The 258,774-nt window shown below is 59.9% G+C and overlaps 40 protein-coding genes and 4 long non-coding RNA genes across 55 annotated transcripts in view; 20 read left to right on the top strand and 24 right to left on the bottom strand.

Moving 5' to 3' along the window:
* Nucleotides 1–1,022: 1,022 nt before the first annotated feature.
* Nucleotides 1,023–7,652, bottom strand: LOC135192627 (keratin-associated protein 5-5-like). Its single transcript, XM_064175897.1, has 2 exons — nt 7,535–7,652; nt 1,023–2,143 (listed from the first exon to the last, which is right to left on the bottom strand). The coding sequence occupies exon 2, from the start codon at nt 2,103–2,105 to the stop codon at nt 1,023–1,025; it is 1,083 nt and encodes a 360-aa protein (XP_064031967.1). The 5' UTR covers nt 2,106–2,143; nt 7,535–7,652.
* Nucleotides 7,653–13,256: 5,604 nt separating this feature from the next.
* LOC135192571 (uncharacterized) lies at nt 13,257–14,568 on the bottom strand. Its single transcript, XR_010309011.1, has 2 exons — nt 14,516–14,568; nt 13,257–13,845 (listed from the first exon to the last, which is right to left on the bottom strand). It is a non-coding gene; the product is annotated as an uncharacterized LOC135192571 (long non-coding RNA).
* Nucleotides 14,569–38,156: 23,588 nt separating this feature from the next.
* Nucleotides 38,157–39,167, bottom strand: LOC135192581 (loricrin-like). The gene has a single exon (XM_064175827.1). The coding sequence runs from the start codon at nt 39,165–39,167 to the stop codon at nt 38,157–38,159; it is 1,011 nt and encodes a 336-aa protein (XP_064031897.1).
* Nucleotides 39,168–44,406: 5,239 nt separating this feature from the next.
* LOC135192650 (loricrin-like) lies at nt 44,407–45,864 on the bottom strand. The gene is made up of 2 exons (XM_064175922.1): nt 45,732–45,864; nt 44,407–45,665 (listed from the first exon to the last, which is right to left on the bottom strand). The coding sequence occupies exons 1-2, from the start codon at nt 45,862–45,864 to the stop codon at nt 44,407–44,409; spliced, it is 1,392 nt and encodes a 463-aa protein (XP_064031992.1).
* A 15,926-nt stretch (nt 45,865–61,790) lies between these two features.
* LOC135192649 (claw keratin-like) lies at nt 61,791–74,056 on the top strand. Its single transcript, XM_064175920.1, has 3 exons — nt 61,791–61,843; nt 64,519–64,753; nt 73,800–74,056. Exons 1-3 carry the CDS (start codon nt 61,814–61,816, stop codon nt 74,054–74,056), a joined length of 522 nt encoding a protein of 173 aa, XP_064031990.1. The 5' UTR covers nt 61,791–61,813.
* On the bottom strand, nt 69,481–69,774 carry LOC135192630 (keratin-associated protein 19-2-like). Its single transcript, XM_064175900.1, has one exon. It carries the CDS (start codon nt 69,772–69,774, stop codon nt 69,481–69,483), a length of 294 nt encoding a protein of 97 aa, XP_064031970.1.
* An 8,445-nt stretch (nt 74,057–82,501) lies between the features above and the next one.
* Nucleotides 82,502–83,198, bottom strand: LOC135192615 (scale keratin-like). The gene has a single exon (XM_064175874.1). The coding sequence runs from the start codon at nt 82,815–82,817 to the stop codon at nt 82,581–82,583; it is 237 nt and encodes a 78-aa protein (XP_064031944.1). The 5' UTR covers nt 82,818–83,198; the 3' UTR covers nt 82,502–82,580.
* Nucleotides 83,199–86,535: 3,337 nt separating this feature from the next.
* Nucleotides 86,536–88,227, top strand: LOC135192614 (scale keratin-like). 3 transcript variants are annotated; one of them, XM_064175872.1, is made up of 2 exons: nt 86,536–86,627; nt 87,346–88,227. In XM_064175872.1, the coding sequence occupies exon 2, from the start codon at nt 87,371–87,373 to the stop codon at nt 87,605–87,607; it is 237 nt and encodes a 78-aa protein (XP_064031942.1). In that variant the 5' UTR covers nt 86,536–86,627; nt 87,346–87,370; the 3' UTR covers nt 87,608–88,227. The 3 variants fall into 3 exon arrangements, with proteins under 3 accessions (XP_064031942.1, XP_064031943.1, XP_064031941.1); XM_064175873.1 differs by having other exon boundaries at nt 86,536–86,952; XM_064175871.1 differs by having other exon boundaries at nt 86,536–86,952; nt 86,999–88,227.
* A 1,201-nt stretch (nt 88,228–89,428) lies between these two features.
* LOC135192648 (claw keratin-like) lies at nt 89,429–89,993 on the bottom strand. The gene is made up of 2 exons (XM_064175919.1): nt 89,922–89,993; nt 89,429–89,839 (listed from the first exon to the last, which is right to left on the bottom strand). Exon 2 carries the CDS (start codon nt 89,816–89,818, stop codon nt 89,429–89,431), a length of 390 nt encoding a protein of 129 aa, XP_064031989.1. The 5' UTR covers nt 89,819–89,839; nt 89,922–89,993.
* Nucleotides 89,994–91,211: 1,218 nt separating this feature from the next.
* On the top strand, nt 91,212–91,800 carry LOC135192598 (claw keratin-like). Its single transcript, XM_064175852.1, has 2 exons — nt 91,212–91,289; nt 91,372–91,800. Exon 2 carries the CDS (start codon nt 91,393–91,395, stop codon nt 91,798–91,800), a length of 408 nt encoding a protein of 135 aa, XP_064031922.1. The 5' UTR covers nt 91,212–91,289; nt 91,372–91,392.
* A 4,953-nt stretch (nt 91,801–96,753) lies between these two features.
* Nucleotides 96,754–97,318, bottom strand: LOC135192647 (claw keratin-like). Its single transcript, XM_064175918.1, has 2 exons — nt 97,247–97,318; nt 96,754–97,164 (listed from the first exon to the last, which is right to left on the bottom strand). The coding sequence occupies exon 2, from the start codon at nt 97,141–97,143 to the stop codon at nt 96,754–96,756; it is 390 nt and encodes a 129-aa protein (XP_064031988.1). The 5' UTR covers nt 97,144–97,164; nt 97,247–97,318.
* Nucleotides 97,319–98,536: 1,218 nt separating this feature from the next.
* Nucleotides 98,537–99,125, top strand: LOC135192596 (claw keratin-like). The gene is made up of 2 exons (XM_064175851.1): nt 98,537–98,614; nt 98,697–99,125. Exon 2 carries the CDS (start codon nt 98,718–98,720, stop codon nt 99,123–99,125), a length of 408 nt encoding a protein of 135 aa, XP_064031921.1. The 5' UTR covers nt 98,537–98,614; nt 98,697–98,717.
* A 2,312-nt stretch (nt 99,126–101,437) lies between these two features.
* Nucleotides 101,438–102,233, bottom strand: LOC135192591 (claw keratin-like). Its single transcript, XM_064175845.1, has 2 exons — nt 102,197–102,233; nt 101,438–102,114 (listed from the first exon to the last, which is right to left on the bottom strand). The coding sequence occupies exon 2, from the start codon at nt 102,081–102,083 to the stop codon at nt 101,598–101,600; it is 486 nt and encodes a 161-aa protein (XP_064031915.1). The 5' UTR covers nt 102,084–102,114; nt 102,197–102,233; the 3' UTR covers nt 101,438–101,597.
* A 1,399-nt stretch (nt 102,234–103,632) lies between these two features.
* On the top strand, nt 103,633–104,477 carry LOC135192590 (claw keratin-like). Of its 3 annotated transcripts, none has more exons than XM_064175844.1 (2): nt 103,633–103,918; nt 103,991–104,477. In XM_064175844.1, the coding sequence occupies exons 1-2, from the start codon at nt 103,651–103,653 to the stop codon at nt 104,134–104,136; spliced, it is 414 nt and encodes a 137-aa protein (XP_064031914.1). In that variant the 5' UTR covers nt 103,633–103,650; the 3' UTR covers nt 104,137–104,477. The 3 variants fall into 3 exon arrangements, with proteins under 3 accessions (XP_064031914.1, XP_064031912.1, XP_064031911.1); XM_064175842.1 differs by having other exon boundaries at nt 103,955–104,477; XM_064175841.1 differs by having other exon boundaries at nt 103,633–104,477.
* A 382-nt stretch (nt 104,478–104,859) lies between these two features.
* On the top strand, nt 104,860–115,146 carry LOC135192586 (claw keratin-like). 2 transcript variants are annotated; one of them, XM_064175832.1, is made up of 4 exons: nt 104,860–105,171; nt 106,757–106,907; nt 107,043–107,306; nt 114,243–115,146. In XM_064175832.1, exons 3-4 carry the CDS (start codon nt 107,242–107,244, stop codon nt 114,802–114,804), a joined length of 627 nt encoding a protein of 208 aa, XP_064031902.1. In that variant the 5' UTR covers nt 104,860–105,171; nt 106,757–106,907; nt 107,043–107,241; the 3' UTR covers nt 114,805–115,146. The 2 variants fall into 2 exon arrangements, with proteins under 2 accessions (XP_064031902.1, XP_064031903.1); XM_064175833.1 differs by lacking the exons at nt 104,860–105,171; nt 106,757–106,907; nt 107,043–107,306 and adding an exon at nt 108,451–108,520.
* On the top strand, nt 108,530–111,546 carry EFCAB12 (EF-hand calcium binding domain 12). Its single transcript, XM_064175840.1, has 3 exons — nt 108,530–110,051; nt 110,222–110,384; nt 110,735–111,546. The coding sequence occupies exons 1-3, from the start codon at nt 109,877–109,879 to the stop codon at nt 110,889–110,891; spliced, it is 495 nt and encodes a 164-aa protein (XP_064031910.1). The 5' UTR covers nt 108,530–109,876; the 3' UTR covers nt 110,892–111,546.
* Nucleotides 111,922–113,972, bottom strand: LOC135192585 (claw keratin-like). Its single transcript, XM_064175831.1, has 2 exons — nt 112,824–113,972; nt 111,922–112,741 (listed from the first exon to the last, which is right to left on the bottom strand). Exon 2 carries the CDS (start codon nt 112,708–112,710, stop codon nt 112,252–112,254), a length of 459 nt encoding a protein of 152 aa, XP_064031901.1. The 5' UTR covers nt 112,711–112,741; nt 112,824–113,972; the 3' UTR covers nt 111,922–112,251.
* Nucleotides 115,147–117,225: 2,079 nt separating the features above from the next.
* Nucleotides 117,226–117,826, bottom strand: LOC135192600 (claw keratin-like). The gene is made up of 2 exons (XM_064175854.1): nt 117,779–117,826; nt 117,226–117,696 (listed from the first exon to the last, which is right to left on the bottom strand). Exon 2 carries the CDS (start codon nt 117,673–117,675, stop codon nt 117,277–117,279), a length of 399 nt encoding a protein of 132 aa, XP_064031924.1. The 5' UTR covers nt 117,676–117,696; nt 117,779–117,826; the 3' UTR covers nt 117,226–117,276.
* A 2,428-nt stretch (nt 117,827–120,254) lies between these two features.
* LOC135192646 (claw keratin-like) lies at nt 120,255–120,653 on the top strand. The gene has a single exon (XM_064175917.1). It carries the CDS (start codon nt 120,255–120,257, stop codon nt 120,651–120,653), a length of 399 nt encoding a protein of 132 aa, XP_064031987.1.
* Nucleotides 120,654–121,660: 1,007 nt separating this feature from the next.
* On the bottom strand, nt 121,661–124,865 carry LOC135192601 (feather keratin B-4-like). 2 transcript variants are annotated; one of them, XM_064175855.1, is made up of 2 exons: nt 124,794–124,865; nt 121,661–122,513 (listed from the first exon to the last, which is right to left on the bottom strand). In XM_064175855.1, the coding sequence occupies exon 2, from the start codon at nt 122,496–122,498 to the stop codon at nt 122,106–122,108; it is 393 nt and encodes a 130-aa protein (XP_064031925.1). In that variant the 5' UTR covers nt 122,499–122,513; nt 124,794–124,865; the 3' UTR covers nt 121,661–122,105. The 2 variants fall into 2 exon arrangements, with proteins under 2 accessions (XP_064031925.1, XP_064031926.1); XM_064175856.1 differs by lacking the exon at nt 124,794–124,865 and adding an exon at nt 122,723–123,043.
* A 6,980-nt stretch (nt 124,866–131,845) lies between these two features.
* LOC135192618 (uncharacterized) lies at nt 131,846–135,163 on the bottom strand. Its single transcript, XR_010309016.1, has 2 exons — nt 135,087–135,163; nt 131,846–133,208 (listed from the first exon to the last, which is right to left on the bottom strand). It is a non-coding gene; the product is annotated as an uncharacterized LOC135192618 (long non-coding RNA).
* An 8,226-nt stretch (nt 135,164–143,389) lies between these two features.
* On the bottom strand, nt 143,390–144,600 carry LOC135192611 (feather beta keratin-like). Its single transcript, XM_064175867.1, has 2 exons — nt 144,443–144,600; nt 143,390–144,148 (listed from the first exon to the last, which is right to left on the bottom strand). The coding sequence occupies exon 2, from the start codon at nt 144,125–144,127 to the stop codon at nt 143,831–143,833; it is 297 nt and encodes a 98-aa protein (XP_064031937.1). The 5' UTR covers nt 144,128–144,148; nt 144,443–144,600; the 3' UTR covers nt 143,390–143,830.
* Nucleotides 144,601–145,324: 724 nt separating this feature from the next.
* LOC135192609 (feather beta keratin) lies at nt 145,325–146,555 on the top strand. The gene is made up of 2 exons (XM_064175865.1): nt 145,325–145,480; nt 145,797–146,555. Exon 2 carries the CDS (start codon nt 145,818–145,820, stop codon nt 146,112–146,114), a length of 297 nt encoding a protein of 98 aa, XP_064031935.1. The 5' UTR covers nt 145,325–145,480; nt 145,797–145,817; the 3' UTR covers nt 146,115–146,555.
* Nucleotides 146,556–148,779: 2,224 nt separating this feature from the next.
* Nucleotides 148,780–150,003, top strand: LOC135192610 (feather beta keratin-like). Its single transcript, XM_064175866.1, has 2 exons — nt 148,780–148,937; nt 149,262–150,003. The coding sequence occupies exon 2, from the start codon at nt 149,283–149,285 to the stop codon at nt 149,577–149,579; it is 297 nt and encodes a 98-aa protein (XP_064031936.1). The 5' UTR covers nt 148,780–148,937; nt 149,262–149,282; the 3' UTR covers nt 149,580–150,003.
* Nucleotides 150,004–152,823: 2,820 nt separating this feature from the next.
* Nucleotides 152,824–154,031, top strand: LOC135192608 (feather beta keratin). Its single transcript, XM_064175864.1, has 2 exons — nt 152,824–152,978; nt 153,273–154,031. The coding sequence occupies exon 2, from the start codon at nt 153,294–153,296 to the stop codon at nt 153,588–153,590; it is 297 nt and encodes a 98-aa protein (XP_064031934.1). The 5' UTR covers nt 152,824–152,978; nt 153,273–153,293; the 3' UTR covers nt 153,591–154,031.
* Nucleotides 154,032–156,527: 2,496 nt separating this feature from the next.
* LOC135192607 (feather keratin 1) lies at nt 156,528–157,709 on the top strand. Its single transcript, XM_064175863.1, has 2 exons — nt 156,528–156,680; nt 156,975–157,709. Exon 2 carries the CDS (start codon nt 156,996–156,998, stop codon nt 157,290–157,292), a length of 297 nt encoding a protein of 98 aa, XP_064031933.1. The 5' UTR covers nt 156,528–156,680; nt 156,975–156,995; the 3' UTR covers nt 157,293–157,709.
* Nucleotides 157,710–161,406: 3,697 nt separating this feature from the next.
* On the top strand, nt 161,407–163,869 carry LOC135192606 (feather keratin 4-like). Of its 2 annotated transcripts, none has more exons than XM_064175861.1 (2): nt 161,407–161,457; nt 163,114–163,869. In XM_064175861.1, the coding sequence occupies exon 2, from the start codon at nt 163,128–163,130 to the stop codon at nt 163,476–163,478; it is 351 nt and encodes a 116-aa protein (XP_064031931.1). In that variant the 5' UTR covers nt 161,407–161,457; nt 163,114–163,127; the 3' UTR covers nt 163,479–163,869. The 2 variants fall into 2 exon arrangements, with proteins under 2 accessions (XP_064031931.1, XP_064031930.1); XM_064175860.1 differs by lacking the exon at nt 161,407–161,457 and adding an exon at nt 162,882–162,953.
* Nucleotides 163,870–168,032: 4,163 nt separating this feature from the next.
* Nucleotides 168,033–170,191, top strand: LOC135192592 (feather keratin B-4-like). 2 transcript variants are annotated; one of them, XM_064175847.1, is made up of 2 exons: nt 168,033–168,117; nt 169,492–170,191. In XM_064175847.1, exons 1-2 carry the CDS (start codon nt 168,048–168,050, stop codon nt 169,842–169,844), a joined length of 423 nt encoding a protein of 140 aa, XP_064031917.1. In that variant the 5' UTR covers nt 168,033–168,047; the 3' UTR covers nt 169,845–170,191. The 2 variants fall into 2 exon arrangements, with proteins under 2 accessions (XP_064031917.1, XP_064031916.1); XM_064175846.1 differs by lacking the exon at nt 168,033–168,117 and adding an exon at nt 168,210–168,345.
* Nucleotides 170,192–171,641: 1,450 nt separating this feature from the next.
* Nucleotides 171,642–172,295, bottom strand: LOC135192616 (scale keratin-like). The gene has a single exon (XM_064175875.1). It carries the CDS (start codon nt 172,150–172,152, stop codon nt 171,772–171,774), a length of 381 nt encoding a protein of 126 aa, XP_064031945.1. The 5' UTR covers nt 172,153–172,295; the 3' UTR covers nt 171,642–171,771.
* Nucleotides 172,296–175,442: 3,147 nt separating this feature from the next.
* LOC135192605 (scale keratin-like) lies at nt 175,443–175,823 on the bottom strand. Its single transcript, XM_064175859.1, has one exon. It carries the CDS (start codon nt 175,821–175,823, stop codon nt 175,443–175,445), a length of 381 nt encoding a protein of 126 aa, XP_064031929.1.
* Nucleotides 175,824–177,311: 1,488 nt separating this feature from the next.
* LOC135192603 (scale keratin-like) lies at nt 177,312–177,854 on the top strand. The gene has a single exon (XM_064175858.1). It carries the CDS (start codon nt 177,330–177,332, stop codon nt 177,708–177,710), a length of 381 nt encoding a protein of 126 aa, XP_064031928.1. The 5' UTR covers nt 177,312–177,329; the 3' UTR covers nt 177,711–177,854.
* A 3,081-nt stretch (nt 177,855–180,935) lies between these two features.
* LOC135192645 (claw keratin-like) lies at nt 180,936–183,196 on the bottom strand. The gene is made up of 2 exons (XM_064175916.1): nt 183,161–183,196; nt 180,936–181,658 (listed from the first exon to the last, which is right to left on the bottom strand). Exons 1-2 carry the CDS (start codon nt 183,194–183,196, stop codon nt 181,278–181,280), a joined length of 417 nt encoding a protein of 138 aa, XP_064031986.1. The 3' UTR covers nt 180,936–181,277.
* A 1,635-nt stretch (nt 183,197–184,831) lies between these two features.
* On the top strand, nt 184,832–185,482 carry LOC135192587 (scale keratin-like). 4 transcript variants are annotated; one of them, XM_064175838.1, is made up of 2 exons: nt 184,832–185,063; nt 185,337–185,482. In XM_064175838.1, exons 1-2 carry the CDS (start codon nt 184,832–184,834, stop codon nt 185,480–185,482), a joined length of 378 nt encoding a protein of 125 aa, XP_064031908.1. The 4 variants fall into 4 exon arrangements, with proteins under 4 accessions (XP_064031908.1, XP_064031907.1, XP_064031906.1 ...); XM_064175837.1 differs by having other exon boundaries at nt 185,238–185,482; XM_064175836.1 differs by having other exon boundaries at nt 184,832–185,228.
* A 2,492-nt stretch (nt 185,483–187,974) lies between these two features.
* Nucleotides 187,975–189,940, bottom strand: LOC135192595 (scale keratin-like). Its single transcript, XM_064175850.1, has 2 exons — nt 189,891–189,940; nt 187,975–188,806 (listed from the first exon to the last, which is right to left on the bottom strand). Exon 2 carries the CDS (start codon nt 188,776–188,778, stop codon nt 188,359–188,361), a length of 420 nt encoding a protein of 139 aa, XP_064031920.1. The 5' UTR covers nt 188,779–188,806; nt 189,891–189,940; the 3' UTR covers nt 187,975–188,358.
* A 3,783-nt stretch (nt 189,941–193,723) lies between these two features.
* On the top strand, nt 193,724–194,152 carry LOC135192594 (scale keratin-like). The gene has a single exon (XM_064175849.1). The coding sequence runs from the start codon at nt 193,724–193,726 to the stop codon at nt 194,150–194,152; it is 429 nt and encodes a 142-aa protein (XP_064031919.1).
* A 4,319-nt stretch (nt 194,153–198,471) lies between these two features.
* LOC135192602 (scale keratin-like) lies at nt 198,472–200,893 on the top strand. The gene is made up of 2 exons (XM_064175857.1): nt 198,472–198,730; nt 199,981–200,893. The coding sequence occupies exon 2, from the start codon at nt 200,005–200,007 to the stop codon at nt 200,392–200,394; it is 390 nt and encodes a 129-aa protein (XP_064031927.1). The 5' UTR covers nt 198,472–198,730; nt 199,981–200,004; the 3' UTR covers nt 200,395–200,893.
* A 5,640-nt stretch (nt 200,894–206,533) lies between these two features.
* Nucleotides 206,534–208,087, top strand: LOC135192617 (uncharacterized). Its single transcript, XR_010309015.1, has 2 exons — nt 206,534–206,881; nt 207,299–208,087. It is a non-coding gene; the product is annotated as an uncharacterized LOC135192617 (long non-coding RNA).
* A 7,682-nt stretch (nt 208,088–215,769) lies between these two features.
* On the top strand, nt 215,770–216,126 carry LOC135192644 (feather keratin 4-like). Its single transcript, XM_064175915.1, has one exon. The coding sequence runs from the start codon at nt 215,770–215,772 to the stop codon at nt 216,124–216,126; it is 357 nt and encodes a 118-aa protein (XP_064031985.1).
* Nucleotides 216,127–218,314: 2,188 nt separating this feature from the next.
* LOC135192643 (feather keratin B-4-like) lies at nt 218,315–218,749 on the bottom strand. Its single transcript, XM_064175914.1, has one exon. The coding sequence runs from the start codon at nt 218,747–218,749 to the stop codon at nt 218,315–218,317; it is 435 nt and encodes a 144-aa protein (XP_064031984.1).
* Nucleotides 218,750–224,435: 5,686 nt separating this feature from the next.
* On the bottom strand, nt 224,436–232,559 carry LOC135192791 (scale keratin-like). Its single transcript, XM_064176176.1, has 4 exons — nt 232,406–232,559; nt 231,392–231,635; nt 231,051–231,337; nt 224,436–224,587 (listed from the first exon to the last, which is right to left on the bottom strand). The coding sequence occupies exons 2-4, from the start codon at nt 231,613–231,615 to the stop codon at nt 224,436–224,438; spliced, it is 663 nt and encodes a 220-aa protein (XP_064032246.1). The 5' UTR covers nt 231,616–231,635; nt 232,406–232,559.
* Nucleotides 232,560–238,746: 6,187 nt separating this feature from the next.
* LOC135192642 (claw keratin-like) lies at nt 238,747–239,217 on the bottom strand. Its single transcript, XM_064175912.1, has one exon. The coding sequence runs from the start codon at nt 239,215–239,217 to the stop codon at nt 238,747–238,749; it is 471 nt and encodes a 156-aa protein (XP_064031982.1).
* A 4,381-nt stretch (nt 239,218–243,598) lies between these two features.
* Nucleotides 243,599–245,627, bottom strand: LOC135192593 (feather keratin B-4-like). The gene is made up of 3 exons (XM_064175848.1): nt 245,576–245,627; nt 243,925–244,285; nt 243,599–243,741 (listed from the first exon to the last, which is right to left on the bottom strand). Exons 2-3 carry the CDS (start codon nt 244,262–244,264, stop codon nt 243,602–243,604), a joined length of 480 nt encoding a protein of 159 aa, XP_064031918.1. The 5' UTR covers nt 244,265–244,285; nt 245,576–245,627; the 3' UTR covers nt 243,599–243,601.
* A 6,459-nt stretch (nt 245,628–252,086) lies between these two features.
* On the bottom strand, nt 252,087–253,799 carry LOC135192619 (uncharacterized). The gene is made up of 2 exons (XR_010309017.1): nt 253,691–253,799; nt 252,087–253,363 (listed from the first exon to the last, which is right to left on the bottom strand). It is a non-coding gene; the product is annotated as an uncharacterized LOC135192619 (long non-coding RNA).
* Nucleotides 253,800–257,768: 3,969 nt separating this feature from the next.
* The window catches only part of LOC135192582 (uncharacterized), a 1,399-nt gene continuing 393 nt past the window's right edge, over nt 257,769–258,774 (bottom strand). Inside the window, exon 2 of the mRNA XM_064175828.1 lies at nt 257,769–258,734. Within this exon, the coding sequence (XP_064031898.1) occupies nt 257,769–258,713 (945 nt within the window). The 5' untranslated portion in view covers nt 258,714–258,734. The remainder of the gene's footprint in view (nt 258,735–258,774) is intronic.

The following is a 258,774-nucleotide window of genomic DNA, read 5'->3' as shown; positions in this document are numbered from 1 at the left end:
TGGGATGGAAGAAGGATCTGCCTGCTGGCTGAGTGAGTAGAGCATCCCCCTGGTACCTCCTGCATCACACAGCCCAGTGTCAGGGAAGAGTCCCTGTGAGTCTCCTGCAGTGCTGTGGTGGCTGAGGGTGGAATTCTGCTTCCTTCTCTCACACTCTGTCCTTTGGGTCTTATTTACCTAAAGCACCAAGTTTTGCAGCAAGCCCTGAGCTGAGGCAGCTGATCCCCAGGGGCAGGGAGGGACCTCTGTGCTCTGCTCACTGCCTCTATGCCCATGGGAAGTGTGGGCAGATCTTTGCTTCTGCACAGTGAGGGAGGGGAGCAATGGAACAGATCACCCAGAGAAGCTGCCTCATCCCTGGAAGTGTTCAAGGCCAGGCTGGAAGAGGCTTTCAGAGACCTGAGCTAGTGGGAGGTGTCTCTGCCCACGACAGGGGGTTGGAACTGGATGGGCTTGAAGGTTCCCCTCCAACCCAACCCATTCCATGAATCTATGAGGCTGTGGAGTCTACTCTGGTGTCACCCCAAACCCACCTGGGTGTGTTCCTGAGTGACCTGCCCTAGGTGGTCCTGGTCTGGCAGAGGCTTGGATGATCTTTGGAGGTCCCTTCCAAGCCCTGACGTCCTGTGATTCTGCTGTGCCATAGGAACGTGGCCACAGCCAGCAGGACCCTGGACACGTCCTGGGCACAGAGGTGCAAGAACAGCCAACAAAGATCTGCGTTTTGCCGGATGCTGCTTTATTGTCTACAAGGCAAGAGAGGAAAGGCAGAAAGGTGGCACTAAAAGCAAAGTCCCACACACCAAGAGGAGGAGTAAGAGCCCCACTAACATCTAAGAGGTAGTGCTACAGATGTCCCACAGCTGAAGGCCAGAAAGAAGAGAGCAGCTGAGTTGGAAAGCTGGAAGAAGATGCTGAGGAGTTCACTCCACATCAGCCGCGGCAGAGGCGATCGAGCAGGTTCTCGGCTCTGCTGCTTCTCCCTGCCGAGCCGCGGAGGTGGAGGAGCAGTCCCGGGCGGCTCAGCAGCTCTTCTTGATGCAGCACTTCTGGATGGGGATGCAGCACTGCTGGATGGGGATGCAGCACTTCCTGGCGGGAGCGCAGCAGGGTGCGGGGCTGCAGCACAGCACCAGAGGCTTCTTCTTCACCACGCAGGAGCAGCAGGAGAGGCAGCCGCAGCAGCAGGGCTGGCAGCAAACGGACTTCTGGCACACCTTGGTGCAGCAGACGGGCGGTGGGCACGGGACGCAGCACTGCTGGCACGGGTCACAGCAGGGCTTCTGGCACGGGTCACAGCACTGCTGGCATGGGTCACAGCAGACAGTTTGGCATGGGTCACAGCAGGGCTTCTGGCACGGGTCACAGCACTGCTGGCATGGGTCACAGCAGACAGTTTGGCATGGGTCACAGCAGGGCTTCTGGCAGGGGTCACAGCAGACAGTCTGGCATGGGTCACAGCAGGGCTTCTGGCATGGGTCACAGCAGACAGACTGGCATGGGTCACAGCAGGGCTTCTGGCAGGGGTCACAGCAGACAGTCTGGCATGGGTCACAGCAGGGCTTCTGGCAGGGGTCACAGCAGACAGTCTGGCATGGGTCACAGCAGGGCTTCTGGCATGGGTCACAGCAGACAGACTGGCATGGGTCACAGCAGGGCTTCTGGCATGGGTCACAGCAGGGCTTCTGGCAGGGGTCACAGCACACAGTCTGGCACGGGTCACAGCAGGGCTTCTGGCATGGGTCACAGCAGACAGACTGGCATGGATCACAGCAGGGCTTCTGGCATGGATCACAGCAGGGCTTCTGGCATGGGTCACAGCAGACGGTCTGGCATGGGTCACAGCAAGGCTTCTGGCATGGGTCACAGCACACAGTCTGGCATGGGTCACAGCAAGGCTTCTGGCATGGGTCACAGCAGACAGTCTGGCATGGGTCACAGCAAGGCTTCTGGCAGGGGTCACAGCAGACCTTCTGGCACGGGTCGCAGCAGCAGGACTGCTGGCAGGGGCTGCAGCAGACACTCTTCTGGCAGGGGCTGCAGCAGACGGTTTTGGTCTTCACGACGGAGCAGCATCCTGTGGAGCAGCAGGCAGCAGAGCACATGGTGGTGAGGGGAGCTGGAGGTGGGATAGAGACAGGACCTGGAACAGAAGGCAGCTCAGACACAAATCACAGAATCATAGGAACAGGTTGCTCAAGGCCTCATCCTACCACAGGCTTGGGCAATCTCTTGCTCTGAGCACCCAGGGTGGGTTTGGCTTGGCACACAAATCATGGAACTGTTCTGGTTGGAGAAGACCTCTGAGAGCACCAAGTCCAACCAGTATCTCACTCTGGTTCAGGCTAAACCATAGCTCTCAGCACCACTTCTCAGCCACCTCCTGGGGAGCCTGGACCAGTGGTTGCTGAGAACCCTTTTACAACAAGTGTTGGATCAACAGGCCAGGAAAAATTTGATTTCAGAGCTGTAGATGATGGAATCATGGAACCAGAGCCAGAGAGTCATGGAACCAGAGAGCTGTAGAACCGTGGAATCAGAGAACTGTGGAGTCACAGAACCATAAATGAGAGAATCAGAGCCATGAAAGCACAGAGCCATGGACCCATGGAGTCAGAGAGCCATGGAAGAGAAAATCAGAGCCATGGAAGCACAGAGCCATGGACCCATGGAGTCAGAGAGCCATGGGAAGAGAGAATCAGAGCCATGGAAGCACAGAAGCAGAAAGCTGCAGCAGCCTAGAACCAAAGAATCACGAAATCAGGGAACTCTCTGGGCTGGAGGAAACCAAACACCATTGAGTCCAACCCCTGCAAAGGTCAGAGCCAAAGGCAGGTCTCTGCTCTTCGCTTGGCCAGGCCCCAGGAGAAGCCTTGACCCAGCTGCCACTCACCTTGCTGGTGGAGCAGAGAAGCTGAGTGAGGAGCAGAGGGCCAGGGACAGCTTTTATGTCCCTCGGAGCTGCGCTGCCGGATGTGAGTCCCCCAGAGCCGTTCCTGCCCCACGCACTAAGCCTATACTTATCTGCTGAATCTGCCTGGCCTCTGTCACTGCTGCTGACCAAGCCTCAATTTTGTGGCTTTCATCAATTTGTTTGGCAGATTTTTGACAATTTTTTAATGTCAACTTAATTGTACTGCTGCCTCTCGGGCACCTCTCTGCCTCTTGGCCTCAGGCAGGCTGTCAGCAGGAGATGTGGGGTGGCTGGTCCAGGGTGCTTCATCAGTGAGGCCATCCTGATCAGGAGTGGGCAGCAGTGGATTCCAGACCTCAGCTGCTCCTCAGTGGGATGTTTCTAATGGAATTCCAGGAAGGGCAATTCATGGAATCACAGAATGGCAGGGGCTGGGGGGGCCTCCAGAGTTCCATCTCATCCAGCTCCCCTGCCTGGAGCAGATTCACCTGGAGCAGGTGGCAAAAGGTTGTCCAGGTAGGCTGTGAAAGTCTTTGGAGGTGGAGACTCCAGCACTGCTCTGGGCACCTGTGGTGCTAGGCTTGATGGGGCAAACAGGGCTTGTCCATGCTGGCTTGCCCAGACATGTTCCCCTCTTCTCCTGCTCCTCTTGTGCTGGGGGAGGCAGCCATTGAGGGGGGGGGGGGGGTGTGTGAAAGCCCTGGCAAAGTGCCATTCCCATTGGCTAATCTATGTCCAGGGCCCCACTAGTCATGGGCTGGATATTGATAAAAGGGATAAGCAGGTAGCACAGGGCTGCTGTCTCATTTTGCATCCTGATTTGCCTGGAGAGCTTACCAGGAGCAGGCTCCAAAGGCCTTGCAGAGCCTCAGCATGGCATGGTGCTGAGACTGCACATCCAAGGCCTCCTGCCTGCACCTGAGAGCCTCCTGCCAGGAGGAGAAGTCCTGGCGGTGCACAGATCGTCCAGAGCAGCAGGAGGCAAGGCCAGAGGTTGTCTGCCTCTGTTCCCCAGCAGCCTGGGGAGGATCAAGATAACTCTGTGAGCAAACACTTAGAGCCTCTCCCAGCACAATATTTGTGTTTGCCACTCTATGAAATAAGTGATTTAGCTGTGCCTGTGCCCTGCCTGTGTCAGTTTCCAACCTGGGCGGTTCTGAGCCCCTGGGTAAGTTTCTGGTGAGCTGTAAAGCTAAGGAACAGCCTCACAGCTCTTAGCAATCACCTCCTGGCCAGCAACCTAAACACAGATTGCCAATTGTGCATCATCCCTCACAGCCCCTTCTCAGGGCTCTGTTCCAGAGCTGTGCAGAAATGGGGGAGCCTGAGGTCTTTCTTTAGGGGTCTCTGCCCACCAGGTGGGCAAATGCATCACAGAAAATTCCTGAGACCCCATCCCTGCTGCCTCATCACATCCCCTAAGGAATGCTGGGATTTAAGGAGTCACTCCTGTACTCAGTTCCCTGTGGAAGTGTTTACCTCCAGCTCTGGAGATGCTGAGGGGCCTGGGGCAGGTCTGTGAGGAGCAAAGGCTGAGGGCCTTGGGGCTGAGAGCCTGGAAAAGAGCAGCCCCAGAGGGGATCTGCTCAGTGCTAAGCAAGGAATTTTAGGCACCAAGGACTTGTGCAGACGCATGGTGGGAATCTGGGGCAGACTTTGGGGTCGGACCTGGGTCCAAGTATTTCTTTCTTTCTTTCTTTCTTTCTTTCTTTCTTTCTTTCTTTCTTTCTTTCTTTCTTTCTTTCTTTCTTTCTTTCTTTCTTTCTTTCTTTCTTTCTTTCTTTCTTTCTTTCTTTCTTTCTTTCTTTCTTTCTTTCTTTCTTTCTTTCTTTCTTTCTTTCTTTCCTTCCTTCCTTCCTTCCTTCCTTCCTTCCTTCCTTCCTTCCTTCCTTCCTTCCTTCCTTCCTTCCTTCCTTCCTTCCTTCCTTCCTTCCTTCCTTCCTTCCTTCCTTCCTTCCTTCCTTCCTTCCTTCCTTCCTTCCTTCCTTCCTTCCTTCCTTCCTTCCTTCCTTCCTTCCTTCCTTCCTTCCTTCCTTCCTTCCTTCCTTCCTTCCTTCCTTCCTTCCTTCCTTCCTTCCTTCCTTCCTTCCTTCCTTCCTTCCTTCCTTCCTTCCTTCCTTCCTTCCTTCCTTCCTTCCTTCCTTCCTTCCTTCCTTCCTTCCTTCCTTCCTTCCTTCCTTCCTTCCTTCCTTCCTTCCTTCCTTCCTTCCTTCCTTCCTTCCTTCCTTCCTTCCTTCCTTCCTTCCTTCTTTCTTTCTTTCTTTCTTTCTTTCTTTCTTTCTTTCTTTCTTTCTTTCTTTCTTTCCTCTCCACTTCCTTTTGGACATTTTGAAATTAAATCAAAGCACAAAACTTTCTGGAATTCTGCCCCATCCTGCCTCTGCTTGGTGCAACTTGATCTGCAAAATTCCTGCTCCATGCTTCCCAGAGGTGCCCTCGAGGAACGGCAAAGCCTCCTACGGATGTTGTTCCTGGAGCTGCTCCATGCTCAGGCCTCCGTCACCCCTTGGCAGTCATTAGCTGCTGTCAATGATTGTGTTGTAATTATTCACTAATGATGCTGATACTCATTTGATGGGAGGCCTGGAGGCCTCCCGTGGTGCCATCAGCATCTTTGGGATTTCAGACTAGAGGAACATCCTTGGAAAAATGAACGCTTCAGGCAGGGGAACCCACGGGACCCAGCGCCGGGGCTGACCTGGTCCAATGCCTCAGCCCTGAGGTCACCCCAGGCTGCTGCTTCTGCTGCAGGGCTGGGCAGCTGGGGGAACAGAGCACTGCAGACCCCTGCCCACCCTCCAGCTGCCCTGGAGGTGCCCTGGTTGTGTGGAGCTGGGGGAGGGAAGGTTCAGGCTGTTCGTGCCAGTCCAAGGCTCTCAGCCCCAGGGCTGTCAGCCTTTGCTGAGCTGCTCCAAGCCCCTCAGCACCTTCCCAGCCTCCCCTGGACTCCCTCCAGCAGCTCCCAGTCCCATTTGAGTTTTCTTCTCTCTCTCCATTCTGTTTTTGTCAGGTAGTTGCTGGCTTTATCGGGCTGACCCCAGCCCAGTCCCACCCCGAGCAGTCCCAGGACCATGAGGTCAGCACTTCTCCAGCTGAGCTCTTGCCAAGGTCAATCCCTGCCCACTAGCACCTGGGCAGCCCTGCCTGCTGAGTTTGGCTTCTGGGACCAGGTCACTAATTAGGATCTAATGAGTTGATTAGTGATAGATATTTGCTGAGGAGAAGGCTCCCAGGTGACCTCATTGTGACCTTTCAGTATCTGAAGGGGGCTACAAAAAAGCTGGGGAGGGACTTTTTAGGCTGTCAGGCAGTGATAGAACTGGGGAGGATGGAACCAAGCTGGAAATGAGGAGCGCCAGACTGGAGGTGAAGAAGTTCTTCAGCAGGAGGGTGGTGAGAGCCTGGCAGGGGCTGCCCAGGGGGGTGGTGGAAGCCTCATCCCTGCGTTCCACGACAGGTGTTTCAGGCCAGGCTGGATGAGGCTGTGGGCAGCCTGATCTGGTGTGAGGTGCCCCTGCCATGGCAGGGGGATTGGAACTGGGTGGTCCTTGTGGTCCGTTCCAACCCTGACTGATTCTGTGACAATAAAAGAGGCTCAGGGCTGCCTGGGAGATGGCCAGGAGGGGAATTCTGAGCCTGCAGAGAAACTACAGGGGACTGGGAACAGGAGAGTCCTGGAGGGCATCCTGGGCAGTGAGTTAAGGCAAAGAAGGGGTCAGAATGGGGCAGGTTTCTGTGTGGCTTGTCCAGGTTTGGTGCATTGCTGTCTGGGGAGCTCGTGGAGTCTCCTTCTCTGGTGGCTTTCAAAGCCCACCTGGATGTGTTCCTGTGCAACCTGATCTAACAGAGAGCTTGGACCTTGATGATCCCCAGAGGTCTCTTCCAGCCCCTGTCACCTGTGATTGCTTCTCTTCTGTCCCCCTGAGTCCAAACCCACTGCTGTTGCTGGAGCTGGGTGTGAGCATCAGGGATGTCTAAAGCCACTTAAGTCTTCCCAGGGAGGGTGGTGAGACCCTGGAAGAGGTTGCCTTGGCAGGTGGTGGGTGGTGCCCCCAACCCAATCTATGAATGGAACTGAGGGAATGGAGAGGAATTGGATAAAATTGATGGAATAGGATGGAAAGGGAAAGCTTTGTTCCTGTTCCCCAGCTCACGACCAGTTCAGAGCCTTTGTGCCTTTTGTGGGGATGGGAGAAAGGAGAGGGAAGAAACTTTGTGGTTAGTCACAGAGGGCTGGAGGCCTGGGCAGCAAGGGAAAGGGAGCTCGAAGGCAAACCCTCTCCTGCCAGAAAACCTGAGTGACTCAGTGCCCAGCGGCAGCAGGTGAAGAGTCGAGGAGGGAAAGGGTTGGTGGTGGCTGCCAAGGGTCTGCTAGGGGTGAGCCAGCTCCCAGCGCTGGCAGAGAGCTGGGCATGGCTGAGGGATTCATTAGCAGCTCTCTGCAGCCTGCCTGCAGCTTTCCCTTGCAGCAAGTTCCTGCAGGGTGACACTTTCCCTGTGACCCACAGCTCACTAATTCCAGAGCCCTCTGCCCAGCTGATCATGCCCCGGGCACCCGCAGTGCCCAGCTCATCCAGCCCATTTCCCACCCATTTCCCAGCCCTGGCAGGGCTGAATCACCTGGGGAAGGCTTCTCTGCTTCCACACTGTTGGCAGGGATTTCCCTGGGGCAGCCCCGGGCAGGCTCCAGGACTGACTTTGTTTTGTGACCCAGGGGAGGATCACAGCTGCAGCAAAAATGTGAGCACAGAGGTCAGGCCTCCGGGGTGGGGTGGGGAACGAACCTCTTCTGCACCTGCTGAGCTCACTGCAGTGTTCAGTGGCTCCAGGAAGCCACCCAAAGTGTTCCTCCTGCCCTCTGCCTGCACTGCAGAGTGCCTGGCATCACTGCTGAGTGCTGTGGGCATCTCCCTTGGCTTACACCTTGCTGTACCTCCTACTTCGGCGAGGCTTTAAACCCTGAGAGCCAACAGATGCCACCTGGCAAAGAGCTGTGCTGGTGACCAAAAACCGTCTGGAGATGCCAGGCAGTTGAAGGAGAAGTTTTATTGTCTTGCTGGAGAATGAAGGAGCAAAGCAAGCAAGAAAACTGTCTCCAGCAGGCAGCAAGCTTTGTGTTGGCAGGGAGAAGACAACCAGCTCAGAGCTGGTTGAACCCAGGCTTCACCCTCACACCGCGAGGGGAAGTGGAGCTTGGCAGAGAAGTGGTACAGCTGGCAAGGAGCAGAGCGCAGGGCTCTGGGGGAGGAGTGGGGTGGTGGGTCCAGGCCTGGGGCTGGATCCTGCTCCTAGTACTTGGGGCAGGTTGGTGGCAGCTTGCAGATGTTCTTGGTGTACTGGGGGCAGTAGGGCTGCACGGGGGGGCAGTAGGGCTGCACGGGGGGGCAGTAGCGCTGCACCGGAGGGCAGTAGGGCTGCACCGGAGGGCAGCACGGTGTCACATAGCTGAACTTCTGCACAGGCTGCCTCTGGATGCTGTAGTGGCAGGAGGGCCCCGAGCTGTGGCAGGAGGAGTAGGATCCGTGGCAGGAGGAGCGGGATCTGTGGCAGGAGGAGTCGTAGTCATGGCAGGACCCCCGGGAGCACATCTTGCTGGAGTGGTGACAAAGCTGCCAGGGGCAAGAGATCCACCCGGTGAGAGCAGCCCCAGATGCACTTCCCAGATCCCCTCCTCTTCTGCCACCAACATTTCCCTGGGGATCCCCAGCCTGCTGCTGCCCAACCCAGCCCAAGCTCAGCCCTGAACCTGCCTCGTCTGCAGGGTTTGCTCTGCCAGCTGTGCTGTGGAGCTGCAAGGTGGCACCAGGAGCCCCATGAGTCACTCCCAAGCCTATCCTCCTTGGGAAGCAACATGGAGCTGGTGCCACCTGAGAACCCCTTTGTATGCCTTTGCTGCACCTTCTCCCGTGGTCCCCACCCCTTCACCCACCAGACCTGGGTGCTCAGGGCCTCGTCCAGCCTGGCCTTGAGCACCCCCAGGCAGGAGCCAGCCACAGCCTCCCTGGGCAGCCTGTGCCAGGCTCTTCCCACCCTGGCACTGAAGAACTTCTTCCTCAGCTTCAGTCTAACCCTGCTCTGCCTCAGCTCCAAACCATTCCCCCATGGCCTGGCTCAGACCCCCTCTTGCAAAGTCTCTCTGCAGCCTTCCCACAGGATTCCTTCAGGCTCTGGCAGCAGCTCTGAGGTCCCCCTGGAGCCTTCTCCTCTCCAGGCTGCACACCCCCACCTCCCTCAGCCTGTGCTCAGAGCAGAGCTGCTCCAGCCCTTGGCTCATCTTCGTGGCCTCCTCTGGCCTCGCTCCAGCAGCTCTGTGCCCTCCTCCTGCTGGGGACAGCAGAGCTGGAGGCAGTGCTGCAGGTGGGGTCTGAGCAGAGCAGAGCCCTGGGTCTGCCTCCCAGCAGGTCCATCCCAACCCCTCACGGAGCTTCCCTCCCGGCACCACCAGCAGTGTGCTGTTGCCTTACCCTCTTCAGCGGCAGGCAGAAGGTCTGGAGGCGAAGGAGAGCGACTGAGGAGCTCAGGGCTGAGTGATCTCTTATATGGCTGCGGGAGGCTGTGGGCTGTGAGGCACCTCCCTGACGTCTCATTATGCCCCTGTCAGTCCTGCTGCTGGCTTCCTCTCTGCCACGCCGTGTTCCATCCCATCTAATTCCCGGGGTTTTGGGGGCGTTTCTTGCCTGTTTCCTGCCCCTGACACTAATCTGCTCTTAATTAGCTGCCAATGGGCACCTGGGTTGCATCAGTGGCAGCAGGGCCCTGGCGGCTCAGAAGTGCTGACTGCTGGGGCAGACCTTGCACCCCGTGCGGGTGACAGCTCAGGGCTCTAATGAGTGTCAAGAGGAAGTGGAATCCTCTGCTGCGACTCCTGGGCTTGGCTCAATGCCTGCTGTGCTCTTTGGTCCCCTGACAGGGCGCAAAATGAGACGGGATGAGGGGCAATGAGCTTGAGCTGGGAGAGGGGAGATTTGAGACTGCAGCAACCTGTTCTAGTGGGAGGTGTCCCTGCCTGCAGTGGGGGCTGGGACTGGCAGATCTTTGAGGTCCCTTCCAACCTAAACCATTCTATGGTTCTGTGGAGATGAGGAAGAAATTCTTGAGTGAGGATGTGAGAGCCTGGAAGAGGCTGCTGAGGGAGACTGTGGAGGCTGCCTCCTTGGAGGTGTTCCAGGTGTGCCCATGGCACCTGGGGAGCTGGTTTAGCAGCCATGGTGGTCGTGGGCTGATGGTTGGCCTGGATGCTCCTGGCGAGCTTTTCCAGCTCAAAGGGTTTTGTGATTCTCTTACAGCTCATCCAGTGCCCAAGAGCAGAGCAAACCTCCTGGTGCTGAGCTCCGGCAGGTGGCTGCGGCCAAGGGCAGGACACGAGGATGAGGCAGGGAAGTTTTGCTGTTCCTTCATTTCCCAACCTGCTTTCTAAGGGCATTTTGCAGGCAATCAGTCACAGGCGAAAAACGAACCTAACCCTGGCATTAGGAAGTGATGTCTTGTTGGGCAACCTGTGTTGCATCAAGGTGCAGCCTGAGCTGACTCCCCAGGAGCTCCTGCCCCTCGCATGGCAGCCCCACGCTTGCCCCGGGGTGGTTCGGCTCCTCCTGAGCCCCCAAGGCTGTAATTAGCTGCCAGCACCCATAGGAACTCCACGCAGGGGAAGTCTCCCTGACTGGCACCCAGCACCTTGGCAGTGGAGATGACACCCAAGGGGTGCCTCAGTCCCAGCTGGTTCCCACCCTTATGTCACAAACTGAGCCTGTTTGTGTCCCTCCCGGAAGCAGGGGATTTGGGATCCTGAGCAGGCAGCAGCTGTGCTGCGAAGGTCTCCCCTTTGGCATCCTGTTTGCCTCTCTCCACTTGCTTTGGCCTCCTCTCTGCCATTTTTGCTCCCTAAGGCCACCCAGCCCCCCCAGCAGCCCAGCACCACCATGGCCAGCAGCCCTGCCCCCAGCTGCCACAGCCAAGCACTCTCTTGGAACACCTCCAGGGATGGGCACTCCATCACCCCCCTCTTCGGGCTCAGGTTTGGGTCTCTCACTCCCAGAAGGACATTACAGAGCTGGAGCAGGGCCAGAGAAGGGCAACAAAGTTGATGAAGGCTCTGGAGAGCAGGGTTGGGGAAGAGCAGATGAGGGAGCTGGGAGTGTTCAGCCCGGAGAAGAAGAGGCTGAGGGGAGACCTCGTGGGTCTCTGCAACTCCCTGAGAGGAGGATGGAGCCAGGTCAGACTTGGGCTCTGCTGCCAAGGACTGAGGGACAGGACAAGAGGAAATGGCCTCAAGTTGTGCCTGGGGGGGTCAGGTTGGACATGAGGAACAATTTTTTTCACTGCAAGAGTGGTCAGGCACTGGAACAGGCTATCTGGGGGAGTCCCCACCCGGGGAGGTGTTCAAAGAACCTGCAGAGGTAGCAGCCTGGGCCATGGTTTGGTGGTGCTGGGATGCTGGTTGGACTGGATGAGCTCAGAGAGCTTCTCCAGTGTCAGTGATTCTGCTTCTCAGCCCTGTGCAAGTGGTCCAGCCAGGCTGACAAAGCTGGGAGAGGCTCTTGTGTCAGTGCTGTGTCGTGCAGGGTGTGCTCCTCTCTTCCCTTTCCAGATCCTCCAAGATAAGAGCAGGAGGCAGCTGAGGAGCTCTGCCTGCAGCCGACACAACAAAGCTGCTGCTGGCAGAGGGCTCTGAGCAGTCCTGTCCTGGGCTGGAGCCTAGGCCAGGTGAGTGCTGGCTGGGGAGAGAGTGAGACCTGGGCTGTGGGAGGCAGAGAGAGATCCAGAGTCTGCTTCTAGCCTGCAGCTGCCTTGCAAACAGCAACTGCTGGGCTTGGGCAGCCTGGAGAGGAGAAGGCTCCAGGGGGACCTCAGAGCTGCTGCCAATGCCTGAAGGGATCCTGCAGGAGGGCTGCAGAGAGACTTTGCATGAGGGGGTCTGAGCCAGGCCAGGCCATGGTTTGGAGCTGAGGCAGAGCAGGGTTAGACTGAAGCTGAGGAAGAAGTTCTTCAGTGCCAGGGTGGGAAGAGCCTGGCACAGGCTGCCCAGGGAGGCTGTGGCTGGCTCCTGCCTGGGGGTGCTCAAGGCCAGGCTGGATGAGGTTGGAGGAGATGAGCTCTGAGATCTCTTCCAACCTGAGCTGTCCTAGGAGTTGAAGCTCAGTGAAAGGGGCTCAGAGGAGACCTTTCAGGCACCAATTTGCATTTATGAGACACCTCAAAATGTTTGGAATTCTGAGCCTGAGTGAGGAGTGAAGAATGAGCTGCTGCTGGGGTGGGAACTGAGGAGGAGTCCCCCAGGCTAAGGAGAGGGTAGGTTTGCTCCCTGTGTTTTGTCCCTAAACTCATTTATCTGCCACAGAAATGCATCTAGAATGCCTGGATTGGGTTGATCTGGCGTTGGAAGTTGAGGATGTGGGCACCTGGTGGTGTCTGGGAAGAAGAGCAGAAGTGGTGCCTTGGACATGAGGAAGAAGCTCTTGACCCTGTGGTGCTGGAGCACTGCAAGAGGCTGCCCAGGGAGGCAGTGGAGGCTCCATCCCTGCAGACATTCCAGGCCAGGCTGCTGTGGCTCTGAGCAGCCTGCTCCAGCTGGAGAGGTCACAGAATGAACCAGGTTGGAAAAGACCTCTGGGAACATCGAGTCCAAGCTGTCCCCTAACCCTGGCACCAAGAGCCCAACCCCAGCTGGCTACAACCTCCCTGCAGGGAGCTGCAGGCAGCAATGAGCCCTGCCCTGAGTCTCCTCTGTGCCAGGCTGCACCTCCCCAGCTCCCTCAGCCTCTCCTCACAGGGCTGTGCCCCCTCCCCAGCCTTGCTGCCCTGCTCTGGGCACCTTCCAGCACCTCAACATCTCTCTTGACTGGAGGAGCCCTGAACTGGGCACAGCACTCCAGGGGTGGCCTGAGCAGTGCTGAGCACAGGGGCAGAAGAACTGCCCTGGTCCTGCTGCCCACACTGCTTCTGGCAAAGACCAGGATGCCATTGTCCTTCTTGGCCACCTGGGCACACTGCTGGCTCCTGTTCAGCTGCCACCCAGCACCCCCAGGGCCCTCTCTGCCTGCCTGCTCTCAGCCACTCTGTTCCCAGCCTGTGGCACTGCTTGGGGTTGTTGTGCCCAAAGTGCAGGACCTGGCACTTGGCCTTGCTCAAACTCCTGGCCCTGCACTGTGCCCATCTGTGCAGCCTGCCCAGGCCCCTCTGAAGTGCCCTCCTGCCCTCTAACAGCTCCACACGTGGGCTGCAGGGGATGGGAGTGGGTTGAGAGTAGGTTGCAGTCCCCTTCCAGCCCTGGGCAGTTCAGGGCTCTGTGAGGTCCCAGGTAGAGCCCTCCCAGGCAAAGAGGCCACAGAATAAAGAGCATCAATTCTCATCTGGGGACTGAAAGTTTATTGTCTCTACATAGTCAGGGGGGGCGACACAGCACGGGGGAGCCACCACCAGCAGGAGCCATCCCCAGCCCTTTGGGGGAGAGCAGGGTGGGTGTTTGCAGGGAGATTCTCCCCTCGGGTGAGGCACTGCAAGGGTGCAGCAGAGCCAACTCGGGCCAGGAGAGCAGAGCTTCAAGCTTCAGGCAGCGAGAGCAGCCTGGGAGGGAGGAGCTGCCGGGACCGGGGCTGGGGTCGAGTCCTGCTCCTAGTACTTGGGGCAGGAGGGTGGCAGCTTGCAGACCTTGGGGGCATACTGGGGGCAGTAGCGCTGCAGGGGGGGGCAGCAGGGCTGCACGGGGGGACAGTAGCGCTGCACGGGGGGGCAGCAGGGCTGCACGGGGGGACAGTAGTGCTGCACGGGGGGGCAGCAGGGCTGCACGGGGGGGCAGCAGGGTGTCACATAGCTGAACTTCTGCACAGGCTGCCTCTGGACGCGGTAGTGGCAGGAGGGCGCCGAGTCGTGGCAGGAGGTCTCGCGGCTGTGGCAGGACCCTCGGGAGCACATCTCGTGGGGTGGTGGCAAAGCTGCAGGGGAGAGAGATACTCTCAGGCTGCTGCCTGAGGAGCGCTGCGCTGGGAGCTGCTCTGGAATTCCCTCTCCTCTTCCTCATTCCCAGTTCTTCAGGGGTAAGAAAGTGCCTTTGGTGATGGTTAGGTGCCAGGATCCTCTGGTTTTATATCCCCCCTCCTCTGGGCTTTTCTGGGCACAGTTTGCTCTTCAGAGCAGAATTGCCTCAGCCCCTCCAGCTGACCCCCTGCAGATCCAGACCCTCCTGTGCACGTTGGAGTCTCTTCTCCATGGAGCCATCTGGCAATCCACATCTTCCAGACTCTGTTTCACCTCTGCCTGAGCCTCTGCCAAGCTGCTGTGCCAGCTGCCACTTCATGAGGCAGCTGCTGAGGGCAGCAAGAACTTGATCTCTGTCATGGCCAAAGCCTGGAGCTGAGCACAGCATCCTCCCAGCCTACCCAGCTTGTCTGAAGGCAGAGCTGGGTTCATGGGGAGACCCTGGCACAGGTTGCTCAGGGAGGCTGTGGCTGTCCCCTTCCTGAAGATGCTCAAGGCCAGGCTGGATGAGGTCCTGAGCAACCATGGCATGGGGCTGGCACTGGATGATCTTGAAGGTCTCTTCCAACCCAACCCATTCCAGGACTCTGTGAAGAAAGTCAAGAGAAACAGAGGAATTTGCCTTACCCTGGAGCAGCAGGCACAGGAGCAGAGCAGCAGAGGAGCAGTGGAAGAAGCTGGGCTGGGAGAGCTTTTTTATACCCTTGCAGAGGCTGACCTGGGCCAAGAAGCATCTCCTGGCAGCTGTAACCCAATTACAGCTCCCAGCCCACTGCTGGCCGCTTTGTTCCGCTTCCGACCTCCTCCCTTTGATGCCTCTCAGCACTCTAATTGTCCAGCAGTTATTAATAGCACTGCTAATGCTCCCCCTCCCTCTGAGGGGGGGCTGGAGCTGTTTCACACAGAGCGACACCCAAGGAGCTCCTGGATCTGGGCACGGGCAGGAGGAAGAGGTTTGTCATGCAGGAGCCGCGCGGGGCTGCCACGTGGGGCAGGAGCCAGGGGTGACCACAGCTCCATGTGGGATCAAGGCTGGCTGCTGGGATGTCACCTCCTGGGATTATGGGCAGGAATATTCCAGCTGGGTGGCCCAATGGGGCCGGATACTGTAATGAGGGATTTGGCATTCCCCAGGGATGTCTCTCATCCGAAATTCCAACCTCTTTGTCCTATCAAGGATTGCTTCTGTTCCCCTGTGCTGGACTGGCCTTGAGGGCTGTGTGCTCAGTGAAGCTGCTCTGAGCCAGTCCCCAGCTGGCCTGGGGAGGGAAAATGCAACCAAGGCTCACGAGGGGAGATAAGGGCAAGCTGAGGTTCACAGAATCATGGAATGGGTTGGGCTGGGAGGAACCTTAAAGCTCATCCAGTGCCAACCCCCTGCCATGGGCAGGGACACCTCCCTCCAGCCCAGGTTGCTCAAGGCCTCCTCCAGCCTGGCCTTGAACACCTCCAGGGAGGGGACATGGACTCAAGGACCTTCAGAGGTCCCTTCCAGCCCCCCAGCATTCTGTGACTGACTCTGTGATGCAAAGAGGCAGCATCCAGAGCTTGGAGATGCTTGCAGGAGAAGGGGAAATGGCCTCCAGGTGCACCAGGGGAGGTCTAAGTTGGATATCAAGAGGATTTGTTCTGCTGGTTGTGAGCAGGAGGGTCCTGGACCTGCCTCCAGAGTGAGGTTTAAGATCCTGAATTCCACCATGATGCTGAGGATGGGTTTGGACTCTGAGCCGGGGCCCAGCAGCAGCACTGAGATCCTGTGTCAGCCCCCAGCAGCAGCTCCCCTGCGAGCACAGCCTGGCCGCGGCTGCAGCTCGGGAGGAGGACGAAGCCAGCAGCGTCCTGTGGCAGGGGCTGCTGCTGCCCAGCCTGGATCTTCCCGAGTCGTGGATGCACTTCCATGTGCTCCTCCCGCCCAGCAATTACAGCTTCTCGTCCTGGAGAAGACAGGGATGTGTCACTGCCTGCCTGGCATCGTGGGACTGGGCACAAGGCTTCGGGGGTGGTGCTCTGCTGACTCACCGAGGGCGCTCGGGCAGCTCCCTGTGCCTCTGCAGCACCGGAGAGAAAAGCTCACTGAGAGTAAACGGGGGCAGAAAGCCTCAGCTGCCAGGTTTGATTCAGGCTGCAGCTAAGCAGAGCCTCTGGAGAGCTTCGCTGGCACCTGAGAGGGTCTCTGCTGCCCCAGGGCCCAGCGAGGGTGGCAGAAATAACCCCCAGGTGTGTCAGGTGCTGAGTGTGGGGAAGCAGAAGCAGGAACCACAGCCAGGTGTGGTCAGGGGACAGCAAAGCCCCCACCCATCCCCCGGGAAGCCTCCGCCCCTATAAAATTGCCTCTTTTCAGGCCATTGCCCTCAGTTTGAGTCTCCCTTGGCTGAGGTAGGTGGCTTGGATGTGATCTGCAGTTGCAGGCTGCAGCTCTGTGTTGAGGTTCTCCTGCCCCCTGCTCTGCCATGGAGAGGCCTCAGCTGGAGTCCTGGAGCCGTCTCTGGGCTCCCCACTTCAAGGAGATGAGGACCTGCTTGAGAGCAGAGGGCACTGCAGGTGGTGAGGGGGCTGGGACAGCTCTCTTGCATGAGGGGCTTGGGGGTTGCTAGCCTGGAGAAGAGAAGACCAAGGAGAGACCTCCTCAGTGCTAATTCACTGCTTCAGGGGTGGGGGTCGGGAGGATGGGGCCAGGGAGAGGTATTGGGCACAGGCTGGAACACGAGGAGGAGCTTCTTTGCTTTGAGACTGGTGGAGCCCTGGAGCAGGCTGCCCAGAGAGGTGGTGGAAGTCTCCATGTCTGGAGGCATTCAGAGCCCTCCTGGACCTGCTCCTGCTGCCTTTGTGCAATCTGCTCCCCTGCTGCACATCCCAGCTGGGTGCTGAGGCAACACAACCCCAGCCCAGGGGACTTCTGCTGCCTCTGCTCCTCAGGCTCTTCCCAAGCCTCTCCTCACAGCAGTGGCACAACCTGCAGTGCTCCAGCTCAGCTGAGGGCGTGGGTGAGAGCCTGCCCTGCTTAGAAAGAGTTGAGATAGGAGATTTTATCTCCTCCTCCCCCAAATGCTTCCAGACAGACTCAAACCCAGCCTGGAGCCTCCAACCTGGCTTGGTTTCAGCCTCCTGCTTGGCAGAGGATGGGGTTGGCACTGGCAGAGGAGGGTCCTGGGGTGTTCGATGGGACAGAGATCTTCTCTGGCTCCACAGCAGCTCCATGCAGGCTCAGAGCTGCACTTTTCTGACCTGGCTGCTCATTCCTGGCACCTGCAGTCATGGAGCTTGCACATGGGATTGATGCTCCTCTGTGTTTTAATTAACTCTAATAATGACACAAGTGCTAACAATCATCTTCTTGTCCCTGACAAAGACCCAGAGCAAAGCTTCCCTAATTAAATATCTGCCTCATTACACAGGGCCTTGCTCTGCTCCCATGGAGCCCTGCCAGGATCTGCTGGTGGGCACTGAGACAGGGCCCCAGGGTGGTGGGACACAGCTGCTGGGCTTTGTGCCACCTGAGGCCCCCTGTCTGCCCTGCAGCTGCAAGGGGAGCCCAGGACCTTCCATGGCTCCTACTGAGAGGAGTCCCCTGCAGCCTTGGTGGGAGCACTGCACCACCACACCCTGGAGCACCACACCAGGCTGCAGGAGGATGGAGCAGGCTGTAGCCCCCTTCTGCCTGTGCCCTCTCACCCATTCCAACCAGATGGGCTCAGCTCTTGCCCTGCTGCAAAGCCAAAGCTTCTCTTGTAGCTCCTCCAAGATGTGGGGGGCTGAGGGGGTCAGGGCCAGGTGTCACAGAGCCAAAGCTATTGGCCACAGGGTGGTTTGGGTTGGAAGGGACCTTCAAAGCTCATCTACTCCACCTGTCCTGCACTGAGAAGGGACATCCCCGACTAGATCAGGGCGCTCAGAGCCCATCAAGCCTCTCCTTCAGTATCTCCAGGGATGGAGCTTCCACCATGTGCCTGGGCAACCTGTTCCAGAGCTCCACCTCCCTCATGGTGCAGACCTTGCTCCTCTGACCTGCATGAGGGGTGGGAGGTGGAGAGCTGAGCTGGGAGCCACTGCTGCCCCTGGAGCACAGTGGGGAGTTGGGGAGGCTGTGAACAGCTTGGCAAAGGTGGCTTGGGAATGGTGCTGAAGGTAGAGGGGAGGAGGATGGTGGAAAAACCAGAGGAGACCAGAGGTTGTGTGAGCTTCAGGCTTTAATGTCACAGCTTTGCTGTGCAGACAGCAGCAGGGGATGGCCCTCACACATCAGGGCAAATCAGGGCTCTGCCATGCCAGGGTGCAGGGTCAGGATGGGCAGAGATGCCAGGGGCTGGAGGGGTGGGGCAGGAGCTGCCCCAAGCTGGGGGCTACATCTTGCAAGGGGGAGGCAGCAGGCACCATCAGTGTGTCCTGGCCCCCTCACTTCTGCTGCTGCTGTGGGGGCCACTGCGCAGGCTGCTTGATCTGCTGCTGCTGCTGGCACGGGGCGGGGGGCATCGGCGCCTGCCCGCTGACCACGGGGCCCTGGGGCTGGAGGACGACCACGGGGGTCACGTCCTGCACTGCGCTGACTTCGTGGCAGACGATGCCCTCGGAGCCGTGGCAGGACCTGTCGCTGTCGTGGCAGGAGGAGCTGCTGTGGCAGGAGGAGCTCTCGGAGCTGTGGCAGCCTCGGTCCCCACGGGAGCACATTCTGAGGTCGGTGTTGCCTGCGGAGCAGAGACCTTGGCAGCTGGGCAGGAGGGCAGCCTGCACCCCCCTGCTTAGGCTCCAGCGTGCCCCGCGGCGCTTAGAGCCACAGCTCAGCCCTGTCGGGGGGCTCATTCCCACTGGGCTGGACCAGCCCACAGCACCCAGACCCCCTCCCGAGACCCCCAGCAGCCCTCAGCGCCGTTTCTGCTGCTCTCCAGGAGCTTTCCCTTTACTTTGCTGCAGCTCTCAGCCCTTGTGGCTGCCCTGGGGTTACCTCGGGGCTGTGCAGTGGAGGAGCAGAGCAGCTGTGGGCTGCTCCTGCTGGAACGAGAAGATGCCTCCTGCCAAGGCTGGGGAAGGCTCAGAGCCTGGAGGGCTCTGCCACATCCTCGGAGGTGAAGTGCAGGGCTGGTGGCATTGGAACCTCAGCAGAAGGCACTTGCCAAGCCAGGTGCTCAAAATGAAGGGTCCTGAGCCTTCCTCCCTCCTTGTGCCCTCTGCTCTCCTGTTGCCCTGCAGACACTGCTCAGTGCTCAGCTTCCTGAAGGAAATCCTCTCTGCCCTCCCAAATCCCCTTCTGAGGAGAGATGAGGTCTGGGGGAGGCAGAGGACATCTGGGATGTGGCAGCTGAAGGCTTCTTCATTCTGCTCCTCCCTCTTGCAGCTGAAATTTGCCTTCCCAGCTCTCTCCTAAATTTCTTCAAGGGCAGCTTGACCCTCGCAGCTGCTGAGGACTGCATCCTCCAGAGGAGCTTGGCCAAGGACCCAGAAGCTCAATCACAGTTCCCGAGGCAGAATTCATCCTGCTGCCTCCCATTCACCCCTGAATCCCACTCTGCCATTTCCAAGCTGGGACTCCTGAGCACTGAAGTGACCCAAACGTCTCTACAGAGGTGACCACAACCAATGGGCAGCCTGGGGACCAATTCTGGTCACCCCAAACTGCCGCAGCCACTGCTGTGGTTGGCCTGGATGACCTCAGAGGTCTTTTACAGCCCTAATGGCTCTCTGCTTCCGTGAGAAGAGGCTCCCAGGGAGCCCAGCAGTTGTGGGCAGCCCCAGCTGGGCAAGGCTCAGCCCCAGCCCGTGGAGCTGGGAGCTCTGGGGTGAGAAGTCAGCCAAGAGGAGCGTCTTACCTTGGCTGTGGAGGCTCTGCAGCAGGAGTGGAGCTGGCTGGATGAGATCCTCTCCCACCTGGGTGCCTTTATAGGGCTCCTCTCTCTTCCTGAAAGTGCAATAAGGCCCTGGGGGCGATGACCGAGACTTGCCCAACAGCCACACCCCTCATTACCCATCACCTTCAAAGGCTCCCCGAGCCCTGCTGCTGCGATTGAGTTGTCATCCCCTGCCTGGCTTCCTCCTTACATAGCTTTAATTGAGCCCTGCCCCGCGCAGCGCCCCGGCGGTGCCCGTGGGCGGCTGCCCTGTCTCACCAGCACGCCAGGCTGAGTGCCCTCTTGCAAAACGAGGGGCAAAGGTGCTGCCTCTTGGGGTTTCTGTCCTGAAACCTCTCACCCAGAGTCTGGTAGGCAGGGCAGAGGTCGTGGTGCCCATTCACCTCAGGCTGCCCTTGTCAGGTTGGAGCCCTGTGTGGCTTAAAAGGGACAGGAACTGCTGGAGAGAGCCCAAGGGAGGGCTGTGAGCATGATGAGGGGACTGGAACTGCCTGGTGAGGAAAGGCTGAGGGATCTGGGGCTGAGAGTCTGGAGAGAAGACTGACAGGGGATTGAATCAATGTTTATAACTATCTGGGGTGGGGGTCGGGAGGAGGGGACAGGCTCTGCTCACTGCTCCCTGGGGTAGGACAAGGAGCAGTGGATGGAAGCTGCAGCTCAGGAGGTTGCAGCTCCACACCAGGGGAAACTTCTTTGCTGGAAGGTCCCAAGCCCTGGCACAGGCTGCCCAGAGGGGTTGTGGAGTCTCCTTCTCTGGAGCCATTCCAGGCCTGTCTGGATGTGTTCCTGTGTGCCCTGAGCTGGGTTGGATGGTCCTGAAGGGGGCTGGACTGGATGATCTCTTTGGGTCCCTTCCAAGCCCTGACATCTGTGATCTGTGATCCTGTGTGGGAATGTTGATTAATTTAGTTTATTAATGTTGGCGTTAACATCCAGGCAAAAATCAATAAACCAGGAACAAATATTTATTAACACTAAAAGCTCTCAAGAAAAGTTCTCTGTGAGGTTCTGGGGCAGCTCTGTGGATGTTTGCAGACAGGCAGCAGCACTGCAAAGCAGTGAAGCAGAACTCGCTCTATGCAAGCATCAATTAGAGCTGTGGGACGGATGCTGGCAGCCAATGTGCTGCCTGCCCTCTAGGGGAACTCCGGAGGCTGCTCTCTGCTGAGGCAGGAGGCACAACCAGCTACAGAACCAGACCAGGTCCTGAACGATGAAGAGGCTTTTGGTGGTGTCCACTCCCAGAACAGACTCTCTGGGTGCTACTTTAAAAGGTGTTATTTTATTACACATTTTGTACATATTAGAAAAAAAAATATTTAAAACAATTTAATATGTTCACATTCTAATGCAATTTAGAGAGGCTCAAATACATTCTTATTCTGATTTTTTATGATGCATGCTTCTAAAAGTCATTTTTTATGATCTATTTTTGCCCAGGGAGGTGGTGGAAGCCTCATATCTGGAGGTGTTTCAGGCCAGGCTGGATGAGGCTCTGGACAGCCATGGCAGGGTCTAGCAATGGATGGCCCTTGTGGTTCCTTCCCACCCTGTCTGATTCTATGGTTCTATGACTCCCAGGGCTGCATTATAGTCCCAGACAGTCCCCAGAGCACTTGCAGGGGGTGCTGGTGGTGGTTTGGTAGCTGTTGGAGGCTTTTGGAGCTCCCCCCCAGGCTCTGGCAGGGTGCTGGGGGTTAGACAGTCTCTGACCTGGTCTCGGTTCCTTCCAGGGCTCTGTGCTTGGCACAGAAATTTGCAAGTGTGCAGGCAGATGATGTCTTGCTGGTGGCTAAGCAGCTCTCCAGCTAGCAGCAGCTTTTGGCTTTCAGTTCATGTCAGGCTGGCTGTGGGTTTCAGGCAGCTTTTGGCAACGATTGTTGCCTGCTGCCCCTGGTAAACTGAGGCACAGCAAAGTTTCCAGATGGGAAAGCTTGTGGCATCAAAGCCTGCTCCAGACCAAAGCTGGTCTGGAGCATGACAAGGCAGGGCAGAGCACAATGGCAGACAGAGCACAATAGCAGAGCAGGGCAGAGCAGGGCAGTGCAGAGAAGTGCAGAGCAATGTAGAGCAGAGGAGTGCAGTGCAGGGCAGTGCAGAGTAGTGAAGGACAGTACAGGGTGGCATGGTGCAGAGTGGTGCAGTGCAGGGCAGTGCAGGGCAGAGCAATGTACTTCACGGCAGTGAAGGACAGTACAGGGCAGCACAGTGCAGGGTAGGGCAATACAGAGCAGGCCACGGCAGTGCAGTGCAGGGCAGAGCAGTTAAGGGCAGGGCAGTGCAGAGCAGTGCAGTGGCCTTCTCGGCCACCTGGGCACACTGCAGGTGCCCTGCAGCTGCTGTCCACTAGCAGCCCAGGTCCTTCTCCAGCAGGCTGCTTCCAGCCTCTGCCCCAAGCCTGCAGAGCTGCTCAGGGCCCCACCGAGCCTGACCCTGGACAGCTCCAGTCCTTCCTCACCCTCACTGCAAAGAGATCCTCCTGATGTCCATATATATATTCATATCAACCAGGTTGGAAGAGACCTCCAAGATCATCCAGTCCAACCTAGCACCCAGCCCTAACCAATCAATCAGACCATGGCACTAAGTGCCTCATCCAGGCTTTTCTTGAAGACCCCCAGGGACGGTGCCTCCACCACCTCCCTGGGCAGCCCATTCCAATGGGAAATCACTCTCTCTGTGAAGAACTTCTTCCTAATATCCAGCCTATACCTACCCTGGACAAGACTGTGTCCCCTTGTTCTATTGCTGGTTGCCTGGGAGAAGAGGCCACCCCCCACCTGGCTACAATGCCCCTTCAGGTAGTTGTAGACAGTAATAAGATCACCCCTGAGCCTCCTCTTCTCCAGGCTAACCAGGCCCAGCTCCCTCAACCTCTCCTCATAGGATTTGTGCTCCAGGCCCCTCACCAGCTTTGTTGCCCTTCTCTGGATATGTTCCAGCACCTCAACATCTTTCTTGAATTGAGGGGCCCAGAACTGGACACAGCACTCAAGGTGTGGCCTGACCAGTGCTGAGTGCAGGGGCAGAATAACCTCCCTTGTCCTACTGGCCACACTGCTCCTGATGCAGGCCAGGATGCCATTGGCTCTCTTGGCCACCTGGGCACACTGCTGGCTCATCTTCAGCTTACTATCTATCAGTACCCCCAGGTCCCTTTCCTCCTGGCTGCTCTCCAGCCACTCAGTCCCCATCCTATAGCGCTGCTTGGGGTTGTTGTGGCCAAAGTGCAGAACCCTGCACTTGGCCTTGTTAAATCTCATCCCATTGGCCTCTGCCCACCCATCCAGCCTGGCCAGGTCCCTCTGCAGGGCTCTCCTACCTTCCAACAGATCCACAGCTGCTTCTAGCTTGGTGTCATCTGCAAACTTACTGATGCTGGACTCAATGTCCTCATCCAGGTCATCAATAAAGATATTGAACCCAGACCCAGAGCCTGCTGCCAGTGCTGGTAAGGAAGGGCAGCACCACCTGCACCTGTGCCCAGCTCAAAGCCTAAAGGCTTTCTGCCATTGCTGCTTCCCTCCACCTGGGAGCCTGTAGAGCTGCTTGGGGTTGTTGTGACCAAAGTGCAGGCCTGGCTTAAACCCTGGTGGAGGACACTGAGAACTCTTCCTTCAGCCCTTGGTCTTCCAGTCCTGTATGGTCTTTACCAGACTGGAGCCCACAGGAGGCTCTGCTGCAGTGCAAAGCCTGACCCCAAGCCAAGGCAACCTGCAGCAGAGCTCCACCACCCTCTTGGTGCAGACCTTGCACCTCTGATCTCAGAGAGCTTCACTGAGCCAGCACTTGGGGGGGTCTGATGGATGAATGAGGGGTGGGGGCTGGAGAGCTGAGCTGGGAGCCACTGCCGCCCCTGAAGCACAGTGGGGAGGGCTGTGAACAGCTTGGCAATGGTGGCTTGGGAGTGGTGCTGAGGGTAGAGGGGAAGATGATGATAAACAAAGAGGGGAGCAGAGGTTGCTGTGCAAGCTTTAGGTTTTATTGTCACAGCTTTGCTGTGCAGGCAGGAGCAGGCAAAGATTGGATTTGGCTTCTTGCATGCCAGGGCAAATCAGGGCTCTGCCATGCCAGGTTCAGTGGGTCAGGATGGGCAGAAGTGCCAGGGGCTGATGGGGCAGGAGCTGCCCAAGCTGAGGGCTGCATGTTGCAGAGAGGGGAGCAGCAGGCAGCATCGGCGCGTCCCGGTCCCCGCGCTGCTGCCGCTGCCTGCACTCCTAGTGGCTGTTCCGGTTAATTATTCTTGTTGCCTCCGATGCCGCCTCCGATGTTGCCACCGACGTTGCCTCCGACGTTGCCTCCGACGTTCCCTCCGACGTTGCCTCCGATGTGGCCTCCGATATTCCCCGTGATTATAGCGCCTTGGCTGTTAGTCACTGTACTTGAATTCGCCTCAGGCTTCTGGGGGTTTGCAGAGCTCCCCGAGATGCAATATGAGCTTCCAGAGGACATGTTGAGCTTGGTGCAGCCTGCGGAGCAGAGACTTGGGCAGTGCGGGGCGGGGAGGGCATCCTGCTCCCCTCGCCCTGCTGCCCTCCCCCAGTCTCGAGTTCTGAGCTCTCTGCGGTGGTGAGCTCAGGGCCAGGGAGTCGCCGAGGCTGCAAGAGCCCTCTAAGGCCAAGTCGTCTCATCAGCCCAGCCCCACCACAGCTTCTGAACCCCGTGCCCAGGTGCCATGTCTGCTCCTTTCTTGAACACCTCCAGGGGTGGGCACTCCACCCCCACCCCAGGCAGCCTGCTCCAGTGCCTGAGCACTCTGGCAGGACAGAAATTGTTCCTGATGCCCAACCCGAACCTCCCCTGGCACAACTTGAAGCCATTTCCTTTTATGATCCAGGTGAGACTCAGCAGGATTTGCTTCACGCCCAACCTCTTTCCCCTGCTGGGGGCTCGTTCCCACTGGGCTGGACGAGCCCCCAGCACCCAGACCCCCTCCCCAGCCCCCAGCAGCTCCCAGCGCGGTTTCTGCTGCTCTCCAGGAGCTTTCCCTTCCTCTGCTTTGCTGCAGCTCTCAGCCCTCGTGGCTGCCCTGGGGTTACCTCGGGGCTGTGCAGTGGAGGAGCAGAGCAGCTGTAGACTGCCAGCTCCTGCAGGAACAAGAAGATGCCTCCTGCCAAGGGTGGGAAGAGCTCAGAGCCTGCCACAGCCTCGGCGTTGACGTCCAGGGCTGGTGGCATTGGAACCTCAGCAGGAGGCACTTGCCAAGCCAGGTGCTGAACACGAGGCCTCCTTCCTTGTGCTCTCTGCTCTCCTGTTGCCTTGCAGACCCTTGGCTAGCGCAAAACTGCCTCAGCCACTGCTGTGCTTGGTCTTGATGACCTCAGAGGTCCTTTGCAGCCTCAATGGCTCTTCTCTTTCCCTGAGACCCTGGCTCTGAGCGACCCCAGCACCTGCAGGCAGCCCCATCTGTGCTCAGCCTCAGCCTGCTGAGATGTGAGCTCTGGGGGTGGGTAGGGAACGGTGCAGGAGGCTCTTACCTTGGCGGTGCAAGTCGTGCAGGAGCAGAGCTGAGTGCTGGAGCTGCTGTCCCACCTGGCAGCTTTTATAGGGCTCTTGATAGCTTTCCTGAGAATTCAAAAGTTCTGCAGCAAAGGAGCTGAGCTCCCAAGCCAACAGCCACACCTCATCATCCACAATTGATCTTATCACCCCCCTGCACTGACCAAACATACATGTGCTGGACTTTCCCCACCAGGAAATAACCACCCCTTGGGCAGGTTCTATCCTCACCCAAAGGCAGCAAACATCCATGCAATTCTCCAACAAATCCTTTTCACAAGCAAAGGGACTCCATTTCCATCTGCACTGTGCTCAGCAGCACTCAACATCAAGCAGTGGAGAGTCCCAGTCCATTCTCACTCAACTCTCTGCAGTCTGTGCAGCCAAGCAATGCCCACTGCCGAGTCTCAATCACTCATTGCAGATCCTCTAAGAGTCCCCCTTGGCACAATCTGGCTCAGGCCACAACCATCTCCAATGGCATCTCCACCCCTGGGGCAGTAAGTGGGGCAGCTAAGTCCAGTTCACTTCCATTCTTCAAGCTGCTGCTCCGGTTTGCTTCTCACTTGTGCAGGAGTGAAGATCCCTTTGTCACAGCTGAATTCCATCTCTCTGTCTCAGATGAGTTCCAGTAGCTACAAGGGTCCCATGCTGCCACGTGTCTCTTGTACCAGGCCATCCGCCACCCCTGAGGGTTCGTCCTCCAGGTCTCCACTCTAGAGCAAACCTGGCCTGGAGCATGACATGGCACAGCAGAGCACCATGGCAGTGCAGGGCAGTGCAGAGCAGTGCATGGCAGTGCAGGGCAGTGTAGGGCAGTGCAGGGCAGTGTAGGGCAGTGCAGGGCAGGGCAGGGCAGTGTAGGGCAGTGCAGAGCAGTGCACGGCAGTGCAGGGCAGTGTAGGGCAGTGCAGGGCAGTGTAGGGCAGTGCAGGGCAGTGCAGGGCAGTGCTGGGCAGTGAAGGGCAGTGCAGGGCAATGTAGTGCACGGCAGTGAAGGACAGTGCAGGGCGGCACAGTGCAGGGCAGGGCAGGGTAGTGCAGTGCAGAGCAGTGCAGTGCAGAGCAGTGCAGGACAATGCAGAGCAGAGCAGTGCAGGGCAGTGCAGCTGTATCCCAACGTTGGTCATATTTTGTCACTTGCCTGAGCCTGGCAGCTCCATCTGGCCACAGCGCTCAGCCAGCCACAATGGCTCTCTGCCCACATCCTCACACCAGGGGACACCAGGTGTCACCAGGGGCTTGCTTCAGCCTTCTCTGGGCAAGCCCAGGCCCAGGGTCTGTCCCTGGCTTAGCAGAGGAGCAAACCAAGCCTGGGCAAGTCCTTGACCCTCAGCCTGGTTGTCTCCAAGCCTTTGTCTTTCCTGCGCTTCCCTTCAGCAGAGGGAAAGGGGAGCAGGGGACCAGGTCTGGACATGGCTTAGGCCTGCATTTGCCTTCTGCAACACCCTGCACCGAGGGCAGAGGGCACTGAGTTCAGGTCCCTGCCATGAAGGAATCGCAAGGTCCCAGACCTCCAGGAGCAGAATCACAGAGTCAGAGAATGAGAGAGTCACACACCTGGCTGGGAGACAGCCCAGGGATCATCCAGCCCAGCCCTGGACCCAGCTCTGAAGGGCCAACACCAAACACGTCCCCGAGCAGCAGCTCCACAGCAGCTTGAGCCCCTCCCGGGGGTGCCCCCAGCACTGCCATGGAGCCTGTTGCAGTGTTTGAGAACCCTTCCAGTGGAGAAACATTTCCTGGCATCCTGCCTGCACCTCCCCTGGCCCAGTTTGTGACTCCTCATCACATCCCCTCCCAAAGCATCTCTGGAGTGGTCCCCAGCCTCTGGGACACCTGTGGGTGGCAGATGAGGGTCCCCTCTCAGCTCCTCTCTCCCTCTCACTTCCCAAAGTCACAAAGCAGGACACTGAGGCTGTGGCCTCTGGCAGGCTCCCAGAGCTGCAGCTGGAGAGTGACCTGCCACAGCTCAGGACTCCTGTAGCTTCTGCAGGGCAAAGTTATAGAACCGTTAAGGCTGGAAGAGACCTTCAAGATCACCCAGGCCGAGCAGAACCCAAAGACCATGGCCTGGAGCACCAAACTATAGCTCCTTGCACACCTCCTGGGATGGGCACCTGGGCACCTCCCTGGGCAGCCTTTGCCAGTCCCTGACTGCTCTTGCAGGACAGAAACTGTTCCTCATGGCCAACCTGGACCTCCGCTGGCATAGCTTAAGCCTGTCACTGTCACTGGTGACCTGGGAGAAGAGACCAACAGCAGCCCCACTGCAGCCTCCTCTCAGGCAGAGAGCAGTGAGGTCTCCTCTCAGCCTCCTCTTCTCCAGACTAAACGCCCCCAGCCCCCTCAGCCCCTCCTCATATGATGCCCTCCAAACCTCTCTCAGCAGCCCCACTGCTCCTCTCTGCACACCCACCAGACCCTCAGTGTCTTTCCTGAGGTGCCCAGAACTGAACCCAGCACTCAGCTGTGGCCACACCAGGGCTAAGCAGAGTGGCACCATCACTGCCCTGCTCCTGCCTGGCTCTGCTTTCCATCCAGGCCAGGCTGCTGCTGGCCTTCTCGGCCACCTGGGCACACTGCAGGTGCCCTGCAGCTGCTGTCCACTAGCAGCCCAGGTCCTTCTCCAGCAGGCTGCTTCCAGCCTCTGCCCCAAGCCTGCAGAGCTGCTCAGGGCCCCACCGAGCCTGACCCTGGACAGCTCCAGTCCTTCCTCACCCTCGCTGCAAAGAGATCCTCCTGATGTCCAGACCCAGAGTCTGCTGCCAGTGCTGGTAAGGAAGGGCAGCACCACCCGCACCTGTGCCCAGCACCACCCACACCTGTGCCCAGCACCGCCCGCACCTGTGCCCAGCACCGCCCGCACCTGTGCCCAGCACCACCCACACCTGTGCCCAGCACCATCCACACCTGTGCCCAGCTCAAAGCCTAAAGGCTTTCTGCCATTGCTGCTTCCCTCCACCTGGGAGCCTGTAGAGCTGCTTGGGGTTGTGTGACCAAAGTGCAGGCCTGGCTTAACCCTGGTGGGGGACACTGAGAACTCGTCCTTCAGCCCTTGGTCTTCCAGTCCTGTATGGTCTTTACCAGACTGGAGCCCACAGGAGGCTCTGCTGCAGTGCAAAGCCTGACCCCAAGCCAAGGCAACCTGCAGCAGAGCTCCACCACCCTCTTGGTGCAGACCTTGCACCTCTGATCTCAGAGAGCTTCACTGAGCCAGCACTTGGGGGGGTCTGATGGATGCATGAGGGGTGGGGGCTGGAGAGCTGAGCTGGGAGCCACTGCCACCCCTGAAGCACAGTGGGGAAGGCTGTGAACAGCTTGGCAATGGTGGCTTGGGAGTGGTGCTGAGGGTAGAGGGGAAGATGATGATAAACAAAGAGGGGAGCAGAGGTTGCTGTGCAAGCTTTAGGTTTTATTGTCACAGCTTTGCTGTGCAGGCAGGAGCAGGCAAAGATTGGATTTGGCTTCTTGCATGCCAGGGCAAATCAGGGCTCTGCCATGCCAGGTTCAGTGGGTCAGGATGGGCAGAAGTGCCAGGGGCTGATGGGGCAGGAGCTGCCCAAGCTGAGGGCTGCATGTTGCAGAGAGGGGAGCAGCAGGCAGCATCGGCGCGTCCCGGTCCCCGCGCTGCTGCCGCTGCCTGCACTCCTAGTGGCTGTTCCGGTTAATTATTCTTGTTGCCTCCGATGCCGCCTCCGATGTTGCCACCGACGTTGCCTCCGACGTTGCCTCCGACGTTCCCTCCGACGTTGCCTCCGATGTGGCCTCCGATATTCCCCGTGATAATAACGCCTTGGCTGTTAGTCACTGTACTTGAATTCGCCTCAGGCTTCTGGGGGTTTGCAGAGCTCCCCGAGATGCAATATGAGCTTCCAGAGGACATGTTGAGCTTGGTGCAGCCTGCGGAGCAGAGACTTGGGCAGTGCGGGGCGGGGAGGGCATCCTGCTCCCCTCGCCCTGCTGCCCTCCCCCAGTCTCGAGTTCTGAGCTCCCTGCGGTGGTGAGCTCAGGGCCAGGGAGTCGCCGAGGCTGCAAGAGCCCTCTAAGGCCAAGTCGTCTCATCAGCCCAGCCCCACCACAGCTTCTGAACCCCGTGCCCAGGTGCCATGTCTGCTCCTTTCTTGAACACCTCCAGGGGTGGGCACTCCACCCCCACCCCAGGCAGCCTGCTCCAGTGCCTGAGCACTCTGGCAGGACAGAAATTGTTCCTGATGCCCAACCCGAACCTCCCCTGGCACAACTTGAAGCCATTTCCTTTTATGATCCAGGTGAGACTCAGCAGGATTTGCTTCACGCCCAACCTCTTTCCCCTGCTGGGGGCTCGTTCCCACTGGGCTGGACGAGCCCCCAGCACCCAGACCCCCTCCCCAGCCCCCAGCAGCTCCCAGCGCGGTTTCTGCTGCTCTCCAGGAGCTTTCCCTTCCTCTGCTTTGCTGCAGCTCTCAGCCCTCGTGGCTGCCCTGGGGTTACCTCGGGGCTGTGCAGTGGAGGAGCAGAGCAGCTGTAGACTGCCAGCTCCTGCAGGAACAAGAAGATGCCTCCTGCCAAGGGTGGGAAGAGCTCAGAGCCTGCCACAGCCTCGGCGTTGACGTCCAGGGCTGGTGGCATTGGAACTTCAGCAGGAGGCACTTGCCAAGCCAGGTGCTGAACACGAGGCCTCCTTCCTTGTGCTCTCTGCTCTCCTGTTGCCTTGCAGACCCTTGGCTAGCGCAAAACTGCCTCAGCCACTGCTGTGCTTGGTCTTGATGACCTCAGAGGTCCTTTGCAGCCTCAATGGCTCTTCTCTTTCCCTGAGACCCTGGCTCTGAGCGACCCCAGCACCTGCAGGCAGCCCCATCTGTGCTCAGCCTCAGCCTGCTGAGATGTGAGCTCTGGGGGTGGGTAGGGAACGGTGCAGGAGGCTCTTACCTTGGCGGTGCAGGTCGTGCAGGAGCAGAGCTGAGTGCTGGAGCTGCTGTCCCACCTGGCAGCTTTTATAGGGCTCTTGATAGCTTTCCTGAGAATTCAAAAGTTCTGCAGCAAAGGAGCTGAGCTCCCAAGCCAACAGCCACACCTCATTATCCACAATTGATCTTATCACCCCCCTGCACTGACCCAACATACATGTGCTGGACTTTCCCCACCAGGAAATAACCACCCCTTGGGCAGGTTCTATCCTCACCCAAAGGCAGCAAACATCCATGCAATTCTCCAACAAATCCTTTTCACAAGCAAAGGGACTCCATTTCCATCTGCACTGTGCTCAGCAGCACTCAACATCAAGCAGTGGAGAGTCCCAGTCCATTCTCACTCAACTCTCTGCAGTCTGTGCAGCCAAGCAATGCCCACTGCAGAGTCATTGCCGATCTTCTCAGAGTCCCCCTTGGCACAATCTGCTCAGGCCACAGCCGTCTCCAATGGCCATCTCCACCCCTGGGGCAGTAAGTGGGGCAGCTAAGTCCAGTTCACTTCCATTCTTCAAGCTGCTGCTCCGGTTTGCTTCTCACTTGTGCAGGAGTGAAGATCCCTTTGTCACAGCTGAATTCCATCTCTCTGTCTCAGATGAGTTCCAGTAGCTACAAGGGTCCCATGCTGCCACGTGTCTCTTGTACCAGGCCATCCACCACCCCTGAGGGTTCGTCCTCCAGGTCTCCACTCTCGCTGCACACTCAGCAGTGAACCCCCACACCATCGGTCCCTGCCCTTATCTTCCTTCCCCAGTCTGAGCAAAATTGTTTCAAATTTATTTAACCTTTCCCGGCACCTCTCCCTCCACCTTCTCAACAGACAGCTGAGAAGGAGGAGGTTCTGGTGGCGGACGAAGAGCAGGTGGCAGAATTGGGAAGAAGACCTCTACGGGACCAGTGTCATTCAGTGCAACCCCTGCCTGACCAGGAGCGTCCATCCTCACCGCTGCCTCGCCGGACCGAGGAGCCGCTACCGTCAGGGTACCCTTGCGGCTCGCTCTGCCGCTTGAGCTCGTCACCAGAGCTGCCGCTGCCGCTAGTCCTGGCTGGCCACCCTGTGCAGAACCAGGCAGTGTGCTCGGGAAGGGGGGCGAAGCCCCTGCCCCTCCCGTGCTCGGTGCCGCCAGTTCGGCCACAGTGAAGTTCAGGCTGACTCTCAGCGGGGAAGGGGATCCCCCTCGCCGCTCTCCGCATCCTCCCCAGCAGGACCCGCTCCCAATGCAGGCTCTCCGTCTGCAGCCGCAGCCTGCCCGCACTCGCTGCCTGTACTGGGACACCCAAGCACGGCCGTTCCTTCCGCAGCCACCAGCTCATCCCCCGGATAGGGAGCGGCTGCGCTCAGCCAGAGGGTGGCCACCACGGCCATCAGCCCGGCACGGGGGGCAGCGCTGCCTCCGCCTGGCGCCACCTTCGACAACGCTGCCTGGGGCCACGGGTGCAGGGGAGGCCACCGGCACGGCCGGAGCCGCCTGCGTTCCCACTGCCCGCATTGCCACCGCCCGCGGATCCCGATCCGGAGGGGCAAACGCGCGGGTTTGCCTGCTCCGCTCCACCCCACGCCTCCAGCTCGCCCCGGGCAGGGCCACTCGGCACCGAGCTGTGGGTCAGCAGGAGCCGTGGCCGCTTCAGGGGCGGGGGGGTCCCATAGCATCTTCAGCCACCTCAGACCTTTCAGCTCGCTTCTTGCCGCTTCCTTCTCCCCCCTCCGCCACCCAGGAGGGGAGCAGCTCACTTCTCCAGCCCTTCCAGCTCTTCATGCCAGCTTCACTAAGAGGCAGCATTTCCCTTTCTGTGTTTTTCTCCAGGTCAGCCCATGCCAACCCAAACATCTCGTCTCCCGTGGGGGCCACCAATAATTCTGTCGTGGGCTTTTAACAAGAGCCGACAGAGATTAAACTCTCCAATCAAATTGGAGAGAAGATACAGAGTTGTATTTAGAGAGAGAGCACAGAAATAGACATCACAGAGCAGTTACCATGGCAAACCCCCTTGGAGTTTTCCCCAAAAAACTACATCTACATTCCCCAATGCCCCAGTCTCCCCCCCCCAATGCCTCTGCCATCCAAGAGGCCTCCTGCTGACATGTGCCTGATAAATTGGCTCCTGCCATGCACTCAGGGCAGGAGGAGGAAAGGAGAAGGAACTGACCTTGTTGTGAGCCGATAAGCAGATAGCAGAATTATGGCATTGAGTAACAATCTTCTAGTCCCCAGAAAATGTTTTTAACCCTATAGCCTCAGCCTGGGACAAGTGGGGAGCCTAGGGCTGGACACAATACCCCAGAGGTGGTGTCCCCAGGGCAGAGCAGAGTGGGAAAGAACCCTCCAGAAACAGGGGAAAGAAGATTTGTGTTGGGCAGACTCTGACCAGAGGTCTGGAGTAGAGGGAGGCTCCCAGCTGCTCTCTCTAACCCAGTGTTCCTGTGCCCATCCAGAGGCAGCAGTTGGTGCCTGTCACTGGCAGCCAGATGCTGTTTACAGCAGCTCCCTGGTTGCAGCCAGCCTGGGTGGAGGGCAGAGGCCTGGCAAGCAGCAGCAGCTGCTGGACCCCAGCAGCTCCCCTCAGGTGAAGTAGAAGTTCAATTAGCTTGAGGCTAATTGGAATAATCTAATGAGGGAGCTGAGATCATTTGGTTTGGAAGAATAACAGTGACTGAGCCTGCATCGTTCAGGGCCTGATCCTGCCCAGAAATGTCATCAGGCAGTCCCAGAGGAGGAGCCAGGGAGATGCTGCGAGTTGCCTCATGCTCTGGGCACAGGCTCAGGGTTTGGCTTGCCCCAGCTTACCACATGCCCTGCAGGGTCCTGGGGCAGGAGCCTGCTCTCCTTGTTGGCACTGCACTGCCCCCAGGCTGGCAGGGCCAGGCTAGAACTCTCCTGGGAATGTTGTGCTTCCCTGAGCCTGTCCCGTGGAGCTTGGGGGCCTTTGGCAGGGCTTGGCAGTGCCCTTTGGTGGGCACAGCATGGGGGAAGGTCTGGCTGCCTGGGAGCAGGCTGAAAGACTCCCCTAGCTGGAATGTTGTGTTTTGGCTCTGTGGCGTGGGCAGGGCTGCAGAATGGGTGTGGAGAAAGTGGGAGGATGAACCTCGTGAGCTGGAATCCCAGGATCCCAGACTGGATGAGGTTGGGAAGGACCTTCAGAGCTCATCTAATGCAACCCTTGCAGCCAGCAGGGACAGCCCCAGCCAGAGCAGGCTGCTCACAGCCCCTAACAACCTGGCCCGGGCTGGTGATAGCCAGGGGGCACCTCCCACCTCTCTGGGCAGCCTGGGCCAGGCTCTGCCTACCCTCAGCACCACCAATTTCTCCTTCTCTCCACTCCCAACCTCCCTCTGGCACTTCCAAACCATCCCCCATGGTCCTGCCACCAAACTCTGTCCCCAGATCTCTGCTCAGCACTGGAAGCTCTCCTGAGGCCTTCTCTCCAGGCTGTACCCTTCCAACCCTCCCAGTCTGGCATCCCAGCAGAGCCCTTCCAGCCCTGTTGTGGCCTCCTCTGGCCCTGCCCCAGCAGCTCCATGTCCTTGTTCTGAGGGATCCAGGGCTGGACACAGCGCTCCAGGAGAGGTCTCACCGGAGCAGAGCAGAGCAGAGCAGAAGTGAACTCCCTGGGTCTGAGCTCAGGAGGCAGAAATGAACTCATCCCAATCCTGGAGTTCCCCACAGCCTGGGAGGTTTATTTTCCAGCCTCTGAGCAGGAGGCCATGGGGGACCTCTTCCCACCACCAACCGCAGGTCCCTTCCCCGGCAGCCCAGCAGCAGGGATGTGAAGCTCCCTGCCCCTGGTGGCAAGGCTGGGGCCATGCCCCACCATGGCCCGCGCAGAGCACTCCTGCTGGCACAGGGCCAGCTGGGGCAGTCACTTCTTCTGGCTGGGTGGCCACTGGCTGCTCTGCTTGGTCTGCTGGGACTTGGTGCTGGGAGCCACCACAGGGCACTTCTGCTGCATGGCCTGGGAGGGTGCAGCTCCTGCAGAGCTCAGCTCTGCGCCTGAGCACGCCCCAAGGCCGTGCCCTGGTCCTGCACTGTAGTAGCCTGGGACACCACTGCCACCTCTTGCCGGGACCCTTTCCCACGGTGACTCCTCGCACCCGTACCCGTACCCGTACCCGTGCCCGTGCCCTCCTCCCGCGGCAGTGCTCCCTCCGTAGCAGCTGGAGCCTGCACCAGCCCCTGAGCTGCCAACGCTGTCTGTGCCCAGGCCCTCGCTGCCATACCCGGAGCCATAGGCTGGGACTGTCCCCACTGTGATGTCCCAGCCAGACGCGCCCTCGGTGTCCCCACTGGCGATGACCACGGAGCCGTCGCCGCTGCAAGGGTAGGGCCGCGGCGTGGCGCCGTAGCAGGCAGGTCTGCGGCTGTAGCTGATGGAGCTGTCCCCGTCACAGAAGAGGGAGCCTTGCCCCCGGCGGCCTGAGAAGGTGCCGCTGCCACCGAAGAAGCCTCGGTGGCGCACGGAGATCTCGTTGGTGTAGCCACTGCCCCTCTGGGCGCATCTCCCTCGGAGCCAGCGATAGACCTGCAAGAGCAGAAACCGAGCCCCAACCACAGGCAGGCTGAGCAGCTGCCGGGCAGCTTCTGAGCAGCCTCCTCCCAGCCACACGGCCAGGGAGGCTGAGAGGACCTCCAGGACCATCCTGCCCCATCAGCAACCCAGCACCACCACTGCCACCACACCATGCCCCAGGTGCATGACCGTATAGTTTTGGGTACATCTTCCTCTCTTCATTTGAAGCCTTCATCCCCTGTCCTGCCACAGCAGGGCCCTCCTCAGCTCCACCACCACCCCTGGTGACCTGACTTCACCTCGTGTCCTGCTGATCTGCTCCTCAGCACAGCAAGAAGCTGTGGAGACCTGGCAAAGGTGCCCGTGGGTGCTCGGGCAGGGTGGGCAGAGCTCAGCTGAAGGTGACACCCACCGAGATGGAAGGATCGAGCCTCAGGAAGGAGCCAACTCACCTTCTTCATCCATTGGAAGCACATTTAGGAGAGGAGAGGCAGGGAGTGAGGAGCTGGGGAGGCCAGGGACAGCTTTATATGGCGCTGGGCATGGCTGGGCAGTGAGACACAGGAAGGGCAGGCAGGGATTTGCCTGCACAGCTCCAATTCCAGGCTCTGAGTCACGGCACCGATCGATATCTGTCCCCAGGGAGCACAGGGCACTAATTGCACCTTTGCTAATGAGCCCATTCCTGTGTCCTGCCGCCAGCTGTGGAGGTGGTGGCAGTGATGGGGGCGGCAGGGGGAGGTGGGGTCCGTGTAGGGAATGGTGAGGAGGAGAGAGGGAGCTGGGAGTGTGCAGCCTGGAGAAGAGGAGGCTGAGGGGAGACCTCCCTGTTCCCTGCAGCTCCCAGGATAGGCTGCGGTGAGGTGGGCTTGGGCTCAGTCCTCCATCAGTAAGCTTGCAGATGACACCAAGCTGGCAGCAAGTGTGGAGCTGTTAGAGGGCAGAAGGGCACTGCAGAGGGCCTGGGCAGGCTGCACAGGAGTGCAGGGCCAGGAGTTTGAGCAAGGCCAAGTGCCAGGTCCTGCACTTTGGGCACAACAACCCCAAGCAGTGCCACAGGCTGGGAACAGAGTGGCTGAGAGCAGGCAGGCAGAGAGGGCCCTGGGGGTGCTGGGTGGCAGCTGAACAGGAGCCAGCAGTGTGCCCAGGTGGCCAAGAAGGACAATGGCATCCTGGTCTTTGCCAGAAGCAGTGTGGGCAGCAGGACCAGGGCAGTTCTTCTGCCCCTGTGCTCAGCACTGCTCAGGCCACCCCTGGAGTGCTGTGCCCAGTTCAGGGCTCCTCCAGTCAAGAGAGATGTTGAGGTGCTGGAAGGTGCCCAGAGCAGGGCAGCAAGGCTGGGGAGGGGGCACAGCCCTGTGAGGAGAGGCTGAGGGAGCTGGGGAGGTGCAGCCTGGCACAGAGGAGGCTCAGGGCAGGGCTCATTGCTGTCTGCAGCTCCCTGCAGGGAGGTTGTGCCCAGCTCGGGGTGGGCTCTGCTGCCAGGCCCCCAAGGCCAGAAGAAGGGGACAGAGCCTCAAACTGTGCCAGGGCAGGGCCAGGCTGGATGTGAGGAGGAAGCTGTGCCCAGAGAGAGTGATTGGCACTGGAATGGGCTGCCCAGGGAGGTGGTGGAGTCCCCAGTCCTGGAGGTGTTCCAGAAACCTGTGACCATGGCACTTGGGGCCAGGCTTTGGTGGCCATGGTGGGTTTGGGTTGATGTTGGCCTGGATGACCCCAGAGAGCTTCTCCAATCCAACCCATTCTGAGATCCTGGGGCCCTGAGCCTGTGGCAGAGGGAGGGTGGTGCTGCCCTGGCCCTGCCCAGGGAAGGGGCAGGGAGGCTGTGGCAGCTGTGGCAGTGCTGGAGGTCTGTGTGTGAGCAGCAGGGAGCCAACAGAGATGAGGGCAAATGCTGAGAGCCTCTGGTGGGCACGCAGGGAGCTGAGCCCTCCAGCACTCCCCTGGCAGCTCTGGTGGGAGGTGTCTGGGGCAGGTTGGCATCCAAAGCAGAAAGCAGTGCAGAGTGAAGCTGCTGGCCTGGATGTTCTGCCAGGATGCTGGAGATGCTCTGAGGAAGCTCAGGGACCCTGAGGAGAGCTGTGGGTCTGAAGCTCATTGTGCCTGGGCTCTCCTCTAAGCAGGGCTTGTGCCTCCAGAGCCCTTCCTCCTGCATTTCACACCTGGTGCTCTTCCCTCGGCCTGCAAAGGGCAGCAAAGGTTGATCCGGAGTTGTGGAATCATTAAGGATGTAAAAGCCTTCCAAGACCATGGAGCCCAACACCACCATGGCCACCAAACCGTGCCCTGAAGCAGCACAGCTACAGCTCCTCCAGCACCTCCCCGGGTGGGCACTCCACTGCCCCCAGGGCAGCCTGTGCCAGTCCCTCGCGGGGCACAAACTGCTCCTGATGGCCAACCTGAACCTCCCCTGGGGCCCCCTGAGGTCAGAAAATGAAGCAGGGAGCTGCCTGTGCTAGTTTGAAGCTAGCTGGAGTGTTTTGGGGAGGAGCATCAGGTGACAGGCTGCGAAGGGAAGCAGAGGTGATGCCTGCTGCCCTCGGGGGCTTGCTGAGGTGGATAAGAACAGGAATACAAACACAGACCAGGGAGCCTCTGTCTTTGGCGCTGAACTTCTCTCCCTAACCTGCCGCCTGTGTGACTAAGCCTTCTGCTTTCTACCCCCCTGGCCGACCCTCCAGACTCACCTTGGGTGTAAGGCAAAGTCTGGGGTAAGGCAGAGGGCCGGCAGGGGAAGTTGGGAGCTGCTGCTGCTGCTCTGGTTTCTGGGGGGGGAGCTGTGTTGCTGCATCCCCTTTGCCTGCTCCTGTGTCTGTTGTGACTCTCTGCTGTGTCTTGCGCTGAGCTGTAAAGAAAAACCTTCCCTCAATTTCCAGAGCCACTGAGCCTGGTCGGGGGTGGGGGTGGGCAGCACCACACTGCCCCTGAGTCCTGGGGATCGCAGAAGGTGGCCATCAGGTGCTGAGGACCTCCAGCCATGAGCTGGGAGGGCTGCACCAGGCACAGGAGCCAGAGGGGTTCGGGTGCTGTGGGTGTGTGGTGCTTTAGGCTCTGCTGCTGCTGCTGTGTCACAAAGGGAGGTGCAAACTCTCTGGGGTTAGAAACTGGGAGGCTTTGGAGCTGCACCTCCAGCAGGGCCCCACTGAGCCCTCATCTGCAGAGGCAGTGAAATGTCTCACCAGGGAGACTCTTGGAAGGACCACAGGATGCTGGGGGAGAACACAAGAGAAGAGCAACTCTGCAAAGGCAGCTTGGATGAATTGGTTCTTTATTAGGCAAGAAGGGCAGCAGAAGCTGCCCAGAGAGTTCCACCACAGGGGTGCTAACCCTGGAGCCTGTAGCACAGGCATGCAGCAGCAAGGGAGGAGATGAGGACATACTGGGAAGAAACAGGCAGAGGCAGGTCTGGAGGGGAGAAGGTAGCATGGGCAAGGCAAGGCTGGTCCTGCTGAGGGCTGCAGCTGCCCCTGGCAGTTACTTCTGCTGGCTGGAGGGCCAGTGGCAGGGCTGCTTGCTCTGGTGGGACCCAATGCTGGGCACCACAACAGGACACTTCTGCTGCATGGAGCCTCCACTGCCCCCTCCAGAGCCGATGATGATTGCATGGCCTGAGGAGCCACCGCTGGAGCCTCCACTGCAGCAGCCAGAGGAGCCTCCACCACCACCTCCACCTCCAATGATGATCTTGCCTCCTGAGGAGCCTCCACTGCAGCCTCCTCCCATGCTATAGCCTGAGGAACCTCCACTGCAGCAGCCAGAGGAGCCTCCACTGCTTCCACCCACAATTATGCTCTTTGATCCCGAAGAACCACCACTGGATCCACCTCCTGTGCCACAGCTGGATCCTCCTCCCATGCCACAGCTGGATCCACTTCCCATTCCATAGCTGGACCCTCCACTGCAGCAGCCTGAGGAGCCTCCACTACCTCCACCCCCAATGATGATCTTGGTTCCTGAGGGTCCCCCACCAGAGCCTCCTCCCATGCCGTAGCCTGAGTATCCTCCTCCACAGCATCCAGAGGAGCCTCCACCTCCTCCACCTCCGATGATGATCTTCCCTCCTGAAGATCCCCCACTGGATCCCCCACTGCAGCAGCCTGAGGAGCCTCCACCTCCTCCACCTCTGATGATGATCTTCCCTCCTGAAGATCCCCCACTGGATCCCCCACTGCAGCAGCCTGAGGAGCCTCCTCCTCCTCCCCCAGAGCTAATGATGATCTTCTGGCCTGATCCTCCACTGCTGGAGCCTCCTCCTATGCCGTGGCCAGAGGAGCTTCCTCCACAGCAGGAGCCTCCTCCTCCTCCTCCCCCACCAGAGCTGATGATGATCCTGCCCGAGCTGGAGCCCCCAGAGCCCCCACAGCAGGAGGAGCCCTGGGACTGGTAGCTGGAGGAGCTGCCCTCGTGGCAGCAGCAGCTGCTGCTGCTGTGGCATCCGCTGGAGGAGCTCCCATGGCAGCCCCCGGAGCTCTGTCTGGAGCACATCTCTGAGCAGTGGCCCTGCAAGAAACAGCTCTGTCAGGAGGAGCTCTTCAGAGCTGCTGCCGAACCTGCACAGCAGCGCAGAGCTGCAGCAGCACCCAGCAAGTGCCATGGCCCAGACTCTGCTGTCCTGTGAGAATGGCAGCTGCAGGCTCCGCTGGACCTACAAGTGGGGAGGAGGTTGCAGGAGCTGAACTCTATGCTGGCTTCTAAGGTCCCTTCCAACCTAAGCCACTCTGGGTTTCCATGATCCCAGTACACAATTCAGCCACCTTCAGGTGCCCTTAGACCAGCAGCTCCAGCTCCTGCTGCAGTTCCAGCAGTCCTGGTGCTCACCACCTTGGGTTTTGATGAACCTCATCTGATGCTGAGCTGCTGTGGTGCCCTCCTTTGAAGCATGCTCAAGGTCCAGGTGATGGAAGGAGGTCTCCACACAACCACAGCATGGCAGGGGTTGGAAGGGACCTCTGGAGATCCAAAGCTGGATCCCCCAGGACAAGCCACACGAGGCTTGGCAGGCTTGGAAGGTGTCTAGAGAAGAGAACTCCCCCACCCATGTGGGCTCCCAGCAGTGTGCTGCCCATGGGCTTACCTTCGGCGATGGGGAGCGCTGGCAAGGCTGCGGCGGTGAGTGAGGAGCCCTGAGGAGCAAAAGGCTTTATAGCGCTCCCGAGGGAAGTGAGACACCCTGAGGAATGCTGACAGAGGGATTTAGGAGCTGCCTCCTTCCTTGACTCACTTGCACCCCATGGGTGATCGGAAGGAGCTGGATCCATCACCTTCTGCACCTGCCTCCTGCTCTGCTAATGAGCTGCTTCCGGCAGCCTGGCACAGGCACGGCTGCAGATGGCATCCGGGGGTCTACCTGGAAGGTTCCCAATGGGCATCTGCCAGGCCAAAGCTTCTCCAGTGCCCAGGGAGTGGAAACGGAGCAGGTGTTGAGGGATGGAGGATGGAGAGGGTTAGGGAGGGATGAGGGTGAAGGATGTGCTGGAGAGGAGCCCCTGGGATTTGGAGTCACAGAACGCATTGGACTGGGAGGGACCTTTCAAGGTCATCTGCTCCAGCAGCCCTGCAGTCAGCAGGGACACCTCCAGCGCTTGCCCTGGATCCCACCATGGAGATACAGGTCCCAGAGCAGCGTCCTGGAACCAGTGGAGCAGTCGCAAAGTGCTCTGCAGCCAGCAGGGCCGTTGGGTGTAGATGGCCCCACAGGCCACATCCTCACCATCCTGAGCAGCTCTGGCCAAAGGGACTCCCCTGGAGGGCTGCTGAGAGGAGCTGGGTGGGGAGCAGGACTGTGCCAGGCCACTGGGAAGGGCAACCATGAGCTCAAGGGGCTGGAGGCAGCCCCTCTGCTGGGGCAGTGCCCTGCTTAGGAGCCCTCAGCCCAGCCCCATGTGGATGGCCCCACAGGGCTGGCAGAGGTGTGGGGGTCACTCCTCCCACTCCTGCAGCAGCCCAGAGTGGACACTGCTGTGGGATTGAGCAGGGAGGGCTGTGCTCGGCTCCCCCAAGTCCTCATCATCAGGTGGAGAGGGGAAAGCTCTGAAGTCTTTCCGTGTGAGAGCTGCAGCTGAAGGCCACTGAGACCCTGCCCTTGGCCTGCAGGTCAGGCATTGCCTCTGCCTCAGCAGCAGCCTTCTGCCAAGGGCTCTCCTTCCCTGGCCCACACCCGAGCCTGAGGAGGCATCTGAGCAGGTTCCCTGCTGCAGTGACGCTTTGTCAGCTGCTGCAGCCTGGCTGCTGTTTTGCAGCAGCTGCATCCTGTCCCCGCCTCACGCGTGCCTGACAGCAGCACCCACCCTGTGGAGGCTGAGCAGAGGACAGGATAATTGGGATGCAGCAGGGCTGAGCCGCCCAGCCCTGACCTGCTGAGCATCCCGCGGGGGTGCAGGCAGCGCTGCGGTGCTGGGACGGGACCAGCCGCAGCAGCAACGTGGGCAGGATCCTCTCCGGGCTTGTTCTGCTCTCCCTCTGCTGTCCCTGCGGTGTGGGTGCTGAGCACGGCGACACTTAACCCCCTCCTGCACCTCACCCGCAGGGACTGAGCCTACAGCACACAGACCTGTGGAGAAGAGGGGGCTGAGGGAGACCTCAGTGCTCTCTACCACTCCCTGGGAGGGAGCTGGAGCCTGGTGGGGGTTGGGCTCTTCTCCGCAGTATCAGGGCAAGAGGAAATGGCCTGAAATTGTGAAATGGTCTGGAACTCAGGTGGGCCATGAGGAACAGTTTCTGTCCTGCAAGAGTGGTCAGGGACTGGCCCAAGCTGCCCAGGGAGGTGGTGAATTCCCCAGCCCTGGAGGTGCCCAAGAAGCCTGTGGCCATGGCATGTGGCCATGGTTTGGAGGCCATGGTGGCTTGAGTGGCTGGGCTGATGCCTGGCCTGGATGACCTCAGAGGGCTCTTCCCCTTAAAACAACTCCATGCCTCCAGCAGGGGCATTTGCCTCACATGGAAGATGATGATGCCTGGAGCCAGGCTGGAGGAGGCACTGCCACCACCTCCTCCAGGTTAAGGATCAGCTCCCGTTCCTCTGCTGGGTTAGGGCAAAGGTGGATGCAAAAGGCTTATGGTGGAGGCTGCCCCAGACCTGGGCCACGCTGCCTGCTTCCTGCTGCTCTGCATGGGCAGCTCCTGGCAGTTCTCCACTGCAGACCCCTCAGTGGATGAGGCCTTGGACAGCTACGAAGTGGAGAAAGATCCTGGCCAGGTCCTCATCAGCTTCCTTTGTGCCCAGCAGTGCTGCTGTGGGTGTAGGAGGTGCTGCAGATGCAGCTGCTGCTGCCAGAGGAACCTCAGGCACAGCTCCTGCTGGATGTGTCCCTGTGACAACCCAGGGGAATGGAGACCATGAAGACAGAGATGCACTGCCAGGAGGAATCTCCCCCTCTACCTCCTGCTCCTGCAGTGAGGATCCTGCCTTCTGAAGGCCACCACTGCATCTCCCCCTCATTGCTGCTGTGGGGCACTCCAAATCCCTTCTTTCTCCCTCCTCCACCTCCAGAGGTTCTGTGCCCTGAGCTAGATTGGATTGTCCTGCTCTGGACTTGGTGATCTCATTGGGTTCCCCCTAACATCTGTGAGCTGTGATCCTATGAACGGGAGAAGAGAGGGTGAAATTCCCCCCCCCTCCCCCCGCCCCTGGTGGGCTTGAAGGGGGAACAGCCAAAGGCTCTTTTACTCTTCTGTGACCTGAGGAAAGGTTAACCCTTTCCCTTCCCACACAGTGCTGGAATTGGCTGGAGATTATCTTCCTGCCCACTTTGTGTGTGGCAACAGACAATTGCCTAGGGGAGACCACGAAGAGACTGAGACAAGAAGTGAGGTTCCACTTCTGCACTGCTCCTGCTTCTGCCTGGGCTGCCACTGGCTTTTGTGTAAGAGTGCAGCAGCCTGAGATGGTCACAGGGGCTGGAAGGGACATCCAGAGCTCATGCAGCACAAGCCCTCTGCCAGAGCAGGGCCATCCAGACTGGCTCAGGGCACACAGGAACACATCCAGACAGGCCTGGAATGGCTCCAGAGAAGGAGACTCCACGACTCCTCTGGGCAGCCTGTGCCAGGTTCTGGGACCCTTACAGGAAAGAAGTTCCCCCTGGTGTGGAGCTGCAACCTCCGGAGCTGCAGCTTCCATCCATTGCTTCTTGTCCTGTCCCAGAGAGCAATGAGCAGAGCCTGTCCCCCCCTCCTGGCCCCCAGAGCCTCTCCCCCCTTCTGGCCCCCAGAGCCTGCCCCCCCTCCTGGCCCCCAGAGCCTGTCCCTCCTCCTGGCCCCCAGAGCCTGTCCCCCCTCTCCTGACCCCCCAGAGCCTGTCCCCCCTCCTGGCCCCCAGAGCCTGTCCTCCCCCTCCTGGCCCCCAGCCCTTGGATAGTTAGAAAAATAAAAATAATTCTGTGTTCCTCATTCCTGTCTCAGGCAATGAATCTCCAACCAGATCAGTGGATCCAGTGCATCTCCAGCCAGATCAGTGGATCCAATGAAGGAGGCACTGGGTGAGTGCTGAGACCTCATCTTGAATCCTGTGCTCAGTTCTGGGCTCCCCAGTTGCAGAGGGACAGGGATCTGCTGGAGAGGGTCCAGCGGAGGGCTGCAAGGGTGCTGAGGGCACTGCAGGGCAGGGCTGGTGAGAGGAGGCTGAGGGCCCTGGGGCTGCTTAGTCTGGAAAGGAGAAGACTGAGGGGATTTGAGCAATGTTTATAGGTATCTGAGGGCTGCCAGGAGTGGGGGGACAGGCTCTGCTCACTGCTCCCTGGGGTAGGACAAAGGAGTAATGGGTGCAAGTTGCAGCACAGGAGGTTCTGCCTCAACACAAGAGGGAACTCCTTTCCTGTAAGGGTTCCAGAGCCTGGCACAGGCTGCCCAGGGAGGTCGTGGGGTCTCCTCCTCTGGAGCCTTTCCAGGCCTGTCTGGATGTGTTCCTCTGTGATCTGTGTTAGATTGGATTGTCCTGCTCCAGCAGGGGGTTGGACTCGATGACCTCCTTGGGTCCCTTCCAGCCCCTAACATCCTGTGAGCTGTGGCGCTGTGGTCTGGAGAGCAAACAGGGCTTGGGTTTGGGCTCCTCACTCCCAGAATGACATCGAGGAACTGGAGCAGAGCTAGAGAAGGGCAACCAATATGGGGAAGGGTCTAGGGAACAAGGGTGGGGAGGAACAGCTGAGGGAGCTGGGGGTGGTGAGGATAGAGCAGAGGAGGCTGAGGGAAGACCTACAGCTCCCTGAGAGGAGGATGGAGCCAGGTGGGAGTTGGATTCTGCTGCAAAGGAACAAGAGACAGGACAAGAGGAGATGGCCTCAGGATGGCCCAGGGGAGGTTTGGTTTGGGAATCAGAAAATTTTTTCACTGGAAGGGTTCTCAGACACTGGCTCAGGCTGCCCAGGTTGGTGCTGAATGCCCATCCCTGGAGGGGCTTCAGAGCTGCAAAGCAGTGGAGCTGGGGCCATGGCTGAGCCCCAGCCTTGGTGGAGTTAGGGAATGGTTGGGCTGGAGGATCTCAAAGGGCTTCTCCAGCCCAGAGCAGCCACCCTGGGGTCCCACAGGAGCAGAGTCTCAGCCTCACTCTTTCTGCACACACGAATCTTTATTTCCACCCAGGGGACAGGAACCCCCTGGGGGTGCTCAGCACAGGGAGGCAGCAGCGAGGGACGAGCAGGACAGATACCAGGCTGGGGTGAAGCAGGCAGGCTTGGGAGACCAGGGCAGGGCTGGTCCTGCTGAGGGCTGCAGCTGCCCCTGGCAGTTACTTCTGCTGGCTGGAGGGCCAGTGGCAGGGCTGCTTGCTCTGGTGGGACCCAATGCTGGGCACCACAACAGGACACTTCTGCTGCATGGAGCCTCCACTGCCCCCTCCAGAGCCGATGATGATTGCATGGCCTGAGGAGCCACCGCTGGAGCCTCCACTGCAGCAGCCAGAGGAGCCTCCACCACCACCTCCACCTCCAATGATGATCTTGCCTCCTGAGGAGCCTCCACTGCAGCAGCCAGAGGAGCCTCCACCACCACCTCCACCTCCAATGATGATCTTGCCTCCTGAGGAGCCTCCACTGCAGCAGCCAGAGGAGCCTCCACCACCACCTCCACCTCCAATGATGATCTTGCCTCCTGAGGAGCCTCCACTGCAGCAGCCAGAGGAGCCTCCACCACCACCTCCACCTCCAATGATGATCTTGCCTCCTGAGGAGCCTCCACTGCAGCAGCCAGAGGAGCCTCCACCACCACCTCCACCTCCCATGATGCTCTTTGAAGACCCTCCACTGGATCCTCCTCCCATGCAGCAGCCTGAGGATCCACCACCACCACCTCCACCTCCAATGATGATCTTGGTTCCTGAAGAACCACCACTGGATCCTCCTCCCATGCAGCACCCAGAAGAGCCTCCACCTCCTCCACCTCCCATTATGATCTTGGTTCCTGAAGATCCACCACCAGATCCTCCTCCCATGCAGCAGCCTGAGGAACCTCCACCTCCTCCTCCTCCTCCTCCTCCTCCTCCACCTCCCATGATGCTCTTTGAAGACCCTCCACTGGATCCTCCTCCCATGCAGCAGCCTGAGGAACCTCCACCTCCTCCTCCTCCACCTCCCATGATGCTTTTTGAAGATCCACCACTGGATCCTCCTCCCATGCAGCACCCAGAAGAGCCTCCACCTCCACCACCACCTCCACCTCCAATGATGATCTTGGTTCCTGAAGATCCACCACCAGATCCTCCTCCCATGCAGCAGCCTGAGGAACCTCCACCTCCACCTCCTCCACCTCCTCCTCCACCTCCCATGATGCTCTTTGAAGACCCTCCACTGGATCCTCCTCCCATGCAGCAGCCTGAGGAACCTCCACCTCCTCCACCTCCGATGATGATCTTCCCTCCTGAAGATCCCCCACTGGATCCTCCACTGCAGCAGCCTGAGGAGCCTCCTCCTCCCCCGGAGCTAATGATGATCTTCTGGCCTGATCCTCCACTGCTGGAGCCTCCTCCCATGCCATGGCCGGAGGAGCTCCCTCCGCAGCAGGAGCCTCCTCCTCCTCCCCCACCAGAGCTGATGATGATCCTGCCCGAGCTGGAGCCCCCGGAGCCCCCACAGCAGGAGGAGCTCTGGGACTGGTAGCTGGAGGAGCTGCCCCCGTGGCAGCAGCAGCAGCTGTGGCATCCACTGGAGGAGCTCCCATGGCAGCCCCCGGAGCTCTGTCTGGAGCACATCTCTGAGCAGTGACCCTGCAGGAGATGTTTGGTGGTTACTGAGGAGCTGCCACTGTCGGCACCAGGATGTGCCCAAGGACTTGGCCACCAGCTCCTAACTAACTTCTCCTAAGCCCTTTGTGCTCCTCGGATCCCAGCCACACTTGGAGCTCTGTGCTAGCAGAAGGTCCCAGGCTGAAGGTGATCAGCTCAGGTCCTCTCCCCCACAGCTCTTCCATCTCCACCTCTATGCCTATGCAGCTCAGCACCCCAGCAGCATGGATGATCTCCTGGGGAGAGGTCAGTCCATTGGAGCAGCCTCCCTGCCCTGCAAGCCACACCCCAGCAGATGTCCCTCACCCGAGGCAGCAGAAGGGCTCCCACCTGGCAGGAGAGGACAGGACTCACCCTTACTGGCTCTGAGAACCTGGTCCACAGAAGCAGTGAATGAAGCTCTGGGAGCCCGAGTGACTTTTATAGGCTGCCCAGCTTGGCCCACCGGGAAGTGAGGCAGCCAGAGGAATGGTGATGGCTTATTTACCTCGGCAGGTGTCCTCCCCCAGCTCTTGACTCACCCTAGCAGATCAATGCCTCCCCAGTGCCTCACTTCCCAGCTGGCTGCAGCCATCTCATGTGAGCTCAGCTCCCACGTTGGCTGCCAGGACAGGGCTGTGGGACTGCAGCTTGGACCTCCTGCTGGAGCTGGCAGGGGCTGCTGGGGGTTGACTGGCAGCAGAAGGTGCTGTGGAGAGCCTTCGTGTGTCTGGCCATGGGGATGCCTGCACCAAGCCTGGATGCTGCTGTTGGAGCAGCAAAGGGACCCCTGTGCCTGAGGGGCCTCTCTGATGGACTTTGCACCACAGCAGTCAGCTCTTGGCCGTGGCTGGTTTGAGTGCACCACAGCCAGGGGGGCTTGGTCTCTTCTCCCAAGGAATGAGGGACAGGACAAGAGGCAATGGCCTCAATTTACCCCAGAGGATGTTTAGGTTGTCCATGAGGAACAATTTCTGCCCTGCAAGCATGGTCAGACACTGGCCCAGGCTGCCCAAGGAGGTGGTGGAGTCCCCATCCCTGCTCTAGAAACCTGTGGCCATGGCAGCTGGGGCATGGTTTGGTGCCATGGTGGTTGGGCTGCTGGTTGGCCTGGATGATCACAGAATCAGCCAGGGCTGGAAGGGACAACAAGGACCATCCAGTTCCAGCCCCCTGCCATGGGCAGGGACACCTCACACCAGATCAGGCTGTCCAGAGCCTCATCCAGCCTGGCCTGAAACACCTTCAGGGATGAGGCCTCCACCACCTCCCTGGCAACCTGTTCCAGGGTGAAAGACCTCAGAGAGCTTTCCCAACCTTAATGACTCTGTGTTGGAAAGGAAAGAGAGCCTCTGATCCTTGGCCCCTCAGTCCCGGGCAGTGTCTGGGGATGTTCAGCAGCTACATTCCCACCCCTGGCAGCAGGACCCCAAGGCTCCCCCTCTACTCTGCCCTGGTGAGGCCCCATCTGGAGCACTGCCCAGTTGAAGAGGGACAGGAACTGTTGGAGAGAGTCCAAGGGAGGGTTGTGAGGATGATGAGTGGACTGGAACTGCCTGGTGAAGAGAGGCTGAGGGGACTGGGGCTGAGAGTCTGGAGAGAAGACTGAGAGGGGATTGAATCAATGTCTATAACTGTCTGATGGCTGGGGGCCAGAAGGGGGGGAGAGGCTCTGGGGGTCAGGAGGGAGGGGACAGGCTCTGCTCACTGCTCCCTGGGACAGGACAAGGAGCAGTGGATGGAAGCTGCAGCTCAGGAGGTTGCAGCTCAACACCAGGGGGAACTTCTTTCCTGTAAGGGTCCCAGAGCCTGGCACAGGCTGCCCAGAGGGGCTGTGGAGCCTCCTTCTCTGGAGCCTTCCCAGGCCTGTCTGGATGTGTTCCTGTGTGCCCTGAGCCAGCCTGTGTGGTCCTGCTCTGTCAGGGGAGTTGGACTGGATGATTCCTTTGAGTCTCTTCCAACCCCTGACGTCTGTGATCTGTGATCTGTGATCCTGTGATCTGTGATCCTGTCATCCTTCAGCACTGCCCAGGCAGTGGCAATGCTCCTGCAGTTCCCACCCAGCGGAACTTTGTCACCCTGTGAGTGTGCACAGCAGAGTCTCAGCAGCTCAGACGTCCTGGGGACAACCCAGGCTGGAGGAGCTTGTCCAGACCTGCTTTGAGAGTGCTTCAATCCTGAGGTCTCCAAGAGGGGAGCACTGGAGGGCAGAGCTCTTCAGCTGCTGACACTCTGGGCCACTGTTGTCCCTGCTGGGAAGCTGCCAGACAGCTGTCACCTGCCTGGGGCAGGACAGGCCAGGCAGAGAGGTTTCATTTCCCTTTCCCTGCTAATTGCAGAAGCTGCCACATCAAAGAGCCTTTCACAGACTGCCCCTGGAGACTCAGTCCTGCAGCTCTGTTCTGTGCCTGCGGCAGGGAGAAGCTTCCTGGTCCCTCCAGGCTGAACATCTCAGCCTTGGGAAGAGGATTTCTGGAGCCCTGGCCCTGCTGCTGGCTCCAGTGGGGGCTCAGGGCTGGAGGAGGCCTGGGGAGACCTCCCTCATGCCATGGAATCATTAAGTGCTGTGGGTTGGAAGGAGCTTCTGATGCTCTTCTCCTCCAACCTCCCCAAGCCGGTAGAGCCATCTGCAACCAGAGCAGGCTGCTCAGGGACTCCTCAGGGGCTCCTGAACACAGGGCAGGGCCTCAGCTGCGCGGCATAGGAGCCCCTTGCCAACCTTTGTCCCAGCTCTGGCAGCTCTTCTCCCTCCCTGGGCACTGCACAAAGAGAGGCTGCCCTGTTCCCTTGGTGGCATTCTGGCTGATGGGCAGCAGTCAGGATCATAGAACCAGGGAACTGCTTAGGTTGGAACAGACCTTTAAGATCATTGAGCCCAACCTTCAACCTCAGACCACCATGGCCACCAAACCATGCCCCCATGTGCCCTGTCCACACGCTTCGGCAGAGCACCAACAGACCCTCAGGGATGCCCAGGGAGGGTCTGTGCATGCAGCATCCCCTCTGTGGGCTCCCACTGCTCCTGGGCTCTGGAGCTCGCCCACAGCAGCCCCACCTCAGAGGAAGACCATGGAAAGGGAGCAATGCTCCTGGGTTCTGGAGCTTGCCCACAGCAGCCCCAGCTCAGAGGAAGACCATGGTAAGGCAGCAGTGCCAGGGCCAAGCACACGGACACGAGGGCTCTCCAGAACTGCAACTTTTATTGGCTGGTGCCAGAGAACAGAGGCAGGGCAGAGCCAGAGGGGACAGCCCTGGCTGGAGCTCCTTGGTGTGGCACCACCAGAGGCTCTGCTCTGCTGGGCAGCTGCACAGAGAGATGCCAAAGGAGAGGAGAAAGGAGAGAGGTTCTTCGGTACAACAGAGAGGGAAGTGTGAGCTGAGTCCAGGTCTTGGGCTCGCTGCTGCAGGCACTACTTGTGCCCAGCCTGTGGTGGCCAAGTGATGGGCTGGGTCTGCTGCTGCATGGACTGGCCCCCGGAGCCGCCTGAGCCGGAGCCGCCGCCCCCAATGATGCAGATGGACCCTTGGCCCTGGTGGCCTGAGCCACCTCCACCACCTCCACCACCTCCTCCACCAATGCAGATGGGACCTTGGCCCTGGTGGCCTGAACCACCTCCACCACCTCCTCCACTGATGCAGATGGGACCTTGGCCTTGATGACCTGAACCACCTCCACCACCACCTCCACCACCACCACCACCACCAATGCAAATAGGACCTTGGCTCTGGTGGCTGGAACCACCTCCTCCTCCTCCTCCCATGCTACCACCTCCAATGCAGATGGGACCCTGTCCTTGGTGGCCAGAACCACCTCCCCCTCCTCCCATGCCACCTCCTCCTCCCATACCACCACCTCCAATGCAGATGGGACCTTGGCCTTGGTGGCCAGAACCACCTCCACCTCCTCCCATGCCACCTCCCCCTCCCATGCCACCACCTCCAATGCAGATGGGACCTTGGCCTTGGTGGCCAGAACCACCTCCACCTCCTCCCATGCCACCTCCCCCTCCCATGCCACCACCTCCAATGCAGATGGGTCCTTGGCCTTGGTGGCCAGAACCACCTCCACCTCCTCCTCCCATGCCACCACCCCCAATGCAGATGGGGCCTTGACTCTGTTGGCCTGAGCCACCTCCACCTCCTCCTTTGCCACCACCTCCTCCTCCTCCCATACCACCTCCACCTCCTCCCATGCCACCACCCCCAATGCAGATGGGGCCTTGACTCTGTTGGCCTGAGCCACCTCCACCTCCTCCTTTGCCACCACCTCCACCTCCTCCCATACCACCTCCACCTCCTCCCATGCCACCACCCCCAATGCAGATGGGGCCTTGACTCTGTTGGCCTGAGCCACCTCCACCTCCTCCTTTGCCACCACCTCCACCTCCTCCCATACCACCTCCACCTCCTCCCATGCCACCACCCCCAATGCAGATGGGGCCTTGACTCTGTTGGCCTGAGCCACCTCCACCTCCTCCTCCTTTGCCACCACCTCCTCCTCCTCCCATACCACCTCCACCTCCTCCCATGCCACCACCCCCAATGCAGATGGGGCCTTGACTCTGTTGGCCTGAGCCACCACTGCCTCCACCACCTCCTTCTCCTCCAATAATGCAGATGTGTCCTTGGTGGCCTGACCCACCACCACCACCACCACCTCCTCCTCCACCACCAATGCAGATGGGACCTTGGCTTTGTTGCCCTGAACCACCTCCCATGCCACCACCCCCAATGCAGATGGGGCCTTGACTTTCTTGGCCTGAGCCACTGCTGCCTCCGCCACCTCCTCCTCCTCCTCCAATAATGCAGATGTGTCCTTGGTGGCCTGACCCACCTCCTCCTCCTCCTCCTCCTCCTCCTCCTCCTCCTCCTCCTCCTCCTCCTCCTCCTCCTCCTCCTCCACAGGATGATGATGAAATGTGGGTCTGGTAAATAGCAGCGCCGCCGCCGTGGCAGGACGATCCCTGGGACTGGCATCCTCCTCCACCGCCCCCATGGCATGAGCCTCCTCCTCCTCCTCCACCACCGCCATGGCATCCACCAGACTGCTCAGACATCCCTTGGCCATCTCCCTTCTGCTGGTGGGAACCCATGGTCCCAGGTAGGTCCTGCAAGGGAGAGAAGAACCAGGCCTTAGCCACGGGAGGGAAGGTTGTGCTCCTCTGCCTCCCCAGCCCCTTCCGAAGCAGAGTGAGGCATGGAGAGATCTCCTGCTCCCTGCTTGTCCTCCCTCCGCCCTTGGCAGCTACTGCAAGAGGACACTGTCAGCCTCAGGAGCTACCAAGAAGGATCTGAGAACTTTTCAGCTCATTCCATATCCCTCAGGAAGGTTCTTCTGCAGGTCCTCCACTATCCTTGGGTAACCAAGAGAGGTTCAACCATAAGCATTGCTTAATGAGGCTTAATTAGTCCTTCTGGCAGCAAGCTGTAGGAGCAGGAAGGCAAAATGGACAGGTCAACGCTCCAGGGCACGCAGGTCATCGTTTGGGTCTCCAGCACCATTGGCAACTCTTCCACCTGTCTCAACTCCAGTTTCTTCTTCACGACGAGGAGGAGGAGCAGGCAGTGGAAGCATCAGCATGACAACTCCACCTGCCTGAAACAGCTGCACAGAGCCTCAGCCCCAGGCTGCCCCATGCAAGCTCTCCGTGGGGAGCTGCCTGTCAGCAGGGAGGAGGTTCTGGGCTCTGAGACACAGAAGCCAGAGCTGCGCCCCCCAGGCCCACCCGAGCCCCCAGCTGCCCCTAGGCGCAGGACCTTACCTTGCCCCGCGGCTCGGAGCGCAGCAGAGCAGGGCAGTGCGGAGCGCTGGGGCGGGAGCGCTCTTATAGCCCGGCCGGGGCCGCTCCTGGAGAGGCTCCGAGCGAGCTGCTGGCAGCCCAGCCCAGCGCCGCTGCCCACCTGCCTGGCGCAGCGCCAGCCTGCCCGCGCTGATGCTTATCTGCCGCTGCCGTCGCCTCCCTGCCGCCGCCGCCTCCGTTCGCAGCTCCGCTGCGGGTCCTGCCTGGCTCCGCCTGACCGCCCCTGGGGAGCCGAAGCGGAGCTGCTCCGCAGCCGCCGGGCGGGACGGGGAGCGGCTCCCGCAGCCCACCCTGCAGAGGGGTCCCGGGGGGGCTCCTGAGGAGCTTCTGCTCTTGGCAGACACAGGTCACTTGTTTCTGGCTGGAGAAAGCGCTTCTGAGCAGCGGGACGTGGCCCTGGCCTGTCATTATGGGATGTTGTAACCCGGTAGGAGTGTTTGATATGCTTCTAATGGCCACCCACGAGGCTGCCAGGAGCTGTGGGGACACACATTGGACACTGCCCCCATGAGTTGAAGCTCCCTAAAGGACAACAGCTGCCTACAGAGGCAGAGGATGGAGGTGATGCAAATCTGGGAGGCTCCAGGGGATTTACAGCCTTGCAGGGCTTGACCTACAGAGGAAGGAAGGACCAAACCCCAGAGAGCTCCTGACCTGCACCTGCAGTGCTGGGTGTGGGACTCGGAGGTCTCCAGAGGTCCCTTCCATCCCCTAACAACATCCTGTGAAATGGCCTCAAGCTACTCCAGGTCAGGTTCAGGTTGGCCATGAGGAACAATTTCTGCCCCTTGAGGGTTGCTCAGCCCTGGCCCAGGCTGCCCAGGGGCAGTGGTGGAGTCCCCATCCCTGGAGGGGTTTGCAAGCCTTGGAGCTGCGGTGATGAGGGCCTTGGGTTCGATGGTGCAGTGTTTCCTGCTCCACTGACAGCCTGGACCCCCCAGATGAGAGCATGGAACTCCTTCTGGGATGGAGGCACCACCAAAGGCCCTCCTGGCCAGAGGGAAGCAGGGCAGGGCAGCAGGGGTCAGGGATTCCAAGGGTGCAGAGCAGAGGAAGGGCTGTGGCTGTGGCAGGTGCTCAGCACACCCAAAGCAGCTTGTTTGTGTCTGCTCTGCAGATCCAGGGCAGCCAGGATGCAGTGGGAAGAGGCTCAGCACGTCCTGGCATGCAGAGGATGTCCTGGGACTTTAGGTAGGAGTGGGACATGAAGCAACGAAGCTGGGGAAGGGTCTGGAGAACAGAGCTGGGGAGGAGCAGCTGAGGGAGCTGGGGGGGTTCAGCCTGGAGAAGAGGAGGCTAAGGGCAGACCTGGATCTCTACAGCTCCCTGAGAGGAGGCTGGAGGCAGGAGGGTCACAGAGTCATTAAGGCTGGAGAAGCCCTCTCAGACCATCCGTCAACCACCAACCCAACCCTACCTTGGCACCAAACCATGCCCCAAGTGCCATGGCCACAGGTTTCTTGAGCACCTCCAGGGCTGGGGACTCCACCAGCTCCCTGGGCAGCCTATGCCAGTCCCTGACCACCCTTGCAGGGCAGAAGTTGCTCCTCCTGGCCAGGCTGAACCTCCCCTGGTGCAACAGAAGGCCTTAGGAGGAGGAAAAGCCATGACAGAGCTCTCTCAGCCAGTTCCTGCTGGTGCCTCCCCCGGGCCCTCTGCTCCCAGTGTTCTGTCCTGCCTTGGCAGCTCTCAGGGTGGATCAGCAGGGTGGGGCAGGGAGGTTGCACAGAGCCCTGCAGCCTGCTCCATGCCTCCTGATGACATCCCCTGCGTGGGCACTGAGGGCTGAGCCTCACATCCGTCCTGGCTGTGGGTGAGGGCCATGCCTCTGCTGGGTGACCTGGCCTGGGCACTGCCATGGCCAAGGAATGCTCTGCCAAGGAGCTCTGCCCAGCCCCTGCACCCTCAGACCATTTTCTGCTTCTGGCTCTCTTCCAGTTGTGCTTTTTGCACACTGAAGGCTGGTGGCTGAGGATGGGGAGGCAAAGGAGATGTGGCAGGAGGGATGGAGCAGCACAGAACCATCAGAGCTGGCTAAAGCCCTCTGGGATCATCCAGTCCAGCACCAACTCAGCACCACCCTGGCACCAAACCATGCCACAAGTGCCATGGCCACAGATTTCCTGAATACCTCCAGGGCTGGGGACTCCACCACCTCCCTGAGCAGCCTGTGCCAGTCTCTGACCACTCTTGCAGGGCAGAAATTGCTCCTCATGGCCGGCTTGAGCCTCCCCTGGTGCAGCTGGAGTCCAAACGATTGCAGATGTGGCACCTGGGGACAGGGTTGAGTGGCCCTGGAGGTGCTGTGCTGCTGCTTGGCCTGGAGGATCTGAGGCTTTTCCAGCCATGGTGGTTCCCTGACCTGTGCCTCTCTGCCAGACATGGACACAGTGTGGCTGAGGTTTGAGTGCCCCAACCAAAACAACTTTCCCCTGTGGCTGTCAGCAGCCAGGTGCCCAGCGCTGCCCTCCTGTCCCGGTTTCACTTTTATCTGCTCTCTGCACTTGGCCACAGACATCCCAGCCACGGCCACACCCTGCTCCCTGCTTCCTTCTTGCCCCATCCCTAGTTCCTCATTCTTGGGAAATGGCTGGGGCAGCCCTGGGAGCTGGGGGGGACAGAGGATGGCCTGGGATTGTCCTGGCAGCAGCAGCAAACAGAGATGGTCGCTTTTAGCCCAGGGAGGTGTCTAACGCCCACATCTTGGGGGGAAAAAAACCTCCTGCATGAGTCTTTTGTGGCAGAGCTCATCCTGGAGTCTGACCCAGTGAGATGGGCACAGGCAGAGCCAGCAGAGAGCAGGAGGAGGCAAGGTTGAGCAAGATGCCTGCTGCAGCAGAGCTGCAGATCTCTTATCACACCCACGGGCTCTGTGCCGAGAGGTTTGGTAACCACAGCAAAGGTTGGAGCACGGAGGGGAAGGTGCTGAGAGCACCACGGAGCTGCTGGCACCCTGCCCTCTGCCACCACGGCTGCCCTGCCCCTCCTCCCTCTGCTGCTGGGAGCCATGGGGTGAGACAGAGCCAGGAACAAGCTTCTGGCTGAAGGGAACCTGCAGGAAGGCTGCAGAAGACCTTCTTGAGAGGGTGTCTGAGAGAGGCCAAGGGGAATGGTTTGGAGCTGAGGCAAAGCAGGGTTAGAGTGGAGCTGAGGAAGGAGTTCTGCAGTAACAGGGTGGGGGAACACCAGAACAGGTTGTCTAGGGAGGTGGAGGAAGCCTGCAGACATTCCAGGTCAGGCTGTTTGGGGCTCTGAGGAGCCTGCTCTAGTTGGAGATGTCCCTGCTGGCCGCAGTGGGGTGGGACAGGATGACCTTGAGAGGTCCCTTCCCACTCAGTGCATCCTGTGGTTCCAGCAGGTGAGGGCCACTCCCCAGCACCTTTTGCTCCAGCAGAGCATCCTCAGCAGTTCCTCCTCTTGCCCTCTCCAGGAGGGAGCAGGAGCATTGCTGAGATGCCAGGAGAGCTTGCTTGGAGAACATCTCCTCTGTCACCTGGGCAGCAGCAGCACTTGGCATGTGTCACAGCCAAGCTCACCGAGTGCCCTGCGTGGGTCCCTGGTGACAGAGGCTGGGCAGAGCACAGCTACAGGGCAGCCTCTGCTGCTCATCCCTTGGCCAGTTCCACTGCATAGCTCCCTGTTTGTGGGACCCACCCAGTGGGTCACTGCCCAGCTTTTACCTCTGACATGGAGGCAGCTTCCTCCCCCTGTCATCCTGCTGCCCTGCACCAGCCCAGTAATTACAGTCATCAAGTGGAAAGTCTTAATTGCCCCATTCATTATCTCCAGTGCTCATATCCCACTCTTAATTTGTTTGCCTGGGAACTGCCCACAGGCTTCAGGAGAGACTTTGAGGGTGTCTGAGAAGGGCTGAAGCTGAGGCAGAGCAGGGTTAGGCTGGAGCTGGGGAAGAAGTTCTGCAGTGCCAGGGTGGGGAGACTCTGGCACAGACTGCCCAGGGAGGCTGTGGATGCCTCTTCCCTGAGGTGTTCAAGGCCAGGCTGGATGAGGCCCTGAGCAGCTGGGTCCAGCTGGGAGGTGTCCCTGCCGTGGCAGGGGACTGGAGCAGATGAGCTTGCCCGAAAGTGAGGAGCAGTGGAGCAGGACATGCCACCAGCACTGGGGACCTCTTTCCACTGACCCAGCTCATGGCATCACTTGGAGTCAGTGACCTTCAGAGGTCCTTTCCAGCCCCTTCCACACTCTGCTTTGCTGCCCACGCTGCTATGCTGAGCCAGGACACAAAGTCCACAGAACCAACACAGAGACCTCCAAGCTCATCCAGCCCAACCTATCACCCAGCCCTGTCCAGTCAACCAGACCACGGCACTAAGTGCCTCATCCAGGCTTCTTGAACACTCCACCACCTCCCTGGGCAGCCCATTCCAATGCCAATCACTCCCTCTGCACAGAACTTCCTCCTAACATCCAGCCCAGACCTCCCCTGGCACAGCTTGAGGCTGTGTCCCCTTGTTCTGTCCCTGGGTGCCTGGCAGCAGAGCCCAACCCCCAGTGACTTTGTGAGTGGACACCACCAAAAGCCTCTTCATCGTTCAGGACCTGGTCTGGTTCTGTAGCTGGTTGTGCCTCCTGCCTCAGCAGAGAGCAGCCTCCGGAGTTCCCCTAGAGGGCAGGCAGCACATTGGCTGCCAGCATCCGTCCCACAGCTCTAATTGATGCTTGCATAGAGCGAGTTCTGCTTCACTGCTTTGCAGTGCTGCTCCCTGTCTGCAAACATCCACAGAGCTGCCCCAGAACCTCACAGAGAACTTTTCTTGAGAGCTTTTAGTGTTAATAAATATTTGTTCCTGGTTTATTGATTTTTGCCTGGATGTTAATGTCAACATTAATAACCACAATCAATCAACATTACCACAGTAGGTTGTGAGCAGGGCACTGATAAGGCAGGGACAGCACAACCCAAGGGTGTTGTGGGGTCACAGCACTCCTAGTTGGAGAAGCTCCTGAAGCTCCTTCAGTTCAACCATTCTCCAGCTCCACCAAGGCTGGGGCTCAGCCATGGGCTCAGCACCACAGCTCTGCAACCCCTCCAGAGATGGGCATTCAGCCACCCACCTGGGCAGCCTGGGCCAGGTTGGAGAACCCTTCCAGCGAAGCAGGTCCTTCTGATCTCCAACTTGAACCTGCCCTGGCCCTGAACCTGCACTTGGCCTCGCTGAGCTTCATGAGGTTGGCACATCCCTGGCACCGCTCAGCTGCCCCTCACATCCCCACGGCTCTGGGCTTGCAGCCCTTCACAGCAGAGTTTGCCACCAGCAGGCTGCAGCCCCCCAGCAGGACACCTTCCTGCCCTGGCTGCTCTGCCTCCCACTCCCACGTTTGGTCTTGGGCTGCCAACATCTCCCCGTGCGGGACTCCAGCCGCTGCCCTCGACGCCAGGAAGCGAAGCTGCAGGCTCAGAGCTGCCTCTTGCGCCGCCGCAAGCCAAGGGGTGAGCCCCGCGGAGGTCCCTGGCGGGCACAGAGCTCCCGCGAGTGCTGTGCGGTTGCTCACTCCCAGTCTCGCCCCTGGCTGGCGCATCCCGAGCGGCGTTCGGCTGAGCTTTGGTGGTGGCAGCAGCTAATGACGGCTGCTAATTACACCGAGCAGCCGCAGCGGGAGTGAGGGAGCGGTGTCCGGGTTCCTGCAGCTCATCCCGCGCTCCGCCGCCGGAGGGCGCTCTGCGACCGGCAACGCTTGGCTTGCCAGACGCCCTGGCACCATCTGTCAGGGCACGGCAGGGCAGGGCAGGTTTAAGGTCCCTAACCCTGCCAGAGCCGTTGGGAATTGAAGAGACCTCCCCCAAAAGCTGCCCTCAGCCACTTGGTGCCACTGCTGCCAGACCAACGCATGGGGGCTGGCCCGGAGGGTCTCCAGGGGTCCCCTCCATGCCCTGCCGCTCTGTGATGGCTCTCAAGGGGCAGAGCTCTGCTCAAAACCTTCTACTTATTCCCCACATTTTTTACATCATAGCAGGGAAGAACCTTTGTGAGCTTGGACGATGCTGAGGAGGCTCTGAGGTGCTGGAAGCTCAGAGCAGGAGCGGGTGCAGGGCTGGGTTTAGGTCTACAAAGTGCTCCTGCAGAGCTGGAGCTGCTGATCAGGAGACAAAGCAGCAGCAGAACTCCCTCCAAGCTCACCAGAGCCTTGACAGGGCCTCGATGCTCTCCAAGGTGCTCAACGAGCAGCAGCCAGACCATGACCCTCACTCCAACAACCAGGGAGAACCACAGGCCTGGAGAAGAGTCTGAACCCCACCTGGCTCCAACCTCCTCTCAGGGAGCTACAGAGAGCCAGAAGGTCCTCCCCTTCCTCCCTTTCTCCAGGCTGAGCACACTCAGGTCCCTCAGCTGCTCCTCACCAGAAGATGTATCTTGGCTGCTGCTTCCATCACTGCTGTGGAACCCAGGGGCTGTGGAAGCTGGAGGTGCCCAGGGCAGGGCACAGAGGAGGGCACAGCCCAGCTGCCTTAGGCAGGCTGAGACTGCAGGGCTGGGACACAGCACACACAGCCCCAAGCAGGTCTCTCCTGCAGTGCTTGTGGGCAAGGGGTGCAGAGGGCATGAGGCAGTGAGGCAAGGAGCTGCCGGAGCAGCTCCCCAAGGGAACACTCAGGGGTGAGAGCTTTGCCAGCCAGGACCTCTTACAGCCTGGGTGAATGCCCCAGGGAGAGGGGCAGAAAGGCTCCTTGGCTCCTGTTGTTGCTAAGCATCATCCTGCTGAGGTGCTGAGGGCACAGACTGCAGGGTGGCAGCCAGGAGGGGGAGTGGGAGAGCCCTTGCTGGGCACCACCACAGAGCTTCACCCTCCCTTCGATGCCACCACAGTAGAGGTTTGCCCCTTGGCTGGCAGGAGGGAAGCACAACTCCACCACTGCTCTCCCAGCAGGCAGAGCTGGAGCAGCCTCTGCTGGCTCCAGGGAGGTTCTGCCACGTCAGAGCTGGTGCTTCTGATTTTCACCTGGGCCTTGGCACCAAGGCTGTCTGCTGCCTTTGGCTGGGTACCAAACCTCTGGGCCTTTCACCAGGCACAAACCAACCTGCTGCACAAATCAAAGTGAGTTTGGAGTCTTGCAGCCTGCCCAATCTCCTCAAGTGATGTGACCTCACTGCAAGAAGAACATTGAGGGGCTGGGGTGGGTCCAGAGAAAGGCAGGAAAGCTGGGGAAGGGTCTGGAGAACAGGGCTGAGGGACTTGGGGGTGTCCAGCCTGGAGAAAAGGAGGCTGAGGAGAGACCTCCTGGCTCTCTGCAGCTCAGCAGCAGGGTCCGGGGGTGAAGGCACTGCCCAGACAACTCCAGTGCCTGCTGGCAGCTGATTGATTCGTGGCCTTGGCCACCCTGAAGCTGTCTTAGCTCTCCTGTGAGCTGCCTTGAGATCCACTGTGGGGATCTGAGCTTGTGTCACCTTCTTCCCATGGTGGCTCTGCAGCTGTGGATGCTCAGCTCTGATCAGATGTGACATGGGAGGGAGGAGAAAAACCAAACCCAAATGGAAGTGGTTGGTTGGAGGCAGGAGAGGCTTTATTAGGGGAGGTGTTGATTACACAGCAGAGAGCCAAGGCAGGCTGCAGCAAGGTCCTGCAACTGCTGCATCAGAGCTGGGTGCAGCAGGGGTGAAGGGCACCCAGAGTCAGCTGCTCCCCACAGCAGAGCCCCTGGCTTCAGAGCCAGGTCCTGCTCGGCACCACTTGGGCTTTGCTTGCCCCATGCCTGTTGGCTATGCAGAGAGCAGAGCAAGGAAGTCAATTTCTGTGCCACATCTCCCCTGGAGCCAAGCTGGGGGCAGCAGCAGAACCTTCTGGGCAGTGCCAGCCTGGCAGGACTGGGGTTTGCTGGGGCTGGGCTGGGCGAGGGCACTGAGGCAGTGCCCTTGGTGAGGGCCCATGGCCATGGCAGAGCTCAGAGATAGGCTGGGGCCAGGTTTGGGTCCCCCCCGTCAGAAGGACACTGAGGGGCTGGGGCAGGGCCAGAGAAAGGCAACAAAGCTGGGGAAGGGTCTGGAGAAGAGGCTGGGGAGGAGCAGAGGAGGGAGCTGGGGGTGGTGAGGCTGGAACAGGGGAGGCTGAGGGGAGACCTCCCTGAGCAGAGGCTGGAGCCAGGAGCCAGGTGAGGATTGGGGTCTTCTGCCAAGGAAAGGGACAAGAGGAAGCTGCAGCAGGGGGGACTGGGTTGGATGTCAGAGAAAATGCCTCCACTGCAGCAGTGGTCAGGGGCTGGAACAGGCTGCCCAGGGAGAGGGAGTCCTGCAGACCTGGAACTGCAAGATGTGCTCTGGTGGCTGTGGTGGGGCTGGGTTGGCCTGGGTGGTCTCAGAGGGCTTCTCCAACCTCCACGATTCTCTGGTTCTGTTCACTGGCAGCCATGGGAAGAGGTCTTCGTGCAGCTGAGGTCTGAGCCCTGGAGACTGTAGATGTGAAGCTCTGAGGCCTTGAAGCCTCACACAGAGGCTGAGATGGAGAGGACTGAAGAAGGGCAGGTGTCCCTGGAGGTGTCTGTCCAGCAGCAGCTGAGAGCTCAGCCCTGGGTGTGCCTCCTGCTCTCCATCACCTGGTCCCTCTGTGGGCACCTCCAGGGAGCTTAGGGCTGCCCACACTTGTAGTGGTAGCAGTTGGACCACTGGTAGGAGCTGTGCTGGCACACAGGAGTTGGAGCACAGGGCTGGGGGCATCTCACAAGGCTTTGCTGCCCACAGTGTGGCACACAGAGATGGTCTCTGCCCAGAGAGCAAGGGTGAAGGGATGTGGGGCTGCAGGGGGAACAGGACCCTTCCACAATCTCAACACAGCCTGAGGAGCAGGGTGAGGAGCAGGGGGGGCTGCTCCGCAGGGTCTTCCTCACGGTGTAGAGCTTGGCACCTTTGGCAGCACAGGGGGCACAGGACCCACACTGCCCAGCACAGGGGTGGTGGCATTGGGTGAAGGCTGGCGTGGCAAACTTCACCCCACAGGGCACGACACACTTCTGCTTGTACTGGTAGCTGTAGTGAGACATGGTCCTGGCCTGGAGGGGAACCTGGGAACCAAGGCAAGGAGGGAAAGTGAAGGAGTCCTCTGCAGAACTGCTCTGGAAGCTGCCTTGCTGCTGGTGCAGCTTCCTGCTCTGAGCCTCTACCCTCATCCCCTTCAGCCTGTGCCAGCAGGGAGCAATTCCAACTCCATCTGGAGTGTGCAGAGAGCAAACGATGCCAGCTGCTGCCAGGGAGGGATGGGAACCCAGCACTGGCCCCACTCACCACTGCCCCACTGACTGCAGCAGTTGATAGCTCCAGAGTCTCCCCACCCTGTGCTGCAGAACTCCTTCCCTGGCTCCACTCTCAGCCTGCTCTGCCTCAGCTCCAAACCATTCCCCTGGGCCTGGCTCAGACCTCCTCATGCAGAGTCTCTCTGCAGCCTTCCTGCAGGATCCCTTCAGGCTCTGGCAGCAGCTCTGAGGTCCCCCTGGAGCCTTCTCCTTTCCAGGCTGCCCAAGCCCAGCTCCCTCAGCCTGTGCTCAGAGCAGAGCTGCTCCAGCCCTTGGCTCATCTTCTGGAGGCAGGGCTGGAGGTGAGGTCTCACAGACAGAAGTCAGCATCTGATATAACTGCAGCCACCTACCTTGGTCTGTCCTGGGGGTCAGGGTCAGCTGCTAGCAGAGGCAGTGCTTGAGCCACTGAAGTGAGAGAAGAAATAAAGGAGTTCAGAGCCTGTCAAAGCTGAAGTTGGTGGTCCCCAGATTGCTGGGTCAGAGGGGAAAGATCAGACCAGGCTGGAAGCAGCTCTGCAGACCTCAGGCTCAAGCTAGAAAAACCTGACCTGGCTGTGGATGGTAGAGGAAAGAGGGGCAGAGGTGGCCCAGGGAGAGGAGAGGAGAGGAGAGGAGAGGAGAGGAGAGGAGAGGAGAGGAGAGGAGAGGAGAGGAGAGGAGAGGAGAGGAGAGGAGAGGAGAGGAGAGGAGAGGAGAGGAGAGGAGAGGAGAGGAGAGGAGAGGGGCAGAGCTGGCCCAAGAAAGAGCCTTCAGGAGCAGCATCTCCCTCTTGATCCGCAGTGCCAGAGCATCTCTGCAGGACCCACGTCCAAGCTCCCAGTGCCACCAAAGGACACTTTTGGCAGCTGGGAACAGAAAGAAGTCAGCAACTCACCAAGCTCCTGGTGGGGGGATGAGACCTGGGCTGGAAGCCTGGAGCCAGGTGGGTTTTATATGGCCCTTTGGGACTGCCTGGAAAAGCTGAGCCAGTGTGGGTCAAACCCTAATTGGCACAGGGGGAGATTTGCTCCTGCCCTGCTTCTCCCCTGGCTGTAATTGCTTTACTCACCTGTGAGCATCACAGGGTTGTTATCCCCAGAGGAGCTGAGGTGCTCCTCACACCCTGTGCCTCCTTTCCAGGCCAAACCTTTATGGGAGAGGCAGAAGCCAATTTTTGTTCCTTTGACCTCATTAGTGGTGCCCAGGATATCTCTGACCTCTTCCCTGGCAGCATCTTTCAGCAGACTGGGGAGCAGGCAGCAGTGGGGGGAGTGGGTCAGTGGTCCTCTTCATTACTCCACTTTCCCTCTTCCTCATAGAATCCCTGAGTGGTGGGAAGGGAGCTCTGGAGATCACCTCCTGCACCCCTCCTTCTCCAGCAGGGTACTCACAGCAGCTTGCCCAGGGTGGGGGTTGGAAGCTCTCCAGAAAAGGACACTCCACAGCCTCTCTGAGCAGCCTGCTCCAGGTCTCCTGCACCCTCACCCCAAACAGCTTTCTCCTCCTGCTCAGCTGCAACCTCCTGAGCTCCACTTTGTGCCCCTTGGCTCTTGGCCTGGTCCTGGGCACCACCGAGCAGAGCCCAGCCCCAGGCTCCAGGTTGTTGGGGTTGATCTCTTCTCCCTAGGTGATAGAATGAGAGGAAATGGCCTCAAGTTGCACCAGAGGAGGCTCAGGTTGGCCATGAGGAACAATTTCTGCCCTGCAAGAGTGGTCAGGGCCTGGCCCAGGCTGCCCAGGGAGCTGGTGGAGTGCCCATCCAGGGAGGTGTGCAAGAAACCCGTGCCCATGGCGCTGGGGGGGAAGCATAGCTTGGTGCCATGGTGGGGCTGGGTTGATGTTTGGCTCAATGATTCCAACCTTAGTGACTCTGAGGGCTCAGGATGGGGAAGCTGCTGCCCCTCTGCCTGCTGGCTCAAGGCGTTGCCATCCCTGGCATCTTGCTGACTGCTGAGCCTCAGCTTCCTGCCCAGGCTGCTGTTTATCACAGTGATAACCTCACCCTGGCAGCTGCCACTCAGCCCCGACTGGGCTGCCAGAGGCATCTTCCACCTGTTGCTCCCTCTTGCATCAGGGCTTCAGGAGGCCTTTTATTGGCCAAGCCACTCGCTGGAAAAAATGCCTGAGAAGGTCCTGCCTGGACCACACCTTAATTATGGTCCTTTTCTGTCCAATTCACTAATCAGGTCAGGATTTACAGCTCCCCAGGATGGGCTGCTTCATGGCATCAGCACTTGGCCTTGCCCTGCTCTCCTGGGCTTCATTGCTGAATGCTGATGAATGCCTGCACCCAGCAGGGCTGCAGGAGCTGCTCTGGGGATGCAGAGAGCTCAGTTTGTGCTGTGTGGAGAGCTCTGAGCAGGGGTCAGCCTCAGCAGCACAGAGCCAGGGACCTGCCTGCTCCTCAGCCAACACCACCATGAAGCTGCCCACACCATGCCCAGATGTTAGAGCAGGTCCAGAGGAGGCCACCAAGACAATCAGGGGCTGGAGCACCTCAGGCTGGGCGAGCTGGAGTTGCTCAGCCTGGGCAAGAGAGGGCTCTAGGGATACCTTAGAGCAGCCTGCCAGGGCTCCAGGAGAGCTGGGGAGGGAATTGTGCAAAGGCCTGGAGTGGCAGGATGAGAGGTGATGGCTTCAGACTGGAAGTCAGACTGCCAGGCTGGACTGAGATGGGACCTGAGGAGGAAATTCTTCCCAGGGAGGTGCTGGGGCACTGAAACAGGTTGCCCAGAGGACCTGCAGGGGCTCCAAGCCTGGCAGTGTTCAAAGCCAGGTTGGATGGGACCTCGACCAGCCTGGGCACGGCAGGGGATTGGCACTGGAAGATCTTTCAGGTCCCTTCCAGCCTAACCCAGCCTGTGACTCTCTCAGACATTTCCCCCTGGCTTCTGCAGCCCTTCCTGGGCTGACTCAAGGACATTTTCTCCCAAGCAAATTGTTGGTTACCACCTGCCAGGAACAAGCCCATCCGTGGAGGACATCAGCAGGATCCAGATCAGCCTCCTGTCACTTTCCAGCTGGCAGAGTCAGCAGAGAGCCTCTCTGACAGGGCAGGGAAGCAGAGGGTGGGGATGGGGGGTGGAGGTCAAGCTGCTAATTGCAAAGAGCAGCTCCTGTAAAACTGCTGCCATTGATTAGCAGAGGTAAGAGCAAAAAACGTGTTTGGGAGCTGCTGAGGAGGTTTCTGTGTGGCTGAGTCATGCCCTGGGCACTCCAGGGGCAATATAAAAGTGCTCCTCAGCAGCTCCTGGGCATCAGTTCCCTTTGCTCTCTCTTGTGCACCAGGTAAGTCTGAGCTGAACTCCACCAGCCCTCTGCTTGTGGTCCTAAGTCAAGCTGCAGCCTGTGCTCTGTCACCAGCCTGAGGTTCTCTTGCTGCAAGTGAAGTGTTGACTTTCCAGCTGCTGCCTTTGGTGGATGCAGAAGTGGCTGATGAGCTCCACATCTTTCCCAAGGAAACTCCTTTCCAGCTGTGCTGGTGGCCAAAGGGTCTGCAGGGCTCTTCTGGGAGCTGAGCTCTGCCACTTCTGCCTTTGCTGCTCAGCTGTTCCTCGGACGCTTGCCCGCCAAGCCTGAGGGACTTTGCCTTTCTAACGCTCTTCCCTCCCCCCGCAGGCTGCGCAGCCCCGCGGAATGCTGTCCCCGAGCTCCTGCAGTGCGCCCCGGTGCGGGGTGGCTGTGCCGCAGCCCATTGCCGACAGCTGCAACGAGCCCTGCGTGCGGCAGTGCCCGGACTCCACCGTGGTCATCTACCCCCCTCCGGTGGTGGTCACCTTCCCGGGGCCCATCCTCAGCACCTTCCCGCAGCAGAGCGTGGTGGGCTCGGAGGGAGCCCCCGACGTGGGGAGCGGCACTGCTGCTGCCCGGGTCCCGGGGGGCTCTCGCGTCTATGGCGGCGCCAGCTGGGGGCGAGGGTACCCTGTCGGAAGCTGCAACCCTTGCTAGACCCAGTGGGAGCTGCTGCTGACGCAAGAGCCATGCCCAGGAGATGCCAAGCAGGATGGGGCTGAGCCCCAGGGCACAGCACTGAAGAAGGGTTGGGGCTTTGGGGCTGCCATTAAACGCATCTGGAGGTGCTCAGAGCTCCTGGAACGTTCCTTTGTGTCCTTCTCTGTCATGGGATCACGGAATGCCTTAGGCTGGAAGGGACCTCAAAGCTCAGCCAGTTCCAATCCCCCTCCAGGCAGGGACACCTCCCACTAGAACAGGTCGCTCAAGGCCTCATTCAACTTAGTTCTCCCGAGTCTGCCTTTGCTGCTGCCTGCCACGGTGGGCTGGGGCTGGATGATCTCCGAGGTCCCTCCCAACCCGAGCCCTCCTGCCAGTCTGAGTGCTCTGTGCTGCTAACTCCTTCCCTGTGGCACGGAGGTGTCACTGTGGGATGAAGGAATCTGGGATCTGGGATCTGCTGTCAAAGCCTGCCCAGGTCTCTGCAGGCTCCGGCTGCGGCTGCTGCTGCCTTGACAAAAGGGCTGGAGTCAGCCAGGCTCTGCTCTTTGTTCTCCTCCCGCCGGGATCAGGGCTGGGGATCGCCGCAGAGCTTGCCCAGGGAAGCAGCAGCAGCCGTGGTGAGTCAGGGAGCAGCCAAGCACAGCTCGTGGGCAATGCTCTGTGCTCTGTCATCCTGCTGCCTCCTCATTAAACACCTCCTTGCGACACCTCTGTGCCTGCCTCTGCTTCCCCTCTGCTGCTCCTGGAGGCTCAGCTGCTCTGCCCTGCTGTGCCAGCCTGGTCCTGCTGGGCTGCTTCAACGACATCCTCCAGGGGCTCGGCAGGGGGGGTCTGAGCGTCCCCTTCCCACGGCAGCCTCCGGGCTGTGGCTGTCACCTCACGAAGCTGCTGCCCACAGCTTTGCTTTCGGTGTTCCTGCTCACGCTGGGCTCTGTGGAGACCTTTCCTTGGCCTGGGTCTTGCTGCTGCTCTCACCTGGTGTCACCTACAGCGAGCAGAGCTGCTTGGAGCAGCAGCTACGAGCCAAGGCTGGGCAGCTTTGTGTGTGAAAAGAGCATTTCTGGCTTGGTCTCCTGGGTTAGTGCAGCCCAGGCCATGCCACTGCTGCTCTGCTCCACCTTCTACAGCAGCCTGACTTGGGGCTGGTGGTGCCCACCCATGGAATCTGGAACCTCCTCAGGACCACGCTGACAATAAAGCTTTGTGCTCTGCCCGTTTGAGCTGTGCTGTTTCACACTTTTTGTCCAGGGAAAAGCAGAATTCAGAATTAAAACAGGGGTGGAAATGTTGAGTTGTCTCCTGGCAGTCTCTCCCTGGCTGACTTTTGTCCTGCTCTGTGAGGGAAATGAGGCTGGGCAGCAGCTGGGACAGTAACTGGCTGCTGAGGAGCCTCAGCAGTGATTAGAGCTGATGCTCTCCAACCACAGGAATCCTGCCCTGCCGAAGAGACACCCCCAAAACCTCAAAAGCCAGGTTGGAGGAGTCCTCATTGTGCTGCTAATGGCTCATTGGAAGTGAACTGCAGCTTCGTAGTGGCTGTGGTGGTGGTGGTTGGGCTGGATCACCTCAGAGGTCTTCTTCACCCCTCATGATCCCGTGCTTGCTACTGAGGTCTCCCAGCGGGAATGGCTTGGGTTGGAAGGGGCCTTCAGGATCATCTCTGCACTTCAAATCTCCCTCTGGCAGCTCCAAACCATCCCCACCAGGCCCTGCCACCACAGGTCCTGCTCCAAACTCTGTCCCCAGCATTCTGCTCAGCTCTCATCATCTGGAAGTTCTCCAGAAGGTCTCCATGGAGGCTTCTCCTCTCCAGGCTCTACTCCCTCAACCCTTCCAGCTTGGCCTCCCAGCAGAGCCCTTCCAACACTTCTGTGGCCTCCTGGAGCTGTTCCACTCCCAGACTGCTCTGCAGTCAGAGGGGGTTTGGGATAAATTCCCTCTTCCAGGAGGTTCTCAGGCCAGCAGTGGAGCTGAGTGCTGGAGGCAGGTCCTGTGGCCGGGCTCATCCCCTGGGTTGCTCACTGGGTCCATCTAAATGTCTAATGGGATAACGACAGCCTGCTCCCAGGAGCTCCTGCGCTCGGGAATTGGAGTGGAATGAGAGGAGCTGAGTTTCTGTTAGCTAAATGAGCTGCCCTGCCGGCTAGGACAGTGCCTGAGGGCAGGCAAGGAGCTGCTCTCAGCAGCTTCCCCCCAGCCCTGGGGCAGAAAGCCCCAGAAAGGGGAGAGTGCTGCTCACACAGCACCAGCCGTGGCGACCCTGCTGCAGCAGGGCTTGGCCTGGCAGCTCTCCAGGGTCCTTCCAAGGGAACAAGCATCAGGAATGCTGCTCTGCTGGCAAACTGGACCTGCTGCTGTGGGGGCCAAAGGATCCTGAACAGGTTGAGAATTTGGTGTGGTTGTTTTTGCTTCCTCTCTCCCTCTGCTTCCCTGTGGAGCCTCCTGCACCGTTCCTGCAGGAGGGACGAGCCTGGAGTGCTGCAGGAGCGGAGCTGACTTTATGGTGCTGGGAGACTCCAACATTCCTCCACCTTTCCCAGGGGCACCCTGCCCTGTTTGCTGCTGACAGCAGCGAGCAGCAGGATTACTGCAGCTGTCTCAACAGCTCTGCCAGCTTAGAAGGGCTGAGCTGATGCCCTGCCAAGGTGCCCTCCTAGGAGGCTTGGGTGGAGGTTGCTGCCCTGAGCTCTTCCTGGAGCATCCTGATCCAGTTCCATCTTGCTCAAAGGAGGGCACAGAGCTGAGTTCTGAGCAGTGAGGCAGCAGGACCAAACCCTTCCCTTGGCCATGGCTGCTCCTTCCTGCAGCCTGATGTAACTGGAAGTGTCCCTGCTGAGTGCAGGGGCTAGGACAAGACACCCTTGGAGGGCCCCTCCTGAGCACTCTGTGGCTCTGAGCCTCAGGGGCTCTGCTGCTGCTGTTACCCAGCTCAAGGTCAGATGGCTGCAGGAAAGCAACGGCCTGGATGTGGAGAGATGGACTTGGGGCTGCAGCAAGAGCTTCTGTGGCTGGGGACTGCTCTCCTGCCACTGCTTTTCTGCCCATGAAAGTGCTTCTCCAAGCTGCTCCACCCTTGACCCTTTCCTCTCCTTTGCCCCCTCAGCTGAGGAGTGCAGAGCTGCTTGAGTGCCACCAGAAGAGGGGGAGAAGCCATCTGAAAACCAGCCCCAAGTTGCCCCTCACAGTCACTGCTGCCAAGGCTTTGACTCCCAGTGATGCCTTTGATGATGAGATCCCTCTCTGGCCTGTGCTTGCTGAACCACCTTGTTCCAAGCTGCATCACCACCTCTCATGTTAGGAATCTGAACCCAGGCTCCTTGATCTCCTGAGGTGACCTGGCAGAGGCTGGCAGCAGCTCCCTGCAGAACCTGGCTGCTCAGTTTGCAAAGATCTCCTGTGGCTTTGTTGCCTTTGCTCTCTCCTCTCAGGTGTCTTTAACCTTGGCTGTCTTTGCTGCCCTTGGCAGCTCAGGAGACTTCTACCTATTCCCTAGCTTTGGAAAGTTGTTTTCTAAGGACAAAGCCCAGCTTGCTCCACTGACCCAGCACCACCATGGCCACTAAACCATGGCCCTAAGTGCCACATCTGCATGTTTTTTGAGCACCTCCCTCGGCAGCCTGTTCCAGTCCCTGACCACTCTTGCAGGACAGAAATTGTTCCTCGGGTCCAATCTGAACCTCCCCCAGTGCAAGTGGAGGCCATTTCCTCTCTTTCTGTCACCTGATACTGCAGAGAAGAAACCAACCCCACCTCACTCCAACCTCCTTTCAGGGAGGAGCTGTAGACAGCAATGAAGTCTCCCCTCAAACTTCTTCCTAGATTGGGAAACAAGTCGGGATTGGAGCATTCCAGGTGGGGATGTGCTGATGCTCAGTGTGGTGATGCTCAAGCATCTCCCTCTTCTTTGGCTGCTCAGAGCAGCAGCTCTGCTGGTCCCTCTGCAGTGGTGTATGAGTGCAGACCAAAGAAGTCTGAACCCCTTGGCATCAAGCAAAGAGATTTTAATGAAGATGAGGAGTGAGAGAGAGAGAACAGGTTTACAGTTTTACAGAAGGGCCTTCAGCAAGCAGAGCTGGATGGATGGTGGCTGGATGGATGGTGGCTGGATGGATGGTGGCTGGATGGATGGTGGCTGACTGCTGGCTGGCTGCTGGCTGCTGCCAGTGGTGGAGTTGGACAGTCCAGATTCGGTTCTTGCTCACAGAGCTGCCCATAAGCCAAGCTCACTGCAGATGAGGCTCAGCACAGCTGCACACCAGGAGCTTCTCTGCCAGATGTCATCTGTGGTGAAGCTCAGAGCCAAGCACAGGAGACTTGCTCATGGTGTCTGCAGTCTCCTTTGCTCTGGCTGTGAATTAACTCAGGAGACAATTGGCCCACACCTGAGAGTCTCCCTTTGCTCCAGCAGTGATGCTTCAGTGCTTGTGCTCTGAAGCTGCCTCAGTGCTTGCTGGGACTCAGGTTGCCCTTCTTAGAGGAACAGCTGTAGAAAGAGGAGATACCAAAGAGGGGCACAGGGCAGCCTGGCACCGCCTGGCCTCAGGCAGAGCAGGGTGCTTGGCATCTCTCGGTAGCGCAATCTTAGCCAGGAGCCTGGGTCCTGCATTCCACTGCTGGGCTGCTCTGTCAGTAGAAGGCTCCACTTCCAAAACCAGAGAAGGGGTAGCCAAACCCAAACCCATACAGGTCCCCATACCGGTCCCCATACCCATAGAAACCTCCAAACCCAGACAAGCCTCTGCTCCCACCCAGGGACCCAAAGCTCCTGTAGCCATAAGGGCTGCTGTATTGGCACTGCTCACGGTAGTAACCATAGGGGCTCCCGAATCTGTAGCCATTCAGGCCCCCAAAACCATAGAGGTCTTCACAGGCAAGCAGGGAGCAGCAGGCATTGTTGTAGGAGTCCCTGTAGAAGGTCATGGTTGGCAGATGCAGGCAAACCTGAAATGCACACCCAGGAGCAAGTGAGTCCACAGGCTGCTGGCAGCAGGGGAAAAGGCTCAGAGCTGGCAGAGAGCTGAGGAAGTGAAGCCTGCTGCCTCCATCCTCCCAAACCCAGCCCATTGCTGGTTGTAACCTTCTGAATCCCAAACAACTTCTTTGTTCTTCTCCCCCTCAGCTTTTCAGAATGGCTACAAAGATCAGAGGGTATTAGGCACTGGAAGGGACCTCTGGAGAGCTTGGGGTCCTACCTCAAGAGGAGCTTTTGCCTACTGAGAACTGAACTTCCCCAGCCCAGGAGCTAACGAAATTCAAAGAGATTGCCAAGTGTCTGCTGGGAGCAGTCCATGGAGTGTCACCCATGGGGCTGAGCTCCCTGCACGTCAGCCCTGCAGCTCCCAACACTTCGGCATTGGAACTGTGAGGTTATGGTTGGCCTCAATGAGCTGAAGGTCTTCTCCAACCAGGCAAATCTGTGAATTCCCAAAACTTCATGCTCTGAGCTCCCAACACTTCATGCTCTGAATTCCCTACACTTCATGCTCTGAGCTCCCAACACTCAATGACAACACAGATCCCTCACAGCTGACCCGGTGGTAGCAAACTTCCACCTTTTAGGGCCTCTCTAAGCTCCATCTCTCTGCCCCACACAAACGCTCCCACAGCCAAGCAGCCACACACCCAGGCAGAGGGATCTCAGGCGAGGGCAGAGTGGGCACCGACTCACCTGGTTCACCAAGGGCAGCGAGGTGAGAGCAGTGGCTGCAGCCCTGGTGGTGTGGGTCCCTATATATAGGGGTGCTGGTGTCCAGCCAACGTCTCTGGCTGCTGTGGCCGCAGGGGTGATTGCTGTGACGCAGCAGATGACACCTCCAGACCTTTCATCTCCAAGGCAGCAGAAGGGGCCCAGCACATTGCTGGGCCTCAGCACACTGCTGCTAAAATTGCTGTGGATTCTTTGTAGCTGCCTGGGAATCATTTTGGGGACATTTAGATCATTACTGCTTGCGCAACCTGCTCGGGGGACTGCCAGGGGCTTGGAGGAGCTTTGGCTTGGCTGTGCCAAAAGGCAGCAGAGCATCTGCTCAGCACCACAGCACCACAGAGCTGCCTGGGCTGGAAGAGAGCTCTAAGATCATAGAGTCCAACCTCCAACCTAAGGCCACGAAACCACATCCCCAAGTGGTTCTTGATCACCATGGCCTGGGAGTTGACCACTGACATTGGTGGAGGTCTCCTGCCACCACCTTTGTGTGCCTCTGGCTCCCCAGCAGCAATTCTGAGGAGGGTTTCCAGCTGCCTCATGACTGCAATTCCTCCTCCCCATTTTAAACAAATCTTTTTCTAGCTTTTACTTTTTTGGCATCAAATTATGAGGGCTTGGGAAGAGGAGGCCTTGATGAGCTTGGCCAGGGCCCAGGTTATTAAATCTGGGGGTGTCCCTCGGTGACAAAGTATTAATATTGAAATAGTGCAACCCTCTGCAAACTGAGAACATTAATGAGTGCTGATGAAGTGCTTTGGTATTCAAAATTCTGAGGAAGCCTCAGCATCCTGCTTGCTCATTACTGCCCTTGTTTTGCAGTCAAATTAATGCCAGGAATTAGGTGAAGGTCACCCAAGGAGCTTTGCAGCCAGCTCCAGCCTCCCTCACCGTTCTCCTGCAGGTGATGCAAGGAGGCTGAGCAGCTGAGAAGCAGAACCTAAGCACAACTCCTCGGTAAAACAGCATCCAGGGCATTTCAGGGTCCTCATGGCTCATTCTTGTCACAGCATCACAGCAACATCCAGCTTGGCAAAGCCCCTCAGGATCACCAAGTCCAACCTAGCACCCTGCTAGATTCACCTTAAACCATACTCCTGAGCACCACATCCCAACGACCCTGACACACATCCAGCCCAAGTTCCAGCCTGCATCCTTCACTGCGTCCTGTGGCACTCAGGGGCAAGCCCCTGCATGAGCTCAAGTACCACCAAGGCTGCAGCTTTGCCCTGGGGCTCCTTGGCCCTGCTCAGGACATCCTTTCTGCTCATGCATCAGCTTGATTCTTCACAGGGGAAGAATGCAGCTAAAGGCTCATTTGTGCTGCTCCTGTTTCTTGGAATGATGCAGTTTAACACCAAAAGCCTAAATTCCCTGGAGGTGTTCTGGACCTGTGCGCATGGCACCTGGGGTCGTGGTTTAGTGGCCTTGGTGGTCTTGGGCTGGTGGCTGGGCTTGACCTGAGAGGACTTTTCCAACCCCAAACGAGTCTATAATGAAATAAAACTGTGCCCCAGTGCCTCACTTTGAGATTTTCAAACACCTGGGCAGATTCTGTTCCATTTTCACTCAACATTTCTCTCTCCCCAGTGTTTTTGGTGCTTTTTTTGGGGGGGAGGAGGGAAGCTTGAAAGACTTTTGTGGGAAAACAACCTTTAGTTTTGACAGCAAAGACAATAAAATGGTATCAGGAATGTGGTTGGCCCAGAACACCTTAAGATGAAAGAAGCCTGTAATATGTGTGCAGGGAGGCTGGAACAGAGTAATGACCCCAAACAAAGAGAACATTACACTAATTGAAGATATGACGCGGACAGGCAAATTTGCTTTCCAACCAATAAGGCTCCAAAGCTTTGGGCTCCACAGGGCAGCTTAGATAAGCCAAGAAGAGTATAAAAAGAGCTCAGGACTGAGGCTCCTCATCAGCTCTTCTCCAGCCTTCCTTCTCCCAGCCAGCTCGGTAAGGCTCTGCTCCTATCAATCTCTTCCTCAGGGTTAGGAATCTGGGGGTCGTCTGTGCCAGGGCTGAGGCTTCTCTGCTGTCTGAGGTTAAAGCCTTGTGGCTGTGCTCACTGCATGCAAGAGTTGGGGGGCTCAAGATTCAAAGGTGGGGGATGAAGCACTCCTGGTTCTGTTGGCACAGGTTGAGGGCATCTTGGTTACCCAGGAGAGGCTGTTGGTGATGAGGTCTGCAGAGCTGCCTCCAGCAGTGTCAGAGAAGAGTTTCCTCTCCCCTTGGTGCTGCCATAACTCTTCTGGGTTACCTCTAGGGAGGCCTTCAGCTCTGCTGGCAGAGCAGCTCCAGAGCCTCTGACATCTGCTGCCAGCACTGCCAGACACAAAATTGGTGCAAACCACTGAAATGGGAGTGGGAGAAATGGTCCTGAAGGCTGGAGGGTGTCAGCATGGCAGAGGTCAAACACCTGCATCCTTCTTGGGGGTGAGGGTTTGGGAATGCAGAGCTGATATCAGACAAGAACCTTAGCACTGTTCACTCCTAACAGTGCTCTCCAGGAGCAGTCCTGGGACAGCCACAAGGAGGCTTTGGTCCAGGCAGGCAGATTCCAGAGCCTGCCCTTTCACCAGCAGGAGAATAATTGCTTGGACCCAGGGGGTGAAGGAGAGCAGGGCAGGAACAGGAGGGAACAAGATGCTGAGGAATTTGTCATCATGTTCATGGAATGGTTTGAGTTGGAGAGGATCTTCAAGATCATTCAATTCCAACCTTCCTGCCATGGGCAGGGACACTTCCTGCTGGAGCAGCTTGCTCCAGGCTACATCCAACCTGGATTTGGATACTGCCAAGCTTGGAGCCCCCACAGCTTCTCTGGGCAACCTGTTCCAGTGCCTCAGCACCCTCATGGGGAAGGATCTCTCATCTCAATCTGGCTTCTTGCAGTCTGAAGCCATCACCTCTCGTCCTGTCATGGCATTCCCTGATGGAGTTCCTCCCATGTTCCTCACTGAATGTCTGGAGGGACACTTCCATGCATTTCCTGCTCCTGCCCTCGTCCAGATGGGGGCAGGGAGCAGCTCTGAGCCCTCAGCCTGCTCCTGCCGCTGCAGGGATTTATTTGCTCCTTCTCCTTTCCTCCCTGGTGCTGGCTGCAGGTTCAGCTCCGTGGCAGCAGGATGACTTTCCTCCAAGGCCAGTGCGAGGATGACTGCTACTCGCCCTGCGGCTACGGCACCACCTACACCTACCGCAGCTACGACTGCGGCAGCCCCTGCGGCTTCCGCAGCTACGGAGGCCTCTACGGCTCCCGCGGCCTCTATGGCTTCGGGGACCGCTACAGCTGCGGCAGCCTCTACGGCTCCCGGGGCCTCTTCGGCTCTGGGGACTGCTATGGCTATGGGGGGCTGTATGGTGGCTACCGGGGCTGGTATGGCTCTGGGGACTGCTATGGCTACCCAGGGCTTTACTCTGGCCGCTACAGCTACCCCTTCAGCTCGCGCTATGGCTCAAGGTTTGGCTATGGGGGCTGCTACTCCTTGTAGAGCCAGCAGGGAAGGCTCTCGGGGTGAAGATCAGTCCAGGCCTGCTGAGCACAGGTTGCTGGTGACCCTTGGCAGCAGCAGCCCCTGACCTGCAGAGCCCTGCTGCCAGCAGCCAGTGTTCCGCAGCGCTGTGCCAGTGCTCCTGATCATCCTCAGCTCCTGCACTGGGGCTGCTTGCTCTCAGGCCACCCAAACTCTCTACTCTGCATCAAAAGTTGCTGCTACTCCTTGGGTTCTTTGTAAATGGCTTTCGTGTTTCTGGCAACGATGGACAAAAACATCAGCTGTGGATGAATGGTGGAGGGAGGGGGTGAAGAGGCTCTGGGGTGTGGGGTTTCAGGTCTGTGCCTTCCGAGGTGTCTGTCTCATAATAAACCTCTGCTGCATCACTTCTGCGTTTCTGGGCTTATTTCTCAGTTGTGCTCCCTGGAGAAGAGAAGGTTTCCAGGAGACCTTGGAGTGGCCTTCCAGTGTCTGAAGGGGGCCTACAGGAGAGCTATGGAGGGACCATTTGCAAGGGCTTGTGATGTCAGGAGGAGGAGGAATGGGTTTGAACTGGCAGAGGGGAGATTGAAAATGGATGTTAGGAAGAAGTTGTTTACAGTGAGGGTGGTGAGGCCCTAGCACAGGCTGCCCAGGGAGGTTGTGGAGCATAGAACCACAGAATGTGATGTTCAGTCCCACTCTGATTCTGTGCTCCACAACCTCCCTGGAGGTGTTCAGGACCAGGTTGGATGAGGCCTTGAGTGACCTGTTCTAGTGGCAGGGGGATTGGAACTGGAGGTCCTTCTGGGTCCCCAGCTGGGGGCTGGAGCTTTGAGGTCCCTTCCAACCTAACCCATTCTATGATTCTATGATTTTTAAATCTCTGGAAACCTCTCCAGCACCACGCAGGCTGTGTGGCAAAGCTGTTCCCCTGCTGTGCTCAGGGATCTGCAAGCTGCAGGAGAGCTGCAGAGGAATCTGGGACAAGGGGCTGGAGTGACAAGCCAAGGGGTGATGGCCTCAGACTGGAAGAAGCTGGATTGAGATGAGATGTGAGGAGGAAATTCTTCCCCAGGAGGATGCTGAGGCACTGGGACAGGATGCTCAGAAAGGTTACGTGGGCTGCAGGCCTGGCAGTGTTCAGGGCCAGGCTGGATGAGGCCTTGAGCAACTTGGGCTGGTGGGAGATGTCCCTGCCCATGTCAGGGGCTTGGCACTGGCTGAGCTTCCAGGACCTTTCCAACCCAGCCACGCTGTGATTTCAAGCATGATGAAGGCTGCTGCAGCTCAGTCGTGCTGCAAAGTGTCCGCCAGAAGCTGGGCACAGCTTGGGGAGGTAAAGGCAAAACTCGTGGAGGAATATTTGTGCCCAACAACTGCATTCACTGGGACCAGCTGCTCTGAGGGCAGAGGGATAGGAACTGCTTTGCCATCACTGGGGCCAAAAAGTGCCTTCAGGATGCCACCACTTTGCATTCCTGTAGGCTGGGGCCAGGGAAGAACAGAACTGGGACTCTGCCCTGGTTCAGTTTTTTCATGCAGGAAAGGTTTTAATGCAGTAAGAAAAGAAGGTGACACAGATCTGGGGAGATGACAGCTTTGGGGTGCTGGGAAGAGCTGCAGGAGGTGAGTCACTGCAGGGTGCAATAAAGAAGATTCCTCTTTGCTGGAGCTGTTGTTCAGCCTTCAGGCCCTTGTAAATCCAGATCAAAGTGGAGCCAGCTGCAATCCCTCTCCATTACGCAGCACTGCAGCAGCTCACTGCAAGCAACTCTGGAAAGTGCAGCTGACACCAAAGCCATTTCTGCAGAAGTCCTTCAGCTCTCCTGCAGTGCCTGGGAGAAGCTCCAAGCGAACTGCAGGACGCTGCGGGAGGCACAGGAAGGGGTTTCAAAGGCAAGAGGGTGTGAGGAGAGAGCTCCCATCTGAGAAAGGCAGGAGGGAGCAGGCAGAAGAAGCAGCAGAAGTGCCAAGAGAGTTCAGTGAGCAGCGAAGCTCCCCTTGGCCAGGAGCCTCAGCTGCTGCCCCGGGGGTTCAGCACTGCCCTGAGCATTGCCCCTGGGGGAGCCTTGGTCTGCACTCGCCGGGCCGGGTCGATGCCAGTCCTGGGGACACTGTCTCGGGCTCAGCAGCAGGGGTAGCAGCAGCCGTAGCTGTAGCTGCAGCAGGTCGGGTAGCAGTACCGAGTGCTGCAGGAGCTGCCGTAGCTGCAGCGGCTCCTGTAGCTGCAGAGGGTGCTGTAGGCACAGGGGTTGCAGCGGTAGGTGCGGGTGCGGCGCACGGTGCGGTAGCAGGGGGAGCAGCAGAGGCTGTAGCAGGGCGAGCAGCAGAGGCTGTAGCAGGGTGAGCAGCAGAGGCTGTAGCACGGGGAGCAGCAGGAGGACATCTTGGGGTGGAGGGAGGGAGGCAGCAAAACCTGGAAGAAAGCAGCAGGTTAGGGGTAGGCTTCAGGCTGCAGGGAGCAGAGGCTTGGTGGGAAGTCTTGAGGGTGCCCTCAGGCTCTCCTTTTGGCCTCCCTGTTACCCAGCCCCTTCCTCTGCTCCCTCTTCAGCAGACTCAACCACCAGACCCAGTTTCCATCCTTTATCTCCTCTGTTCCTGCAGACCAGAGCTGCTCCACCAACCGCAGAGAGCCTGAAGCAGCTCCTGTGACTTGCACACTCGTGGGTGCAGTGGTGCAGAAGGTTCTGCCAATCTCCAACCTAACCCTGCCCTGGCACAGTTCCAGGCCATTTCTTCTTCTCTCAGCTGAGACTCGGGAGCAGAGCCCAACCCCCCCGGGCCCCAGCCTCCTCTCAGAGAGCTGCAGACAGCAGTGAGGCCTCCCTCAGCCTTCTCTTCTCCAGGCTGAAAACTCTCAGCTCCCTCAGCTGCTCCTGAGCCTTCTTCTCCAGGCCTTCACCCATCTGAAGGCTCCACATCTCACCACCGGTACTGAGCCTCCATCCCTCCACATTCCCAACTCTTTTACTCTCCAGATTGAACTCCCACAGGAGAAAAAGCTTCTCCCAGAGGATGTTAGCAGAGAGCTCACTCCCAAGAAAAAGGAAGCTCCAGGAAGCAAGATCTGAACTTACCAAGTTCACGGAGGGAGCCAAGCAAGAGGCAGTGTGAGGAGTGTGGGGTTCAGGGCCCTTTTATACTGCTTCCCAGAGCTGGGAATTCCATGCAGCTCCCTGAGCACTTCCACCCTGTTAGTCACAGACCCATTTGGGAAGCAGCTCAGCAGCCCAATTGCTGTAATTATTCCCCCCCCACATTTAGGACAATTTTCAGATTCCTCTGGTACCAGGTTGTGATTAAATCTGGAGGAGATTCTTTCATCTTCCAACTTTCCAGGACAAATGAGTTTCGTGGAATCCACCAGGGGACAGCTGGGAGTGAGCCTGGAGGCTACGAGAACGGCTGCAGAGGCTGTTAGCTGGCAGCTGCCTGGGTCCTGCAGGGAATGGCCCTCGCAGTGCAGGAGCACTCTGCAGGTTATGGGGTCAGGCAAACTGCCCAGGGAGGGAAGAGGCCTGGCAGGAGCTGCTCAGGGCCCTCTGCAGCCGTTTTGATTCATTTCCGTCGCAATTAACGAGAGGATTCCATCGATTCCTGCAGCTCCTGCTCCTGCCTCTAATTTGCTGCCTCCACTGCGAGGAGCTCAGGCCGAGGCAGGGATCAATTAACCAAGAGCTGAGCAATGAGGCTCAGGCTTAGGGGCTGCAGTTTGCATTTTTTTCCTCTCTTCTCTGGATGAAATCATTAGAAAATGATGCTGGAATCATTGTCTTGTGACACCTTCTGCTCTGTCCTGCCCTGGGGAGGACACCTCTGGAGTGCTGGGGCCAGTGCTGGGCTCCCCAGTTCCAGGCTGACTGGGAGCTACTGGAGAGCAGCCAGGGGAGGCTGGGAAGGTGCTGAGGGGCCTGGAGCAGCTCTGGGAGAAGCAAAGGCTGAGAGCCCTGGGGCTGAGAGCCTGCAGGAGAGCAGCCCCGGAGGGCATCTGAGCAGTGCTCAGAAAGAGCTAAAGGGGTCTGAGGGGTGAAAGGCTGGAGCCAGACTCTGCTCAGTGCTGCCCAGGGACAGGGCAAGGGGCAAGGGGCACAAAGTGGACCCCAGGAGGCTCCATCTGCTGATTGCCCAAGCAGCAGCTCAACAATGTGAGGACTTCATGCACTGCAGTCAGTGCCTGCTGAGTGCATTCCAGCCTCAGCTGTGCTGCATTCGAGCCTCCAGAGTGCACTGAGACACAGAATCTGAACCTCCCTCCGGTGCCTGCAGGCCTGACACAGACCATGGCAGGAGAGCAGGCAGCAGCTCAGGCTCCCTCTGCCCAGCACCTGCCAAGGTTTCCCTGCTGCCGTTTCTCCAGGTCCTGTGTGTGAGCTGCCAGCTGGGACCTTCCCATCCCTGCCCTGGCTGGGCACACAGAAGGGATTTTTCTAAGCAGGGAAAGGAGAAATCACTTCTTGGGGGGTTTGGTGGTGAGGTGGAGCTGGATCCCTCCCTGTCTGCACTGGGATGGTGCCTGCAATCTCTCAGTTTCCCTAAGGACAAGCCCTGCCTAGCCTGGGGCTTCCCTTCCCGGGTCTGTTTGTTGCACAGCATCCAGCACAGGGCATTAATGCTGCAGTGACACAAACAAAGCCAAGTAAAGTCTTTAATGACTGTTTTGGGATTGATACCAGAAATTCTAATGAGGTTCAGCACTTTCAACCTGCCTGTTATTAAGCTCATTTAATATGCAAATGAGGCATGGCTCATTGCAGTGAAGGTCACCCAAGGAGGTATCTTTTTTTTTGAGGGGGGGGGGGGAAGCCCAAAGAAGGCTTTGGGGTTTGGTTGTCTTCTTCTGTGGGATGAAGCTGAGAGCCAACCAGGGGCATCCCTCAGCTCCCTGTGCCAGGCTCTCCCCACCTTCAGCATTTCTCCTTCTCGCCACTCCCAGCCTCCCTCTGGCACTTCCAAACCATCCCTCCTTGTCCTGCCACCAAATTCTGTCCCCAGATCTCTGCTCAGCACTGGAAGCTCTCCAGAAGCTCTTCCTGAGGCCTTGTCTCCAGGCTGTACCCTCCCAACCCTCCCAGCCTGGCATCCCAGCTGAGCCTTTCCAGCCTTGCTGTGGCCTCCCCTGGCCCTGCTCCAGCAGGTCTCTGCCTGTGCCGAGGGCTCCAGGGCTGCCCCATCCCTGCAGGGAGGGCTCTGGAGCTTCACAAACGTCCTTCTTGGAGCTGGGTGTTCTGCTCAGTCTGTCAGGTGCAGTGCACAGGAGTTGTGCTCTCCTGCAGGGAGCTGGGATCTAATTCAGGTCTCTGCAGGTTTGATGGGTTAGAAATATCCCAAACCTGTGACTCCTGATCCTTGATCACCTCTTGCCAAAGCCTGCAGCATTCCCCTGTCCTGGGATCTTGATATGCTAATGAAAGCAAAGGCTGAGCCCCAAGACCCCCAAGCCCATAGTCTGTGGGTGAAAGCAGGTCCCGTGCCTGGTGCTGCTGCGTGGGCTGGGGCAGCCTCATGGCTCTGGTGAGGAGGAAACCAATTTACACTAATTGGAGCTGTGATGTGGGCAGGAGAGTTTGGGTTTGCTGCTGCTTGTGCAGGTTGGAAGATGCTAATTTTGGGGTGCCCAAACAGCCCCACTGGGGCTGAGGCCATGTGGCTGTGTGTGTCCCCCCAAAAAACAAATAGCTGAGCACTGAAATGGCCTCCAGAAGGTCCCTTCCAGCCCAGCCAGGGTAGGATCCCACAGGAAATCCACAGGATCCTGCATCAGCTGACAGCTGCTTTGACCCTTACAAAGCAGAGCAGTGCCCAGAGCAGAGCTCCCTGCCAGGAGGCACCTCCAAACCCGAGCTCAGCTTCCGTGACCAGGTGAGGGAACATTGGTTTGTGTTTTCCAGCTGTGAGGGCAGCTGAACATCTGCAGCACAAGGCACTGGGCAGCACAGCCCAGCAGGGTGGACTCAAACAGCCTCTGTCAGTTGGTGATTAGTCTAAAAGAACTTTCCAGAAGCACCCCCAGGGTCCTTCTGCAGGCCCAGGAGGGTGAACCTCCAAAGCAGGGCTTGAAGGATGTCCTTGTGCTGAGGGCCCCAGGGCTGGGCACGGCACTGCAGGGGAGGTCTCTGCAGAGCAGAGCAGAGCAGAGCAGAGCAGAGCAGAGCAGAGCAGAGGGCAGGATCCCTCTATCCATCTCTGGCCATGCTGCTTTGGAAGCAGCCCAGGCTGCCACTGGCCTTCTGGGCTGCCAGTGCCCATTCCTGGCTCCTGCCCAGCTTCTCAGTCACCAGCACTCCCAAGGCCTTCTCTGTGGGGCTGCTTTCTGTCTCCTCACCCCCCAGCCTGAACTGGTAATGAGGTGAACCCTGGAGCAATCCTGTCCCTGGTGTTGGTGCCAAAGTCCCTGCACACAGCTCAGTGCCTGCTGGAGCTCCTTCAGGCTGGAAAACGTTTCCTGTTGGAAATCCCTTCCAAACCTCAGTCCTCTGGTGGCCTGAGATGACTCCAGACTGGAAACTGTCCCAGTAGGCTCATCCCAGCATCGTGGAGCTGACAGCCACTTTTGCTTCTCCCAGTCACAGTGCCCTGGAGCTAATTGCGGGCAAGAAGAAACTTCCCTTTGAAGCCTTATCTGGGATCTGGATCCTCTTCTCTCCCTTTGTGGGACACTTTCTGCTGATGGTGAAGGTTGTCAGATGCTCGCAGGATGCAGGCTGTGTGCCCAGCCAGGACAGGGATGGGAAGGTCCCAGCTGGCAGCTCACACACAGGACCAGGAGTGTCGGGGTACGGAGGCTGGCGAGAGGCGAGATCGGGGTACTGACGACTCGAGACAGCAGCCTCTAGGCATCTGTGCATCAGTACAACTTTATTAGGGTAGTGCAATAGCTTTTATAGGCCCCAGAGGGGGCGTCCACAACCAGCCTGGGGCTGGCAGAAGTAGACAGTACAGATTGGCTCCAAGTTATGTGTAAGGCAGAGATAGGTTACCTGTGGTAAACAACCTGTGAGTACCACCCAGGGGGGCTGGCCAGGGTCAGTCCCCCTTGGGGCTGTGTCCGCCCCGGGGGCCGGCAGATTCCACCCCCTGACAGCTGTGCGAGGGTTGCTCATGGGTCTGTTAGCTTAGGCCCCTGGGAATCAGTAAGACTCCAAGGACACTTCCCATCACAGGGCCTGATGTTTACATTCCATACCTCGCTGCAGGAGAAAGCTTCCCACACAGGAGAAACGGCAGCAGGGAAACCTTGGCAGGTGCTGGGCAGAGGGAGCCTGAGCTGCTGCCTGCTCTCCTGCCATGGTCTGTGTCAGGCCTGCAGGCACCGGGGGGAGGTTCAGATTCTGTGTCTCAGTGCACTCTGGAGGCTCGAATGCAGCACAGCTGAGGCTGGAATGCACTCAGCAGGCACTGACCGCAGTGCATGAAGTCCTCACATTGTTGAGCTGCTGCTTGGGCAATCAGCAGATGGAGCCTCCTGGGGTCCACTTTGTGCCCCTTGCCCCTTGCCCTGTCCCTGGGCAGCACTGAGCAGAGTCTGGCTCCAGCCTTTCACCCCTCAGACCCCTTTAGCTCTTTCTGAGCACTGCTCAGATGCCCTCCGGGGCTGCTCTCCTGCAGGCTCTCAGCCCCAGGGCTCTCAGCCTTTGCTCCTCCCAGAGCTGCTCCAGGCCCCTCAGCACCTTCCCAGCCTCCCCTGGCTGCTCTCCAGTAGCTCCCAGTCAGCCTGGAACTGGGGAGCCCAGCACTGGCCCCAGCACTCCAGAGGTGTCCTCTCCAGGGCAGGACAGAGCAGAGGGGCAGGAGAGGCTCTCTGGATGTGCTAGTCACACTCAGTCACCTCTGACAGGCCAGAGACTGCTCTCTGTGTGCCATGTGCCAGGCAAATGCTCACCAAAGTCAAACATAGAAGAGAAAATCCAAACTCTGAACCCCATCAGGGAGCAGAACTTAGATGCTTGATCTTTTAATGGGAGTAAGAAGCACTGCATGCAGCAGTTACACCTTGTAGGAGCACAGAGTAGGAGTACCCAGGGGTTCATACACTACACAGAGGGTTACTACAGGTCACAGCAGATGCTCTGGAGACCGTGGAACTGTTGGGTGAGGAGCAGGTTCCTCAGCACAGCCAAACAAAGGCTCTGCTCAGGTTTTCATCTGCTGTCACCAACTGCACAGCCAAGCGCAGCACCTCCACCACCCGAGGCTACAAGGGAAGAATTCACCCTAAAAGCAGCTTACTCAGAGGAGCTGCGGACACTGAGGAGAGGTGCTGAGCCCTCAGCACCGTTGCTGATTAGAGCTCAGGACCGCTGCTGGCCGCAGCCGCTGGCCGCGGGGGCCGACAGGAGTTCATCCAGAGGCCACCAGCCGCAGGGCAGCTGCGATCCGCTCCCGGGGGCAGGGCGCGGGGAGCTCAGCGGGGGCTCGGCAGGGGCTCGGCAGGGGCTCAGGGCAGCAGCGGGGGCTCAGCGGGGGCTCAGCGGGGGCTCAGCGGGGGCTCGGCAGGGGCTCGGCAGGGGCTCAGCGGGGGCGACAGCGGCTCGGCAGGGGCTCAGCAGCGGTAGCAGGGGTAGCAGCTGCCGTAGCCGTAGCGGCCGCTGGAGCAGGAGGACGGCAGGCAGTAGCGGGAGCTGTAGGACGGGCACCAGTCGCGGTAGCCGCACACGGAGCCGTAGCCGCGGAAGCCGCAGGGGCTGCCGCAGTCGTAGCTCCGGTAGCTGTAGACGGTGCCGTAGCCGCAGGGAGCGTAGCAGGGCTCCTGGCACTGGGTCTGGTAGCAGAAGGTCATCTTGGTGCGGCGGAGGGAGGCAAGCCTGCAAGAGAGCAGGGAAGAAGCAGCCTGTAAGGCGCTGGTGCCGCTGAGTGAACCCCACGGGAAGGCTGTGACCGGGAGGGAGCGGAGAGGCAGCGCATCCAGGCAGGCTGCCAGGCACGCTCTGTGCTCAGCTCTTCTTCTGCCCTGCGTTTTCTCCCGAATCCTCCATCCTCAGCAGCCTTTCCTCCGCTTCCCTGCTCAGCCCCACTGGCTGCAGTCGTGGATCATGGCAGGGGAAGGGGCTGTGAGCTGCGGTGCCCCTGTCCAAAGGGAGCTGGCAGGAAACGAGACGGAAAAGCTCCTTCCTAGCCAAGCCGAGCTAAAACCTTGAAGGGGAAAGAAGGAGACCTGCAGGACTGGCACACCACCTCTCGGTGATGTCCAGGGGCAGGACAATCACCAAAGGGCACCCAGGAGGTTCCACCTGAGCACAAGGAGAAAATTCTGCATTTCAAAGATGCTGGAGCCGTGGAGCAGGCTGCTCAGAGAGGTTATGGAGTCTCCTTGCCTGAACAGCTTGCAGCCCACTCTGGCCATTGTGGTCCTGGGCAAGCTGCTGTAGGTGCCTTGCTGGAGCAGGGCAGGTGCAGGAGATGATCTCCACCCCCTTACATGCTGGGATTTGGGGAAGGTTTGGCCCAGAGATAAGCAGCAGCCTCCTGCTCCTAGCAAACACCCTAGGAGCATGGGAAAGGAGAGGAGGGAAGGGTGGGCACGAAAGCCAACCAAACAGCTCCACCTAAGGCTCTGGCTTGACTCCCTCTTGCCCACCTCTCTCCTTCCTGGCTTCCCCTCTCTTCTGAGGGAGGAAGATGGGAGATTGAGACCAGAGATGAGGAAGAAATTCTTGAGAGTGAGGGTGGGGAGAGCCTGGCACAGGATGCCCAGGGAGGCTGTGGCTGCCCCCTCCCTGGAGGTGTTCAAGGGCAGGCTGGATGAGGCCTGGAGCAGCCTGGGCTGGTGGAAGGTGCCCATGGCAGGGCTGTGGAACTGGAGATCTTGAAGGTCCCTTCCAACCCGACCCATGCCATGAACCTCTGCCAGAGCCGCAGCAGGGCAGGTGCAGCTGGCAGTCACTTACCGAGCTGAGGGAGGCAGCAGGTCTGGAGGTGCAGGTGCAGAGCCTGAGGTGTTGCTGCCTTTTATACATTGATCTGCCCCAGCCCAGGCTGCTTTCGGCTCCAATTCATCACAGCTCCACATTTCCTGGTGCCTGTCATCCCTTCCACTTGCTGCAATTGTTTGTCTTGGTTTGTGATCATTACTCAGCTCTTGGCCTCCAAAACCATGACCTTGCACTGCAGCTTCCTTTCATCTTCAGGCTTCCTGGGTCAGTTTCATTTGCAGAATTAGTGTGGTGAAACCTGAGTTAGGACAGGACAGGGAAGGGAGGACCTTGGGAGCAGGATGGGTTGATGCCCACAGTGCTGGCTCTGGAAGAGTGGGCCCACTGCTGTACACGGAGCCTGCACTGCTCTGGGGTGGGTTGGGGTAGGAAGATTTTGCAGAAATAATAATCCAAAAAAAGTTCTCCTGCCTTGTTTTTCTGCTGAGGCTCCTGCAGGGCTGGGGCAGCTCTGGAGCCCTCAGCACAGGACAGACAGGGACCTGCTGGAGCAGAGCCAGAGGAGGCCACAGCAGGCCTGGCAGGGCTCTGCTGGGATGCCAGGCTGAGAGGGTGGTGGTGGGGTACAGCCTGGAGAGGAGAAGGCTCCAGGGAGAGCTTCTGGAGAGCTTCCCGTGCTGAGCAGAGGGCTGGGGACAGAGTTTGGAGCAGGGCCTGTGGTGGCAGGACCAGGGGGCATGGTTTGGTAGTGCCAGAGGGAGGTTGGGAGTGGAGAAAAGAAGAAATTGGTGGTGCTGAGAGTGGGCAGAATCTGGCCCAGGCTGCCCAGAGAGTCCCCTGGCTGGCACCAGCCTAGGGCAGGTTGTTCGGGGTTGTTCGGAGCCTGCTCTGGTTGGGGCTGTCCCTGTTGGCTGCAGGAGTCTGGGCTGGATGGGTTTTGAGGGTCCCTTGCCACCTGAAGTGTTCAATCAGCCTGTAGCAGGTGGAAATCAATAACCCATCTGAAGGCTTTCAAGTAGAATTCATCTCTCTGGAATCTGCAGGCTTGGCACCATGCCTGGAGCCAGCCCAAGCCAGGCAAAGATCCCTGGATCCACAAATCCTGCTTGGTGCTTGTACAAAGATCTGTCTTGGTCCTTGGTGAGGAGGACCAAGAGAACAGAGGGAGGAAGGCAGCTGTGTGCTAACTGCTGCCTGCGTGAGGAGTGCCCCAGTGCTAAGCATGGCTCAGTGTGGCAGCCTCTGGGTGCTGCTGAGGTGTTCCACTAAATGCTGTTAATGGCAGTGAATAGTGCTGAGCCCTGTGGATGTCATCTGCTGAGCAGCAGCACCCAGGCCTTCCCTTGGTGACCTTCAGCTCCAGCCACTGCTGTTTACTGGCAGCCAGACAAGGGATAATGACAGAGGTGCCAACTGTCCTGGGCCTTTCTCTGCATGTGGAATATCCAAGCCTTCATTAATACTTATTAAAGATTTACACATCCAGAGAGATCTAAAGATGAATTTTAGGTGAGGGGAAGCCACTCTGCTGCTCTGTCATGTGCTGTTCAGAGCCATTGATCAGGATCCTGCTCCTGTGCCTCATTAAAGCTGTAATTTATAGCTGCAGAAATGGGGCTCAAAGTTCTTAGGTTTTTGCCTCCCTCAAATATGTCATCCATAGACCTGTGTGGTGCTTGCAGGGTGGTTTTGGAGCTGAGTCGATTTGTGCTGCAGGGACAGGTTGAGGGAGTTGGGGTTATTCAGCCTGGAAAAGAGAAGGATCCAGAGAGGCCTTAGAGCAGTCCTCCAGGACCAGAAAGGGACTGCAGTAGAGCTGGTGTGGGAATTTGGACAAGGGCTGGGAGGGACAGGATGAGAGACAATGGCTTTGAGCTGGGAGAGGGGAGACTGAGAGTGGAGATGAGGAAGGAATTCTTTAGAGGGTGGGGAGAGCCTGGCACAGATTGCCCAGGGAGGTCATGGATGCCCCCTCCCTGGATGTGTTCCAGGCCAGGTTGGATGAGGCTTTGAGCCCTCTGGGCTGGTGCAGGTGTCCATGGCAGGGGGTTGGAACTGGATGCTCTCGAGGGTCCCCTCCAAGCCAGCCCAACACAATCCATCCCATGAACCTGTGATGGCATCGAACCAAGGCACTGGTTGGGCTCCATGATCTGGAAGGCCTTTTCCAGCCCAAACACATCCACGACTCCAGCAGTGGTCTGTTCCCTCTGGCTAGGCACAGGACGTGTTGGGAGGGTTTGGCAAGAGGCTGCTGGGTCATCTGTCATTAAGGTGACGAAAGAGGTGAGAAAGGGAGGTTACCCCTGCCACAAATATCCCAGAACTAAATTAAGGTGCCACGGAGTAGAGCAGAGTGGGGAGGCTGCTCCTGCAGCCATGCCCTGTTGGGTAACTCCTGCACATTTCTGCACGGTGCTGAAGCTGTGAGTTCAGCAGGATGATACCAGGAGTTAATTGTGCTGGGGAGTCCCGAGATGAAAGAGCCCTGCAGGGTGTAGCCTGCACGTCACAGCTGCGCAGTCATCAGAGACCCTGCGGAGCAGCAGTACCTCCGCGGGGGGGGAGTCATGCGGACAGCAAAAGGCAAGTGGGAAGCGGGGGCTGGCCCAGGCTGCAGACGTCCACGGACGGGGCGGGACTGGGAGCTCCATAAAAACCCTGGATACTGAGGGGAAGGCATCCACTGCTCCTGCCTCATCCTCCTGCAGAGCTGGGTGAGTCGGGGGAGACTTAGAAAAGACAGAGAATGAGGATGGAGTTGGGACTGACTCTGCAGTGCTGGGCTGAAGGCTGGACGAGAGGATCTTGAAGTTCTCTTCTAACCAAACACCTCCTGTGGTTATTTCCCTCTCTTTCTCTCCCTGTTTTCCTCCTTCCCACTAATCTACAGGTCGAGGCTGTGATGGGCTGAGTGCCACTGAAGGATAAGTGTCGCTGATGGATGTTACTGATGGAAGAATGTTGCTGATGGGGAGCATTTTCTTTCCTCCCTGGATTTTCACTAGTATTGGAGTGTTTGAGACTGTGTCAGTCCTGCAGGTCTCCTTCTATCCCCTTCAACTCTGACTCTGTGTCAGTCCTGCAGGTCTGCTTCTTTCCCCTTCAAGGTTTTAGCTCGGCTTGGCTAGGAAGGAGCTTTTCCATCTCGTTTCCTGCCAGCTCCCTTTGGACAGGGGCACCGCAGCTCACAGCCCCTTCCCCTGCCATGATCCACGACTGCAGCCAGTGGGGCTGAGCAGGGAAGCGGAGGAAAGGCTGCTGAAGATGGAGGATTCGGGAGAAAACGCAGGGCAGAAGAGCTGAGCACAGAGCGTGCCTGGCAGCCTGCCTGGATGCGCTGCCTCTCCGCTCCCTCCCAGTCACAGCCTTCCCGTGGGGTTCACTCAGCGGCACCAGCGCCTTACAGGCTGCTTCTTCCCTGCTCTCTTGCAGGCTTGCCTCCCTCCGCCGCACCAAGATGACCTTCTGCTACCAGACCCAGTGCCAGGAGCCCTGCTACGCTCCCTGCGGCTACGGCACCGTCTACAGCTATCGGAGCTACGACTGCGGCAGCCCCTGCGGCTTCCGCGGCTACGGCTCCGTGTGCGGCTACCGCGACTGGTGCCCGTCCTACAGCTCCCGCTACTGCCTGCCGTCCTCCTGCTCCAGCGGCCGCTACGGCTACGGCAGCTGCTACCCCTGCTACCGCTGCTGAGCCCCTGCCGAGCCGCTGTCGCCCCCGCTGAGCCCCCGCTGCTGCCCTGAGCCCCTGCCGAGCCCCCGAGCTCACCGGCAAGGAGCTCCGGGAGCGGATCGCAGCTGCGCTCGGGAGGAAGCTCTACAGGAGCGCTGAGCGCAGGACCGCGGCGGGAGGCTGTGGGGGTTTGGAAGCTGAGGGGTTTGGCAGTCTTCAGTCTTCTACCCAAATGATTTCTTCTTTTTCTCCTTACTGACTTCTTAACCCTGCACGGATTTGGGGCTGTGAAGGACTTTGGGCTTCGCAGGATAAAGCTTCACTCACCTGCAGCTCTGTCCCAGCCAACTCAGTGACATCGAGAGGGGACGTGTCTCAGCCTTCCCATGGATGCATTTCTGCTGCCGAAGCTTTGCCGGAGGAACAGGAAACCACCAGAGCTGATTGGGCTAAAAGCGAGCAGGAAAGATCGATTAAGGCAGTGGAAGGCAAATACTGCAGCAGCCAAACTGGTGCCAGGGAACCAGGAGGGTTCCTGCAGCTGTGAAGGAATCCTGCACCCAGCCCTTCTGCTCCTGCATCCTGTGATAGTTCAGACTCTGTTTCTCAGCTTTATCCCTATTAAATCCCTCAGAGCACCACCACAGCTTCCTTGTCTGCATTGCTCTGGCTCAGATCTGCACAGATATCTGTCCCCTGGGCTTCATCGATTGTCCAGAGCCATGCTGCAGCCTGCAGCTTCAGGTGCCATGGGGCTGAAGCTCAGCACAGCCTCTGCAAACTGCCAGCCCCAACCACTGCCTGACCCTGCCAGAGCTGCTGCTCCCCCAAGGCCCTCAGCAGCTCAGCTCTGCAGCTCTGAAACACCTGCAGGGGTGGGGGCTCGACCAACCCAGCTTTGTCTGTAAGGCAGATGGGATGTAAATGCCCTCTGCACGGGGGGCTGAGGGGATTGGGGCTGCCAAGGAAGAAGGGAGAGAGCGAAAGGAAATGGCCTCAGGCTGCAGCAGGGGAGGTTTAGGGTGGACACTGGAAGCAGCTTCTGCCCTGAGAGAGTTCTCAAACGCTGGAACAGGTTGCCCCGAGAGGTGGTTGACTCCCTGCCCATGGAGGTGTGCCCAAGCCCTGTGGCTGTGCTGCTGAGGGCCAGGGTTTAGCACCAGGCTTGGCAGAGTCCCAGAATGGTTGCTCTGGAGGAGCTGAAAGCTTCTTTCCAACCAACCCAGTCCTCTGGTTGTACCCAGCACAAGCTGCTGAGACCCTCCCAAGGCCTGGTCACTAAGCCCTGTGCCCCCAACCCTGCGGCTTGAGCTTCACTGCCAGCTTCTGGCTGGGCAGTGTGGAGACCTGGCAGAGCAAACTGACACAGAGCAGTCGGGAGGCAAAGTGTTGATGCAAGGCAGATTCTTTAATGCAGCAGGGAAATGCAGCAGGCACTCAGGCAAGCCCCCACAGAAACCAGGGCCTGCAAACACAACAGGCAGGAGGCTGCAGCAGGGCACAGGCCTGGGCTCAGCCCAAGGATTCTGCCCTCCTGCGGCAGGTTGGCAGTCCCAGAGCCGGGCAGAGCAGAGGGCACTCAGCCCATGCCCAGCGCCGCTGCGCTGAGGGCAGGCAGGGAGCAGCTCCTGCAGGCAGAGCTGGGAAGCCTGAAGGCAGCAGCTGGGGCTCTGCAAGGTTGCTGTGTGCAGAGAAGCAGGAGCAGGAAGGTCAAGCAGCAGCTTGGCAGCAGCCCAGAGAGGGGCTGAGAGCTTTGCTCTGCACCTGCTGCCAGAAAGCAAAGGCAGCTGCTAGTGGAGGCCCAGGGCAGATGCAGCAGGGAGCTCTGAGGACATCAGGGGCTTAGCAGATCCCACAGCTGCCTCGGCCCCAGCCACCATAGCCAGAGCCCCCATAGCTGCCATAGCAGCCATAGGCTCCAGAGCCTCCATAGCCCCCACAGCCTCCGTAGCCTCCGTAGCCTCCCCAGCCCCCATGGCCCCCATAGCCCCCACGGCCCCCATAGCCCCCACGGCCTCCAAAGCCACCCGTAACAGGGGCTCCTGCCGAGCCCACGGCGCTGTACTGGGGGAAGTTGCTCATGATGGGCCCGGGGAAGGTGACCACCGTGGCCGGGGGCTGGATCAGCACCGTGGAGTCAGGGCACTGCCGCACGCAGGGCTCGTTGCAGGTGTCGGCCAGCGGGGCCGGGGCGGCCACCCCGCAGGGAGCACACAGGCTGGAGCAGGACATCTTTGGCTGCAGCAGGGAGAGCTGCAAGACAAGGCAGAGCTGTGCACACTGCAGGGCCTCGCAGGAGAGAGGCAGGGAGAGGGCCCCAAGGGGCTGCACTCACCTGAGGGATGAGCAGAGCCGAGTGCAGGAAGGTGGATGGAGGCTGTGGAGCCCTCAGCTCTTTATACCCAGCCCAGAGTGCCGGGGGCCAAGGGGTGCTTGTAAAAATGCAGCTGATGGTGCAGCCAAGCAGGGAAGCTTCATGACACTGGGGTGAGACATTGCTGTGCCTTTGTCCCGGCAACTCTGCTCTGGAAGCTGCACTGGAGAGGAATGTGCAGGGAGGGGCAGAGGTGACACAGCAGCATGGCAGCAAGGGGCTTCTGTGGCTGCCCTGGCGGCACCGATCAGCCCCGGGCTGCCCTCATCCCCCCTCTGCCCATGGGGACTGGGCCTGGGCCTCCTGCAGAAGCTCCCTGGGCCCAGGCAGGTCACCTCAGCAGCCTCCCAGCTGCAGGCCATGGGGCAGCAGTGCCCAGCGTGGCCACTGCCGCCTGGCTCCTTGTGGGTGCTCATCCAGCACCTCCTGGCACAGTGCTCAAAGTGCACCCGAGAGGGCTCAGGGAGGACCCTGCCCACAGACATGGGGCTGGGTGAGCTGGCACTGACCTGCTCCCTTTGCTGCCCTTCTGCTCTGCCCTGCACATCCCCTCCTGTGGAGCTCTCCCATGCTCCATCCCATGCCCATGCCCAGTCCTGTGTCCGCCTCCAGTCCCGTGTCCATCCCAACCCCACGTCCATGCCCATTCCCATATCCATGCCCAGTGTGCCTGTGCCAGACCCCTGTGTGTTGCAGTCCCACAGGACCTGACTCATTGTGTGGCCCTCGAGTGAGACTGGCCCCTGGCAGTGCCCCTGCCCAGCAGAGCCACAGCAGCAGGCAGCTGGTGGAGATGCCTGTGGAGCCCATGGCCATGAGCTGTGCAGCTGCTGCTGCCACTCAGGCATCGGTGGCATTTGGCAGCCACTCTGAGTGTGTGCAATGGCTTCTGACTCGGCCCAGCCTCCCGGTGCCTCAGTTTAGCAGCTTGTAAAAGGGAGACAATGAGAGGTGTGCTGGGCAGGGGCTTGCCAGGGCCTCTGCAGGCCACCCAGGACTCTCTGCATCGGCAGAATGGGGGATTAGCGCCAGGCTGGGGTTTGCTGCAGCTCTGAGGTCAGCCCCATGCCGCTCGTGCCAGGATGTGTCATGGTCACCCCTGCAGTCCCCACGGAGCATCACGGTGCCAGTGTGCTGGGGAGGGAGCTGATTGGCTTGCACCACACACAGTCAGTGCCATGATGCTCGTTTGCTTGCTGGGGTAATTAGCTGGGGCTGGAGCCACAACCCCTTGGCCAATGCCCCCCGGCGCTCTGGGCTGGGTATAAAGAGCTGAGGGCTCCACAGCCTCCATCCACCTTCCTGCACTCGGCTCTGCTCATCCCTCAGGTGAGTGCAGCCCCTTGGGGCCCTCTCCCTGCCTCTCTCCTGCGAGGCCCTGCAGTGAGCACAGCTCTGCCTTGTCTTGCAGCTCTCCCTGCTGCAGCCAAAGATGTCCTGCTCCAGCCTGTGTGCTCCCTGCGGGGTGGCCGCCCCGGCCCCGCTGGCCGACACCTGCAACGAGCCCTGCGTGCGGCAGTGCCCTGACTCCACGGTGCTGATCCAGCCCCCGGCCACGGTGGTCACCTTCCCCGGGCCCATCATGAGCAACTTCCCCCAGTACAGCGCCGTGGGCTCGGCAGGAGCCCCTGTTACGGGTGGCTTTGGAGGCCGTGGGGGCTATGGGGGCCGTGGGGGCTATGGGGGCCGTGGGGGCTATGGGGGCCATGGGGGCTGGGGAGGCTACGGAGGCTACGGAGGCTGTGGGGGCTATGGAGGCTCTGGAGCCTATGGCTGCTATGGCAGCTATGGGGGCTCTGGCTATGGTGGCTGGGGCCGAGGCAGCTGTGGGATCTGCTAAGCCCCTGATGTCCTCAGAGCTCCCTGCTGCATCTGCCCTGGGCCTCCACTAGCAGCTGCCTTTGCTTTCTGGCAGCAGGTGCAGAGCAAAGCTCTCAGCCCCTCTCTGGGCTGCTGCCAAGCTGCTGCTTGACCTTCCTGCTCCTGCTTCTCTGCACACAGCAACCTTGCAGAGCCCCAGCTGCTGCCTTCAGGCTTCCCAGCTCTGCCTGCAGGAGCTGCTCCCTGCCTGCCCTCAGCGCAGCGGCGCTGGGCATGGGCTGAGTGCCCTCTGCTCTGCCCGGCTCTGGGACTGCCAACCTGCCGCAGGAGGGCAGAATCCTTGGGCTGAGCCCAGGCCTGTGCCCTGCTGCAGCCTCCTGCCTGTTGTGTTTGCAGGCCCTGGTTTCTGTGGGGGCTTGCCTGAGTGCCTGCTGCATTTCCCTGCTGCATTAAAGAATCTGCCTTGCATCAACACTTTGCCTCCCGACTGCTCTGTGTCAGTTTGCTCTGCCAGGTCTCCACACTGCCCAGCCAGAAGCTGGCAGTGAAGCTCAAGCCGCAGGGTTGGGGGCACAGGGCTTAGTGACCAGGCCTTGGGAGGGTCTCAGCAGCTTGTGCTGGGTACAACCAGAGGACTGGGTTGGTTGGAAAGAAGCTTTCAGCTCCTCCAGAGCAACCATTCTGGGACTCTGCCAAGCCTGGTGCTAAACCCTGGCCCTCAGCAGCACAGCCACAGGGCTTGGGCACACCTCCACGGGCAGGGAGTCAACCACCTCTCGGGGCAACCTGTTCCAGCATTTGAGAACTCTCTCAGGGCAGAAGCTGCTTCCAGTGTCCACCCTAAACCTCCCCTGCTGCAGCCTGAGGCCATTTCCTTTCGCTCTCTCCCATGTGCTGTGAGGTCTTCATATGTACAGTGAAGTCTTCGCATGCAGGGTGAGGCCTTCACAGGTGCTCTTTGGGGGCCACACTTACCAGAGGAGAACTCCACACGGCCTGCACATCTTGTGAGCTCTGTCTCTTGCACTGCTTTGGGGCACGCCCTGGATTCCATCACCTGTCAGGCGTTTTTCACATTATCCAAGGGGTATGGTGAGGACATTGACAGAGATTACCAGAGAAAACCACACAGCTTTCCTAAGGAGCTCTGCATCAGAGAGGAGGAGCTCTGCCCAGATCTGCATTGTGCTAAGCAGCAAAGTAGCAATGAATATCACACAGTGGACATCACAGATCAGTTCCTGCCCCTCTCACTCAAAGGCGAGACTTTAGTGTGCATAAAACTGGCCAGAACAGCCACGGAGCTGGGAACACTGAGCAGGATTCTGTGTGTGTGAAAGTCACACTGGAACTGGCCAGAACAGCCACAGAGCTGGGAATAGTGAGCAGGGATCTGTGCACAAATTGCACTTGTGGCAGATCAGCCAAAGGAGCAAAACTGCCGAGAGAGACTCTGGGAGCGGCGCGGCAAAGCACGCGATGTGCCGGTGGGACTGTGCCGGGCAGCTGCAGCAGAGGTGCAGCATCACCAGCATGCTGCATCACAGCTGCAGCAGAGGTGCAGCATCACCAGCGTGCAGCATCACAGCTGCAGCAGAGGTGCAGCATCACCAGCGTGCAGCATCACAGCTGCAGCAGAGGTGCAGCATCACCAGCGTGGGTGTCTGCGTGCCTCGAGAGGAGGAATCTCTCTTATGCTGTGAGTGAAGATGTTAGAGCACAGAGCTGTGAAATGCAGAAAACAGACTCTTAGGACTGTGTGAATTTGGTGCAAGTGTAAGGGTCTTGGGGTGGATGCAGGCCCTGCCTTTGAGACCTCGGAGAGAAGTGGGAAGTGCTCCCACGGGAGGTGTCTCAGTAGCCATCTCGCCCCGACTCCTGGGAGGCTAAGTGTCAGACGCTTAACACAGTCAAAGGGCAACGGGACTACAGAAGCAGCCGCGGATGAAGTGCTGCTGGCTTTTACACAAGTCCTAAGCAGTCGATTCCCATGCGCGGCGCTGTCTGCAGCTGGACCTCACTCTCACCTGCCCAGTGACATTGCTGTGCTTGCAACGGGGCTGGAGGATTTGGGCCGATGGAAGGAGCAGATCTGCCAGGGCAGATCACAGAAGCGAGCCCCGGGCCGAGCCGAAGAAGCCAATTTGCAGCGAGCGCAGCTCCGCACCAGCAGCAAGAGCAACCTCTGCGGCGGCCCCGCCCGCAGCCCTGCCCCGCCTCAGATGGCAGCAGGGAATTCCCTCCCAAGGACTCAAACCTCCTGGAAAATTGCGTGGCTGTAGCCACGAGTGGAGCCCACCCCCTGCTCAGTCTCTAACAGATTGGTTTCTGGTTTAGTTTCTCTGGAGGCTCTTCTCCTTCTTTCTCTGCCGAGTACTTCCAGCTGCCCCCTGCCCTGCTGCTGTTCTCCCTGGCACAGCCTGGCACAGTTTGGCTTCCCCCCTTCCCCTTCCTTTTCCTGCAGTTTTACTTTCTCCACAGGCTGCCTTTGCTTTTAAAGTGGCAATGTCGAGTTTGTGTTCTAGGAGCGTTTTGCAGGTGCAAATCCTGGTGTAAGGAAAGTCTCCAGAGTCAGGCTTCGGTCGCAGCAGCCCCCGGAGTCTGCGAGCTAAGGGGTGAGTCTGTTTGGATACAGATGGGGTTCACGAGGAGGACAAGGGGGAGTACATAACACCTGTAGTACCAGTGGTGATAGGTGACACTAATGGGGGGTACAGGAACAGTAGCAATGACAAACAAGGGGTAATTGTAATAAGTAATCAGAATAAAGTATGTTAAGTAGTTGATAATTGTAGTAGAATGTGGTCAGTGGTTAATAACTGCAATGGAATACTACACTGGGAGTAAGTCTGGAGCAGTTTTAATGGGGTGAGATGTTGGCAAGCTGATAGGTTTGCAATTCTCTTTTAGGGAGACTGAACCAAAGGGGTTTCTTGTTTCCTGTGTGCCAGCACTTCAGAGGAGCTCTGTGCAGTGTACCACAGGGGGCCTGGGGGGTTGGTTGTTTGCAGAAATCAGTTCAGTGGTTTAACACAGTTCTTTAGTTTATAGATTCCTGGCATCAGCCTAGCTAAGGTCAAGAATCCACACTAGGGTTATTATAGGATGGTTTTTGGGTTTTCTTTATATCAGTGGTGGTACTTTAGGGTAGGGATCATGGTAAAAGAATGCACAGTTGTTACTGCAGTGCACTGGCAAGCTTAAAATGGCAAAGATTACCAGATCAGTGTCCACACACACACTGGGATGTAATTCACAGCAGGCTAGGTTAGGCACCAGCTTGCTATGGCAGATCTGTGAAGAGTTGGCATGCCTAAAGGAGGGCCAGCTGCAGGCCACTGCAGCTACTGAAGGATGCCACCACACCTATGCCACTGTATGCTGAGTTAGTCTGCAGGCATGAAAGTGCAGGAGGAAACTGGACCAGATGGCAGCCCTGCCTGCACAGCATGGCACAGAGGGACACTGGCAAGAGAAGCACTCCCAGTGACACTGCAGCATAGGAGACACTTGCACCTGCCTGTGCTAACTGGACAGCCTGGACTGCTACAGTAAAAGAGGGAGAATTCTCCAGATACATCAGGAGAGAGATTCAGCCTAGAAAGGGCAAAGAGATCTGCGAGTGCAGGGCAGGAATGTGTTTGCTAGTGCTGCCTGCAGGTCTGTGACAGAGGGCAGCTGGCTCTGTCCAGCCTGCGTTTGGCAGCAGGCAGAGTTCTCGCTCAGATGGCCTGCAGACAACGTGGCAAGGAACTGGAATGTATGCTGGGTATGGCTGTTGCCAACCTTACTGCCATCAAACATGTCTATGTGTGACACACAAGTGCAAACGAACAGGGAGAGTGAGCATGCACACTGCAGCCTGCAGCTTCAGGTGCCATGGGGCTGAAGCTCAGCACAGCCTCTGCAAACTGCCAGCCCCAACCACTGCCTGACCCTGCCAGAGCTGCTGCTCCCCCAAGGCCCTCAGCAGCTCAGCTCTGCAGCTCTGAAACACCTGCAGGGGTGGGGGCTCGACCAACCCAGCTTTGTCTGTAAGGCAGATGGGATGTAAATGCCCTCTGCACGGGGGGCTGAGGGGATTGGGGCTGCCAAGGAAGAAGGGAGAGAGCGAAAGGAAATGGCCTCAGGCTGCAGCAGGGGAGGTTTAGGGTGGACACTGGAAGCAGCTTCTGCCCTGAGAGAGTTCTCAAACGCTGGAACAGGTTGCCCCGAGAGGTGGTTGACTCCCTGCCCGTGGAGGTGTGCCCAAGCCCTGTGGCTGTGCTGCTGAGGGCCAGGGTTTAGCACCAGGCTTGGCAGAGTCCCAGAATGGTTGCTCTGGAGGAGCTGAAAGCTTCTTTCCAACCAACCCAGTCCTCTGGTTGTACCCAGCACAAGCTGCTGAGACCCTCCCAAGGCCTGGTCACTAAGCCCTGTGCCCCCAACCCTGCGGCTTGAGCTTCACTGCCAGCTTCTGGCTGGGCAGTGTGGAGACCTGGCAGAGCAAACTGACACAGAGCAGTCGGGAGGCAAAGTGTTGATGCAAGGCAGATTCTTTAATGCAGCAGGGAAATGCAGCAGGCACTCAGGCAAGCCCCCACAGAAACCAGGGCCTGCAAACACAACAGGCAGGAGGCTGCAGCAGGGCACAGGCCTGGGCTCAGCCCAAGGATTCTGCCCTCCTGCGGCAGGTTGGCAGTCCCAGAGCCGGGCAGAGCAGAGGGCACTCAGCCCATGCCCAGCGCCGCTGCGCTGAGGGCAGGCAGGGAGCAGCTCCTGCAGGCAGAGCTGGGAAGCCTGAAGGCAGCAGCTGGGGCTCTGCAAGGTTGCTGTGTGCAGAGAAGCAGGAGCAGGAAGGTCAAGCAGCAGCTTGGCAGCAGCCCAGAGAGGGGCTGAGAGCTTTGCTCTGCACCTGCTGCCAGAAAGCAAAGGCAGCTGCTAGTGGAGGCCCAGGGCAGATGCAGCAGGGAGCTCTGAGGACATCAGGGGCTTAGCAGATCCCACAGCTGCCTCGGCCCCAGCCACCATAGCCAGAGCCCCCATAGCTGCCATAGCAGCCATAGGCTCCAGAGCCTCCATAGCCCCCACAGCCTCCGTAGCCTCCGTAGCCTCCCCAGCCCCCATGGCCCCCATAGCCCCCACGGCCCCCATAGCCCCCACGGCCTCCAAAGCCACCCGTAACAGGGGCTCCTGCCGAGCCCACGGCGCTGTACTGGGGGAAGTTGCTCATGATGGGCCCGGGGAAGGTGACCACCGTGGCCGGGGGCTGGATCAGCACCGTGGAGTCAGGGCACTGCCGCACGCAGGGCTCGTTGCAGGTGTCGGCCAGCGGGGCCGGGGCGGCCACCCCGCAGGGAGCACACAGGCTGGAGCAGGACATCTTTGGCTGCAGCAGGGAGAGCTGCAAGACAAGGCAGAGCTGTGCACACTGCAGGGCCTCGCAGGAGAGAGGCAGGGAGAGGGCCCCAAGGGGCTGCACTCACCTGAGGGATGAGCAGAGCCGAGTGCAGGAAGGTGGATGGAGGCTGTGGAGCCCTCAGCTCTTTATACCCAGCCCAGAGTGCCGGGGGCCAAGGGGTGCTTGTAAAAATGCAGCTGATGGTGCAGCCAAGCAGGGAAGCTTCATGACACTGGGGTGAGACATTGCTGTGCCTTTGTCCCGGCAACTCTGCTCTGGAAGCTGCACTGGAGAGGAATGTGCAGGGAGGGGCAGAGGTGACACAGCAGCATGGCAGCAAGGGGCTTCTGTGGCTGCCCTGGCGGCACCGATCAGCCCCGGGCTGCCCTCATCCCCCCTCTGCCCATGGGGACTGGGCCTGGGACTCCTGCAGAAGCTCCCTGGGCCCAGGCAGGTCACCTCAGCAGCCTCCCAGCTGCAGGCCATGGGGCAGCAGTGCCCAGCGTGGCCACTGCCGCCTGGCTCCTTGTGGGTGCTCATCCAGCACCTCCTGGCACAGTGCTCAAAGTGCACCCGAGAGGGCTCAGGGAGGACCCTGCCCACAGACATGGGGCTGGGTGAGCTGGCACTGACCTGCTCCCTTTGCTGCCCTTCTGCTCTGCCCTGCACATCCCCTCCTGTGGAGCTCTCCCATGCTCCATCCCATGCCCATGCCCAGTCCTGTGTCCGCCTCCAGTCCCGTGTCCATCCCAACCCCACGTCCATGCCCATTCCCATATCCATGCCCAGTGTGCCTGTGCCAGACCCCTGTGTGTTGCAGTCCCACAGGACCTGACTCATTGTGTGGCCCTCGAGTGAGACTGGCCCCTGGCAGTGCCCCTGCCCAGCAGAGCCACAGCAGCAGGCAGCTGGTGGAGATGCCTGTGGAGCCCATGGCCATGAGCTGTGCAGCTGCTGCTGCCACTCAGGCATCGGTGGCATTTGGCAGCCACTCTGAGTGTGTGCAATGGCTTCTGACTCGGCCCAGCCTCCCGGTGCCTCAGTTTAGCAGCTTGTAAAAGGGAGACAATGAGAGGTGTGCTGGGCAGGGGCTTGCCAGGGCCTCTGCAGGCCACCCAGGACTCTCTGCATCGGCAGAATGGGGGATTAGCGCCAGGCTGGGGTTTGCTGCAGCTCTGAGGTCAGCCCCATGCCGCTCGTGCCAGGATGTGTCATGGTCACCCCTGCAGTCCCCACGGAGCATCACGGTGCCAGTGTGCTGGGGAGGGAGCTGATTGGCTTGCACCACACACAGTCAGTGCCATGATGCTCGTTTGCTTGCTGGGGTAATTAGCTGGGGCTGGAGCCACAACCCCTTGGCCAATGCCCCCCGGCGCTCTGGGCTGGGTATAAAGAGCTGAGGGCTCCACAGCCTCCATCCACCTTCCTGCACTCGGCTCTGCTCATCCCTCAGGTGAGTGCAGCCCCTTGGGGCCCTCTCCCTGCCTCTCTCCTGCGAGGCCCTGCAGTGAGCACAGCTCTGCCTTGTCTTGCAGCTCTCCCTGCTGCAGCCAAAGATGTCCTGCTCCAGCCTGTGTGCTCCCTGCGGGGTGGCCGCCCCGGCCCCGCTGGCCGACACCTGCAACGAGCCCTGCGTGCGGCAGTGCCCTGACTCCACGGTGCTGATCCAGCCCCCGGCCACGGTGGTCACCTTCCCCGGGCCCATCATGAGCAACTTCCCCCAGTACAGCGCCGTGGGCTCGGCAGGAGCCCCTGTTACGGGTGGCTTTGGAGGCCGTGGGGGCTATGGGGGCCGTGGGGGCTATGGGGGCCGTGGGGGCTATGGGGGCCATGGGGGCTGGGGAGGCTACGGAGGCTACGGAGGCTGTGGGGGCTATGGAGGCTCTGGAGCCTATGGCTGCTATGGCAGCTATGGGGGCTCTGGCTATGGTGGCTGGGGCCGAGGCAGCTGTGGGATCTGCTAAGCCCCACGCTGGATCCAGTCACAGCTGAAGGAGAGCTCCAGAATCCTCCTGGCAGTTCCTGGCTCCTCAGGAATCCCTTTGGCACTGCTGAGCTCTGCACCTTCTGCACCTTCTGCACCCAGTGCCTCCCTGGGGCCCAGCTCTGCCTCATGCTGCTCCTCCGCACCCACTCAGGACTCCCTTCCCTTGGCCACGCAGCCCCACGCTGGCTGCCTGCTGCTGTGGCTCGGCTGATGCCCACCCTCACTCTGCCCCATGCCAGGTGTGGGCTGCCCTAGCTTAGGGCACTGCTCCTGCCTCTGCACCCTCCTGCCCTGCACCTCCAATAAAAGCTTTTTGCATTGCAGCATTGATCTTGGGTCTGCTTCCATCCTTCACCCACAGCCAACATCCCAAGGACCAGGATGGATCCCCACCAGTGTCCCAGGCAGCTCCCACCCAGCACCTTGCCAGGGCAGCCTGCAGGAGCTGCCTCCCTGCCTCCTCCTGCCTACCCTCAGGGTTCACAGCCTCTGCAGGAGTTACCCATGGTGGGCACTGTCTCCATGCCCACTGGCAACAGCTGCTCCTTCCTTGCCCTCCCTGTCCCCACCCAACTTTGGCCTCCTGCACTCAGATCCTCAAGAAGAGCTGCTGGAGCCCACCATGACCTTGCTGCCATCCTTGGCCACCCCCTAGCAGCTGCCTGCAGCCCCAGCACGGTGGGCATGGGGACACCAACGAAGCCACTGCCCTGGAGGCAGGGAAATAATGTGGCAGAGTCAGGAATTACAAACATGGAATTAGAGTCCTGGAATCAGAGAATGCTTCAGGTTGGAAGGGACCTCAAAGCTCATCCAAAGCCATGGGCAGGGACACCTCCAACTAGAACAGGTTGCTCCAGGCCTCATCCACCTGGCCCTGAACACCTCCGGGGAGGGAGCAGCCACAACTTCCCTGGGCAACCTGTGCCAGGGTCTCACCTCCCTCATGCAAAGAACTTCTTCCTAACAGCCAGCTTTGATCTCCCCTCTGCCACACCAAACCCATTCCTCCTCCTCCTCCTCACATCACCAGACCTTGGCAGTAGTCCCTCCCCAGCCCTCCTGGAGCCCCCTTCAGACACTGCAAGGCCACTTCAAGGTTTCCTTTAACCCCTCACTGCCACAGCTGCCTACACTGCCACTACAGATGCCCTCACCGTCTCAGTTCTCCACACTGCCACAGCTGCCCACACTGCCACCACAGATGCCCTCATTGTCACAGCTGCCCACACAGCCACAGTTGTCCACACAGTCACAGTTGCCCACACAGTTGCCCACAGCTGCCCACGCAGCCACAGTTGCCCACACTGCCACAGCAGCCAGGATGAGGTCACCAGAACTCACTTCCACCATGGTGCCACAGCAGACGCACAGGGGACTCCAGGGGAGCCTGGACCTGGTGCATGACCTGGAGTCAGCAGAGGGCATCCTGGCTACATATGGAGGTGGATGAGAGCTGCTCTGAGCTCCCCAGCAGTGCCCAGGCAGCTGCCACACCGAGGGGCAGAAGTGGCTCTGTCCAAGACCACCTGACACTGCTGGGATAAACTGTTCAGGAGACACCTGGGAAAGGAAGAGACCTCAGGAGGGTACAGTCCAAGATCCTGCTCAAACAGCTTCGTGCTTCAGCTGCTGGATCCCTGTGGGCTCTGCATGGCTCTGAGAAGGAGCTTTGGGAAGATTGGCTGTGCCTGTCTCAGCCTTTCCCAGGGGTGCCCACACTGACCTTGGCACAGAGGTTTGTGCACAGCCCTGCCCATGCAGAGGTCACCTCTGCATGTCCCAGGAGCTCCAGGTTTGAGCAGAGCCAAGCCCAGCCCAGCACGTGATGCCAGCAAGCTGCTGGCACAGAAGCTCTGCTAGAGCAGGCCACTCATAGCTCTGCCACCCACCCAGAGTGCTGGAGGGAAGGAAGGCAGAGGAGACTCAGAGGGATGTGTCCACGGGACCCAGTGGGGACTGGCACCAGCAGCTGACACACTTTGAGCTAAGAGCACAACTGCCCCCTGAGGCCAGCCCAGGAGGCTGAAGCTATGAAGATCAACAGACTCTGAGGTCTGGGAGAAGGGCGAGGGGAGAAGGACCAGGCAAAACCAGAGGTCAACACTAAGATGCAAGAGAGATTTTATTGCAGCTCCAGGGGAGCAGGGGGCAGGAGAAGAGCAGGGCTGTGACCAAGGGCAAGTCACAAGTCCTGGCAGCAGGCAGAGGGACAGCAAGCAGGAGCTGTGCCAAGGCAGCAGGCACCAGGACAGGCCTCCAGCATCGGGAGGCAAAGTCTTGCAGGGAAGCTGAGATGCAGATGGGAAAGGCAGAGCTGGGCCCAAGGCGAGCAGCAGACCCCTGGAGCAGGGCAGTGCTGCAGGGGATCCTTCCTTGGGGGGTCGAGCTGGGACGTGCCAGGGGCATCTCTGGAGGTCTTCATCCATGGCTGGCAGCAGCGTGGGGCTCAACAGGGCCCACAGTTGCCATTCAGGTAGCGGTGGCCTCGGCGCCAGCCCCCGTAGCCGTAGCCCCCGAAGCCTCCGTAGCCTCCATAGCCCCCACAGCCACCAAAGCCTCCATAGCCTCCATAGCCACCAAGGCCTCCATAGCCCCAGTAGCCACCAAGGCCTCCATAACCTCCATAGCCACCAAGGCCTCCGTAGCCCCAGGAGCCACCATAGCCTCCATAGCCACCAAGGCCTCCGTAGCCTCCGTAGCCCCCAAAAGTGCCACCGTAGCCTCCCCCAACCCCAGGGGCTCCTGCCGAGCCCACGGCGCTGTACTGGGGGAAGTTGCTCATGATGGGCCCAGGGAAGGTGACCACCGTGGCTGGGGGCTGGATCAGCACCGTGGAGTCAGGGCACTGCCGCACGCAGGGCTCGTTGCAGGTGTCGGCCAGCGGGGCCGGGGCGGCCACCCCGCAGGGAGCACACAGGCTGGAGCAGGACATCTTGCAGGCAGGCAGGCAGGCAGGCAGGGACCTGGAAGAGGCAGCAGGGCTCAGGGCAGCCTGGGCAGGACGGCGGCAGAGGGGCCCAGGAGGCTCCCAGGAGCTGCACTTACCAGGAGCTGAGGAGAGTGGAGCGGAGGAAGCTGATGGAGGCCGAGGAGCTCTGGGCTCCTTTATACCGGCAGAGAGCGCCCGGGGCAGCGGCCAAGGGGTGGTGGCACCAGCCCCAGCCCCAGCTAATCGCCCAAGCACGCCAGGCCCAGCCCTCTGCTCTGGGGGCACTGCCACGGCCGTGGTCCCGCAGCAGGACGCGGTGGCGGCAGGGACGCGTCGTGACACACCGAGGCATGGCAGGCACGAGGCTGCGGCAGCTGATCTGGCGTCACTGCCGCAGCCTTGCTCTGGCCCTAATCCCCCCACTCTGTTGATGCTGCACAGCCCCGAGCGCCGGGCACGGGGCTCTGCCCACCCTGCCCAGCACCCCTGTCATTAGCTCTCTTTACGAGCTGACAACAGAGGCACCACAGCTGGCCCAGGGCCAGCAGCAGTTCCGCCTGCTCCGCTCCCTCCCAAAGGCCACCGTGTCCCAACCGCCCTGAGGCATGGATGGGGCCCTGCTGGGCACACCTCAGCACCATCCCTCAGCACTGGCCACCTCCGTGCCCCCGCCTGGCATGGCGTCGCTGGGGCTCCCCGACCCAGTGCCCTGCGAGGAGCAGGGCAGGCTCTGCTGTGGCGGGCACAGGGCAGGTGGTGCTGGGGCTCGGCGCAGCCCTGGGCCGGCAGTGCTGAGCTGGGCACCAGGGTCCTGTGTGACAGGTGGAGGTGCAGAGAGCAGATGCAGGGTAGGAAGGGCGCCAGGACGCCCCCAGGTGCCTGGGCACAGGGCCTGAGCTAGGTCCCTCCTGGGCTCTCTCGGGCACTCCCAGCACTGTGCCAGGAGATGCCAGCTGAGCGCCCACGGGCAGCCAGCCTGCACGTGGCCACACTGCCCACTGGCACGCTGCACACTGCTGCTTCGGGGCCTGAAGCTGGGATGCTGCTGAGGTGACCTGCTTGGGCCCAGAGAGCTTCTGCAAGAGGCCTGGGATTGCTGTGTGTAAGCAGAGTGAGGGATTAGGGCAGAGCAGCCTGGCTTGGTGCCGCCAGTTCAGCCCCAGCTGCACCTTGTCTGCCTTGTAAAGATCTGGCAGCTGCTGTCCCTCCCATCACACCTTTCCTCTCCAGGGCACCTCTGCTCCCCAGCTGCCCAGGGAGAAGGCATCCATTAGTCTTGCATCACACACAATCAGGGCCATGATGCTCGTTTGCTTGTTTGGGCGATTAGCTGGGGCTGGGGCTGGTGCCACCACCCCTTGGCCGCTGCCCCGGGCGCTCTCTGCCGGTATAAAGGAGCCCAGAGCTCCTCGGCCTCCATCAGCTTCCTCCGCTCCACTCTCCTCAGCTCCTGGTAAGTGCAGCTCCTGGGAGCCTCCTGGGCCCCTCTGCCGCCGTCCTGCCCAGGCTGCCCTGAGCCCTGCTGCCTCTTCCAGGTCCCTGCCTGCCTGCCTGCCTGCCTGCCTGCAAGATGTCCTGCTCCAGCCTGTGTGCTCCCTGCGGGGTGGCCGCCCCGGCCCCGCTGGCCGACACCTGCAACGAGCCCTGCGTGCGGCAGTGCCCTGACTCCACGGTGCTGATCCAGCCCCCGGCCACGGTGGTCACCTTCCCCGGGCCCATCATGAGCAACTTCCCCCAGTACAGCGCCGTGGGCTCGGCAGGAGCCCCTGGGGTTGGGGGAGGCTACGGTGGCACTTTTGGGGGCTATGGAGGCTATGGTGGCTATGGAGGCTATGGTGGCTCCTGGGGCTACGGAGGCCTTGGTGGCTATAGAGGTTATGGAGGCCTTGGTGGCTACTGGGGCTATGGAGGCCTTGGGGGCTATGGAGGCCTTGGGGGCTATGGAGGCTACGGAGGCTTTGGTGGCTGTGGAGGCTACGGAGGCTTCGGGGGCTACGGCTACGGGGGCTGGCGCCGAGGCTCTCGGTACCTGAGTGGCAGCTGTGGGCCCTGCTGAGCCCCAGCCTGCACCCGGCGCAGATGAGGACAGCTCCGGAGATGTCCCCGGCAAGTCCCAGCTGCAGCCCTGGCCGCTGCCACGGCTGTGTCCGGAGCCTGCCTGCCTCCTGCCTGCTTCCAGCTCTGCTCTGCCTTCCCCATGCTCTGTCCGAGCATCCCGCAGGAGCTCACCCATGGCGAGGATCCCTCCTGGTGCCCGCCCTTGGTGCCCATGCTTGGTGTCTGACCGCTGCCCGCAGCCGTGAGCCGCCCTCGGCCGTGGCTCTGCTCTACTCTGCTCTTGTTCGCCTGGGACCGCAATAAAATCTCTGCTGCATCACAGCCTTGACCCATGTGTTTGTTCATCCTGACTGTCTGTCCAAGCTCCCCACAGCTCCGGGCAGACAGCGAGTCCCTGGTGCGGCCCGGGGAAGGGCAAGGGAGCTGGGGAGGGGTCTGGGGGCAGCAGCGGAGGGAGCTGAGGGTCTGCAGCCTGGCGGAAGCTGGGGGAGAGCTCCTGGCGCTCTGCAGCTCCCTGCGAGCAGGCTGCAGGCAGATGCCCTCCGGTCCCTTGTCCCGGGCAGCGGCTCCCCGCGGGCGGGCACGGAGCCGGCCGCTCGCTAAGGGCCCCGCAGGGCTCCGCTGCGCTCCGGGCCGGGGGGAGGCCGCTCCGGGAGCTGCTCCGCGGACCCGCAGGGGCGGCGCCGGCCGGAAGTGACGTAGGGGGCCGGGGCCGGGAGGGGTCCGAGCGGCGGCGGCGGAGCCTGTGCGGGGCCGGCGCGGGGAGGCCCTCCCGAGCCGCCTCCCGGCCCCGCTCAGAGCCAAAGGCACCGAGCGCCTGCCCGGGCGTGCCCCGGCCTCTGCCATGTGCGCGCTGTGCCTGGCACCGGGCGGCACCTCCCGAGCTCGGCGGCAGGGCTCAGGCACGGCCTCGGGTTCGGCCTCGGTAGGGGCCAGGGCGGAGGGGCCCGCAGGAACCGCGGCGAGGAGTGCAGAGAGCAAAGCAACCGCTCGGGGACCTGCATCGATGGGCACCGCGGGCTGAAGGAGAAGGGTTGGTCTGAGGGGGAAGGGTTGGGCTTGGGTGAGCTCAGAGGTCCTTTCCCCCCGAAGCCACTCTGTGCTGCCGTGGTTGTGGTTTAAAGCAGGTCAGTGACCCTCTGCAGCGCCTGGCACAGCGCCTGGGCCACAACTGCCCCTGCCCGCTGCCCAGCCTGGCCCGGTCAGCAGGCAGAGGGCTGACGTGTGGGTGCCCACCTGTGACAGCAGCACAGGGGTGCTGCGTGGGTGTCCTCTGTGACATCAGCTATGTCACAGCCTCTCCCTGTTCCAACCCCACGCCCCAGACCCTCCACTTGGCTGCGAGGCCTCGGCGAGCTCTGGGCTGCAGCAGCCCTGGAAAGTGGCTGCGGAGGGGCAGGCGCTGGGCACCAGAGCTCAGTGCTGCTGGGGCAGGTGAGCAGAGGAGGGAGGAGCTCTGCCTGGGCTCAGCACGGAGAGAAGCTCCCTTAGAGGCCAGAAGTGCTTTGGAGGACAGGACAAGAAACTCAGATGCACTCAGGCAGCTCTTGTCTCACTTGGGTGTGGACAATCGAGTGGACACTTCTCAGGAGGAGAGAAATACCAGACCCAGTGCCAGGTCCTGCACTTTGGCCATAAGAGCCCCAAGCAGTGTCACAGAGTGGCTGAGAGCAGGCAGAAAGGGACCTGGGGGTGCTGGGTGGCAGCTGCAGAGGAGGCAGCTGTGTGCCCAGGTGGCCAAGAAGGCCAGTGACATCCTGGGCTGGCTCAGGAGCAGTGTGGGCAGCAGGACCAGGGCAGTCCTGCCTCTGTGCTGGCACTGCTCAGGCCACACCTTGAGTGCTGTGCCCAGTTCTGGGCTCCTCCAGTCAAGAGAGATGTTGAGGTGCTGGAAAGTGCCCAGAGAAGGGCAGCAAGGCTGAAGAGGGGCCTGGAGCACAGCCCTGTGAGGAGAGGCTGAGGAGGGAGCTGGGGGGGTGCAGCCTGGCACAGAGCAGGCCCAGGGCAGAGCTCATTGGTGTCTGCAGCTCCCTGCAGGGAGGGTGTGCCCAGCTGGGGTTGGGCTCTGCTGCCAGGCAGCTAGGGCCAGAAGAAGGGGACCCAGGCTGAAGCTGTGTCAGGGCAGGGTCAGGCTGGATGTGAGGAGGAAGTTGTGCCCAGAGAGAATGATTGGCACTGGAATGGGCTGCCCAGGGGGGTGATGGAGTGCCCATCCCTGGGGGTGTTTCAGAGGAGGCTGCATGGAGCACTTGGGGCCAGGGTTGGTCCATTAGGAGGGGTTAGGGTATGGGTTGGACTCAGTGTTCCCAGAGGTCTGTTCCAGCCTGCTCAGTTCTGTGGCTGTGTGGCAGTGCAGAGGCTGTGGTGCCAGGAAGTCTCTCCCCTGGGCTCAGTCTCTCCTTACTCCTCCTCTGTTCTGGGCATCTTGGAAAAAGTTCTGTAGCCCTTTGCTAAAAGAAGCTTTTTGGTGCCTTAGTTGATTTGCCACAGCAGAAGGCTGCCTGGGTGCATCTCAGGGACCTTCCTGCTGATAGAAAGGGGAGCAGAGGGAGCATGAGAGAGAAGAGCACAAAGAGAGCTGAGCCTGCCTGCTCCTCTTGCCTCCTGGGCTCCGCTAGGACAGGCTCTGGGACGCGCAGCGGGCGAAGGCTGGAGGCGTCCATGGCCAGGAGGGAAGAAGAGGAGAGCAGAGAAGCAAGAAGGGTCTTCTTGCCAAAACTACCTCAAGAACAAGGTGGGAGGCAGAGCAGCAGGCTGCAATGTGCCCAGGTATGGCAGTGCCCACAGAGCCTTCACTGGCTGAGCTGCCCCGGCCCTGCCCTGGCAGAGAGCTGGAGCAGTGAGCTCTGAGGTCCCTTCCAGCCTGAGCCATGCTGTGACCTGGGACATTTGTCTGCCCCGCAGCTGCCACAGGAGGCAGGACACAGCCTTGGATTCCCAGAGGTCACCTCCAGTCCAGGGAAGAATCCACAGGCAGCTAAGGCTTGGATTCAGGGGAGAAGGCTTCGAGCTGAGCTGGACAGCTTGGGCAGGCTGGAGCAGTGGCTGGCACAGAAACCTGCCCGCAGCCGTCAGGAGCAGAGCTGCTGGCAGAGGATCAGGGATGCCAGAGCAGAGCACAGGAGGGCTGCTGCCACATCCACATCAGCCACCAACCATAGGCTGCAGGTAGGCACCAGGACATGGCATGTGCTGTGCCATCACGGGAGAGCTGCTGCTGCACCCCATGGTCATCAACCTGGTCACTGGGTAGTGGTGGCCATGGGTGATGGTGACTGTGGGGAGAGGTGGCCATGGGTAGTGGTGACTGTAGGGAGAGGTGTCCATGGGCAGTGGTGCCTGTGGGCAGTGGAGGCCTTGTGATGTCTCCTTGTCCTTTTCAGAGCTCACTGTCAAGGAGCAGCCAGCCTCAGTGGGGTCCTGCTCCCCTCGTCTGTGTGCCATGCCCCCAGGCCCTTGCCACGCTGCATGAGCTCCTGCAGCTGAGGAAGCTGAGGGTGGTGGATGTGTTCAGGAAGGCTGGCATGGCTGGGAGGAAGATCAAGAGGCAGGACTTCATCAGAGTCATCAGGGAGGTGAGGAGTGAGCTGCTGCTCTGCACCTAGAGCAGGGCACAGGATCCTGGAACCAGCAGGGCTGGAAAAGACCTTTAGGATCATTGATGGCAGCTGTGACCCAGCTGCCATGGGCATGGAGCCATGTCCCCAGGCACCACACCTGCAGCTGCACCACCCTCGTGGGCAGCCTATTCCAGCCTCTCAAGAAGTTTTTCCTAGTGTCCAGCCTAAAAGTCCCTGGAAGGGGAGACTGGAGCCTCTTGCCTCCCAGGCATGGCAGATGGCCACTGCCCAGTAACATGGCACTGGCATCCTGCTTTGAGCAGCCAGGTCTAGTTGAGAGGTGCCCCTGCCTGTGGCAAGGGGTTGGAGAAGATAATCTCTGAGGTCCCTTCCAGGCTGAGCCACCCCAGGATTGATCTGCAGTGCAGATGTTAACTGCCACTCTAGGCTGACCCAAAATACCTTCTGGAACCCAAAGGGCTGCCAGGCTTAGCACAGTAGAAGCTGGCAGCTCTTCAGGGGGCAGCAGAAGAGTGGCCACGTTGTGAGTGCTTGGTAGCTCAGGGAAGCCTCAGCAGACTGTGCTGTGCTGCCCTGCAGAGGCCTCTGGGACCACGGCAGGGCTTGGCTAGCCCATGCCACCTGGTCATGCCACTCTCCTGTTCTCTCTTGGTGCCCAGACCAACATCCCCATCAGCAACAAGGATCTGGAGGCTGTGGTCCTCTTCTTGACTTCCTCAAAGCCAAGGAAGTGGATAAGCCTGGAGGATCTGATTGACTGCCAGCAGCAGTGGCTGGAAATGGGGAAGGAGGCCAAAAGCGGTGAGAGAAGGGCACTGGGCTGGGCACAGGCAGGGAGGGCCAAAGTCCATCCAGAAAATGACTTGAGGCCATTCTAGAGCAGAGTGGCCAGAAGGAGACTTCTAGGGAAGAGCTGAAGGCTCTGGAGGGTGAGCAATGCCCACAGGAGGTCCCCTCCATCCTAGAACCAGCACAGCATGGCACAGCCCTTTGACTTGGACATGGCTCAGGTGTTCCTTACTGCTGGCTCTGAGCTGGCTCCTGTGGTTTGAATCTGTCCTAGATGTGGAGGCTGAGCCCTGGACAGGCACCCACACAACTGCCACTGCTCTGTCCTCTGCTGATAAGGCAGCCAGAGGGATGAAGTCTCATCCTCCTGCCAAGGCCAAAGGACAGCCAAGGCATTCTAGAGCTCCAGCAGGCAGCAGCAAGCCAGAAAGACAACTTCTGAGCTGTGATGAACTGGGAGGGACTGGGGACCTGCCAAGGGAGAGCATCCAGAAGGGGAAGGTAACTGCCTGTGGCAGGAGGACAGCAGCACCTGGGGAGCATGAAGTGGTTCAGGGGAGAGGGCAGCAGGAGATCTGCTTCCCAGTGGAACCACAGAATCAGTGAGAGTTGGAAGGGACCACAGGGACCATCCAGTTCCAACCCCCTGCCATGGAAGGGACACCTCACACCAGATCAGGCTGTCCAGAGCCTCATCCAGCCTGGCCTTAAACACCTTCAGGAATGAGGCTTCCACCACCTCCCTGGCAACCCCTTCCAGGCTCTCACCACCCTCATGCTGAAGAACTTCTTCCTCACCTCCACTCTGACTCTCCTCCAGTCTGACTCTCCCCATTTCCAGCTTGGTTCCATCGCCCCCAGTCCTGTCACCCCTTGACAGCCTAAACAGTCCCTCCCCAGCTTTCCTGTAGCCCCCTGCAGACACTGCAAGGTCACAATGAGGTCTCCTGGGAGCCTTCTCTCCAGACTCCACAGCCCCAACTGCCTCAGCCTCTGCTCACAGCAGAGCAGTTCCAGCCCTCTGCTGCTCCTCGTGGCCCTTCCTTGGACCCCTTCCAGCACCTTTGTAGCCCTCTTGTAGCAGTAGTCCTTGGGCCACGTGGGACCTTGCAGGTGAGGTGCTGCAGCTGCCAGCGAACTCCTTTGGCTTCTGAACTCCTCCTGCCAATGTGCTGCCCACTGGCACTGGGGAGAGCTCTCTGTGGGAACTGAGCTGCTGGAGGGGAGGCTCTGCCCAGGATGCCACTGCAGGGCACCAGCTCCTGTGTGCACACTGGGGAGAATCCAGGGCCCCACACCCGCTAGTGGGACCCTGCCCATTGCTTACAGGGCACTGCCAGTCCAGCAGCAGGGAAGGAACAAAGCAGGATGGCAAGGCCTGGGAATGTCTCTGTCCATGAGCACTGCCTGCCCTCCACGGTGCCAGCTGGCCTGGGAGGTCTGGTGGACCAGTACCGCAGGAAGGCTGCCAGGAGCTACCTGAGGAGCTCTGAGCTGTGCCGGGAGCGCAGCGTCTGCATCACCAACCCAGCGCTGCAGAGGGGTAAGCAGGGACAAGGACCTGCTGACAGTGCCGGAACCTGGCACCTTTCTGCCTCTTCCCATGGGCAGAGCCAGCAGATCCGTAGCTGGGAACCGACACCCTCTGAGCTGAAGTGGAGCTGCTGATGCCAGGGCAAGGTGTGACTGTTCCCTCTGCACGCTTTGGCACAGGCCTGCTGCATCCAGGGGACAGGATCAGAAAGGAGGGAGCAGAGCTAAGGATCAGGCAGCCTGGAGGGTACTACAGCACGGGACGTGGGTATGCTCTGGCACTGGGGAGCAGCTCCAGGTCCAGCAGTGCCTCTGGAAGCCAGCACAAGAAGGGAGGGAAAAGGTTTGTTCAAAGCAGGCTTCAAGCCCCTCCTGCTGCCTCACTGGGCACCCCCAGTGCTCAGTGCCAGGTGTCAGGGGCACTGCGGGGGGACTGGGATGAGCCAGGAGGATGCTGCAGGGCAGCAGTGATGGCTGAGGGGCAGATCCTGTGCTCAGCTGCAGGCTGCTCTCTGTCAGCCCTGACTGGTGAGGACTGACAAGGTCTGGACAGACCTGGCAGAGCTTCCTGGGGCTGGAGAGCTGCTGCCTGGCAGGGTCATGCTTGCCCTTGCTCAGAGCTGTCGATTCAAGAGCCTGCTGTGCTCCCACATATTTACTGCTCCTTCTTTTCCCCTCCTCTGTGCTTCCCAGGAGTCTCCAGTGGGATAAGATGTCAAATGACAACAGGTTCTGGCCAGGTCACCTCCTGGACAAGCTCTGCCTTTACTTCCCTGAGCAACCACACGACAGGGCACATGCTCTGTTCAGCCTGGTACTGCCAACCAAGCACATCTACCCTGGCCGCTGAAACCCCCTCAGTGAGCCAGGACACAGCCTCTGGAGACACTGCCTGCAGGAAGAGCTCTTCCATCCAGCACAGCTGAACAGCTCTGTGACCTCTCATGGTGTCACAGACTGCTAGGGGTTGGAACTGTCTTCTGGAGGTCCAGTCCAATCCCCCTGCCAGGGTGGGACAATCCAGGGCAGGCCACACAAGGACATGTCCAGGTGGGGTTGGAAGCTCTCCAGTCAAGGAGGCTCCACAGCCTCTGTGGGCAGCTGCTCCAGGCCTCACTCCAAAGGTTTCTCCTCATGTTGAGGTTGGATTTCTGGTGCTGCAGTCAGCTTGGGGCACCTGGGCCCTGCTGCTGGGTAGGTGAACATCCAAGTGAGGATTTCCTGCTGACTGGGGAGGGGCTGGAGTGAGCCTCAAACACCCCTCATGCTTGTTGGGGTTTAGCAGTGCAGATATCGACTGTTGCTCCACCTCCACCATCTCCCTGAAACCCAGAGGGCTGCGCAGCTGGGCACAGGACAAGCTGAGGGCTTTGACCTCCTCTGAGCCAAGAGAGGCCCTAGGGAAGGGCCTGCATGGCTGGGGGAGGCTTTGGGCTGGCTCTGTGGGTGCCACCCCCCAGCACCTGGCCCCTGCAGCTCTGTTAATAAATCGATTGTTCTGCGCAGTGTGAGGCTGCTCCTTGCAGAGAGGGGGAGGAACCTACCCCTGGGACCAGAGCTGCCTCGAGGCAGCCATGAGGCCTTGCCCAAGTACTGTGCACCCAGGGCAGTGCTGGATGATAGGGAGCAGAGTCAAGAGGGCAGGAGGCCAAAGTGGAGAGAAGACAGGGAGAGAAGAGCGGGAGAAGCTGCTGGTGAAGGAGATGAACAAATGCCAGCTGCAAGCAAGGGTCTGGTGCTGGGAGTTGGGCAGGAGGCAGTGCCTGCAGGTACCCCTGAAAGCCCTCAGCTGGGAGCCAGCTGGAAGGGCCCAGGGAGCCAAAGGTGCCACTGGGGCCCTGCTGATGGGGCAAGGGTGAAGAAGAGGCAGAGGTCAGTGCTGCGGTGCAGACAGATTTATTGCAGGGTCAGAGCAGGGTGGGGGGAGAAGAGCAAGGCCCTGGCTGGGGCTAGCTTACATCTGCAGGCAGGGGACAGGGTGAGGGTGAGTCTGAGCTGTGCCACAGGGGCAGGCAGCCAGGGCAGGTCTCTGTCAGCAAAGGACAATCAGCGGAGCAGGAGGAAAGCAGAGCTGTGACCGCACAGGAAATGGAGGGTCCAGGCTCTAGAGCAGGGCAGTGCTGCAGGGGATCCTTCCTTGGGGGGTCGAGCTGGGATGTGCCAGGGGCATCTCTGGAGGTCTTCATCCATGGCTGGCAGCAGCGTGGGGCTCAGCAGGGCCCACAGTTGCCATTCAGGTAGCGGTGGCCTCGGCGCCAGCCCCCATAGCCGTAGCCCCCGAAGCCTCCATAGCCTCCATAGCCCCCACAGCCACCAAAGCCTCCGTACCCTCCATAGCCACCAAGGCCTCCATAGCCCCAGTAGCCACCAAGGCCTCCATAACCTCCATAGCCACCAAGGCCTCCATAGCCCCAGGAGCCACCATAGCCTCCATAGCCCCCAAAAGTGCCACCGTAGCCTCCCCCAACCCCAGGGGCTCCTGCCGAGCCCACGGCGCTGTACTGGGGGAAGTTGCTCATGATGGGCCCGGGGAAGGTGACCACCGTGGCCGGGGGCTGGATCAGCACCGTGGAGTCAGGGCACTGCCGCACGCAGGGCTCGTTGCAGGTGTCGGCCAGCGGGGCCGGGGCGGCCACCCCGCAGGGAGCACACAGGCTGGAGCAGGACATCTTGCAGGCAGGCAGGCAGGCAGGCAGGGACCTGGAAGAGGCAGCAGGGCTCAGGGCAGCCTGGGCAGGACGGCGGCAGAGGGGCCCAGGAGGCTCCCAGGAGCTGCACTTACCAGGAGCTGAGGAGAGTGGAGCGGAGGAAGCTGATGGAGGCCGAGGAGCTCTGGGCTCCTTTATACCGGCAGAGAGCGCCCGGGGCAGCGGCCAAGGGGTGGTGGCACCAGCCCCAGCCCCAGCTAATCGCCCAAACAAGCAAACGAGCATCATGGCCCTGATTGTGTGTGATGCAAGACTAATGGATGCCTTCTCCCTGGGCAGCTGGGGAGCAGAGGTGCCCTGGAGAGGAAAGGTGTGATGGGAGGGACAGCAGCTGCCAGATCTTTACAAGGCAGACAAGGTGCAGCTGGGGCTGAACTGGCGGCACCAAGCCAGGCTGCTCTGCCCTAATCCCTCACTCTGCTTACACACAGCAATCCCAGGCCTCTTGCAGAAGCTCTCTGGGCCCAAGCAGGTCACCTCAGCAGCATCCCAGCTTCAGGCCCCGAAGCAGCAGTGTGCAGCGTGCCAGTGGGCAGTGTGGCCACGTGCAGGCTGGCTGCCCGTGGGCGCTCAGCTGGCATCTCCTGGCACAGTGCTGGGAGTGCCCGAGAGAGCCCAGGAGGGACCTAGCTCAGGCCCTGTGCCCAGGCACCTGGGGGCGTCCTGGCGCCCTTCCTACCCTGCATCTGCTCTCTGCACCTCCACCTGTCACACAGGACCCTGGTGCCCAGCTCAGCACTGCCGGCCCAGGGCTGCGCCGAGCCCCAGCACCACCTGCCCTGTGCCCGCCACAGCAGAGCCTGCCCTGCTCCTCGCAGGGCACTGGGTCGGGGAGCCCCAGCGACGCCATGCCAGGCGGGGGCACGGAGGTGGCCAGTGCTGAGGGATGGTGCTGAGGTGTGCCCAGCAGGGCCCCATCCATGCCTCAGGGCGGTTGGGACACGGTGGCCTTTGGGAGGGAGCGGAGCAGGCGGAACTGCTGCTGGCCCTGGGCCAGCTGTGGTGCCTCTGTTGTCAGCTCGTAAAGAGAGCTAATGACAGGGGTGCTGGGCAGGGTGGGCAGAGCCCCGTGCCCGGCGCTCGGGGCTGTGCAGCATCAACAGAGTGGGGGGATTAGGGCCAGAGCAAGGCTGCGGCAGTGACGCCAGATCAGCTGCCGCAGCCTCGTGCCTGCCATGCCTCGGTGTGTCACGACGCGTCCCTGCCGCCACCGCGTCCTGCTGCGGGACCACGGCCATGGCAGTGCCCCCAGAGCAGAGGGCTGGGCCTGGCGTGCTTGGGCGATTAGCTGGGGCTGGGGCTGGTGCCACCACCCCTTGGCCGCTGCCCCGGGCGCTCTCTGCCGGTATAAAGGAGCCCAGAGCTCCTCGGCCTCCATCAGCTTCCTCCGCTCCACTCTCCTCATCTCCTGGTAAGTGCAGCTCCTGGGAGCCTCCTGGGCCCCTCTGCCGCCGTCCTGCCCAGGCTGCCCTGAGCCCTGCTGCCTCTTCCAGGTCCCTGCCTGCCTGCCTGCCTGCCTGCAAGATGTCCTGCTCCAGCCTGTGTGCTCCCTGCGGGGTGGCCGCCCCGGCCCCGCTGGCCGACACCTGCAACGAGCCCTGCGTGCGGCAGTGCCCTGACTCCACGGTGCTGATCCAGCCCCCGGCCACGGTGGTCACCTTCCCCGGGCCCATCATGAGCAACTTCCCCCAGTACAGCGCCGTGGGCTCGGCAGGAGCCCCTGGGGTTGGGGGAGGCTACGGTGGCACTTTTGGGGGCTACGGAGGCTACGGAGGCCTTGGTGGCTATGGAGGCTATGGTGGCTCCTGGGGCTACGGAGGCCTTGGTGGCTATGGAGGCTATGGTGGCTCCTGGGGCTACGGAGGCTTTGGTGGCTATGGAGGTTATGGAGGCCTTGGTGGCTACTGGGGCTATGGAGGCCTTGGTGGCTATGGAGGCTATGGAGGCTTTGGTGGCTGTGGGGGCTATGGAGGCTACGGAGGCTTCGGGGGCTACGGCTATGGGGGCTGGCGCCGAGGCCACCGCTACCTGAATGGCAACTGTGGGCCCTGTTGAGCCCCACGCTGCTGCCAGCCATGGATGAAGACCTCCAGAGATGCCCCTGGCACGTCCCAGCTCGACCCCCCAAGGAAGGATCCCCTGCAGCACTGCCCTGCTCCAGGGGTCTGCTGCTCGCCTTGGGCCCAGCTCTGCCCTTCCCATCTGCATCTCAGCTTCCCTGCAAGACTTTGCCTCCCGATGCTGGAGGCCTGTCCTGGTGCCTGCTGCCTTGGCACAGCTCCTGCTTGCTGTCCCTCTGCCTGCTGCCAGGACTTGTGACTTGCCCTTGGTCACAGCCCTGCTCTTCTCCTGCCCCCTGCTCCCCTGGAGCTGCAATAAAATCTCTCTTGCATCTTAGTGTTGACCTCTGGTTTTGCCTGGTCCTTCTCCCCTCGCCCTTCTCCCAGACCTCAGAGTCTGTTGATCTTCATAGCTTCAGCCTCCTGGGCTGGCCTCAGGGGGCAGTTGTGCTCTTAGCTCAAAGTGTGTCAGCTGCTGGTGCCAGTCCCCACTGGGTCCCGTGGACACATCCCTCTGAGTCTCCTCTGCCTTCCTTCCCTCCAGCACTCTGGGTGGGTGGCAGAGCTATGAGTGGCCTGCTCTAGCAGAGCTTCTGTGCCAGCAGCTTGCTGGCATCACGTGCTGGGCTGGGCTTGGCTCTGCTCAAACCTGGAGCTCCTGGGACATGCAGAGGTGACCTCTGCATGGGCAGGGCTGTGCACAAACCTCTGTGCCAAGGTCAGTGTGGGCACCCCTGGGAAAGGCTGAGACAGGCACAGCCAATCTTCCCAAAGCTCCTTCTCAGAGCCATGCAGAGCCCACAGGGATCCAGCAGCTGAAGCACGAAGCTGTTTGAGCAGGATCTTGGACTGTACCCTCCTGAGGTCTCTTCCTTTCCCAGGTGTCTCCTGAACAGTTTATCCCAGCAGTGTCAGGTGGTCTTGGACAGAGCCACTTCTGCCCCTCGGTGTGGCAGCTGCCTGGGCACTGCTGGGGAGCTCAGAGCAGCTCTCATCCACCTCCATATGTAGCCAGGATGCCCTCTGCTGACTCCAGGTCATGCACCAGGTCCAGGCTCCCCTGGAGTCCCCTGTGCGTCTGCTGTGGCACCATGGTGGAAGTGAGTTCTGGTGACCTCATCCTGGCTGCTGTGGCAGTGTGGGCAACTGTGGCTGCGTGGGCAGCTGTGGGCAACTGTGTGGGCAACTGTGACTGTGTGGACAACTGTGGCTGTGTGGGCAGCTGTGACAATGAGGGCATCTGTGGTGGCAGTGTGGGCAGCTGTGGCAGTGTGGAGAACTGAGACGGTGAGGGCATCTGTAGTGGCAGTGTAGGCAGCTGTGGCAGTGAGGGGTTAAAGGAAACCTTGAAGTGGCCTTGCAGTGTCTGAAGGGGGCTCCAGGAGGGCTGGGGAGGGACTACTGCCAAGGTCTGGTGATGTGAGGAGGAGGAGGAGGAATGGGTTTGGTGTGGCAGAGGGGAGATCAAAGCTGGCTGTTAGGAAGAAGTTCTTTGCATGAGGGAGGTGAGACCCTGGCACAGGTTGCCCAGGGAAGTTGTGGCTGCTCCCTCCCCGGAGGTGTTCAGGGCCAGGTGGATGAGGCCTGGAGCAACCTGTTCTAGTTGGAGGTGTCCCTGCCCATGGCTTTGGATGAGCTTTGAGGTCCCTTCCAACCTGAAGCATTCTCTGATTCCAGGACTCTAATTCCATGTTTGTAATTCCTGACTCTGCCACATTATTTCCCTGCCTCCAGGGCAGTGGCTTCGTTGGTGTCCCCATGCCCACCGTGCTGGGGCTGCAGGCAGCTGCTAGGGGGTGGCCAAGGATGGCAGCAAGGTCATGGTGGGCTCCAGCAGCTCTTCTTGAGGATCTGAGTGCAGGAGGCCAAAGTTGGGTGGGGACAGGGAGGGCAAGGAAGGAGCAGCTGTTGCCAGTGGGCATGGAGACAGTGCCCACCATGGGTAACTCCTGCAGAGGCTGTGAACCCTGAGGGTAGGCAGGAGGAGGCAGGGAGGCAGCTCCTGCAGGCTGCCCTGGCAAGGTGCTGGGTGGGAGCTGCCTGGGACACTGGTGGGGATCCATCCTGGTCCTTGGGATGTTGGCTGTGGGTGAAGGATGGAAGCAGACCCAAGATCAATGCTGCAATGCAAAAAGCTTTTATTGGAGGTGCAGGGCAGGAGGGTGCAGAGGCAGGAGCAGTGCCCTAAGCTAGGGCAGCCCACACCTGGCATGGGGCAGAGTGAGGGTGGGCATCAGCCGAGCCACAGCAGCAGGCAGCCAGCGTGGGGCTGCGTGGCCAAGGGAAGGGAGTCCTGAGTGGGTGCGGAGGAGCAGCATGAGGCAGAGCTGGGCCCCAGGGAGGCACTGGGTGCAGAAGGTGCAGAAGGTGCAGAGCTCAGCAGTGCCAAAGGGATTCCTGAGGAGCCAGGAACTGCCAGGAGGATTCTGGAGCTCTCCTTCAGCTGTGGCTGGATCCAGCGTGGGGCTTAGCAGATCCCACAGCTGCCTCGGCCCCAGCCACCATAGCCAGAGCCCCCATAGCTGCCATAGCAGCCATAGGCTCCAGAGCCTCCATAGCCCCCACAGCCTCCGTAGCCTCCGTAGCCTCCGTAGCCTCCCCAGCCCCCATGGCCCCCATAGCCCCCACGGCCCCCATAGCCCCCACGGCCTCCAAAGCCACCCGTAACAGGGGCTCCTGCCGAGCCCACGGCGCTGTACTGGGGGAAGTTGCTCATGATGGGCCCGGGGAAGGTGACCACCGTGGCCGGGGGCTGGATCAGCACCGTGGAGTCAGGGCACTGCCGCACGCAGGGCTCGTTGCAGGTGTCGGCCAGCGGGGCCGGGGCGGCCACCCCGCAGGGAGCACACAGGCTGGAGCAGGACATCTTTGGCTGCAGCAGGGAGAGCTGCAAGACAAGGCAGAGCTGTGCTCACTGCAGGGCCTCGCAGGAGAGAGGCAGGGAGAGGGCCCCAAGGGGCTGCACTCACCTGAGGGATGAGCAGAGCCGAGTGCAGGAAGGTGGATGGAGGCTGTGGAGCCCTCAGCTCTTTATACCCATCCCAGAGTGCCGGGGGCCAAGGGGTGCTTGTAAAAATGCAGCTGATGGTGCAGCCAAGCAGGGAAGCTTCATGACACTGGGGTGAGACATTGCTGTGCCTTTGTCCCGGCAACTCTGCTCTGGAAGCTGCACTGGAGAGGAATGTGCAGGGAGGGGCAGAGGTGACACAGCAGCATGGCAGCAAGGGGCTTCTGTGGCTGCCCTGGTGGCACTGATCAGCCCCGGGCTGCCCTCATCCCCCCTCTGCCCATGGGGACTGGGCCTGGGACTCCTGCAGATGCTCCCTGGGCCCAGGCAGGTCACCTCAGCAGCCTCCCAGCTGCAGGCCATGGGGCAGCAGTGCCCAGCGTGGCCACTGCCGCCTGGCTCCTTGTGGGTGCTCATCCAGCACCTCCTGGCACAGTGCTCAAAGTGCACTCGAGAGGGCTCAGGGAGGACCCTGCCCACAGACATGGGGCTGGGTGAGCTGGCACTGACCTGCTCCCTTTGCTGCCCTTCTGCTCTGCCCTGCACATCCCCTCCTGTGGAGCTCTCCCATGCTCCATCCCATGCCCATGCCCAGTCCTGTGTCCGCCTCCAGTCCCGTGTCCATCCCAACCCCACGTCCATGCCCATTCCCATATCCATGCCCAGTGTGCCTGTGCCAGACCCCTGTGTGTTGCAGTCCCACAGGACCTGACTCATTGTGTGGCCCTCGAGTGAGACTGGCCCCTGGCAGTGCCCCTGCCCAGCAGAGCCACAGCAGCAGGCAGCTGGTGGAGATGCCTGTGGAGCCCATGGCCATGAGCTGTGCAGCTGCTGCTGCCACTCAGGCATCGGTGGCATTTGGAAGTGTGAGAGGAGGGCTGAATGAAGCCCTCACTGAGGGACAGGTAGCTAAAGATGCTTGGAGTCTCCTGTTCCTGTCCTGATGCCCCCTGGACATCTCCCCTCAGGCAGGCCCCAGTGTGGCACTGCTCTCTAACCACTGTGCTCACTGCCACACAGGGCTTTGCCCTACTGGGACCCTTCTCTGCTCTCTCACGACCACCAAGTGAGTCGTGGAGCTGCAGCTCAACCTTTCCTGCAGCGACAGGAAGATGTCTGAGGCTTTAGGGTGCCCTTTGCCTCCCCTGCTGCCATCTGCTCAGCCTGTGCCAGCGTGGGGCAATGGGTGGCATCTTGGAGCTGCCTGGGTGGGGTGTGATGGCTTCCTTTGACCAACCTCCTGTTTAGCAGCCTGTAAAAGAGGTGATGAGAGGCCTGCTGGCGGTGCCAGGACTGCAGGGAGCGTCTGCAGGGAGCCCAAGACTCCTCCTCGCTAGGTCATGCTGGGGGAGTAGGCACAGGTTGGGGTTTATTGGTGCTGTGAGGTCACCCTCAGGAGCACTCAGCCTTTCATCTGCTATGTGTCACCCTGCAGCCCTCCCACCCCTTCTGCCCTCTGCGGGGCACCTTTGCTGGCTGCTGTAGCCAATTAGGGTCGATGTAATTGGCTGGCATCAGACTCTGCTTCTGGACATGAGGTCCCCTTGGTTGTGTGATTAGCTGAGGCTGGAGCCACCACCCCTTGGCCCATGGCCCCCGGCACTGGGATGAGTATAAAAGAGCTGAGGGCTCCACAGCCTCCATCCACCTTCCTCCACTTGACTCTCCTGATCTCCCAGGTAAGTGCAGCTCTTGGGAGCCTCTTGGGGCCCTCTCCCTGCCTCTCTCCTTACAGCCTCTCTTGCACCCTTCCATAGTCCCTGCTCTCCTTCCCAGTGCTCTTTGCCTGCCTGGAGTCCTGCTGCAGCCTGTGTGATGCTCAGCAAACCTTCCCTTCCTCAGCATAGAATCATGGAGCCAAGGAGGTTGGCAGAGACCTCCAAGCTCATCCAGACCAACCTTTCCCCCAGCCCTATCCAACCAACCAGACCATGGCAGTAAGTGCCCCATCCGGGGTGGTCTGGAACACCTCCAGGAATGGGCACTCCACCACCACCCCGGGCAGCCGATTCTGATGCCAATCACTCTCTCCGTGCAGAACCTCCTCCTAACGTCCATCCCCAGGGGTCCTTTGGCTCTCCTTTGCCTCTGCCAGCACATGGCTGGGATGTGATGGTGCTGGCTGGGAACTGAGGCAGGCTGCAGATGGCAGCTTGGAGCTCCAACGTCCCAAGTGCAACAAAGGGCTCCAGCACTTGGGCAGCTTGGGGCTGCTGCAGCTGTCCTGGCCAAGGGATGTTTTGCTCTCTGTTGTGGGCAGGCAGCAGGAGGGCAGCAGGGGTTGGGAAGCAGCCTGGCAGCTGTGGCCTCCTGAACGGCTGCAGAGCAGGTGCTGGGGTGCAGGCTGCAAGGGCAGAGGGCCAGGAGGGCTGTGGGCTGAGGCCCTGCAGTGAGCATAGCTCTGCCTTGTCTTGCAGCTCTCCCTGCTGCAGCCAAAGATGTCCTGCTCCAGCCTGTGTGCTCCCTGCGGGGTGGCCGCCCCGGCCCCGCTGGCCGACACCTGCAACGAGCCCTGCGTGCGGCAGTGCCCTGACTCCACGGTGCTGATCCAGCCCCCGGCCACGGTGGTCACCTTCCCCGGGCCCATCATGAGCAACTTCCCCCAGTACAGCGCCGTGGGCTCGGCAGGAGCCCCTGTTACGGGTGGCTTTGGAGGCCGTGGGGGCTATGGGGGCCGTGGGGGCTATGGGGGCCATGGGGGCTGGGGAGGCTACGGAGGCTACGGAGGCTACGGAGGCTGTGGGGGCTATGGAGGCTCTGGAGCCTATGGCTGCTATGGCAGCTATGGGGGCTCTGGCTATGGTGGCTGGGGCCGAGGCAGCTGTGGGATCTGCTAAGCCCCTGATGTCCTCAGAGCTCCCTGCTGCATCTGCCCTGGGCCTCCACTAGCAGCTGCCTTTGCTTTCTGGCAGCAGGTGCAGAGCAAAGCTCTCAGCCCCTCTCTGGGCTGCTGCCAAGCTGCTGCTTGACCTTCCTGCTCCTGCTTCTCTGCACACAGCAACCTTGCAGAGCCCCAGCTGCTGCCTTCAGGCTTCCCAGCTCTGCCTGCAGGAGCTGCTCCCTGCCTGCCCTCAGCGCAGCGGCGCTGGGCATGGGCTGAGTGCCCTCTGCTCTGCCCGGCTCTGGGACTGCCAACCTGCCGCAGGAGGGCAGAATCCTTGGGCTGAGCCCAGGCCTGTGCCCTGCTGCAGCCTCCTGCCTGTTGTGTTTGCAGGCCCTGGTTTCTGTGGGGGCTTGCCTGAGTGCCTGCTGCATTTCCCTGCTGCATTAAAGAATCTGCCTTGCATCAGTAACATTGTTTTGGGTCTTGATTTGTTCTTCCTTGGGGTTGGAGTTTTGTGTGCAGCTGAGGGACCTGTTCAGTTGGGAATCTGTTCCCTGGAAGTGTTTGTGGGGAGTGTGGATGTCCCTGAGGAAAGGCTGGAGAGCTGCAGGGCAGGGAAGCTGCTAGCTCTCTGAGCTCACCAAGCCCAGCCACCAACCCAGCACCTTCCTTGGCCTCTAAACACATCCCCCGGTGCCTGCCCACACATGTTTTGGATGCTCTGGGCGTGGGCATTCAGTCACCTTCCTGGGCAGCCTTTTCCAGTGCCTCAGAGCCCTTTCAGTGCCGTAGACTTTTCTGATGTCCAACCTAAGCCTCCTCTGTGCACCTTGAGGCCACTTCCTCCTGCCCTACCGCTGGTTGCTTGGATGAAGAGTTCAACCCCAACTGGCTCCAGCCTCCTTCCAGGGAGCTGTTAGAGACTGAGCAGGTGTCCCCTCAGGCTCTCCAGCAGTGAGAAGCAGAACTCCCAGTTCCCCTCAGGCTCTTCTCCCCAGCAGTGAGAAGCAGAACTCCCAGTTTGGTACAGAGAATTTATTTGGAAAGAGAGAGCTGCCCTGGAGCAGCACAGGAGATGGGAACCACCCTCCCAGGGCTGCTGATCGCCAGGCTCAAGGTGCTGCAGTGTGTGTGTAAAGATCCTGAGCTCTCCTTTGGAGCAGCTGCTGGGTGCATCTCCTGGCACCCTGAAGTCACCTCCCTGAGGTCAGTGCCAAGGATAGAACTGGCACAGCACAGAGCACAATGGAAGCAGATGCCTAAAGCCAGAGGAGAACGGGTCTAAACTACAGGAAAATGAGCAAATGCAGACCTGGGGCTGCCTTGGGCAGGTGCTGAGCTTGGCAGCTCCCACTCTTTGCCGCTGGAACCAGGTGCCAGCTGGTGCCAAGCAGCTCCTCCCTCAGTTTGCGTCTGGAGTTTTCTTGGCTGCTTCTCCCAGCTGCTGGGGCAGGGGCGGCAGAGCTCAGCGTGCCCAGCGCTTCCCAGAGCGCTGCGAGCTGCAGGGATGTGTCCATTGGGAGGAGTAGGTGTAGGAGTACCTGGGGGCACTGCGTGGCTCAGGCCTGCTGAGCACCTGAGGGCCAAGTTTGTCAGCTGCTGCCTCCAGCCTCCCCGCCACGGGCAGAGGAGCTGCCGCCGGAGCCTCTGGCGCGGGCACCTCGGCGGAGCCCACAAGGGTCTGCTGCGGGTAGGTGGTGAGGATGGGCCCCGGGAAGGTGACGACCACGGGGGGGGGGTAGATGATCACGCGGGAGTCGCCGCAGGCCACCACGCAGGGCTCATTGGTGCTGCTGGCCAGCGGCTGGGGGCACTTCGCCTGGCAGGGGTTGGTGCAGGCCAGCTGGGTGGAAGCCATCGCCTGGCTGGGGCCCTGCAAGGGATGTGCAGAGTTAGCAGAGAGCAACTTCACCTGCCTGGCCTCATGGATGCCCTGGGGCTTGCTCCTGGGGTCTTCGACAGAGGTGAGAGTGGAATGGGTTGGGTGGGAAGGGACCTCCAGAGGTCACCAGTCCAAGCCCTCTGCAGTCATCAGGGACACCTGCAGCAGGGCAGCTTGCCCAGAGCCACATCGAGCCTCACCTGCAGTATCTCCAGGATTGGGACCCAACCACCTCCCTGCAGCTGCTGGCCAGGCTGCTTTTGGGAAGCTGGCTGAGGACAGCAGCTGAGTTCCACCCCTTGTAGCTACTGCCTTAGCCTGCATCCCTTTGTCCTTCCTCAGATGGTGCTTTAAGCTTCTTCTCTCTCTTCCTTTCCTCTGGGAGCAGAAATCCTCCCTTCCCTTGCCTACCTCCTCCACACCAGACACCTGCTCTGAAACCTGCTTCGGCACAGCTGCTAGGGACAGGCTTGGACTTGCTCCTGCAGCGTCTCTGCTCCCACAGCCTCTCTGCTCCTCCCACACAGCTCAGCCTGCGTTGCACAGGGAGCAAGGGGTGGGGAGCTCAAACTTGGCTTTCCAGTAGCTGGGGTCCTGAATCATTCGTTTAGCAGCCTGCTGGGTTTGCTGTTGTCTTCTCCTTGCATGTTCCTGTGACTTTCAGGCACTAAAACCATTCCACTGAGGCACAGGAAAATGAAAGGCTAAGGGTGAGGAGGTGTGGAAGTGGTGAGCAGGTAAGGCAGAGCTCGGAATGCTCCCGTGGGGGTGGTGCTGCCAAGCCAGGCAAGCCAAGTGTAGTCCTTCAGCCAGGCCACCCCCGTGGGGCTTTCGTTCTGCTCCTGGGAGTAAATCTGCAGGCAGGAGGCAGTTCTCCAGGACGGGGCCCTGCAAGGCTTGCTTGAGCTGGTGGATCCCAAACTCTTCCACCTCATGAACAAGCCCAAATGGTGAGTTTATTCTCCTCGGGGTCCTGTGTCTCAGAGCTGCAGTCCCTGAGGAGGGCCAGGGACCGTGGCTGATTTGCAGTGCCCTGCACAGAGGCAAAGAGCAAAACCAGGACGGTTGTGAGGCAGGGGGGAGGGGAAGGGCAGGAGACAGGGAAGCTTTTTCCTTCTGGAGAAGAAGCTTCCCGAAGCATGCACCCAGCAGCGCTGCCTGCTGAGGAGGATAAAGGGAGCAGTGCCCTGCAAGCTGCTTTCCCTGCACCCGAGAGCTCAGCGTCACCGTGCAGCAGGTGCTGGCACAGGGCAGGGAGCTCTGATCCATCTTCCTGCCTCAGCTACAGTTAGAAGAAAGCAAAACATCCTCAAATACATCATCCTGGGTGAGAGGGAAAGAAAAGCCACAAAAGCAGAGCCAAAAACCCCAAACAACTCAATCAAATAAAAAACTAAACCAAGTAACAGAAAACCTCAACCCAACCCCTCTAAACCAACCCAAACCCAGGCTAAAACCCCAGGCAGAGCATTTCCCACCCCCAAACCCCCTCAGGTTAGAGCAGAGCTTTCACCTGAGAAAACCCCAAAAAGGAATCAAAATCAATCTGCTGAGTTTTGATCCCTGTCCACAGAGAGCAAAAGGAGCAAAGGCTTTGCCAGAGATGCATTTCAGTGCTGCAGCTGCGGTGAGATCTGCTCAGCATCTGCTGCAGCTGGCTGGGGGGAGCAGGGCCAGCACTGCTGCCTGGCTGCAGCTGCACACAGCTGACCCCAGAAGGGATTTGCCTCTGTGCTCCCCTCGGCACCATCCCCCCAGCACCACTGCTCGGAGCTCTGCCAAGAGCTGTCCAGAACCAACTCAAAGATTACTCCTTCTGCCCTGAAAAGGAGAGCCCAAAGCAGAACTGGGAAAGCCTCTTCTGGTTCCCCCTCCTTATGCAGAGGATCTCAGCACGGCTGGAAGGGACCCCAGAGCTGATCCCCTCCGATCCCCCGCCGCGGGCAGGGACACCTCTCGGCTAGGCTCAGCTGCTGAGGGCATCACCCAGCCTGGCCCCAGGCAGGAGGCATCCACAGCCTCTCCCGGGGTCTGCCCACCCTGCACTGCAGAACTCCTTCCTCGGCTCCAGCCTAACCCTTCCTGCTCCAGACCATTCCCCCTTGACCTGTCTCAGACCCCCCCATGAGAAGCAACTCCACAGCTTGGCCAAGGTCTGCAGCATGCTGCAGGAGGTCTCTGCAGGGTCAGTCCCCAATGCCACCAAGCTTCAGGCCAAAGCTCCTCAGGATCATTTACTTTTAACACGCTGTGGGATCAGATCAGACTTACTCAGAGCAGCGCAGAGAACAAGCCAGGAGCAGCAGCCAGGAGCTCCTGGTGGGGAGAGGCTTTTATAGCCCTGCCCGGATCGCCTGGGGGGAGGCTGAGACACTTTTGTGCGCCAAGGCCTTAATTACTGCTGGAGCGAACCCTGCTGCATGCTCCTGCTGCTGGGGCTGCGGTAATTTTGCTGCTGCTGGTGATTAGCTCAGGCTGAGCTGGGGAATGACACAAACTGCCCAGGCTGCCCGGCAAGCTCTTTTCAGCTGCTTCCTGTTTTCGCTCTGCTGATTTCATTAGGGATTAAAAACAGGCCAAGGATGAAAGGAGCTGTGGGGATTTATCTGAGCTGCACACAAGGCTGCACAGGAGAGATGCCAGGGCACAGGGGCTGGCAGATGACAGGGCTCAGTGCTGGCAGCACTCATGAGATTGGGCTTTTCCATGGGTTCATAGAATGGGTTGGGTTGGAAGGGACCTGAAAGCTCATCCAGTTCCAGCTCCCCTGCCATGGGCACCTTCCACCAGCCCAGGATGCTCAAGGCCTCATCCAAGCTGGCCTTGAACACCTCCAGGGAGAGGGCAGCCACAGCCTCCCTGGGCAACCTGTGCCAGTGTCTCCCCATTCTCACTCTCAACAACTTCTTCCTCCTCTCCAGTCTCAATTTCTCCTCTCTCAGCTTAAATCCACTGCCTCTCATCCCAGCACCACCAGCCCCTGCTGGAAATGCCCAGCTCCTATCCATGCCCAGCTCCCACCCATGCCCAGGTCCTATCCATGCCCAGCTCCCACCCAGCCTTGCCCCGACTGCTTGGCTAAAGGTCTAGGGCAGGTCTGGGTTTGACCTGGCAGGATGCTGCTGAGCTTTGCAGATGTCTCTTCATGCCAGACCTGATGCAAAACCCCTTTAGAGGAGCAGAAGCAGCCCAGAGTGATCTCCTGAGCAGAGCTCAGCTCAGAGCTGGTTCAGTGAAGACTTTCCACCTGCTGCCCCGCAGCAGCTTGGAGCAGCCTGCATCCAGCAGGATCCACCACCATCAAAGGATTGCCATGCATAGGAGCTGCCTCTCAACTTCTTTGGCAATCTCATTTCCAGATGTCTCCAGAACATTCCTGATCAGCTCCCATGGCCCAGGGCAGCTCCTGGGGCGCCTCAGAAGTTCAGACCAAGTAACAGCAGCAGCACAGGGCACAAACATCCTCCTGCTGCTGGAAATTCAGCTCGGGGGGGTCTGTGATTTCCTCTCACGCATGAAGCTTCCTTCCCGAGGGAAGTGAGCCTGGAAGCTGTCTGCCGGGACAAGGTCCTCCTGGAGGCGTCTGCCACTGGAGGGAGCTTCCCTTGGCACACACAGCATTGCTGAGTTGGGTTGGGCTCTGCTGGGTGCCCTGGCTGAGGCTGGGGTCTGCTGGGTGCTCTGGATGAGGTTGGGGTCTGCTGGGTGCCCTGGCTGGGGTTGGGGTCTGCTGGGTGCTCTGGATGAGGTTGGGGTCTGCTGGGTGCCCTGGCTGGGGTTGGGGTCTGCTGGGTGCTCTGGATGAGGTTGGGGTCTGCTGGGTGCCCTGGCTGGGGTTGGGGTCTGCTGGGTGCTCTGGATGAGGTTGGGGTCTGCTGGGTGCCCTGGCTGGGGTTGAGGTCTGCTGGGTGCTCTGGATGAGGTTGGGGGTCTGTTGGGTGCCCTGGCAGGAGCAGCCGCAGCTCTCCTGGGTTCTCCTGGCAAGGAGGGCTGGGTGCTGCAGGTGGCTGCTCCCCCCTTGAACAGAAGGTGGTTGTTGATGCCCAGGCAGCAGGCATGGAGCTCAGCCCTGCCAAGGAATTCTGGCTGGGCACTCTGGCAACAGGCACCCAGGAGCCAGCAGGGTGCCCATGGCCAAGGAGGCCTCAGTGGCTCCCAGGGGTGCTCAGGAGAGAGTGGCCACAGGCTGAGGGAGGTTTGCTTCTGCCTCTGCCTTAGTGAGGCCACATCTGGAGCCCAGGGAGCAGCACTGCAGCTGTCTCTGGAGAGCTTCCACCCCCTCTGGGCACTGTGCTTCTGGACAAGCTGCTGTGGCTGCACCCAGAGGGCTCTGGAAGTTTCCATCCCCCCCACTGCCACCTCAGCAGGGCTGAGCTGGGCAAGCAAAGGCTGCTCCAGCACAGCCCTAGAGCAGGAGCTTGGCCTGGCCTGGCAGAACCTGCCAAGAGCCCTGGGATGTGCTAAAAGCTTTCCTCCTTCTGTGAGGCTGCAGGAGAAAAATGGAAGGGTCCAGAGTGAATTTCCCCAGGTCCAGAGAGCTGCTGGAGAGAGTCCAGAGACAAGAGGCTGGGCCCAAACTGTTCTTAGTGCTGCCCAGGGCTGGGGCAAGGGGCACAAAGTGGAGGCCAGGAGGTTGCAGCTGAGCAGGAGGAGAAAGTTGCTTGAGGTGAGGGTGCTGAGGCCTGGAGCAGGCTGCCCAGAGAGGCTGTGGAGTGTCCTTGTCTGGAGAGCTTCCCACCCCCCCTGGGCGTTGTGCCCCTGGGCAAGCTGCTGTGGGTGCCCTGCTGGAGCAGGAGGAGATCTCCAGAGGTCCCTTCCCACCCTCCATGCTGGGATTCAGGATTCTGCCAGAGCTGGGAGCTGGCTCCTGGCTGGCAGTGCCTTGCCCACAGTCATTAACTCCTTTCTCCCATAACCTCCCCAGACCACACAGGATCAATTTTTCCCTCGCAGCTTTGGTGCTGTGCTTGAGAGTGACTAACAAAGGGAATGGAGGCAGCAGAGGGCAGGGAGCACTGCAGGCTCCTGCCCACGATGTGAAGTGTTGGTTTTGTCAGCAGCCTTTAATTGAGGACTGCTGGAGACGACTCTGAGCCGGCAGGGCAGAGCCAGCAGCGCTCCTGGCCCCTGCTAGCTGAGCTGGGGTTGGTGTGGCTGAACCTGCTCAGCTTCGGCAGTGTTTGTGCAGCTGAGTCAGGAGCACTGCTGAGGAAGAAATAATCAAAGGGAAACGCTCCGGGCTGGGTGCTCTGCCGGGGCAGGGCTGCAGCACTCCTCCTCCTCCTCCTCACTTCAAAGAGGCTCCTGCTTGCTGACATCACCTGGGCAGGCTTGGATCAGCAGGAATTCTGCCACTGGGCAATTAGGGACTGAAGTACAGGTCCAGATCTGCACCAGGAGTTAATGATGTGGTCAGGCAGAGGTCCACTTGGGTTTTCTCACAGCATGGTGAGGGTTGGAAGGGACCTCTGGGGACCATCTCCTCCCTCCTCCTGTTCCAGCAGGTTTGTTTACAGCAGGGTTGTGTCAGCCAGGTTTGGAAGCTCTCCAGACAAGGACACTCCACAGCCTCTCTGAGCAGCCTGCTCCAGCCCTCCAGCACCCTCACCCCAAACTACTTTCTCCTCCTACTCAGCTGCAACCTCCTGGGTTCCACTTTGTGCCCCTTGCCCCCAGCCTGGCTCTTGGCACCGCTGAGGAGATGCCAGTCCGAGGCTCTTGCCTCTACACTTTAGCTCTTGCTGAGTACTGCTCAGATGCCCTCTGGGGCTGCTCTCCTGCAGGCTCACAGCCCCAGAGCTCAGCCTTTGCTCCTCCCAGAGCTGCTCCAGGCCCCTCAGCACCTTCCCAGCTTCTCCTGGACTCCCTCCAGTAGCTCCCAGTCCCTCAGCAACTGGGCTGAACCCAGAACTGGCCCCAGCACTCCAGAGGTGGCCTCTGTCAGAAACTGCCTGTCTGCTTTTATCCCAAATTGGAATTGAAAGTTGAATAATTCAGACTCTGAGGCCATGAGTCACAGCCTAAGGAGGGCAGTGCCAGCACCACCTTGCCAGGTCTCCTCTGGGCCTGCAGCATTGCCCAATGTCAGGCGTTAGCTGCAGCCTTGATCACAGGCAGCTGCCTGCATAGGCAATGTGCTTGTGAAACCTCCCTGGTCCTCACGGCCCTCCCAATGTGTTTAATCACTCAGGGAGGTTCCAGAAACACCTCACAAATCCTCAGGTAGGGCATCAGGAGCAGGACTTAACCAAACCCCAGCTGCTGGGGGTGGCCAAGCACTGGCGCCGGTGCCAGAGTGAGGGCTGCTGTGCCCCAGGTGTGCTTGGCACAGCTTGGCAGCTGAGGGTCTCTTGAGGATGTCGTGGGGGGAGGGGGAAGGAGACATTACCCTGCCTGCTGCTGCCTGGCTTCTTGCTTCCCAGCCCCATGGGGGCATGCAGGGGGCTGGGCATCCTCTGGGGCTTCCTGTGTCTTTGGCAGGAGATTTCCGTGGCTCAGCAGATGCTAAGTACAGTGGAGAGGCCAAGACCTGTAGCTCTGTTCCGTCTAGAGAGCTGGGATGGAGAAGCCTGAAAACCACCAAGAGCTGCTCAGCTGCCCTGGGGAGCTGGGAGGAGAGAAACGCTGAGGGAGCAGGGGAGGAAAGGGAGGGCAGGAGGCAGGGCAGAAGCAGGACCTCTCCCTCGCCACGGGAACTGCAGTGCAAGAGAACCAAACTGCTGGAGCCCAGAGCATCCCCAGGTGATGCAGGCTCTGCTGGCATGCCCAGGCTGCGTGCCCAGGCTGTGTGCCCTGTCTGAGCCCAGCTCCGCTGTTTCCCTCCTTCTGCTGCTGTGTGTAGGTGGAAGGCTGAGCTCTGCAGGAGGCTTCAGGAGGTGCTCAGGAGGCGCTCAGGAGGCGCTGAGCTGGCTGCAGCTTTGGTCTCCACAGCTCCCTCTGGCAGCCCCACGGGACACGGCAGAAAGAGCCTCCCCTGGCAGAGCCACAGCAGGGCTCAGGCTGGCAGAGCTCAGATCAGCTGCTCCAGCCCCGCCGTGGGCAGCGACAGCTCTCAACTGGAGCCTCTTCTGCCTGGGACCAGGTGGTAGAGGAAATGGCCTGAAGGTTTAGGTTGGATGTTAGAAGAAACTTCTTGCCTGAAGGGTTCTGAACCACTGGCAGAGGCTGCCCAGGGAGCTGGTGGAGTCACCACCCCTGGAGGTGCTCAATGCTGGTGCAGCCATGGCACCTGGGGACATGGTTTAATGGCCACGGTGGAGTTGGGCTGATGGTTGGACTCATTTGGCCTCCTCAACCACAAGGGACATTGCTGGCTCACAGCTTCCTGTCCACCAGCTCCCAGATCCTCCTCCAGGAAGTTGCTTTCCATCAGGCCAAGCCCTCAGCTGTGTGGCTGCAGAATCACAGTCACAGACTGGCAGGGGCTGGAAGAGACCTCCAGAGCTCATCCAGTCCAACCCCTGCCAGAGCAGGATCTCCTAGACCAGGTCACACAGGAACACATCCAGGCAGGGGCTGAGCATCTCCAGAGAGGGAGACTCCACAGCCCCCCTGGGCAGCCTGTGCCAGGCTCCTGTCACCCTCAGAGGGCAAAAAATCCTCCTCATGTTTAAATGAAACTTCCTCTGCCTCAACTGCCACCTGGCACTGGGCATCACCCAGCACTGGCATCACCCAGCAGAGCCTGGCTCCAGCCTGCTGGCACTCACCTGCACACACTGATGACCACTGCTGAGGTCACCTCTCAGTCTCCTCTCCCAGCCCCAGCTCCCTCAGGCTCTCCTCCTAGCAGAGCTGTTCCATTCCCCTCAGCATCTCTGTGGCTCTGTGCTGGACTCTCTCCAGCACTTCTGTGTCCCTCTGGAGCTGGGAGTCCAGAACTGGACACAGTGCTCCAGATGTGGCCTCAGCAGGGCAGAGCAGAGGGGCAAGAGAACCTCTCTGACCTGCTCACCGCAGCCCTGCTAACCCACCCCAAATGGCATTGCCCTTCCTGGCCCCCAGAGCACACTGCTGGCTCATGCTCACCCTCCCATCCCCCAGGACCCCCAGATCCTTTTCCCCTTTGCTGCCGTCCAGCAGCTCAGTCCCCAAGCGCCAGACCCCACACTTGCCCTGGCTGAGTTTCAGTGCAGGGAGCGCCTCCTGCCGCAGAGCAGGGGCAGGGACGTCCCCTGCAGCCCTCACCCAGGTCGTTCCGGAGCGCTGAGGTTGCTCAACCTTTGGATGTCTCAATGCCAGGGCTGAGCTCTGCAGTGCACAGCAGGATGTTTGCTCAGGCAGCCTCTGGCTGTTGCTGCTGGAAGGATCCCACAGCAGCCGTGGGGAGCTGAGGCTGCTTTGTGGACAAGGAAAACCTGCACATGGAATTTGTGGACTTCAAGGACTTGAGCAGGTGAATGTGGAGAAATGTGCTGGGGGTGGAGAAGGCTCCTGGCAGCAGCCCCCTGAGATGGCCTTGGAGAGGGTAGTGGCAGCTGGAAGGGACTTTTGGAGGTCATTGAGCCCAAGCCCCCTGTTAGTGCAGGTTTGTCTGGAGCAGGTCACAGAGGAAGGTATCCAGGTGGGATTTGGAAGTCCCCAGATAAGGAGACTCCACAACCTCTCTGGGCAGCCTGCTCCAGGCCTCCAGCACCCTCACACCAAACAGGTTTCTCCTTAAGTTCAAGTGGAACCTCCTGGGGTCCAGTTTGCTGCTTCTTGTCCTGTCACTGCACCACTGAGGAGGCTTCAGACTGGAAGAAGCTGGATTGAGATGAGGCATTAGGAGGAACTTCTTCCCCACGAGGGTGCTGAGGCACTGGAAGAGGTTGCCCAGAGAGGCTGTGGAGGCTCCAACCCTGGAGTTGTTCAGAGCCAGCTTGGATGGGGTCTCAAGCAGCCTGGGAGGTGTCTCTGTTCATGGCAGGGGCTTGGAACTGGAGGATCTTTGCAGCCCCTTCCAGTCCAACCCATTCTGGGACCTGCTGGATGGGCTCCTGCACTCCTGCCAGCCTGGGAAGCAGCACGGAGGAGGTTTCATGGTGATGCAACCAGAAAGGTGTCCAAGAACTACTCCAGGGGTGGGCTGGGGCTGCACTGGCTCCAGCAGGCTCCAGAGCACCTTTCCAGCCTGCACAAGAGCAGCTTGGCTGAGCTCTTGGAGAGCCAAAAACGCTGAGTGGAGATTTGGGCACTGAGCCTCAGGAGGGTGACTGTGCCACTGACAGTGAGCCTGGCAAGGGAGTGATGAGCCCCACAAAGGTGACACCTTGGTGACCCCCCCCCCCAAGGGTTCCAAAATCAAGTGGGGGCAGAATAAAACGAACTAAGGAAATCCCAAGAAGTGTCTGCTGCAGGATAACATTTAATGAGCAGGAGAAGCTGGAGGCACAGGCAGGGAACGAGGTGGGGAGAGGAGCTCCAGGGCCTCAGGAGGTGCTAACAAAGCATCTCCAGCTCCATCAGCCTGGGTCAGAGGTGATGCCCAAAGGGATCTGCCCTGGCAGGCACCCGAGGCTCGGGGCTGGTTGGGTGTTTGTGCCCTGGCTTGCAACAGATGAGCTGCAGGCAGAAGGCAGCTGGGGAAGCATCAGCAGGTGGTGAGCAGGAGCCAAGCACAGGAAAGAGAAAGCTCAAAAGAGAGGCCCAAGGAGAGCTGCGTCTGGGGGGGTTGGGTGGGAAATGCTGCCTCAAGACCCATCCAAATTCCCAGTCCCTTGGCAGGTGCATTTTGGAGCCCAAACTCTCAAGCTTCTGATTGGAAAGCATTTTGTGCTGGGGAGAGATTGAGGCTGAGAAGTCAAAGGTGGAGTAAGGACTGGAATTTATTGAGACACATTGAGAGCCACCCAAAGAGAAAGAGGATAAAGTTTGGCCTCTTTTAATCTTCTTTCTTGAGAAACTCAACTTTTTTTGGGGGGGTTTAATTTCTTGTTTAAAAAATTATGTATTTCATTTTAACTGTGAATTGAGTTTGACTTTCATTCCCTTGGGAATTTCATTTCATTGTGATTTTCATTTCCATTTCATTATGAATTTCCTTTTCATTTCATTGTGGATTTCATTTCCAATTCATTGTCAATTTAAGTTTTCAGTTGGTTGTGAAGCAGCCCAGCAGTGACACTTCCCTCCCTTGCACTTTGGGCACCCTGGTCCTCAGGCAGGTTGCTAGTGCCAGGAGGCCAAGCTCTTAGTGGCTACCCTGGGGTCTGTGAGTGCTCAGCATTCCATAATCCATTATCCATAAACTTAGTCGTGGTCAGTTCTGCTTTGCACTTAACCCACAGCTACCCAGGGCCAGATTTAGGTTGGCCTGCAAGGAAGGTAACAGAATTGATTGGACAGGTGAGGAGAAAGAGGCTGGAAGGTTCCTGTCTCACAGAAGGCTCCTGAGCTGCAGCCCAAGTTCCATCCTGTCCCAGAGCTGCAGACATCCCCAAGCCCGGGGGAGCCCCTGGGGCCCAGCAGGTTTCTGATGTCAAACAAGGCAGTGGATCCCACTATGGTCTGCTGAGGGAAGGTGGTGAGGGTTGGGCCAGGGTAGATGACAGAGTAGGGGGGCAGGTCGGGGTCCAGGAAGTCCACTCTGGTGTCTGGATACTTGATGACACAGAGCTCGTTGGAGGTGAGGGCGAAGGGCTCTGGGCACAGCACCCCCGGGGGCAGGCAGCACTCGCTGAAGGGAGACATGGAGCAGATCCAGACCTGCAGCACAGGAGGAGCAGAGGGAGCAGAGGCTCCTGTTAGTCCTGCAGGAAGTTCCCACAGACAAGGAGGTTTTAGGAGGCCTGGAGTGAGGGTTGGCAGAGGGGGCAGGGCCGAGGTGCAAATGGTTCAGGTGAGAGCAATCACAGAACCGCTTCAGCTGGACAAGATCAATGAACCCAACCATGACCTAACCTTGCCAAGGCTGGGGCCAACCCACGGCCCTCAGCAGCACAGCCCTGCAGCTGTTAAACCCCTCCGGGGAGGAGCCATCCACAGCCTCCCTGGGCAGCCTGTGCCAGAGTCTCCCCACCCCGTACTGAAGAACTTCCCCCTCAGCCCCCCTCTAACCCTGCTCTGCCTCAGCTCCAAACCATTCCCCCTTAGCCAGACTCTCGCAGAAAAATTCCTCTGCAACCTTCCTGGAGGATCCCTTCAGGCACTGGAAGCAGCTCTAAGGACCCCCCAGAGTTTTCTCCTCCCCAGGCTCCCTCAGCAGAGCTGCTGCAGCCCTTGGCTCATCTTTGTGGCCTCCTCTGGCCTCACCCCAGAAGTTTCTGTGTCCTTCCTGTGCTGGGGACACCAGAGCTGGAGGTGGGATTGGAGGTGAGGTCTCAGCAGAGCAGAGGAGCACAACATCTGGTGACACTTCCCAGGTCACTGCTGCCTGCATCCCAAACTTCTTCTACCCAAACCCTGCTGGAAGCCACAGCCCCAGCTCAGCTCCAAGGTTTTAGCTTCAGTTGTCCTCCTCCTCGTGCTGGCAGAAGGAAAGCTGTGGGGGTGAGGGTGGTTACCTTATCTCACCTGGTTAGGAGTGGAGCAGTAGGATCTGGGCTGGAGATCCACCCAGATTTATTGCTCTCATTATATCTCATCTGGATGACAATATCTCAATCTCCCTAAGCCTGCACCTGATACCAAGGGCAAATTTTCTTGGCCATTGTACAATGAGAGCTTGGCAGGCTGAGGGTGCCCTGGATTGTGCCCACACTAATTGGGCAAGGCCAGCAGGGCGAGGGAGAAGTGATAATTTGCTTCACTTGATCAGTCTGAGCTGGTGTGGAAGGGTGGACTTGGACTGGCTTGCCCAGTGAGCCCCCACCCCGTGTGCCCCAGGAGCCTGAGAGAGGCACAAAGGTCAGGGCAGGTTTCCCATTGCAGCCCCATGCCCTTGCTGCCTGTCCCAGTCCTCAGGACTGCATCCTCAGCTATTCCCAAGAGACCTCATTTTGCTTTGGAGCTGAGAGCAAAAGCAAAGACAGAATCACCTTGAGCAGCTTGGAAGTGGATCTGAGGGGTCTGGAGGGAAGGGTAGTGACCGGGAGCAGTCTGAGGGCAACATCCTGGGAGTGCTCCGGGGCAGACAACCTGCCAAAACTCCCCAGAGGATGCGAGAAAGGAGCCCTCGGGCAAAACTCCTAGACTGGGAATTCAACGCTGGAAACATCTTTTAGCTGAAGCCAGCACAACGTCTCTGTTTTAGCAAGAGAAGAAACCTGAGGTCCAGCCTCTGGAATGCCCTGGGAAGGGTCTGGGACAAGTTCTCCAGCTGCTGAAGGCAGCTGAGGCTGAGAGCAGCAGCAGGAGAATGATTTTCGTTTGCCTGCTCTGGAGAAAGTGAGAAGAGTCCTTGCCAGGCCCAAACTCTTCAGCCTCTCCAGAGCTCTGTGGGAAGCATTTTTGCTCTCACGACCGGCCGTGGGGAGCACAAAGTTGGTTCAACAGTGGAGGGGGGGAAACGCAACGGGTCCCAAACTACAGGACAAGAGAAAAGCTGCTCCTGGAAGGATTCTGCCTCCCCTGCCCCTTCCCCAGTTGAATCTGTCGCTGGGTTACGCTCAAGTAAGGAGAAGAATCAATTCAAAGCTAACTTACCGCAGCCGCCAAGGAGCAGAGCAAGAACAGCGACCAGAGCAGCGCTGCTTGGCCAAGGCTTTTATAGAGGCAGCCTCACCGCCTGCAGGATGTGACACCCTCTGCGCATGGGCTCTTAATTAGTTGCAAAACAAACTTTGCTGCATGCATAACTTGTGCAGCTAATGAAACTGCTCTGCTGCCTGTTTGTGTTTGTGAGCTGCTGCTGCTGCAGCTCTGCGCACCGCTGGCACCCTGCAGCAGTGCCCACTCGGACGTTTCCCTGCCTCAAACCCGACCCTGGCAGGCTTCGGAGGCCACATTTCAGGCAGAGCAGGACCAGGGGGCTTGTGCTCTGCTTTCCCTCCCCACCCTCCTCAAATTCAACCTGTGGGGGGATTCAGGAAGTGTTAGCAGAAGCATTTACTGTCAGAGGAGAAGAGGCAAAGCATAGGAAATGGAAAAGGGGGAAAGGAGAAGAAGTGGAAAAGAGGAAAAACAGAGGAAGTGGAAAAAGATGAAATCACCTCAAAATCGCCAGGCTGGAGAGGGGGCATCAGGAGTGGCGAGGAAGCAGAGGTCTGGAAGCGCAGCCAGCCGGCGCGGCCAGCAGCTTCGAGGCATAGCAGCCACCCGGAGCAGCAGCTCCGCACCCCGAGCCAGGCTTTTAACGCGGAAAAGGCACTAATTAAAACCTTTTGTAATGGCAGGGATAAGGGAGACAGAGGTGGGGACACTTAAGGAGGACAATAGAAGTGGCTGCCTGGCACTCGATCCGCGTAGCCGAGTGGGCAACACCCCGAGGAGAGCTTTTGTTCTGCTCGCAAGCTGCCAGCGGCGCTTTTTTTGCCTTAGGACCCTTGCTGGCTTGCTCCCGAGCTGGAATAATTCATGGTGGAGAGGCAAATGTGCAGTAAATAATAATTATGGACAGAGGAATCCTTCCTCTTGGCTGCCGAGGGAGAGGAGGCACCTGGCATCTGCCCAGCGCCACGCAAGGGTTGCTCCTGGCTGTGCCTCGGCATCCTGCGAAGAAAGAGGAGTTCTGAGCCTCAGATGGGAGCTTGCAGAGCTTGCTGGTGGCTTGAAATCACAGCACCACAGCCAGACTGGCACAGCCCCCAGGAGCACCAAGCCCAACTCTGACCCTGCTCTGCAGGGTTCACCTCAAACCACAGCCCCAAGCACCACATCCAAACCATCCTGAAACACAGCCTGGGGGTGACTGCAGCAGCTCCCTGGGCAGCTCAGGCCAGTCCCTGACCACTCTCTTCCTGAAAAGCTTCTTCCTAATGTCCAATCCAACCCCCCCCCAGCCTCAGCCTGAGGCCATTCCCCCTTCTTCTGTCTCCAGTTCCCTGTGAGCAGAGCCCAGCAGCAGCCTCTCCACAACCTCCCTTCAGGTGGCTGCAGACAGCAATGAGCTCTGCCCTCAGCCTCCTCTTCCTCACCCTGCCCTTCCCCAGCTCCCTCAGTCGCTCCTCAGCAGATTTATTCTCCAGGCCCTTCCCCAGCTCTGTTGCCCTCTTCTGGAGCCTCTCCAGCACCTCCACAGCTCTTCTGTGGTGCCCAAACAAGTTGGTTAGTGGAGGACTCAGAAGCTTTCTGAGTCTGGAGTAAGTGAGAAAAGTGACCTTGCAGAGAGTTTCCCTGCCCAGGTGCCAAGGAGGAGTGGGGGCTGCTGCTTTCTCCAGAGGGCCCTGGGGTGGATTGGGCAGCCTGCTCCGGGGCCAAGAGAAAGAGCCTGGACCCTTTGGCAGGTGCTGGGCAGAGGGAGCCTGAGCTGCTGCCTGCTCTCCTGCCATGGTCTGTGTCAGGGCTGCAGGCACCGGGGGGAGGTTCAGATTCTGTGTCTCAGTGCACTCTGGAGGCTCGAATGCAGCACAGCTGAGGCTGGAATGCACTCAGCAGGCACTGACTGCAGTGCATGAAGTCCTCACACTGCTGAGCTGCTGTTTGGGCAATCAGCAGATGGAGCCTCCTGGGGTCCACTTTGTGCCCCTTGCCCCTTGCCCTGTCCCTGGGCAGCACTGAGCAGAGTCTGGCCCCATCCTCTCACCCCCCCAGACCCCTTTAGCTCTTTCTGAGCACTGCTCAGATGCCCTCCGGGGCTGCTCTCCTGCAGACTCTCAGCCTTTGCTCCTCCCAGAGCTGCTCCAGGCCCCTCAGCACCTTCACAGCCTCCTCTGGGCTGTCCCCAGGAGTTCCCTGAGTCCTTCCCTCCCAGCTGAATTTTCCCTTGCCTTTGGCAGATTTTAATCCCAGTTGTTATGGAGGTTTGAAAGCGAAGCTCAGAGAGGCATAAGCTGTCAGAGGTCACTTGGTGAGCCAAGGCAGCAGCCTGCAATGAAAGAGGCTTTCCCCAGTGACATTTATCATCCTCCTCTCTAATTGGAATTCCAGCAGCTCTCTGGAGTCTTAAGTGGGATTGCATTGGATGGGGCAAGTGCCCGCAGAGAGCAGCAGGGCTGGAGCTGATTAGAGCTGGGGACCAAGCCAGGAGGGATCAGTCACTGTTCCACAAAGCCCTCTGGATGCAGGGGATTAAGGGAGGGGCTGGCAGCACACAGGGAGTGCTTCCCGAAGTGACTTCCCCAGTTTTACACCAAAGATCTGTGGCAGCTGGAGCTGAACACAGGCCTGGGGGTGAGAAATGATTTGAAGTCCTTCAGATTCCATCCCCCAGTGCTGTTTCCACCACAGGCCAAGGCCTGCAGGGTCTGGAGGGGGCTGCAAGAGAGCTGCAGAGGGACTCCTGACAAGGGTGGGAGTGCCAGGATGAGAGGCAGTGGATTGAAGATGGAAGAGGGGAGGTTGAGACTGGAGAGGAGGAAGGAATTCTCAAGGGTGAGGGAGAGCCTGGCACAGGTTGCCCAGGGAGGCTGTGGCTGCCCCCAACCTGGGGGTGTTCAAGGCCAGCTTGGATGAGGCCTTGAGCAGCCTGGGCTGGTGAGAGGTGCCCATGGCAGGGAGTTGGACCTGGCTGAGCTTTAAGCTCCCTTCCAACCCATTCTGGGGTTGGGGATGAAGCTTCTGAGCTGTGTGGAACCACAACTGTGCCTCTGCTTTGCCCTCTGGAGCATCCTCCTCTCGGAGATAACTTTGTTTGTTTACAAGATAAGAGGCTTGGAGTGGAATCTGCTGACTTGGAGTGTGCAGAGGGATTAGGAGTCCTGCCTGGAGGTTGGCTTGCTCCGGAGGGAACACCTGTGCTTGGGACACCCTCCCTTAACTGCACGGAGGGGTTTTGAAATCCAAGCTGTCACTTAGGAAAGCTGCACTGCCTGCTGAGTGTGGAGCAAGGACCAGCCCTGGCGTGAGAAGCCTGCAGCAAAAAGCATCCTGCGGTGCTCAGCTGGGGCTCGGCAGGGATCTGCCTGCGTCGGTGATCAGCCGGAGAGGAGCAGCCGCGGGAACAGCTGCAGCACCCCAGCGTGGCGGGGAGGGACCTCTGGAGAGCATCTCCTGCCCCACCCCCGGCTCCAGCAGAGCGCCCACAGCAGCTAGCCCAGGGGCACAGTGCCCAGGGCAGCTTTGGAAGCTCTCCACACAAGGACACTCCACAGCCTCTCTGGGCAGCCTGCTCCAGGCCTCAGCATCCTCACCCCAAGCAACTTTCTCCTCCTGCTCAGCTGCAACCTCCTGGGCTCTACTTTGTGCCCCTTGCCCTTTAGCCTGGTCCTGGACACCACTGAGCAGATGCCAGCACCAGGCTCTTGCTCCCCACCCTTTAGCTCTTGCTGGGCATTGCTCAGCTCCCCTCTGGGGCTGCTCAGGCTCTCAGCCCAGGCAGGGCTCAGCCTTTGCTCCTGCCAGAGCTGCTTCAGGCCCCTCAGCACCTTCCCAGCTGCCTCTGGACTCTCTCCAGCAGCTCCCAGTCCCTCTTGAGTCGAGGAGCCAGAGCTGGCCCCAGCACTCCAGATGTGGTCTGACCAGGGCAGAGCAGAGGATGAGGAGAACCTCCTTGTCCTGCTGGCCACTGGTTGAGCCCCGCAGCAGGGGAGCAGGTGCAGGTTTGAGTAACTCCTGAGGAACTCAGGATTGCCTGAGAAGGTTCAGGTGTCCTCTGCCAGAGGTTTCCTCACTGCTTGCTGTGGGAATGTGGCAGCAGTGCAATGCTGCCTTCCACCTGAAAATCAGAGCTGTGTGGTGATGCAAGCACCGTGACAGAGCTGGAGAGGTGCTGCAGGGTGACCTTGTGCCGCTGCCATCGTGCTGGAGACTGCAAAATATGATAATGAGTGTTTTGCATCTGTAAATAATTAATGAGAGCTCACAGAGTGCTTTGAAATGCTTTAATCTGGGACTTCCGCAGGCTTCTCCCGCGGCTGGCCTGGGGGTGGGATCCTTGGGAAGGCATCCAGGGTGGAGGGAGGGCTGGAGCCGGAGGAGTGCTCAACAACAAAAGGAAAAGCAACTGACGGAATGAGAGGAGCCACAAGGGTGGTCCCAGGGCTGGAGCTCCTCTGCCCCGAGCACAGGCTGAGGGAGCTGGGGCTGGGCAGCCTGGAGAGGAGAAGGCTCCAGGGGGACCTCAGAGCTGCTGCCAGAGCCTGAAGGGAGCCTGCAGGGAGGCTGCAGAGAGACTTTACATGAGCAGGTCTGAGCCAGGCCCAGGGGAATGGTTTGGAGCTGAGGCAGAGCAGGCTGAGAGTGGAGCTGGGGAAGAAGTTCAGTGCCAGGGTGGGGAGAGCCTGGCACAGGCTGCCCAGGGAGGCTGTGGCTGCCTCGGGCAAGGGCTCCTGTCAGGATGCTCTGCGTGCTCCTGGGACCGGCTGTGCTATGGCAGCTGCTCCTCTCTGATCTCTCCTGGCAGCCTGCTGCTGGCTTCAGCCGCCCACAGCCTGAGCAGATAAACAAATCCGAGGTCACTGCTGCCAGATCGGCCGAGGCAGGTCAGGGTCACAGGAAATTCCACCTCAACGGGAGCAGAAACCTCTTCTCTGAGGCTGATGGAGCCCTGGAGTCCAGAGAGGCTCTGGAGTCTCCTTCTCTGGAGAGCTTCCGACCCCCCCTGGATGTGTCCCTGGGTGCCCCTGCCCTGGGTGCTCCTGCCCTGGCAGAAGGCTGGGGCTGGATGATCTCCAGAGGTCCCTTCCACCCCCTGACCTTCTGTGGTTCCTGCCCTCAGTGCTGCTTTATTTCTCCTTCCGTTGCAGCTGTGTGAACTGCTCACCCCGGCTGCCTTGAGGTCTCTCCTCAGCCTCCTCCAGCCTCACCTCCCCCAGCTCCCTCAGCTGCTCCTCCAGACCCTTCCCCAGCTGGACACTCTCCAGCAACTCCTAAACGATCACACAGCACAACCAGGCTGGCACAGCCCCCCAGGAGCACCAAGCCCAACTCTGACCCTGCTCTGCAGGGTTCACCTCAAACCACAGCCCCAAGCACCACATCCAAACCATCCTGAAACACAGCCTGGGGGTGACTGCAGCAGCTCCCTGGGCAGCTCAGGCCAGTCCCTGACCACTCTCTTCCTGAAAAGCTTCTTCCTAATGTCCAATCCAACCCCCCCCAGCCTCAGCCTGAGGCCATTCCCCCTTCTTCTGTCTCCAGTTCCCTGTGAGCAGAGCCCAGCAGCAGCCTCTCCACAACCTCCCTTCAGGTGGCTGCAGACAGCAATGAGCTCTGCCCTCAGCCTCCTCTTCCTCACCCTGCCCTTCCCCAGCTCCCTCAGTCGCTCCTCAGCAGATTTATTCTCCAGGCCCTTCCCCAGCTCTGTTGCCCTCTTCTGGAGCCTCTCAAGCACCTCCACATCTCTCCTGTGGTGCCCCAGTCTTTGCACAATACTCCACGATGGAGTGGGTTGGATGGGAAGGGACCTTAAAGCTCCTCCAGTTCCGTGGGCTGGGACACCTGCACCAGCACAGGTTGCACCTCCTCATCTGCTGCCTCGTGGTGGTGATTTAACCCCCCCCAGGACGTTCCAGCTTGGTTCTGCTGCTGCTGTGTTTAGTCAGAACTCAAAGCAGCTCTGGAGCTGCTCCAGACCTTTCAGAAGAGGCTGTGGTGGTGACACAGCCAAAGCCACTTTTTAATGAGCAGCCATCAATGAATTAATTAATGAGCCTGGTGTCTGCAGCTGTGAACTGTTGCCCGCTGAGGGGAGGCTCTGCAGCTCCCACTGACATCACTGCCTGGCACTGGCCCTGCCCCTGCAGTGCTTCCGTGGGCTCCACAGGGCTGTGTCTCGCCCAGTAATGGCCATTTGGGACTGGCTTTGAAGTTCTGCCCTTCAGAGGAGCCCAGGGAGCCCCAGGCAGACACAGCCCAGTGCCTCCTCCACGGGCAGTGCAGGCAAGGGAGGAGCAGGACTCTGATGATGCTGGGGAGGAAACTCAGTGGATTCAGGTTTTGTCTGTTGGGGTTTGGGGTTTTTGTTTATTTGTCTGGTTTGGGATTTTTGGTTTCTTTTGGAATGGACAGAAAAAAAACATCTCTGTGAATCCTGGAATGGATGCTTCAGTCCACCCCAGTGATCCCTGCCAGACCTGCTCCCAGTGGATTTCACAGGATCACAGATGTCAGGGGTTGGAAGTGACCCAAAGAGCTCATCCAGTCCAAGCCCTGCCAGAGCAGGACCATCCAAGCTAGCTCAGGGCACACAGGAACACATCCAGATAGGCCTGGAAAGGCTCCAGAGAAGGAGACTCCACAATCTCTCTGGGCAGCCTGTGCCAGGGCTTGGGACCTTACAGCAAAGAAGTTCCCCCTTGTGCTGAGCTGGAACCTCCTGAGCTGCAGCTTCCATCCACTGCTCCTTGTCCTGTCCAGGGAGCAGTGAGCAGAGCCTGTCCCTGCTCCTGACCCCCAGTGCCTGTCCCCCCCTCCTGACCCCCAGCCCTCAGAGGTTTATAAGCATTTATTGAGTCCCCTCTCAGTCTTCTCTCCTCCAGGCTCTCTGCCCCAGGGCCCTCAGCCTCTCCTCATAACTTGGTTTGTCTCTGAACTGGGTCATTTAATTCTGGCATCGTTTGGGTTGGAGAAGCCCTTTGGGACCATCCAGTCCAGCATCAGCCCAGCACCACCATGGCACCAAACCCTGGCTGCAAGTGCCATGGCTACAGGTTACTGGAACACCTGCAGGGATGGGGACTCCACCACCTGCCTGGGCAGCCTGTGCCAGTCCCTGACCACTGCTGCTGGGCAGAAACTGTTCCTCGTGGTCAGCCTGAACCTCCTCTGGTACTTCAGGCCATTTCCTCTCATCCTATCTCCTGATACTGGGGAGAGGAGCCCAAACCCACCTGGCTCCAGCTTCCTCTCAGGCAGCTGTAGAGACCCAAAGGTCTCCTCTCAGTCTCCTCTGCTCCAGCCTCATCACCAGCTCCTTCAGCTGCTCTTCCCCAGTCTTGTTCTCCAGACCCTTCTCCAGCTCTGTTGCCCTTCTCTGGCTCCAGCTCCTCATTGTGAGGAGCCCAAACCTACCACAGGATTTGAAGTGCAGCCTCCCCAGTGCCCAGCCCAGGAGCACAATCCCTGCCCTGCTCCTGCTGGCCTCACTGGCTGGCACCAGGAGGGACTAAGAGCTGTTGAGCTGCCACTGTGCAGCCTCCTCAGCTCGATGCCTCCTTGGAGGCACAAAAGGACCTCTCCAGACAGCCTGCAGAGTGCTGTGACTCTTCTGGAGGATCTGCTCCAGATTCAGCTTCTTGCAGGACTCAGTGACTACACAGAAGGACTCCACCACACTTACAGCAGCTCTAAGGTGCCAGAGATGCCTTTTCTGCTCCCGTGCAGCATTCCCAGGACAGATGATGAGGCTGCCTGAGTCTTTCAGGTGGGGAAGGATGAGTCCCCTCTGACCATTCTTCTCCCTGCCCATCTCACACCCCCATGGGCACCCCAGCCCCACTGTGCAGCTCTCCTGCAGAGGGTCCCCCTCTCCCTTCACACAGCTCCCCAGGCTGCTCCTCACCCCTCAGCTTCTTGAGGGCTCCTTCCAGCACAGGGCTTGCAACAGGGAAGGGAAAGGACAGACAGGGAGAGGTCAAGGTGCAGTCAGAGCCTTGGGCAGGCCTTGTTGGGCAGCACACAAGTGGCTTTGGTAGGCCAGTGCCTTCCCTCAGCAGCCAGCAGCCACCCACAGCTGTTGCTCAAACATCCCCTGGGGAAGCTCCTGGGCACCCACTACAAACTTAGACTGCACCACAAACCTCTGAACCATCTCAGGGCTCTTCCCATACTCTGTGAGGACACTCAGCCTCTCCAGGCAAGCTGGAGGATGACTGCTGGCCCTTATCTGTCTCTGCCCTGCAGGGCACCGCAGTGCCCAGGGAGAGCTCGGGCAGGAGCGGCAGGGGGCAGGAACAGGAGGAGCCATCAGCTACAATGCAGCATAAACTTTAATGAGTCAAAAGAGGGAAACAAAGCAGTGCCCGGGGGAAGGGGCACAGGCCAGGCTGCTGCAAGGGCAGCTGGCAATCAGGCCCCCTCCACAGCGTGGCACACGAGTCTTCTGCACACACAGGCGGGCACAGGGCTGGCAGCAGGGCCCCTGGCAGCTCGCTTCAGCAGGAAGCCCTGGCACAGGCCGGCAGCAGACAGCAGGGACTCAGGACGGGCAGAAGAAAGCAGCAGCAGCAGCAGCAGACACCTGCTGGAGGCCTTTGCAGGCACCGCAGGCTGGCACCTTGCTGCCTCCCTCCTGGGCAGCAGCTCGAGAGGGTGCTCAGCCCAGCTGCAAAGCCTGCCCAGCAGCGCCAGCCTCAGCCCAGCACCTGGCTTGGGGCTCCCTGGTCCAGGCCTCCCTGGGCTCGGGCAGGGCTCTAGCAGGGCAGGCAGCGTCTGCCGCAGTAGCGCCCGCCCAGGCCAGACAGCCCAAAGCCCCCGGAGCTGATGGGCACTCCACTCTCGCTCAGGATGCTGCCCACAGCAGCAGAGGTGGTGGAGCCCACGGCGGTGTTCTGGGGGAAGGAGCTGAGGATGGGTCCTGGCAGCGTCACCACCACGGGCGAGGGCTGGATCACCACCCTGGAGTCCTGGCACTGCCTGACACAGGGCTCGTTGCAGCTGTTGGCCAGGGGGGTTGGCCCGCAGGGGCGGCACAGATCGTAGCAGGACATGGCCGAGGGCTGCAGCTGGACCTGGAGAGAGGGCAGGCAGAGACAGGCAGCGTGAGGGGCAGCCTGGCAGCCTGCAGGGCACGGCACAGGCACAGGCACAGGCAGGGGAGCAGCACAAGGCTGAGCAGCGAGGAAGAGAGATGGAAGAGCAGGAAGGGAGCCCTGCAAAGACAGCCCAAGAGCTGCTCCCTCTTCCCTGTGCTCATGGCAAGGAGCTGTGGCTCAGGAAGACAACCAAAGCATCGCGGCTAAGGCTGCACTGAGCCCCAGAGACAGAGAAGGAGAAGCAGCGAGGCAAAGGCGCTGGCAGCTCACCTTGGTCAGCACGGAGGAGAAGGCAGGAGCAGGATGAGGGAGCCTGCTCAGGGCTGCCTTTTATAGCTCCCACAGCGCCCCAGGCCCAGAGGCTCCTCTGCCCATGGAATGTCTCTGCCAGCAACTCATCTGCATGCAAAACAGCCCCATCAGAGAAACGAGGCCACTGCTGCTGCTCCCTGCCGCTGCCTTTGCATTTCCCTGCCCCTTGCAGCTGCCCTCGGCCACGCAGGCTCCTTTCAACTCCCAGAATTAGAGGCCAGGAATGGTCCCAGGGCAGTGCCACATCAGCACAGGCTGATGATGCAGCCAGGGATGGGCAGAGCCCCACCTCAGCAGATGGTGCCAGGCCCTTGCCCTGCAGGGGCTCCCTTTGCGGTGACCACCCTGAACAGGACCTCCCTTCCCTGCCTGCTTTCAGCTCCTGCAGCTCAGAGCAGGAGGGTAGGAAGGGGACATGGCTGCATGGGGAAGGTCTCTTCACTCGTTCCCCTGTTGAACACAAGGCAGTTAGGAGCTGGATAAATGCCCTCAGGGCACTGTCACTGGCAACAGGTCAGTGACACCCCTGGTCAGGGCCTGGGCAGAGCTGCCTACAGTGCTGAGCACTCAGGAAACTGAGGGCAGACCTTGAGTAGTGGCCTTGGGCTGCTGGGCTGCAGGGAAGGATGCGCCTCAAAGGAGGCCCCCCAGGGCATGGGCCTGGCAACACCTGCTGCCCATCCCTGGCTGCATCATCAGCCTGTGCTGATGTGGCACTGCCCTGGGACCATTCCTGGCCTCTAATGCTGGGAGTTGAAAGGAGCCTGCGTGGCCGAGGGCAGCTGCGAGGGGCAGGGAAATGCAAAGGCAGCGGCAGGGAGCAGCAGCAGTGGCCTCGTTTCTCTGATGGGGCTGTTTTGCATGCAGATGAGTTGCTGGCAGAGACATTCCATGGGCAGAGGAGCCTCTGGGCCTGGGGCGCTGTGGGAGCTATAAAAGGCAGCCCTGAGCAGGCTCCCTCATCCTGCTCCTGCCTTCTCCTCCGTGCTGACCAAGGTGAGCTGCCAGCGCCTTTGCCTCGCTGCTTCTTCTCTCAGCCTCTTCTTTGCCTTTTGGCCTTGGCCAAGTCTTTGCCTCCCTCTGGCTTTGGCTCCTGACCTGCTCACAGCATTTCTGCTCTTGCTGCCAGGCCGGGAGATAGGTGGGAGCAGCTCTTGGGCTGTCTTTGCAGGGCTCCCTTCCTGCTCTTCCATCTCTCTTCCTCGCTGCTCAGCCTTGTGCTGCTCCCCTGCCTGTGCCTGTGCCTGTGCCGTGCCCTGCAGGCTGCCAGGCTGCCCCTCACGCTGCCTGTCTCTGCCTGCCCTCTCTCCAGGTCCAGCTGCAGCCCTCGGCCATGTCCTGCTACGATCTGTGCCGCCCCTGCGGGCCAACCCCCCTGGCCAACAGCTGCAACGAGCCCTGTGTCAGGCAGTGCCAGGACTCCAGGGTGATCATTGAACCCTCGCCCGTGGTGGTGACGCTGCCAGGACCCATCCTCAGCTCCTTCCCCCAGAACACCGCCGTGGGCTCCACCACCTCTGCTGCTGTGGGCAGCATCCTGAGCGAGAGTGGAGTGCCCATCAGCTCCGGGGGCTTTGGGCTGTCTGGCCTGGGCGGGCGCTACTGCGGCAGACGCTGCCTGCCCTGCTAGAGCCCTGCCCGAGCCCAGGGAGGCCTGGACCAGGGAGCCCCAAGCCAGGTGCTGGGCTGAGGCTGGCACTGCTGGGCAGGCTTTGCAGCTGGGCTGAGCACCCTCTCGAGCTGCTGCCCAGGAGGGAGGCAGCAAGGTGCCAGCCTGCGGTGCCTGCAAAGGCCTCCAGCAGGTGTCTGCTGCTGCTGCTGCTGCTTTCTTCTGCCCGTCCTGAGTCCCTGCTGTCTGCTGCCGGCCTGTGCCAGGGCTTCCTGCTGAAGCGAGCTGCCAGGGGCCCTGCTGCCAGCCCTGTGCCCGCCTGTGTGTGCAGAAGACTCGTGTGCCACGCTGTGGAGGGGGCCTGATTGCCAGCTGCCCTTGCAGCAGCCTGGCCTGTGCCCCTTCCCCCGGGCACTGCTTTGTTTCCCTCTTTTGACTCATTAAAGTTTATGCTGCATTGTAGCTGATGGCTCCTCCTGTTCCTGCCCCCTGCCGCTCCTGCCCGAGCTCTCCCTGGGCACTGCGGTGCCCTGCAGTGTAGGGGGTGGCTGAGAGCACTTGGTCAGGTCACTTTTTTTTTGGGGCTTGAGGAGCAGTGGAGTGTCCCTGCAGGGATCATCTCAGCTGCTCTGTTCTTCCCGAAGCCTCCCACAGCTTTGTCCTGAGCTCTAGGCCTGTTGTGGCCCAAGAGCAAACCTCTGCCCTGCTTGCCATGCCTCCAAGCCTTGCCTGGCATGTGTCCTGTGCCCAAGGAGTCTTAATGCCCCAGACCATCCCTCTGTGTCCCCCAGGTCCCGTTCACATCTACCCTGCAGTGCTGGCAGAGCTGCTCAGGCACTGTTGGTAGTTTCTGTGGTACTGAGGGGAGGGCACTTTGCCAGCCTCTCCCTGTCCCTCTATTCTGCACTGCCAGAGCTGCTGCCAGTCCCAGCCCCTGCGCCCTGCCCTGCAGCAAGGCCCTCAGCAGGTGCAGGATGCTGCAGCCACCTGAGCTCTGCTGGGACAAGAGCAGAAGCAGTGGGGAAGAGCTGGCAGCGGGGAGGGCAACATCATCTGGAGCCTGTGCCGGCAGGGAGCAGGGGGTGGCAGGACACTGGGGCCGTGGGCAGAGCCTCAGCACAGGCACTGGCTGTGGGCCTGCCAAGGTCTGGTCGGAGCCTGCAGCTGTGGATCTGCTGGGCTGGGATTTGGCTGAATGGAGCCTGAGGAGACACAACTGGAATCAGCTTCGTCTCTTGGAAGAGCTTCTCCTGTCCTCCTCTGCTGGGGGTGCAGCTGGTGCCTGTATCCCAGCTGCAGAGGTGTCCTCTCCTTGCCCATCAGTGCCCTGGGTGCAGAACACCAGGCCCAGGGGCTCCTAAGAGCCTCACCTGGGCTCTCTTCCTCCTGCCTCTTGCCTTTGGCCCAGGCTCTGTTTCACTCTTCTGGACCCACAGCCCTGCCCTGCAGGCAGTGACGGCTGCGGGCACCACTTGCTCTGCTCCTGTCCGTGTGCTTTGCCCTGCCTGAGCCATCCCTGCTCTGTCCCCAAGGGCTGGATGTGTGAGCTGGGCTCTGGGCTGCACCTGGGCACTGGCTCTGCACGTTTCTCACCCTGGCACTGGGCAGTGAGGCCCTTTCTGCTGCTCTCCTGCCCTCCTTCTCGCAGAGTGCTGCTGGCTGGCCCTGAGCCCTGCCTGTCTGCATCGACTTCTGCTGCTATCCAGAGTCATGTCAGAGCTCTTCTCATCCCCTGCCATGAGGAATTTAGCCTGGGGGTGTGTGGGGCTGAGCTGCCTGCCCCTGGCAGATTGGATGAATTTTGCCATCCCCTTGCAGCGAGGACTCGGCTGGGGGGGTCAGAAGTGGGGCTGGGGTCCCGACCTCATGGGGCCATTGAGCCCTCCCTCTACCCCCGGAGTGCTGCAGAGCACTGAACCATTCCTTTGAAACACATCTCTGGAAGGTGCTGACGCCGATGCCCTCCAGCCTGTCCTTTGGCACTGCCAACCCTCTCCTCTGGGCAGGGTTGAGTGTCCCATGGCAGTCCTGCTGCCTGCAGCTGCCTGCATTGCTCTTTGGCATGTTCTCTGAAGCAGACCTGCTGGGGACCAACGGGGAGGAGGACTGTAGCTGGCTCTGGGATGTCCCTGGCCCCCAGTGTGTGCCCTGGTGTGGAGGGAGCCCCAGCTGCTCCTGAGGCGATGGTGGGGGAAGCAGAGCAGAGTCCTTGCCCGTGCTGGTGTCTGGGGACCCACAGATGCTGCTCACATGGATGAGAGGGGAAGGAGCCCAGCTGGATTCTCCAGAGGGGATGCCTGGAAGCACAGCAGGGTTAGAGGCCAAGAGCAGAGCTTGGATAGCCTGAGCCAGGCTGAGAAGCTCGATAGGAAGAGCTGAGGCTATGCTTGGTCCGCTGCAGGAGACTGGTTGGCAGCCTGGACTCTAATGACAGGGTGGGAAGGAGACCACAAATCAGTGGAGAAAACCTCAAAACAAGCCCTGGGAGAGTGAGAGGTTGGCATCATGGGGTGAGGCAGAGCCATCCCTTTCCCTTTGCCTTCATCTTCCTCACTTCTGTGTCATTTTCACTGGAAAGCTTTGGGCCTCTAATTCTGGGAGTTGAAAGGAGCCTGCGTGGCCGAGGGCAGCTGCGAGGGGCAGGGAAATGCAAAGGCAGCGGCAGGGAGCAGCAGCAGTGGCCTCGTTTCTCTGATGGGGCTGTTTTGCATGCAGATGAGTTGCTGGCAGAGACATTCCATGGGCAGAGGAGCCTCTGGGCCTGGGGCGCTGTGGGAGCTATAAAAGGCAGCCCTGAGCAGGCTCCCTCATCCTGCTCCTGCCTTCTCCTCCGTGCTGACCAAGGTGAGCTGCCAGCGCCTTTGCCTCGCTGCTTCTCCTTCTCTGTCTCTGGGGCTCAGTGCAGCCTTAGCTGCGATGCTTTGGTTGTCTTCCTGAGCCACAGCTCCTTGCCATGAGCACAGGGAAGAGGGAGCAGCTCTTGGGCTGTCTTTGCAGGGCTCCCTTCCTGCTCTTCCATCTCTCTTCCTCGCTGCTCAGCCTTGTGCTGCTCCCCAGCCTGTGCCTGTGCCTGTGCCTGTGCCTGTGCCTGTGCCTGTGCCTGTGCCGTGCCCTGCAGGCTGCCAGGCTGCCCCTCACGCTGCCTGTCTCTGCCTGCCCTCTCTCCAGGTCCAGCTGCAGCCCTCGGCCATGTCCTGCTACGATCTGTGCCGCCCCTGCGGGCCAACCCCCCTGGCCAACAGCTGCAACGAGCCCTGTGTCAGGCAGTGCCAGGACTCCAGGGTGGTGATCCAGCCCTCGCCCGTGGTGGTGACGCTGCCAGGACCCATCCTCAGCTCCTTCCCCCAGAACACCGCCGTGGGCTCCACCACCTCTGCTGCTGTGGGCAGCATCCTGAGCGAGAGTGGAGTGCCCATCAGCTCCGGGGGCTTTGGGCTGTCTGGCCTGGGCGGGCGCTACTGCGGCAGACGCTGCCTGCCCTGCTAGAGCCCTGCCCGAGCCCAGGGAGGCCTGGACCAGGGAGCCCCAAGCCAGGTGCTGGGCTGAGGCTGGCACTGCTGGGCAGGCTTTGCAGCTGGGCTGAGCACCCTCTCGAGCTGCTGCCCAGGAGGGAGGCAGCAAGGTGCCAGCCTGCGGTGCCTGCAAAGGCCTCCAGCAGGTGTCTGCTGCTGCTGCTGCTTTCTTCTGCCCGTCCTGAGTCCCTGCTGTCTGCTGCCGGCCTGTGCCAGGGCTTCCTGCTGAAGTGAGCTGCCAGGGGCCCTGCTGCCGGCCCTGTGCCCGCCTGTGTGTGCAGAAGACTCGTGTGCCATGCTGTGGAGGGGGCCTGATTGCCAGCTGCCCTTGCAGCAGCCTGGCCTGTGCCCCTTCCCCCGGGCACTGCTTCATTTCCCTCTTTTGACTCATTAAAGTTTATGCTGCATTGTATCTGGTGGCTCCTCCTGTTCCTGCCCCCTGCCGCTCCATGGGCACTGGGAGGGAAAGGTTTGGATGTCTAAGGGTTAAGTTCCACCTCCTTACCCGAGCAGAGCTGAGTCCCCTCAAGGGCCGTGGCCACTGGAGGAGTCATGGGAAGGTGGAGCAGGCTGCGGCGTTCTCTGGATATGCAATGGGTGCCCAGGAGCTTCCTCAGGGGATGTTTGAGCAACAACTGTGGGTGGCTGCTGGCTGCCATTTGCTGGGGGAAGTCGTTGCCCTGCCCAAAGCCATTTGTGTGCAGCCAAACAAGCTCTGCCCGAGGCTCTGACTGCCCTTGAACCCCTCCTAGTGTGTCCCTTCCCTGTTGCAAGCCCTGGAACTGGAAGGAGCCCTCAAGAAGCTGAGCTGTGAGGGAGCAGCCTGGGGAGCTGTGTGAAGGGAGAGGAGAACCCTCTGCAGGAGAGCTGCACAGTGGGGCTGGGGTGCCCATGGGGCCCAGGATCACAGATCACAGATGCCAGGGGATGGAAGGGACCCAAAAAGCTCATCCAGTCCAAGCCCTGCCAGAGCAGGACCATCCAAGCTAGCTCAGGGCACACAGGAACACATCCAGACAGGCCTGGAAAGGTTCCAGAGAAGGTGACTCCACAACCCCTCTGGGCAGCCTGTGCCAGGGCTTGGGACCTTACATCAAAGACATTCAGCTGGAACCTCCTGAGCTGCAGCTTCTGTCCACTGCTCCTTGTCCTGTCCCAGGGAGCAGTGAGCAGAGCCTGTCCGTCCCCCCCGACCCCCAGCCCTCAGGTATTAATAAGCATTGATTAAATCCCCTCTCAATCTTCTCTTCTCCAGACTCTCAGACCCAATCCCCTCAGCCTCTCCTCACCAGGCAGCTCCAGTCCCCTCATTATCCTCACAGCCTTCCTTGGACACTCTCCAGCAGTTCCTGTCCCTCTTCAACTGGGGAGCCCCAAACTGAAGGTAGAGCTCAAGATGAGCTCTCAGCAGGGCAGAGCAGAGGGGCAGGAGAAGCTCCCTGGATCTGCTGGGCACACTCTGCTTGATGACCCCCAGGGCCCCATTGGCCTCTTGGCCCCCAGGGCACATTGCTGCCCATGGCTGTTCTCCCCCAGCACTCCCAGGTCCCTTTCCCCAGGGCTGCTCTCCAGTAGTCACCTCCCAGCCTGTCCTGGTGCAGTTTCTTCTTTGTCCCCAGGTGCAGGACTCTGCACTGGTCCATGTTGAACCTCATTTGGCTCCTCTGTGCCCAGGTCTGTGCCCAGCTCTCTGAATAGCAGCACAGCCTGCAGCTGTCTCAGCCAAGCCTCCCAGTTTGGTGCCAGCAGCAAACTTGCTGAGCAGCCTCTGTCTGTCTGTGCCCTCATCAGTGGCATTGATGAAGATGTTGGACAGGACTGGACCCAGCACTGATCCCTGGGAGGCTCCACTGGTTGCAGCTCTCCAGCTGGACCTGGCACCATTGATCACCACTCTCTGAACTCTGTCTTGTAACCAGGTCCTAATGCACCTCACTGCCTGCTCTGCCATCCCACACTGCCTCAGCTTACTCACCAGGATGTCATGGGAGACAGTGCCAAAGGCCTTGCTAAGGTCAAGGCAGCCTCCATACACTGCTCTCCCTGCATCTACCCATTTTGTTATGGCATCACAGGTTAAGCAATGGGTGTGTGAGAGGGGCACAGGAGCAGCATGGGCACACACTTCACAGTCTCTCTCCTCTGGAGGAGCTGACAGATGCTGGTGACAGCCTCAGAAGTGTGTGCACAGACTGACAGGAGCAGGCAAAGCCTCTTTGCCTCAACAAAGTCCTGTGGTCAAAAGCCTGAGGCACTGTGGAGCCTTTCTGCGTGGTCACTGTGTCCTGAAAGGACCTGAGCCTGCAGCAGCTGTGCGAGAGATCCTCCAGAGTCACCAGGAGGAGGCTTCTGCCCTTCTGCCAAGGCTGGGCAGAGCTGCCTGGGGCAGTGTGAACTCAACAGCTCTGCTCTGCTGCCCCCTTCGCAAGCCTTGTCCAGCAGAGGCAACGCTTCCGTGCCTGGGGTCTGGTTGTGCTTGAGGCAGAGCAGGAGGCAGCTTTTGTGCTGTGCTCCTCATGGCCCCTGCCTGCTGCTGGGCAGGATTGGGGTCCTCTGGAAATGATGCAGGGCTGTGGCAGTGCCTGCAGTGCCAACAGCCTGTGTGGCCAGAGCAGGAGTTGTGGCAAGGACAGGGGTAGCAAGAAGGAGGTTTATGGCTTGCCCAGCACAGCCTTGGGCATGGAGGTGCCTCCTGGTGTTTCAGAGGACTCAAAGTGCAGTGCGGGGAGTGGAAGAACTTCAGTCGTGCCCGGGGGGGCTCTGCTGACCGAGACAGGCAGGGATGAAGGAGAGGAGATGGATGGACAGAGTGCTGCTGAGATCAAAGCTGAGCCCCAGGCAGAGAGGGACAAAGAGCCCAGAGCAGAGGAGCTCTGCTGAGCAAGGTGGTGCCTGACAGTGGAGAGAGGAGAGAGGCAATGAGGGATGGAGCCAAGCCTGGCATGGCCAGGCAGAAGCTTTCCACTGAGGAGCCCTGCCCCAGCCATCAGGAGACACTTTAAAGGAAGGCCCTGCAGGGCAAGGGTCTGGCACCATCTGCTGAGGTGGGACTGCCCATCCCTGGCTGCATCATCAGCCTGTGCTGATGTGGCACTGCCCTGGGACCATTCCTGGCCTCTAATTCTGGGAGTTGAAAGGAGCCTGCGTGGCCGAGGGCAGCTGCGAGGGGCAGGGAAATGCAAAGGCAGCGGCAGGGAGCAGCAGCAGTGGCCTCGTTTCTCTGATGGGGCTGTTTTGCATGCAGATGAGTTGCTGGCAGAGACATTCCATGGGCAGAGGAGCCTCTGGGCCTGGGGCGCTGTGGGAGCTATAAAAGGCAGCCCTGAGCAGGCTCCCTCATCCTGCTCCTGCCTTCTCCTCCGTGCTGACCAAGGTGAGCTGCCAGCGCCTTTGCCTCGCTGCTTCTCCTTCTCTGTCTCTGGGGCTCAGTGCAGCCTTAGCCGCGATGCTTTGGTTGTCTTCCTGAGCCACAGCTCCTTGCCATGAGCACAGGGAAGAGGGAGCAGCTCTTGGGCTGTCTTTGCAGGGCTCCCTTCCTGCTCTTCCATCTCTCTTCCTCGCTGCTCAGCCTTGTGCTGCTCCCCAGCCTGTGCCTGTGCCTGTGCCGTGCCCTGCAGGCTGCCAGGCTGCCCCTCACGCTGCCTGTCTCTGCCTGCCCTCTCTCCAGGTCCAGCTGCAGCCCTCGGCCATGTCCTGCTACGATCTGTGCCGCCCCTGCGGGCCAACCCCCCTGGCCAACAGCTGCAACGAGCCCTGTGTCAGGCAGTGCCAGGACTCCAGGGTGATCATTGAACCCTCGCCCGTGGTGGTGACGCTGCCAGGACCCATCCTCAGCTCCTTCCCCCAGAACACCGCCGTGGGCTCCACCACCTCTGCTGCTGTGGGCAGCATCCTGAGCGAGAGTGGAGTGCCCATCAGCTCCGGGGGCTTTGGGCTGTCTGGCCTGGGCGGGCGCTACTGCGGCAGACGCTGCCTGCCCTGCTAGAGCCCTGCCCGAGCCCAGGGAGGCCTGGACCAGGGAGCCCCAAGCCAGGTGCTGGGCTGAGGCTGGCGCTGCTGGGCAGGCTTTGCAGCTGGGCTGAGCACCCTCTCGAGCTGCTGCCCAGGAGGGAGGCAGCAAGGTGCCAGCCTGCGGTGCCTGCAAAGGCCTCCAGCAGGTGTCTGCTGCTGCTGCTGCTGCTTTCTTCTGCCCGTCCTGAGTCCCTGCTGTCTGCTGCCGGCCTGTGCCAGGGCTTCCTGCTGAAGTGAGCTGCCAGGGGCCCTGCTGCCGGCCCTGTGCCCGCCTGTGTGTGCAGAAGACTCGTGTGCCACGCTGTGGAGGGGGCCTGATTGCCAGCTGCCCTTGCAGCAGCCTGGCCTGTGCCCCTTCCCCCGGGCACTGCTTTGTTTCCCTCTTTTGACTCATTAAAGTTTATGCTGCATTGTAGCTGATGGCTCCTCCTGTTCCTGCCCCCTGCCGCTCCTGCCCGAGCTCTCCCTGGGCACTGTGGTGCCCTGCAGTGTAGGGGGTGGCTGAGGGCCTGTGACTGATTTGTGCCTTTCTTGGGGCACTGGGACTGAGCATCCAATGGAAATGGTGGCCTGGAGGGGACTGTTCTGAAATGCACCTGACGAAGTCTCCACAAAACCTCCACAACTCTTTGTCCTCCCTACGACATGGTTGTCTTTGAGCAAACCCTCTCCTGCTCTCCATGGCCAGTAGCAAACCCTCTCCTGCTCTCCGTGGCTCTCATCCTGTCTGCAAGAGCAGGGCAGGGATTGTCCTCCTGCTCTAAGCAGTCCTCAGGCCACGCCTCTAGTCCTGGGGTTAATTTTAGGGCCTCACTCCAAGAAGGACACTGAAGGGCTGGAAAAGGACCAGAGAAGGGCAGGAAAACTGAAGAAGCTTCTAGAGAAGTCTTCTGCTGAGAGGTTGAGTGATCTGGGGTGGTTTGGTGTGGAGAAGAGGCTGAGGAGAGACCTTCTGGCTCCTTGCAACTCCCTGGGAGGAGGTTTTGGTGAGGTTGGTCTCTTCTCCTACTTCCCAGGCTAGGACAAGTGGAAATGGCCTCCTGGTGCACCAGAGGATGTTCAGATTGGGCAGGAGGAGCAATTTGTTCATTGAGAGTGGTCAGGCACTGGCACAGCTGCCCAGGGCTGTGGTGGAGGTGCTAAAGAAGATGCAGAGGTGGCACTGGGGCCATGGTTTGGTGCCCATGGTGGTGCTGGGGCAATGACCTCTGAGGCCTTTCCTGACCTCACTGCTTCTGTTGCTGCCATTTGATGATGCAGGTGATGTGTGTCAGCAGCACTTTACTACTCCCCCAAACCACCTCTCTGGCACCCCAGACTCGACTCTCACTCACTGTGCACTGTTTGTGTCTCTGTTCAGTCACTACCTGGAAGGTTCTGTGATAGTGCCCTGAGGGCATTTTGCCAGCCCTACACTGCCCCTCTGCTCTGAGCTGTGGGAGGTGACAGAAGGGAGGGCAGGACATTGCCTGTGCCTGGGGTTCTCCTGGAGCTGCTGGGAGAAGCTCCCCTGGGATGTGGTGGTTGCTGCTGCCACAGGGGCTGTGCCCTATGCCAGGCTGCCTGTCCCATGCCCCCCACAGCCTCTTGGCCTCCAGGCTGAATGTGGGGCAGCTCCTGTCCTATGCCAGCCAATGTTGGAAGCGCAGCAGTGCCCATGCAGGCCAGCAGTGCCTGTGCCAGAGTCCAGCCCTGCCTGCACTGCCAGAGCTGCTGCCAGCCCCAGTCCCTGCGCCCTGCTCTGCAGCAAGGCCCTCAGCAGGTGCAGGATGCTGCAGCCACCTGAGCTCTGCTGGGACAAGAGCAGAAGCAGTGGGGAAGAGCTGGCAGCGGGGAGGGCAACATCATCTGGAGCCTGTGCTGGCAGGGAGCAGGAGGTGGCAGGACACTGGGGCCGTGGGCAGAGCCTCAGCACAGGCACTGGCTGTGGGCCTGCCAAGGTCTGGTCGGAGCCTGCAGCTGTGGATCTGCTGGGCTGGGATTTGGCTGAATGGAGCCTGAGGAGACACAACTGGAATCAGCTTCGTCTCTTGGAAGAGCTTCTCCTGTCCTCCTCTGCTGGGGGTGCAGCTGGTGCCTGTATCCCAGCTGCAGAGGTGTCCTCTCCTTGCCCATCAGTGCCCTGGGTGCAGAACACCAGGCCCAGGGGCTCCTAAGAGCCTCACCTGGGCTCTCTTCCTCCTGCCTCTTGCCTTTGGCCCAGGCTCTGTTTCACTCTTCTGGACCCACAGCCCTGCCCTGCAGGCAGTGACGGCTGCGGGCACCACCTGCTCTGCTCCTGTCCGTGTGCTTTGCCCTGCCTGAGCCATCCCTGCTCTGTCCCCAAGGGCTGGATGTGTGAGCTGGGCTCTGGGCTGCACCTGGGCACTGGCTCTGCACGTTTCTCACCCTGGCACTGGGCAGTGAGGCCCTTTCTGCTGCTCTCCTGCCCTCCCTCCCACAGGGTCTCCTCCTCCTGCCGATTCCCTTGGCCCAGGCTCTGCCTGAGCTCTTTCCTCAGCTTGGTGTCTGGGTGGAAGCTTTCTGTGCTCTGCAGAGCTCTTGTGGCTTGCCAGGAGGCTTCCTTGGCCTGCACCCTGCGGGGTCTCTGTGGCTTTCTGGCCAACATGGGCACCTCTGCTCTGCTCCTGTCCCCTGGGCTGCTGCCCTGCTCGAGTTCATTCCTGCTCTGTCACCAGGGGCTCGGTGGCTCAGCTGGGCTCTGGGCTGCACCTGAGCACTGTCTGTGTTTTCCTAACTCAGGTATTTTGCCTCAGGAGTAGTCTCCATTTACTTCTGTGTCATTTTCCCTGGGACCATTCCTGGCCTCTAATTCTGGGAGTTGAAAGGAGCCTGCGTGGCCGAGGGCAGCTGCGAGGGGCAGGGAAATGCAAAGGCAGCGGCAGGGAGCAGCAGCAGTGGCCTCGTTTCTCTGATGGGGCTGTTTTGCATGCAGATGAGTTGCTGGCAGAGACATTCCATGGGCAGAGGAGCCTCTGGGCCTGGGGCGCTGTGGGAGCTATAAAAGGCAGCCCTGAGCAGGCTCCCTCATCCTGCTCCTGCCTTCTCCTCCGTGCTGACCAAGGTGAGCTGCCAGCGCCTTTGCCTCGCTGCTTCTCCTTCTCTGTCTCTGGGGCTCAGTGCAGCCTTAGCCGCGATGCTTTGGTTGTCTTCCTGAGCCACAGCTCCTTGCCATGAGCACAGGGAAGAGGGAGCAGCTCTTGGGCTGTCTTTGCAGGGCTCCCTTCCTGCTCTTCCATCTCTCTTCCTCGCTGCTCAGCCTTGTGCTGCTCCCCAGCCTGTGCCTGTGCCTGTGCCGTGCCCTGCAGGCTGCCAGGCTGCCCCTCACGCTGCCTGTCTCTGCCTGCCCTCTCTCCAGGTCCAGCTGCAGCCCTCGGCCATGTCCTGCTACGATCTGTGCCGCCCCTGCGGGCCAACCCCCCTGGCCAACAGCTGCAACGAGCCCTGTGTCAGGCAGTGCCAGGACTCCCGCGTGGTGATCCAGCCCTCGCCCGTGGTGGTGACGCTGCCAGGACCCATCCTCAGCTCCTTCCCCCAGAACACCGCCGTGGGCTCCTCAGCCTCTGCTGCTGTGGGCAGCATCCTGAGCGAGGACGGAGTCCCCATCAGCTCCGGGGGCTTTGGGCTGTCTGGCCTGGGCGGGCGCTACTGCGGCAGACGCTGCCTGCCCTGCTAGAGCCCTGCCCGAGCCCAGGGAGGCCTGGACCAGGGAGCCCCAAGCCAGGTGCTGGGCTGAGGCTGGCACTGCTGGGCAGGCTTTGCAGCTGGGCTGAGCACCCTCTCGAGCTGCTGCCCAGGAGGGAGGCAGCAAGGTGCTCTCTGGACTCCAGGCCAACCTCTGTCTTGGTCTTGAAATGCTTTTGGTGCCTTTCCTGTGTCTGTGATTTGCATTTCACACTGCTGTGGGCTGATGCTGTCCTGTCAGTGGTAGCTGGGGGGGGTATTCAGGACTGAAGGAAAAGTGGAGTTTTGCTTGCTGTCTTCCAGCTGGAATGGTTCAGATGTCTCCTTCCCCTGTGGCATCCTGGAATGTGTTCTGTTTGTTGTGCAGAATCCCTCTTGACTTTGTATCATTAAACTGAAGTTGCATCTGGATTTGAGTTCCTTTGTGCTTCTCTCTTCCCATTCCCCTGGCCAAGAAGGTTTCACACATGGAAAATCTCCTCAGTGTCCTGCTCAGCTGGAACCTCCTGGGGTCCACTTTGTGCCCTTGCCTCTTGTCCTGTCCCTGGGCACCACTGAGCAGAGGCTGGGCTCAGCCTCCTGCCCCCCACCCCCATCCCCTTGAGCTCTTGCTGAGCATTGAGCAGATCCCCTCTGGGGCTGCTCTCCTGCAGGCTCTCAGCCTTGCTCCTCACAGAGATGATGTCCTGGAGCAGGCTGCCCAGAGCTTGTGGAGTTTCCTTCTCTGAACACTTGCAAGCTCCCCCTGGACATGTTCCTCTGTGCCCTGCTCTGGAGGGGGCTGCTGGATGAGATGATCTCTGGAGGTCCCTTCCAACCCTTGCCATGCTATGAGCTGGTGGCAGCCTGAGTAGAGTCTCTGGTGGAAAATCAGTGTCCCTGAGGTGTTTCTCTGCCGAGGACCCTGAAGGGTCTGGTTTGTGCCCAGGGACCCTCTGGTGTTGTCACACAGCTGCTGTGGCTGAGGCTGTTTGCTGCTCCTCTGCTCCCTGGGGAGTCAGCCCCTGGACATCAGCGAATGGGCTCCTGCTTGGTGCCAGGAAGGTGCCCTCCTGCCATGCAAATGGAGTCCAGCAGCTAATGTGGGGAGAGTGAAGTGGCAGCTGGAGAGGCTGGGCCCAGCAGCAAGCCCTGAAAGGGACTTTTGTGGTGCCTGTTGTGAATGGAAGGGCCTGGAGAGCTGCTCCCTGCCCTAAGCTTGGGTGAGGATCTTGATCTCCTTGAGGAGAGGAAGGCTCCACCAGGGGCTAGCCAGACTGGAGCCATGGGATGAGGTTCAACAAAGCCAAGTGCTGGGTCCTGCATTTGGGTCACCACAACCCCATGGATGCTGCAGGCTGGGGGCAGTGGCTGGAAACACCCTGGGGGTGCTGGGTGGCATCAGCTGGAGAGGAGCCAGGCTGTGCCCACGTGGTCAAGAAGGGCACCAGCATCCTGGCCTGGATCAGCAATGCTGTGCCCAGCAGGAGCAGGGCAGGGATTGTCCTCCTGTGCTGGGCACTGGGGAGGCCATCCTTTGAGTGTGGGGTTCAGTTTTGGGGTCCTCCTTCCACTAATAAAGGCATTGAGGGGCTGAGGGGGGGCCCAGCTGGATGCCCATGGCTGGAGGGGTTTCAGGCAGTGTGGCAGAGGGAGCCCCTGTGCAGGAGAGGAGGAGGTGCCCACCACTGGCAGCCAGGTCCCCTCTGTGTGTGAGGGCTGCAGTGGAGAGCTACAGAGCAGCTCTGGAGCCCCTGGGACAAGAAGGACTTGGAGGTGCTGGAAGGGGTCCAGAGAAGGGCCATGAGGAGCAGAGGGCTGGAGCTGCTCTGCTCTGAGCAGAGGCTGAGTCCGTTGGGGCTGTGCAGGATGGAGAGGAGAAGGCTCCCAGGAGACCTCATTGTGACCTTGCAGTGTCTGCAGGGGGCTGCAAGAGAGCTGGGGAGGGACTTTTCAGGCTGTCAGGCAGTGATAGGACTGGGGGGGATGGAACCAAGCTGGAAATGAGGAGAGTCAGAGTGGAGGTGAGGAAGAAGTTGTTGAGCAGGAGGGTGGTAAGAGCCTGGCAGGGGTTGCCCAGGGAGGTGGTGGAAGCCTCATCCCTGGAGGGGTTTGAGGCCAGGCTGGATGAGGCTGTGGGCAGCCTGCTCTGGTGTGAGGTGTCCCTGCCCACGGCAGGGGTTGGCACTGGCTGAGCCTTGTGGTCCCTTCCCACTCTGACTGGTTCTGTGGCTCTGTGGAGCAGGAGCTCTGCCTGTGCAGCTTTGCTCCTCCAGGCCTCCCTCTGCAGGATTCAGTTCCCAGGCTGATTTTTGCAGGTGGAACCTTCTGGAGATAATGAAAGGGGTTTGCTGCTGGCTCCCAGTCTGGGTTCAGCATGAGAAGCAGGCTCTGGACATCAGAAATTCTTTCATCTTCCCCAGTTCTGGGCACTTAATTTTGGCTGCTTTCAGACTGGCTCCATTAGCCTCAGTGTGTGCTGGCTCCAAGCTTGGCTCTCATAAAGACCTTTTTGGCTCCTCAGCAATTTGGGAGCAAATCTAACATCAGACTCAAGACCTTTGCTAAAACTCTTTCCACTTCCCTGTCTGAGCCACTCAACAACACTTTGCACTTAATTTGCTCACCCTCTTTAGCAAAACAACCTCCCAGGAGCCTCTTGGGTGAGCGCTTTGAGGCAGTCTGACTAAGCTGGGGTTGAGTCACGACCAGGAGACAGCTCAGGAGTCCTTTTGCAAGGACTGCAGAGATCTCTCATGAGTTGGGCTGTAAAGTGTGAGTCAGCAGAGCCAAAAGAAGCTCTTGGGTGCACTGAGGGGAGTGTGGGCAGCAGGGCAAGGGAGGGTCTCCTCCACACCTTCTCTGACCCAGTGAGGCCATCTCTGCAGTGCTGAGGCTAGTGCTGGACTCCCCCCAGCTGCAGAGGGACTGGGCGCTACTGGAGATAGTCCAGGGGAGGCTGGGAAGGTGCTGAGGGGTCTGGAGCAGCTCAGTGAGGAGCAAAGGCTGAGCCCTGGGGCTGAGAGCCTGGCAAAGAGCAGCACAGGAGCTGTGCCGAGCTCTGCCGTGGCAGCATGGCCCAGGCTCTGCTGTGGGGAAATGCCTCTGGCAGTGCTGAGGCTGCGCTCGGAAGGCTCTGAGGTGTTGCTGCATGACCTTTTGATGTGAGCACCTCCACAGAGGCTGGAGGAGGCCTTGAGCAACCTGGGCTGGTGGGAGATGTCCCTGCCCATGACAGGGGATGGGAACTGGAGGATCTTGAAGGTCTCTTCCAACCCAACCCATTCTGTGAGTCTGAATCTGTGAGTCCAACTCCAGACCCCTGCCATGGGCACCTCCACCAGCCCAGGTTGCTCGAGGCCTGATCCAGCCTGGCCTTGAACACCCCCAGAGAGGAGGCATCCACAGCTTCCCTGGGCAGCCTGTGCCAGTGCCTGCCCACCCTCACTGCCAAGAACTTCTCCCTCCTCTCCAGTCCCAATCTCCCCTCTCCCAACCCAAAGCCATTGTCCCTCATCCTGGCACCCCCAGCCCCTGGCACAGTCCCTCTCCTGCTCTCCTGCAGCCCCTTCAGGTGCTGGAGTCTCCCTGCTCTGCGGCCTGGTTGCATTTGTCTCTGAACTCCAGGCTGGGCTGTGACTCTGCTCTGGGGTCAGCAGGACCTGGGGCTCTTTTGCAAGACCTTCCCTGAGAGCAGAGCTTCAGCCTGGATTCTCCTTCTGCTTGGCCAGAACCAGAGCTTGGCAAGCATTGGTGGGGCCCAAAGCTGATCAGGGGCTTCCACTCAGGCTCCTGGTGACAGAACACCACAGGGAGAGTGAGGCACTGTCAGAGCTCTCCTTAGTTGGCTTCCCCCCCCATGACTAAGGCCAAACAATTGGAGGGGGAATTTTGCTGGGCCTGCAAGGTGGCAGTGGCATAAATTTGGCCCAGAACTCCAGCAGATGAGAGGCTGGGTGAGGGAATCTGTGTCAGGAGATAACACAAATGATGAGCAGCAGGAGAGGACCTTTAATGGGCTGGGAGCGTTTTGCATTTGGGGCGCAGCGGCTGGGAGCTAATTTGCTGCTCAAAGGCTGTCTGAGCTCCTCAGGCCATCCTGGGTGCACTATAAAAGCAAACTCCACTCCAGCTCCTGCCTGCCACTTCTCTTCCCCTCTTCCTCTTTTGTGAGCCAGGTTAGTCCCAGTCTGCTTCTCCTTCTCTGCTTGCTCAGTCCTTGCCTTCAGAGCACTTTGGCTGTTGTCCTTCTCACTCTGCTGGCTGCTGGCTGGGGGAGGTGGTGTGGGGAGGTTGGGGCTGTCTGCTGGAGTGCAGCCTCTGCTGGAGCCATGGTCTGGGCTGGAAGGGATCTCCAGTCTGCTTGTGAGTGTTGTCACAGAGCCCTGCCATGGTGCTGCTGATTCACTCAGGGGTTGGCTTTCAGGTGTGCTAAAAGTCTGAAGGGCTGTGGCCAAAAGGTCATCGAGCAGCCTGGCTTGGGGCAGCCACAGTCAGTAGGAGCAGGGCAGAGATTGTCCCCCTGGACTGGACACTGGTGAGGCCACTCCTGGAGTGCTGTGTCCAGTTCTGGGCACCTCAGTACAGGAGAGATGTGGAGGTGCTGGAGCCAGGGCAGAGGAGGGCGGGGGAGATGTGAGGGGCCTGGAGATAAATCTGATGAAGGAGCTGGGGCTGCTTGCTATGGAAAAGAGGAGGCTGAGGGCAGACCTGATGGCTCCCTGCAGCTCCCCGACAGGAGGCTGTGGGGAGAGATTGGTGCTGCTCTGCTCACTGATCACCAGCAGCAATGGCCTCAAGCTGCAGCAGGACGGGCCCAGGCTGGACACCAGGAAGAGCTTTTCCACAGCAGGAGTGGGCAGGCACTGGAGCAAGCTGCCCAGGGACCTGCTGGAGCTGCTCAGAGGTGGTGCCTGGGGATGTGGTTCTGGGGTGAACTCTGCAGAGTTGGGCTGGATGACCCCGAGTGTCTTTTCCAGCCTGAATGCTTCTGTGGTTCTGGGAAGCTGAGGCAGAGCAGGGTCAGGCTGGAGCTGAGGAAGAAGCTCTCCAGTACCAGGGTGGTCAGGCTCAGGCACAGGCTGCCCAGGGAGGCTGTGGATGGCTCCTCCCTGGGGGGTGTTCAAGGCCTTGAGCAGCTGAATCTGGTTTGAGAGATGTCCCTGCCTGTGGAGGGGAGGTTGGGGAAGATGAGGTCTGAGCTCCCTTCCACCCTGAGCCCTTCCATGGTTCTGTGAAAGATTTGCAGCTCCAAGGCCGATGAACTGCACTGAAGTTTGTGCCTCTGGAGGCAAAGCTGGAACTGGAACCAATTCTTTTGTTTCCCAGGTGTCTGCTGAGCTCTCTCTCCAGAGACACCTTTGTGCTGAGATGTTCCTCACAGTTACCTCCTCTCCAGCACTCTCAGTCCCTGGGGCTGGAGCTCAGCTCTGTCTTTCCAGACACAGCCATGAGAAGTACTGAAATTAAAGTGGTGCTCTGGGAATGGCTTCTTCTGTTCTGCTGCCAGCTCTGTGCTGGGTCAGCAGCAGCCCAGGGAGGATTCTTTCAGCCTCCATCTTCTCTTGGTGTAGTTAAGAGCTCAGATCCCTCCTCAAGCTGTTCCTCACTCAGCTCCAAGAAAAGGGTCTCTGGAAATCTGTGATCTTGAGCAAGCTGAGTGAACCTGAGTATGGTAAGGGCCAGGCTGGGTGAGGCTGTGAGCAGCTGAGTCTAGCTGAGAGGTCTCCTTGCCCGCGGCAGGGGGGTTGGAGCTGATGAGCTCCCAGCTGCCTTCCATCCCGAGCCATGACCACTCTCTGATGTCTCTCCATGCTTCTGGTCCTGTCTTTCAGACTCAGCTGCAGCCATGTCCTGCTACGAGCGGTGTGCCCCCAGCTCCTGCGGGCCAACCCCCCTGGCCAACAGCTGCAGCGAGCCCTGCGTCAGGCAGTGCCAGGACTCCACCGTGGTCATCCAGCCCTCGCCCGTGGTGGTGACGCTGCCAGGACCCATCCTCAGCTCCTTCCCCCAGAACACCACCGTGGGCTCCTCAGCCTCTGCGGCCGTTGGCAGCGCTCTCAGCGCCGAGGGGGTGCCCATCAGCTCCGGCAGCTCCCTGGGCCTGGGCAGCTTCGGGTACCCGGGGCTGGGCAGTGGGCACAGCCGCCCTGGCCGGCGCTACGCCTCCTACCGGGGGGGCTTCTATGGACCCTGCTGAAGCCCCAGGAGCAGCGGGAGGAGATGGTCAGGAACGCTGAGGCATGACCCCACGCAGGACTGAGCTCATGGCCGTGGCTTCCAGAGGTGATGTTAGATACCCACAGCTCCACCTGAAGCTGGGGGGGCAGTGGGAGCTTGGCACCTCCTGGAACCAGGCCTGTGCTTGTCTTCCATTACCCTTTACCTTGTGTTCCTGGCCAGGCTGTTTGTCCTCTTCAGTAAGGTGTGGACGGGTTAGGAATTGCCCTGCCCGCCCGGGCCAGCACAGCCCACTCCATTGAGAGGGAAGACCTCAGCTTGCTGAGTGTGCCACCGTGAGTGGGTGAGTGGGCACCGTCCTCAGTGGGCCGTGAAAATGTCTCTTTACCCTTTGTGTCGCTTCCTTTCGTTCTTCAGCCTCATTAAATTTGTGCTGCAGCAAACCCAGAGTCTGTCTGTCCTTCCCTCCTGCCCTGCCCCCTTGCCCAGCCTGCCTGTGCTGGAACAGGGCCTGCTGCAAGGCATCGGCTCCAAAGGCATCCTGCAGTGGCCCCAGGCCAAGGGCCAGAGGAGAACAACTCAGGATGCAGCTGTGGGAAGAGTTTTGCTTAGGTCCCTGCCTGGCAAACGCAGCCTGAGGCAGCTGGCAAGGGCTACATCAGGCTGAGGTGCCCCTGCTGAGGTGCCCCTGCTTAGGTGCCCCTACTGAAGTGCTCCTGCTGAGGTACCCCTGCTGAAGTGCCCCTGCTGAGGTGCCCCTGCTGAAGTGCCCCTGCTGAGTTGCCCCTACTGCTGCTCTCCTGCTGCTGCAGGAGCAGGACACCTTCAGGCCATGTTTCTTTGTACTTCAAAGAGCTGGGAAAGGCTCTTTAACTGCCCTGGCACTGCTCTGCGGTGGGAGCTGGAGGTCCTGGGTGAGAGACAAGAGTGGGGCAGTGAGATGGTTTAGGAAGGGGCTCAAGGGGAAGCTCTCTGGGGTCAGTGCTGCTCCTCCTTGTCCTTCTGTGGCTGCAGATAGGAGATCCTGCAGAGCAAAGAGGGCAGAGTGGTGCAGCAGGGCCGGGGCTGTGTGGTGCTCGCAAGAGCATTGCCTTTGAAACCTGCTGGCCCTGGGCAGCAAGTCTGGGGGAAGGAGATTAAAGGCTTTGAAGTTCTAAGCCGCCTCTGGGAGGCCTTTACAAACCGTCCCTGCTGTGTCTGGTGGATCTGAAGTCGCTCAGGCCTTGTTGTGCTCCCCCTTGGCCACCTGTGCTGTCACACAGGGGCTGTGCAGGGGCTGAGAGCTTTGGTCCCTAAAGAAGGAAGGTTTGAAAAGCTCTACCTGGAGGCTCTGGTGACTCAGGGTCCTGCCAGGCCACGCAGCTCCCAGCCTGGTGTCTCTGAGCTGTCTGGCTTGGAGCCTCAGTCTGTGTCTGGAGGCTGCTGCTGACCTGTAAGTAAAGCTGCAGCTCAGTGGAGCTCGGTTAAAGGAGGCAGATCAGCTCCCTGCAGGATCCGGGCTCTGGGGGAGTGCAGAGAAGGGAGCAGCTGTGCCCCTGCTGGTGTCATGCAGCAGAAGGTTGCTCTGAGCTCCATGGGGAAAGGATTTTTGCCATCCCACCTGAAGCCACTGCTGGGTCACAGAGGACACCTCCCAGAGAAGTCCTCACTCATCAGAAGTGGTGGCAAAAAGGTTTTCTTTCAGGGAGGGCAGCTCCTGTGCCTGGCACAGAGACAGGCACAGCCCCTGCGGAGAGCGGCACCGAGGGAGCTGGGGCTGGCACACTGCATGGCAGGCATCTTGGAGAGGGTCAGGGGGACAGGTGCAGACACTTCCCACTGCAAGGCTCCCTCCTGGAGGAGCTGAGGCATCCTTGCACATTCACTAATTGCCTCCTGCATTAATTGGCTCTGGCTGATTTGCATGTGGCTGCCCCCAGTGAAGTTCTGTTTACTGCTGGTGTTGACTGCTGGCCCTGGACGGCAGCCACAGCCCCTGGGGCCTCTTTCATCTCTGCTTTGCATCCATTGCTCCAGGCCTGACTCCACCTTCCCCAAATGGGGATGAGTCCAAGCTGGATTTGGTCAGGAATTTTGGCTCATGGGAGTCCACCTGCAGCAGCTTTCCACTTGGGTCCTGAGTGAGCAATTCCTCCTCTGAGGACTGAGAGAATCCCAGACTTGTAGAATCCTGGAACCAGAGAATGGTTTGGGTTGGAAGGGAGCTCAAAGCTCAGCCAGGTCCAACCCCTGCCATAGGCAGGGACACCTCCCACTAGAGCAGGTCACTCCAGGCCTCATCCAACCTGGTCCTGAACACCTCCAGGGAGGCTGTGGAGCACAGAATCACAGAATGTGCCAGGGTCTCACTACCCTCACTGTAAACAACTTCTTCCTCACATCCACTTTCAATATCCTCTCTGCCACTCCAAACCCATTCCTCCTCCTCCTCTCACCACCAGACCTTCTCAACAGTCCCTCCCCAGCCCTTCTGCAGCCCCCTGCAGATCCTGCAAGGCCACTCCAAGGTCTCCTGGGAGCCTTCTCTTCTCCAGCCTGCACAGCCCCAACTCTCTCAGCCTGTGCTCATAGCAGAGCTGCTGCAGCCCTCTCAGCATCTTGGTGGCCTCCTCTGGTCTGGCTCCAACACTTCCATGTCCTGCTTGTGCTGGGGGCTGCAGAACTGCCCCCAGGGCTGCAGGTGGGGTCTGAGGAGAGCTGAGCCAAAGGGCAGAATCCCTTCCCTTGCCCTGTGCCCACACTGCTCTTGCTGCAGCCCAGCACAGGGTTTTGTGTCTGGGCTGCACTCACACTGCAGGCTCCTGTTGAGCTTTTCCCCACCCCAGACCCCCAGGGCCTGCTCCTCAGGGCTGCTCTCAGCCATTCCCCACCCAGCCTGGAGCTGTGCTTGGATTGCACCTACCCAGGTGCAGGACCTTACACTTGGCCTTGTTGAATGCCATGAGGTTGGCCTGGGCACAGCTCTGCAGCCTGCCCAGGTCCCTCTGGATGGATCCCTGCCCTCTAGCAAGTGGCTGTGCCAACAGCCTGGTGCCACATGCAGACCTGCTGAGAGTGCACTGATTCCTATGCCCATGACACTGACATCACAGAATCCCAGAACAGTTTTGGAAGGAAAGGCCTTTGAGCTCCTCCAGTCCAACCATTCTCTGACTCTGCCAAGGCTGGGGCTAAACCCTGTCCCTCAGCACCACAGCTCTGCCTCTTGGAAGCCCCTCCAGGGGTTCAGGCTCTCTGCTCCTCGGGACATTGCAAAGCCTTTGGCTCCTGGGTCGAGAAGGCTGAGGCAGCCAGGCCTGCCTCCATCAGCAGAGGACCTGAGATCATTTCAGCATCCCTGCACCTTCTGGAGGTCGTTTTCCCAAGCCCCCTGCCTCTGCCCATGCTCAGTGGAGTCCTTGCCGCAAGGGAATGCATTTCTGTGTCCTTCTGATGTGCAATCAAACTCTGATTGCGTCCAAGCAGCGTCACAAACCTGCCCATTTCCTGCTCTGTGATCAGGGAACCACAGAACGGCTGAGGCTGGAGGGGACCTTAGAGATCATCTGCCCGAGCCTCCTCTATTTGCATGTCTGAGCTGCTGCCGGAGCTCGGCTGCGAACCTGGCAGAGTTCTGCTCTTCAGAAGTGAGCAATCAGCCCTTGCTTCCCAGGGCTGCTCCGGAGCTGCACTTCAGGCACATTTTGCATGTCTCCACCTGATTAAGCACCGGGAGAGGAGGGCTTGAGTCCTGCTCCCTGCCCTGGAGCCTGCCGTGTGGCTGCTTCTCAGGCTAGGAGCTGCCTTTGAAACAGAAATGGAATTGCTGCACCTCAGCAGCCCCTTTGGGCTGGTGCCAGAGGGACACAGCCTCATTTGCTTTCGAAAGAGGGAAAAGGGGCAAGAAGATTCTAAAGCTCTAATGAGCTGCCATTAATTAGCAGCATAATTGTGTGTAATGGCCCAGGACACGGCAGAGGGAAGCAGTCATTAAGTGGCAGATGTAAATAAAGCTCTTTGGCGTCTTTAATGAGCCCTTGAGTGAGTTTGTGGTGGACTCTGAGTGCCCCTGGCTCTGACTAGCCTAAACCCCACAAGAATCCTCAACCCGACCTGGTTCCTGCTTCCCCCCCGCGGTGTTTGATGTAGAAAGCAAACTCCAGCTGCAGACTGCGTAGATGAAGGACTTGGCCGCTCAGCTCCCAAATTGCAGAGCTGTGTCTGCAGAGCCCTCCCCGCACGGTTTGATGTCGGAGGAGCGGCTCGGGCTGCGGTGGCCTTTCATCTGCGGGCAGGGAAGGCAAAGCTCAGCTCCCTCAAATCAGCTCTGTCCCGGGAAGTCCCCGGGGCTGGTGGGGTGCAGTCAGCTCTCTGTAGCCACCTTCCTCCCGGAGCTGTGCTGCTGTCTGCCTGCTTGAGAGGGCTTTGGCAAACCTGTGAGCCAGACTGGACTCAGAAACAGCCAATTCCGACCTCTTTACAGCGAGCTGTGCCCAATAGCTCATGGAGAAGGAGGGGAATTGGAGAGAGGAGTTCACAGTGGATCATGCCAAGGGCCGTGGGGAGCCTGCGGTGCCCTCAGGGTGCAGAAGAATCTCTTTAGGGGGAAATGAATCACTTTGATTTGGCCAGGGACGAGCCGCAGATGAAAGCAGCCTCTGGAGTGGAATGCAGACGAGGTGAGGAGGAAATGAAATCAAGGCACAAACAGGGGGTGGGGGGGAGAAATTAACTCATCAGCTGGGGGTGCTTTGCATACGAGAGGGCTCCGGCAATTGGCCGGCGAATGGCTACGTGCTCGGAGCCGGCTCTGAGCTCCTCGGGAGCTGCAGGACAAGGTATAAAAGCCCAGCACCGGCAGAGCTGCTCCCATCCTCTTCTCCTGCTTCTCTCTGCCTGGGGAAAGGGTAAGTCCGGAGCTGCTTCCCGCGTCCTGGGCTGCTGCCTTCGCTGCGTTTTGACTCTTCCTCTGTTTTGTCTGTGCGCTCTGAGGTCTGTGCCCTTCGCCTGCGCTGAGGACACCTGCAGGTACCTCCTCCCCTCGGAGCCCTTGCGGGGTGGCAGCTGCTGGGCACAGGACTTAGGGCTCATTTTTCCATCTCTGTCACCAGCTCAGCCAGGTCTGAGGGGTTCAGATCCTGGCAGCCAGCAGTGGGTGTGGAGAGTCGAACGCCGTTGTTGTAGGTGAAGTTCCTCCTTGCTTTGTTATGCCCTGTCCTGAGCTCTGTCCCTCACTTTCCCACCCACTGCAGGGCTGCCAAGAACCCTGGAGGAGTCTTGTGGGAAATGATCTACTGCAGGCTGCTCAGGGGCTGCCCCTTGAGCTCCCTTCTCTAGCAAGGAAGAGGTCTGGGGTTCACTGAGGTCTCTTTCCTAGCCCAGAACCCCACTCCCCACACAGTCTCTGGTTAGTTTCTTGTGCTCTCCAGCAGCTGGCCAGCAGGGCAAGGGAGGGGATTCTGCCCCTTGGCTCTGCTCTCCTCACACCCCACCTGCAGTCCTGGGGGCAGTTCTGGACCCCCCAGCACAAGCAGGACATGGAACTGCTGGAGCCAGTTTGGAGGAGGCCACCAAGATGCTGAGAGGGCTGCAGCAGCTCTGCTCTGAGGCCAGGCTGAGAGAGTTTGGAGCTCTGCAGCCTGGAGAGGGGAAGGCTTGGAGGAGTCCTTGGAATGGCCTTGCAGGATCTGCAGGGGACTGCAGGAGGGCTGGGGAGGGAGTGTTGAGAAGGTCTGGTGGTGAGAGGAGGAGGAGGAATGGGTTTGGAGTGGCAGAGAGGAGACTGAAACTGGATGTGAGGAAGAAGCTCTTTACAGTGAGGGTGGTGAGGCCCTGGCACAGGTTGTGCTGCTCCCTCCCTGGAGGTGCTCAGGACCAGGTTGGATGGGGTGACCTGTTCTAGTGGGAGGTGTCCCTGCCTATGGCAGGGGTTGGACCTGGCTGAGCTTTGAGCTCCCTTCCAACCCAAACCATTCTCTGATCTCTTGGAGGCCTCATTCCATGACTACAGCTGCGATGTCTTTCTTGTACCTCCTCCCTTCCTTGTGTTCCAGACCCACTCCATCCTGCAGCCATGTCCTGCTATGACCTGTGTGCCCCCAGCTCCTGCGGGCCAACCCCCCTGGCCAACAGCTGCAGCGAGCCCTGTGTCAGGCAGTGCCAGGACTCCACCTACGTCATCCAGCCCTCGCCTGTGGTGGTGACGCTGCCAGGACCCATCCTCAGCTCCTTCCCCCAGAACACCACCGTGGGCTCCTCAGCCTCTGCAGCCGTGGGGGATGCCCTCAGTGCTGGAGGGGTCCCCATCAACTCGGGCAGCTCCTCGGGGCTGGGGGCCCTCAGCTACTCGGCTCTGGGTGGCCTCTACGGGAGGCCCTCCAGGCGCTACAACCGGTGCGGGCCGTGAGAGCGCCTCGGGGGGAGCAAACCACAGGAGCTTGGAAGCGTTGACCTGGATCAGGACTGGATTCGTGACCACGGCCACTTGCTTGCTGCCACCCCCCCTCAGCTTGCCCCCAGGCAGGAGCTTGGCATTGCTGATTTTCTGTTGTTGACGAGCTGCAAGAGTGCCACTTTGGCTGCTGCATGCAGGAGTTGGTGTCCAGCTGCGGAGCGGTGCCCTGAACTGGATGATTTGGTCTGATCCAACTCAGCCCTTTGCTCTCTTTACATTTGGAATGGTTTTGTTGTTTGTTTGGTTGTTTTTTAACCATTCTGTTTCTTACTCATTAAATTTGTGGTGCATCATCTTCAGGCCTGCCTGGAAGTGCTCTGCCTCGTGCTGCCTCCTTTGCAGCCTTCTCTAGGAGGGGTTTTGCCTGTGCACAGGTTTCCAGAAGGAGGCAAACCTTCATTTATCTCACCCTGTGCTAATTAGCAAGGAGGTGATCAGAGAGAAAGTGATGCAGTGGGCAAGGAGGAGAGGCTGAGAGCCTGGAGAAGAGCAGCCCCAGAGAGGATCTGATCAGTGCTCAGCAGGAGCTACAGGGGCTGTGAGGGGAAAGAGGCTGGGGCCAGACTATGCCCACTGGTGCCCAGATACAGGGCAAAGTGGAGCCCAGGAGGTTGCAGCTGAGCAGAAGGAGAAAGCTGTTTGGGGTGAGGGTGCAGGAGGCCTGGAGCAGGCTGCCCAAAGAGGCTGTGGAGCCTCCGGCTGTGCAGAGCTTCCAACCTCCCCTGGGCATTGTGCCCCTGGGCAAGCTGCTGGGGCCCTGCTGGGGCAGGGGTGTGTGTAGGATATGATCCGCAGAGGGCCCTACCCAAGCCACTGGGTTGGCATTCTCTGTTACATCTTTTTTTGCCAGGCTGTTTCCCCTTAGTTACCCTTAGGCTGCCCAGAGCAGTGGTGGAGTCCCTACCCCTGGAGGAGCTCCCGAGCTGTGAAGATGTGCTGAGGGCCGTGGGTGGGTGGTGAGCTGGCAGTGGAGAGTTAAGGGTTGGACTCGATGATCTTTGAGGTCTTTTTCAACCTCAGTGATTCTGTGGCCCTGCTGTGTGCTATCCTGGCATTCCCTGGCACTCCACCTTGGAAATCTCAACAGTCCTCAGGATGATTTCTGTCCCTGCGTTCTGAGCTGATGGAGATTTGGCACCCAACAGGCTGCAGAGATCAAACTCCAGTTGCAGACAGACTCAGAGTTGCTTCCTCTGCTGCTGCCTTCTGAGCTCAGGAGAGCTGCAATTCCCTGGTAACTGGTGGGGAGCTGATGTGGTGGTTTGGGGAGCATTTGGGGTGTCACTAGAGGCCCTCAGAGCCATGGCAATTACTGTGCCTGCTCGGAAGCTCCACGAGATAATGACTCCTGGATTGCTACACAAACCCTCATTACCCTGCTGCTACCGCGGGGATCCCGATGAGACTTTCACTCCTCGGTTGCAGCAGAGGCTGAGCTGGGCAGATCCCTGATAAGTGAACTCAGCCCAGAGGGAAGATTGCTCCAGGAGGAGGCTGAAGGACAAATGAGAACCAGAGCAGCTCTTGTGCAGCACCACAGGGGTTTCATGTGGGAGAGCAGCAGAGCAGCCACTGGCAGCAAACCACGGCCCTGAAACCCGAGGCAAGAGGCCATTTGGGCATCCTTTCCCCAGCTGCCAGGCTCTCACCCCTGGGGTCTTCCTGAGTTGGTACAAGGAGAGAGACACAGAACTGGGATGCCAGAAACATTTATTGTGCCTGGAGGGGCAGGAGGGGTTGCCATAGGGATGGTGGGCAAGGGCCAGCAGGGCTGCTCCCAGGAGTTGGTGCCATCAGGGGGATCTTCTCCAAAGCATCACTCTGCATGGGGGTGGTGATGAGGTCTGGGCTGCGGGCAGGGCCTGGGGCCAGTGTGAGCCTAGCAGGGCCCGCAGGTGTCCCAGAGCTTCCTGGTGTAGCGAGGCAGCAGGCAGGGGCTGCAGGCAGGAGCAGCTCTGGGGAAGGTGCAGAGCCCCCCCGAGCCCTGGGTGGCGCCGGCGCCGTAGAGGCCTCCCAGCCCCAGGGAGCCGCCAAAGGCAGGAGCTCCGGAGGAGCCAACCACGGCCTGCTGGGGGAAGGAGCTGAGGATGGGGCCGGGGAAGGTGACGACGACGGGGGGCGGCTGGATGAAGGCCGTGGAGTCGGGGCACTGGCGGGCACACAGCTCGTTGCAGCTCTCGGCGATGGGCTGGGGCACGGCCACGCTGGCTCGGGGCGGGCACAGCTCGGCCTTGGGCGGGCACAGGTCGTAGCAGGACATCTTTGGTCGGGATGGAAGGGAGCTCTGCAAGAGGGCACAGGTGGCAGGTCAGCAGCAGAGCGCAGTGCCCCGGGCAGAGGGGTAGGGGCTGCCGCAGGGCACAGCAGCAGCAGCACTGCCACACTTACCCTGTTCCCCGAGGAGAAGGTGGCCAGAGCAGTGGATGGCACAGACTGGCACAGGCACAGCTTTTATAGGGGCTCTGCTGCTGCTCAGCACCAGCTGTGCCAATGGGAGGAGAGGCCACTCCCTGCTTCACCATCATCAGTCCTTTCCTCTCAAGTGCGGAGCAGTTCTTGGTGCCACAGTGACTTCAGTGGCATCTCCATGAGCATGGAGCTGACTCTGCAGCTCTCTTCTTCCTCCACAGAGCTGCCCCAGAGTTGTTTGCTCAGAGCTTTTGCAAGACTCCTCCTTGGCTGACAGGGACATTCTTCCCCAGGAGCCCTTCAGGCTTATCTGGTCAGTTAAGTCGAGGCTGGGAGCAGCTCAGCCTCGGCCATTACCCAGGAATTTGTCTTATCCATCCTGAATTTCAGTGGGGCCTCATTCACCTAAGGTGGATCTCAGGAGATCAGGAACATCAGGTGAGGTCATGGAATGCTCATCCCATAGCCAGCAGCTTTCCATCCGGATGAGCAGCTCATGGATGCAGACTCAGCTCTGCATCAAATCAGAGTCAGAGGATCCCTGAATCATTGAGGCAGGAGAAGCTCTGAGACCATCCAGTCCGACCACAACCCAGTACCACCATTGCCACTAAGCCCTGCCCCAGAGCCATCCCTGCACGATTTTTGATGCCCTCCAGGGATGGTGATTCCAGCACCTCCCTGGGCAGCCTGTGCCAGTCCCTGACTGCTCTTGCAGCAAAGAATTTAGTAATAATTTTGTTTCACCAAAAGGTTTGGAGGAGAGCAAGTTGAAATTCAGCTTAGCAGGGCCCTGTGGTGCTGCTGCTGCTGATCTGAGCCAGGACATGAAGAAAATCACCCCCTAGAAGGGTTTGAAGTTCCACTTCTGCCTACAGGAGTGGGCACAATTTGGATGGAAGACCCAAAGCAGCAGATTCTTTCCTGGCTCTGTGGAGCTGCTGTGGGGGGGGTTAGCTCTTAGCAGCATCTTCTAGCAGGTGGGCAGCAGAGCCAGTGGCATCCTGGGCTGGCTCAGGAGCAGTGTGGGCAGCAGGACAAGGGAGGTTCTTCTGCCCTTGTGCTCAGCACTGCTCCGGACACACCTTGAGTGCTGTGTCCAGTTCTGGGGTCCTCAGTTCAATAGAGATGTTGAGGTGCTGGAAGGTGCCCAGAGCAGGGCAGCAAGGCTGGGGAGGGGCCTGGAGCACAGCCCTGTGAGGAGAGGCTGAGGGAGCTAGGGGGGTGCAGTCTGACCCAGAGGAGGCTCAGGGCAGAGCTCATTGCTGTCTGCAGCTGCCTGCAGGGAGGCTGTAGTCAAGTGGGTTTGGGCTCTGCTGCCAGGCCCCCAGGGCCAGAAGAAGGGCACAGAGCCTGAAGCTGTGCCAGGGCAGGGTCAGGCTGGATGTGAGGAGGAAGTTGTTGGCAGAGAGAGTGATTGGCACTGGAACGGGCTGCCCAGGGACGTTGTAGAGTCACCATGCCTAGAGGTGTTGAAGCCAAGGCTGGCTGGGGCACTGAGTGCCATGGTCTGGTTGGCTGGGTAGGGCTGGGTGAGAGGTTGGACTGGATGAGCTTGGAGCTCTCTGCCAACCTGATTGATTCTCTGATTCTGTGATTCTGGGACTTGCTGAGGAAGTGCTTGGTCATGGCTCAGCAGCGCTCCTTAGCCGCTGTTCAGCTGTTGTGCTGATGGGTGCCAGCATGGAGGTGATTGAGACACGCCAGGGTTACACAACCTCATCTGCAGGAAACCAGGAGCTGTGCAGCGTTTCCTTTAATTAAATCATTACCTTCTGCCCCCGGCAGCCATGGGGCAATCTGGATGCAGCTTTGCCTTCATTAAAAGGCTGCTTGCAACACTCCTGATCAAATCCTCCGTTTGCAGCTGTCACACAGGGCAAAGGGCACAAAGTAGAGCCCAGGAGGTTGCAGCCCAGCAGGAGGAGAAAGATGCTTGGAGTGAGAGTGCTGGAGGCCTAGAGCAGACTGCCCAGAGAGGTTGTGGAGTGTCCTTGTCTGGAGAGCTTCAACCCGCCCCCTCCATGGCATTGTGCTGCTGGGCAAGCTGCTATGGGTGCCCTCTGGAGCAGAATCCTGGAGCAGGTGATGGATTCCTGCACTTCGAGCAGAGCTGGGCTGGGATGTGGAGACAACGACTGGCTGAGGGTGAAAGCTGCCCTGCACTGCTGCAGGGGAGGACAAACCCAACTCTGCAGGGGCAAAAAGTGACCACCTGCAGTCCCCGGCTCAGGGGGAACCTTCCTCACCTGGGCTCAGCTCTTCACTAAGCCTGCAAGGCAGAGCAAGTTCCTCTTGGCTGTGCCTCAAGGCGCCAAAGACCTCTCTTTCCTCTCTGTCCTTCATCACTGCTTTGGATTCAACCACATCGCGACTGAGCTGCTCCGCTGAGCTAGACAGTGACACCTGAGGGCTTCCCCTGGGGGAAGAGACAAAGAGGTGGAAATAGAAAGTGCTTAGTGCGGCTCTGAGCACCGAAGGAAATCAAAGCACTTCAGACACCCTGACCAATGATCTCTGCGTCTGGCTTTGTTGTCAGAATGGGTCTTAACACCTCCCAGCTCTGTTTTGTCTGCACCGAATCCGTGTGAAATTGACCAAAGTGCTGCTGGAAACAACCCACAGCAGAGAGCATCTTACAGGAGGGGATGCACCACAGCGTGAGCGGGACACGAGAACGTGGAGCATGGCAGTGCAGCTGTGCCGCAGGCAGGGCTGCAGGCAGGGGGACAGGCAGCAAAGAAATACCCCAAAACGACTCAAATGTTGATGCATAAAAGATTTATTGAGCAAAACCTCAGGGTGCAAAATCAGAGAGGGTGCAAAAGGCAGAGGAAGGGAAGGGAAGAGGAGGAGCTGCGACAAAATGTAGGTGAAAGTTTCTGCTCTTGCAAGGTTGAACAATCAGGGCAAAATAAAGCAAATATTATACAGGAGGAGCCAGACATAAACAAAAGAGAAACTGAAAGAAGCCTCAAAAAACACAAAGCGAAAACAATTTACACAGGAGCACAGAAGGGGAGAGGCAAACTGAGCAGAAGGGCAGGGACTGAACCCCCGGAGAAGAGTGCTGGGGAAAAGTCGAAAGATTCCAGCAGAGAGGATGGGAAAAGGCTGCCAGGATGCTGCAGGGTCCCGGCTCTAGCAGGGCCCGCAGGTGTCCCAGAGCTTCCTGGTGTAGCGAGGCAGCAGGCAGGGGCTGCAGGCAGGAGCAGCTCTGGGGAAGGTGCAGAGCCCCCCCGAGCCCTGGGTGGCGCCGGCGCCGTAGAGGCCTCCCAGCCCCAGGGAGCCGCCAAAGGCAGGAGCTCCGGAGGAGCCAACCACGGCCTGCTGGGGGAAGGAGCTGAGGATGGGGCCGGGGAAGGTGACGACGACGGGGGGCGGCTGGATGAAGGCCGTGGAGTCGGGGCACTGGCGGGCACACAGCTCATTGCAGCTCTCGGCGATGGGCTGGGGCACGGCCACGCTGGCTCGGGGCGGGCACAGCTCGGCCTTGGGCGGGCACAGGTCGTAGCAGGACATCTTTGGTCGGGATGGAAGGGAGCTCTGCAAGAGGGCACAGGTGGCAGGTCAGCAGCAGAGCGCAGTGCCCCGGGCAGAGGGGTAGGGGCTGCCGCAGGGCACAGCAGCAGCAGCACTGCCACACTTACCCTGTTCCCCGAGGAGAAGGTGGCCAGAGCAGTGGATGGCACAGACTGGCACAGGCACAGCTTTTATAGGGGCTCTGCTGCTGCTCAGCACCAGCTGTGCCAATGGGAGGAGAGGCCACTCCCTGCCGCCAAGGAGGACAGGGCTGTGTGGATCCTGCCCCTCTGCCTGAGTCAGCCTCCCCTCCCCACACCAGCACATTCCTCTGCCTCCATTTCCTCCCCTTCCTGGTTCTTGGGGATGCTTCAGCAGAGCAATGACAGAGCCTGCACTGATAGGGCTGGAAGGGACCTCTGGGCATCAGCAGAGCAGAGTCAGCCAGAGGAGTCAGCGTGGGTCAGCCAGGTGGAGCTGGATGCAGACAAGCAGGTGTGGAGGCTGTGCCCACGGCCAGCTCCTGGCCAAGACTTTGCTCTCAGCCTGCCCTGCGCTGTGTTAGGAGAGCCACAGTGAGCAGGGGGGGCTGGAATGGCTCCAGAGATGGAGGCTCTATCACCCCTCTGGGCTGCCCCTTCCAGTGCTGTGTCACCCCTACAGTGAATCACTTCCCCTTGCTATTTGGGTGCAACATTTTGTGTCCACATTTGTGCCCTTCACCTCATGTCCTGTTACTTGGCAGCACGGGAAAAGAGTGGCCCAAGCCCAAGGCCCCGGCCAAGAGCTGTGGCACACAGCAGCTGCTGCAGGCACCTTGGTGCCGCTGCTGCCCTCTGGCAGACACCGAGCAGGAAAAGCCAGCAGGGCCCCTGTGAGGCATGAGGTGGCAGCTGGCAGGAGCCCCAGCGGGGTGACTGCAGGGGCTGATGGAGCAGCTTGGGGCTGGGCAGGCAGCACTGTCAGCAGCACAGCCCCGTGCCAGGCAGGGAGGGGGCATGGGCACGGCCAGCAAGAGCCACCTGCCCCCAGCCTGCCAGCCCCACCCCGTGCTGGCCACCACAGCATAAAAGCTCTGCCCTGGCAGGGCACTGCCATCCACTGCTCCTGCCTCGCTGCGCTCGCCTCCAGCCCAGGTGGGTGCCTGTGGGGCTCCCTGTGCTGTGGCAGGGGCCAGCGTGGGGCCTCCGTGGCCAGGAGGGCTCTGGCAGCAGCTGGCATGCTGGCAGCAGGCTTGGGCAGCCAGGGCTGGGGGAGCCTGGGCAGGAGCAGGCAGGAGCCCAGGGCTGGGATGCTGCAAGCCAGGCCCTGCACAGGCTCTGGGGAGGGCTCTGTGTGCCCTGGCTGTGCGGAGAGAGGGCACGGGGAGGGTGCTGGGAGCAGGGCACTCAGGGGGCTGTGTGGACGAGGGGCAGCGTTGGGCACTGCGGGCAGGGGGTGGCCCTGGGCTCTGCTGACTGCTCTCCTTGTTTCTGCGTGCCTCAGGCTCGGCTCTCGGCCACAAAGATGTCCTGCTACGACCTGTGCCCGCCCAAGGCCGAGCTGTGCCCGCCCCGAGCCAGCGTGGCCGTGCCCCAGCCCATCGCCGAGAGCTGCAACGAGCTGTGTGCCCGCCAGTGCCCCGACTCCACGGCCTTCATCCAGCCGCCCCCCGTCGTCGTCACCTTCCCCGGCCCCATCCTCAGCTCCTTCCCCCAGCAGGCCGTGGTTGGCTCCTCCGGAGCTCCTGCCTTTGGCGGCTCCCTGGGGCTGGGAGGCCTCTACGGCGCCGGCGCCACCCAGGGCTCGGGGGGGCTCTGCACCTTCCCCAGAGCTGCTCCTGCCTGCAGCCCCTGCCTGCTGCCTCGCTACACCAGGAAGCTCTGGGACACCTGCGGGCCCTGCTAGGCTCACACCGGCCCCAGGCCCTGCCCCCAGCCTCACCATCGGCACTGCTGCACCAAGGCAACCTCTGCCGCTGCAAGCCATGAGCTGGGCAACAGCTCCCTGCCTGCCCCAGCACCTGGCGGCTGCCTCTTGCCCCCCCTGTCTCTGGCAACCTCTCCTGCCCCTCGGGCCACAATAAATGTTTCCTGCATCCAACTTTTCTCTCTCTTGCTCCTTCTTCCAAGTCAGGGAATCGATGCAGGCGTAGGAGCCTGGCAGCTGTGGCTGGTCCCTAGCAGGGGCAGGGCTGCCCAGGTGAGGGTGGGTGGTGTCGGGAGGGGAGGGTGCAGGCAGCAGGCAGCAGGCTGCAGGCAGAGGAGAGAGAGCTTGCAGGAGCTGTGCCAAGGGCCAAGAGCTGTCCAGGCTCTGGCTGAGCCCCTGCCATCCAGGGTGCCTCTCTGGTGTGCGCTGTCTCTCTGAATCTTCTCTGTCCCTCTGGGCATATTAAATTGTTTCTGCATCCACTTTTTGCCTCATTTTCTCCTGATTTGAACCTGGGTCCTTTTGGCAGGGCTGTCTCTCGACCTCTTCTGGGGTAAGCTGAGGTCCTTTCTTCTTGTGCTGGCTCCAGCTGCCGAGGCTCCCACTGAGCACTCTGCTGTGCTGCCAGGCTGAGGAGCTGAGGTTGTTCAGCCTGAAGAGGAGAAGAGTCCAGGGGGACTCCGGCGTTTAGAGAACCTCAGCCTGAGGAACCTCGGTGCCCAATCCCTTTGCTCCTGCAGCTCCCGTGGAATGCCAGGCACTGGCAGCAGAGATGGCTCCAGGCACTCCTGACATGAGCTGTGAACTCAGCCTGAGTGGGCACCCAGCCCAGACACTGCTCCACGATGGCCTTAGCTGGGTGCTGAGAGCTGTCAGCAGTCTCCTTATCTTGGGCTGGGCACTTGTCTGACACAGCACCTTGGGTGCTCCCTGGCACCTGCCTGCTGCCGCCTCGTGGAGAGGATCAGAGAATGGCTCAGGTGGGAAGGGAGCTCAGAGCTCATTTGTTCCAACCCCCTGCCATGGGCAGGAACACCTCCAGCCTGGCCTTGAACACCCCCAGGCATGGGGCAGCCACAGCCTCCCTGGGCAGCCTCTTCCAGACTCTCCCCACCCTGGTACTGAGGAACTTCCTAAGAGGTGATCAGTGCAAAAGTTGGCAGTTGGAGCTCGGACAAGAGGGAATGGCCTCAGATTGCCCCAGGGGAGGTTCAGGTTGGCCATTAGGAACAATTTCTGCCCCTTGAGAGTTGTCCAGGCCTGAGCCAGGCTGCCCAGGGCGGTGGTGGAGCCCCCATGCCTGGAGGCGTTTGCAAGCCCTGGAGCTGAGATGCCGAGGGCCATGGTTGGGCACCAGGCTTGGCAGAGTTAGGGCACGGCTGGGCTCAGTGACCTTGGAGGCCTCTCCAGGACTCTGTGACCTGTGTCCTGTTTGCCTAGGGGGGAACATCGAAGTGCCCTGCAGGGGTCAGACCTGGCCGTGCCCAGCCAGCGGCGGATTGACCTGCAGAGCTGTCCCTGGGGAGTTTGCCTGCTGGGACAGGCAGATCCTGGGCACTTCATTAGCTCTTCTCCGCCTGCCCGACCCAGCTTAGAGACTCAGCCACAACCTCCCCGAGGCGAGGAGGCAGAGATCAACCAAAGGAAAGAGGAGAAAGTGCCAATGTGTGGCTCAGCCTCACCTCCTGCCCCATCATTGCTCACCTCCTGCCCCATCATTGCTCACCTCCTGCCCCATTGCTCACCTCCTGCCCCATCACTGCTCACCTCCTGCCCCATCATTGCCCACCTCCTGCCCCATCATTGCCCACCTCCTGCCCCATTGCTTACCTCCCTGCTGCTGCTCCTTTCCAGGCTGTGCTTTGATGGATCTCCAGGCCGCACTTTTTGCTCTTTCTCTCTGAGCACATCTCAGGGACCTCCAGCGCTGGCACAAGGAGGAATTTCAGCACTGAGTTGGTGGTGAGAACTCCCTGGGCCAACTGCTGCAAGTCTGACACCAGAACGGTGTGGGGCAGTGGACAAGGTCATCTCAGGACCCTTCAGATAGCTAAAGCGTGGGGGGCAAGAGCCTGGGGCCAGACTCTGCTGAATGGTGCCCAGGGGCCAGGTTGAAGGGCACAGGGCACAAAGTGGAGCCCAAGAGGTTGCAGCTGAGCAGGAGAAAGCTGTTTGGTGAGGGTGCTGGAGGCCTGAAGTAGGCTGCTCAGAGGTGTTGTGGAGTCTCTTTGTCTGGAGAGCTTCCAACCCCAGCTGGGCACTGTGTTCCTGGGCAAGCTGCTGTGGGTGTCCTGCTGGAGCTGAGGGTGCAGGAGATGCTCTCCAGAGGTCCCTTCCCACCCCTCCACACTGGGATGCTTTAACAGTCTGGGTAGTTAACTTCCTTAGCAGCAGGATTGTGCGTGGCCAAGGCTGTGAGGTGCCCCAGAGGCAGCTCGACCAGGCTCTGCTGGGGCTCAGACAGTGCCCTTGGCATGGCTGGTGGGCACCAAGTGCAGGGTGAAGGAGCCCTGAGGCCATGCTGGGCCCGGCAAGGACACAGAGAGAAACAGAGGTCGGCTTCAGGATTGCTTTATTGCAAGGGCAGGAGGAGGGGCAGTGGAGGCAGAGCTGTGGGGCAGAGGCAGGCAGCTGGTCCCTGCCTGCAGGCTCGCAGAGAGCTCTTCCTGCAGGCTGCTCCACCTGGGGACAGTCTCAGGGAGGAGGCAGTGCCCAGAGACCAATGTCCAACATTTGGGTGCTGGCAGAGGTGAGGAGGGGATGGAAGAAACGAGGAAGGGAAGAGAAGTGCAACTGATGGAGCTGTTTCTAACTCCACTGTGTGGAGTGGAAGTCTTGGATGCTCTTCCCCTTCCTCAGAAGCTCAGTGGAGGATCAGGAGTGGGTCAGAGGCTTTCCAGAGGGGCTTTAGCCAAGGGCTGCTGCTGCAGGACCTAGCAGGGCCCACAGCTGCCACGGCGGTGCCTGCTGAACCGGTAGGAGGAAGGGCTGCAGGAGCCAGAGCCAAAGGATCTGCCATAGCCATACAAGCCCCTGTAGCCCAGGGAGGAGCCTCCATAGCCTCCCAGATCCCCCTAGCCCAGGGAGCCTCCAGAGGCCCCAAGGACAGGAGCTCCAGAGGATCCCACCACGGAGCTCTGGGGGAAGGAGAGATCTGGGAGAAGGGCGAGGGGAGAAGGACCAGGCAAAACCAGAGGTCAACACTAAGATGCAAGAGAGATTTTATTGCAGCTCCAGGGGAGCAGGGGGCAGGAGAAGAGCAGGGCTGTGACCAAGGGCAAGTCACAAGTCCTGGCAGCAGGCAGAGGGACAGCAAGCAGGAGCTGTGCCAAGGCAGCAGGCACCAGGACAGGCCTCCAGCATCGGGAGGCAAAGTCTTGCAGGGAAGCTGAGATGCAGATGGGAAGGGCAGAGCTGGGCCCAAGGCGAGCAGCAGACCCCTGGAGCAGGGCAGTGCTGCAGGGGGTCCTTCCTTGGGGGGTCGAGCTGGGACGTGCCAGGGGCATCTCTGGAGGTCTTCATCCGTGGCTGGCAGCAGCGTGGGGCTCAGCAGGGCCCACAGTTGCCATTCAGGTAGCGGTGGCCTCGGCGCCAGCCCCCGTGGCCGTAGCCCCCGAAGCCTCCGTAGCCTCCATAGCCCCCACAGCCACCAAAGCCTCCATAGCCTCCATAGCCACCAAGGCCTCCATAGCCCCAGTAGCCACCAAGGCCTCCATAACCTCCATAGCCACCAAGGCCTCCGTAGCCCCAGGAGCCACCATAGCCTCCATAACCTCCGTAGCCTCCATAGCCACCACGGCCGCCATAGCCACCACGGCCACCAAAAGTGCCATCCCCGACCCCAGGGACTCCTGCAACGCCAACGGCACTGTACTGGGGGGAGTTGCTCATGATGGGCCCGGAGAAGGTGACCGCGGCCGGGGGGGACTGGATCAGGGCGCAGGAGTGGAGAGAGCAGGTTGGAAGAGCCCTGAGTGGAGGAGACCTTTTATACAGCTGGGGCTGCCTGAGGGCTGAGGCTCAGCCCAGGAAGCAGAGCTCCTTAGTTGAGGCAGCACATTTTTGGGTATTGATAACTCTGCAACGTGATGAAATTGGGTTTGAGCTTTCTGTTTGTGTTTGCTGCTTGACTCCAAGCAGGGCTGCATGTGGGCAGGACAGCAGCCCAGCCTCTGTCACCTGAGGCAGTGCTGGGCAAAGTGGATGCCCCTGGCAGCCAAAAGCCATGATTCAGGCCATGAGCATCAGTTTCTGTCATCTCTGCAGTTTCACCATCCTTATCTCACTGCTTTGGGTGACACTGCTGTGAGAACTGCTGTGAGATGTCTTTCAGCCCTTATGGGCACTTTCTGGCACTCAAAAAGGTGCTCAGGTTCTCAGGAGCAGCTGAAATCCTAACCACAGAATCATAGAGCCACAGCATCAGCCAGGGTTGGAAGGGGGGTTCAGTTCCAATCCCCTGCCATGCCCAGGGACACCTCACACCAGAGCAGGCTGTCCACAGCCTCATCCAGCCTGGCCTGACACCTCTCCAGGGATGAGGCTTCCACCACCTCCCTGGGCAACCCCTGCCAGGCTCTTACCACCCTCCTGCTCAACAACTTCTTCCTCACCTCCACTCTGACTCTCCTCATTTCCAGCTTGGTTCCATCCCCCCCCAGTCCTGTCACTGCCTGACAGCCTGAAAAGTCCCTCCCCAGCTCTCTTGTAGCCCCCTGCAGACACTGCAAGGTCACAATGAGGTCTCCTGGGAGCCTTCTCCTCTCCATCCTGCACAGCCCCAACTGCCTCAGCCTCTGCTCAGAGCAGAGCAGCTCCAGCCCTCTGCTCCTCCTCATGGCCCTTCCCTGCACACAGGAGTGCTCCCATAACACACTCCTGCAGTGTCCCCATGGGAATGCAGTGGGAATGCTCAAAGCCCTCAGCTCAGTTGGCTCCACAGCTGTCACAGGATGCCTCTTTCTGAAGCTCTCTTGGATTTCTAACTTGCTCCTCAGACCACAGAATCGTGGCATGGGTCAGGTTGGAAGGGACCCTAAAGCTCACCCAGGTCCAACCCCCTGCCATGGGCACCTTCCACCAGCCCAGGCTGCTCAGGGCCCCATCCAAGCTGGCCTTGAACACCTCCAGGGAGGGGGCAGCCACAGCCTCCCTGGGCAACCTGTGCAGAGTCTCCCCACCCTCACTGCCAGGAATTTCTTCCTCACCTCCAGTCTCAGTCTGCCCCCCTCAAGCTTCAGTCCAATCCCTCCCATCCCATCCCAACAGGACCTTGCAACCAGTCCCTTGCAGCTCCCCCACCCCGGATTAGCTTTCAGCAGAGACCAATTAAGCCTTGGGAATCCACTGGGACAGGCCAAGGCTGCCTTCTGCTGAGGCTTCTCTCTGCTTGTGCTGCTGCTGCCACACTCCCTCAGCATGGTGTTTACCACAATTACCACCGTGATTGTCTCCAGACCGCACATTACTGCCCAATTATGAGCTCGCCCAAAGCTGCAGGCACATCCAGAGCTCTCCAGAAGCCTCTCAGAGTTTTACAAGGACATTCCAAGGGATTTTCAAGTGCCTCAGGAGCATCCATCAGCAGCTTCTGTGTCACAGCTCTGTCAAAACCACTCCTGGCTGTCTACACCCCACGATTAGGGGAGCTGATCACATCAGGTGGGCATGGCAAGGCCACCTGGGGCTGGCCCCTTCTGGGGCCTTCTTTGCCTTGACCAGCAAAAAGGGAGGGTTTTGTGTTTCCAGAGCACAGGGCTCCTAAACCTGCCTTTGGCACCTCAGCTGTGGGCCAGGAGAAGCCTTGCCAGGGTACAGGGCAGCTCTGTGGTCGTGTCAGGGCTTTCAGTAGCCACAGGAACAGAGAATCATGGAAAGGCTCAGAGCTCATCTCCTCCAACCTCCTCACCATGCCCAGGGACACCTCTCAGCTAGACTCAGCTGCTCAGGGCCTCACCCAGCCTGGCCTGGAACACCCCCAGGCAGGAGCCAGCCACAGCCTCCCTGGGCAGCCTGTGCCAGGCTCTCCCCACCCTGCTACTGCGCAACTCCTTCCTCAGCTGCAGCCTAACCCTGCTCTGCCTCAGCTCCAAACCATTCCCCCTTGGCCTGGCTCAGACCCCCTCATGCAAAGCCTCTCTGCAGCCTTCCTGCAGGATCCCTTCAGGCACTGGCAGGCAGCTCGAGGCTCTCCCTGGAGTCTTCTCCAGGCTGCCCAAGCCCAGCTCCCTCAGCCTGTCCTATCCTCTGTCTGCTTGGGACCTCAGGGCAGTGCCATCTTCTCAGGGGTCCTCAGAGAAGTGCCAGTTTGTCTGCAGGTATCCTGCTGGTGGCACCCAAAGGAAGGTCTGTCCTGCTGGCACCCTGCTTCTGCAGGACTCCCCAGTGAATCAACTCCCTGCACTCCCTCCTCCGACACCAAGGGCAGCATGCAATGGTAAAGCTGAATTCCCCAGATGAGGCTGGAGGTGATGAGGAGCTGTGAGGTGGGGCAGGAGCTCAGGCTCTGTGTGGGTTGCAGCAGCAACAAGGCAAAGCCACTTTCAGCACTTTGAGGAGCTTCATGTCCTGCAATTTGGGGTTGGTCCCTAATTAGGAGCTCACGCAGAGGATGCCCAACACCCCCCAGGCAATCAGCAGGGCTATATAAGAGCTCCCTGCTCTGAGCCTTTCCATCCACTCCTCTCCTCTCCATCTCCCTGCTGAGTTGGGTAAGTCAAACTCCTCTCCACTTGCTGCCCAGAGGTCAGGACCAAGCCCTCCTCAGCCTCCAGCAGGCTGCCAGGGACCTGGAGATCATTTCCTGCTGCCAGTATTTGGTTGCTTGTCCGCTGCCAGATGCTCTAAAGAGACAGTTGCAGGGGAGGGGATAAATCAAAGCAGTTTGGGTCACCAACTTGTGCCATTACTGCTTCATTCCTTGAGGGTTTGGTGCTGAGGGACAAGGTCTGGCAGTGAACTCAGGGAAAACAGCAGCAGGAGATTCCTTTGCTTCCCAGGTCCTCCCTGACCCCCTGCCGGGCTGCTCCTTCCCCACCTAACAGTTGAGGGTTCTCGACTGCTAACAGCAATGTCTTGCAGCCCACCCTGCACCCTGCGAGATGTCCTGCTACGACCTGTGCCCCACCTCTGCCTGCGGCATCAGCCGGCCCCAGCCCCTGGCCGACAGCGGCAACGAGCCCTGCGTGCGGCAGTGCCCTGACTCCAGCGCCCTGATCCAGCCCCCCCCGGTGGTGGTCACCTTCCCCGGGCCCATCCTCAGCTCCTTCCCCCAGAGCTCCGTGGTGGGATCCTCTGGAGCTCCTGTCCTTGGGGCTTCTGGAGGCGCCCTGGGCTATGGGGGTCTGGGAGGCTATGGGGGCTCCTCCCTGGGCTATGGGGGTCTGGGAGGCTATGGGGGCTCCTCCCTGGGCTACGGGGGTCTGGGAGGCTATGGGGGCTCCTCCCTGGGCTATGGGGGTCTGTATGGCTTTGGGGGCTCCTCCCTGGGCTATGGGGGTCTGGGAGGCTATGGGGGCTCCTCCCTGGGCTACGGGGGTCTGGGAGGCTATGGGGGCTCCTCCCTGGGCTATGGGGGTCTGTATGGCTTTGGGGGCTCCTCCCTAGGCTATGGGGGTCTGTATGGCTATGGAGGCTCCTCCCTGGGCTACAGGGGCCTGTATGGCTATGGCAGATCCTTTGGCTCTGGCTCCTGCAGCCCTTTCTCCTACCGGTTCAGCAGGCACCGCCGTGGCAGCTGTGGGCCCTGCTAGGTCCTGCAGCAGCAGCCCAAAGCAGCTTTAGCCCTGATGGGTCCAAGCCAAGGAGCTCTTCACTTCCACCTCCACTTCTGAGATCGTTTAGCTGAGTCCCAGTCAACCCTTCTAGAATGTCTCCTCTTTACTCCTCCTCTGACTTCCCCTCCTCTCACATTTCCACACTGATTGGGGCAAACTGGAGTCAAAACTGCTCCGAGTTTGTGCAGATCAACCTCGGAGACCCAGGAGGAAGCAAACCACCAATTCATGTGGCTGGAGAGCACTGCTGTGCTCCTTGGAGGCTCTGAGTGAGTTTCCCTCTCCTCACTGTCATTAAAAGCTTCTTGCATCAAAGCTGCCAGGCTCTGCTCTTCCTTTCTCATGGTTTCACCCTTGCTGTTTGCCTCGGAGGAGCCAAACCTCTGCAGCTCTCAGCAGCACTTTGAGCTGTCAATGTGCTGCCCAAAGCCACCAAGGGGCACCAAGCCCTTGGCTCTCCTTCCCTGTGCAGGGAGCTCAGTCCTGTCCTGCTCCTTATTTAGGCAGCTCTGGAAGGATTTGGCCTCTTGCCTGCCCCTGCCCTGGTTGCAGATCAGGAGGTGCTGCTGAAGGCCCTGGGTGTCCCAGCTAGAGGCCATGAGCCACCTGGGGCTGGGGGACAGGAAGGACTCTTACCCCTCTCTGAGAGAGAGGATACTGCACACTGGCTCTGGGCAGCCTGATCTAGGGCAGGGTGTCCCTGCCCGTGGCAGGGGGGGTGGAACTGGCTGGTCCTGGTGGTGCCTTCCAACCCTGACTGATTCTATGGATCTAAGCTCCAGGAGAGACTCTGTTCTACAAGAGCAGGTACACAGAGGGCAATCAGGTAGAATAAGTACAAAACCCACGGGGCCCAAAGTGGCCCAAAGTGGCCACCCTCACTGTCAAGAACTTCCTCCTCACATCCAGTTTCAATCTCCTTTCTGCCACTCCAAACCCATTCCTCCTCCTCCTCTCACCACCAGACCTTGTCCATAGTCCCTCCCCAGCCCTCCTGGAGCCCACTTCAGATCCTGCAGGGCCACTCCAAGGGCTCCTGGGAGCCTTCTCCTCTGCAGGCTGCAGAGCCCCAACTGTCTCAGCCTGTGCTCAGAGCAGAGCTGCTGCAGCCCTCCTAGCATCCTGGTGGCCTCCTCTGGTCTGGCTCCAACACTTTCATGTCCTGCTTGTGCTGGAGGCTCCAGAACTGTGCACAGGACTGCAGGTGGGGTCCAAAACCATGAACTGTTCTCTTCTGTTCATCCTTGTCAGTAGTGCTGTAGATGAGACCTCAGCAGAGCTCTGAGCAGTGCAGGGGATGGGCTCTGCTGGTTTGAGGCTAACTAGAATACTTTAATGAGAGAAACCAGTCACTGGCTGTGAACAGAACCCGGCAGAGGTGTCTGTGCCACACATAGGCCTTGCTCAGAGATGTGAAAAGCCAAACCATGAACAGAGATTCTCAGCCTCTGGCTGGCTGCAGCCTGCTTCGTTAACTCCTTTGCCTGGACCTGTCTAACTCAATCCAATCATTCTCCTTCTGACCCCTTGTGTGCGGTCTCTGATAAGGGAGAGATAAGGGAGGGGGGGGGGTGGAAGAAAGAGGGGAGTTAGTTCAGAGCCCTCCTGTGCCCAGTTCTGGGCCCCCCAGCTCCAGAGGGACACAGAAGTGCTGGAGAGAGTCCAGCACAGAGCCACAGAGATGCTGAGGGGAATGGAACAGCTCTGCTAGGAGGAGAGCCTGAGGGAGCTGGGGCTGGGAGAGGAGACTGAGAGGTGACCTCAGCAGTGGTCATCAGTGTGTGCAGGTGAGTGCCAGCAGGCTGGAGCCAGGCTCTGCTGGGTGATGCCAGTGCTGGGTGATGCCCAGTGCCAGGTGGCAGTTGAGGCAGAGGAAGTTTCATTTAAACATGAGGAGGATTTTTTGCCCTCTGAGGGTGACAGGAGCCTGGCACAGGCTGCCCAGGGGGGCTGTGGAGTCTCCCTCTCTGGAGATGCTCAGCCCCTGCCTGGATGTGTTCCTGTGTGACCTGGTCTAGGAGATCCTGCTCTGGCAGGGGTTGGACTGGATGAGCTCTGGAGGTCCCTTCCAGCCCCTGCCAGTCTGTTACTGTGACTCTGCTGCTCAGGAGGGGGTTTGAGTTCCTGTATTGTATTCTGTGAGCAGTTGTGAAGGTCTCTCCTCATTGCAGATGTGTGCCAGGCACAGCCCCAGCCTCGACCTCCACCTCTGGGCTAGCCTGGTGAATCTCCTGGGGGGGGACTCCCAAACCACTCCACCGACCCCAACCTCTCCCTCTCAGCAGCTCCAGGCCAGCAGCTCCCCCACACTCCTTCCACCTCCTTAACCCCCTCCTGACACACCTCAGGCCCCCCCAGGACACCATCCCCACTCTGTTCTCCACCAGCTGCTCTGCACCCAGCCTCAGCCAAGCAAGCACCTCTGCTGCTGCAATCAGCAAGGACCTTCAGTGGCTCATTATGGGATGGAGGGCTGGTGTGGTTTCTCTCCAAACATCCCAAGGAGCAGAGCTGTAAGCCCAGGGCAGTAAAAATCAGGACTGGAAGTTGATTTGTTTGCTGCAGAGTCACTTTAATGAGAAATCAGCATTCAGAGGAGAGCCTTGAGGCCATCAGGAGCACAGAGCAGAGCGCAGGCAGCTGCCTCTGCCCTGCCCTTCTGTGCTTGGGGAGCTACAGGAGCATCAACCACACAGTGGAAAGAAAAGCCCAGGAGTGGAGGGTGAAGGAGTCTAGAGCTGTGTGCTGCCAGCTCCACCGTGGTGGGGTGGCAAGGGCCAGGAGCTCCCAGCACCTGCTGGGGGTCAGGACTGTGTCTGCTGCAGTTATCCTTAGGGCTGTACCTGGAGGATCTAGCAGGGCCCACAGCTGCCACGGCCATACCTGCTGGACCAGTAAGGGCTGCAGGAGCCAGAGCCAAAGGATCTGCCATAGCCATAGAGGCCTCTGTAGCCCAGGGAGTTCCCCCAGCCATAGAGACCCCCATAGCCATAGCCCCCATAGCCCCCCAGGCTCCCATAGCCCCCATAGCCTGCCAGGCGCCCGTAGCCCCCAGAGGTGCCAAGGACAGGGGCTCCAGCAGATCCCACCACGGAATCCTGGGGGAAGGAGCTGAGGATGGGCCCGGGGAAGGTGACCACCACCGGGGGGGGCTGGATCAGGGCGCTGGAGTCAGGGCACTGCCGCACGCAGGGCTCGTTGCAGCTGTCGGCCAGGGGCTGGGGCCGGCTGATGCCGCAGGCAGAGGTGGGGCACAGGTCGTAGCAGGACATCTCAGAGGCTGGAGCTGAGCTGCAGCTGCTGCTGGCATGAAGCAGAAGACAAAGAGCTCAGAGCTCAGGGCATGCACCAACAGGAGCAGCCAGGAAACTGCTCCCCCCCTCCTTTGCACCCCTGACCCCCCCTGCCCACAAAGCAGATTCCTTGCACCTTCCAGAAGATGCCACCTGAGAGTCCACTGGGAGTGCCTCACTCCAAAGGTCTGTCCCTCGCCAAGAGCCTGCAGACAACTTTGAGCTCATCCTGTCCAGCAGACTGACAACTCAGAGGCAAAGCCAGAGAGACCACAGTGACTTTGTTCAAGGTCCTTGGATGAGCCAGCAGGAGAGCCTGGATTTGGGTCCAGCAGGGGCACAGGAGTTGGAGCTTTATAGTCATGAACTGCAGCAGCTGCTGCTGCTTCCCACCCACCCCAGGGCTGCTGGGAGCTGGAGAAGCAGCAGGTTACAGGCTGGACAGTGCCTGGGCTGCTCAGGAACCACTGAGCAAGAGAGGAAAGGGCAGCTGAGAGCCAGTTGCCCCAGTTCCCACCTAACAACCTTCTCCTGCCCATTCCCACCTACTCAGCCACAGCTGGGTGCAGCCTGGAAGACTTCCACATCAGTAACAGTTTAGTCCCTTGGAGAGGAGACCAACCCCAGCCTGGCTCCAAGCCTCCTCCTGGGGAGTTGGAGAGAGCCAGAATGTCTCCCCTCAGCCTTCTCTTCTCCAGACTAAACAACTCCAGGACCTTTCCCCAGCTCCTCCAGAAAGGCTGCAGAGAGACTTCGCATGAGTGGTCTGAGCCAGGCCAAGAGGAATGGTTTGAGGCTGAGGCAGAGCAGGGTTAGAGTGGAGCTAAGAAGTTGTTCTGCACCAGAGTGGGGAGAGCCTGGCACAGGCTGCCCAGGGAGGCTGTGGACAGCTCCTTCCTGGCTGGATGCGCTCTTGAGCAGCTGAGTCTAGCTGAGAGGGGTCCCTGCCCACGGCAGGGGGTTGGAGCAGGGGAGCTCTGAGCTCCCTTCCAGCCTGAGCCATTCCATGGCTCCATGAGTATGGATGGTGGACATCGGCCAGAATGGAAAACAACAACAAAGAAGCCACTCTGAGAGCAGGAGAGACTTACCTAAGGCACGCAGGAGGCCAGAGGAGTGCTGGGGAGAGCTGTGGGGGAATGCTGGGGAGAGATGTGAGGGAGCAGAGCTTTTATACTGCAGCAGCTGGAGGGAGAGGACCAAGGCTGGGTGCCCGCCCCAGCTGCAGGCAGGTGGAGGCCACCAGGGTGATGCAACCCTCGGTGCTCCTGGTGGCGTTATTGGAGTGTCAGTAATGAGGACCTGAGCCCTGCCTGAGCTTCTGGAGGATTCTTTCACCTGGTGCAAAATGAGCACCTGGCACTGTTCCAGTCACTGCCAGGAACTGCTGAGCCTGCTCCTCCTGCAGCCTGTCCCTGGGCTAGCAGGCACAAACTGCTGGGACCACACCAGCCCCAGACAGGGCAGAAGCTAAAGGTGCCCATGGGGTGAGCAGGGAGCTGGGGGATGGCTTCTGCAGCTTCAGCTTCCAGCAGTGTTTTGTGTTGGCTGCCGTGGGGACAGCTCAGCTGAGACGAGCAGCAGCAGCCCCAGCAGCTCCCAACCTTCGCTTCAGTCCCTCAGCAGGGCTGGTGTTGAAACTGGAATTCAACTTTGAGCAGAGAATGTGAGGAAAGGCTGAAATTTGGAGTGCTGAGAGCTGTTGTCAGGCAGCTGTGAGCTGAACCAGCTCCTCCAGCCACCACTCAAGCAGCTGCAGCCTCCTTGGCCTCAGCCGGCAGGAGTCTGTGTAGGAGGTGCAGAGGAAGCCTTTGCCTTTGCCTTTGCCTTTGCCTTTGCCTTTGCCTTTGCCTTTGCCTTTGCCTTTGCCTTTGCCTTTGCCTTTGCCTTTGCCTTTGCCTTTGCCTTTGCCTTTGCCTTTGCCTTTGCCTTTGCCTTTGCCTTTGCCTTTGCCTTTGCCTTTGCCTTTGCCTTTGCCTTTGCCTTTGCCTTTGCCTTTGCCTTTGCCTTTGCCTTTGCCCTCCTGAGGCTCGGGCTTGGAAGAGAGGAGCAAGGGAGCAGTGTCTGAGGCTAACTGAAGCCACAGGGGAATTGCTGGCACCAAAGCAGCTTTAGCTCAGGTGCTGTGGGGCTGATGTTTGTTAGGCAGGGAAAACCCTAAGTTTTCATGGAATCCTGGAGTCATCTTGGTTGGAATTGACCTTCAAGGGTCCAACCCTTCCCCCAGCACTGCCAGGGGCACCACCAAACCACACTCCTCAGCACCACAGCTCCATGGCTTTGAAACCCCTCCAGGGATGGGACTCCACCACCTCTCTGGGCAGCCTGGGCCAGGCCTGCACAACCTTCCCATGCAGAATTTGTTCCTCCTGCCCAACCTAAACCACCTCTGGGGCAACTTGAGGCCACTTCTTCTCCTGTCACTTGTTCCATGGCAGAAGAGACCAACTCCCACCTGGCTCCAGCCTCCTCTCACAGAGCTGTAGAGAGCCAGGAGGTCTCCCCTCAGCCTCCTTTACCCCAGACTGAATCCCCCCCCAGCACCCTCAGCTGCTCCTTCCCAGCCCCTTCCCCAGCTCTGTTCCCTGCCCAGTAGCAAAGGACCCTCTGGAGTGGCAGTGGGAAGCTGCCAGGAGTGTTCAGCATCTCTGCCTGTGGCTCTCAGCAGTTCCTGGCCTCAGATGGTTGCTGCTGGCAGCCTCGGGCCCAGCCCTGGGCTGAGCTGGGTTTGTGCCACGAGGCAGCAATTGTGAGCTGGGACTCCCCCACCCAAAGCCAGGACTCAGCCCTCCTTTACAGCTGTGTTGTCCTAACACCACAGCCTCTGCACCACCAATTATTTCCAGGTAATGGGGAGGGTTCCTCAGCCTTTGAAGTGGTTCAGAAGGGTTGGTTTTGGCTAAGAAAATCCTCAAGCTTCCAACAAATAAAACTTGCTGCCTCAAACCTCCCATAATGAGCTGAGCACTCCTCTGACAGGGAGATGAAAGGCATGGGCCTGGGTTTAGCAATGGTTGAGTGACATCAGGATCAGGTCCAAACATGACAGCCAAGGTGTTTGTGCCCTTGGTGCAATCAGCTCATGCTGAACATTCCTGCATCTTCAGCATCTTCAGGGGTTTCAGTGCAGAAGCACAGGAGGGGATGGAGACTCTTCAGCCTCCAAGGGCAGGCTCCATGAGGCTCTGAGCAGCCTGATCTGGTTGTGGCTGCTGACTGCAGGGAGGTTGGAGTAGGTCATGGAACCACAGAATTGGTTGGGCATGGAGAGACCTCTGGGACCATCCAGTCCAACCAGCAACCCAGCACCACCATGGCCACCAAACCATGGCCCCAGAGTGCCATGGACACAGGTTTCTTGAGCACCTCCAGGCCTGGGGACTCCACCACCCCCCTGGGCAGCCTGTGCCAGCTTGGACCACTCTGGCAGCAAGGAAATGTTTCCTAATCTCCAACCTAAGCCTCCCCTGGCACAATTTCAGGCCATTTCCTCTCCTCTATCGCTTGATCCTAGGCAGAAGACCCCTCCTCAGCTTTGTTGTCCTTCTCTGGCCCTATCCCAGCCCCTCAATGTCCTTCTTGGAGCAAGGGGCCCAATCCTGATGCCAAGATCTGAAGTGCAGCCTCACCTTCAAAGGTCCCTTCCAACCTAAGCCATTCTGTGCCTCTGTGGCTGTTGTCTTCCAGAGCTAAAGCCAACAGAAAACCTTCTGAGGAGCAGAGGAGGACTTGGGTGGCTGCCTGGGAGGGCAGCATTGGTAGCTGAGGGTGCAAAGGATGAAGATGAAAACTACACCCCCAGAGCTGCTCTGGTGGAGCTCCATCCTGCCCCCAGGTGTCTCACAGCCTGCATTCCATGGCCATGAGGTGACCACAGTTGGGTTTGGCCATGAGTGATGGAGAAGCTGAGGAAGAGCATTGGTGTGACTCTGGGGGTGTCAGTGGAATGACAGCAGCAGTGGCAGTGACCTGCAGCCACCTGAGATGAAAGAGGCTCTGGTGATGAAATGAGCTCTCATGTGTCAGGAGCCTGCAAACCACCTACATGAGCTTAGGTTTGGGTTTGCCCCAATTATCCACGTGGGCAAATTGCACCTTGGGCCATCCAAATCCTCTGGGGAGCTGTATAAAAGCTGCCCCAGCTCAAGACTCCTCATTCCACCTGCCCTGCTCCACTCAGATCCTGAGAAGGGTGAGTATCACTCCCTGGGACTTCTCCTGACACTCCAAGCTCTTTGCTGCTGCTGCCTTTAGTTCAGGCTGGGATAAGCTCTGCTAAGACCTCAACTGCAACCCTGCCTCCAGTTCTGCTGTCCCTAACACAGGAAGGACACAGAGCTGGTGGAGAGAGGCCACAGGAGGCCACAAAGATGAGCCAAGGGCTGGAGCAGTTCTGCTGTGAGCAAAGTTTGAAGGAGCTGGGGTTGGGCAGCCTGGAGAGGAGAAGGCTGCAGGGGGACCTCAGAGCTGCTGCCAGAGCCTGAAGGGAGCCTGCAGGAAGGCTGCAGAGAGACTTTGCATGAGGAGGTCTGAGCCAGTCCCAGGGGAATGGTTTGGAGCTGAGGCAGAGCAGGCTGAGAGTGGAGCTGAGGAAGTTGTTCAGCATCAGGGTGGGGAAAGCCTGGCACAGGCTGCCCAGGGAGGCTGTGGACAGCTCCTTCCTGGAACTGGGGCAACTGGCTCTCAGGTGCCCTTTCTTCTCCTGCTCAGTGGTTCCTGAACAGCCCAGGCACTCCCAGTGGACTCTCAGGTGGCATCTTCTGGAGGGTGCAAGGAATCTGCTTTGTGGGCAGGGGGGGTCAGGGGTGCAAAGGAGAGGGGGAGCAGTTTCCTGGCTGCTCCTGTTGGTGCATGCCCTGAGCTCTGAGCTCTTTGTCTTCTGCTTCATGCCAGCAGCAGCTGCAGCTCAGCTCCAGCCTCCGAGATGTCCTGCTACGACCTGTGCCCCACCTCTGCCTGCGGCATCAGCCGGCCCCAGCCCCTGGCCGACAGCTGCAACGAGCCCTGCGTGCGGCAGTGCCCTGACTCCAGCGCCCTGATCCAGCCCCCCCCGGTGGTGGTCACCTTCCCCGGGCCCATCCTCAGCTCCTTCCCCCAGGATTCCGTGGTGGGATCTGCTGGAGCCCCTGTCCTTGGCACCTCTGGGGGCTACGGGCGCCTGGCAGGCTATGGGGGCTATGGGGGCTATGAGGGCCTTTGGGGCTATGGGGGCCTGGGGGGCTATGGCTATGGGGGCCTGTGGGGCTATGGGGGCTATGGAGGCCCCTATGGCTATGGCAGATCCTTTGGCTATGGCTCTTGCAGCCCTTACTGGTCCAGCAGGTATGGCCGTGGCAGCTGTGGGCCCTGCTAAGCAGAACCATTAAGGCCCCTGGGGAAGGTGGCACTGAGGGAGCAGATGGTGCCAGCTCCATGCATGCTTTTGGGAGCCCTGCCCACTGCTCTGCTCCACACCTGCCCTTGGCTGCCCCTCGACTCCTGCCTGATGTCTTCATGGATTCTTTATCTCCTCCTTCATCCTCCTTGAGACCTTCAGCAGCGACCTTCAAAGTGTGTGGGACTCTGCCCCCTTGGATCCGCATCCTGGGGGCTCCAGCAGGACTTTGTCCTTTTCTCTCTCATTAAAGTCTGTTGCAGCATTTAAAGCAGCCCTGTGGTGCTTTTGCATTCTCAACCCCACTCCTTCTGGCCGCTGCCTGCTCAGGGCTCCGTGGCACAGCCTCAGCACCACATCTCAGTGCCCCCAAACACCTCCAGCAGTGGTGACTGCACCACCTCCTGGGACTCCTCTTCCAGTCGTTGAGAACCCTTTCAGCCAAAAAGTTTCCTCTAATGTCCAGCCTGAACCTCCCCTGGGGCAACTCGAGGCCATTTCTTCTTGTCCTGACCCTTGTTCCTTGAGGGAAGAGCCCAACCCCCCCCCCGGCTCCAGCCTCCTCTCCGGGAGCTGCAGAGAGCAATGAGGTCTCCCCTCAGCCTCCCCTGCTCCAGCCTCACCACCCCCAGCTCCCTCCTCTGCTCCTCCCCAGCCTCTTCTCCAGACCCTTCCCCAGCTTTGTTGCCTTTCTCTGGCCCTGCCCCAGCCCCTCAGTGTCCTTCTGACAGGGGGGGACCCAAACCTGGCCCCAGCCTATCTCTGAGCTCTGCCATGGCCATGGGCCCTCACCAAGGGCACTGTCTCAGTGCCCTCGACCAGCCCAGCCCCAGCAAACCCGTCCTGCCAGGCTGGCACTGCCCAGAAGGTTCTGCTGCTGCCCCCAGCTTGGCTCCAGGGGAGATGTGGCACAGAAATTGACTTCCTTGCTCTGCTCTCTGCATAGCCAACAGGCATGGGGCAAGCAAAGCCCAAGTGGTGCCGAGCAGGACCTGGCTCTGAAGCCAGGGGCTCTGCTGTGGGGAGCAGCTGACTCTGGGTGCCCTTCACCCCTGCTGCACCCAGCTCTGATGCAGCAGCTGCAGGACCTTGCTGCAGCCTGCCTTGGCTCTCTGCTGTGTAATCAACACCTCCCCTAATAAAGCCTCTCCTGCCTCCAACCAACCACTTCCATTTGGGTTTGGTTTTTCTCCTTCCTCCCATGTCACATCTGATCAGAGCTGAGCATCCACAGCCCCTCGGTGCCCCTCTGGGCATGAGAAGCCCAACCCTGACCTCCTGCCTGTCTGCCTTCATGCTCTGCCTCAGTGCCTGGTGGGCTGCTCTCTGAGCCCTGCTCTGCTGTGCTCAGCCTTGCTTCTCCCTACAGTGAAATCCATCGCCTGAGAACTTTTGGCAGCTGAAGCACATCAAGGAAAAGACGCTGAGAGATAAGCAGTTGCTGGGAGCCAGAGATGGTTCCAGGCTCTGCTGATAAGCTCAGAGGTAGGGTGGGTAGAGCTCCTCCCTCTGCTCAGGTCTGGGCTGCCTGTGGAATAGTCACACAAAACCTGCTAGGAAACCTCTCGTGGTGAGGCCCAACCTGAGCACAGCTCCTGGAGCAGGAGGAGCTCTTAGTTATGGGTGCTGAGAACCTGCAGTTGTGTCCTGGAGGAAGGATTTGTGTGAGGACAGCTACAGTGGAGCTGAGCCACGTCCCCGGGCCAGGGCAGTCAGCTCCCTGCAGCTCCTGCTGCTGGACACGAGTTGGCCAACTGGGGACACGACTAAGTGCAAGCAGAACCCAGCAGAGAACCACCTGGAGCAGGCAGAGAACCTCAGAGCTCCTGGGCATGGGAAAGCATCAGCAGTGTGGATGCTCTGCTACAGTGAAATAGCTTCAGGTCCCTCCTGGGAGGTGCCTGCTGGGGAGCAGCCCTGGGCAGAGACCTGGGAGTGCTGGGGGAGAACATCCACGGGCAGCAATGTGCCCTGGGGGCCAAGAGGCCAATGGGGTCTATAACTATTTGAGGGCTGGGGGACAGGAGGGGGGCACAGGCTCTGCTCAGTGCTCCCTGGGATAGGACAAGGAGCAGTGGATGGAATCTGCAGCTCAGGAGGTTGCAGCTCCACACCAGGGGGAACTTCTCTGCTGGAAGGGTCCCAGAGCCTGGCACAGGCTGCCCAGAGAGGTTGTGGAGTCTCCTTCCCTGGAGCCTTTCCAGGTCTGTCTGGATGTGTTCCTGTGTGCCCTGAGCCAGCCTGGATGGTCCTGCTCTGGCAGGGCTTGGGCTGGATGAGCTCTTTGGGTCCCTTCCAGCCCCTGACATCTGTGATCTCATGGAATCACAGAGTCCCAGACTGGATTGGGTTGAGAGACCTTTAAAGGTCATCCAGGCAAACTCCCTGCAGCCAGCAGGGGCAGCCTCAGACAGAGCAGGCTGCTTGCAGCCCCAAGCAACCTAACCTGGGCTGGTGCCAGCCAGGGGTCAGCTCCCAACTCTCTGGGCACTCTGGCACAGGCTCTCCTCACCCTCAGCACCACCAATTTCTCCTTCTCTCCACTCCCAACGTCCCTCTGGCACTTCCAAACCCTCCCCCCTGGTCCTGCCACCACAGGCCCTGCTCCAAACTCTGTCCCCAGCTCTTTGCCCAGCTCTGGAAGCTCTCCAGAAGCTCCCCTGGAGTCTTCTCCTCTCCAGGCTGTGTCCCCCCAACCCTCCCAGCCTGGCATCCCAGCAGAGCCCTTCCAGCCCTTCCTGCCAGCCCTGCTGTGGCCTCCTCTGGCCCTGCTCCAGCAGGTCCCTCCCTGCCTGTGCTGTGCTGAGGGCTCCAGAGCTGCCCCAGCCCTGCAGGGGTCTCAGCAGGCACAGCAGAAGAGCAGAATTCCCTCTCTGCCTCTGCTGCCCACACTGCTGGAGACCAGCCCAGGGCTGGGCTGGCAACACTCAGTGCCTGCTCCTCACCCCTCAGCATCCCCAAGTCTTCTCCTAAGGGCTGCTCTCCAGCCTTCAGCCCCAGCCTGTGCTGGTACTGGGCACTGCCCTGAGCAGTGAGACAGATGTGCAGAACAAGGACAGCTGAGAGCTCAGAGCTGCCAGAGGCAGGAGGCAGGACAGGACAGGACAGCACAGGGTGGCTTTGAGGAGGGATATTTATAGCTTCCCCCAGAGCCCCTGCAGAAGCCAGGACTGTCTCCAGGCCCAGCCCACGTCCATCACTCCTGGGCCACCTCCAGCTGACAAAAGCTGTGCTCAGTATTTGTGTTTCTTCATCCAAACTCTCAGCCTGCACCAAACCCATGTTGCAAAAGCAGGGCAGGATTTGCTCTTTCATCTCCAGCGTTAATTGGCAGGAGTCACTCCTGGGGAGGCTCCACCAGACACAGCAGAATGGCAGGAGGAATTCTGCTGCTTCACCTCTTCAGCTCTTCCTTTACTGCCTGACATAATGCTGCTGGCTCAGACCTTCATCATGCTGGCTGGGGGCCGTAGTGTGCAGGGGGTGTTGGAGGCTGCGGTGCCCTTCCTATGGCATCAGCAGCAGGGAGTGGTGAGGCACTGGGAGAGAAGCTGAGGGTTGCCTCACCCCTGAGAATCAGTCAGAATGGGAAGGGACCACAAAGACCACCCAAAGCCAACCCCCTGCCATGGCAGGGACACCTCACTCCAGATCAGGCTGCCCACAGCCTCATCCAGCCTGGCCTCAAACCCCTCCAGGGATGAGGCTTCCACCACCTCCCTGGGCAACCCCTGCCAGGCTCTCACCACCCTCCTGCTCAACAACTTCTTCCTCACCTCCACTCTGACTCTCCTCATTTCCAGCTTGGTTCCATTCCCCCCAGTCCTGTCACTGACTGACAGCCTGAAAAGTCCCTCCCCAGCTCTCTTGCAGCCCCCTGCAGACACTGCAAGGTCACAATGAGGTCTCCTGGGAGCCTTCTCCCAGGAACACGGAGAAGGAGATTCCAGAGCCTCTCTGGGCAGCTGCTCCAAGGCTTTGACCCCCTCAAAGTAAAGCATTTCCTACTAATTCAGAGCCCCTCAGACCATGGCCACGACCACCACAGCCACAGAACCCCCCACGCTCCACGGCTGCGGGTGGGAGGAGGCTCAGGAGATTCCTTCCACATCGCTGCAGGCTTCGTTGCAAAATGTGCGAGCAGAGGTTGCAGCCGAGAGCCGAAGCACTGCGGCACAAAGCTGTGCACCGCAGCAAGTTCCAGCTCCGATTAGCATCACGATGGGAGCTAATGAGGGAAGTGCTCACTAAACACAAGCGGTTTGACTCCTCCCGAGCAGGGTGGGATGATAGCAGCGAACCAAGCTGGTCAATTAGGCTTCGAGATGAAAGGAGGAATGTGCAGAGCCAGGCTGCGGGGGATTTGGGCTGATCCTGCAAACAGCAGGCTCAGGCTTTCGTCACTTCGGGCAGTTAAGAGTTCTCCAGATTGGGGCTGCTTGGTAAGGATGACTTCAGGTGAGCTCAGAACCCCCCAGGCAACCTCAGGCACCCTATAAAAGGAGCAGGAGCCTGCACTCATCCCATCTCCCTCACCTGCAGACTCTCCTACATCAGGTAAGTCTGAGGCTGTCTCCTTGCTTGCTGAGCTGCTCTGCTGCGAGCAGAGGCTGAGGCAGTTGGGGCTGTGCAGGATGGAGAGGAGAAGGCTCCCAGGAGACCTCATTGTGACCTTGCAGTGTCTGCAGGGGGCTGCAAGAGAGCTGGGGAGGGACTTTTTAGGCTGTCAGGCAGTGATAGGACTGGAGGAGATGGAACCAAGCTGGAAATGAGGAGAGTCAGAGTGGAGGTGAGGAAGAAGTTGTTGAGCAGGAGGGTGGTGAGAGCCTGGCAGGGGCTGCCCAGGGAGGTGGTGGAAGCCTCATCCCTGGAGAGGTGTCAGGCCAGGCTGGATGAGGCTGTGGGCAGCCTGCTCTGGTGTGAGGTGTCCCTGGTCATGGCAGGGGTTGGCACTGGGTGGTCCTTGTGGCCCCTTCCAGCCCTGACTGGTTCTGTGGTTCTGTGATTCTGTCTGCACTGCAGCTTGGGGTTCTCTTCCCTGCTGCAGCATCAGAGCTCCCAGGGCTGCTTTTGGATTCTTTCTTTCCCTGCTCTTCTGTTGGGTTTTGCTCTGTTGGCAGCTCAGGGCCTGAGGCTTTTGTTCCTCTGTGGCTCAGACCTGGGCAGGTTTGTGCTGGGGATGGAGAATGGCACAGGACTGGATGCAGAATTTCCACTCAGCCACTGAGCCAGAGGGGCAAAGCCACATCCTGAGCTGCTCAAGGGCCCAGCTAAAGAAAGAGCATTTCCTGCACGGCAATTATTGCAGAGCCTCTGGATCCCAGCCTGGGGCAGTGGAGATCACCTCCTGCACCCCCTGCTGCAGCAGGGCGCCCACAGCAGCTGCCCAGGGGGCACAATGCCCGGGGGTGGGTGTGGAAGCTCTTCAGGCAAGGAGGCTCCACAGCCTCTCTGGGAAGCCTGCTCCAGCACCCTCCGAGCCAAGCTGCTTATCTTTATGGAGCCTCCTGGGTTCCAGTTTGTGCCCCTTGCCCTGTCCCTGGGCACCACTGAGCAGAGTCTGGGAGGGAGCAGGAATCAAACAGGGATGAGCAATTTCAGGAGGCTTGGCAGGGCTGACGGGAGGGGAGCAGATGGGGAGGGTCAGAGCAATGCTGACTGTTAGGGAGGCCACGAACAGCGGCAGGAGCTTCGCTTCTGCCCCGGTGCCCGTTCGGCTGCTGCCCGACGGCCCCGCACGGAGCCCTGCCCTGCTCCGGCTGCTGCTGCGCTCCCTTTTCACCGCAGCTCTGCGCTCTCCCTTTCAGGACCACTCTCACCCCCGCACGGAAATGTCCTGCTACGACCTGTGCCCCACCACCAGCAATGGCATCGCCTGCCCCCAGCCCATCGCCAACAGCTGCAACGAGCCCTGCGTGCGGCAGTGCCCTGACTCCACCGCCCTGATCCAGCCGCCCCCGGTCGTGGTCACCTTCCCCGGGCCCATCCTCAGCTCCTTCCCCCAGCAGGCCGTGGTGGGCTCCGCCGGCGCCCCTGCCGTTGGGAGCTCCCCGGGGCTGGGAGGCATCTACGGCTCTGGGAGCCTGTACGGGTACGGAGCCTCCCTGGGCTACGGAGCCCAATACGGCTACGGCAGCTCCGCGCTGGGCAGCGGCTCCTGCACCCCCTACGGCCCGCGGCGCTTCGGCCGCATCCTCCGCGGCAGCTGCGGCCCCTGCTAAGGGCTGCAGGGAGCTCTCCCAGGAGCGTACAGCACCGAGAAGCGCAGAGCAATGAGGATGGGGGCTGAGCTTTCCTGCAGCCCCGCGATGGAGCTGCTGCCTCCCAGCGTCTCGGATCTCTCTCTCTGGTCTTCCCCCTTTGGCTCTTGGTTCGTCGCTGGCTCTTTGCTGCCTGCTGCAGCTTCCCAGTGCTGTTTAAGCACCGTGGTCAGCGTATTTCCACATGGACACCACTCACCACAGGGATCCAGCAGTGGATTTTACTTCAGGCATCCTCACCAGAAGCTGCACAACCGACAGAGATCAGCTGAGGACAGCAACGACTCCAAGCAGGACATTTGCTGAACGTTCTGGGGTTGGACTGGGTGACCTCCAAAGGTCCCTCCCAACCCATTCTGTGATCCCCTAAAGCTCTCTGCAAAGAGATTTTCCAGGTTCTGTGCTTTCTTGCTTTGCAAACCTCAGCATTTCTTGCTCATTAAAATGTAGTTGCATCACACAGCAGCTTCTGGTTTCCTTTGCTCCCTTCATCCACAGCCTGTCCTGGGTGAGACCTTCCCAGGTGGGAACTGAGCCCCTGTCCTGTGGGCACACAGGGGCACAAATCTTCCCCCACTGAGCTCCCTGAGCAGCAGCTTTCCATCCTCTGGAGACGGCTAAAGGCAGAGCAGGAGCTGCGCTTGTCCTCTGGGGCACAGAGGTTGACCTCTGCACTCCCCTCACAGTGAAGGAATCTCTTGGCAACTGAATTCCTCTCTCCAAGCTGGTGTTCAGCCTGGAGAGGAGAAGGCTCCAGGGAGACCTTCTGGAAAGCTTCCAGTGCCGAGCAGAAAGCTGGGGACAGAGTTTGGAGCAGGAGATGTGGTGGCAGGACCAAGGGGGAGGGTTTGGAAGTGCCAAAGAAGGTTGGGAGTGGATAGAAGGAGAAATTGGTGGTGCTGAGGGTGGGCAGAGCCTGTGCCAGACTGCCCAGAGAGTTGGGAGCTGCCCCTGGCTGGCACCAGCCCAGGTCGGGTTGTTTGGAGCTGTTTGGGGCTGTCCCTGCTGGCTGCAGGGGCTTGGACTGTTTGAGCTGTGAAGGTCTCTCCAACCCAAACCATTCTGCCACCCTATCAAGTGCCAGGGCAGGATGGACCAGGACAGATTCTCTGCTGCAGGTTTCTCTGCCTGATTGTCTCACTCCAAGCACCTGAAACTCTCCAGTGCAGAGCCTGTGGGTGCCAAACTGCCCAGGGGAGAGTGCAGGGAGCTGCTTTGCTCTCTGCTCAGAATCCAGCCCTGAAGGCAGCTGCCACTCAGAGGGCACATCTCTGGTTCTGTTATGTTGAGCCATGCTGCCTGCAGGCTATTTACTGCTGCTGTGGGCTGAGCCCCATGAAAACCATTAGGCTCCAGCAGTGACTCAAGATGGGGAGAAGCCACCTGTGAAAATGAGAGCTGAAAGGCTGTGAACTCCCACGGCTCCCTGGCCTGCTGTGGGATCTGCTGCGTGGGGAGGCTTTAGGTTGTGTTTACAATGTCTTGATGAGTCAATTGCTGATTGCATCTCCTTAATCAACAGCTTTAGCTTGTACCAGGCTGTGAACACATGCTCAGAGCACCTCCAGCCAAGAGAGGGCACAGTGACCTCTGTAGTTGAAGCTGAGCCACTGTGGCTCCATCCTCTGCTGCTGTCAATGGCTGCTTTGACTGCCAGGAGGAACAGAGCTGCTGCTGCTGCTGCTAACAGCCTGGACCTGCCCTGGCCGGCCAAAAAGTGCAGAGACCTTGCAGCTAGATGTGGTCTCGTCAGAGGATCACAGGGCAGGAGCAGCTCTGCTGTGAGCACAGGCTGAGGGAGCTGGGGTTGGGCAGCCTGGAGATGAGAAGGCTGCAGGGGGACCTCAGAGCTGCTGCCAGAGCCTGAAGGGAGCCTGCAGGGAGGCTGCAGAGAGACTTTGCTTGAGGAGGTCTGAGCCAGTCCCAGGGGAATGGTTTGGAGCTGAGGCAGAGCAGCTGAGAGTGGAGCTGGGGAAGTTGTTCAGTGCCCGGGTGGGGAGAGCCTGGCACAGGCTGCCCAGGGAGGCTGTGGCTGGCTCCTGCCTGGGGGTGTTCAAGGCCAGGCTGTGTGAGGCCCTGAGCAGCTGAATCCATCTGAGAGGTGTCCCTGGGCATGGCTGGAGCAGATGAGCTCTGAGCTCCCCTCCAGCTTGAGCCACTCTGGGGTTCAGAACTGTTCTTGTGCAGGAGCTGCAGGAGGTCAGAGGTTTCAGTGGCCAAGCTCAAGGAACTCCCTGGATTCCAGCCAGGATTCAGCAGCCAGCTCCAAATCCCTGTCGGTCCTACAAAGGAGACTTCTGCCCACAGCTTGTTCCTGCTTACTTTTACACAATGCAAACCCTTCCAAACCCCACCCGTGGGGATGTGATTAAATGGGAGCCTCGGGCAAGAAGAGAGGCACAGGGAGGAGCTCTGCAGCTACTCATCTGTAGAACTTTCTTTGCTGGAGCCACACCACAGCCACACCGCTCCTGCAGGAGGCTTCCAAGCTCCTTGCAGGGGTTACCACATGTGTTTACTTAGCTAGCAGGAGATGGCCTCGGTGAAGAAGGAAGGCAACTGCAGCTTTGCTCTTGCTCCAAGGGCCTGCTCACCCCCAGCTGGAGGTGTTGGAGGCAAACAGATGCTGCCAGCTCTCCCTGCAGGGCTTGGTGCTCAGCCCATGGCACAGCAGCACCGAGTCAGAGTGCACTGGGTTGGAAGGGAGCCTCCAGTCTCCTCCAGGCCAACCCCCTGCACTCAGCAGGGCTGTCCCCAGCTTGTCCCACATCAAGCCTGGCCTTGAATGTCAGCAGGGCTGGAGCCTCCACCACCTCCCTGGGAACCTGTTCTGCTGTTCCAGCGCCCACGGAGTAGAGAACTTCATCCTCATGTCCAGTCTGAATGGGTTGGATTGGATTGATGCGCCCAGGAAGGCTGCAGAGGACTGTTCATGAGGGTGTCTGGGCCAGGTCAAGGGCAATGGTTTGGAGCTGAGGGAGAGCAGGGTCAGAGTGGAGCTGAGGGAGAAGTTGTTCAGGACCAGGGTGGGGAGGCTTGGTCGAGTCAGAGAGGTTAGGCTGGGTGAGCTCAGAGGGCTCTTCCACCCAAAACAGTGCTGTGAGTCCACTCTCTACCACTCCTTCTCCCCACCATTCCCTTTGGAATGTTGCTGGCTGCGAGGCTTGGCCACTTCCCTTATGGACAACTGCAAAACCCAGCAGGGAGCCTCCTCCTCCACGGCCTGCTCCTCCTCAACTTTTCATCCCTTCCTCAGCCACTGCCTCTGTGCAGCTCAGACCCTGCAGCAGGCTCAGACTCAGCCTTTCCCAGCAGAGAGCAGGGCAGGAGAAGTGCTTGGAGCAGCTCAGGTCTGGGAGGCTTTTTGAAGCCTTTCCTTAGGCAATCAGGAGGATGTGAAACATTCCTCACCCATGATGCCCAACCCCAGATCCTCTCCACCTGTGCCTGCCCCACATAACTCAGTTACTTGCTCAGCTCATGGTGATTACTTCTGCCTCGGTGTCATTACCCTGGCAGAGTCATTAGAGGCCCCCTCCCTCTCCTCTCCCTCTCCTCTCCCTCTCCCTCTCCCTCTCCCTCTCCCTCTCCCTCTCCCTCTCCCTCTCCCTCTCCCTCTCCCTCTCCCTCTCCCTCTCGGGGAGTGCTTTTCCCCATGGCTGAGGTTGCCTCCTGGAGCAAAGATTGCTCAGGAGCTTGCCCACAGGCACAGGATGCTGACATGCCAGAGGCCACTCCACTTTCCCAAGCCCTGCTCCGGGCAGGGGGCACTGTGCAACTCCTGCCCTCCTGCCCATGGCAGCTCAGTCCCACGACTCTGGTGTGAGGCAGCTCAGACCCCATCCTACCTCCTTTCAGCTGAGCTCTGCTCTGCTCAGCCCCCACCTCCACTCTGGTGTCCCAGCAGGATGACTGCAGGGAGCTGCTGCTCTGCAGCCCTGGCACAGAGCAAGGAGCCTCAGTGAGAAGTTCCTGCCCAGCTTTTGCTGCCAAGGGCTCCATGGGGTCACTGCTGATGGTCTGAGGGCTCCTGAGTGATAGACAGGTCATGGTGTGGGGTGAGGCAGGGCAGAGGGTGAGGCCAAGCATCACCTCAGGGGCGTTTTGGGCAAGAATCTCAAGGTGCAGCTTCAGCTGATGCAGGAGATTGCTGCTGAGCTCAGCAGATCTCTTCCCTAGGCCCAGAGCCCTCTGCCAGTGCCTCAGCCACTTGCTGATGGAACCATCCTCAGCAAACTCAGTTCCACAGAACCATGGAACTGGTTGGGCTGGGGAAGCCCTCTGAGCCCATCCAGTCCAACCAGCAACCCACTCCCCCGTGGCCACCAAACCATGGCCCACAGTGCCACGGCCACACCTCCAGGGAGGGGCACTCCACCACCTACTTGGGCAGCCTGGGCCAGTCCCTGACCACTTTTGCAGCAAAGGAATTGTGGCCAACCTAAGCCTCACCTTCTGTGCATCCAGGCTGACACAACCTCGAGAGGCTGAGCTCTCCTCCTCTAAAATCCACCCTCTGGGGGGGAGGTCCAGGCTGGGATCCTGCTCCTGAGCAGCCTTGAGCCTCAAAACGTTGATCTTGTTCCAGTTTGGCCATCAGCATCTGGTGACTGAGGCCAGCACTGCAGTGTGTGGAGCCCCAGGAAGGAGGCTGAGGAAGGCTCTCTGCTGGGGTCACCTTGGGATCACCTTGGGATCTCCCTCAGTGTTGCACCCAGCAATGCTGCAGAGACCCTTGGGAGCTGCTACAGAGACCCTGGGGTGGGAGCTGCTGCAGAGACTCTTGGGAGGTGCTGTAGAGACCCTTAGGAGCTGCTGCAGAGACCCTTGGGAGGTGCTGCAGGGAGCTGCTTGGGTGGGGTGGAAGCTGAGGCCATGGTGCAGCTGCTGCTGGTTTCTGAGGTGACCTGAAGAAGGCAGAGGAGCAGAAGCCAAGGGAAGAGAAGCTGTGGGGCAGAGCTCAGGGGCTGCTCCTCCTGCCCAGGCCACACCTGGTTTCACTGGAAGCAGCTGATGACACCAACCTGCAGATACCTGCAGGTGAATCACATCATTCTTGGAGGTGCAGCCTTCTCCTGCCCTCCTGGGGGGGCAAAGGCAGCTGCAGACTCCTGCCAACACCTCCAGCTCCTCCCGACTCATGCTCAGGCTGGGAGGGACTGGAAAGGACCTCTGGGGATCACAGAATTGTGTTGGGTGGCAAAGACCTCTCAGGGTCTTGAGCTCAGGCATCAACCTGAGACCACCTTGGCCTTTAAACCATGTCCCCAGGTGCCACCTAGGCCAGCCCCCAGGCACACCTCAAGCAGGCTGAGCAGGCAGAGGCTTCCCTTTGGGATTTCCCTGCCCCATCCTCACATTACCTCCCAGACTGCTCTGGGTTGAGGGGACCTTTCCAAGTCATCTCACCCCATTCTACCTGACCAGCTTAAACCCTTCACAGCCCTTTTAGCCCCTGCAAGTTTGGTCCATTAAAGCACCCAAGGACAGAGGCAGCACCAGCCATGAGCATCCTGCCACAGATTCCTCCTGCCACAAATCACATCTCTGCTCTGGCCCACCCAGACCCACTATGGCCCACCCAGACCCACTTATAGCCCATCTAGACCCACGTATGGTCCATCTAGACCCACTTTGTGGCCCAGCATCGCCAATCACCAAACCCACTCCCTGGATCAGCACAAAAGACTTTCCTCTCTCTCTCAGCAGGTGGTTTCATGGCAGCAGCATCAGCCTGTGCCTGCAAGAACTTCCAGCAACTGATCTGAGATTCTTGCTGTGGTTTTTCTGTTCAGGGGCAGAAGGAGATGGAGAAGACCTGCAGGAGGCCACGAACAGAACCAAAGCAACCTGATGTGTGGGGATCAGACCTGCAGGGTGTGGCTGGGATGAGGACCAAAGCAGATGGAGCAAAATTCCTGCCCTTGTTTCAAGGCTGAGCCCTTCAGGGCTTCACTATCAGCAAGGGCTTGGAGAAGGAAACCAACCCAGAGCCCACTGCAGTGCTCAGGGCACTGAGGAGGGCGTGGAGCCAGCAGCTGTGGGGCTTGGCATGGTTGCACTCCACGACCTCGAAGGTCTTCTCCAAGCCAAAGGCCTCTCTGGTGCTGCTCTGTGTGGGGCAATCCCTTCAGGTGGTTTTTCCCCACCTGGCCAGGTTGGCAAAATCAGCAAAATGCTGCAGGAAGTGAAACTGCTGCAGGAAGCTCAAGGAAGGGAGAGAGAAGAAAGCAAGCAGGAGGGTGGTGAAGAACCTGGTAATTGCCCAGAGCTGAAGGGAGCAATCAGAGGAGCCTGCAGCCATGAGCCTGGGTGTGTTTTGTAAGCAGCCTGGAACACAGAGGATGTCTCAAGCCCCTGGGGCACTCCAGCAGATGGTTTAAAAAGGCTCCAGGCTCAGGAGCTCTCAGATCCCAGCTCCTTGCTTCTCTCCTCTCCGTTGAGCCAAGTAAGTCTCATCCCTGCTCTGCCTCTGCTGTCTTGTAGCTGGAGGGGATTTGATGCTCAAGCAGCTCCTGCTGAGCTCTGCTGGTGACAGCTCCTGGCTCCGAGAGAGCCTCTTCTGCTTGGCAAAGAGGGCAGCTGCAGCCCTGGGTTCGGAGGGGCTCAGCCCAGCCAGGCTCAGCCCAGTTGCCCTCACACCTGAGCTCAGGCTGCTGCCTGCTGCGGCTCCAGGCAGCCTCTCACACGGCTTGGGCGGTGGAGAGCCTGGGAGGACTCCTAGGAGCTGCCTGGCAGGGAGGAGGGCAGGGGGGGAGGAAGATCGACCGACAGGACCCAGCTGCACTGGGCACATCCTGAGCTCTTCCTGCCGCACAGGGGTGGGCAAGTGCCAGGGTGGCTCAGGCTCTCTCTCACCTTGCAGGTGCAGCTCCCTGCCCAGAGGATGTCCTTCTGCAGCCAGCAGCTTAGCTCCCGCTGCTCCCCCCCGTGCCAGCTGAGCTGCCCCCAGCCCTGGGCAGAGGCCTGCAGCCAGCCCTGCATCACCTCCTGCGGGGACTCCTGTGCCGTCATCTGCCCACCCCCCGTGGCCATCACCTTCCCGGGCCCCATCCTCAGCTCCTGCCCCCAGGAGAGCTTCGTGGGCAGCTCAGCGCCGCTGGGGCTGGGCCATCCCCGGGGGCTGCAAGGTTCTCTTGTCTATGGGGGCTACTTCTCCTCCTCCTCCCAGCGCTCTGGGGGCTGGGGGCCCTGCTAAGCATGGCAGGAGGAGAACTGGCAGCAAGAACTGGAGGTGCAGCTGAGGAGCTGGAGGGGACCTGTAGGTGCTGCTCAGCACCCATGGGGCCTCTCTGCTCTCCTGTTGCTCTGCTTTCATTTGCTGTCACTTTCCTCCAAGCCCTTCCCTCCCTTGGCTCTGCAGATCCTGCTCCTCGCTCTTGGAGCTGCTCCCAGCTGCCTTGGGCTCCGTGCAGCTTCTCCTCCGCTTGGCCGCTCTGCTCTGTGGTGCCTCTATGCCCGCTGGCAGAGGCCCCCAGAGCTGCTCTCACCCTGACATGTGCCCAGGCTGCTTGAAGCTTGAACCAAGGCAGAAGAAGAACGGGCTGAGAAGAAGCCAGCTTGATGCAGATGAAGTTTGCCCTCCTCAAAACTCACTGAACTCCATCCTGTGCTTTCCCCTTCCCAATAAACTCCTGATTGCATCCAAACCAAAGTCCTCTGCTTGATTGCTTCTCCTGGGGAGATTTGTGGATGCTCCTTGCTGGAGGTGCTCAAAGTTAGGTTAGGTTCCAGCAGGAGGTGTCCCTGCCTCTGGCAGGGGTTGGAGCTGGATGAGCTTTGAGGTCTCTTCCAGCCCAAACCGTTCTATGGCTCCATGACTTCAGCCTCCTCAAAGTAGATGAACCAAACCACCACTGAACCCCAGGGACCTGGAGAATCATGGAAGGGTTTGGGCTGGAAAAGACCTTTAAGACCCAGCCCGAGGCTGGGGCTCAGCCATGGCCCTCAGCACCACAGCCCTTCAGCTTGGAGACACCTCCAGGGATGAGGATTCCACCTCCTCAGTTCCAGAGCTCTTTCAGTCAAGGAGCTGCTTCTCATGCCCAGCTGAAACCTCCCCAAGTGCAACCTGAGGCCATCTGCTCTTGGCCTGTCACTTACTGCATCTGAGCAGAGTCCAACCTCACCTGCCCCCTGCCTCCTCTGCAGCCTCTCCTCAGCCTCCTCCAGCCTCACCACCCCCAGCTCCCTCAGCTGAGTGCTCTCCAGTCCCTTCCCCAGCTTCGTTGCCTTTCTCTGGACCCATTCTCACCCTTCAATGTCCTTCTGGGAGTGAGGTGCACAAAACTGCCCTCAGGGTCTGAGGTGTGACCCCCCCCCAGTGCTGAGCCCAGGGCAGATGAGACACCTCCTGCTCACTGCTCCTGCTCATGACCTCTGAGCTGCTCCAAACCAGGGCTGGTGACTCTGAGCACCTCACACTGCAATCCTCCTGCTCACCATTCCCAGGTCTTGGGCAATTCCCAGCTTCCCTTCACACCTCACAGTGCCATCCTGCCCTGAGCTTCTTCACCACCTTTGGCTTCATCAGATTTCAGCCACAGGAATTAGGACAAGGCAGGGAATTGGTTTTGCATCATCCATGATCTGAAGGCCCAGCAGGTGTCAGTGGGAGAGCAGCAACTCCCCACGGGGGAGTCTTAACCCCCTTGGGCTAAGAAAGTGGAGAGAGAGCAGAGCTCAGCTGTGACTTCCTCTCTGGACCCTCGTGGAATCCCCAAATCCCAGCAAGAAGGGGTGGGAAGGGACCTCTGGAGATCATCCACTCCAACACTCCAACCCCCCTGCTCCAGCAGGGCACCCACAGCAGCTTGCCCAGGGGGCACGATGCCCAGGGGGGTAGGAAGCTCTGCACAGGAGACTCCACAGCCTCTCTGGGCAGCCTGTGCCAGGCCTCCTGCACCCTCACCCCGAAGAGCTTTCTCCTTCTGCTCAGCTGCAACCTCCTGGGCTCTACTTTGTGCCCCTTCTCCCTTGGCCTGGCCCTGGGCACCACTGGGCAGAGTTTGACCCCAGGCTCTTGCCCCCCCACACTTTAGCTTTTGCTGAGCACTGCTCAGGTCCCCTCTGGGGCTGCTCTCCTGCAGGCTCTCAGCCTGAGCTTCAGGGGTGTTAGGTGGCCTTAGGTGGTTTGCATCCACTTGGACTCTGTCTGGGGCAAAAAGAACAGGTCAGAGGCATCAGGGAGGAGAAGTTTGACTCATTCCACCTGCAGATCTTCAGCTGATGGTGAGAGGTGAGTGAGGAAAGCTCTGCCAAAATGTGAGCTCAGCAGTGGCCCTGCAGAGGCTTCCTGGCAGGGTGGTGCAGAGTTACTCAGCAGGAAAGGTTCTTTGCACCTCCAAAGTGTCTGAGGGCTTCAGCTGCTCTGAGTAAAGCTGAGCAGGGAGTCAGCAGCCACAGCCCTGCCCCTGCCTGCTGCTGAGCTCTGGGTCTGTGGACTGGCAGGAGAAAAGCAAAGTCCCTGCACAGACATCCCACAGCTCCCAGGGACCAGTCCCAGAGGGTTTGTCTCTTTCTCCTTGCAACAGAGAAAAGGAGGCTGAGGGGAGACCTTCTGGGCCTCTGCAACTGCTTGAGAAGAGGCTGGAGCCAGGCTGGGATCAGGCTCTTCTGACAAGGTCCAGGGGACAGGACGTGAGGAAAGAGCCTCATGGTGCCCCAGGGCAGGTTGAGGTTGGACACGAAGAACAATTTCTTCCCCTTGAGGGCTGCCAAGGCCTGGCCCAGGCTGCCAAGGCCGTGGTGGAGTCTCCATGCCTGGAGGGGGCTGCAAAGCCCTGGAGCTGAGCTGCTGAGGGCCGTGGGTTGGCAGCCGACTCGGCAGTGCTGGACCCGAGGGATCTCAGAGGGTCTCTCCCAGCCTCCCCCACTGCAGGATGCTGTGGCTCTGCCGTGCCCCTGCCAGATGCAGACAGCTTCCCCTGCCCCTCCTCTGGCCGGGGAGGTGGTGAGGACCTGCTGCTGGGAGCTGAACCCACGCCGGGACAGCAGCAGTGGGAGCTGAACCCACGCCGGGACGGCAGCAGTGGGAGCCGAACCCACGCCGGGACGGCAGCAGGCAGTGGGAGCTGAACCCACGCCGGGACGGCAGCAGTGGGAGCCGAACCCACGCCGGGACGGCAGCAGGCAGTGGGAGCTGAACCCACGCCGGGACGGCAGCAGTGGGAGCCGAACCCACGCCGGGACAGCAGCAGTGGGAGCCGAACCCACGCCGGGACGGCAGCAGTGGGAGCCGAACCCACGCCGGGACGGCAGCAGGCACCGGGAGCCGAACCCATGCCGGGACGGCAGCAGGCACCGGGAGCCGAACCCACGCCGGGACCGCTGCAGCCACTCCTGCGCTGCTCCTGCCCAGGCTTTCGCTCTGAATCAGAACCCACGGAAGACAAACACCTGGCCCTGATGTCTCAACTCCTTCCCTGTCACAACCACCGGAGGCTGTTGTGAAAGCTCAGCTCTCCGGAGGGCATTCCCGGGCCGGGGGACCACACCTGGCCCCGCCCGGCGGCAGCCGCTCGGCAGGGCAGGTCCCGGCCAGGCTCCGCGGAGGGCACTTCCCAGAGGGATTCGTTCCCAGGGGCAGCCAGAGCTGCGCCCCCACCTGCCACTGAGCCACAGAGCCAGCCAGGCCTGCAAGGGGCTGCAAGGATCAGCCAGTGCCCACCCAGAGAGGCTGTGGAGCCTCCTCGCCTGAAGAGCTTCCACACCCACCCCCGGGCATTGTGCCCCCTGGGCAGCTGCTGTGGGTGCCCTGCTGCAGCAGGGGGTGCAGGAGGTGATCTCCACTGCCCCAGGCTGGGATCCAGAGGCTCTCTGCAATAATTGCCGTGCAGGAAATGCTCTTTCTTTAGCTGGGCCCTTGAGCAGCTCAGGATGTGGCTTTGCCCCTCTGGCTCAGTGGCTGAGTGGAAGTTCTGCATCCAGTCCTGTGCATTCTCCATCCCCAGCACAAACCTGCCCAGGTCTGAGCCACAGAGGAACAAAAGCCTCAGGCCCTGAGCTTGGCTCAGGAATCCTAGTAGGGCCCCAGCTGCCAACAGAGCAAAACCCAACAGAAGGGCAGGGAAAGAAAGAATCCAAAAGCAGCCCTGGGAGCTCTGATGCTGCAGCAGGGAAGAGAACTCCAAGCTGCAGTGCAGACAGAATCACAGAACCAGTCAGGGCTGGAAGAGACTACAAGGACCACCCAGTGCCAACCTCTGCCATGACCAGGGACACCTCACTCCAGATCAGGCTGCCCACAGCCTCATCCAGCCTGGCCTCAAACCCCTCCAGGGATGAGGCTTCCACCACCTCCCTGGGCAGCCCCTGCCAGGCTCTCACCACCCTCCTGCTCAACAACTTCTTCCTCACCTCCACTCTGACTCTCCTCATTTCCAGCTTGGTTCCATCCCCCCCAGTCCTATCACTGCCTGACAGCCTAAACAGTCCCTCCCCAGCTTGGTTTGGCAGCCAGTGCTCTGCAAGCACTTGCAGAGCTCCACGGCTGTGGAGCAGGCAGGACCTGAATCAAGGTCTGAGGCTTCCTTTTTATGCCTGAATTGGGATCTTAGAAGGCTCTGAGCTGGAAGGGATCTTCAGAGCTCATCCAGCACAACTCCTCTGCAGCAGCTGGCCCTGACTGGTTGCTTTGCACTGAGCTGGGAACACTGAATGAGGGCTGCAGGAGGCTCAGACCTCTCCAGCTCCTAGGATGGTAGAATTAGTTTGGCTGGAAGACCTCTGAGGTCCTCCAGCCCAACCAGAGACCCAACCCCACCATGGCCCCAAGTTCCATGGCCACATTGCCTCAACACCTCCGGGGATGGGGACTCCACCACCTCCCTGAGCAGCTTGGGCCAGTGTCTTGATCCAGGTCCAGACCTGGCTGGAGGTCCAGAGCTGGATCCAAAGCCACAGAAGTTTGTTGCTCCTTTTCTCCCTATTTCAGTTCACCTTTTGCCTTTCCTCCCTGGCAGTTCATCTGCTCAGGCCTTGGAAGTGCTGATTAAATCTCCCTCTCAGCATTCAGAGCCCCCCTCCCGGGCTGCTCTGTGGCCTGCAGGTCCTCCTGAAGGGAGAAGCTTTCGCAACAGCCAGAGCTGAGCCTTGCACAGGAGGGGCCTGGGTCGTGCCCTACTTCGTGTCAGTTTAAGCCATGAAACACAGAGGAAGGCAAATCCTGCTGCCAGCTGATGTGCCCTGGGCTTAGGTGCAAGGCAGGGCTCTTGTCATGAGGCTCAGCATGGATTTGGGGAATGGCTTTGCCTCATCCTGAGGGATCATCATCACCGAGTGCTGCTGATGGCCTCTGCAGGCGCAGGAACAAGGCAATTAAACCCCAGCCCTGTGTCAGCCCCCAGGGCCCTGTGCCAGAAGCTCTGTGCCAGCTGGCTTGGAGGCCAAGTGCCAGGTCCTGCACATGGGCCAGGGCAGCCTTCAGTACCAGCACAGGGGCCGGGGGAAAAGGGATGGAGAGCAGCTCTGAGGAGAAGGACCTGGGGGTGAGGAGCTGGCACCAAGAGAGTTGAAGGTGCTCAGCCTGGAGAGGAGAAGGCTCCAGGGGAGCTTTTGGAGAGCTTCCAGTCCTGGGCAGAGAGCTGGGGACAGAGTTTGGAGCGGGAGCTGTGGTGGCAGGGCCAGGGGAGAGGGTTTGGAAGTGCCAGAGGGAGGTTGGGAGTGGAGAGAAGGAGAAATTGGAGGTGCTGAGGGTGGGCAGAGCCTGGTCCTGCCTCTCCTGAGCATCTTGAGCCCCCTCAGCACCTTCCCAGGCTCCATTGGCTTCTCTCCAGCAGCTCCCAGTCTCTCTCGACCTGGGGGGCCCAGCACTGGCCCCAGCACTCCAGAGGTGGCCTCCGCTAGGGCAGCAGCAGAGGCAGCAGCAGAACCTCCCTTGCCCTGCCGGGCACTGGGGCTCTGCCCACCCAGCTCCTCTCATCTCAGCTGCCCTCGTGGATCACTGCACCCTCCAGGTGCACAGCTCAGCTCTCCCCTGGGCCCTGCTGCCTCCAAGGGGACCTCTCCCTGGGGCTGCTTCCTGCTGGTTTAAGCCTTTTTTCCCAGCGGGTCAGGAGCTGCTGGCAGCCTGCAGAGCACCCACGGGGAAGCTGCTGCTGGTTTCTAGAAGAGGTGATTAAGACACAGGGCAAATGATTTACCCAACAATGTCTCCTGGCAGTTGAGTGAGCTCTGGGAGGAGATTGCAGGCAGGACTTGTACCTGTCAGTGTTATTATCTTTAATTAGCATTCCATTATCTCTCAGCTGATGGAAAGGAGGTTGGCGCCCAGAAACCATGGAAGTGGAGAGCTGAGGCTGCTGCCAGGGGCCAGGAAACAAACCCAACGAGTTTAGGGACGGTGAGAGGAAGGATTTCAGCCCCACTGCAGGCACCAGAGCAGAGGCTGGACAGACACCAGATCCCAGAAGGGCTGGGTGGGAAGGGACCTCCCAAAGGACCTCCAAAGGTCACCCAGTCCAAGCCCCTGCACTCAGCAGGGACATCCTCCACTAGAGCAGCTTGCTCAGAGCCTCTCCAAGGACAGAGCCTCAGCCACCTTCCTGGGCAACCTGCTGCTGTGTTCCAGCACCCTCCTGGCAAAGAACTTCCTCCTAAGGAAGGTTCCTTCTCCTTTAGAGCTGTGGAGGATCTCATCTGAACATCAGAAAGACCCTGGGGTGCCAGAGCTGCCCCTAGGGAGCTGTGGGCAGGGTGACCACCAGCATGGGAGCACCCAAAAGCTCTGCTCCTTCCATTCCCTTTTCCACCTGCTGAGGAAAAAGAGAGTGGGGACCAGAAGGCAGCAGGAAGGTGTCCATCCAAGGAGGTCCAAAGGTCTCTTTGCAACCAGAATGTCTGAAGGCCTCCAGGCCCCCAGGCCCCAGTCCATCAGTTCAAACATGAATCTGCTTTGTCAAATCACTCCCTGAGGTGTTCAAGTTCACAGAACCAGAGAATGGTTTAGGTGGGAAGGGACCCCAAAGCTCAGCCAGCTCCAACCCCCTGCCATGGGCAGGGACACCTCCAGGGAGGGAGCAGCCACAACCTCCCTGGGCAACCTGTGCCAGGGTCTCACCACCCTCACTGGAAAGGACTTAGAGCACCATAGAATCAGTCAGGGCTGGAAGGGACCAGAAGGATCATCCAGCTCCACCCCCCTTCCATGGGCAGGGACCCCTCACCTGGATCAGGCTGTCCAGAGCCTCAACCTTCCTCACATCCAGATTAAATCTCTCCCTTCCCAGTTTAACCTCCTCACTCCTCCTCCTCTCATTACAAGACCTTCTCAGCAGTTCCTCCCCAGCTTCTTGCAGCCCCCCCCCCAGGCAGTGCAGGTTTGGTGCTCAGGCAGTGGAAGGAGGAAGCTGTGCAGGGAGTGCCTGGAAGCTGAGCCTGAGCCCTGTCCCTGCGGGCAGATGAAAGGCTCCCGTGGGCTGCTCCGCGGCCGCGGTGCCTCTCAGCTCCCCATTGCCCAACAGCAAGCCAGATGCAGAGATTCCTCCACCCTTTTTGACGTGAGAGAGGCAGCAAAGTTTGTTTTGTCACTGGGAAGGACATGCCCGAAGTGTGGCTCAGACCCTGAGCTGCTCTGAGCGCCTCTATAAAAGCCCTGAGAGCTCAGAGCTCCCCAGACCACTGCTGGGCTTCATCCTGGTGCTGAGCTGAGTAAGTCTGCCTTAGGCTGGAGCTGGTCTCTTTGACAGCCACTGCGAGGGGCTCCAGGTGCTGGGGTCACTGCCTGCTGTGCTGCTGGCACTGGGAAGGGATTCTCTACCTGCACAGCTGGGCAGGTTTGGAGGTGGGCAGGAGGCTCCAGGAGGTGCTGGCAAGTTTCAGAGGGATCTCTGCCCTGCAAGGGTGGTCAGGGGCTGGGACACAGTGCCCAGGAAGATGGTGGAGTCCCCATCCCTGGAGATGTTCCCAGAACCTGTGGACTTGGCACTTCAGGACATGGGTTCCTGGGCAGGGTGGTGCTGGGCTGATGCTGGGCTTGACCTGGGAGGGCTTCTCCAGCTGGAATGGTTCTGGGATCTGACCTTGGTGAACTTCACCCTCAGCTCTGGAGGAAGAACTTCCTGAATGTTCTGTGGTCTGAGTAGCTGAGGGCTGCTCTTGGCCAGCACAGCCACGAGGTCACCTCTGCCCTGGGTGGAGGTGCAGGGAAGTGCATTTGGTGCTCCTCACCTCGGACCCTCAGCAGCTTCCCCTGGCTCCTCTCAGCAGCTTCCCCTGGCTCCTCAGCCTGCTCCTGCACGGGGAAAGGAGGTCCCCTCCTTGCGGGCACTCCCCGGCCTCAGCCCTGACTGTACCCTCCCCACCCTCTCTCTTCCAGGCTTGCTTCCAGCCACGAAGATGTCCTCCTACCGCCAGGCCTGTGCTCCCAGCAGCTTCCCCCTGTGCCAGCTGAGCTGCCCCCAGCCCTGGGCAGAGGCCTGCAACCAGCCCTGCATCACCTCCTGCGGGGACTCTCGCGCTGTCATCTACCCACCCCCCGTGGCCATCACCTTCCCGGGCCCCATCCTCAGCTCCTGCCCCCAGGAGAGCTTCGTGGGCAGCTCAGTGCCACTGGAGCTCGGCAGCTCCTTTGGCTCTGGCAGCTCCTTTGGCAGCTCCTTTGGCCCCGGTGCCCCCCTGGGTGGGCGATTCTCCTACCCCTGCTCCTCACGCAGGTTCAGCACCTTCAGCCGTGGGAGCTGTGGGCCCTGCTAAGCTCCATGGGGGAGCTGAAGCCAGCAAGGACCTGAGCAAAGTCCCAGTCCATGACTGAGCAGAGGGAAATGGCTTTCAGAGGGGCACTGAGAAACCACCCAGAGAACAAAGCCCAGAGAATGTCTTGCCCTTGCTGGTGGCTTTGGCATCTCCTGAGCTGGTCTCAGCTCTGTGAGGGGTCCTAAGGTTTGAGTTTCAATCCAAGTGGCTTCTAGGAGACTGAACAGCAGTGCAGTTTGGATCCAATCTGTTCTGGCCTCTCCCATGGATGTTCCTTGGCTTTGGAGCTTGGGTTCTGGGAGCAAGCACCAAAACCCTCAGGCCACCCCAGACACTGAAGCCCAAACTCAACTCTTGGGACCTGCAAACGCAGCCAGGACAGAAGCTCACCCTGCAGACTGCAGCCCCCGAGAAGACAACCCCCAGCAGACCCTGCAGATGTCCTCTGTGCTCTCTGCATTGTCAACCTCTGCTGCTATGAAGTCCTTGTCCTGCCTCTAATAAAGCCTCTACTGCATCACAGCCTTTGCCCTCTGCTTTGCTTTCCCCCTCAGCCCAGACCTATCAGGCAATGATGCCTAAATGGTCCTCAGCTGAGGCTCAGGCTCCTCTGGCTGTCAGCCCAGAGCTGGGACCTGTCAGCCTGGGACAAGGTCTCCTGAGGGGGTTTTGTGTTGTCCACCTAGCAACAAGCCCACAGAAGGGGTTGGGAGGGACCTTAAAGCTCATCCAGTTCCAATCCCTCTGCCACAGGCAGGGACAGCTCCTGCTGGAGCAGCCTGCTCAAGCTCCCATCCAGCCTGGCCTTGACCCTTCCCAAGGTTGGAGCTTCCACAGCCTCCCTGGGCAGCCTGTTCCAGTGCCTCACCAGCCTCATGGGGAGGAATTTCCTCCTCCTGTCCCATCTCAACCCAGGTTCTTCCAGCTCAAAGCCATCACCTCTCACCCTCTCACTCCATCCCCTCCCACAAGTCCCTCCCCCCCCTCTCCTGGGGCTCACTTCCAACCCCAGCAGCTGCTCTGAGGCCTCCCCCTCTTCTGCAGGCTGCATAGCTCCAATGCAGTGCTCCCAGCCTGCCCTCACAGCAGAGGACTTGCAGCCCTTGGATCACTTTTGTGGCCTCCTCTGGACCTCCCCAAAGTGTTTTGCAAGGGTTTGTGGTGGGAGAGGAGGGCTCAGGCAATCCCTTGGGCTGCTGGGGCAGTTTGTGCCCTCAGTCCCAGAGGGGCAGGAGCTGCCCTCAGTGCCCTTCATGGAGAATCTGCTGCATGAAGTCTTCTGCTACTGCCAGATGCCAGCACTGGGAGGAAGTTTCCCTTTTCTCCTGGGAAGGAATCAGAAGCTGAGGAGCTCCTGCACAGAGCTGGACCCCAGCAGAGCAGAGGCAGTGGTGGGCTCTGTGCTGGGGGGGGGGGGGGGGGGGGGGGGGGGTCTTCAGCAGGATCTTCCTTGGCTCTGGAGGGAAAGAGAGAGGCCAAAACTCTGCTCTCCAAGGGGACTGAGGGCTCTGAGGGGCAGAAAGCTGCCTGCTGGTGAGCACCAGACACCTGCTGTGTCGCTTGGGAGAGAAGTGTGGGGGCCCAGAAGGCTGCTGGGGGACACAGGTCGGTGGAAGGGACACCAGGACAGTGCTGTGCAGTGGAGCTTTTAATGGGGGGCAAGGAGCAGAGCCAGAGAGCTGCAGTGGCACAGGGGACAAAGAGAAACACTCCAGGAGCCTTCCCACCAAAGCCTGTGACTTTGAGCCATGCGTTCAAGGGGAGACTTTCTGCTTCCCGCAGCACAGCTGCAGCTTCACAGCCCAGCGCTGCCCCTTGCAGCAGACCTAAGGCAAAGGAGATTTCCACCCCCGCGGTGCTGAGGGAGGCCACAACGAGTACAGGTTCCTACGACAGAGGGAAGAGTTTTTCACCTCCAGGGTGCTTGGGGCACCTGCAGCGCAGAGAGCTTCTGCCTGGCCCCGGGAGCGGCGCAGGGGGGAGAGGATGGAAGGAAGCAGCAGGAGCAGGCGCCCGGAGCCCGAGGAGCCAGATGCTGAGGGGCTCAGGGGCTGCACTTGCCTCGGAAACAGCTCCAGGACAGAGCTGGAGTCGTTGGAACGAGGAGAAAACCAGAGGGTGGGGAAGGAAAAGTGCTGCAAACCCCATCCGGAGCTGCTGAGCTTTGCAGTGGCCTCCCGGGTGGGGCTCAGCAGGGTCCGCAGCTGCAGGAGCTGCGCCGGCGGCAGGCGTGGGGGCTGCAGCTGCCCCTGCCCAGGGAGGGGCACCCGGAGCTGTAAGGCCTGCTGTAGCTGCAGGCACCCCCATAACCACCTGAGCCCCCGGAGAGAACGGAGCCCCTCAGGCCAGCAGCGCTCCCATAGCCCCTGTGGCCCAGGCAGCCCCCAGACCCCAACGGGCGCCCGGTGCCCGGCGGCCCCCAGCTGCCCACCAGGCTTTGCTGCGGGCAGGAGCTGAGCACTGGCCCCGGGAAAGTGAGGACCACGGGAGGTGGATAAAGGACAGCTCTGGAGTCGCTGCAGGAGGTCACACACAGCTGGCTGCAGGTGCGGGCCAGGGGCTGCGGGCAGGGCACCTCGCGGGGGCAGCTGCAGGGCACGCAGAGGTCTCCGCAGTAGGACATGGCCCCGAGGGCAGGAAGGGCTGAAACACAGAGGGGGAAGATCACAGCAAATCCTGAGCCCTGGCCAGTGGTGCTCAGCTCCTGCCAGCAAGGGCTGGCACCCACCGACCCCTCCTGCCAGCAGCAGGAGCACAGGGCAGGAGCGTGGAGGGCAGGAGCGTGGAGGGCAGGAGCGTGGAGGGCAGGAGCGTGGAGGGCAGGAGCGTGGAGGGCCCTGGGCACTGTGAGGCTCAGGGGGAAGCTGCCTGCTGGAGAGGGAGGGGAAAGCTGCCTGGGGTGAGGGGGCAGGGGGCCTGGAGCAGGCTTCCCAGAGAGGCTGTGGGGCCTCCTTGTGTGGACAGCTGCCAACCCCGGGCATTGTGCCCCTGGGCAAGCTTCTGTGAGTGCCCTGCTGGAGTAGGGGGGTGCAGGAGATGCTCTCCAGAGGTCCCCTCCCACCTCCACCCTGCTGGGGGTCTCTCAGTGCAGGGCAGTGCTAAAGCCCAAAGCCTCCACAGCCTTGTGGAGCTGGAGGAGCATTTGAGTAAACAACCACCCTGGCAGAAGCCCCACCCAGCACCAAGGGCTTGCTGTAGGGAGGCTAAAGGAAGAGAGGATCCAGACCCTCAGGGACCCAGTGGGAGGTTTCTGAGCCCAGTCTGGGTCTCTAAGTCCCATTTTGCCTCCCCATGTCCACATCTGCCAAAGCCTCCAACAGGCTGCAGCAGAGACCTGCTGGGAGCTACAGACAGAGGAGCAAAGCTCAGCACCCAACTGGAAGAGCCAAAAGAGGAATCCAAATTAGGGCTTACCTTGATCCACTGAGAGGCAGCAGGAGAAGCAGGCAAACAACCCTAAGCTGCCAGGAGCTTTTATAGCATCCCTGCAGCTGCCTGCAGGCCTGGAGCTTATCTCCTGTGCTTGTAAATCAGCTGCTGGTGCTGGGGTGGCTCCTCCAGCTGCTGTAATTATCTGTCCTGGGGTTAGCTGTTAGGTAGTTGTGAGCCTCAGCCACTGGGATGTGCCTCTCTGATGGCTGCTTGAGGTTGCCTCCTGATCAGGGGTTGGAGCTGACCACACAAAATGACCTTTTTTAATCAAAGTGTGCAAAATGCATCAGGGCTTGGAGAGTTTGGCCTGGATCCCTTGGGCCATGTGCTGAGGAGATGCAGCTCCTGGAGCTGGAGGCTGAAGGAGCCTGTGTGCTTCTGTGGGGAGCTGGAACTTCACACAGGGAGAAGTCAGCCCTGGAGAAGGGCAGCTTGGACCACTTGTGCTGCCTGTGCTTCAGCAGGAGAGCCTCATTTAGCTCCTCTGAGCCTGCCTCTCACAGCCTGCCCCACCAAAAGGACCCCAGAGCCAGGAAGGTTGGCAGAGAGCTCCAAGCTCACCCATGCCAACCTCTCCCCCAGCCCTGTCCAAAAAACCAGACCATGGCACTCAGTGCTCCCAGCCAGGCTTGGCTTCAACACCTCCAGGGATGGGCACTGCACCACCCCCCTGGGCAGCCCATTCCAGTGCCAGTCACTCTCTCTGGGCACAACTTCCTCCTGACACCAACCCTCCTGAGTACCTTCCCAATTCACAGAGCAGATGTCTGCCCTACAGAGGCCAGGAGGGCATCAGCTCAAGGTTTGGACTTTGGTATCCCAGAGGAAAAACAATGTCTGCAGAGAACCACAGCCTGGGTTGGCTTGGAAGGGACCTTCAGGACCATCCAGCTCCAACCCCCTGCCACGGGCAGGGACATCTCCACTGGGCCAGGTTGCTCCAGCCTGAGAGGGCATCCACAACCTCCCTGGGCAACCTGCTCCAGTGGTTTCTTCTACAGCAAGGAAAATCTGACCTGCAGAGCTCCGAAGGGTCTGCTGAGGAGGAGGAGGAGGAGGAGGAGGAGATGTGTCAAACTGTCATTAGAAGGGCCCCAAGGTGCAGCAAGCTGTCATTAGCTGCATCACTGCAGGACTCTATCTCCAACAAGTTAATCACACAGAAGTGCTTTGAAGTCCTTTATTCTGGGGCAACATTGGCACAACCCAGATAAGCCTTGTCCAGAGCTTCCTCATCACCATGCCACAGGCAGAGCTTCCACCCTGGCAGGTGTAAGCAGGCAGCAGAGGAGGCAGTGGCAGCCAGGCACGTTCCTGCTGCCCGGCCCACGAGGCAGGACTCAGCTTCACCCTGCCCAGCCAAGTGGCAAAGTGCCAGCTGCCAGGGCTCTGTTATCCACCCAGCAAGGGTCAGCAGTGCAGCTTACAGCCAAAGGCTGGCAGGGAAAGGCAGCAGAGAGAGGAGAAGGTCCCTGCTGAGACCTTTCCGGCCGTGGCTGTCGCAGCCGAAGCTCCTGGGGGTGTCTCCTTTGCCAGCCGTGGCACAGCTGTGGCTCCGTGGGCAGCCCCTGAGGCAGGTGAGGGTGGCGAGGTCCCACCTCGGGGCTGTGTTAACACCACCACTTGTGAGCACTTACATTGCCCAGCTGCTGCCCTGGGCCGTTGCTGTGGGCATCACCTGGAGGATGCACCCAGCACAGCTGGCAGGGGTGGGCAAGGGCAGACCAAAACTGGCCCAAACCTGCCAAGCTGGTTCCAAGCTGCCCACTGCAGGCCAAGTTAGTCTAACCAAGGAGGTGGCCACCAGCTCTCAGGCTTCCAGGCAGAACCCCCTCGAGGAGAGCACCCCAGTGCCATGCTCTGGGGGGTGGCAGCTCTGGGGTGTCTGACTGCAGCCATGCCCAGGCCGTGGCTCACCCTGCACATCTCCCTGGCTGACAGCTCTGAGCTGCCTGCCCTCTGAGCCAGCCCCAGGCTTTCCCAGGCTGCTGCTGCAGGGATCTCCTCGGTGAGTCACTGTCCTCTGGAGATGGTTTTGCCACTCTGGCAGCAGGGACTCGGCAGACCCGCGGCAGGCTGAGCAGAGAGGCACAAAGAGGCTCTCTGGGGAGCACTGTGGAGTGATTCCAGGGCACAGAGCTCCACCTGCACCTGCCCCAGCGAAGTGCAGTCAGCATCACAGAGACCTCTGCCACCATCCTGACGTCTCCACTCTCTTCCTGCCCTCTGTGCACACACAGGCTCTGGTCTGAAGCGTGGGACCTGCCAGATGTGGCTTTGGCTGGTGCTCAGCTTCAGAGCTTCACTGCAGGAGGGGTCAGGCTCTGGCACAGGCTGCCCAGGGAGGTGGTGGAGTCCTCATCCCCGGGGGTGTTCAGAGACTGAGCAGAGATGGAATTCTGCAGACAGCAATGAGCTCTGCCCTCAGCCTCCTCTTCCTCACCCTGCCCTTCCCCAGCTCCCTCAGTCTCTCCTCAGCAGATTTATTCTCCAGGCTCAGCTTTGTTGCCCTCCTCTGGACCTGCTCCAGCACCTCCACAGCTCTCCTGGATTGTGGTGCCCCAAACTGAGCACAGCACTGGAGCTGTGGCCTCACCAGAGCAGAGCCCAAGGGCACAGTCCCCTCCTGTCCCTGCTGGGCACAACATTTTTAACCCAAGCCAGGCTGCCATTGGCCTTCTTGGCTGCCTGGGCACACTGCTGGCTCCTGTTCAGCCACCTGGGCATGCTGCTGGCTCACTCAGCTGCCTGGCATGCTGCTGGCTCACACTCAGCTGCCTGGCACACTGCTGGCTCCCATTCAGTTCCTGTCTATTCCAGCCCCCAGATCCCTTTCTAATGACTCTACAGAAGCTGGAGAAGGCTTCCAGGATGACCAAGTCCAGTTTCAGGACAGTACTGCCAAGCCTGCAGCTTGTCTGGGTGTTCTCAGAGCGGTTTCCAGGTGGCTCTCCCTGCCTGCCTCTCTTGGCACACATCTCTTGCTCCTGCCACTTTAGAGCCTGGCAATGGCTGGCTTCGAGTTGTTAGGGGAGGGACCCATCCCTTGCTGCACCTCTGATGCATTCCCTTGGCAACACAAACCCCTTCTGGTGCTTTGGCATCTCAGTGACTCAACTTTTGGAAGCCCAAAAGCTGCCCAACCCCAGCTGGCTACAACCTCCCTGCAGGCAGCTGCAGGCAGCAATCAGCTCTGCCCTCAGCCTGCTCTGGGCCAGGATGCACACCCCCAGCTCCCTCAGCCTCTCCTCACAGGGCAGTGCACCCTCCCCAGCCTTGCTGCCCTGCTCTGGGCACCTGCCAGCCCCTCAGCAGCTCTCTGCAATGCAGGAGCCCAGAGCTGGGCACAGCACTCCAGGGGGGGCCTGAGCAGTGCCAGCACAGGGGCACAAGAACCTCCCTGCTCCTGCTGCCCACACTGCTCCTCAGCCAGCCCAGGCTGCCCTTGGCTCTGCTGCCCACCTGGGCACACTGCTGCCTACTCTGCAGCTGCCACCCAGCACCCCCAGGGCCCTCTCTGCCTGCCTGCCTGCTCTCAACCACTCTGTGCCCAGCCTGTGCCACTGCTTGGGGCTGCTGTGCCCAAAGTGCAGGACCTGGCACTTGGCCTTGTTAAGACTCCTGGCAGACTTCATCCTGGACTCTGCAGCTGACTTCTCATCTTCTCCAGGGGCCTGCAGAGCAGAATCCAGACCCTTAAGTTTACCTGAGGATGAAGCTTGGGCTCCAGGAAGGAGTCTCCAGGCCACCTTCTGCTCCCCTGCAGAAGGCTGAGGGTCACCACGAGAGCTTTGCAAGTGAGCAGCAGAGGAAGAAGGAGGTCTGAAGGCTGAGGGTTGGATGCAGCAGCATTTTAATGGGAATGCAGAGTGGAGGAAACGTTGGCAGAGAGCAGTGCAAGCTAGAGGGAGCCTATTGCAGAGGCCCGGAGAGGCAGCACCCACCACCAGCCCAGCACAGCAGCACCTTGCCCCCAGGCCTTGCCCTTCCTCACTCCCGCTGAGCCTGGCAGGCTCTGGGCCCCTGCCGGTGCCTGGTGCTCGGTGTCAGACTGGGCAGAGAAAGTGGAAAGAGCAGAGGAGAGAGGCAGAGCCCCAAGAGCACAGAAAGCTTCAATCTAAGCTAAAGCACCAAAGGACTTCGCTGGGGGCGGGGGCTGGGTTCAGGGCTGCTGCCCCCAGCCCAGCCCAGCAGTCCCAGGGCATTTCTACTTTGTTCTTTGTTCCTTTGCCGCGGGCGTCGCTGGAGCTGCTCAGATCTTCTTGCAGAAGCCTCTCTGGCAGGGATGCTTCCAGCGGGTGGAGTAGGTGTAGGAGCACTCCGGCACGCACTGGGCAGTGCACTGCGGGGCGCACTGCGGGGCGCACTGCGGCACGCACTTGGTGGCACACTTGGTGGCACACTTGGTGGCACAGGCAGTAGGGCAGGGAGCAGGGCAGGGGGCAGGGCAGGGGGCAGGGCAGGGGGCAGCACAGGGAGCAGGGCACGGGGGAGGACAAGGAGGGGGGCAGGGGGCAGGGCAGGGGGCAGGGCAGGGGGCGGCACAGGGGGCGGCACAGGGGGCGGCACAGGGGGCGGCACAGGGGGCGGCACAGGGGGCGATGCATTTGGTGTCGCACTTGGTCAGCAGCTTGGGCGCGCAGCGCTCCAGGCAGGGCTCCAGGCACTCCAGGCCCTTCTGCCCCCCGCCGATGGCCACCCCGGACTGCAGGGCGCCAGCCAGCTCGGCAGACTCGGTGCTGCCCACCAGGGTCTCCTGGGGGTAGGTGGTGAGGATGGGCCCCGGCAGGGTGACCACCACGGGCGGGGGGAAGATGATGACTCTGGAGTCCGGGCAGGCGATGACGCAGGGCTCGCTGCAGGCGGCGGCGCGGGGCTCAGGGCACTTCGCGTCGCAGGGCACGGAGCAGGGCTCTGGGCACAGAGTTTTCTCGCAGGACATCTTTTGGCTCTGCGCTGGACCTGCGAGGGGTGGGAGGAGCAAACGTAAAGCCGAAGGAGGCGACAGGACGGGAGCTAAACTCGAGATCTGGAGAGAGAGTCCTTGGGAGGTGACTTCCCCTGCACTCTGCCCGGGGGAGGGCACCGCTGGAGGGCTGGGGCCAGTGCTGGCATCTCCTGGTCGGGAGGAACTGGGAGCTGCTGGAAGGAGTCCAGTGGAGGTTGGGAAGGTGCTGAGGGGCCTGGAGCAGCTCTGGCAGGAGCAGAGGCTGAGAGCCCTGGAGCTGAGAGCCTGCAGGAAAGCAGCCCCAGAGGGCATCTGAGCAGTGCCCATCAACAGCTGAAGGGCGAGGGGCAAGAGCCTGGGGCTGGCATCTGCTGAGTGGTGCCCAGAGCCAGGCCAAAGGACACAACCTGAGACCCAGGAGGCTCTGTAAGGAGAAGCATCTTGGCTTGGAGGATGCTGGAGCAGGCTGCCCAGAGAGGTTGTGGAGTCTCCTTGTGCAGAGAGCTTCCAACCCCTTCCCGGGCACTGTGCCCCTGGGCAAGCTGCTGTGGGTGCCCTGCTGGAGCGGGTGGGGGAGGGGGGGGGGAGGAGATGAGCTCCAGAGGTCCCTTCCCACCCCTCCATTCAGGCTGATCCTGTTCTGCTCTGCTTTGCTCTCCTCTGGAGCCCTTCAGCTGCCTCCCGCAGACACCAAAGAGCCTCTCTGGGGCTGCTGCTCCAGCACCACCTGCTTGCTGCTCTGTAATTTGGACTCCAGAGGTGGAGCTGAGCCAAGCTGGGGCATGGCAGCAGTGGGAACCACACAACAGGTTCTGCTGCACTCAGTTCCCATCATCTCTGGGCCAAGCAGACAAAGGGCAGAAAGAGGCTCCTGATCCCTGCTTTGTCTGTGGGGGAGGCAAACAGCACAGGGTGAGTGCAGTCTGCTGCAGATGACTTCACGCCGGTGCCAAGGTCACTTGGAGCATTAGCCAAATGAGAGCCTATTTGCAGATCAAAAGGGGGAGCAGCTGAATCACAGCAGAAACCTGCAGGCAAACCTGGATTTGAATGTCAGAGGCAGGGAAACTGTTGGGAAACCTGAACTGGATTCTGCAGCTTCTTCCCTTCTCTTGAAACCCCCTGGAGAGGAGGGTGGGAAGGTGAGGAGCAGAGCCAGAGTGCAGCAGTGGCCTTTGGCCTCCTCCAGTCAGGCGGCAAGGGCAGGAGCTGCTGACTCTCCTGTGCCAGATCCAGAGGGGATGTCCTGGGGTCAGCCCAGGCCATCCCTCATCGGCTGCCTGAGCTCAGGGGCCTGGGTGGGGCTGGCTTTGACTCAGGCAGCTCTTCTCGGAGTGAGTCTTTGTTTTGCTGTTGTGTTCAGGCTGCCCAAACACCTCAGCTTCTCCTGACCTTCAGCCTGACTCCAGACACCCTTTGGACTCCCACTCTTTCATCTCACCACATCTCCTCATTCCCTGTTCTTGGCTTGACCTACAAAGCACTCAGCTGAAAGCCAGCCAGGGAAAATGCAGGGAAAAGCCATCCCAGAACCTCCCAAATGCAGCAGAGCTTCCTGCAGAACCTGTTGGATGTTTTCCATAAGCAGAGCAGAGCCTCCCAGACCACTTTCCCAAGGAACCTCCAGCAGACACCTCTGGGTTCCTGTTCCTTCTGCCTGGCTGCACTGACAGAGGATTCAGGGAATTGTGGAATGGGATGGGTTGGGAAGGACCCCAAAGCTCATCCAGTTCCCAGCCCATGCCATGGGCAAGGACACCTCCACTCAACATTTACACTCAAAGCCTCTGCCCAAGATCAGACACAGACTGGAAGCCACAAGGGCAGAGCAGCTCTGCCAGCTGCAGCCCAGAGAGGAGAGGCTGAGGACAGCCAAAGGCTCTCTGCTTCCACTGCCCAGTTCTGACATGACCAAGAGCCCAAACTCACACCTCCAGTGCCCTGAGTGGGCACATCAAACAACCCCTTCGTGGGCAAAGAACTCTGAACAGCCACAGGATCACAGCAGATCCACCCCAACATGCACAGAATCACAGCAGATCCATCCCAACACCTACAGGATCACAGCAGATCCATTCTAATACCCACAAGATCACAGGACTTCCATCCCAACACCCTCAGGATCACAGAGTGTCCAAACAGCATTCACAGCAGATCCATCCCAAATAGCCTCAGAATCACAGAACATTCAGCCCAAGCACCCTCAGAATATCCTTCCACGTATCCCTAGAAGATCCACCCCAAATATCCCCCAAATCACAGAAGAACCAACTCAGATCCATCCCAAATCCATCCCCAATCCATCTCAAATCCATCTCAAATCCATCCCAAACCCTTCCCCAATCCATTCCCAAATCCATCTCAAATCCATCCCAAATCCATCTCAAATCCATCCCAAGTCCATCCCAAATGCATCTCAAATCCATCTTAAATCCATCCCCAATTCATCCCCAATCTATCCCAAACCCATCCCAAATCCATCTCAAATCCATTCCAAATCCATCTCAAATCCATCCCCAATCCCTCCCCCATCCCTCCCCATCTACCCCTCAAGTAGGTGCAGGGGTTTCCACACACACACCCCCCCCCCCCCCCCCCCCCCCCTCCTGGGTTGGCTTTTTGGGGTTGCTTTTGGGGTTTGCTTTGCTGGGAAGAAGAAATTGTCAGAGTCCAACTTACTGAGCTGGGCGAGGAGGAGCCAGGAGGAGCTGCTGGAAGCTCTCTGAATCACTCAGGGGTTCTTATACCCTGCTGGACCCCCAGGCTGATGCAAGACAGGGACGTCACTTTTGGACATTAGGTTCCAGCACTTCCCCAAACCAAATCTGAGGTCTAATTACAGTAATTGTTCTGCTTGCTGCTGCTCCTCATTACCCTCTCCTCACCAGCACGTGACCCCCACGGTCCCTTCCCTGGATTCCTCTCATTTCTTGGCTTTCAGCACCCAAACCCTTCTGGGTGTGAAGGCAGCCCCCAGGATGGGGCTCAGGCTCGCAGGGAGCAGTGTCCAGGCTGCAGCTGGCTGAGAGCTCTGCAGGAGTCATCCTGGCAGGTCCTAGGAGAGCAGCAGCTTTGTTTTGCCTCTCTCACATCCTGACCTCCAAGAATGCAAAGAGCCTCACCTGGCACTGGCAGGGAGCTGCTTGGCAGCTTGTTGGGACCTGTCTGGGGAAGCTGAAGTCACTGCATGGCTGTGGGGCCAGGAGTGCCTTGCAGAGCCTCTCCTAGCAGGGCTCTGGTGGCCCTGGCTGCATGCTTGAGGCTCAGATCTCTTCCAGAGCAAGGAGGAGGCTGAGAGCCTGCAGGGGAGCAGCCCCAGAGGGGATCTGAGCAGTACTCAGTGAGAGCTAAAGGGTGAGGGGCAAGAGCCTGGGGCTGACCAGAGAGGTCGTGGAGTCTGCTTGTGTGGAGAGCTTCCAACCCCACCTGGGCAGTGTGCTGCTGGGCAAGCTGCTGTGGGTGTCCTGCTGGAGCAGGGTGGGAGCAGGAGATGATCTCCAGAGCTCCCTTCCCACCCCTCCAAGCTGGGATTCAGTGCCAGGGCCTGATGTGGTGCCCACAGATCCTGTCTAGAGTGAGGGATCTCCTCCTCGGCAGGACAGAGCTTGGCCAAGCCCAGGAGGAAACACGAGTGGAGAAAGCTCATTTTGGTTGGAGTGGGCAGAGAGAGGCCTCCAGGAATTCCTTGGTCTGGTTTGCAGTAAACCACCTTGGCCTCAGTGCCTGTCCCAGGGGTTTTGGTCAGAGCTGCACCAGGAAGATGCTGCCTAGGAGCACGCAGCAGAGTGCTGTGGGAAGCACAGGCTGAGTGCAGACCTGGCACTGCAGGGCACGGCTCAGTGCCTGTGCTGCTGTTGGGATGGAGGATCTGAAAGGTCTTTGCCCATCAGAATGGTTCCATGATTCTGGAAGTGAGCAAAAAGCTGCCCAATGGCCAGGGAAAGGAGGAGTCCAGGAGGGCTTCAGTGCTAGAGAGGACTGAGAGTTCCAGGACCAGTCCATGCCTGACTTGACCTGAGATGGGTTGGGACTGCTCAGACTGGAGAGGAGAAGGCTCCAGGGAGACTTCAGAGCAGCTCCAGCACCTGAGAGGGCTACAAGAAATCTGGGAAGGGACTTTCTACAAGGGCTGGGAGTGGCAGGGTGAGGAGGAATGGATTGAGGCTGGAAGAGGGGAGACTGAGACTGGAGATTAAGGAGAAATCCTTGGGAGTGAGTGTGGGGAGAGCCTGCCACAGGCTGCCCAGGGAGGCTGCGGCTGCCCCTTCCCTGGAAGTGTTCAAGGCCAGGTTGGATGAGGGCTTGAGGCACCTGGGCTGGTGGAAGGTGCCCGTGGCAGCGGGGCTGAAGTTGAGTGATCTTGAAGGTCCCTTCCAACCCAAACCCTTCCATGACTCCTGTGAGGAAGCAGCAACTCAGCTCCTGGAATATTCTTTAAATCAACAAATCTCTCCTGACTGGGAAAGGCTCTGCCCAACCTGCCTGGCACAGCCTGGCCTGGGCAGCAGATGCAGAGAGAGCTTGGGATAGAAACCAGAACAAAAGCAAACAAGGCAAAGCAAAGCAAAACCAGGCAAGACAAAGCAGACAAAGCAAAGCAAAGCAAAGCAAAACAAAGGAAAGCAAAGCAAAACAAAGCAGAGCAAAGCAGAGCAAAGCCAAACCAGACAAGACAAAGCAGACAAAGCAAAGCCAAACAAGGCAAAGCTGAACCAAACAGAGCAGAGCAAAGCAAAGCAAAGCCAAAGCAAACAAACACAAGGAAACAAACAGCCCAAGGGGCTCTGCATTCCCAAGGCCTTCCTCATCACCCTGCAGTCATCACAGCCCCACGTGGGTGGCCCTGACACAGATATTTGGCAGGGACGCCATGAGTCAGGGCTGTGGAGTCTGCTGCTGGCAGCCTGTTATTAGCAGCAGCGCAGGGAGAGCACCAGGAGGTGGTTGCCAAACCAGCTGGAAGCATCTCAGGAACATTTGCACCTGAGCCTTCCTGCCTGGAGGGTCCTCCAAAGCCACTCTGCTGATTGGAGTCGCAGCAAGAATGAGCACAAAGCTGTGGGGATGAGGGAGGAGAAGTGAAGCCAGGAGGTGTTTGGGGTGCCCATGGACTCTTCAGGACAGGGACCTGGTGGAGAGGGCACAGCAAAAGGCCACAAGGATGGTGAGAGGCCTGGAACAGCTGTGGAGGCTTTCAGGACCTGCCTGGATGAGTCGGTGGGGACCTGCTCTGGAGACCCCAGTGGTGTGCAGAGGTCCCTCCCAACCCCCTCCCAGTGCCTGGCTCTGTGGCTTTGGCTTCCCACGTTCCTGAGCTGCTGCAGCAAGAGCTGTGCCCAGGCTGGTCCCGCAGGGCTGCCAGCGCCGGATCCATCCTCCCCTTCGGGAAGCTGCCAGCCTTTGGCTGCTCCTGCAAGTGGGCTGCTTTGGGCTTCCCTCCCCCCCCAGCACACCTAAGGCTCCCCAGAGCTGCTCTTCTCCAGGCTGAGCAGCTCCAACCCTCCCAGCCTGCCCTCACGGGGGAGCTTCTCCAGCCTCGGATCCACCTCCTCTGGAGCTGCTCCAGGATGTGACACAGCTCTGATTGAGTTCAGCGCTGCTGTGTCTGTGTTAGCAGCCAAGGACTGCCCACGGCTGCAGCTCCTCCTGGCAGCCACAGAGACGATTCCCACGATCCAAGAACTCTGCAAAACCTGAGCCCAGAGTCCCTGGCAGGAACCATCTCACCCTGGGCGTTGAAGCTGCTCTGCAGGGCTGCAGTTCCGAAGCCTCTGCCTGCAGCAGACTGCTCCAGGAGGGCATCACTGAGTGAGCTCAGGATCCTCTGCCCACGGAAACCCCTGCTGAAACCCCACAGCTGTGAGCCACTGGAGCACCAGGTGTGAGGGAAGGATCCTGCTCCTCCTCCAGGACACCTGTGGCTGGCTCTGGGTGTGGCAGAATCCCCCAAGGGATGACTTGAAAACAAGGAGGGGGGAAACAACCAACGGAGAGATGAGCTGGAGTGCAGCAAGGGTTTAAGGGAGGGAGCAGAGGGCACAGCTGGCACCTGCCGAGGGCAAAGGGCAGGTCCCTGCCACCTGGCACTGAAGCAGCTCCAATTCTGTGATGCTGGCTCACAGGGCACAACCTCCTCCATCCCCCCAAGTCCCTGCTGCCAGCTGCAGGAGCCAGATGGCCTCCAGGGGGCTCAGGGCAGAGAGCTCTGAGCTGCCAGAGGCTCAAGGCACCGAGCTGCAGTTCGGGTGGGAGGTGAGAAGGTGGAAAAGCAAACATCAGGCAAACCAATGGAGATGCTGAAGAGGTTTAATGGGAGGGAGCAGAGGGCACAGCTGGGGCCTGCCGAGGGCAGAGGGTAGGTCCCTGCTGCCTGGGCACTGACACAGCCCCAGCTGGGGCATCACCACCTGGCAGCTTCCCCTGCCGGCTCAGCACGGCCCAGGGCTGCTGCTGCAGGAGGGGTTGGGCATTCAGAAGTAGCCAGAGCCACAGCTGCCCCCCCAGAACCTCCTGGACCCACAGCTACCCCCCCCAAAGGAATTACCCCCCCCAAAGGAGCCCCCACCGAAGGAGCCTCCTCCGCAGGACCCCCCAAAGCCTCCCCCTGAGGAGCTGGAGCCAAAGCGTCTCCTGCCTCCATAGGAGCCTCCAAGCGACCTGCCCCCACCATAGGAGCCCCCCGAGCCAAAGGAGCTGCCCCCACCATAGGAGCCCCCAATGCCCAAAGAGCTGCCCCCACCATAGGAGCCCCCAAATGGTCTACCCCCACCGTAGGAGCCCCCCGAGCCAAAGGAGCTGCCCCCACCGTAGGAGCCCCCCGAGCCAAAGGAGCTGCCCCCACCGTAGGAGCCCCCTGACTCAAGAGAGTTCATGCCCCCTGAGTACCCCCTGATGGGGGTCGGTTCTGTGGTGCCCACGAAGCTCTCCTGGGGGCAGGAGCTGAGGATGGGGCCCGGGAAGGTGATGACCACGGGGGGAGGGTAGACCACGGCGCGGGAGTCCGCGCAGGAGGTGAGGCAGAGCTGGCTGTAGGCGTCCACGAAGGGCTGCGGGCAGCTGACATCGCAGGGCGAGGAGCAGCCACTGCTCAGGAGCTGTCCGGAAGACATCCTCTGGGGCGGAGACGAAGCTGCAGCACAGGTTGGGTGCGAAAGGGAAAGGTCTTTGCAGCTCTCTGCCCCACACCACCCTCTCAGGCTGGCAGCTGCGGGCCCTGGCAGGAGGAATTCTTCTCCCTCCGGAGCAGAATCCTCCCGAGGCTGCCTGAGCTCCACTGCCTCCTCAGCCTGCTTGAAGCCGCAGGACACAGCAGGAGCACAGCTCCTGCAGCTCGCTCTGGCTGCCAGGGGGGCATGTCCTGTGCCGAGGTGAGCTTGGGGCTCTCCTGCCGCCCGGCAAGGCACAGGGCAGGAGGAGGTGGCCTCGAGTGGCCCCGGGGCAGGCTGAGCTTGGGTAGCAAAGCCCCCGGGCAGGAGCCAGACACAGCCTCCCTGGGCAGCCTGTGCCAGGCTCTCCCCACCCTGTACTGCACAGCTCCTGCCTCAGCTCCAGCCCAGCCCTGCTCTGCCTCAGCTCCAGACCATTTCCCTGGGCCTGGCTCTGACCCCCTCACGCAGAGTCCCTCTGAGCCCTCCTGCAGGACCCCTTCAGGCACTGGCAGCAGCTCTAAAGTCCTCCTGGAGCTTTCTCTTCTCTGTTGTGCTCTGGCAGGACCTGACCTTCCATCCTCATCCCTTCATCTCCCACCAGCTCCTGCTGCCTGCCCGCAGCACAAACCCTGCCCTGCTGCAGGAGCAACCTCCCCCTGCCGCTGCTGCTCCTCACCGAGGGCTGACAACGAACTCATCCCACAGCCAGAGCAGCATCCTCACAGCATGAAGGAGCTCCTGGAATGCTTACCTGGCAAGAAGGGAACCCCGAGCTGGAGGAGAGGAGGTGGTGCAGCTGGAGGTGACTCTGCTCTTATATAGGCCCCCAGCCTGAGCCTGGGCTGTGCCAGCCTCTCGTGCGCGGCGCAGGGAGCACCCTCAGGTTTTGCTGCCTAAGCTACTTGTAATTGGGATAATTGTGCTGATAGCTGATAGTGATGAGTAAATCAGCCCCACACTGAGCAGCTCCAACACACCCTGGCCCCTGCCCTAAGCCCTGCAGAGCTTTTACGACCATTTTTTGACTCCTCCTGACCTCCTTTGCCTTGCTGTGGCCTGAGCTGTGCTCGCTGGGCAAGGGAAAGCTTTGGGGCTTCCAGCTGGGGAGCAGGCAGGCAGAGAGGGCCCTGGGGGTGCTGGGAGAGAGGAGCTGCAGAGGAGGCAGCAGTGCCCAGGTGGGCAGCAGAGCCAGGGGCAGCCTGGGCTGGCTGAGGAGCAGTGTGGGCAGCAGGAGCAGGGAGGTTCTTGTGCCCCTGTGCTGGGACTGCTCAGGCCACCCCTGGAGTGCTGTGCCCAGCTCTGGGCTCCTGCATTGCAGAGAGCTGCTGAGGGGCTGGCAGGTGCCCAGAGCAGGGCAGCAAGGCTGGGGAGGGGCCACAGCCCTGTGAGGAGAGGCTGAGGGAGCTGGGGGGGTGCAGCCTGGCCCAGAGCAGGCTGAGGGCAGAGCTGATTGCTGCCTGCAGCTGCCTGCAGGGAGGTTGTGCCCAGCTGGGGTTGGGCTCTGCTGCCAGGCCGCCAGGGCCAGAAGCAGGGCACAGAGCCTGAAGTGCCAGGTCAGGGTCACGCTGGGTGTTAGGACAAAGTTGTGCCCAGAGAGAGTGATTGGCACTGGCATGGGCTGCCCAGGGAGGTGGTGCAGTGCCCATGGCTGGGGGTGCTGAAGCCAAGGCTGGCTGGGGGGCACTGAGTGCCATGGTCTGGTTGGTTGGGCAGAGCTGGGGGAGAGGTTGGCATGGCTGAGCCTGGAGCTCTCTGCCAGCCTGAGTGGTTCTTTGATTCAAGGGTTTTGTGCCCTGCAGGAGATGTAGCATGGCACAGAGCTGGGAGAAGTGAGGATTTCATCTCTTTGCCTGCCAAAGGTGTGAGAGTGCTGCCCCTGGCCAGCAGCAGAGCTGCTGAGAGGTGGCAGAGGGAGAAGAGTGACAATAAACTGTCTCCATCTTCTCACACTGCTTCCTTGGAGGACAATGACCTGCTGAGGTTGTCCAGGGAGGTTGTGGGTGTCCTTTCCCTGCAGGTGTTCAAGGTTAGCTTGGATGAGGCCTTGAATGGCCTAGGCTAGGGGGAGGTGTCCCAGACCTTGGTGGGGGTTGGGACTGGGTGATCCTGAAGGTCTTCTCCAAGCCAACCTGCTCCATGATGAAGCTCTTCTGTGTAAGCAGCTGCTTGGGTGAGCACTGAAAGGCAGAAGCAGAGAATGGCTTAGGCTGGAAGGGACCCCAGAGCCCATCTGCTCCAACCAGAGCCTGGGTTGGAAGGGTTGGGTTGGAATGGTCAGGTTGGAATGGTTGGGTTGAAATGGTTAGGTTGGAATAGTTGGGTTAGAATGGTTGGGTTGGAATGATCAGGTTAGAATGGTTGGGTTGGAAAGGCTGGATTGGAAAGGTTGAAATTGAATGGTTGGATTGGAGTGGTCAGGTTGGAATGCTTGGATTGGAATAGTTGGGTTAGAAAGGTTGGGTTAGGGTGGCCAGGTTGGAATGGTTGGGTTGGAAGCAGTGGGTTGGAAGGGTTAGGTTGGAAGTGTTGGGTTGGAGTGGTCAGGTTGGAAAGGTTGGGTTGGAATGGCTGGAATGGGATGTTTGGGTTTTCAGCTGCTACAGAGCCACAGAACTGCTTTGGTTGGACAGGACCTCCAGGAGCATCCACTCCAACCTTCAGCCCAGCCATGGCCACTGGCCCCTGGCCCCGTGGCCACAGGTTTCACTCCCTGGGCAGCCTGTCCCAGTGCCTGCTCTGTCACCATCCCAGGTCTGGTGATGGATCCTGAGGCTGCTGCAGGTCGATGCCATTCCCAGCACCGCATTCCTGCTGCTCCCCAGCCCCAGAGGAAGTGGAGCAGAAGGAGCTTACTGGGCTCAGCTCTTGCATCAGGAGGCAAACTTGTCCTGTCAGGCCCAAGTGGGCAGTCCTGGATCTGACAGCTTTGCTTGTCAGCAACTCATGACAGTCCTCAGCTCGTGGAATCTTCCCAGTTTCCTGCAGTTGGGTTGAGAAATCCCAATTCCCGTGGAGGGTTTCGGGCACTGCCGCTGCTGCTGCTCCCATCTGAGCCCTGGCAGGCGGCAGAGCCTCTTTCAACCACCCACCTGCCTGCCTGCAATCAGGACCCTGACGGTGCAAGGTGAAATATTGGCTGTGAAAGCTGCTGATCAGCTCAGCTCAGCCCTCACCTGCGCCCCGGCCCGCCCCGGCCGCAACCCGGGCAGGCGCTGGGGCAATCTCTGCTGCCAGGTGGCTGCGTCGGGCTCAGAGGATCAGATAAGCTGCCAGGGGATGCCCGCAGGGCGCCGTGGAGCGGAGAATAGAGTCGTGACCACGACAATTAAGAGAACAATTAGAGCAATTAAGGGAATCATCCATGAAGCAAAACAGAGTTTGGCAACAGGTAGGAAGCTCTTGCACAAAGCTTGGCTCAGTCCCTCTGGTGGTCTGAGCTATATAAGAGCCTGCGGAAGGCTTCGCCTCCATCCAGCTCCTCACCCGCAGCCGCTCCTGCCTGGTGAGTTCCATCTCCTTCCTCCCTTCCTTCTCTAGGCGAAGCATCAGGGAAAGCTCTGCCGCGGGCAGCCGAGGACTTGGGCAGGCAGTGTGGTGCTGTGGTGCCAGGCAGTGCCCTCTGCCCATGGTCATAGCTGAATCTGAGAGCAGATAGCTGCGAGGTGACTCTGCCTCTGCTGGGGGGGGTTGAGTGGATGAGCTCTGAGGTCCCTTCCGACCTGAGCCATGCTCTGATGCCATGATCTAAGCGGTGCAAAGGGAGCTCTGCCCTCGGGAGGGCACCTCTGGAGGGCTGGGGCCTGCGCTGGGCTCCCCCAGTCACAGAGGGACTGGGAGCTGCTGGAGGGAGCCCAGCGGGGGTTAGGAAGGTGCTGAGGGGCCTGGAGCAGCTCTAGCAGGAGCAAAGGCTGAGCCCTGGGGCTGAGAACCTGCAGGAGAGCAGCCCCAGAGGGCATCTGAGCAGTGCCCAGCAACATCTAAAGGGTGAAGGGGGCAAGAGCCTGGGACTGGCATCTGCTGAGTGGTGCCCAGGGCCAGGCCAAGGAGCACAACCTGAGACCCAGGAGGGTCTGTAAGGAGAAGCATCTTGGCTTGGAGGATGCTGGAGCAGGCTGCCCAGAGAGGTTGTGGAGTCTCCTTGTGCAGAGAGCTTTCAACCCCCCCCATGGGCACTTTGCCCCTGGGCAAGCTGCTGTGGTGCCCTGCTGGAGCAGGGGGATGGGAGGAGATGATCTCCAGATCTCTTTCCCACTGCACCACGCTGGTGCTCAGGCATCTGGGGGCTAAGGTTGGGTTTCCATGGGCATGAGGAGCAGCCCAATGCTGTCAGTCAGCTCCAGAGCTGTAACTCACTGAACCCTTGCAGCTGAGCTGCCCCCAGAGCTCCTCCCAAAGCCAGATGGACTTTGGCTTTGCTTCCTGCTCTCCACTCTTGCCAGAGCAGAAGATGCTGGGGGAGGTGCCAGGGGCTGGGGGAGGCCTCCTCTGGGCAGAGAGAGAAACCTGAACCCTTCCAAGCTTTTCTTGCTCTCAAAGACCTGAGACAGCTCTGCTGCAGGTTTGGATCCAGCCCAGATGCCTTCAGGACAGCTCCTGAGCAGCAGAGTTGCTGCCAGTGCCTGAAGGGGTCCTGCAGGAGGGCTCAGAGGGACTCTGCGTGAGGGGGTCAGAGCCAGGCCCAGGGAAATGGTCTGGAGCTGAGGCAGAGCAGGGCTGGGCTGGAGCTGAGGCAGGAGCTGTGCAGTACAGGGTGGGGAGAGCCTGGCACAGGCTGCCCAGGGAGGCTGTGTCTGGCTCCTGCCCGGGGGCTTTGCTACCCAAGCTCAGCCTGCCCCGGGGCCACTCGAGGCCACCTCCTCCTGCCCTGTGCCTTGCCGGGCGGCAGGAGAGCCCCAAGCTCACCTCGGCACAGGACATGCCCCCCTGGCAGCCAGAGCGAGCTGCAGGAGCTGTGCTCCTGCTGTGTCCTGCGGCTTCAAGCAGGCTGAGGAGGCAGTGGAGCTCAGGCAGCCTCGGGAGGATTCTGCTCCGGAGGGAGAAGAATTCCTCCTGCCAGGGCCCGCAGCTGCCAGCCTGAGAGGGTGGTGTGGGGCAGAGAGCTGCAAAGACCTTTCCCTTTCGCACCCAACCTGTGCTGCAGCTTCGTCTCCGCCCCAGAGGATGTCTTCCGGACAGCTCCTGAGCAGTGGCTGCTCCTCGCCCTGCGATGTCAGCTGCCCGCAGCCCTTCGTGGACGCCTACAGCCAGCCCTGCCTCACCTCCTGCGCGGACTCCCGCGCCGTGGTCTACCCTCCCCCCGTGGTCATCACCTTCCCGGGCCCCATCCTCAGCTCCTGCCCCCAGGAGAGCTTCGTGGGCACCACAGAACCGACCCCCATCAGGGGGTACTCAGGGGGCATGAACTCTCTTGAGTCAGGGGGCTCCTACGGTGGGGGCAGCTCCTTTGGCTCGGGGGGCTCCTATGGTGGGGGCAGCTCCTTTGGCTCGGGGGGCTCCTACGGTGGGGGTAGACCATTTGGGGGCTCCTACGGTGGGGGCAGCTCCTTTGGCTCGGGGGGCTCCTATGGTGGGGGCAGGTCGCTTGGAGGCTCCTATGGAGGCAGGAGACGCTTTGGCTCCAGCTCCTTGGGGGGAGGCTTTGGGGGGTCCTGCGGAGGAGGCTCCTTTGGTGGGGGCTCCTTTGGGGGGGGTAATTCCTTTGGGGGGGGTAGCTGTGGGTCCAGGAGGTTCTGGGGGGGCAGCTGTGGCTCTGGCTACTTCTGAATGCCCAACCCCTCCTGCAGCAGCAGCCCTGGGCCGTGCTGAGCCGGCAGGGGAAGCTGCCAGGTGGTGATGCCCCAGCTGGGGCTGTGTCAGTGCCCAGGCAGCAGGGACCTACCCTCTGCCCTCGGCAGGCCCCAGCTGTGCCCTCTGCTCCCTCCCATTAAACCTCTTCAGCATCTCCATTGGTTTGCCTGATGTTTGCTTTTCCACCTTCTCACCTCCCACCCGAACTGCAGCTCGGTGCCTTGAGCCTCTGGCAGCTCAGAGCTCTCTGCCCTGAGCCCCCTGGAGGCCATCTGGCTCCTGCAGCTGGCAGCAGGGACTTGGGGGGGTGGAGGAGGTTGTGCCCTGTGATGTGCCCATCACAGAAAGGGAGGGGCCCGTGGAGATCATCGAGCCCAACCCCTCTGCCATGGCAGTCACCTGGAGAAGGTCACTCAGGGACAGGTCCAGGTGGGTTTGGAATGTCTCCAGAGATGGAGACTCCATGTTCATGGAGTGGGGGAGCTGAGGGGGGGTTCAGCTTGGAGAAGAGGAGGCTGAGGGGAGACCTCCTGGCACTCAGCAACTCCCTGAGAGGAGGCTGGAGCCAGCTGGGTTGGGATCTTCTGCCAAGGAAGAAGGGGCAGCACAGGGGCAAAAAGGCTCAGGTTGCCCCAGAGCAGCTTTGGGTTGGACATCAGAAGAGTTCTTCACTCAGAGGCCTCTGCAAGCCTGGCCCAGGCTGCCAGGGAGGTGGCTGAATGTGGTGCAGAGGCCATGGCTGAGCCCCAGCCTTGGCTGGGCTGGAGGAGCTGGAGGAGCTCCTGCGACTGAACCAGCTCCAGGACGCCATAAGGACACCTGAGGCTGCTCACAGATGCTGTAATCAGCTGCAGGAGCTCCTGGACAGCGCCAGGCCAGGCCAGCCCCACGGAGACAAACCCAACGCAGAGGAGATGATGCAAGAGGACTTTAATGTGAGCAGGACGTGGGATACACTGCGGAGAGAGATGGCACCGGGGGCGGAGGAGACCCTTCCTGGCTCCAGAGAACTCCCAGCAGCCTCCAGAGTCCATTCTCCACCTGGTGTTCTTCTGGCACAGTCTGAGGACTCAGCTCCCTGGCAGCCCTTCCAGAGGATGTTGGCCCAATGGGAGTGGGGCTGGAGCTCGGAGAGATGCTGAGGAGCAGCTGCCAGCAGCAGCAGAGAGAGTGGAAGAGCAAGAAAGAGGTGAGGGCAAGGGGAGGGGTCCTGTGGGGTTGGTGAGCTTCTGCCCCAGCTGCAGGCCTGGCTTTGGTCTTTCCATCTTCTCAGCTCTGGAGTGGGCTGCAGGCCTTTAGGGCACTCTAGAAGTAGCCACAGTTGCCTCGGCGAGATCCAGCACTGCTGCTGCTGCTGCTGCTGCACAGCCTCCTGTAGCAGCCTCCCAGCCCCGGGGAGATGCCAGAGGCACAGGAACCTCCTCTCCAGGAGCCACCTCCATAGCCAGAGTAGCCTCCATAGCCAGAGTAGCCTCCAGAGCTGGAGTAGCCTCCAGAGCCAGAGGAGCTCAGCATCCTCGATGTGCCCCAGGAGCTAGAGGCACTGCCCCCGCCCAGGCTGCTGAGGTTGGGCACCGCTGCCCCCACGATGGTTTCCTGAGGGCAGTTGGCAACAAAGGGGCCTGGGAATTTGATGCAGACTGGGGGGCCATAAACCACAGCGGTGGAGTCCCCGCAGGAGGCAATGCTGGGCCCCAGGCTGGTGCTGTAGGCACAGGGCTGCGGGCAGGACACCTCGCAGGGGGGCAGGCAGCGGGGGCTGGAGTAGCAGGACATGGTTGGCAGACTGGAGATGGAGCTGAGGGAGACAAAGGGGAGTTAGGAATCCATCCTGGTGGGTGGGTCAGATCCCTGCCCAGGCTTCCCTTCCTCCCCTGAGCCCTCCTGGCCTCTGATCCCTCTTCTCCCTCCCCACCCCTCCACGGGACGCCCAGGCCTTGGCTCGGCAGAGCTCAGCTTGGCACTGGCTCCTCAGGCTTGGAGAGGCACAAGGGGAAGGAAAATCCCTCTTCAATTCCAGCTCCAGGTGTCAAACCCACCCTCAGGATGGGCTGCAAGCTTCTGCAGTGAGCCTCCTGTGCAGGTAGCTGCCTGGGACAGCTCAGCTCTGCTCAGTACAGCTCAGATCATCACAGCTCTGCTCTGCTCAGCTCAGCACAGCTCAGCTCAGATCATCACAGCTCTGCTCAGCTCAGCACAGTTCAGCTCATCACAGCTCTGCTCATCACAGCTCTACCCTGCTCAGCACAGTTCAGCTCTGCTCAGCTCAGCTCTGCTCTGCTCAGCTCAGGTCAGGTCAGTTCAGCTCAGCTCTGCTCATCACAGCTCTACCCTGCTCAGCACAGTTCAGCTCAGCTCTGGTCAGCTCAGGTCAGTTCAGCTCAGCTCTGCTCAGTTCAGCTCTGCTCACTCTACCCTGCTCTGCTCAGTTCAGCTCAGCTCTGCTCAGCTCAGGTCAGTTCAGCTCAGCTCAGCTCAGCACAGTTCAACTCAGCTCTGCTCAGCTTAGCTCAGTTCAGCTCTGCTCTGCTCAGCTCAGCTCTGAAATCACAAGCACAGACAGAGGCCAAGGGCCCCATCTGGAGCTCCCAGCGCAGGCACAGGACAGCCAGGAGGGTTCCAGCTCCGTCCCCACTCACCTGCAGCAGCGTCGAGCAAGTAGAGTCCGGAGGAGGCTGTGGCAGGCTGCGGAGCTGCCGCAGCTTTTATACCCTTCTGCAGCAGCTGGCAGGAGGTGAAGCTCCCCATAAAACCCCACGGAGCCCCAGGCAGCCTCAGGCCCTTTCCAAACTCCGGAGGGTTTTTTCCCCTCCCTCTCGGGATGACTCCTCCGGTGCCTGCAATCCGTCCCCGTTACGAGCTGCGCCCAGCGCCGCGCCGGGAGCCGCTCGCACAAAGGCTTTGACCTCCCTACGGTGTCGAAACTTTACAGCTCCCTTTTACAGGGCAGCAGCTGCTGACTGCACAGAGCTTGCCCTGGCAATTAGTGACCTCTGCTAATTGGGGTTTGTCTCTGCCTAATGATTTTAACAGGGAAGAGGCCTCTGGAAAGATCAACCCTGCAGAGGCTGCTTCCCAGGGGGGCCTGACCCCCACCACTGCGCCGCCGGAGGGGCTCTGCAAGTTCAGCTTCGCTTCTGTCCCCCCTGGACTGGGCTGCAGCTGCAATCCTGGGGTCAGGTTTGGACACTGAGGGGCTGGAGCAGGGCCAGAGAAGGGCAAGGGAAGGATCTGGAGAGCAGGGCTGGGGAGGAGCAGCTGAGGGAGCTGGGGGAGGTGAAACTGAGGGGAGACCTCCTGGGGCTCTGCAGCTCGCTGAAGGAGGCTGCAGCCAGGTGGAGGTTGTTTCCTAGCAGCAAGTGTCAGGGTGAGGGGAAATGGCCTCAGCTTGCACCTGAGGAGGTTCAGGTTGGGTGCGAGGAACAATTTCTTCCCCCAAAGGGTGGTCAAAGCCTGGCCCAGGCTGCCCAGGGCAGTGCTGGGATCCACCGTGCCCCCATGGGGGTTGGGGTAGATGACCTCTGAGGTTCCTTCTGGCCCTGAGCCTTCCTAGGCTTGACTCCAGGATGCTGTCCTGGTGCTGGATCATCCCTTGGGTGCACAGGGCCAGGGTCGGTGGCAAAGCTGCTGCCCCCTCATGCAGGAAGGGGCTGGAGCATCCCATCTGGGAGCTGTGATACCTCCAGCTCAGGCTCACAGGGGAGTACTGCCTCTGACACCCAGCAGCCACCTTCCTGAGAGCCATTAGAGATGTCAGCAGAGGGATCAGCTCCTGCCTCAGCTGGCAGCAGCCCAGCACCAGGTCAGAAGGGCTCCTGAGGATCCCTTTCAGTTTGAGGAGAGTTGGGCTGAGATCTATGGGGCCTGAGTGCTGCTGGTTGCTGCTCTCAGCTTGGTGCTCACAGAGCAGGGAGGGGATCAGGCATTTGTCTGGCTCTGAGGCTGGGCCAGGACTGCCTGGAGTAAAGCTGCAGAGCTGTGGCTGCAGTGGAGGTGATGCCTCACAGCTGGCAGAGGGCACTTGCACCACTGCTCAGCTCTTACCCAACAGGCAGCATTGAGCAAAGGGAGTGGAAGGCTCTGGGCACTGCTGCCATGATCTTATCTGGGCAGCACCAGGGCCGAGTCAGATGTTCCTGAGCTGAGAATTCATCTCAGTCACGGCAGTCACACCACCCCCGCTGCCAGCTTGGGATGCCAACGTGAACATGGGCAGTGGCAGGAGGGCAGGGATGGGCTGAAGCTTGGCAGGGTCCTCTTGAACTGATGCTGCTACTGAGAGGCTGCCCAGGGCCAGGCCAAGGGGCACAAAGTGGAGCTCAGGAGGTTGCAGCTGAGCAGGAGGAGAAAGTTGTTTGGGGTGAGGATGCTGAGGCCTGGAGCAGGCTGCCCAGAGAGGCTGTGGAGTGTCCTTGTGTGGAGAGCTTCCCACCCCTGCCCTGGGCACAGTGCCCCTGGGCAAGATGCTGTGGGTGCCCTGCTGGAGCAGGGTGGGTGCAGGAGATGGTCTCCAGAGGTCCCTTCCCACCTCAGCGTGTTGGGATTCAGGGGTGCCACTGGGGGACACCACTCAAGCCACATCCCCTGCCACGGTGCAGCAGGTTCCCTGCCTAAGACCACACCACTTGGGCTGAGCTTTACCAAGACCTCTCCCAACATGTTTGGGTTGAAATTCCTCTCACCAAACATTTGCAGCTGTTATGGTCGAGATCTGTGCAGAGAAAAGATGTTGGGCGCTGGGGGGGAGGTCCCCAAACCCTTAAAAGCAGCTGCAAAGCTGTGGTGGGAGGGGGCTGGGAGAAGGTTCCTCAGGCAGCTGTGGTTGTGCTCTGCGCTGCCTGCTCTGGAGAGGGCAGGAGGCTTCCCTGCAGCTGTGGCCTGAGGGCCCCTGGGGCTGCTCAGTCAGCTCAGATGCTGTGCTGCACCAGTGCACAAGCCACAGGGGTGAAGGCAGCCCAAGGAAGGAGCTGGATGCTGTGCTTGGCACAGCAGCACCTGCCCAGCCCATGTGAGAGGCCTCCTGTCGTCAAGAGCTGCTCCTGAAGGGCAGCTGGGGACAGCCACAGGGCTCAGCAGCTCAGCTTAGAGCCATTTGGGCTGGAGAAGACCTTTCAGAGCAGCTGCTCCAAGCAGCTCCAAGCACCACAGCTCTGCCTCGTCTCAAGCACTCCAGGGGTGGGCACTCAGCCACCTCCCTGGGCAGCCTGGGCCAGGCTCTGAGAACCCTTTCAGTGGAGAAGTTTCTCCTCGTGTCCAACCCAAACCTGCCCTGGGGCATCCTGAGGCCATTTCCTCTTGTCCTGTTCCTCGTTCCTTGGCAGCAGAGCCCAATCCTGACCTGGCTCCAGTCTCCTTTCAGGGAGTTGCAGAGCCTCAGGAGGTCTCCCTCAGCCTCCTCTTCCCCAGCCTCACCACCCCCAGCTCCCTCAGCTGCTCCTCCCCAGCCCTATTCCCCAGACCCTTTCCTAGCTTCATTGCCCTCCTCTGGCCCTGCTGCAGCTCCTCAGTGTCCTTCTGGGCATGAGGAGCCCAAACCTGACCCCAGCACTCATGCTGTGGCCTCACCAATGCCCACTCCAGAGCAGCTCCTGGAGGTTCTCAGCCTGGATGCAGACTAAGGGCAGACAGGAGGGAAATAAAACCTCCTTGAAGGCTTTGTGAGAGCTTTTGTTAGCCATGACCTGCTCCTGCCCTGCTGAGAGCTCCACTGCTGGGCAGAGCTGGCGCAGAAGTGACCTCCCTGGGGGTTGCAGGTGTGAGGGCGCAGGGGAAGGAGGGCAGCAGAGGCTGCTGAGATGCAGCAGAGCTTTAATACAGAGGAGGGGCAGGGGGAGGCAGTGCAAGGGGCTCAGAAGTCAGCTCCATCCCGACAAGGACCACAACCCAGCAGCCATTCCCAAGGCCTTCTTCCAGCTGGACACTTCACACAGTCAGTTCCCATCACTTGCTTTAACTGTCTCGGGGCTCGGTCAGAACACAGCACACCAGGAGCCAACAGCAGCATGGAGGTGGCGCTGGGACAGCCTGAGGGGAAGCACAAGGAGAGCCCAAGCGAGCCCAGCTCCTCCTGGCACGGGCTGGAGCAGAGCCTGCCTGGCACAGCTGCCTCCCAGCTCCGGCTGGGTCCCACAGCTCCCTCGCCCCTGCCCTCTGTGCAGCCCTAGAAGGAGCTGTAGTTGCCGTAGAGGTACCGGTAGTACCCCCGGGAGGAAAGGGGAGAGGAGTTCCTGCTGTAGCCTGAGAACAAGGAGCTCCTGTAAAAGCCTCCCAGGCGGGAGAAGCCTCCCCCGCAGGAGCCCCCTCCCCTGCCACCGTGGGAACCGCAGGAGCCGTGGGAGCTCATCCCATGGGAGCTGCCTCCAGCACAGGAACCGCTGGAGCCCCATCCTCCTCCTCCAGAGCCCATTCCTCCACCACTGGAGCCCCATCCTCCTCCTCCAGAGCCCCATCCTCCTCCTCCAGAGCCCATTCCTCCTCCAGAGCCCATTCCTCCACCACTGGAGCCCCATCCTCCTCCTCCAGATCCCATTCCTCCTCCTCCAGATCCCATTCCTCCTCCTCCTCCAGAGCCCATTCCTCCTCCTCCTCCAGAGCCCATTCCTCCACCCTCAGCCATGGTGCTGCCCACGATGCATTCCTGAGGGCAGGTGCTGATGATGGGACCTGGGAAGGTCACCACCACAGGTGGAGCATAGACAATGGCTCTGGAGTCCCCACAGGAGCTGACACAGGGCTCGTTCCAGTAGCTGATGCAGGGCTCTGGGCAGGTGACCTCGCAGGGCTCGCTGCAGCCGGAGCTCAGCAGTGCTCCGTAGGAGGACATCTTCCTGGCAGGGAGGGCAACCTGCGAGGCAAGAAGAGAGCTGCAGCCAGGTGAAGGCGGAGGCTGAAGGCAGGAGCAGTGTGCTAGAGCAGCCTGGGCTGTGTGGCTCTGTGCAGGGCTTGCCTCTGGAGAGCTGGAGGTGCCCAAACCTCCTGTGCTGAACTCCAGCGCTGGAGAGGAAAAGCCCCGAAGCAGCCAGTGCTGAGCAGCAGCTGTGGGGCTCAGTCCCTGCTGCTCCAAAGGGCAGTCACAGAGGCATGAAGGGTGGAAAAAGCCCTCCAAGGTCACCCAGTCCAACCACCAACCCAGCCCCACCGTGGCCACCAAACCCCAGCCCCAAGTGACATGGCCACAGGTCCCTGGAGCACCTCCAGGGATGGGGACTCCATTCCCCTGGGCAGCCTGGGCCAGTCCTTGGCCACTCCTGCAGCACAGAGACTTGTTCCAGTCTCCAACCTACACCTCCCCTGGTGCAGCCTGAGGCCCTCCCCTCTCTCTAGCCCTTGTTACTCGGAGCAGAGCCCAAGCCCCACCTGGCTCCAGCCTCCTCTCAGGGAGCTGTAAAGAGCAATGAGGTCTCCCCTCAGCCTCCTCTTCCCCAGGCTGGACACCTCCAGCTCCCTTCAGGAGACTTCTTCTCCCTCCGGACCCTTCCAGACTTGAGCTCTGCAGACCTCATCAGCCAAGTGAGATGGAATTGCTGGGCAGAGGCTCCCAGGTCTGACCCTGCTCCTCCTTGCTGCTCCATTTCCCTCTGTTCCCAAAAGGGAGCTCTTGGAATCCTCTCCCTCTCCTCACATGAAATTGTGGAACGGTTTGGGTGGGAAGGGACCTCCAGAGGTCATCCACTCCAACTCCCCTGCACCCAGCAGGGACATCCTCCACTAGATCAGGCTGCCCAGAACCTTGGTGAGCCTGACCCTGACCGAGGGCTGAGTGAGCCCTCCAGGGATGAGGCCTCAAGCACCTCCCTGGGCAGCTGTGCACTGCTCAAGCACCCTCCTGCTGAGGAGCTTCCTCCCAAGGTCCAGCCTGGCTGTGCTGTGCTGTGTCTCAGCCCCCTCCCAGCAGTGCTCCTGGAGCCCTTTGTCCCCACAGCTCTCAGTCCCCAGGTGCTCTGCACCATCCACACTCCCGAGGCTGCCATGGGGTTGGGATTTCCCTCCCAGCCCTTGGCAATTCCTTCCTCCACCCCAGCTGCTGCTTCCAGCTCCCGAGGGGAACGGTCTGGAGGTCCAGCCCTGGGCCAGGATTGGATCCCTGCAAATCCCTGCCTGTCACTGGCAGCTGGTTCAGTTGGATCCCACTCACCTGTCACCAAGGACCAGTCAGCAGAGGCAGCTCCAGGAGCTGAGTTACGACGACTTTTATAGGCCTGTCGCAGAGAAGAGGCTTTGGGAGCTGCCTTTGCGCAAGCAGGGCCTGCTCCTTGTGAAACCCAAATGTTTTCCCCTTCCTTTGTTGCAACTGTTTTGATAACAGCTTCTGATCAGCAGATAAGCTCCGAGCCCACACAGCAGCGGCAGTGCAACGGCGGCGAAACCCCAGCTGGGAAAGTGGGGCTGGGCTGGGGGGCTCCGGGGGCAGGGAGGGGGGGATGCAAAAGTGGAGAAGAGGATTCCAGGCAGGTAGTGGTCATCAGCTGAGCTTTTGCTTTGTAACTGCTTGGCTGTTGAATGGTGTGAAGGCAGGAGGAGAGGCTGAGGGAGCTGGGGCTGGGCAGCCTGGAGGGGAGAAGGCTGCAGGGGGACCTCAGAGCTGGGCTTGGGCAGCCTGGAGAGGAGAAGGCTCCAAGGGCACCTCAGAGCTGTGCCAGAGCCTGAGGAAGTCTGAGCCAGGCCCAGGGGAATGGTTTGGAGCTGAGGCAGAGCAGCTGAGAGTGGAGCTGGGGAAGTTGCTCAGTGCCAAGGTGGGGAGAGCCTGGCACAGGCTGCCCAGGGAGGTGGTGGAGTGCCCATGCCTGGGCGGGTTGAAGCCAAGCCTGGCTGGAGGCACTGAGTGCCATGGTCTGCTTGGCTGGGCAGGGCTGGGGGAGAGGTTGGCATGGGTGAGCCTGGAGCTCTCTGCCAGCCTGCTTGGCTCTGTGCTTCTGTGGTGCAACCTGAGGCCATCTCCTCTCATCCAGTCCCAGAGCTGCCAAACACTTCTAGTTCCAGAGGGGTTCCAGGGCAGGCTGGGTGAGGCTCTGCTCAGCCTGACCTGGTGTGAGCTGTCCCTGCCATGGCAGGGGTTGGCACTGGATGCTCCTTGGGGTCCCTTCCAGCCCTGACTGATTCTGCGGTTCCGTGGCCAATCCACGAACCCCTGGGGCCGGGGATGCTGCTTGGGTCTATTCTACTCTACTCTACCCTACCCTACCCTATCCCTGGCCCAGCTCAGGCATCTCAGGCTCGCTGCGGCCAGCATCAAACTCTCCTGGCAGAGAGCAGCTCTGAGGCGTTAGCTGCAGGATCCCAGCCCTTGCTGCTGGCCAATCGCTGATGCTTGTTTGCTGTCGCTGTTGTTGTTGTTGTTGTTGTTGTCGGCAGCTTTATTGATTCGCTGCTCTCAGCCATCCCAGCGCTGAGCTTTGATCCTTCCCCAGCTGCTTTGCATGCCAAGATTAAATCTCCCGCAGGAAGCTGCTCTTAATTGCTGTTGCTCTTCCCTCTGCCACGCTGTAATTTGCTCAATTGGCCCTGAAATCCTCCTGGCCTGAAAGGAAATCTCCTGTGTCATTAGCACAGGTTGGAGCAAAGCAGCAGCCTGAGCCTGCCTTTGCTCTGCGGGCTCCCACGGCAGCCCTGCCAGGCAGGAAGGGACCACAGGGACCACCCAGTGCCAATCCCTGCCGTGGCAGGGACACCTCACACCAGAGCAGGCTGCCCACAGCCTCATCCAGCCTGGCCTGAAACCCCTCCAGGGATGAGGCTTCCACCACCCCCCTGGGCAGCCCCTGCCAGGGGGGGTTGTGCCTTTTCCATGCCTCTCACTTCAGTGCCTTGAGCAGAGCTCAGCCTGATCCCGGGGGGAACTCAGGGTCAGAGAGCTCAGCCTGCTGCCCTCCCGCTGGCACCCTGCACTCCTGCCCATCCATGCAGCTGCCTCCCCGGGTGGATCTCCTGGCTGATGGATGGGCCTGGCCACCTCTGGCAGCTGCAGGAGGTGGTGGCTGAGCCACTGCCCACACAAACAGCTGCCAGGCTGCAGAGTCCTTCCCCACCCTTATCCCGGCCCCGGCTGGGAGCTCAGCAGCGCTCACACCGCTGTGACCTCGGCTGCATTTCTCACCTCCAGAGCCGACCATAGAGTGATGCTCTTCAACCTCTTGAGTGCTGCTGTCTTCAGCAGACCCCGAGGGGGTGGGAAATGGCAGCCCAAAGGGGCACTGCAGCTCCTGTGGCCAACACATCCCCCTCAGGCTGCTCACCACAGAGCCACCCCTGAGAGCTTCACAGCATCGCCGAATGGGATGGGTGGGAAGGGACCTCCAAAGGTCACCCAGACCAACCCCCTGGCTCAGCAGGGACATCCCCCCTGGAGCAGGCTGCTCAGAGCCTGCTGGAGCCTCAGCTTGGAGAGCTCCAGGGATGGGGCCCAGTGAACGAGGTCATTGCTCAGCCTCTTCTCCGAGCTGGAGACTCAGAGACTCGGAGAATGGTTTAGGCTGAAAGGGAGCTCAAAGCTCAACCAGATCCAACCCCTGCCAGGCAGGGACACCTCCCACTAGAGCAGGTCACTCAAGGCCTCTTCCAGCCTGGTCCTGAACACCTCCCTGGGCAACCTGTGCCAGGGTCTCACCGTCCTCACTGCTTCCTCACATCCAGTTTCAATCTCCCCTCTGCCACTCCAAACCCATTCCTCCTCCTCCTGTCACCACCAGACCTTGTCCATAGTCCCTCCCCAGCCCTCCTGCAGCCCCCTCCAGATCCTGCAAGGCCACTCCGAGGGCTCCTGGAAGCCTTCTCCTCTCCAGGCTGCAGAGCCCCAACTCCTGCAGCCTGTGCTCAGAGCAGAGCTGCTGCAGCCCTCTCAACATCTTCATGACCTCCTCTGGACTCACTCCATGTCCTGCTTGTGCTGGGGGCTCCAGAGGCCCAGCACCCCCCCAGCCTCTCCTAGGAAGGGAGAAGCTCCACTCCATGTTTTCTGGGTCAAAGTCACTTTGCTTGACCAGCAACAGGGCTGAAGGGCTCTGAGGGCTGCTGGGTCAGCTCCAGTCCCCAGGTGTGGGAAGAGCTGATGATGCAGCATCGATAAGGCTGCTGAAGTTGCTCCACAGATCAGACCAGCCCAGCCCTGCTCCACCTCACCGCACCCTGCCAGAGCCAGGCGAGGAGGAGGAGGAGACTTTCGCTGCCTTCTCTTTGTGTGAGCTGCTGCAAGGAGGTGAAGGAGCTCAGATAAGCCCCAGGAGGCACAGAGAGGTGAGCAGGTGATGTGCACCTGCTGGGGTGGCTGCTCTGTGTTCAGGCCAAAGCAGCCTGGAAGAGCACTTTTGTCCCATGCCAGAGAACTGTGGGGGGCAGCTGGACCCACCCCAAATGCCAGGGTGGTGGAGATGCCTGCTGGAGTTGGTTCCTCAGGAGCTGAGGGCTCCTGGGTCCAGGCTGGGGCCTCCTGGGTCCAGGCTGGGGGCTGCTAGGTCCAGGCTGGGGGCTCCTGAGTCCAGGTTGAGGGCTCCTGGGGGCTGCTGGCTCCAGGCTGGGGGCTGCTGCCCTGACAGTTCCACCCCTGCAAACCATTCCCAGGCCTGTGTTTGTGCCCCTGGCGTGCACTGAGGCTGCCACGGAGTGGATCCCTGCTGCTGGTGACTCAGCCTCTGGGTGTGGTGCTGGAGGCCAATTTAATAATCTATTAATTCTAAAGCTATTAATTAAATCTTCATTATGGGTCATTACCTAATTAAACTTGCTCATGTCAGCAGGAAAAGCTGGCAGCTGCCAGGCTCTGGGGATCCTGCAAGGCAGGGAGATGGAAAGGGAACTGCTCTGGGAGAGGAGCTTAGGGGAGAGCTCCGAGATGGAGGAGGCAAAGCAGAGCTCTGCTGCCAGGAGGAGACAGCTGGAGGTGATCTCAGGGCTGGAGCAGCTCTGCTGTGGGGACAGGTTGGGGCTGTTCAGTCTGCAGAGAAGGCTCCAGGGAGACCTCCAAGCAGCCTGCCAGGGTTTGGAAGGGGCTCCAGGAGAGCTGTGCAGGGACTGTGTACAACAGCCTGGAGGGACAGGACGAGAGGGGATGGCTCCAGGCTGCAAGGGGCTGGGTCGAGATGGGGCAGGAGGAGGAAATCCTTCCCCAGGGGGGTGGGAGGCACTGGGACAGGCTGTCCAGAGAAGCTGTGGAGGCTCCAACCTTGGCAACGTCCAAAGCCAGGTTGGATGAGGCCCTGAGCAGGCAGCTGGAGGAGGAGGTGTGTGGGCAGGGCAGGGGGGGCTGGCACTGGATGAGCTCCAAGGTCCCTGCCAGCCCAAACCATTTAATGATCCTGAGACCCCTGGGTCCAGGCTTTCTGCTGCAAGGTCTCTGTATGGAGCTGCTGCTTCCAGCTGAGGCCAGCAAGGCAGAAACCTCAGCTTGAGTGAAAAGCTGCCAGAGAGGTCAGGGCACTGCCAGCAGCTCAGGTCACAGCTGGCAAAGGGATGGAAGCAGCACAGCCCTGCCCTGGCACCTTTCTGGGCATCCCATGCAGGGCTCATTCTGCCTCTCCTCCTGTGTCCATCCCAGGCCTTGGTCTGCTCAGCCCCATCACAGATGTGGCTGCCAGGTCCTACTGGAATGCTAATGACAGGTTCTAGCTAATGAGGCTAATAATAATTAGGTGTGGCTGAGCCTTAGATCCACCCTTGGGTACTGAGTGTCCTTGGGCAGGTTGGGTGACTTTTGGGCATCAGTTATCCCATAATGAGAGCATCCTTCTCTGTGCCACGTGGTGCAGAGGGAGAGGAGGCTGGCAGGAGGCAGCGAGGTTATGTGTGGGATGCTGCAGTGACAGTCAGCTCTGGCACCCTCCCTACCGACTGGCAGCAGGGCAGGGCAGGGCAGCAGCCAGAGGGGAGGCAGCGACCTGGGATCCTGGAAGGGACCTCTGGAGGTCATCCAGGCCAACGCCTGCAGCCAGCAGGGACACCCCCGACCAGAGCAGGCAGCTCAGAGCCCCACACAGCCTGAGCAGGGCAGGTTTAGGTTGGACATCAGAAGAAACTTCTCCACTGGAAGGGTTCTCTGAGCCTGGCACAGGCTGCCAGGCAGGTGGCTGAGTGCCCACCCCTGGAGGGGTGTCAGAGCTGTGGTGCTGAGGCCATGGCTCTGGGCAGCCTGCCCTAGGGCAGAGAGTCCCTGCCCATGGCAGGGGGGTTGGCACTGGCTGATCCTTGTGGTCCCTTCCAGCCCTGGCTGGTTCTATGAGCCCAACCTTGGTGGAGTGAGAGAATGGTTGGGCTGGAGGAGCTTGAAGGTCCTGGGGGCCTCTCCAAGCCACTCAGGGCAGCCTCTCTGAAGGCATTTTGCAAGGGGCTTCAGCTCCAGTGGGATTCAGGCCCAGAAATCCTCCTGAGCTCCTGGGAGCCTTCTGCTGGGCTCTGCAGCACAGGAGCTGAGCTGCTCCAGCCACTGGGGGGGAGGATGTGGCCAGCAGCCTGCTGTGAGCTGAGCAAATTCCCCTCTGAGATCACCCCCAGAGGTGCTGAGCAGACAAAGAAGACCTCAGCACCCCCTGAGCAGGAGCAGCTCGTCCTGGTGACAGCAGGGAGCAGGAATCCCTCTGGAGAGTGGCATCAGCCCTGGGCCCCTTCCTGCCCTGAGCTTTGCTCTTTTCCAGCCAGAACCATTCCCTGGGTCCATGCCCACCAGGGTTGGGCCCAGCCCTGCCAGCAGCCCCTGCAAAGATCTGCCCAAAGACCCTTTCAAAGCAACAGGCACAGCCAAGAGCTCAGCAGCAGCCCTCAGCCACCCCATGCAAACCTGCCTGGAGCTGTGCCAGTCTCCCTGCTCCCCCTGCTCTGTCTCCCTGGGCAGCTGCCAGCCTCTGAGGAGAGGCTTTGCCCATCCCTCTGCTGCAGCCCCCGGGGGCTGTTGCCTCTGCTGTGATCTGCTGCTGCAGGACACCTGCCTGGGGGTGAGCAGCCTCTGCCTGGGGGTGAGCAGCCTGAGCTTGCTCCCTGCCCCCTGCCAATCTGCTTGGCCCCAGAAGCAGCCCCTGGGGGGTGTCTGTGTGAGCAGTGCCCCTGGCAGGAGGGGGCTCCCCCATCTCCTCCTCCACCTCGCAGCCATCAGCTTGTGTCTTGTGTCCTACTTTATTGATGAGCTCTGGGGGTGCCACTGCTGCAGCTGGGAGGATTGGCTGTGAGCTGTGCCTTGCTGTCACACCCCAGATAAGATGGGAGGCAGGGCACAGGTTAGAGCCTCTCTGATTGCCTGCCCCGTGCAGGAAAGTGCTGGGAATGAAATTTGGGAATGAGGTCATCAGCAGGGTGGGGCCCTCAGGAGCCTCCAGCCCCAGGCCCTGGGCTTGACTTGATGGGGACCTGATCAATGCTCTGCAGGAGCTGAAGGTTGAGGGGCAAGAGGCTGGGGCCAGACTCTGCCCAGTGGTGCCCAGGGGCAAGGGGCACAAACTGGAGGTTCCATGAGGAGAAAAGTCTTGGCCTGGAGGGTTCAGAGTCCTGGAGCAGGCTGCCCAGAGAGGTTGTGGAGTCTCCTTGCCCCCCCTGGGCATTGTGCCCCTGGGCAAGCTGCTGTGGGTGCCCTGCTGGAGCAGGAGGTTGGCCTGGGTGATCTCCAGAGGACCCTTCCCACCCCTGCCCTGCTGGGCTGGAGGGATTCTGCTGGCAGAGCTGGCAGCTGTGCCCAGCCACACCTGCAGGGTGCTCTTGGGCTGTGGCTCAGGGGGCCATGCGGTGGTGGTTGGGCTCCACCTCAGAGGTCTTTAGTGATGGATTCCTCAACCCAGATCTCAGCTGAAAGTCAAGAGGGGAAGGAAGCAGAAAAGCCACCAGGGTGCTGCAGAATCCTTTTAATGGGAAGGGAAAGGACAGGATGAGCCTGGCAGAAGAAACAGCAGCATGGAGGGAACAGCTCCAGGTGCAGCTTCTGTGCCTTGGATCCAGCTTCCACTCCCCTTTTCGAGTGGGAGATGTCACCAGACATTTTCCCCCCCTTCCTCATCCTTCTGTAAAGCCAAACACCCACAGAGGATCCACCTCTGCTCCCCCAGCCCAACCTCCTCCCCGAAGCCCAGCACCAAAGCCCTTTCTGTGTGCCTCAGTCTGTGCAGCAAGAGGGAAAGTGAATTCCCTGCTGATTGGTGCCGCTGCGTGCTTGAGGCTCGTTAAGCCTGGCAGTGAAAGCTGGAGCTGCTCTCAGCTGGATGGGTCCCAGCTCAGCACCTTTGTGCTGCTCGTAAAACATCCTCTGCCCTGCTGAGCCCAGCCCGGGCTGCTCACAGGACTTAGGAGAGGGAGGATTTTATTGCCCTCATCACCTCCCTGGAAGGCACCCGGGGGAAGGACAGAGCCCAGCAAGCCAGGGGCAGGCAGCACTCAGGGCAGGAACCGTTTGCTTGGAGAGGCAGAAGGACTCCACCAGGCCTCTGGGCTCGCCGTGGCTGTGTCATGCTTCTGGGGTCTCTCTGCCCTCCTGTTCTGTGTCTGTGCTTTCAGCTGCTGGCTGCTTCTCCTCCTCTGCAGCCTGCTCCTCCCTCTCAGCCCCGGGTGGCTGGCAGCCTCTGTAGCCAGGTCTGCTGCAGGGGTGCAGCCAGCGGGAGGCAAACACATAGGAGACCCTCTGGGCACCCCCAGGCGTGGGTCTGGGGGTGAAGCTCTCTGCAGGTGGCTTAGAGCACAGAGCTTCTGGTCTTAGGGCTGGCAGAGGAGCTGCTGCTGCCCCTCCCTGCGGCCCTGCAGAGCTTCCCAGCACCGTCTCCTGGGGGCAGGTGCTGAGGATGGGCCCCGGGAAGGTGATGAGGACCGGAGGAGGGTAGATGATGACCCTGGAGGCAGCGCAGGACACGACGCAGGGCTCACTGCTGCTGGCGGCGAGAGGCTCTGGGCACTGCATGCTGCAGGGACGTCGGCCTGGGTCCCACTCCCCCGCCAAGGACATCCAGGAGAGGCAGTGGAGAACCTGCAGGACAGGCCACAAAATGCCTCATCAGGATGCAAAGGTTAAGGAGATCTCATTGCTCTGCCTGGCTTTGCTCTCTGCCAACACTTAGCATCCTCCTGGAGCCGTTGAGCAGGGAAAGAAACAAACTTCATTCTGGAGCTGGTGAGTGGGGAAAGGAACAAACCCACTCTGGGGTCGCTGAGTAGAGAAAGTATCAAAACCCACCCCGAGGTCACTGAGTAGGGAAAAGAAACGCCCCCCCCCCGGGGTCACTGAGTAGGGATAGAGTTGTGCTTGTGGAGTGCTGTTCCCCGGGCAGGGTCTGCAGCCGTGACCAGTGCAAACCTGAGAGGAGCTGAAACCTGGGCAGAGCTCATCCCTTGGGGAGCTGCACTCTGCTGGGGCTGAGGTCTGGGTGCAAACCAGGACCGTTCAGGCAGCAGCAGGCAGATTTGCAGCACCTTTTTAGCCCCCGGGGAGAACTAAACTCTCGCTGGTTGGTGAGCATGGACTGCTGGAACCAGAGCTGCAGCTGCCTGCTCCCCAGGCTTTGGGTGCAGACCCGCAAGGAGCAGCCTGAGCCAGCAGCAGATGCCCAACCTCAGCCCCTCCGCGGCCGGGGGAGCTTTAGGCTGGACTGAATGAGCCTTGAAAGGTCTCTTCCAACTCCGAACCTGTGGTTCCAGGTTGCTTTATTTCACCTGGGCACTTCCACAGCTGGGGGCCATGCAGCTGGCTGCAATCGACTGAGAACAGCCAAATTCCACCTTCCCCTCCCCGCCGCAAAGGGATTTGAGGGCTCCAAGCCCATGGAGCGATCGCTCCTGCAGCGCTTGGGAGGAAGAAGCCCATTAGGACGTCGGACACCGCAGGGTGAGTCTGTGCCAAGGCCCTGCCGACCCTTTCCTCTCATTAGGTGAGGTGGATGGCACTTACCTGCTTGTCCGGGGAGGAGGGAGAGCAGCGGCCAGAGCAGCCCTGAGCGCCGCGGGTTTTATAGAGCTTCCCTGCACTGCCAGGAGGATGAGACCAGCCCTTTGCAGGAGAGCTCTAATTGCCTCCCAAACAAAGCTTCCTGCCTGCCTAATGACTGTCATTAGCCGAGCCCTGTTTACCAGCAGGATTCCACCTCCCCTGGGACAGCCTGGGGCAGGCCGGGGGGGGGAGTTCCCTCAGTCCGTGGGCTGAAGGAATTCCTGCCGTGGTGCTACCACCTCTGGATGGATGCAGCGAAGTGCTCCTAGAAGGACGTCGAGGGGCTGGAGCAGGGCAACAAAGCTGGGGAAGGGTCTGGAGAACAGGGCTGGGGAGGAGCAGCTGAGGGAGCTGGGGGAGCTCAGCCTGGAGAAGAGGAGGCTGAGGGCAGAGCTCATTGGCCTCTGCAGCTCCCTGAGAGGAGGCTGAAGCCAGGTGGGGTTGGGCTCTGCTCCCAGGGAGCAAGGGACAGGACAAGAGGAAATTGCCTCAGGGTGCCCAGGGGAGGTCCAGGGTGGCCACGAGGAGCTGCCCTGAGCTGTCAAGGCTGGAGACAACAAAATCCTGTTTGGGAGAACATCTCAGGCACTTCCAGCAGGAGAATGCAGGTTTTGGAGCTGCTGTTTGGCCCTGAGGTGTCTGGCTCAGATAAGACACCAAGGACAAAGCCCTTTGCATGCATAACCCAGTGCTGAGTGTCCCCAGGTGCCTTCCAGCCTCACCCCACCGCACCCTAATTGTCAGGATCCTCTTCCCCATCCTCTCCCAAGGGGCAGTGAAAAGTTCACACCAAATTATCCCAGAAGCCAGGCCTCAGGTTCCTGGCTCAGGCTGGAGGCCAACCCAGATGAGCTCTTCCCAGCTGGTGGTAGAAACCACCTTACACCTTCTCTGGAAGCTCAGGGGGCACTTGGTGACCCCTGAAGCAATTTCTGCTTGGACCTTTCTTCCTTAAGGATGAGCAAAGCATCTGGGAACATGGGAATCCCTGCTCCTGTGCCACTTCACCTGCAGAGGGCCCAAGGGCAGTGGATGTGCCTGAGGGACAGGATCCACCCAGAGGGACCTGGGCAAGCTCCAGGAGTGGGACTGGGTGAACCTCATGAGCTTCAACAAGGCAAGTGCAAGGTCCTGGAAATGGATGAGGGCAGTGCTTGGGATCAGCACAGGCTGGGGGGGTGAAGGGATTGAGAGCAGCCCTGTGGAGAAGGACTTGGAGGTGCTGGGGGTGGTTAAAGCTCTTCAGTGCCCTGAGCACCCTGCAGCCTCCACTGGACTTGCTCCTGGCTGTCCATGGCTCTTGTGCTGAACATCCAACACCAGACAGAGGAGATCTTCCCAGTGAGGGTGGGGATCTCCCACACCTGGCACAGGTTGCCCAGGGAGGCTATGGATGCCTCCTCCCTGGGGGTGTTCAAGGCCAGGTTGGATGAGGTTTTGAGCACCTAGGTCTGGTGGGGGTGCCCCTGCCCATGGCAGGGGGCTGGAGCTGGATGATCTTGAAGGTCCCATTCCATGAATGTGGCCTCCTGAAAGCCAGCCAGAAGGAGGTCCCTGGGCTGCTGCCGGCCCAGGCAGCACAACCTGCAGTTAGCCTCCATCGCCACCAGGCGGCAGCACTTCCTCGTGTCACCTTCTGGGCTACCAGGTCCCTTCAATGACAACGCACAGGACCTGGCCAGGAGGCAGCACAGGACCTGACCGAGAGGCGGCACAGGACCTGACCGGGAGGCAGCGCAGGACCTGACCGGGAGGCGGCGCAGGACCTGACCGGGAGGCGGCGCAGGACAGCCCCGGGAGGCGGCGCCACCTCCTAACCCATCTGATGAGGGAAACTTGGGTCTGCTGCCAGGGCAGGTGGCAGGAGGAGAGAGGGGACAAGAGAATCATGGAATGCATTGGGTCGGAGTGGACCTTCAAAGGTCATCCTGCTGCCAGCAGGGACATCCCCAGCTAGAGCAGGCCCAAGGAGCTGCCTCAGCAGTGATGGGAGAAGCTTCTGGGGTGGCAAAGAGCTTCTGCTTCCCTGGTTGCATGTAGGGCAGGTGTGCAAGGAGCTGTGGTGTGGGGCAGGTGTGCAAGGATTTGTGCTTTGGTCCTGCCCTGTGTGTGGTGAGAGCCCAAAAGCTGGCCAAGGCCATGACCAGCTCCTGCTGCCCAGGAATATGTTAGGAACAGCTGGAGTTGAAGGTTCCTCTTTCCTCTGCTTGCATCAGTCCTGCCCTGACTGACACAAAGGAGAGGTTTAACAGCAGGGGGGTCAGAGGGTCACAGATGTCAGGGGTTGGAAGGGACCCAAGGAGATCATTGAGTCCAACCAAGGGAGGTTCTTGTGCCCCTGTGCTGGCACTGCTCAGGCCACCCCTGCAGTGCTGTGCCCAGCTCTGGGCTCTTGCATTGCAGAGAGCTGCTGAGGGGCTGGCAGGTGCCCAGAGCAGGGCAGCAAGGCTGGGGAGGGGGCACAGCCCTGAGGGAGCTGGGGAGGTGCATCCTGGCCCAGAGCAGGCTGAGGGCAGAGCTGATTGCTGCCTGCAGCTGCCTGCAGGGAGGTTGTGGCCATCTGGGGTTGGGCTCTGCTGCCAGGCCCCCAGGGCCAGAAGCAGGGCACAGAGCCTGAAGCTGTGCCAGGGCAGGCTGAGGCTGGGTGTGAGGAGGAAGCTGTGCCCAGAGAGTGATTGGCACTGGCATGGGCTGCCCAGGGAGGTGGTGGAGTGCCCATGGCTGGGGGTGTTGAAGCCAAGGCTGTCTGGGGGCACTGAGTGCCATGGTCTGGTTGGCTGGGCAGGGCTGGAGGCTGGGTTTGACTGAATGAGCTTGGAGCTCTCTGCCCCCCTGGGTGATTCTATGAACCCCTGCTAGAGCAGGACCACCCAATCTAGCTGAGGGCACACAGGAACACATCCAGACAGGCCTGGAAAGTCTCCAGAGGAGACTCCACAACCTCTCTGGTGAGCCTGTTCCAGTGCTTTGGGACCCTTGCAGGGAAGAAGTCCCCCCTGGTGTCCAGGTGGTTGTTGTTTTTCCCCAGGAGCAGATGTCAGAAGCAGTTAGAGAATCATGGAAAAGAAACCAGAGAGCAGGAACTTGGCTGCAGCCTGAGTTTAATGATGGGAGCAACCTGGGGGTGGAAGGGACCCAACAGCAGCAACAGCCTCTGGGGCTGGCAGGTGCTGCAGCAGAGTTTTGTTGGCTTAAGGTCAGCACCTGAGCGTCAGCTCAGAGCCCCTGAGCTTCCCACCCCCTCCTCTTTCCTGCTGCAGGGATCACTGAGGTGTGATCCAGCAGGAAAGGCAACGAGCTCCAGGAGCTCGGAGTGGGTACAGCAAGGGGTAAAGGACAAAGCTTCTCTGGGGAGTTAGGGGTGGGAACAGGGGCGGTGGGGGGAGGAAAATCAGCTCAGCCCTTGGCTACATTGCTTGCTGGTTTCACGATGGCTTCTGCAGCTGCTTCACCACAGCCACCTGGAGCTGCAGCGACTCTTCTTGGCCGGGCTGGAGCGTTTGGCTGCTCCGTGCGGCGAGTGCTGGGCGGCTCGGGGGTGGAGGCACTTGGACTTGCTTAGGTGCTGGGTGGAGGAACTCTTGTGCTTGGCTCCGTCCTGAGCCAGGGGGGACTTGGTTGCATGTTGCTGTGAGGAGCGCTCCTTGGTGCCCTGCGCCGGGGGGCACTGCGGCCGCGGCGGGGACTTGGCGACGCAGGGCTGGGAGGAGTAGGTGGTGACATACTCCTGCGTGGGGTAGCCCTTCATGCACTTCTGGTGGGGGAAGCCCTTCACGTACTCCCCCAGGAAGGACTGCACGGTGCACTGCTGGGGGGGGCACTCGGTGGCTCCCCGCAGGGGCCGCGAGTAGCCGCTGGTGAGCCCCTGCAGGGCTGCGGCGCTGCAGCGCTGCGAGGAGCACTTGGAGACCTTCTGCGACCTGCAGCCCTCCCTGCAGGAGGACGAGGACCTAATCCCACACGGGGGGAACTTCAGCTTGCTGGGCTCTGGGCACCTGGGGGCACAGGGGGGGAGGCTCTTGGCCACCCTCTTCTTCACGGGGGGGTTGGTCTCACAGTGCTGGAAGCTCGGCAGAGTGCTCAGCTTCACGCTGGGCTTCCTGCAGGGCAGGAGCTGGGTGGTCTCGCAGGGCTCGGGGTACAGCACCACACACTTCTGGAGGTAGGGCTGGCAGGACAGCAGAGCTGCCTGGCTGGCACTCAGGCTGGGGCACACGTAGGTGAAGGGCTGGGTGTAGCTCTGCCATCTGGGCACGGGGCTCTTGGTGATGCTGAGCGGGTGGCAGGTGGTGCTGCAGGCGTCGGGCTGCGGCGGGCAGCGCTGCGTGGTCTCGGCAAGGCAGCCCGAGCCGGGCAGGCAGAGGTGGCTGTAGCAGTCCCCGTAGTAGTGCATGGCCAGGGCAGGTGCTCAGGCCTGGAGGGGCAGCAGTAAGAGTCACAGAAGGGTGAGGGTT

This window comes from Pogoniulus pusillus, chromosome 43 (assembly GCF_015220805.1).
Source record: "Pogoniulus pusillus isolate bPogPus1 chromosome 43, bPogPus1.pri, whole genome shotgun sequence".
Classification (NCBI taxonomy): Eukaryota; Metazoa; Chordata; class Aves; order Piciformes; family Lybiidae; genus Pogoniulus; species Pogoniulus pusillus.
This window is presented reverse-complemented; position numbering and strand designations above follow the sequence as displayed.

What these genes read in the sequence shown, in the direction of transcription:
- LOC135192627 (XM_064175897.1), bottom strand. Translation starts at nt 2,105, where the DNA reads ATGTGCTCTGCTGCCTGCTGCTCCACAGGATGCTGCTCCGTCGTGAAG.
- LOC135192581 (XM_064175827.1), bottom strand. Translation starts at nt 39,167, where the DNA reads ATGTGCTCCAGACAGAGCTCCGGGGGCTGCCATGGGAGCTCCTCCAGC.
- LOC135192650 (XM_064175922.1), bottom strand. Translation starts at nt 45,864, where the DNA reads ATGTGCTCCAGACAGAGCTCCGGGGGCTGCCATGGGAGCTCCTCCAGT. An exon ending in CTGCTGTGGGGGCTCCGGGG is followed by an intron (nt 45,666 to 45,731) that starts GCTCCAGCTCGG and finishes CCTGCTGCGGAG; the next exon opens with GGAGCTCCTCCGGCCATGGC.
- LOC135192649 (XM_064175920.1), top strand. Translation starts at nt 61,814, where the DNA reads ATGAGACCTGGGCTGGAAGCCTGGAGCCAG. An exon ending in GGCTGGAAGCCTGGAGCCAG is followed by an intron (nt 61,844 to 64,518) that starts GTGGGTTTTATA and finishes CTCCCCCCGCAG; the next exon opens with GCTGCGCAGCCCCGCGGAAT. An exon ending in AGCCCCCGACGTGGGGAGCG is followed by an intron (nt 64,754 to 73,799) that starts GCACTGCTGCTG and finishes GCGGCTTCCGCA; the next exon opens with GCTACGGAGGCCTCTACGGC.
- LOC135192630 (XM_064175900.1), bottom strand. Translation starts at nt 69,774, where the DNA reads ATGACCTTCTACAGGGACTCCTACAACAATGCCTGCTGCTCCCTGCTT.
- LOC135192615 (XM_064175874.1), bottom strand. Translation starts at nt 82,817, where the DNA reads ATGACCTTCTGCTACCAGACCCAGTGCCAGGAGCCCTGCTACGCTCCC.
- LOC135192614 (XM_064175872.1), top strand. Translation starts at nt 87,371, where the DNA reads ATGACCTTCTGCTACCAGACCCAGTGCCAGGAGCCCTGCTACGCTCCC.
- LOC135192648 (XM_064175919.1), bottom strand. Translation starts at nt 89,818, where the DNA reads ATGTCCTGCTCCAGCCTGTGTGCTCCCTGCGGGGTGGCCGCCCCGGCC.
- LOC135192598 (XM_064175852.1), top strand. Translation starts at nt 91,393, where the DNA reads ATGTCCTGCTCCAGCCTGTGTGCTCCCTGCGGGGTGGCCGCCCCGGCC.
- LOC135192647 (XM_064175918.1), bottom strand. Translation starts at nt 97,143, where the DNA reads ATGTCCTGCTCCAGCCTGTGTGCTCCCTGCGGGGTGGCCGCCCCGGCC.
- LOC135192596 (XM_064175851.1), top strand. Translation starts at nt 98,718, where the DNA reads ATGTCCTGCTCCAGCCTGTGTGCTCCCTGCGGGGTGGCCGCCCCGGCC.
- LOC135192591 (XM_064175845.1), bottom strand. Translation starts at nt 102,083, where the DNA reads ATGTCCTGCTCCAGCCTGTGTGCTCCCTGCGGGGTGGCCGCCCCGGCC.
- LOC135192590 (XM_064175841.1), top strand. Translation starts at nt 103,651, where the DNA reads ATGTCCTGCTCCAGCCTGTGTGCTCCCTGCGGGGTGGCCGCCCCGGCC.
- LOC135192586 (XM_064175832.1), top strand. Translation starts at nt 107,242, where the DNA reads ATGCCAGAGCAGAGCACAGGAGGGCTGCTGCCACATCCACATCAGCCA. An exon ending in CCACCAACCATAGGCTGCAG is followed by an intron (nt 107,307 to 114,242) that starts GTAGGCACCAGG and finishes TGCCTCTTCCAG; the next exon opens with GTCCCTGCCTGCCTGCCTGC.
- EFCAB12 (XM_064175840.1), top strand. Translation starts at nt 109,877, where the DNA reads ATGGCAAGGCCTGGGAATGTCTCTGTCCATGAGCACTGCCTGCCCTCC. An exon ending in CAACCCAGCGCTGCAGAGGG is followed by an intron (nt 110,052 to 110,221) that starts GTAAGCAGGGAC and finishes GCTTTGGCACAG; the next exon opens with GCCTGCTGCATCCAGGGGAC. An exon ending in CACAAGAAGGGAGGGAAAAG is followed by an intron (nt 110,385 to 110,734) that starts GTTTGTTCAAAG and finishes TGTGCTTCCCAG; the next exon opens with GAGTCTCCAGTGGGATAAGA.
- LOC135192585 (XM_064175831.1), bottom strand. Translation starts at nt 112,710, where the DNA reads ATGTCCTGCTCCAGCCTGTGTGCTCCCTGCGGGGTGGCCGCCCCGGCC.
- LOC135192600 (XM_064175854.1), bottom strand. Translation starts at nt 117,675, where the DNA reads ATGTCCTGCTCCAGCCTGTGTGCTCCCTGCGGGGTGGCCGCCCCGGCC.
- LOC135192646 (XM_064175917.1), top strand. Translation starts at nt 120,255, where the DNA reads ATGTCCTGCTCCAGCCTGTGTGCTCCCTGCGGGGTGGCCGCCCCGGCC.
- LOC135192601 (XM_064175855.1), bottom strand. Translation starts at nt 122,498, where the DNA reads ATGGCTTCCACCCAGCTGGCCTGCACCAACCCCTGCCAGGCGAAGTGC.
- LOC135192611 (XM_064175867.1), bottom strand. Translation starts at nt 144,127, where the DNA reads ATGTCCTGCTACGATCTGTGCCGCCCCTGCGGGCCAACCCCCCTGGCC.
- LOC135192609 (XM_064175865.1), top strand. Translation starts at nt 145,818, where the DNA reads ATGTCCTGCTACGATCTGTGCCGCCCCTGCGGGCCAACCCCCCTGGCC.
- LOC135192610 (XM_064175866.1), top strand. Translation starts at nt 149,283, where the DNA reads ATGTCCTGCTACGATCTGTGCCGCCCCTGCGGGCCAACCCCCCTGGCC.
- LOC135192608 (XM_064175864.1), top strand. Translation starts at nt 153,294, where the DNA reads ATGTCCTGCTACGATCTGTGCCGCCCCTGCGGGCCAACCCCCCTGGCC.
- LOC135192607 (XM_064175863.1), top strand. Translation starts at nt 156,996, where the DNA reads ATGTCCTGCTACGATCTGTGCCGCCCCTGCGGGCCAACCCCCCTGGCC.
- LOC135192606 (XM_064175861.1), top strand. Translation starts at nt 163,128, where the DNA reads ATGTCCTGCTACGAGCGGTGTGCCCCCAGCTCCTGCGGGCCAACCCCC.
- LOC135192592 (XM_064175846.1), top strand. Translation starts at nt 168,225, where the DNA reads ATGGCTACGTGCTCGGAGCCGGCTCTGAGCTCCTCGGGAGCTGCAGGA. An exon ending in TCTCTCTGCCTGGGGAAAGG is followed by an intron (nt 168,346 to 169,491) that starts GTAAGTCCGGAG and finishes CTTGTGTTCCAG; the next exon opens with ACCCACTCCATCCTGCAGCC.
- LOC135192616 (XM_064175875.1), bottom strand. Translation starts at nt 172,152, where the DNA reads ATGTCCTGCTACGACCTGTGCCCGCCCAAGGCCGAGCTGTGCCCGCCC.
- LOC135192605 (XM_064175859.1), bottom strand. Translation starts at nt 175,823, where the DNA reads ATGTCCTGCTACGACCTGTGCCCGCCCAAGGCCGAGCTGTGCCCGCCC.
- LOC135192603 (XM_064175858.1), top strand. Translation starts at nt 177,330, where the DNA reads ATGTCCTGCTACGACCTGTGCCCGCCCAAGGCCGAGCTGTGCCCGCCC.
- LOC135192645 (XM_064175916.1), bottom strand. Translation starts at nt 183,196, where the DNA reads ATGTGCGGTCTGGAGACAATCACGGTGGTAATTGTG. An exon ending in CAATCACGGTGGTAATTGTG is followed by an intron (nt 181,659 to 183,160) that starts GTAAACACCATG and finishes GCCCTGATCCAG; the next exon opens with TCCCCCCCGGCCGCGGTCAC.
- LOC135192587 (XM_064175835.1), top strand. Translation starts at nt 184,832, where the DNA reads ATGTCCTGCTACGACCTGTGCCCCACCTCTGCCTGCGGCATCAGCCGG.
- LOC135192595 (XM_064175850.1), bottom strand. Translation starts at nt 188,778, where the DNA reads ATGTCCTGCTACGACCTGTGCCCCACCTCTGCCTGCGGCATCAGCCGG.
- LOC135192594 (XM_064175849.1), top strand. Translation starts at nt 193,724, where the DNA reads ATGTCCTGCTACGACCTGTGCCCCACCTCTGCCTGCGGCATCAGCCGG.
- LOC135192602 (XM_064175857.1), top strand. Translation starts at nt 200,005, where the DNA reads ATGTCCTGCTACGACCTGTGCCCCACCACCAGCAATGGCATCGCCTGC.
- LOC135192644 (XM_064175915.1), top strand. Translation starts at nt 215,770, where the DNA reads ATGTCCTCCTACCGCCAGGCCTGTGCTCCCAGCAGCTTCCCCCTGTGC.
- LOC135192643 (XM_064175914.1), bottom strand. Translation starts at nt 218,749, where the DNA reads ATGTCCTACTGCGGAGACCTCTGCGTGCCCTGCAGCTGCCCCCGCGAG.
- LOC135192791 (XM_064176176.1), bottom strand. Translation starts at nt 231,615, where the DNA reads ATGTCTTCCGGACAGCTCCTGAGCAGTGGCTGCTCCTCGCCCTGCGAT. An exon ending in GAACCGACCCCCATCAGGGG is followed by an intron (nt 231,338 to 231,391) that starts GTACTCAGGGGG and finishes CGGTGGGGGCAG; the next exon opens with CTCCTTTGGCTCGGGGGGCT. An exon ending in TGGGGGCTCCTTTGGGGGGG is followed by an intron (nt 224,588 to 231,050) that starts GTAATTCCTTTG and finishes CTCTCTCTCCAG; the next exon opens with ATCTCGAGTTTAGCTCCCGT.
- LOC135192642 (XM_064175912.1), bottom strand. Translation starts at nt 239,217, where the DNA reads ATGTCCTGCTACTCCAGCCCCCGCTGCCTGCCCCCCTGCGAGGTGTCC.
- LOC135192593 (XM_064175848.1), bottom strand. Translation starts at nt 244,264, where the DNA reads ATGTCCTCCTACGGAGCACTGCTGAGCTCCGGCTGCAGCGAGCCCTGC. An exon ending in CTCCAGTGGTGGAGGAATGG is followed by an intron (nt 243,742 to 243,924) that starts GCTCTGGAGGAG and finishes GTGGCAGGGGAG; the next exon opens with GGGGCTCCTGCGGGGGAGGC.